This window comes from Onychomys torridus, chromosome 6 (genome assembly GCF_903995425.1).
Source record: "Onychomys torridus chromosome 6, mOncTor1.1, whole genome shotgun sequence".
NCBI lineage: Eukaryota > Metazoa > Chordata > Mammalia > Rodentia > Cricetidae > Onychomys > Onychomys torridus.
In genome coordinates, this window is record NC_050448.1 from 73,747,561 (window position 1) to 74,035,918 (window position 288,358).

Sequence of the window (288,358 nt, forward strand, 5' to 3'; positions counted from 1 at the left end):
GATTTATGGTCCCCCCACTCCAGTTTTGTAGGTCTATACTGAGGGTTTCCATTAGCCCCTCCAGATCCACCATCCACCGCCTCCATCCTGGTCTCTATTTCTGGGGTTGGCAGGGGGACTTTTGTAGCCTAGATAAATCTTTTTTTATTGTTATTCTGTGAAGTTAAGCAAATTGAAGAACCAAAACAGCAGAAGGTGGGTGGGGCCAGTGAGAGGAGACGGAAGCAGCGTCAGAACAGATATGCACTCACATACACCAAACCAATACTGGATTGTGACTCCAGTTCCCTCCTAGATGCCCTCCCCAAGAACTAACTAACTAACTCTCTCTCTCTCTCTCTCTCTCTCTCTCTCTCTCTCTCTCTCTGGCTAGCAGTTGTCAGATAAGTCTTGTGATTGCCAATAAGAAAATCTTAAGTACATTTCAAACAGAAAGAAATACAACAAAACAGCTGAAAGCTAAGGGAACGTCTTCCTAGAGTAGCTAGAGCGGAAAGTTAAGCCAGGATATTCTATCAACACTTTGAGGCTTGTGAAAACACCACTCTGTGTTCATGTTAGCCGAGAAGTTTATTTTTTCCTATCTGTGAACCTGCCATGCTAGGATGACAGGTAGGGCAGTTTTATTGAGTTGGTCCTACCTGTCTGAATTAGGCTCAAAAAATCCTTCTCAGTTATCTGTCTCCTAGTATTGCCCATGAGCATAGAGTCAATAGATATGAGCTTGATGTGAATCCTGAATCCTTTCTAAATAATTCCATTTTAGGACATCAGAAACCAGTTGTCTAGACAGACATGTTATAATGGGTATTCTCTAGCAATCATTTTTCTCCACCTAGTCTACATTTAAGGAAAAAAAAGGCATGTAGGTTTAAATAATTCATGGATCAAAATCTCTTAATTTTAACTTCAGGAAGATGAATATATAAACATATTGTGTGAGTATTGGTAATCAGAGTGAAGACTCTAAATCAGTGGTTCTCAATATGTGGCATGCGACCCCTTTTAAGTGGAATGACCCTCTCACAGGGCTTGCCTAAGACCATCAGAAAACACAGATATTTAAGTTATGATTCATAACAATAGTAAAGTTAAAGTTATGAAGTAGCAGCAAAAGTAATTTTATGGTTGGGGGTCATCACAACATGAGGAACTGTATTAAAGGGTGACAACATTAGGGAGGTTAAGAACCACTGTTGTAGAAAGATAGGAGTAGAAAAAGTTTAATTTTACTAATTTTAAAGTTCCACATCCTCCATGGAAGATGAATGATTTGGTTGGAAAACACTGAAACAGCCTCTTAGGATTCTCTCTAAGATCCACATTTAAGGATCTGCATTTTCCTCTACCTTCTTTCCAGCCATTCTTTTGAGCTACAACTACAGCTTCAGAAAGGGTATGGAGAGACTATTTGCTGTGGGATAATGCTTTTGTACACTGGTTTCATAAAATGTTGATTGGCCAGTAGCCAGGCAGGAAGTATAGGCAGGGTAAGCAGACAAGGAGAATTGTGGGAAGGCTGGAAGACTGGTACCAGCTCTTGCTGCAGCTTCCACTAAAGCCTTTGCATCTGGTGAAGATGCAACTATCAGCTAAAAACTAACAGCCAGCCTTGGGCCTACATCCCTCTCCATGCAATTACTTCTCCTGCTGCTACACACTAAAGACCACAGGAGTCTGTATTCTGAAGATCACTGCACTCAAATTGCCTACTGGGCATGCTCCATCTCTTTCCACCCTCCGCCCTCCACCCTCCCCCATATTCTATTAGCTCCAATGAAAACACTGTGGAGTAGGAATCAAGAACCCTTGAGATTCTTGCTATTCACATCCCTTGCTTTCTCACTTGATGTTATTAGATTGCACAGTCTAACAGAGACAGTGATGTCTACCTTAAAACTGCTAAGTAGCCTTTCAAAGTACACAATGAGTCTTCTAATGGTTATCACAATGAGGTAATTTTCACACACACACAGACACACACAGAAAAAAAACTAGAGAAGAAGTATCTTCTAACATAGAAATGAAGAGAACAGCATCATCTTTCTAAAAGACAAATACTCTCTGTTCTTAGCAAGGTACTAGTATGGAAATGGAATTGGAGTGTGTGGTGTGTGTGTGTGTGTGTGTGTGTGTGTGTGTGTGTGTGTGTGTGTGTGTGTGTGTGTCTGTGTTCCTTCTCCTATTTATAGAATGTTTTGTGACAAGCACTATCTATGGACCAGTTTCATAATCTATGAAATGAGTCACAGAACTAAGATTAAGCCAAAGCTGAAAAATAGTCACCAACTTGTTATTTCAGCTTCACACATGCTTTGATGTGCATGGCAGTTATCTCACACAAGGGTAGGATTCCACAAATCACTTTTATTTCTGTTTGTATAATGGGTCCAGACTAAGATAGCATGGTCAGAGAACTGTTACTGTGCTCCCATAATTATCAATTTTTCTTCTATTATGGAATCTCCTCCTCCACATTAAAAAAAAAAAATCATACTCAATATGAAGGGCCAGGTGAATGGTTTATGCTTAAACTAAGTTTTGAATACAATTGCCATCTAATTTTTGCAGTCTGCAAAATTCTCCTTTAAGTGAATAAATGTGTAGGGCAACTCTCCATTACCTTGATCAGTACCTAATACCAACGTGACACTTAGAATTAAATTAGAGAAACAAAACTGGATACTTTGAGACTTGGGGGTTGATTATACTACCAGAGCTGAGTGGGTTTAAACTCTTCCCTTATCCCATTTAAATCTAACTAGGTATAAACTCTCCGTTACTGAGGAGCGGAGGTGTGTCTGCCGAGGTGGAGGTTCCCTTGATGTTCTCGGACAAGGAAACCCAATCCTCCTTTCTGACACACATGGTTGCAATAGACACAGCTCCTCAACTGCCAGTCTGGTTTTAATCTGTTGTTTCTAGCAAGGGAGGATTTTCAGGGAATGTTAAGAAAAGAGAAAAATTACCAGAACTTACTATAAAATAAAAGTGTTGATGAGAAATCAAATTTTAAACAAGTGCTCAAACTCCTAAACACGAACACATGTAGACACACATGGGGCATGCTACAAGTTTAAGAATATGAAAGTTTAATATTTTAAGAATGTTTGAAGACTGCTCTAGTAACTAATTTATATCTCATTTTAAGAAAATACTTCATCTTACTCAAATGATCTCAGAAGTAAAATGCTGTCATTAAACGAGGTGTGTCATTTAAACAATACTCTTGGATAAATTTCTGTATGAACAAGTTAAGCATTGTAACCTATTTAAAGCATTAATCATTTTGTATGGAAACACTTTTAAATGATTTTTAAAGATTCACAGGTACTATTATTAAAGATATATGTTAAATTAAGCAACACCTGTATACTGTTCCTTTGGAAGACGGTTTAGAAGGCAGCAGCTCTCTGGTCATTCTTTCTTCAATACTAAAACACTATTGTAAAAAGGACAAAACTAAATAGAACTGGCTCTAATGGGCCTTGTGTCCTTTTATGTAAGTTGTTGATTAAAAGTTGTTAAAAGTATCCCAATTTTTAAAAAACCGTAAGTCATACAACTTGTTAAAATAAAATTTAGATCTAAAACATATGACTGCTCTGTGTAAGGTACTTACCTAAGTGATTGGAGAAATGTTAATATTTATGAAGTTTTTATAGTATAATAGATATTATACAGTCCTTGTACAGGCAACGACTAGCTATTAAATCTCTAATGACATCTTACAGTTTACAAATAATTGCCTCAAAGTGCTGAAAATGCATTGATGATACATTAACATAAATAATCCTTTCCCAAGAGCAAGTCCAGATCTCCCCGTGTGTCTTCCATTGCTTCATGTTTGCAGTCTGTCTTGTATGAGTCTCAATTGGTGCTGCCTGAATGACGTCATGTAAATCTGTCCTTGTGTCTGTGTGTCCCTAGCAAAAGGCTTTTATTCTGCAATTATTGAACAGCAAAGAAAGCATGATGTGGGAGAAGGGATGGATACTTTATAGTTATCTTTAACAGAATTTTACAAAGGATGAAACTATACTGACTTGAACTGACCCTGGTAATAAACAAAAGCTATCAAGCAATATCTAACTGCTACTTCCAGCATCTGTGGTGGATTTGTTTATAAGGTTGCTTTCAACAAATGACTATGTAACACAAAAATGACCACATGCATTGCTCTCTGGGTCAGAGGCAGGGAAGGGTATTTATCTTAAGATTACAGCTATGCATTAGTTCAGGTTATTGCATGGAAAATCCAAGGCAAGCAAGGTTAATTACTACATTATTCCCTTTCTCTTTTTTACTTTTTGAAATTATATCATTTCCTCCTACTCTGGTTGTCTCAGATTTGTTTGTTTGTTTTGGCTCCTAATACCATGTTTTGTAGCTCAAGTCTCTCCTAAGGTCCACACTCAGTTATGCAGTTCAAGTGCCTTGCTCTTGGCAGTACATACACCTTGAATTTAACTGACAAAACCAAAGTCATGTTGATATATTCTGTTAAGGGAGGGACTGTGACCTCATACCTGTAATTCCTTCCCTGCTCACTTCCAATTACAACAATTGTGCTTGAACTTCAAGGTCAATTGCACACTTAGGAAGTTTTATTATATGATTTGAGTTCATCTTATCCTTAGATTTGAACTTCTTGGGAGTATAGGCACCTCGTATACAACTTAACCTCCCATGATCCCTTGGTAATTTCCAGTATATGTTTCTAATATAAGAAATATAATATAAGAAATACAATAGGATTGTGCCAAATCTGCTCCAGTTACATTTTTACTGATTCTTAATCTGAGTTTTCAGGTCCACTGATAGACGTCAACTATCTTAATACAAAACACTTTCTTCCACCGAGCATCACTGGTTTACTAAGCTGTTACTAAATCGCCAGGTAGCACCTACAGCCCTAAGCATCATCTACTCTGAACGTGGTACTTGCTTCTACACCACCTCCTCAGTGTGCCCCAAGTATTTATCTGCTGTCCAATAGATTCCACACTTCCTAAAGGCAAGCTATTCACATACCCTTGTACTATCAGAATTTTTCACTCAGGGCACTAGAGTAAAGTTGGGGCCCCTATGACCACCACATAGGTCTCAAAAAGCCACTTAATGGTCCTCTAGGAGAGGCAGGCTTCGTTCTTAAGAGACTCCTATAGAAAGCTACGTCTGGTGGCTAGGTCAGAAAAACAACCTACTTGACTTGTTTTTTTCCTGTAAGAAATAAGTCGGTGGAGGGAAAGTGAAAAAGATTTTTCACAAACCGTGAGAGCAGATTTTTATTGGTTTTGGAAGTTAGTGTCCTTCGGCTCAGTATCCATGAGTACAGAAGAGCAAGCCATGTAGGGTCTGACAAATTTTTGTAGTAGAAAGGGTTGGGGCAGGGGGGCATAGCTTCGCCAGTCAGTGACTTATTTTCGAAAACTGCAGAGTGGGAGACTGCCTATTTTTGCCACCTTTGGTGTCCATGGTAATCCATGGGCCGCAGGTTCCCAGGAGCCCTGGGTCTGTTTTATGGCCCTGGTTTAGGGTGGGTGATCTCTTCTACTTCCATGTTTAAAGCACAACTTATTCCCGAGGGGAGAGAGTCTCCCTCCCTCGGGGAAGCTGGCACAAAGAGGAAGGCTGTAGGGAAAACACTAAAGCCCAGTCCCACCTCATTCCCAGCCGCACCTGCTCTGAAAACCCAGGAAACAGACGCCGAGAGGACAAGCGCATGCGCAGTAAGCACAACTCCGGCTTGCCCGCAAACGTCACTCAGGACCAGGCGGCTCCGCCCCTCCCAAGATGGCGCTGTGCTCCGTGCGGAAGGCGCGTGAGTGCTGGAGCTTCATCCGGGCACTTCACAAGGGACCCGCAGCTACTCCTGCTCCCCAGGTAATCCGGGCCGGCCTTCTGCAGGAGGCTTCCGGGCCTGCGAGCGCCTTGCCGCTCCCCTTCCCGCCCGGCACTGATTTCTCCCTCCTTGCTTCCTGTAAAGAGTCCCCTGCACTTTCTCTCCGAAGTCCTACAAGCCTATGAGTGTCCCGGACTCGGAGCGTGGCGACGTCGCAAACACACGTGACCGAATAAGGCCACGCGGCTGGAAGGCTCGCGCCGCCCGGCCACGTGGCCGCCGTTGCCAGGCAACGCAGGAAGCCATCTCTTGAAAGAGCGTGACGTTGTCAGAGACCTAGTTGCTCTGAGGTCGTTCTGTGCACTGTTCTGTCGTGTTTTTTAATCCTCCTTTCTGAAACAGCTACCCCGGGTGCAGCGGAGAAAGCGGAAAAGGTGCCTTAGAATTGGTCTTTCGGTTGGTGCTGCAGCTAGCAGCGTGGAACTTCCTGATCTTTAGGCCTGTCTCTACCAGGCCCTGTAACCAACAAGAGCCCAGAGGTGCTTTTCTGTTGCTTGCCTGACAGCACTGAGGTTACCATGGCAGCTGAGCTTGATAGTTTAGTTGAGACCCGCCATATTTGCATTTTACCCTCAAAACCAAACAGTGCCTGGTGGTATGCTTCTACTCTTCAGACAAGCACCATACATCCCAGAATATGGACTTTTGACTTAGATTATCACAGAAGTAGGGTCTGAGAGAGGGAAGGAAGTTTGAGCTTCGGTGATGAAGCTCCTTCATCGCCATTAATGCACAGATGTGACATGAGGATGCCATATCATAACTGATGTACTGAAAAGTAAGCCAGCCTGCAAGTTAGGAAAACATCCTAAACGTTCCTGGCTTTTTCTGGCATTTGCTAGCTGTGTTATAGATGGAGTCTCAATCCTCTGGGCTTATTTTCTTTAGCAGATGGGATAGAGGAAGAGTTGAACTGATTGGCATGTTAATGTTTCCAGCCTGGAAATCCTGTGGGTTCATGACTATGAAGATAAAATATAGCCAGTGAGTGTAGATGAAAACCAACATGTAAGATTATGTTTCTAATCATCCCATGAGTTACTTGGTCTCTGAACTTCTCTTTATTTTCATTAATATAAACCTCCCAAGATTCTGTAAGAATAAAGGACATGACATACTGGAGACTCGGCAGCTATTCATTCAAACGTTACTTTAGGTTTTAAGAAACAGTGTTGGGTAAGAATTGATTCCAGCTTTAACCATCAAATGCTGTTTCCCTTGAGGTTTGGGAATTTGATTCTTTAGAATAGAAATTTGATAGGCATATTAATGTGTATGCAACCAAGAATTCTAGGACAGATTGCTATTTTAAAACCCTTAATTTAGCTTTAAATTAAAAGAATTAAATGTTAAATCATTGTTTCTGCAGTGTCATAATGCATATCACTTAAAAATGATGGCATGAAAGCCGAGGGCAAGGGCTGCCTGATGGCAGAGGCCTATAATCCCCACTATCCTGGAGGCTAAAGTGGAGGCAAGAGGGTCACAAGTTCAAGGCCAGACTGGACTACAAAGTAAGTTCAAAGTCAGTCTGGTAATTAAGTGAGTTTTTTTTTAATCTCAAAATAAAAAGTAAGATGATGGCTGGGGATACGGCTAAGTGGTACCGCACATGATGACCAACGAGTGAAAACACTAATGAAGTCATCCTGAAAGACTGATGGACGGGATAAAACACTGCACTTAGAATATGATTGCAATAGTGTTTGCACTTAGGAAAAAGACCGGAAGGAAACAACCTTCTTTAACGTTTTTGTTTTGTTTTATTCAACCTAAATAGTGGATTAAAAGTAATTTAAGTGTGCTTTAAGCATTTGTCTTGTGTGTTTCAAATTGCAGATATATCATTTTTATAACCAGAAAAATTTGAAAGCATAAATCTCCATACAAAACTGCAGTTACTGGTGCTGTTGTGGCATTTTAGGTTCCTGAAAGAGATACCTGTCCTATATTGCCATTATTAAAGTGGCCTTGGAAAACGACTCCTAAAAATTTATGGCCACTTTTCCTGTGTGTGTCTTCTTTTTCTATTGAAAAACTTCCTTTGAAGTCCAGGGGATTTTGTGAGCAGATGCAGAAATATGTGAAGGAAGACTTGGATTCTCAAACCAGATGCACTGGACATTTTTATGACATCTCATAACCTTTGTAGAAAACAAAAAAATATTTTATAAAAGCATATTATAATAGAAGGAACTGCATATTTATCACACAGGTGGTGGTTTTTTTTTTTTTTTTTTTTTTTTTTTTTTTGGTTTGTTTGTTTTATCAAACCAAGGGATGGTTAAGTTACTTGGTTGTTGGTTTAGGCTGTGCACTTGTCTCCTGAGGTGGGAGCCGACATAGATGAGCCATAGTGTGCTTTGTTAGAAACTATGATGAATGTACTGTGAATCCTAAGTTCTTTCAATGTTTTGGGAATTTTTTAAAATAATATCTTATATAAGAAATGTGGTGTTTGTGAGAAGTGTGACATATTTACTCCTCAAGGCGACATGTACACTCAAACATAAAGTAGCAAGACAGGCTGGAGGTGTGGCTAGTGCTTGCCTAGGGTGGGGGAGGCTCTGGGTTTAGTCTTGGTATTTTCAAGAGGGGAGCAGGGGAAGAAAGTTCCAATACGAGCACATCGTACCATATTCATTGTGGATGTCTACAATTTATGTGAAAATGGTTTATTTTGTCAGGTGTTGCTTGACAGGAAACTGTTGAAATCTGATGAGATGAGAGTAATCACGAAGTCAGAGAAATGAAAATCTGATGTGATGTTTAAAGGCTGATGGTGTTAGGTACATTTAAGCCTGTCATCATTGACCAAACACAAAATCTGTCCTTCTTTAAGCACCCATTCATGATTGTATTTTGGAAACAATGAAATAGTCTTGGTTAGGAGATTTTTGCAAGACTATTTGTAATCATTCAGTCCACATATAAAAAGTCTTTTTTTTCCCTTTAGCCCTCCTCATCCTAAGTTTGGCCAACACTGCCCTATTCTTTTTCCTGCTGATGGTCAAAATGTAACCATTAGATGAAGGAAACACTATTCAAAAAGAAAAAAGATCCACTGCCTTAAATTTCTGGTTGTATGACAAAACTTAAAAGAACTTAAGGTTTCCAAAGTTGCAGAGTTAGTTCCTGTCTCGCCTGTGATACAGATTGTGCCACACACTCACAATTATCAAAACTGAAACTTAACATCTGTGCAATGCTGTCAATTTAGGTATCAACCAAATTCTAATTTTGCCAGTTTTATCAGCACTCCTTTTAGTTCATCCGAATTGAATGCAGGATCCCAGGTTTCATTGCTGTGTGCTCTCCAACAGGGACTGCCCTCTGCTTCACTATTGAAGGAATACCTTTGCCACTATCGAAGAGTACGAGTTGTTGGAGGGTGGCTCATTGGGAATTCTCCTTGGGATTTCTCATGGTTAGAACAGAGCTGCAGATTTTGTCAAGAGCACATACAAGAGATGTTTCTGACTCGGTAGGGAGGCTGGTGTTAGCACTAGAAAATAAGATTTGTTTAAATCCTTTCTCAGTTAATGAGTGGTGGAACTGGGATGGTAAAGTTTACTGTGGGCAGTTCGCTCCACAGTTTATGATTATTGTTGGTTAGGTTTCTTTGATCATGATGCTGTGAAATTGGGGTGTTCCTGGTAACGTTTTACTCAGTTTGTTTCCAGTTCTGTCTGTGCAGTATGCTCCATCTGCTCCACCTGCATGGGAAGCTTTAGGAGCTGCCACAGTCAGCTCAGAGTCTTGTTAGCTGAGGACTGTGCCAGTTTGATCAGACTGTTTGATCAGTTCTGCTTTCTTAAGTAGTGCAAGAGGGCGCTCGGTGGATCCACCCCACAGCTTATTTTCATCTCAAGAAGTAAATACATTTGTTGAAAATGCCCTTTAGGTTAGTGGTCTATGTGGACTGAGTTGGAATAAATATAAATATCTCAGGTCTTTGAAAAATAACTCTGGACAGCCAATAAAAACCACTGAAGGTTTCTGCTGGAAACACAGAGGAAGAACCATAGCTAGTCCTTAGGGCTGCCACAAGTAGGGAGTGCTGAAGAGAGAATACTGCTGCCCTGCAGATTCCTTCTGAGTTTATTATTTTCATACCTGCATGTGCGAACTGTCTACACAAAGGAGCTGGTATGTGTGCGTATGTTTGTGTTTGTGTAGATAGATAGATGATAGATAGATAGATACATACATACATACATACATACATAGACATTTGTATAGATATGTACATATGTGTATATAGATATTAATGTAGATATGCCTGCATATATATATATTTACATCCTTTAGAAGAGGGAATGATATTTGGTCAGCACATGCTGTGTGCTAAAGCATCATGATCTATGCCATGCAAACCTTATCTTACTCTTTCCAATAGTCTCTGTAACGCTTGTTTTATGCATTTTATGAAAGAAGACAACTCAGGGAGAATAGTTGACTTTCCCAAGACACAGAACTAGTAAAGAGCAATGCTGGGATGCAAACCCTGAGTTGCCTCTGGTTTTTCACTTCATCAGGAATTACCTCTTATCAGTGAAATAGTTTGGGGAGTAGAGGGATACCCATAGCTCTTCTTGTCTGAATCCTCCTCCCCAATCCCTAGCCACACACACAACCCAGATCCCCTGAGATACAATATTGAATTTCTTTTTTTTTTCATTTTTATTAATAATTAATTCATTAATTTTTCTCCAGCCCCAACAGTTTCCCCTCCCTCCCTCCTCTTCTCCAAGGCCCTCCCCCAACCTTTCCTCATTCACTCCTCCTCTCTCTCCAGAAAAGTTCAGGTCTCCTGTGTATGTTAGCCAGCCATGGTGTATCAAGATGCAATAAGAGTAGGTACTTCCTCTCCTACTTAGGCTAGATAAGGTAACCCAGTAGGAGTAAAAGGTCCCAAAAGAAGGTAACAGGGTTAGGGACAGCCCCTGCTCCCTGGCTGTTAGGAGCTCCACAAGAAGACCAAGCTACACAACTGTAACATATGTGCAGAAGGCCTAGGTCAGTCCAATGCGAGTTCTCTGTCTGTAAGCCCCCATGAGCCCAGGTTAGTTGATTCGGTAGGTTTTCTTGTGTTGTCCTTGGCCCTGCTGGCTCCCATAATCCTTCCTCCCCCTCTTCCACAGGATTCTCCAAGCTCTGCCTAATGTTTGGCTGTGGGTCTCTGCATCTGTTTCCATCAGTTACTGGGTGAACCCTCTCTGATGACAACTGGGCTAGGCACCAATCTATGAATAGAGCAGAATATCATGAGGAATCATTTCACTGACTTTTTTTTTTTTCTTTTTTGCCAGTCCTGTTTGGTTCAATCCTAGGTCTCTGGGTCATTCGGCTTCTGGGCAGTGAGCTCCCTCTCATAGTATGGTTCTCAAGCTGGACCAGTCATTGGTTGGCCACCCCCATAATTTCTGCATCTCCTTTGTCCCAGTATATCTTGTAGGCAGGGCAAATTGTAGGTCAGAGGGTTTGAGTCCCAGTCCCTCTCTTGGAAATCTTGCCAGGTTACAGGAGATGACCAGTTCAGGCTGAAGCTTCCTTTTATATAAAAAAGAGTTTGTTGATCAGGACCATATTTGATGGATAGATTATTATTTAGGAAGCTGACCTGAAATTGAACATTAGTACTTTATAAGAATATAGTATTTGTTCTGTTTATGTAAGCCCCATGAGTATAGGGTAGTCAACAAGTACTGTTTTCCTTCCCTTTATCTTTCCATCTTTTTGTTCTTTCTTACCTATCTTGCATTCTCAGGGCTTACTCTTCATAAAATGCTGGTCCTTAGGCAAAAGGCAATGCCACAGCTTCATCTTGTGTCTCTGCCTGGCGTGACCCCCAGCCTTCTCACAAAGAATACTTTTCCTGGTTGTGTCCTTGATGTTAGTGCACCCTAGTTTGGGGAGCTTTTTTCTTCTGAACACTGTAGTCCAAGCCCAAGTCTTCCTTCTAGATTTTTCTCAGGAAAGATTTACTCTTTGGGGATTGAAGTTATGCCCTGGTATAATATGGTAGGTACAGAGATGATTTATAGACAGAGATGACACACTGATTCCTGGCCTGGGCATTTGCAGATTTCTCTCTATATCATTTCTTACTAAGACCTGGCTTTTATCGCCATTAGGAGTTGACTGAGCAGAGCAAGATCATATCTAGATCATTATACTACCCCCTCACTTGAGTTTTCTTGGTCCTCTAATCATTTACTGAAAGTCATCTATAGCTCTCTTTTCTCTTGACACAGCCATTTTTGTTTGTTTCTTTTTCTCTTGAACTCTACCCCTCCATTACCAGTTGAGTTTACTTCTGATTGGCTAACAGTCTTTTGATTGTTTCTTTGCCTCTGGAATCGAAGAGTCAAGTCAACTTGATGTCTAACCATGAGAGTTCTTGATAGTTCCACTTCCATCCCTGTGCCAGGCCAGCAACCAGCATTTAGGATGTCCACTCCTTCTTCCTTGTCTCCTGTTCAAATTGACTCCTTGGTGAGACAGCTTCAGTGAGAGTGCGTCCCTGTATGGTCAAATACAACCCTCCCTGATCTCAGTTCTTGGGATGGTAATTGTAGATTTTTAACAACTCTTACCTTGTATACATTTTCCAATAGAATCTATTCTCTTTAATAATAATATCTTATTCTAATATAACACTCTGTATTATCCAAAATATTTCACATATTCTCCTCTAATCTTGAATACAAAATATAGAATTTCATTATCTAGCTGTCCAAAATTTCAACTCCCTGATATTTCCATTAGCCTTCTCCTCTTTAAAAAAAAAAAAAAAAAAAAAAAAAAAAAAAAAAAAAAACAATTAAATGATAATAGCAATCTAAGAAAATACCAGTGTTCTTTCAAGTTTTGATTTAGTGAGTATTTCCCTATTTCTATTAAATCAGTTTAATACTTAATTCATTTGGGGGCCCTATTCTGATAGGACTTATGATTTCATTTATCACTAAAGGGTAATGATAATGGGGAGAATGTATTGCTAGCAAACATTCATTGAATGCCTGCCTTGTTCCCAGGATAGATTTTAAAGGTATCAAATACATACTAGCTCATCAGTCCTCCCAACTCAGCTGGGTCCACAGATAAGAATTCTGGGAGAGTTTAATAAGTCATTGAGGTCATGTAATGTGCAAGTATAAGAGCCAACATGTGAGCCCAGTTATCCTGATTCCAGACCCTATACATGAACTCTGAGATGACAGTAATATCTCAAAGAAATCGTGCATGTTAATTTGCTGATAACCTCTTTAAAACTTGTAAGTATTCCATGGAAACTATTTTCGTCATGTAGACATACTGGGTAGACATTCTGAATCATTCTTTGTTATTGCTGTTCTTGTGGTCTTGTTTGGCTGCATGAATTATGTCAACAGAGCAAAGCTGTCTTGTAGATTTATCTTTGTTTCCATTGGCCACTGCCACTAAGATTACCTTAGATAAAACAAAGCTTTTAAAACATGAGTCCCAAGGTGCATGTAGGAGGTTATATTTATGTATTGCCTGTAGCTGAAAGATCAACCTGGACAGAGCCCTGTAAGCAGAATGGAGGTGGAGAGGGCTAAATCGGAGGCAGATTGGGGATCTCTGTCTGGCTTGTAGTTGTGATTTATGGTTAGAATACTTTCTTCAAGGAGTAGAAGCACATGGTGGCAAGGCATGAGAAGGTAGAAGTAGTTAGTGCTGTTGGTCCTCTCTGCAGAGGATAAGGAATTCCTTTCTAAAGGATTCTAACTTGTTAATGGAACTCTACACTTCACTAATTATGGAGTATGGATTTGAATGATTACCAGCTGGTACACTCGTCAGGATGAAATGAGGCTTTAAAATTAGCACTGTTGAACAGTATTGACTATACCCTCAGCAAAGGCCTCCTTGTTAACTTTTCCTTATAGTCTCCACCAGTGGAGACTGTGGACATTCTATTCATATTCATTCACCCTCACTCAGGAGTCCTTTTGGGACACATGAAAATACAGTGGTGAAGGAAGTGGATATGTTTGCTTGGTTTGGGTTTTAACAAGTAGTTAAAAAAAATACTACAAGATAAAAAGATCCCTTGGGTTAGGGACAAATATACAGTAAAGAGGTAGAGTTTCAAGGAAATAGTAAGGACTAGACTATTGTGCAGCTGCACTCTGCCGCATAACTAATTTTTGGTTGAAAAGAAAAAAACCTATGCAGACAACTTTGACTTCCAATGCCTAGCAATTCTCTGGCCATCACATGCCACTGATTGGAGCATATAAAATTAGTAACTGTGAAGAAAGTTTGTAAAAGTTAAACATTCACATGAATGTTACTTTTGACATCAGAAACTTAAATGAACACTTGGTCCCTTGTGTTCTGTTGGGCTGTTCATTACAAGGAAGTGTGATATCACAGCATCCATGTGACTGTTTGATCCCACAGTCATGTCTGTGTGATGTCGTGTAACTTACCTGAACTCATCAAACTTACTTTTCTCACGTGCAAAAGTGTTACTAATGCTCGCATTGTAGAAATTTTATGTGGATTTGAGAATCTATCACATATATAAAGTCCCTTGGCTAATGTTTAGTACTCAGTAGATCTTCCCTTTTGGATAAGGACTGTTCCCACTCTTATCGCCCTTAATAGTATTTTCCCCATTGCCACACAGTCCTTCCTTCCTGACACCCAACCAGAGTAATTTCCCAAAAGCAGAAGCAGACTTGTAACTTTTCATAAAGTCTGCACTCTTCATGACATTTAAAATTTTTTGCAGGCCATTGCTGTTAAGATGGATCCTTGACCCACAGTTGCGTAAGATTCCCCTTTGCTTAGAACCACCTTTTACTCAATAATGTATCTTGTTAAAGGGCCTTTCTTCCCATCTGTTTCCTTCTGTATTCTCCCATTCTTTTTCATTTCACTTGATTTATGGCAGGGTCTTACTTTGTGGCTGTTGCTAGGCTCAAACTTCCAGTCTTCTGCCTCTGTTTCCCAAGTGCTAGGATTATAGGCATGCATCATGCTGTCTAGCCATTTCACCAGTTACAAAAACTATGTCCAGCTTTTGTGCATCAGTCATAGAGTGGCTTAAAACAAACAGCAGCAAAAAAAAAAAAAAAAAAAAAAGGCTACTAAAACAATCTAGAAAATTCTGTTCTGAAGCTGGTAATCACTTCCACTTTGAAATTATATCTCCCATTCTGAAATTGTATGAGACTTCATCCCTGTCTATAGAAATGTGCACACACCTCTTTATAATCGGCTTGTGTCTAAAATCATTTGCTTGAGACAGATGGAAGTACATGCCTTTGTTCTGTAGACTATTTTGGGGCTCTCCAGCAAGAAGCAGTTCTATATACGTTGTTTCACAAGTGACCTATAGGTTTCACTTAGCATATAGAGCTCCCAAGGAATTATCTTCCTGGAGGCCCCTACATGTCCTGAAAAAATGAGGATGGTCCCTTCCTGTCGAGTCATAGCTATGATACGTATATGTGTGATAAATAAGGTATTACTTAAATCCTTGGTATTATGATTCCTACCATAGAAGCCCCCAGTAATTATTTATTGAATGAAGTCAGTGAAAAACAAACCAGTGCAATGATACATGAGAAAATCTATAGCACTGATATCAAACACGTTGTTGAATAGAAACCATAGATTTTAATATATTTTGTGTTTTGTTGATTACATCTGATGTTAAGTGTTTATTGCAGGTAGTGAGTGTTGTTATTTCCCAGTGTATCTAGGCATTTCTATTACTGGAAGGTAATGGCAATTTTATGTCAGTGGCTTTTCCAGGTAGGCTGTCAGTTTCTAACCTCTTGCTGTGGCTGAATTTTGCTTTGCCAGCTGTAGTCTTAGTTTTCATGGTGCTGCTAATAACAGTGGGTTTTTTGTTATACTTAAGTTTGCATCTCTATATACAGGGAAGTATGAACCTATTCACAATTAAGATGAAAATCTTCTATTCTGAAAACAGTTCTGCTTCCAGGGGCTATCTAATTCAATAAATATGCTGTGTTACCTATACAATAATTACTATTATATTTTTGCTGTTATAATTAAGGGTTTGTTTTTTGCCTTTCATGAAAGAGATGAGAACTCATTTATTAATTGTAGGTTTTTTTCTCATTCAGTCATACATTTGAAGTCTCGTTAAGGCAGCTTGTTGAACCATACCTAGCACTTTCTGCTCTATTGATGTTGGCGTACTCTACATAGAAAGTACCCTGCCTCTCACTGCACTCATGTGATAGACACGGTAAGGCCAGGCTTAAATTTCTAATGTAATGTGCCTTGCTTTTAGTTGCACCGTGTAAGAGTGGACTAGCGTAATGTAAGATTTTATGTAACCAGGTACTGCAAATAATGTATATGTTCATTCAAAGTGGCTAATGGCCCTTTGACATCTGGTCAGAGAAACTTTATTGCTATACTCGCATAATTTGTCATGTACGTGTTTAACCTTAAATCAGCACAGTGTAATCATGGAATATCATGTTGCTTGGGAGAATAGGATTGCTGTAGCAGTTCCTGTGCCTTAGTCTATTTGGGCTGCTACAGTAGTACCATAGATTGGGTAGCTTAAACAACAGCCATACATTTGTCATACTTTGGAGCTAAGAAGGTGCTGATGAGGGCCCCCTTTCTAGTTCACAGAGAGCTGGCATCTCACTGGTGAGAGGGGCAAGAAGCCTCTCTAGGATTTCTCATAAGGACAGTAATCTGTGAAAATTATCCCCTCATGACCTGATCACCAGCCTGCTTCATTTTCCAATACCTTCACATTGGTAACTAAGTTTTGGGGTTCACAGACATTGTCTATTTTAGTATGTGATTTCAATGGCCAAACATCTTATAAAACCAGGACTAGTTCTCAAAAATCTTTAAAATGCATTGGACATTCCAGTGTTTCAGCATTGCCATAACATCTAGCAGCTGTTTTTCACATTCTAAAATGGAGCAGAAATTCTGTAACTGACCATGTGTCCTTAATTTTGATTGGGAATATATTAACATATGTATGACTTAAATAAAGACATGGCTTGTTCTCTGGTTTTATTTTTTTCTAACTAGTGAACCTTTTGATCAGGTTTCAGTTTGTTTTCATTTTGGAAGTTACATGTTCACTTTAGATCATGTGGATGTGGGATACAGGGTCAGCCATTTCCATTGGCTCACATTGGATAGAACAGGCAGAGAAGGAAGTGGCTGGTTCTTCAAAAAGTGTGTTAGAAGCTATCATCACTAACGAAGTTACTATCATTTGAATAGCACTTAAATTTTGGTTTTCTACAGCAAGGAAGTCATATGGTGATGGAGAGATGGCTCAGTTGATAATGTGTAAGCAGTGGAAGCTAAGACAGATTCCCAGCACCTACATAAAAAGTTGACATGACTGTGTGACTGTAATTCCAGTTCTGGGAAGCAGAGATGGAAAGATCCCAGGTGTTTGCTAGACAGCCAGCATAGCCAATCAGTGAGAGACCCTTTCTCAGAAATAAGGCACACAGTCATGGAGAAAGACACCTGTTGCCAGCTTTTGACCTCCACAGACAGGTACAGGTGTTCGTGCTTACATACACTGCACATGTGTACATCACACACAAGAAAGGAAAAAGAGAAGGAAGGAACAAAGGGAGGGAGGGTGAATATATAAAGTGGAAAAAATGTTAAAAACCCAGAGTTAGAGATAAAAGTTGAAGGATCTAAAAGGAAAATAGGTCGAGGAAACATTAAAGGGTCAATCTAGGAGCTCCAAGGGGACTTGCAAGGGCTGCTGAAGGGTAAGGTTATTGATATTGTAAATAAAGACTGGAGGTTATCAAACAGCATTTACAATTGATTTATACCCAGGGATGGTAGCGTCACTAATTGTTGAATGACTATTGAGGCTGAAAATTAATCAGAGACAAGAAATGAGAAAGCAAGGATTGCTCTTTCAAAAAGCTGCTTGAGCACACACTGTCTTGGAGCTGTAAACATGACACCCTAAGCCAACCTTTGGAGTAGTCTTTAGGATCAAGGGAACTTGAGCATGATTAGAAAGTACAAAGATGGAGAGGCTGGAGATAAAGAGAAGAAGGAATAAATGCTGTCCAGAGTAACTGAACAGCAGGAGAGAAAGTTGTCTTTGGGAGAAGGTGGAGATGGTTGTAGGTCTAGATGAATTTTCTGGAAGGACATAATCAATGGAGAGACTCCAAATGTATTGGGCATTAGCTCTTCCCAGGGGTGAGATTTGAGGAGACAGTGTAGATTAATGGGTTAATGTATGGGCTCTGAAGTCAGACATTGGTCTGGTCCAAGTTCTTCTATTTGATAATTAAATAATGGAAGCTGGGGTTCTGGGGCGGCAAGCACTAGAATCTAAAGCTCACTGTTGTCTTCATCTATAAGATGAGCAGGATCAGAATTAACAGCATGACCTATACAGCCAGGCTGCCAGTGTTTGTGTCTCGTGTGCTCCATGGCTGTCTTCTTCTTTTGTAATCTGTAAAATGAAGACAATAATATCTACCTGTGATGGTTGCTGTGAGGACCACATGAGTTAGTGTTTATAAAGATCTAGGGCAGCACCAGGTACATTGCATAGACTTAAGGTTTTGGTATTTTTTGGGTTTTCAAGACAGGGTTTCTCTGTGTAGCTTTGTGCCTTTCCTGGATCTCGCTCGGTAGACCAGGCTGGCCTCGAACTCACAAAGATCCACCTGCCTCTGCCTCCCGAGTACTGGGATTAAAGGCGTGCGCCACCACTGCCCGGCAAGAATTAAGTTGTTTAAAACGTTAGTGTTGAGACCCTAGCAGAAATTAAAACTAGAAATTGGTTTTATACATAAATTCTACAGAGTTTTGACACTTTTAGTGTTGCCAAAATTATTTAGCATTTAAGTGTCTAAAGAACTTACTAGCCTTAATCCATGATGGAGTCTCACCTGGCTGTTGAGACATGATGGTAAGGTGAGCTGAGATTGCTCATGGATATACAGTCAAGTGAAGAATATTGACATTTATGATGTTAAATGGCAGAATGATATTAAGACCTTGGATACAGTATGGACTAGACAGAGTTGAAATCAAACAAATGTATCAAAAAACTAGTGTGCCCAATAGCTCAAATGTCTGATAATTGAACTCCCTTGGATAGTAGCGCTTGACAAGAACCAGATTCCCAAATCTGCATTAAATTTAAGAGTGTACTCCAATGCCACTCATCTCCCCATCCCTTCATATCTGCCCTCTGCCCTTGCAATCTCCTTTCCCAAAATAAAATAAAAAGACAAAAACAAAAGAGAAAAAATATCTCATCATGGAAGTTGTAGTGTGTCACAGTAAGTCACACAGTACACTCGTTAGTCCATAAATCTTTACTTGCAAATGTTCATTGCAATGAGTCAGTGGTCTGATTCAAGGCCTCTGGCTTCTGCTACACCATCAATACTGGATCCTTACTGGGACTCCTCTTGGATAAATAAGCTCTGTGTGGTGGAGATTCTGCAGCTTTGGATCTGCAGGATTGGCCCCTTCACATGCTCTAGCAGATCATAGATGGGATGGATGTTGGGATGGGCCAACTCATAACCCTGGATCTGGACATGGGTGGTAGCTGAGTTGGTCAGCCTGCCAGCTCACCTGCATCTTCACCACCAGGGTTAGCTCTGCTGCACTGTCCCTGGCTAGCTCACCCAATGCTACAAGCAGAAAAGGGCAGGGCCAGTTCTCTGCTCTCACACCTCTGGGAGTCTTTATGGGCCCTTGGATGGCTTTGGATTGTGATGCCTTGTTTTAGGACTTTAAAAAGGGTAGCCTTGTGGTTGGAAAGGTGGTTCTGGGGCTAAGAGCACTTGCTGTTCTTAGGGAGGATCAAGGTTCAGTTCTAAGCACCTACATGGTATCTCCTAAATATCTGTAACTCCAATTCCAGGGCAACCAATACCCTCTTCTGAGCTCCACAGTCACCATGCATGTACCATACAAGCAGGCAAAACACCCATACACATAAAATAAAAATAAATGAGTCTTTAAAAAAATAAAAGACTTGTCAGGAATGTTGGCACACACTTTTAATCCCAGCACTCAGGAGGCAGAGACAGGCAGATCTCTGTGAGTTTGAGGCCAGCCTGGTCTACAGAGTGAGTTCGAGGACAGCCAGAGCTGTTACAGAGGCCTTTACCAAGATCAAGTTGGGAAGTCATTAGAATGCTTTAGCCTGGTAACAGCTGACATCGGTACTACAGCCTCACTGGGGGCTTCGATAAAGAGTTTAATGTAGAAAAGGAAAAATACAAGCAAGGAGACCAGTTATGAGACAACTGTGGGATACAAGTAAACAGTAACAGCACCTTGAGTTGAGCAGGGTGGTAGAGATGGAATCATAAGATTTTGGCTATGTTAAATGGAAGTAGAATTAACAAGACTTCCCGACTAATTAGGAATAGAATGAAAGAATCAGTTGTGGGTCTAAGGACTCTAGCTAGAACAACTAAGAGAACAGAAAGAATTCATACCACCTGAGATGGTAACACTGTGTGCAACAGAAGCACGATGTGGGGAGAAGACCTGGAGTTCACTTAGGTATGCTGACTGGAAATGCCTGGGGAGTGCTTCCATGGAACTGTCAGGCAGGCAAACAAATACCTCAGACCAAAGCTCAGGAGAGAGGCTTAGGTGGAGATAGACATTTAGGAGTTCTTAGTAGAGTATGCATAACGTTACCATGAGGTTGAGTGTGCAGTCACAGTATGTTTAGGAAGGATATGGAAAGAGAGAGAGGGGAGCCAGAAGGGATAGAGCAGAGAGAAAAAAAGCAAGCCAGATACTCGATCTGTGAATGCAACCAAGCCTGAAGACCTGAGTATGACTGGGTGCATATGGTGGAAGGAGAGAAGCAACTCCTCAAAGTTTCTTTGCCCTTTCCACGTGGCGGTGGGTAATTTTTTTAAAAATTAAAAGATGTTGGGATGATGAGAAAAAAACAGGCAAGATAATAGTAGCCAGATAGGTGAAAGATAAAGTAGAAGATGCCAGACAGACATGCTGCTACGGAGATGCAATCCCAGCATTTGGGAGGCTGCAGCAGGAAAACCTTCATTTGAGGCCACTGTCAGATGCATATAGTTCCAGTCCAGACAGAACTATATAATGAGACCTTGTTACAAAACAACAAACAAACAGAAACAAAACCAAAAAGCAGAAAGAGACATCCTGCAAGCCAAATTAGGAAAATGTTTTATAGATTAATATGCACATGTGCTTGCCCATAACCACACATGTACACACTCATCACTCACACAATATACTTATATACTCTCACATCATACACTTGCACATACGCATGCATGCACACATACACATGCACTCACACAGTTACACACTCACACACAATGACACACTGTCACATGTGTGCACACATACATTTACACGCTCACACTCATAGTCACACAGACACTCTCATACACACACACACACACACACACACACACACATACACCTTCATGTTGACATTTTCCTGTCTCGTGGAATAACACACAAAAGGTGAACAGCCCCTTTTCAAGGGCTGGATCCTCTTCCTCACTGTTGCTTTCTTTGATTTTCCTCACTACTAAGAAGCTAGTCTTATGAACCATGCCATGAGGACTTTATGTAAACAACTAGGTGTTTGATGCTTCAGTAAGTAAATCCTCTGGGCTCGGGAGCAAGACCTTTATGCCTTCTACACATGACTTTCAGTAGAATCTGCTTACATGGTAGCACAGATGTCTAAGGTTGTTAACTGATTCAGAAATTCAGCCTTTAGTAAGCGAACCTGTAACATAAGATGATGCTGCCTAAACATTCAGGAACCTATGCATACACACACACACACACACACACACACACACACACACGCACGCACACACACACATTTGGTTACAGTTTTGATGGCAATAAGAGTGAAAATATTTCCCTGACAGGAGTGAAAAAGCGTTACAGAATATTAACAGTAACATCCATCTGAGCTTCGCAGAAACTATCATGAGAATGTGCGATTAGAAAGGATCAGATATTTGGCTGTCTTTTTCAACCAGAAGATGGATTTGAACCAGATTACCACTTCTATGATTTAGTTTTGAAGAAAGAGGGGTGGGGTGGGGGAGGCAATTATTTGTCTCTTTGTTCAAAGGCCTTTTGTATCGTCGATCCCTGGAAAGCTAGTGGAGGAGCCAGCCCTTCACATCCATTAAGGTCAACCCTGAAACTGTTGAATTTGATCTCTTCCATTTACCATCTGGATACAGTAGAGAAAAAGCTATTCTGCATTGGGCTGCTGGACACCATCCAGAGAATAATATGTCAGGGCATCAAAGGCTTGGGATCTTGGTCCATTCTGCCTAATGATCACAGGCAGGGTCTGCGCTCCAGTTTTGTAGTATGTTTCATTTTTGCAGTGACAATTTATATCCCAGTAAAATAGATCACAAGGATTACTGCCAGCTTGTCAAAGCTAAGATTCCTCTATCATAGATGTTCCCCCACAAAGGACTGTGTTTTAATTGGGCAAAGCTTGATTTCCAAAGCCCCTTTCCCTCCATTCCAATCTGCCTCCTTTCTCAAGGACAGCTGTTACTTACTGCAGGAAGGATTCTAACTCATAGACTGTTTGATTCCATACCCAAGCCCCCAATTTAAAATCTGCTTAAAATTGACCTCATTTAAATTGGTATTCATCATCGTCTTTGTAAGGGAGTCTAGTATCTGGCCAGCTAATGACACTGCTGGCAGTTATCCAGGAATCCGACAACCATATCTCATTATTCACACCAACTGGAGCCAATTATGGCTGGATTGTTTATTATTATTATTATTATTATTATTATTATTATTATTATTATTAAATGTGGAAAGGAAGCAATGACAGCAGCATGTCCTGTGTCTTCCCTGAGATAGAGGAGACTATGATGTCAGAGAGCATATGGCTGCATTTTAAGGTAGCTGGAGGCCATCTAATACTAGGCTTTAATACAGCAGCTTTGCTTTGCATCTTTGCAGGATGTGCTCGCCCATAAATTTATAGCTGGAGTAGAAAAAAAGCAGAAAACCAACAAACAAAAACCCGAAAAGCTCTAGGGAAATGTCACTTTGTCCCTTACGGTGAGAAGAGATTGCAGGAAGAATTCGAAACCCTAACGATAAAAGTTACTCTCCTGTGTCAGGATGGTCCTCAGCCTGCGTCTCAGACAAAATGGCAGGGCCTAGATTCCGGGTCTGACCCAAGAAGCTGGGCTGTCTCTGAATTCTAGCTGTCATCAGAAGGCACACGTGGTGCTGCTAGGTTTTGCACCCTGCTCATGTTCCCCAGGAGGTGCGCCGCCTCCATCTTCTCATCATGGACACGTTTCCTCTCAGAATCCTCTGTGCTTCTCTCTCTTTTGAATTCTTTATGCTGGTGTCTTAGTTTTGGTTCTATTGTTGTGACTAGATGCCATGACCACAGCATATCTTATAAAGGAAAGCATTTAACTGGAGCTGGGTTACAGGTTTAGAGGTTTAATTCATTACTGACATGGCAGGAAGCATGGTGGTTTGAAAGAAAATGGCCCCCCAAGGGAGCAGCACTAATGGGAGGTGTGGCCTTGTGGAGTAGGTGTGGTCCTGTTGGAGGAAGTGTGTCACTGTGGAGGTGGGCTTTGAGGTCTCATTTATGCTCAAGCCACGCCCAGTGAGACAGTTCATTTCCTATTGCCTGCAAGATGTAGAACTCTCAGCTACCTCTCTAGCACCATGTCGGCCTGCACATCACCACTACCGTGTCCCACCATGATGATAATGGACTGAGCCTCTGAACTGTAAGTGAACCACCACAATTAAATGTTTTCCTTTAGAAGAGTTGCCGTGGTCATGGTGTCTCTTCACAGCAACAGAAACCCTCACTAAGACAGTAGCATTGTTCTGTTAAGTGTGTGCATGGTGCGTGCATGTGTGCGTGCGTGCGAGGGTGTGTGTGTGTGTGTGTGTGTGTGTGTGTGTGTGTGTGTATGTGTGCAGGATACACACACTGACCAGGACTTTGGCTGTCCTCCTTTGTTGTTCTTCATCTTATTTTTATTTTTTAAATAACTTCTTAGGTTTTGAAATTAAAATTACATCATTTCCCCTTTCCCTTTTCTCCCTCCAACCCTTCCCATGTACCCCACACTGTCTTAAATTGGTGCCAAAAAGCCATCGCCATGTCCATTGTCTTAGTAAGGTTTTCCTGTCCTTTAGGAGTCCCATGGTTTTGTATTTTATATTTAGATGTAGGATTCATTTTGAGTTAATTCTTGTCAAAATTTTAATATCTGTGTCTGTTTTGCGCACGAAGCCTAGTTGTTGAAAAGACTCTCTTCTTTGCTGATTGTCTCTTTCTACACGAGAAAGATCAGTTGACACTATGCAATCTATTCTGTTCCATGAATCTGTTTATCTGTTCTTCTACCAATGCACACTGACTTGATGACTGTAACATTATACTGTGTTAAACACAGGTAGTGTTAGCCCTCCCAACTCTGTCCTTTAACCAGTCTGTGCTGTTGGGATGAGTATAGGGTGCCTTAAACATGGGAGGGCCAGTCCTCTGATCCTGGAGTTTTGCTTGGTTTGTTTTGTTTTTACAATCCAGTGTCTTGTGTGCTGTAGCAATTTAATGTCTTAAACTTGGGCAGTTCAACTCTCTCTCTCTCTCTTTTTCAACTGAACGGTTTCTCCTGTTTCTCCATGTAAACTTTAGAGTCCGTTTGTAGAAATAGACAAGACAATTTGCTGGAATTTGAACTAGAGTTGAGCTGACTCTTTAATACTTATCCATGAACATGGACCATCTTCATCTTTTTAGTTCTTTGATATCCTTTATAAGAGGTTTGTTGTTTTCCTCTTGTAAGTCATGTATATATCTTCTTAAAATTATATATAGGTATTTTTGGAATATGTATATGTATACACACATATATATCTTTATATATCTTCTTAAAGTTATATATAGGCATTTTTGGAAGGTGCTAATATAAGCAGTAATATATATATTTATTTTAAAATATGATAAGGGGGTGCGAGAAAGAGCATGCACATATATGTGTATGTAGGGGTCAAAGGATAACTTTTGGGAGTCAGCTTTGGCTTTCAGCCTTATTGAGGCAGGTCTCTCTCGTTTCTCCTGCATTGCATACTCCAGGCTGGCTGGCCTGAGAGCCTCTGGGTGAGTCTCCTGTTTCTGCCTCTGTCTTGTGGTTGAAATGTTGCATTGCAGATTGTATGCCACAGTATCTGGCTTTTTCCCGGGAATTAGACTCAGGTTGTCAGGCAGTCATAGCAAGTGCACCTACCGAGCTGCTTTGCTAGTCTCATGTTGTATTTTAATTTCAGCTTTTACTTACTCTTGCTGCCTGTGGCGATGTCATTGTCTTTGCATGTTAAACTTGCGTCCTGCCACCTATCTGTAATCACTTACTCTAGGAGACAGTGTTTATTATTTGTTACTATTATTAATTATTTCAGATGATCTGTGTAGTCAGTCATGTTATTTGTGAACAAAGGCAAGTTTTTTCAAATTAGAATATGTTCTTGACCTAATTATTTAGGATTTGCAGTATTATTGAAAATGGGTGGTGAGAGTTGGCATTTTTCTTTCTTTCCTGATTTCAGTGGGGATTTTCTTCTAACAAATAGGTGTATGATAACTTCTTTTTCCTTGTGTGTTAACCTTTTTATGCAATGTTGGGTTCAACTTGCTAATGTTTTTATTGAGGACTCTTGCATCCATGCTCATAAGGTATATTTATCTATAGTTTTCTTGTATTTTTATATTTATGTTTGGTATAGAGTAATGCTAGACTTACAGAATGTGTCAAAGATTATTTTCTTGGCTTCTGTAGAATTCTGTAGAAAATTGATGTAGTCCTTAGATGCTTATTAGGTCATTAATTGTTGTGGTCCAATTCAAATTGTTCATTTCCTATTATATAAATTTTGACAAATTTCCTATTGTATAAATTTTGCATTTCAAGGAATTGATCCATTTAATCCATGCTATTAAATTTGTGGAAGTAGAACCCTTTGTTCACAAGATTCCTTTTTTAACCTTTTAGTGTCCATTATTGTGATTTTTTTATTTTTAATATTACTGATTAGTATCTTTTTCTTTATTTATGACATTTCTATACATCTCTGCCCATGCGTATGTTACACTTCACCGATATTCACTTCTCTATTACTTATTCTTTCCCATTTCTGCCCCCACCACCTTCCCCCTTGCCTTTCCACATCTGTAGGAATCCTCCATTTACCTTCATGTTCTTTTTCTCACCCCTCAGCTGCACACATGAGAGGAAACTTGTGACAGATCCTTGTCTTTGTCTTTGAGGGACTGATTTATTTCCCTTAGTATGATGATCTTCATTTCCATCCATTTTCCTGAAAGTGATGTGATTGTATTCTTTGTAAAACTCCTGTGTGTGTGTGTGTGTGTGTGTGTATGTGTGTGTGTGTGTGTGTGTGTGTGTGTGTGTGTGTGTGTGTAGGGGCTCTTTCCCCTTGCACCCTCACCAGCTTTTATTGTATATTTTCTTAATAATGGCCATTCTAACTGAGGTGAAGATGGAATTTCTGTGGAGTGTTGATTTGCAGTTCCCTGATGGCTAACGATGCTGAACTCACTTTTTCACTTTTTTTGTGTATTTATTTGTCATCTCTACCTATTCCTTTGAAACATGTCTGTTCAAGTCCATTGTCCATTTACTGATAAGATTGTTTGTTCTTGAAAGGGAGAACAAGGAATAACCAGACCATGATAAATGACAACCACATGAGAACAGGTATAGGCAGAGTGCTGGAGAGGTCCCCTTAAATTCACAATGATACATCCTCTGTAGACTGCTGGCAATGGTCGAGAGAAAGCCTGATCTGACCTAGTCTGGTGATCAGATGACTAAACACCCTAATGGTCGTGCTGAACTCTCATCTAATAACTGATGGAAGTGGATGCAGAGATCCTCGGCCAGGCCCCAAGTGGAGCTCCAGGTGTCCAATTGTCGAGAAAAAGGAGGGACTGTAAGAGCGTGAATTGTTGAGCCCAAGATTGGAAAAAGCACAGGGATAAATAGCCAAACAAATGGAAGCACATGAATTATGAACCAAAGGCTGTGGAGCCCCCAGCTAGATCAGGCCCTCTGGATAAGTGAGACAATTGAATAGCTTGAACTGTTTGGGAGGCATCCAGGCTGTGGGACCAGGACCTGTCCTTAGTGCATGAGCTGGCTGTTTGGAACCTGGGGCTTACACAGGGACACTTTGCTCATCTTGGAAGGAGGGGAGTGGACCTGCCTGTACTGAATCCACCAGGTTTAAATGAATCCCGAGGGGAGTCTTGGCCCTTGAGGAGATGGGAATAGAGGGGAGGGGAGGGGGGGAAGGTGGAGGCCGGGGCAGGAGGGGGGAGGACAGGGGAACCCATGGCTGATATGTAAAATTAAAAAACAAATATAATAATAAAAAATGCAAAAAAAAATTACATAACTTCACTTAACAGTAAGAGTTTAAATTGAAGGAAGAAGTTCTAAATAAATAAGTAAATAATAAATAATCTCCAAAGGAACTGTGTAATATTGAAGAAAGTTTGTGTAGCAGATTTGTCCTATCTGAAGAATTCATACTTTGAGGGACATCCCTAAAGACACAGAGAGCTCTGAAGGGATGTTCATTATGATTGAGGGAGTAAAAAGTCTTCCAAGTCTCAGGAAGTTCCTGGAACTTACAACATGCACCACTCCCTCCCTTCCTAAGGTTATACAAGTAGGATGGATGGCTGTGGAGAGGAAACTTGTCAATCTGTCCAGATGACTGCAAGGTTTGCAGAAAATTCAGGGGTTTCTGCTGTCATGCATTGTCACACATGCAGGATGTACTTTTGGTGATACATCTATCTGGCACTGGGTTGTCTTTGTCCCTGAATATACCTCCTCACCCATACTCCTGCAAGTGACCAGAGTTGAAGAATTGGTTCACTAAGCTGGACTTTGATGGTATTGTTACTTTGGCCTGCCCTTTGTTTTCTCCTGTTTTCTGATGCTTGTTCCTATCTCCCCATGAAGTATTACAAAACACAGTGTAGACTACTTAACTCCTTTGACTAAAGAAACATCTATTTTTTAATAGTAAAATAAATGAATAAAAGATTGTTCTTTTTTATGTAAATCTTTGAGTTCTTTATGTTCTGAGTAATAATCTATCAAATGACTATCTAGAACAAGCATTCTTCCTGTTCTGTACACTCTCTTCACTCCATGTTTCTTTTTCTGTTGGTGTACAAAAGGTTTTTTTTTTAATGTACTTAAATTAATACCTAATGTTTATATGTATTTAGTCGGAGCTATATGGTGATTTTAGGAATGTTACAGTATGCATTGACATCTGGATAATTAACATTTGCATCTTATCAGACATCCTTTCTGTGTGCCGGGAAATGTTAGATCCTTCTAGTTCTTTTGAAATGTATCCTAAAACATTGTAGGCTATTGTTGCCATTCTGTGTTATAAAGTATCAGAACTGTGGGGTTTTTTTTCTGTCTAATTGTATCTCACATGTGTTTCCTAATCCCTGCCAGTCTCTGCTCCTCCCTCCCTTCCCAGTGTCCAGAGGTCTCTGTTCCATTTATTCCTCCGTGATGAGGTTGTTACACAGAGGCTTTCTGAGTTGCTATAGTCCCATGTGTCATTCTTGTCCTTACCACCCGAGCTGCTGGAATCCTAACTGGACAGTCATTTCCAGTGCCTTGAGCCTGGGGGGGGGGGGGGGGGCAGCAGATGACAATTGAGGTTCAGGCTGTTGGCCTACCTGGAGGCAACCCCCTGGTGGATAATTCTTAGGTAGGCAAGGCCCCCAAGACCACAGACCCCAGAACGTCTTTTGCTTCTGCTGTGCCTTTACATGTTTGCTCTTACTGTCTTTCTCTGATATCTGGCATGGTGAACTGGGTGTGGGGAAATTACCCACTGCCTATAAGGTAATGTGTTTGTCTCATCGAAACCTCCTGTTCTATTGGACATTTTTTACCTGCAAATTATTATGAAGATGACTTCCTCCCTAAGCTGCACCATCTAATTGATGATAATGTTAGCTTATATAGAGATTTGATGAATAAAACTAAATACAAGAGTATGTTTCACAGCTAGGGCCCTACCTAAGGAGCTGCTTCAGATCACAGCTCAGATTGATGATTAAGAATAATTGAATTCTCTGGGAGCCAGGCTGGCCCTAATTCTCTTAATGCTTGAAAAGATACAGTCACAGGTTTTCAGTGTGCATCATTTGACTGAAACAGAGCCTTATAATAACTTCAGGTTAGACCAGATGTTTTGACAGTAGCTGTAAGATGAAAAACCACAGACAACAGTCTGATGTCCACAAGGACACAAAGCTGAGGTCAAGAATGCAAAGCAGCCCAACTGTTAATGTTGGGTGATGATCAAAAGTGATGATTGACTCCTTGTACCCATTCCTGCCCTCAATCTCCTGATATAAGAAACTATTGATAGATGGGTATACACCCTAAAGATCTAAAGTACAGCTGTCTTTTATGTACAGAAGTTTAGGTTTGGGACTCCTTGTAGGATTCCTCTTAAGATAGGCAGTAGAATGATTAATTCTTTCACTGTACCTGCAGTATGCAGCCTGCCAGTAAGGGAGTTGGCTGTGAAAAGATGCCTTCTGTCTGCTCATGTTCTGCTAATCTGCAATAAGTTACTTAGATTTAAATGTATATGGGCTATTGGGATGATCTTGTTTTTAATCATGTAAGGAGATGAAAGACATGTTGTCTGAACTCCATAGGAATTTAGCAAAATCACTGTATGAGATAGAGATTAGAATGAGCATATGTTTTTTTAGAAGTACCTTGACCTTAAAGATTCCTTGTGGAAAACAATGATTATTTTGCTCAGGGGCCCTTGCAGCCATCTCATGACTTTGGTCACAAGACACCTCAGGCATACCTGGGGCTTTTGTATTATTGTGCATTGCACACAATGAAAAATGAAAGACTAGAGTCGTGGAGGCATGTGATGCTCCCCTTCAGTAAGACATGTAAATTAAAATTAGGGACCTTGGTATGAGGAAACACTTTATGTGACAATCTGTGAATATGTTCTTGCATGGCTATTTGCCCCTGAAGCCTGCCAGACCCATGCCAGCAGAATCCAGCCCAGTCAGTCCATCGGAAGAGGCTGATGAATAAAGAAGGGAATGATCCACAGAATGTGTGAGTGTCTTTTTCCAAACCTCCTTAGATAAAAATGCCATAGTTCATGCCAACACTGTGGATTTCTTTCAAACCCTGTGCTGGCTTAGAAGCCGGTCCCCCAAGGCAGCCTTACTGGAGCGTTTTCCCTGCACATAGTGAGGCCAGAGAAAGAAAAGCTGGCAGAGATCCAGGTATCATATGATTGACATCCTTAGAGGACCAAAAACCTGACCTTTTAATTATTTTTATTCCCCCCCTTTGCGTGTTTGATTTTTTTTATAGAGACTTTTACAATAAAACTGACCTCTTTTTTTTTTCTTAGTTGATCTCAATAAGGGTGATCCTTTTTAAGGATCATTTCAAAGAATCAGCTTCTGATTTTGTTAAGTTTTGTCTACTCACTTGCTAATTTCAATTTCGTTGGCTTTTTTCCTTCCTTTTTTGTAGTGCTCCGAATTGGAGACAGGTTCTTTTGGATACTAAGCAAGTTCTCTATCACTGAGAGTTCTGCTCATAGCCTGATAACATGGATATTTTATCTAATTTGCATTATTTATTCTCTTCTGCTTACTTCTCTGAGAGTTCATCATTTTGTCCATTTCATGCATTTATGCATTGTGATTTGTGACTGTGATCACTGACAATGCATTGTGATAATATTCATCTCCATTACCCCTCTGTCATTTCTCTCCAAAGTCTACTGACCCCCCCCCCCCGCTTCCTCCCAAGTGATCCCCCTCCTCCTTTCGGGTTTTTATTTCAGCAGGTGTTATGCAGGTAGCTGCTGCTACTGTGTGTTCATGATTACTACTTCCAGAAAACAGCATTCCACAGGACTTCTCCCCACTTGCCAACTCTTACAGTCTTTCCGCCCCCTCTTCCTTCATGTTCGTTAGTCTCTGGAAGGTCTTATAAATGTCCTGTTTAGGCCTAAAGACTCATCAGTCACTGTCCTGAGTCCTCTGGACCAGTTATGAGGCTGTGCATTAGCTGTCGCCCTGTGTAGTCAGAAGATTCTCTGATCAAAGCTGAGAGCATCGTTAGTCTGTCCAAACAGGCAAAAGTATTTAGAAGGCACTTTGACTGTATGTCTGTTTTCTGCTTACATTACTTGATTTTTTTCTGGTTTCCTAAGGTTAAATTTAGATTATTGATTTAATTTTTTTTATTTTCTAACATATGCATACACTAGTATAAGCTTCCCTTTGAGCCCTGCTTTTGTTGCCTATTGCAAGCTTTGATAAACTACTATTTTAATTTTCCCTAACTCAATGTTCTTTTATTATTTTGAGAGAGACTCTCACTATGAAGCCCAAGCTGGTCTAGAACTTTATGTGTTGCCCAAGAAGGCCCTGAACTTGTAATCTTCTTGTCTCTACCTCCTGAATACCAGGACCACAGGGTACCACCATGCCCAGCCAATTCAAAATACTTTAAAATTTCTCTTGAGTGTTTTTCCCCTGACCACTGTGTTATTTAGAAGAGTGTTGTTTACTCTCCATGTACCTGGGAATTTTTTCAAACTCTATTACTGATTTCTAACTTGATTCCATTGTGTTGTAAAGTCAGGTGTTGTATGATTTTAATCTTTAAATTTAAAAGGTGTTTCATGGCTCAGAATGTTGTCTATCTTGATGGATTTTCCATATGAATTTAAGAAGAGAATATAATCTATTGTTGCTGGATAAAATGGAGACACTTTGAAAGTTAGCTTCTTACATGACTTAGCATATTTTTACCATATATCCAGCACTTACATCCATTTCGTTGCTATGGACCTAAGTGAGATGCAAGCATGTCCACACAGAAACCTATTGAAGGGTTCCTCTGATACCCACTGAGTTATTCACCACATTGCTTCCCTAAGTGATCATATCTGCTTTCGTTGCCTAATATGCCAGAGTCTGGGGCTGGAGAGAGAGCTCCGTGGTTAAGAGCACTTGCTGCTCTTCAGAGGTCCAGCACCCACAGGGTAGCTCACAACTGCCTGTGACTCCAAATCCAGGGCTTCTGATGCCCTCTCCATTACCACACATATGTGACATACACTAACACACACATGTAATTTAAAATCCACAACCAAGCACTGGGCCAAGCTCTAGGAGTCCAGCTGAAGAGAGGGAGGAGAGATTATATAAGGGGGGGGGGTGTCAAGATCCTGATGGGGAAACCCACAGAAACAGCTTGGGAGCTCACAGATTCTGGACTCTAGACCAACAACTAAACTAGGAGGCCTATGTGGAACTGACCTAGGCCCTCTGCGTGTGGGTGACAGTTATGTAGCTTGGTCTGTTTGTGGGGCCCTTAGCAGTGGGACCAGGATCTGTACCCGGCACATGAGCTGGCATTTTGGAACCTATTCCATATGGTGGAATGTCTCAGCCTGGATGCAGGTAGGGAGGGGTTTGGTCCTGCCTCGGCTTGATATGCCATGCTTTGTTGACTCCCATGGGAGGCCTGACCATTTGTGAGAAGTGGATGGGGGACAGTGTTATAAAAAGGAGGTGGGGGAAGGGAATGGGAGGAGAGGAGGGAGGGGAAACGATGGAATGTAAAATAAATTTAAAATTTTAATAATAAAAACAAACAAACAAATAAACAAATACAGTGCTAGGTGCAGTGGCACATGTCTTTAGTCCCAGCACTCAGGAGGCAGAGGACAGATCTCTGAGTTTGAGGCCAGCCTGGCCTGGTCTACTGAGTGAGTTCTAGGACAGCCAGGGCTACATAGAGAAACCCTATCTTGAAAAACAAACAAATAAGTAAGTAAATAAATAAATGGATAAATAAATAAATGCAGTCCAGATAACTCTAGCTCTCCCTTGTGTACCGCATTTGTCTCCATCAGACCAGTAAACATCACCTGAGACTTTTATTCTCTAAAATAGAGCTTTTAAAAATTATTTCAGCGCTTTACTTTCACAAACAGCTGTTTATAAAATGGGCTTCTTCCAGCTGAAAATGATTCAGGAGTTTGGGTCAGGTCCTCTGAGAGGCAAAGTGAGGAAGGGGCTTGTATAGGGAAAGAACAGGTAGAAATAAAATACAGAAAATGTGAAAAAAAACTTTTGATGATTTTCCCCGTGTGGATTTCTTTTTTCTGTCCAATTATAGAAAACGTACCCAGGTGCTAGTTTTGCCAAGCAGGGTTTAGGATCCCTGCTTGGTGCCATCATTTCCTCGGTCTTCGTTACCCTCTTTCATCTCTTGGTGATTCCATCAGCAAACAGTATCAGTTCCCTTCCAAACATGGGTCTGGTCTGCCCATACCTTCTGTTTTCCTGAAAGTTCCCTAATCAAAGCCACAGTCGCTACTTGCCTCTGCTCCTCCACTGGCCTCTTTGCTTGGCGTGTTGATGGCTTTCCATTTTTTTCCTCTTGATCTAGAGACCAGATTATTCCTTAAAAGATGAGAATCTGATCAGATCCCTCCTTACTTACGATCCTTGAATCGGTTCCCAATCTGGCTCCTTGCCATAACCTGCGAGACCGTCAATCACTGCTGCTCCCTGCTCTTCTGCCTGGCTTCCCTGTTCTCACTTCCCTTGATCATTGCACTCCAGAGATGCTGCTCTCCGTCTTGTTCTTGCTGACTTTATTTTTGCCTTTCACTTCTTAAAATATCTTCTCCCTTTTTTTTTTTAATTTTAAAATTTTTAAGGCAAGAACTCAATCCTTCTGCCTCTGCATCTGAGTTCTAGAATGACTTGTACCACCCTGCCTGGCTTCTTTCCTCCTCTTTAGGCAGAGGTTCGGGGGTTGTATACTCCAGGATTCCTCTCACATGCTCCATCATTGTGCTACATCTCTCTCTCTCTTTTCCCTTCCTGCTCCCAATCACATTCTTCATCTCTTACATTTCTTTTTTCCTTTTTTCCCCTAGGTCTTTTCCTGGAATTTAAGTTCCATCATATGAGGGTCTTATACTTGAGAAGGCTGTAATAATAGGCGCTTTGTTGCTATTTGAGTTTATAACTTTAAATAATTCTGTGCCGTCTGATTCTCAGAAGGAAGAAAATGGAAGCAAGATTGGCAGAAAGACTTTTAGACTGGAGAGGGAAAAAGAAAGGGTGGGTCCTAATAGTTGGATGTTAGGTGACTGAAAAGATTTGCTGCATTTCCATGTACTGATCCAGAAGGGGGCCTCTGGCATGTTCTCAGCACAAGTAGAAGCCAAAGCAGGGTAATGCTTGAGTTCAGGTGTGCTGGTGTACCTGTGTTACATGCGTCTTGGTAAAGATGTGGATGACCATTACTTCTGGGTCGTAATGTTGATGGCGTTAGCCAGGTCTAATAGAAAGAAGGGAAAAAAGGCCCTTTTATGTGGTTCTGTATTTAGCTTGTTATTAAAAGCAAGTGGTATAGCTCTATTTTAATTTAATGATGCAAAGAGGAGGGAAAATGCAGACAGTCTGACTGAAGCTCTGGGAATGTTCCTTAACTACCAATTTGCTTCCCCAGAAGGTCCCAGTGGAGATGCATGCACGGCAACAGCAGCATGTGGAAATCCAAATATTACCCCAGTACCCACCAGGCCTGGGTCTGACATCACACAGTGTGGTGATGTCACACGGTGTGGTGACATCACACGGCGTGGCTCTGATTAACTTGATCTGCCCAAACCTCTCCACCATAAACGTAAACCAAATTCTGGAGTGTGAATTACCGGCTACCTTAGATAAGAGGGTGCAAGAGACCAGGCTGAGTTCCTGGTTGAGGGGAGAGACAGAGCTGGCCAGGCTGAGCTGACTTCTTGGCTAAGCACCCCTGGTAAGCATGTGGCCCAGGCACAGGTCTGGAAGTGCATCAGTGACATTTTCATAGAGTTTCAGAAGGATGACAACTGTGTCAGTTGAGAGATTCCAAGAGATCTGTGAAGAAAACAGCAGCAGGACAAGGAAGGCTTGGACCAGGGTGAGGAGCCCTGTGTGGGTCCAGAAATGTTGTAGGAAGAACTGTATGTGGTGGCACACCTGTAACTAACCCGGCGCTCAGGAGACTGAGGCAAGGGGAGTGAGGGTTTGAGGACAACCTGGATTATATAGTCAGCTCCCGCCTCAAAATTAATTATTTAATTAAGAGTTTAGTAATTCTGTGGGTGAGAAACCAAATGTAGACTAATTTAAGGTGGACGGACGATATTGAGCTTTCCTAGGAGTGTTTAAATAGTGTGAGAGGGAGAAGAAACCCAAGGTCAGGGCATGCCTCCTTATGCTTCCACATAGTAAGAAACCCCAAAGTACCTGGGAAACAGGTGGGGGAAAGAAGCCAGACATGGTGGCACAAGCCTGTAATTCCACCACTCAGGGGTCAGAGGCAAGAGGATTATCGTAAGTTTAAGGCCAGGCTGGGCTACAAGGTCAGCTTGAGCTGCAGTGTAAGACTCTGTCTCAAAAATGAATTGGTTAATTAAAATTTAAAAGCTGAGAAAAAAACTCATTTGAGCAGTCCTAAATAAAAAGCTAGGGCAGTTAGATCTAGCATTCATCCTTCTTGTTGCTCCGAACTGTCCTGTTTGGAATGTCAGATACAGGTCAGTATTGGGAGTTTCTATGACCCCCAGGGAACCTGCTCCTTCTGGCCCTTGCCTCCTCATCAGAATGTCCTAGAGTCCTTGAGATAACTCACATCTCCCTATGTAAAGCTGAACAAAGCCCGTGCATGAGGTGGTCTACTTTCTTGGGATTAGACAAGTGGACATCAGGATGCCTGGGTGTAATGGCATGTGTCTTTTCAAAGGGAAAGACTTTGACATGAAAGGACAGAGATAGGTTTTTATTGACATATATATTTTATGTGTCTGAGTATTTTGCCTACATGTATGTCTGTATACCATGTACATTCCTGGTACCCATGGAGGCCAGAAGAGGGCATTGGATCCTGTGGACCTGGACTTAGAGAGGGTTGTAAGCCACAGTGTAAGTGCTGGGAACCAAGCCTGGGTCTTCTGGAAGAGCAGCAAGTGCTTTTAACTTCTGAGCCATCTCTCCAACCCAGAGACAGTATTTGCAAAAATAAAATAAAGATGTTTCTGGCCTCTAATTTCTCTAAAATAAAAGGAAGTGAACTTTATATTGAACCGTAACTACAGTGGCTCAGAGGCAAGGGCTCAAGGTTGACAACCAATATAGAGGACAAAATAATATATTAAATAAGTAATGTTATTAAAAAAATGTAGACTAATATATTGAACAACTATAGTATGTAAAGAACATTTTTATAAGATAAGGCTAATAAACTATGGTTTGTTTGCATTTTTTAATATTCTTCATAAAAAATACTACGTGTCTTGTTTTGATTTGACTTCACATACATCCTCCAAATTGGTTACTTCCAAAACAGAAAGTTGAAATGATTACGAAGCTTCAACAAGCAATCTTCTCTATTGCAGCCAGCATTAGATATTTGCTGTTTGAGGATGCTGAAAGGACTTCCCCTTTTCTCCCTGCCCCTAGGTTGTTAGGAGCCATCACAGCAGAAGCCCTGACCCCTTGAACCACTGCAGCAGCAGATGAACAAAGAACCAACTAGATTCCAAAATGTTTTGTTTTCAGATGTTACTTGTGTTGAAGTCATCATCCAACATCTGATTCTGATTTTGAGATTCTTAATTTGTTCTTTTTAAAGATTCAGATTTTAAAAACATAAACACATTTCCACTCAGTTTTCCCATGAACCCCATCCCATAACTCAACTGAAAACATCCTGCTCCTACGGCACCCTGCTGTGTCCTTCCCATTGGTGGGTTAGGACTGCCCCAGTGCCTGCTGGACACACACAGTGCTTGTCTCCAGAACGGCACAAGTCCCTGTGTTGTAGACTAGATACATACTCAGTCTAAATGCAGAACTCATCAAATCAGGCTGAATTCACACCCAGAGCACCCCGTATCCCTTTGAAGACCTGTTTAACAGCACATTGATAAAATAAATGTGGAAGTATCACATGAAATCCATTCTGAACCATCCTTGCCCTGTAAGGAGAGTTGAGTCGTTTATAAAGGCTTGAAAGAGTAGTTATTGAGTGCATATTATTCTGAGTATTTTACTATAAAACAATTAAAATTGTACTGCATTCAGACTATAGGAAGATGAAGTTGTCTATATTGTTGCTTTTGTAGGCAGCCTGAAAAAGATTCTTTGAAAACCTCCTGTGCTGATCTCAGGGTATGTCCTCTGCTCATCTTCCTTTACCTTAGGATCCCTGAGTGCCTCAGAACCCAGGACCAGATTTCTAACTGCTACATCCTGTAAGCCTTATGGAGTCTTAGTTTCTGCTCCATTCACTTTATTCATTTGCATATGTTGAACTCACCCACTCTGGTGGTGTTAGGGACCAGAGTTTCACTGCTTGGTGAGACATGGAGGTTACAGTGTATTAACTATGGGACAGAGTAAGAGCTCCATGGGGGTTTGGGGGGGGGGGAGAGAGAGAGAGAGAGAGAGAGAGAGAGAGAGAGAGAGAGAGAGAGAGAGAGATTATTGGAAGTGAGTAAGTACTGTCTGGAACATTTAGAGAGGAAGCCAGGATAGGGTAATACCTTAAGGAGTAACTTGAAATTCATTAGATGGGGGAGGAGAGGCCAGGCAGAAGGCACTGTTTGTGTAAAAGCCTAGTGTTTAGAAAGGAAGAGTGTGGCTCTCCCAAGGAAGTAAGCAGACAACTGGCAGGGTTAGGAGGAACAGGCTAAGGAAGCAGCCAGAGTCTTATTAACATGGCAGTGCCCATGGGTGCCCATCAGCGAGGAGACTGAAACTGTTAGAAACACAGGGATGTGAGAAATGCTCCGGCACACAGTTATACAAATCATCTGGCAGGTCACTGGGCTGTGTGTGTGTGTGTGTGTGTGTGTGTGTGTGTGTGTGTGTGATTATTATGATTTTCTCAGATAGAAAAAATAGAGAAAATAACTTCTTTACAATTCAGATCATTGATGCTGCAGGTCTTTACCCTGCTATCTCTGGGCCTGTACTTGTAACACAGCTCTGTTCCACCCAGTGTTGACATGTCTCATTCTCCCTCCCTGTTAACTGCTCCATGTAAGGGAATTTACAGTTCCCTTTGTGGAATTATGATTTTGAAACAGTTTTATCAAAACAAGAATCTGGTGGTTTTTACAAACATTTTCTGTGTTTTAGAGACTGAGGCAAGCAGTGCCATCACTTGTGACACCAGCTATTTTACCCTGAGTGACTGCCCGGCACATAGTTGCTTCTCACCTGCAAGCTATGCTTTGAAACCAGGCAAGTGGCGTTGTGAAGAATAAGAACAGTGTTAGGTTATTTATGCTGATCATTGTACCTACTAAAATGTACTTGTAGGGAATTATGAACAATGTAAAAATTCTAATTGGGAAGAAATCTTAGAAACTCATAAATCGATTACATTTAAAATGGTATGGTTTGAGAATTCTGAGTTTGCAGTGAAGCTGTTGTGAAGATATTATCAGTTTTGACTCAAAGCATATTTTCAAAAATAAAATGTGACTACATACAAAAGCAACATAAAATAGATAAGTGAAAGATAAAATCTGTGTAGAAGGTATACTGGCATAAAAGCATATCCCACAAAGGTAATGTGATAAATACCCCAATGGTGAATAGAGGCAGCCTTCTGGAGTTAGAAAAGCAAGGTAAAACAGGAGAGAGGCAAGCCGTCTTGGCTTATATACTCACGTCTTGATGACTACGAGAATGCACAGTTCTAAATGAATTGTCAGAATGAGAGCAGCGAGACCATGGTGCTGTCCTTTTACAAGTGAGGGCTTGCCTCAGTTTTATTCACTAATATGTGATGGATCAACTTACCAGAATGAAAAAAATATAAACCACCAAGAAAGGAGAGGCTTTCTTAATTAGGGGATGTTGAATTTGGTCAGGCTTAAAGACAGCTAGGGCTATCGAGTTATTTTATATCCGTACAAACACACAGAGTTAGTGCAAGTCATGATCAGGATGCTGCCACTGGACATGAGTAGGAAGCTGACCTTGCCGACAGAGTTTCGGAGGAGGAGTAAGTACTCACACATGCGAAACTACCGTTGATTAGCGAGTTTGAGAAACTGAAGACTCTGAAATGCTTTCGATGCTGGGGACTCTTTGATAACATCCTTTTTGTGTCTGGATGCATGTTACCAGCTTTATTCCGAGCTTTTGTAAGAGACCCAAAGATAGGACCTGCAGGAAGCAATGTGGCATGTCAAAAATATATTGGGCTATTTGTTCTCTAACGTTATGGGCTGTCACTGAGAGATTCCAGAGATTATTGACATGTGCTTTTGAACATAAAGAGGGATGGAGGATTAATGATCAGCTGACACTGGTTTGCAAATTTGAATTCCCTTCCCCCAAAGTTTATTAATTATATACACAGAGTTTTATGAACTCTTTATAAAGAGCTTCAAAGAAAAATCAGACATGTGTACTTGGTTTTTCAAAAGTTAAAGAAACAGTTCACTGTTTGTTTTCTTTAAAAGAAGCCCATATCTCAAAACCATTTGTGCTATAGTGGTTATGAAAAAAAAAATTCAAAGGAAACAGAATTTAAAAACAGAAGTAGATTGTGTCCATTTAAGTGGTGTGTGTCCTGATACTCCATTGGAAAGATGGTAGGTATACAATGAGTACTTTTCACCAGAAAAAAAAAATGTCATTTGCTAAATTAACATTTACATTTTTTCAAGTGATTACCCATAATGAAAATTCCAGGGGTGCTGTTTAAAATGGAAGCAGTAAGTGGAGTTAAAGCCAAAACCATGTGCAATAATTTTAAGGAATCAATGCAAATATGACCCTAGAACTTTGAACTGATCCCAGAACAAAATAACAGCAACTTCATCTATGATTACACCCTCTTAGTTGATCCGTGCTGTTTATTTGATGTGGTCTGTCCAATAATGCTGCTTGCAACACAGCACCACTACCTATATACAGTTGTGGTTTGGCCAATCACCCTAGGCAGTGCAGTGTTTTTATCCAGCTCTGCCTTGCCCACAGTACTGGCCCTTGCAGCTCTGGAAAGGAGGACCAGTGGCCAGGCTCACTCTAGAAGGAATGGCAGCCAGATTATAGATCTCAGAAGACTAGTGCATTTGCTGCACTAGCTGAGCTTGCTTGATTCCTACGACTGCTGTTAAAACAAAATAAAATTAAAATTAAAAAAAAAAAAACCCTGCCTCATCCCTCAGTGCAACAGCTGCATCTCTCACAGCTCTGGCGTCAAAGGCAGATAGAAGCGGCATCTTCAGGGTGCTTTCCTTACTGTGGGGCTGTATCACCCCAACCTCTCCATCAAACATGGCTGCCTTTCCTTTTTATCACTGCATCCTCTCTTATAAGGAAACTGATTAGGGCTCACTCCAATCAAGTCTGGCCTCATTCTATTTGTAGCTGCAAAGATTCATCTTCCAAATAAGGTCATATTATGGAGATCCACATAGACGTGAATTGGCAGGGGAACATATTTAAGCAATAGAGATACTGTAAATTCAATTTTACCCAGAAACAATGTCAGTTGTTATATAAACATTTCTTCCATTTTGGACGTTAGACTACAGACCCTGAAGAACACTGACTGTTCTTACCATGTTAGTTGAACGTAATATTGACTGTAGTGCAAGGATGCTTAATTTAAAAATGAAGTGTTAAAGGCAAGTCACCAACTCAGAATTCCTCATGAGCTATTTCATTTGCTTAATTAAGATCAATTCACAGAGACACTTGCCTCTGCCGTGCTTTGGCCATACTCTGAAGGATCCCTACACTAAAGCAAAGGGTTTGGGCGTAACCTGGGAAAAGAGTAATGGAGAGTCACTATTTTGAAAAGACAGTTCATCTGAAGGTATGGGTCCTACGAAGTCCAAAGTAATGCAGACATTGTAGGAGAGATGGGGAAGTGACCAAGATCCTTGTTGCTTTTGCAGTTGATTAGCTGATAATGATGCTAGCTAATATTACTGAGTGCTCCCTAAGCACTTTTAATGTACTCCTCTGTTTAACTTATGTAATAACCCCATGAAGTAGAAAAAAATGATCCACAAATACTCACTGAAGATCACACAGGTAGTGATGGGAGTAGCCAGGATTGAATCCATAGGCCTTAGTGAGGAAGAAGAAAGGATTTGGAGTGACTTTATGTCATCCTAGACTGAGCAGGTTTGGAAGCAGGTGGCCAGGTCATGGGTTTGGGAAACAGTATTATGCTTGATGGGCAGCTGGTTGGAAATGCAAATGAATATGCCACACTGGTGGCTGTAAGAAGTTGACACTAGTATTTGCTATTAACACTCATCTGCTCTGAATAGTATAATAGTATTTGATTGAATATCTTATGTAGCTACAGTGAGACATGAAAAATAATACTGTCTTCTAAAAAGCATAGTAATTTCAACAGGGCAAGTGGTTTGCAATTGTATGTCTTAGAGTCCTTTTTATGTTAAGTAAGTAGACACCATGTTTAGAACTTGTGAAAATTTTCAGCCAAATAGATAGAGAAGAGGAATTTGTGACACACTTGGGGCCAGCTGGCTAATAAGTGAATGTACTTCGGCACAAATCCCCTGCTCTCACCCTGTGCTCCACACTTTCCTACAAACATCCCTCTGCATCCCTCTAGCCACAGGTTATTCCACTTCAAACCTGATGGCTTGTGGGAACCGCTTTGTCAAAATCATTCAAGAGAGAAATGCCTGTGAATTCTCCTCCCGAAGCACTGCCTGTTTTCGGTGTCATTTTGGTCTCATTAATCAGCACTGCAGCAAGGCAGACACTGTGCTGTGTATTTTACTGTCCCCAGCACAGCAGCCCCTCCATCTCTGCCCCCAGGCTGGCGCATTGGGGAAAAGGAGAGAGGGAAGCCATCAATCTTCCCAGCTGCTCATGTCAGCAGCGAGTCCTTCCCCCTTCCTGTTGGCTGTCTCTCTCACCACCTGTGTTTAGAATTAGCATCGAAGCTGCTGCCCACATGAATAAGAACCACTGTCCTTGTCACCTGCCCTGGTACGGGCCACCACTCCTCAATGAAAACAAGTACATCAAGCAGTTATCTCTAGTGGGAACAGGGGAGGAGAGAGAATCACACGTCCCTTTTGACGATTTTCATGACATGAAATTCAAGCTGGATTTAGGTCATATATTTTAGAAGGTAGAAACAATATTAGTGGCTCGAAGAGGTAAGAGCAAATAATTGTGTTGAACACCATCTTTGCAGAGCTGTTTGCAGCCAGAGTTGATACCTGATTCACAGCCTGTCTATTACTGACTGTGCATTGACTACTCATCCAGTCCGCCTTGGGGCTCAGTTCTGTCCTGTAAAACGGCTATGGAAGAGCTTTTGCAAGGACTGAGACAACATTCGTAGCTCTTGTTATGCCACCCACTGAAGCTAGTTAGCTAGTGTGGGGCCTCCTTGCTCAAATAAAAAAGTAGCATCAGACCCATTAAGGGATACAAGTATCATATTAGTGGGCAGAGAAGGAATTTGACCCTAGCGCTCTCTGGTCCCCAAAACTCATGTTTTTTAGATTATGCTACATGGTTTCCAGTCTAGTTCCAGTTTGCAGATATTAATAACTTAAATATGCAAGCTGCATAAATCATTAGGTATTATAACTTTATTTCCCACGACATAAAATGAACATGGTTATTGCTGATATTCATGTTGGTATGATACACTTAGAGTTACAAACCAATCACTCAAGCTATATGCAGAAAAACTGTATTTTTTAATTTGATGACAGAAAATGATTTCTCCCTAAGAAAACTAATATAAAATATCAAAAAGTAAGTTGTAAGTTACCACCTCCCCCCTGCTAGCCACTAATAAGCTATATATGATTCTAGCTTCCTTATCAGCATTCATCTATTTAACCCACATGTGTATAGAATGGTTGTACAGTGTCGTTGGCCCCTTAGACATGAAGAGATGCTGTGATTCCTACAAGAAATACAGCAAGTGCCCAGCAAAGCTGGTATTGGACTCCTATCTTCTGGTTGCAGAACTGGCCTTCTCCCCATGACCAATACATATAGTATCTGTATTCTTATCTGTTCTGTTCTTTAAAGCTTTCTCTGCTGGTAGATAGTAGTTGCTTGGAGTTCTTTTATAATTAAGTGATGACATACACTAGCTATCCTGTATTCGATGGATGAATACTTCTGTAGGACAGATATCCTTATGTTAAGTGAGCAATTGAATGAAAATAAACACTCATATTTCTGGTACCCATAGGTGGTTAGGTAACTTATGAAGAGAGCTTCCTAGGCAAACCCAGTACCACAGGTTTCCATAGCAACTAACTCTCAAAAGTCTCCCAGCCCTGTGAAGTAGGTTCTGTTTCTTCATCTGTGGATGTTCATGACTGTTCAAGAAGTTGAGCAGGGATGTGAATCCAGGCAGTTGGCACTATTTCTCACTTTTTAATCATGAGACCTGTTTGTTCTGTACTCTTTGTTTCCATGTATGAAATTCACCTTATGTCTCTTCTAAAGGTTCAGAACCCCCGAAATAGTTGTGAATCACTTCATAGGTTTTTTGGGGAGTGGGGTTGTTTGTTCATTTGAGGCAGGTTTTTTCTTGGCCTCCAAGGGAAGATCTGCCTGCCTCTGCCTCCCTGCTGCTAGGATTCATACATTTAGTGTAAGAAGTTTTGGCCTCTCAGCTTCACTTGATTAAGACCACCTGTTACTAGTTCAGGCTTGGGTCACCCAACTGAACTGCTGCTCATAAGACCCAACCCCATACCCTACAGAATTTACATAACCATCTATGTGGATCAGAAATACAAGTGTTTTATTTTTATAATACTTCTTTAGAAATATTCATATAAGAACACGGTATCTAGAGCTACATCATCACTTAATTATAAAAGAGCTTGAGTGTTCAGTCTAGACTCTGGTGAGAGATTAGGAGCCAAGGAGGATTGCCAGGCAGAGACATGGATAGAACAGAGAGTGCTAGCCATAGAGAATCTTGGTCTTCTGCTTATACTTGGCACGTTTTAAAGATCTCTTTGTGAAGTCCAGGCTGTTCATGCTTTCTGAATCCCCAAGCCGTGTAAGATTTATAGAATTGGACATTGCCAAGTAAGACTTGCCAGCTACTGAAGATGGTGCACTTACCTGTCAGGGCATCTTTTTTTTTTTTCCATTATAGACCAGAAATAGCACCATCCTACTCTGCTAACCTTTGTGGCTGCCACATGGCTGCTTCTGACCATCCCTTAGTGATGAATTGTTTCAGAAGTTTTACTATATTGTGATGTAAATTGTAAACAAATCAATGTACTCTTCACACTTTAGCCATGTGTGAGTGTGTGTGTGTGTGTGTGTGCGCGTGTGTGTGTGTGCGTGTGTGCGTGTGTGTGTGTGTGTGTGTGTGTGTGTGTGTGTGTATTTCAGATCAGGTTGGCAGCTTTGAAGAATAATTATGTACTAATTGTCAAAGTATTGATTGTTCTATATTGATCGCACATTAGAACCACCTGGAGAGCTCTTAAAACTGAAGATGCTAATGCCAGATCTCAAACTGATTAAATCGGAACCTCTGTGGAACCCAGGCATTAGTGTCTTTTAAAACTCCCAGGTAAGAATGAGAATGGGAGGCTTAGAAGGAATCGTCTCCTTTTCTTCATATATAGTGTCTCCTTCTATACTTTGGTAAAGGTGAAATAAAGATAAAGAGTAAACCATTGGTGTACATCTTAGTTTTCATGCTGCTCTGATATTCTGACAGAAGCTACTTAAGAGAGAAAGAGTTTATTTTAACTCACAGTTTCAGGTTACAGCCCATAATGGTGGGGGGTCACAGTGAGGGGAACTAGAAGTTATGGTCCCATGGCATCCATAACCTGAAACAGAGAGCAATGAATATGTGTGTGCTGTACTCAGCTTTAGAGGGTGCATGATTCCCTGCCTAGGAAATAGATCTCCCCACAGTTAAGATGAGTCTTCCCATTGTCAAGTTAGGTAATCAGGGCAACCCCTCAAAGGCATTCTCCAGGATCTAGCTAATCCCTCACAAGTGTGCCCAGATGCTTGCTTCTTAGGTGTTCAGTTGAACACTAGACATCACAGTGCTCAAAAGCTCCTTTCAAACTTTAGCATGCATTGCAACTGACTTAGAGACAAATTAAATCCCAGACCTTGCAACTTTCTCCATTTTCTTTTCAGTGGTAAGCCTATTAGAATTCTTCATGAGTAGATCTAGGAGAGTCTAATATGTGCTCACATGACATTCCTGGTACTGGGAATACACTTTACTTTGAGAGCCTCTGATCTGACCTCTTCCTCCCACCTTTCTTTTTTACCAGAGATGCTCGGAGCAACTGCCTTAAGTAGTCCATATTTAAGTTATCAGTGTTATAAAAGTCCTGGATTCTAGAGGAGGCACAATCTGTCACTCCAGTATTCAGCCAATCTAATTAGAAACAATTGACTATACAAAAGCAAATTCTGCTTTATACAACCCTGTTCCCCTAAGTCCCTTTTACTACACACTTGGAGACAACACCAGATGGATTTTGATGTCCCAGTGTAGGACTTGGATTTCATTTTCCCACAAAAATAATTTTGTGAATGTTTGAGTATAGCCAAGATTATGCTGTTAAAACCATCCTTCAGGAATACTGTGGGCTCAAGGGCCTTTGGTGAGTTGCCTCCCAGGAACTTAACCACCAGTTAGAGAATTAAGTATCAGAGTTTCAGAAAAGCAACTTTTACACAAAACTCTTACAACTAAACTTCTGTAGCCTTGCAATGGAATCATTTGGTTCTTTTTTTTATTATTATTTTTATTTTTAGTTATCTTGCCCTTTTCATTTAAAGCCAGAGAGGTAGAGAAACCATTTGTCTTACATTTAATTAACATTATTAGGCGCCCATAATGCTCCTGGCACTGTGCTATTTACTAGGGACTTAAAGATGAAAAAGACAGCCCCTGCCCCAGAGGAACTTGTAACCTAGGTGAGAAAATATTTACTAAGCAAATAAGAAAATATTTACCAAGTTTCTGTTATGATATGTGCAATAATGAAAACTGATGAATCGAGATCGGTTCTGCTTGTGGGAAAGATACTGTGGCTGGTAAAGGGGTGTGTATGTGTGTGTGTGTGTGTGTGTGTGTGTGTGTGTGTGTGTGTATGTGTGTGTGTGTACAGGCATGTACCTGTATCTTAATGGGTATAGAATTGGGGAGAGTTTATTATTGGTTGGTGTTCAGGGAGTGTTTTCCTAGCAGAAAAGGAAGAAAACATTCTACAGTGATGAACACAGTGTGCACTGAGGAGCTTGTGCAGGGACCCTCCTGGCATGGTGGTCAGATTGTATGAACTGCCCTTTGTGTTGGAACCTCATCCTAGAGAATAAGTGAAAACTTTTGCTAACTTGGTGTGTAACATTTCCATTTCTATCCCAGCCTTTCTTTTTGAAGAGCTTTGTGCTACTGTCTATTTGTCAATAATGTAAAAAATACAAATGAATGCTTCGGAAATACCTTGAATCACATAGATTCAGGTTACTTTATGAGTGATCTCCAATGTTGGCTGGGACAAGCACAATGAACAGGCTCCTCAACTCTCTCCCATTATCCAGCCACATACCATGCTCTTCCTTGTACTCTTCTATGTATTGGGCACATTAAAAAATGATATATAACAACTACTTTTTTGAAAAAAATCTGTAAAACCATTGCAATCTAGAGCTGATGATCTGGTTCAGTGGTAGAGTACTTGCTTGCCTGTCTAGCATAAGCGCCATTTTGGGTTTGATCCCCAGTATCATAAAAAGGTAGAAAGAAAAAGGAAAAAACTTAAATCAGTGTAATCTAATCTTCACATATTAAGTCTAAGGGCTTTCATATTAGTCAGTGGTTCTCAACCTTTCTAATGCTGCAGCCCTTTAATACAGTTCCTCATGCTGTGGCGACCCCAACCATAAAATTATTTTCATTGCTACTCCATAACTGTAATTTTGCTGCTGTTATGAATAGTAATGTAAATATCTGCTTTCCAGTGCTTTTAGGTGACCCCTGTGAAAGGGTCAGTCCACACCCCAAAAGGGTTATAAGTAGACAACTCTCGATACTGGCAAAAGAGTAAATGTTCTCAGACAAGTAGTTGAAGAAGGGATTCAGGCAGACATTGATGGGGATGTCTGAAAAATGGTTTTAACTCATGGGCTAAGCCTTTCATTGGCCACCAGACGTAACAATAAAATTGTATCTTTCTAGGGTGAGTACATAAGGCCACTTGAGAACTTCCTTATGAGGAAAAATTAACCTTAAGCATTTCAATTATTCTTTATACTTTAAAACTCTTTATTGTTTGTCTGTTGTCTGTCTTTAGTATTCCTTTTTTATGTTGTTTTTAAAACCTTTTATTTATTTATTTGCTTATTTATTTTATGTGTATATGTGTTTGTCTATATGAGTTTATATGTACTAGGGCATTCAGGAGCCTGCAGAATCCAAAAGAGTGCATCAGATCCCATGGAACTGGATTTGTAGTCAACTGTGAGCTGCTGTGTGGGTGCTGGGAATTGAACCCACATCCTTTGCAAGAACAGGAAATTCCTTAACCTGCTGGAGGATGTCTTTCTGTACACTGTGAATATATGTTGTTCCCATTAGTTAATAAATAAGCTGCTTTGGCCTATGGCAGGGCAGCTTAGAGGCAGGCAGGAAATCTAAGGAGATAGACAGGAAAGAGAAAGGTGGAGTGGGAGAGACACCAGACTACCATCCTATGAGCAACATGTAATGGGATGCAGGTAAAGCTGCAGAACACAAGGTGAGATATAGATTAATAGTTGTGGGTTGAGTTAAACTATAAGAGCTAGCCATCAAGAGGCCTGCCATAGGCCATACAGTTAATAATTAATATTAAGCCTCTGAATGATTATTTTATAAGCGGCTGGGGGACTGGGGGCCAGGTGGGACTTGAGGAACACAGGACCACTGGGTTAGGTAGGATCCGAGAAAACCTTCTGGCTACATTAACCACTGGGCCATCACTGCACCACTTTGGATATACTAATAAATCATTTAGTAGTGATTAGGATGTACATGGAATGATTGATTTAGCAAGCAATGAATTTAGATATTAAAAATCTTTATGTATGTCATGTTTAGATAATATATTAATTTAGCTTTATAACTACCTTTCTAATAAAAGCCAAAAGGGCTTCCTTTTTTTACTTTCTGTACTTCATATAGTCTTTGCATTTAATGTAGTTTAGCCCCCACAGTAATCTTTCCTGGAAGCTAAACTCCCATAACTTTATTTTATTCTGTATGTTATTTATGTGTGTGGACATATGCATACCACCTCATGTGGGTGGAGGCCACAGGACAACTTAATGACTCTATTTTCTCCCTCCATTAGTCGATTTCAGGTCATGCATCTTGATAATAAGTGCCTTTATCTGCTGGGTCATCTCCTGGCCCTCCCATTTCATTATTTTTGTCTGATGGGAAGGAGATCTCACTGAGGTGCCGCATGACGGGAACAGAAAAAGACCCGAAGAAAATAGCCCAAAGAAATGTTTCAATTCTCAAAGAAATAGCTACAGGATAACATTTTATAATTGTACAAACCTGATTTTTAAACCGTGTCTTTAACAAAATAAAACGTTTTCTCCATTCTAGAGGCTGGTAGTCCAAGATCCTCTCTGGTAGCTAGAGAGGGCTGCTCTCTGTTTCCAAATAGCATTCTGTGGATCCCCCTCCAGAGGGGGTGAGCACATCATCCTCACATGACAGAAGGGTTGGAAAGACAAACGAGACAGAGCTTCCTCTGAAGTCTCTTTTACAGGGACATTAATGCTACTCACATTACCAAAGACCCTCTTCTTGTATGTGTGTGTAAGAAAGAAAATTAATTGCTATTAAGGGTAGGAGAAAACAAAACTAAACCAAACCTCTGTATAAACTTGAAATTAGTTTCCAGTCATCTTAGTAGTAGAGAATGTGTTCTACAAAGTAGAGATGTAGAATTCTGGAAGCAGTTTCATAGAACAGTCCCTGAAATATAGCAAAGGCCAACACCTAATAAGGTCCAAAGCCTTGTCTGTGGGGAGTTTGGGAAGATGCTTACAGAAGCACTATAGTGTGCATAAACAAACTCAACAGTCTTCATCATACAGTAAAAGACTCTCCCTGTGAGCACCTCTGCTCCCCAGAAAGAGGGACATGAAGTGCATAAACACACGGGGAGTTCTTGCCAGATATCTGACCCCTTGAGGTAATAATTCATGCACTTCTAAATGACTATGCTTTGTTGGACCCTGCACTTTTGGCAACTATGAGGGGGTGGACGTGGAAAGCACCACACTCAGTGTCAATAGCTAGAGAGTGGCTGCCCCTGTGTGTCTTTTCTCCTTTCATTTTTTTATTATTCTGCTGTTAAAAAAAAAAATGATTTTAGAAAATTGTACTCAATGCACTCTGGCTGTCAGGATTTAAAACTTAAATCTTCTGGAGTAGAGACCGCACTGTAACATTTCAAACCCTGATAACAAACAAGGTGGTCACAGATTACTGGCTTGAGGACTTCCCAGCTTTCCTGATTAGGTTATCATAGGTATTTTTACTTGAGTTTGTTTCAAAGCTAAAATCATAAATTCTGGTTCTAGAATGGTGTGAACATTCCAGTAAGTGCCATATGATTTTTTTTTCTCATCAGCAGAATATCCACAAGGACATAACAGTATAGCATCAATGATGGAACCTGTCTTCTGATCATGAATTCCACTCTCACAAGTGGCATCCTTTGCCACAACATCATCTTTCATGTAGATCTGGTTCATAACTGCTAGGTCAGGATCATTCATTGGTATTTCCAGGGCCGACTGATTATCCACCTCTGAGAAATCCCAAGTATACAAGTATTCACAGTCAAAATTCGTATGTCCATATCATATGCTGTTTCATTTGGGGAAGCTACATTCAGTAGCTCTGCTTCTTCCTGGGAATTCCCATGTGGGTACCATTGGTGAGAAAGCATCATGAAATACTTGAAAGAATTTGCAGGAAAAAAGATAGAGATGGAAAATACTAGATTAAGCAAGGTAGCCGAGACTCAGACAGAAATGACATATTCTCTTTCATATGTGGATCCTGCTATGGATGGGTGTGTGTGTGTGTGTTGGGGTGGGTATAGGTGATGTGGTGAGAAAGGAAACTACAAGAGAAGCAAGTGCTGAGGAAGGATGTGGGGAGGGCAAGAGGACACGTGACATGAAGGGGAGGAGGCTGGTGGCAGGGTGGAAGGGACACAAGGGGAACCGGGGACTTGGGGAATGAAGGAGCAAGCAGAACTAACAAAAACAAATTTTATTTGGCCATGCAGTAATGAAGCCCAGTACTGTATTCGTTGGTCTAAGAATAAAAAAGCAGCAGCTTTGGCTTGAGTTAAACCCACTGTAATCCCTAGAAGGCTTCAACAGGGTGACCAGAGCTTACTCAGCAAGAGGAGGAAACCAAGTGTCTTCAGAAGGAGCCATCACTTGGCCATGGGTAGAGTGCTAGAGTTCTGGACCCTGCTGAGATGTGCTTTCCTCCTCTGAGAAGCGGGATGGGACAGAAAGTGGTGAGAGTGGAGGTGTTCAGAGGCCAGTCTTGAGTCAGGAAAGCCCAAGTTGAATGCAGAGCAGTTTGAGGAGCACAGAACCCGAGCCCAGGGGTGAGAGCAGACAGCCTCTCACTTGGCTCTCTGAAGATTCTTTAGCCCTTCTCTGGGAAGTGACTCTGTCCCAAGATGACGGTGACACAGTGCACACTGAGAAAAAAGAGAGAGACAGACAGACAGAGAGAGACAGAGACACAGAGACAGAGACACAGAGACAGAGAGATATCAGAGGTTTAAATAAGCCTGTAGAAAACTGCTTGATGATCTGTTTCTCCCTTTCCCCAGATTAGTCACATATATAAGCGCTTACCATAGATGTTTGTAATGAACTTACTGGCTAATGGGTTAGTCACTCCTTTTTCTTTCTTATTTCCCTTAAGTGTTAGTTGTTGCCTGTTTATTGTTTCTTGAGGAGTGGGAGTGGCAGGGGGCAAAAGACCTGCTCTGTTTTGTGCTAATTGGGCATTTACTATGTTGATTCCCAGCTCTGTGCATCTGGCTCAGTTTTCTAGGCAGAAGTGAACCCACTTTCCTTGGTGCTGAGTGAGTATTCCTCAACAGACCAAGGTTCTAATACTTTGTAGAAATTGAAGTTGACTGTAGCCAAACAGTGCTGGACCATGGTCAAAGCTTTCCAGGAAGCAACTGTCTCTTCCAGAGAGCCACCTGATGTCTTCCTATGCAGGGTCTCCTCTGTTTCAAACTGAAGTCTTTAACTGGCAGTAGAGAGATGTTCAGAAGGGCTGAATATGTATTTCAAGAGTCTAGAGCTACAATAGCAGCAGCACATTACAAATTACAAAATGAGAAACTAGCAGAGTGCTAAGGGGGAGGGCTTGAAACAGAATTTTTAACTTATATACAGTCAGAAGAATAAACAGACTTATAGAAAAATATTTCCATCCACATTAGCTGCTAATGTTAATAATTACTTTATTGCAGTCTGTGAAAAATGTCATTCTTGGACCAGCAAAATGGCTCCATGAGTAAAGCTCCACTGTAGCTGGAAGTTTTCCTGTGTCCCATAGCCACTCAGTCCCAAGTAAACACACAGAGGCTTATATCAATTACAAATTGTTTGGTCTATGGCTCAGGCTTATTGCTAGCTAGCTGTTACATCTTAAATTAACCCATTTCTATTAATCTCTGTATTGCCACATGTCTTACATGTATTTACCTGTATCCTATTACATCTTGCTCTTCCGGGCTTTTCCTGACTCCGCTTTCCTACTCCTCTCTCTGCTTCGATTCCCTTCCTGGTTCTTATCCTGCCTTACCATGGGCCAAAACAGCTTCTTTGTTAACCAATGGTAGGTAGCAACACATATTCACAGCGTATGGAAAGACCATCACACAGCATGCCAGGAATCCTAAAGACCTGAATTCATTTCCCAAAATCCATGTGGTAGAAGAGAACCAACTCTTGCAAGTGTCCTCTGGTGTACTACCACTGTACACTGTGATACAAGTGTGCCCCCACATATGCACACTCATGAGTGCACGCGCGCGCACACACACACACACACACACACGTATTATGAGAAATCCACATGAGTCTGTTTAAGGGGGTAACAAGGATTTATTAAAGTAATAAAGGGGAAGATACACTCACGAATACAGAACCAAGTGAACAGCTGCCATCAATTCTGCCCCTGAAAGAATGGATCCAGCTGTCTGAATCCACCCCAAAAAGAAGGGGCACAACCCCACCTCTCCTTTAAAGTGATCACATACATAGATCAGAAGCCATGCCCTAAGGCTTATACCTCAAAGCTAATTGGTGGAATGAATTGCCACTACATTTCCTCTTTTTGTCTAAATAAGAAAGTTCTAAACCTAATACAAAACTATATACAATAAGAACAATTATCAAGTAATGTCCAAGAGAAAGAAAGAGTAATAACATAAACAAAAATAGAACTACAACCAACAAGAACAGCATCAAGCAAGAAATACAAATGTCCAGAATATAGGTAAATTGCAAAGTGCAGAGATTATTCCAATAGCTGTCCCATCCTGAGGAATCTAAATGTAGTACCTGATATGTTCTCAGCTAAGATATGAGAGGATTACAACTGTAACCATCTAGTCTTCAACCCCATCAAAGACCTGAGAAGGGAAATAATATTACCAGGGTAAGCAGGAAGTGCAAACACGTGACTTCCAAAAAATACAAGGAATGACAGAAACAACTGGCTGCCTGGACAGTCACCCAAGTTTTCTCTGCAATGTTGGTATCCACTTTTGCCTATAGGCCTAGAATATCTGATAGACCATTTTCAGAAGCAGGAAAGTTTTGAAAGACTGTCCTACCCTGTCTTGGCAAGGTTCAGCAGTCACTTTCCCTTGTGTCCTGCTCATCCAGAATGGACAGTGTGCTTACTGTCAGCAGCCAAGGCAAGGGCAGTTCTATGCCCAACACGCCATATTTCCAAGAAGACAAACTCCATAGGGAGTGTCTTCAATGCCCAACATCTCGGGGTACATTGATGCTGTCAGGAGCAGTCGTGTCCTGTTCATGTCAACAGAGTTCTAACTTATTGAAACATTTAAATGCCATATTCTCCAGGTCTGTGAAGTGTTTGAAAATTACCTATCCATCTGACATATATTTCTGTATATCTAGGAAACCTAACTAACATAACTATGACAAGCATGGGTGACTATTAACCTATAATTATTATCAACCTAAATAGCCTAAAGATTAAAGCTTCACATTGTAAAAATAAACAATATGTAAACAGATGCACAGTATAAAGACAATGACCTTGAATTTGTGACAATATACAAAACATCTCAGAGGTAGAAATGTATAGTGTATTATGATAACAATATCCTTAATATGTATCAATATACAACATATCCTAAACAGAGGTAGAAAAGACATACAGCATGACAAATATAATTTTACACTTTTATCAATATACAATATGACAAATATAGTTTTGAATATGCATCAATATACAAATCATATTAAAAAGGAATAGAAACATAATTTTACATTTTAATCAGTATACAAGAATCCATACCAATGCAAATTATCTAAAGCTGGTAGTTTGCTAAATTAGTTTACAAGTAGATACAATAATCTACATTATCCTGTCCTATCTGTCCCTCTTTTTTCTTTTCCAAAGAGGTTCCTGAGTCTAAACTTTATTGATCCACCTCCAACCCTATACACTTACAACCAACCCCTAACAGATGACAATTATATATAGCCCTGAGAAAACAAAACCTTTTGGGTGAGGAGGCTTCATTTTCTTGGATTGCTTCCTGCTGTCTAGGGGGCAATGGTATCTCTGTGGAATCCTGTAAGAAAACTAAAACATTGATTAAATCTCATTAAGACTAGCTGTAATATTTGTAGCCAGTTTTAGAGTAATGGACAAGGCTTATCTGAAGTTGTGGCTAGAGATGTAAGATGATAGACCATCTCAGCCAGCCACCTTGTAATTGTCTTGAGCAGTTTTTAGTCCAAAGCTGATCTTTGAGTGGTATTTATCAGCTGATTGGCATCATTAGGAGCCAGGTAGAATCGTTTTTTTGGTGCCCCATCTACCTACTGGAGACTTTAGAAATAGCTGTTAGGAAATTTATTGTTCACTGTGAAAACTTAGACATTATTAATATCAAAATGGAAAGTTTAAATTAGGATATCACTATATCTAAAGAAAGATTCCAAAGAGTCAAGAATAAATATGGGGAGAAATAGAATTTTGACAACAATAGTCTCTAGATTTTTAGTTACCTTCTGTCCCACATCAGGTGGCTCTTCTGATATGAGACAGAAACTCTTAATATTTTCTTTTAACAACATGCTTGGGTTTCAAGAAGGAGAGAGCCACGCACCAACTCCAAAGCCAGCTTTGATTTACAACTGAATCGGGACTACAGCCTTTCTGAAACGTAAAAAGATATTGCTGTTTAGGTAGTGAGATTTTATTTTGTAGAGAATATTGGTACCATTAGGTCTGATTTTTTTTCTTTGCTTGTAAATTTTTTTGGGTAGCCTTCCCTTCTACTTTAGACATCCAAATGTCCAAAGTCTTAACTTCCTGAAAATGGGTATTTCCTGTAAAGACAAAAACAAAACCCTGCTCCAACCGTTGTTTGGTGAGTTTTCCTTACAAGTTGTAGAGTTGTCATATCGGTGGATGAACTGTCACTTCTCCTTATTAAGAGGTTTCTCCTGTTCAAATAGAATTTTTATTAATTTTGATGGTATCCATAGCTTTTCTTCTATGGAAACAAAAGTAAAACCCCTTCCCCAACATAACACATATCCTGATTTCTACTCTGAAGTCAACAGATCTTTAAAGTATACAGGCTGATTTGACTCAGTATTTTTTCTATTGTCCAGTGTCTCTCCGAAACTATTGTTCCTTTCTCATTAGCATTAAGAAAATTCAAGGTTAATAAGACATTATGCAATCTATCTTTGGGGGTTTTAGTTCTCTCCTTCTGTTTATTAAGCATTTCTTTTAAGGTACAATTAGATCTTTCAATAACCACTTGTCCTGTAGGATCGTGTGGTATACCTGTAATATGCTTTGTATTATAATATGCAAAAAAAAATCTGTTTCATTTTAGTGGAGAAATATGCTGAAGTATATGCTGGAATAGGCAGGCGAGAGAAAAACTTTTGCCTATACACATGCACACAAACATGCATACACACACACACACACACACACACACATACTAAAAGAATAAATAATACTTTTTTAAATATTTTATTTGTTTGTTTGTTTGTTTGTTTGTTTGTTTATTATGTACACAGAAGAGGGCACCAGATCTCACTACAGATGGTTGTGAGCCACCATATGGGTGCTGGGAATTGAACTCAGGACCTCTGGAAGAGCAGTCGGTGCTCTTACCCTTTGAGCCATCTCTCCAGCCCATAAATAATACTTTTAATGCAATTCTTTTTTAAACGTTTTTTTTAGAAGCATGGTCTCACTATGTAGCCCTGGCTGGCCTGGAGTGTGCTACCATACTGACCTTTCACTGCTGTTCTGATAACCAGTTAGACGTGGAGTTTGTTCAGTGAGTATTTGGGTTTGCCTCTTTTGACCGTAGTTAAGAGAAGTCTGATACTTGAGCATTTGATGCTCTAGGCAGACATGGCAGGATTTTGTAGGGACTGCTGAGTCTTTGTTTCCCACCACTATTGTTTCACAGTGCTGGTGTCGTGACTCATCAAAAGGTGCTAACTAAACCTGATGACTTGAATTTGATCCCTGGAACCCACAGGGACATGTTAGAAGGAGAGAACTGACTCCCAAAAGGTGTCTTCTGACTTCCACATGCATGTGTCCCCAATAAATAAATAAAGGTTAAAAAAAAAAAAAAAAAAAAAAAACAGAAGAAGAAACCATTTCATGGCTAGTAGGTAGCCTGAACCCTTTTAATGTAACCTGCTCACTTGGGGTTCACAGCAGAACTTCTCTTGACTGGTCTCAAGAATTGTCTTTTGCAATAATTCAGATAGTTCAGGATTTTTCAATTGCTTCTGAGTGCAGTCATTCACATTAATAAAATGGTAGGTTTGGAATATGCTCAGAGCCTTATACAAGAAGAGTTTTATCTCTGAAATTGGTGAACCTGTGCCACCTTTGGTTGGATTCCCCACCCTCTTGTCTGGACTACATCATTGTCCATTGCTGGTTGTTGGTTCTAAAGTGAGCCAGTTAGTTGCTTGGAGGTGGCTTCTGTTAAGGAAATAGGCCTGAAATAAAAATGAGGAGATATCATAGGACAGTCCCTTTACTCTGTCCACCGCAGTGGAATCCACCCCTCGAGTGAGTGCATGCCTGTGGGCTAGTCCTGAAGCTGTTTTCCTTGTGGCTTGCCTGCTGTCCACTGGGGAGCCCATGCTCCCTTCATTTTCATTCTTCTCTGACTACGGCGCTTTTGAACACAGAACCCCCCATCCTCCCACCACCCAAACTCCACATTCCAACTCCGTGATCTCATGGTACCAGGCATATCTCCCCTGCCATGCCGTCAGACCGCCTGCTGGCGCTTGCTGAGGAACAGACTGCAACATAAACTCAGCGCACAAGAGCAGGACGCTCTCTGTATATTTTTAAGACCAGGGATCCAGATCCATTTAGAGGCTGTATTTGTTTAACAGCTCCTTGAAAACTGAACAGAACACTTCTTGTTGCTCTTACTTTTTGGTAACATCATTCCCTCAGCGCTGGTGTTCAGAATCTCGGGAACCAGAGAATGGAAAGGATGCATTAGCTCATGGCTAATCCGTTCCCACTGCTCATGATGCCGATTCCCACAGTCAGTCCTCTTGTGCTTTTCTCTTCTAGTCTTCTCGAGAATTTATTTTCCCCAGTTCTCCTGGGGCACAGTTTCTGAGTTTGACCATAAAGGAATTTATATGGAATTATTCATATTCTTTTTTTTTTTAGCTTAATATTCCTGGTCTCCATAAACCTTTCTATTACCATAAACAGCCGCTCTTCTTCCTGGTCAAGTATTTCTGGATGTTATTTTCGCTTCCATTTACCAAGTTCAGAGTTTGTTTTTCTGCTCTACTTTCCCTCTTCATCAATCAACCCTGATGCCCATTAATCATTTCTCAGTGCACTGAAAACCCTTTGCTCATTCCCATATCGGAGCTACTTACGGTCCCTGGGTGCTGGAGGAAGCCCTTCTGATTATGTGTTCATTTTCTCTCCCTCCTTCCCTCTTTTCATTCTTCTCTTCTTCCCTTTCTCTCCTCTCTCTGACCTCATTCTTCCCTTCTTCCCTCTCCCCACTTCTCCCAGTCTCTTCCTTTTAAAACCCTCTTCACTTCCCTCAATTCTTAACTGGAAAATATTTTTAAAGTACTGTTTATTAATTATGATTTGAAGATTTCATTGAAGGGGGTACATGTGTGGGAAGGGGGGATGAGATTGTGAGTGGTTTGATTATATTTGTTCATAGTTCCTTGAATGGCATTTTTTATATCCTCGGAGCCACGAATCTTTTGGATCCCCTCCTGACTGCTTGGATCAGAATCAATGCTGGACCAAAGAGATATGATGTAACATTCTATTTTGGCACTGTCGTATTATTAGCTGAAAAAAACACAAATTATATTTGTAAAATTTGGAGTTCTTGTAGAAAGAGAAAAGAAAAACTTAAGTAGCCTTGACACTCACTTATTTAAAATGGATTCGCTCTCGGGAGCTATTGTTAGGTAAAAAGATCCAGCTAGAGTATGTTGTATGGTTTCCCATTTTGGAGAATGTAGTGTCATAAAGATGTCCATTCTGCCTCAAATGGTCTTGTTTCAGGTTCTAACCAGATTCTTATGACATTCCAGAGCAAGGAGAAGAAACAGCCTTTTTCCACACATAGTGCTGGAATAATTAGCTATTCATAAAAAGAAAATTGAACGCCTACTTCACATTCTGTGCAAAACAAAAACACTCCAAATGGATGCAGGCCTAAATGTGAAAGATAAATAAAGCATTAAAGTGCACACCTGCAATTGATATGAATATGCATGTATGTGTGTATGTGCATATGTCTTCAGGACCTTATAGTATTAAAAGATTTCTTCTATGACATAAAAGTCTATAGTCAAGTGCATTATATTTATTGAACTAGTAAAGAACTTCCCTTCATCAAAAGATAATGGGAAGAAGTAAGCACACAGTCTTAGAATACATTTCCTTAACCTGTAATTAACTACAGTAACAACATATATAAATTCTTAAATAATAAAAGACAACTTACCTTTACAAAGCACAGAATAACTTGAACAGGGTATTCACAATAGAAGTAAAACTAGACAATAATCATAACAGACTTTCAACTTCTTTAATAATCAAGGAGATGAAGTTAAACTGTTGTGAGATTCTACCTGGTGTCTCTTCTATTAGCTAAGAAGATTAGGATAGGCAGGACTAAGTGCTGATGGGAATCTGCAGCCACAAGAACCGGTGGGGCAGAGTTCATATTGTTACATACTTGGGAAGAGTTCACCAGGTTGTAGTGTGGTTGAAGATGTATGTATGTACCTTATGATTTTACATTTCCACCCTGCATATAGAGAAACTTGGAAAGTGGCACACATAGATATATGTATCACAGTGGTCTTTATTCCTCTGTAACCATCTTGCAAATTTTTAGACCTACAGAAAAGTGACCAAGTTATTTTACCAAAAGCAATAAATTCTTAATCAGCAAAGCTGAGCAGAACATGGGTAGCTAGTTATATTAGTTACTTTTCTGTTGCTATGATAAAACAGCATAATCAAGGCAACTTAAAGAAGAGAGAGTCTGTTTTGGTTTACTGTTTCAGAGGGTTAAGAGTCCATCATGGCAGGAGGGCACAGCAGCAAGCAGCAGCAGCAGCAGGAGCAGGAAGCTGAGCGATTGCATCTCCACTATATGCACAAAGCAGAGAGTAGAAACTATAAGTGGAGGGAGGCTATGTGATCTCAAAGCTCACCTCCAGTGACATACTTCCTCCAGCATGGCTGCACCTCAAATGCTTCCCCCAGTGCCTCCAACTGGGAACCCAGTGTTCAAATACTACACCAGCATATATGGGATTTTTTTCATTCAACCACCCCAAGAGTGGAGCGACTACATGTTGGCTTTGAAATCCCACACCTGCCATTTCCTTGCTGTGTGAGCATAGGCAGTCTATTGATATATGTGAGCTTTTGTTCTCATCTGCAAATTGGAAGGAGAAAGAACCCTACTATGTTAGGAACTCAATTAAACATGTGTTCCTGTACATAAAGAATTGAGCATAAATGTTAGCAGCATAACTGTCCAGTAAGTTATGGGAACTGTTAAGATTCTGTGATGCTGACTAAAACAACAATAAGTTTGACCTTTAGAACCTTTAGTCAGTACATTTACTGATACATACTCAAAACTCTTAAGTCATCACTATATAATACTAAGTCACTCAGGAAAAAATTGTTTTACTCTTATTTTCCTTCTCATTTTTTATAACAATACTGGAAAATGTAAGTCAAAGGGAAGACATGCCTAAGACAAAAAAATACTTGTATAATTTATAAAATTATGAAGAATTTTTTAATTCTCTTAATAAATTAAAACCTAAATGATTATCAATAATAATATATAAACATAAAAATAACTATCTTTAAAATATTACATTGAAGTACATATTCTCCAGTTCTAGCCCAGGATCATACCCATTAAATTATAATATCAACAGTAGGAAATGACTAACAGTGAATTTTTGCCTAATATGGCCTTCATTTTTTTAGGTACAAAAAAACAAAATCACATGCAAAATCCTAAGGCTTTTTTAATCTCTAATGAGATGACTTCTACATGCACAAGCATTCCTGGTGCCCACTGGGACCAAAGCCAAGTTTTTCCTCTTGGGAACATTGTCCATTTACCCTGTTTCTGGTTCATTCTGTTCATGATTATATTGCCACCTTATACCTCATCTTTGCATAAATACAGCCTCTAATGTCAACTAGGCTTGCTGTCTTTTGGCCAAGGAGACTTCTTCCTAAGCACCTTTGTGCGATTTGGAAATAAGAAAAAGCATTTTTAACATCCCTTTGTCTCTAATAGCAACCAGCATAGTGAGTTACATAGAGTGCACAAAAAACAATTCATGGCAATGGCCATCAGGCTGTGGTTTGTAGGAATAGGACTATGTGATAATAGGTGCATAGAATTCATGGATGCTGCCTCCAAAGCAACTATATATTTTTTTTCTTTTCTTTGTTATAGAAGGACAGTGTGGAGCGAGTGTTTTCTGGCATCCAGCCTACAGGAATCCCCCACCTGGGAAATTACCTTGGAGCCATTGAGAGCTGGGTGAAGTTACAGGAGGAATATGACACAGTGTTATACAGCATTGTTGACCTCCATTCCATCACTGTCCCACAAGACCCCACCATCCTCCAGCAGAGCATCCTGGACATGACTGCTGTTCTTCTTGCCTGCGGCATAAACCCAGAGAAGAGTATCCTTTTCCAGCAGTCTCAGGTCAGCGTCTCAGACCAGAACCCAGAAGACTTGGGTTTTTACATTGTTTGGAGCTCCTGTTCACAATCTTGTTTTAATTATTCAAGGATGACATCATCTAATGTGATGTTTCCAGTTTAATATTTACATGCACTCATATCATTAAGTATCCTTCTACTTCAGTACTATCTTTGACCTTTCTCCTACTGTATTTTATAGTCTTTCATTCCACCCCAAAGTTATGTCCCATTAGTTCTTTGGACCCTGGGATTGTTGTTTTATGCTGGATACATTCAGTCCAATGACCTCCCACTGTTGACTAATCACCCTGTGATCAGGACTGAATTTTGTGACCAATGATTTTTTTGTAATTCCAATGGTGTTTTATGGGATATTGAATTTGGAAGGCCTATTGGATAATTTTCATTGTTCATTCTTTGTATAATAGCTTTTGAAAGCATTTGATGGAACAAGCCAGGAAATTTGAGGACAAAGTCCCAATGTCTTGTGTATAAGCCAAGAAAGTCTTCAGAAAGCCAAAATAAATAAAGCCAAAATATTTGACTCATACCTTTACTATGGATGAGTCAGTTTATCTTTAGACAGGAAGAGATCCTGCCCAGAGACAGCAATTTAGACACACACTAACAAAGAAGAAAAGAACTCCTTCTGGGTCACACCCTTACTACATATCTGCTTTAACCTGCAACATAGCCTCAGTCAAGGGGTCCCCTTTCTTGACCATGCACTTCTACTGAGTAGAAGTTTTAAAATGTCTTTATTAACCCAGAATTTTCTGCAATAAGTCACACAGAGTAAACCAGCTGAAAACATACAATAAGGGCCTAGAGGCTTATCACTCGATGGTAGGATGTTTGTGTAGTATGCTCAAAGTCCTGAGTTGTATCCCCAGTGTGGCAAAACACACAAGTACACACAGACATACATGAACACATGCACACACACATACACACACACGTTAAATGAAGACTATCTTTAAAAAATAAAGCCATCAATGTAAGCTTGCCACTCATGCATATGTGAAATGATGTCATCCTTAAATGGATCATACAGACAACTTACCTAGATTTGAAGTTGATCAGGAAGCTTCTTCTTGTGACTTTTCAAGTTTAATGTTGGACAAATCTGAAGTATTTATCTATATTGGGCAAATATGGACTTCTTGATAATTTCCATGCATTCATTAACTTCTGCTTTTTAAAAAGCAGCAATAAATCAGCTGTATCTCCCACATACCTGCTTATCAAATACTGACACACATTTATTACGCCGTCTTTATCCTATAGTTTTACTTTTTAAAAAAGATTTATTTTTATTTTATGTATATGGGTCTGCACGAATATGTGTACCATGTGCATGCAGTGGCCGTGGAGGCTAGAAGAGGGGACTGGATGCCCTGGAACTGGAGTTACAGATGTTGTGAGCTGCTGCCTGGCTGCTGGAAACTGAAGCTTTGTCCTCTGCAAGAGCAGACTGTGCTCTTAGCCACTGTCATCTCTCCTACCCTAGTCTTGTTTCCTTGAGGCTGCTGGTCCCTAGTCCTCAGTCATCCTGCCTTGGAAGCATGCCCCTTCTTTCTGAAGGACTGTGATGCTTGTAGTTCAAGATCCCGGCTTACTCCAGCCCTTCCTTCCACCTGTCCCTTCCACCTGTCCCTTCCACCTGTCCCTGACACCTGTCCCTTCCACCTGTCCCTTCCACCTGTCCCTGACACAGCAGGGCTGCCCATTCTCAAACCACCTTTCGGGTCACCTAATGCCAAGCACGCCAGCGTCACTCCCTCTAAACTGGTTTTGATACAGCTCTCCTTCAATCCTTACTTGATGTTATTTCTAAAATTTACATTCTCAGACGTAAGTTCCTATTTCCATATTTCTTGGAGGTGAATATGTCTAATCTCCCCAAAATAACCTCTTGCCAAGTTGCTTTTTGAAGTTATCTTTAAATTAATGGCTATTTTAAAGCCACATTCAACAATTGGGCTTTAGGTTCATTTCTCCAAAGATAACTTCCATATGATAATATTTTAATATCACATTAGCATGTTATAAATATTTCTTTTTTCGTAACAGACTTTTTGGCAGTGACCACTATAGACAGACATATAAAATGTGCAAGTGTCGAGATATTGTCTCTAGCCTATAACACTTAAGAAAGAGTAACTCATAGTGTAAGAGACTTTGTGTAACTGTCCCATAGATGCGGGATACAAACATTCACCTTCTCTTGGATGGTGCTCCCAGAACTCGTTGGTCCCCAGGTGTCTGATATTCTAGGTCAGGGAGAGGTGAATGATGCAGAGTGGGGTCTGCCTGCCCCACAACTTCCATCATCTAACACTGTCATGTTTCTCTGCTGCCGTCCTTGACTCTGTCTACACTTCACAATTCTTCCCTCAAAGCAGTGTAGACGACTTCTCAGGTGTCTCTGTAGCCATCCACATACCTGGTCTTGGCCATTCCCTTCTGTTTTAACTTAGACAATTGTTCCAACTCCGCAAATGGACTAGATGGCCCAGGCTTCTTTTTTAAAATTCACAAAGAAAACATTGAGACATTTGTAAGAACAGGGCAATGCACTGTACTCTCACACATTAACAGTTTTTCATTTGCCTCGCCAGCATTGTTTTTAGTGAAATAACGTAAAGTAGATATTATGTACAATAGCATTTCTGTCCTTAAATATTTCAGTGTGCCTTTCTATAAATTAAGAAAATGTTGTATATAAATACCATGTTATCATTAAACCTAATGAAGTTGATGATAAATATACATTGCCATCTAGTCTCAAAATTATTTTTGAGTGATCTACCCAGGTCCACACATTGGGTGTTTTCTTAGTTTGGGTTTGTTTTGGAGTGGGCAAAGTCAAATCTCTCCTTCCATTGTGGGTTATGGGGATGGAACTCAGGCTATCAGGCTTGTATGCTGACTGCCTTTATTGAGCCATCTCACCAACCCTACAGTAGGTCTGTTGAAGTTGTTCTTTATGTCTATGATTTTGCAGCCTGTACTCTTTGACTGACATCTCCCCATTTCTCCCTCTACCGTCCCCTGATAACTGCCCTTCTACTTCCTTCTTCTGAGTTCAGTCAGTGTTTTTCCATTCTACATTTGATCCACTGGCATTTATCTTTCTATACCTGGATTATTTTGCTTAGTATATATACTCCCACTTTATCCATATTGTTGCAAATGACAGGATTCCTTATTTTTAAAGACAGAATAGTATTCAATAGTAGCTGTTTATTAGTCTGTTGATGGACATCTAAGCGGGTTTGTTCCAGATCTTGACTTGTGGGACTGCAGCTTGCGAAAGATGCTGTAATAAGCACCGAAGGGCAGATGCCTCTGACATACTGATTTCGCAGTCTTGGGGTATGGAGCCAGTGTGGGGTCAAGTGGGTGTTTTAGCTGACCTCCTTTAGATACTTCTACACTCTTTTCCAAGATGGCTGTGCTTTCCATGCCCAGCAGACCTTGGCAGGAGGTTCCTTTCCTCACGTTTTGCCAACATGTGCAATCTTTTGACTTTTTTTAAAAGAAGCAGTTAAAGAGGTATGAGGCAATGAGCCTGTGACATCTAAAATAAGTGAGGACAGAAAAGAGTCATCTTGTCAGATCTGTGAGAGGAGTGTATGGTCATGTTTATAAAGTGATGGGGCAAGACCCTCCCTTTGCTCTTTCCCCAGACGCTTCGGGCTGAGGGCCAGTGGGAGGCTCACCTCACAGAGTGTCAGTCCACCCTGTGCGGTAGCTGCAGGCATCTTTCTGCTAGTATGATCGGAGCCTTTTGCCTGCCCTGAGGCCAAGCTCTACCCCAATTTAGCTAAGACTTCCAACTGCGAGACCCTAGAGGACAGCAAGTTAGCCTTTCTGCCACACTACCAGGGTGATGTAAACTTAGCTCCAATTTATTTTGTGTTCATGATTTGCTTAACTTTCATCAATGACTTTCAGAAGCACATATTGAAAAAATTCATTTTTAATTTTGAGAAATTTTAATAAATCAAGTCCTAATATAGGAGACAGGTAATGTACAGATCATTTATCTACATTATTGAATGCTTTTTTTCCTCTACTGTTGATTCCTTTTTTTTTTTTTTTTTTTTTTGGCAGTTTTGTAGCATGTGAGCCTTTGGTTGATAAATATATAACACAGAGGACATAAATTTATTAAATAATTATCAAGATTTGGAAACTTGAGGCCAGTTAAGATCATGTATACCTAATACCTCCATACAGTTATTCACAAATAGAATTAATAGTTTTTGAAATTGTGAGTTGTATAAGAATATTTTTTTCTACCATATAAGGTGTTCATGGATATAGCCATTGGGTTAAACAATAATTTTCTCATGTGCCCTGATTGTACATTAGAAAAATGTAATCATTTGAAATGGCAACAGAATTTGGCTGTGTTATAATGCTGATTTGAACAATAATTTTCATCTGCAATCCTTTGCATTCTTTCTCAGCAGCCTGACTGGAACAGTTTAGGCATAGTGAAGATTTTCCCCATTATTTTCTTTTTCTTCCTCTCCCACTGGCTATAGTCATAGTGCTTCTCCTAAGTATGTTTGCCATATGTGGGGAGTTTTCAGACCTCCTCATCCGAAAGTGTGTACATGAGTGCGTATGTGCACATTAATATGCTCACAAGCGCATTTTGTTTGAGAGAGGGGTGGGGTAGGGCAGAGCACCTCCGTGTGTATTTGGCAGAGGTCTCCATCTCCGAAGTCAAAGCCACTGTCTTTTGTTTTGGGTAGAGCTGAGCACAGATCCAGTCTGAGTCCCTCAGATGCCTATGAGGGACAGGTCTCCACATCTCTCCCTGCTTCCCTGCATTATAATCACCCCGCAGAGGGTAGATAAAAACCAAAAGACTCAGCACTGACTTCCAGCAGAGGTCAGGACAAAAGGAGGGCTTGGGGTATCAGATATCAACTTACTGAAGGTCCAGAACAGTCCAGGAAAAGTCAGGGGAGCAGGGTGGAATCTGAAGCTTTGGAATGTAGCCTCTTTCTCCAATTAGAGTTCTATTTTGTTTCCCAGGAAACGAAAATCAATAATAATAATAAATTAAAGGGTACTATGGGGGAATCAGTTTTTGAACAAAGGCCAAAGGAACTGGCCTGATGGATCTTGGCCCAGACTATGCACACAAAGTTATACCTGACTCCCTCTCTCTCTCCTGAGAAGCAGAAAGCCAGATCTTAAAATGAGGCAGAGTCCCCACAGGCGGTATATACCCTGGTCTTTTGCAAGCAAATTTGAACATGTATTCATGATTGTGGAATTCTCCCAGGTTGTTAGCTACCAACAAGGAGTGCATGCTCAGCTTGTAATAGAAAAGGACCAAACATCTGTGTAGACTAACAGGCTTTTGTAACCTATTTGTAACATTGGCAATGCCTCTAGACTTCCTGGAGGAGATGAGCCTCTGAATGGCCTATGGAATAAACCATAAGTTGAAGAAATGATTATACATCCAGATTCTGCATGTGTTTTCTTCTCTACAAAGTTCTCACCTGAACCCTGAAGCCTGAAGCCAGGAAGGGTCCCCCTTCCTGGCTTCCATTTGGCCCCATCTGACTTGATGAGAAGGAACAGGACAGCTTCAGAACAGGCCATAGCTTGACTGGTCACCAAAACAGGCCATAGTTTGACTGTGCCTATGGGAAGAGTTCTTCTGTCACGCTCAGGGCAAGAGTAGAAAAGTATATACTCTTTCATTGGCCTGAATGTCGCTGTCACTTCTTATTTGTGGCATAATTAATCGATACATAACTATTATTTTCTGAATCCTTTATAATGTCCATGATAGGAGTTAAAGAAAATGATGTGTCACATTTGGCAAAAGCTAACTTTCTGTCATCAGCCATTGTGTGCCTGTTGTTGCCTCCAGGCTTCTTGATATTGCAAAGTTTTTGTATAAAGTGGATTAACAGATGGCCATCCAGCTAATGGCTGTCTTTTTTATCTTCTTTAATAAAATATGTTCAGATACTTTTTGCTTACTTTCTCCTTTGCAAGGAATATTTTTGGATATCCAAGACTATTATATATTAAAGAAATGTTTCTGCCACTCCAAAAAGTATGAAGATGAATGGCTGTCTTTTGAAATATTAATTTCTTTCATATAGGTTTTGATTTTCAAAATAAAACATTGCAAATATAACAGAAACTTTTTAGCTCACTCAAATTCCATTCCATGCTCTGACTCCCTAGAGGCAGCCCCTGTATCTATTTGATATTTATCATTCCCACATATGTGTTTATAATTTTATTGCATGTGATATGGCCATAAATAATCTGTATTATTTCTTTGCACATTTTCAAACCGTGTGAATGGTATCCTGCTGCATATCTTTCTGCATCTATTATTCTGGCCCTTGTTTCATTTCTGAGATTTGTTCAATTTTTTTATTGTTGTATAGTCTCTTAGCTCTGCCACAATTTATTTACCCATTTCTCTTGGCAAGAATATTTAGAATTTCTTTGCAAATTTGTTTTTGAACTACAAACAACAGTGCTGTGGTCCTACTTGAAAATGTCCTTTGTGTACTTGAGGAAGGTTGGGTTTTTTAAAATATTTATTTATCTGTTGGAGGGGACCATGCACACACCATGACCTGCATGTGGAGGTCAGAGGTGACTGGCAGGAATTGGCTCTCTCCTTCCACCATGTGGGTCCTAGGAATCAAACTCAACAGTCAAGTTTGGTGGCAAGCACCCTTACCTCTGAGCCCTCTCAGCACTGGGAGATTCTAAGTGCATGTACCAAGAGTAGCATCACGAGGATGCTCCATGAGCCTTATTCATGCTACCAGATGGCTTACCACACTGATTCTAATTTACACTCCCAGCCCGGACCCTCTTTATGTTGTTCTATGTCCTCAGCAATATTAGTGTTGTTAGATGTTTTTCTTTTTCCATTATAAACTGTTCTCTCTTGCTGTGATTTACATTTCTGGTTTAAGTTAATTTTTTTTCTCCTAACTCTTCTGTTTTCATCTGTGATTTGTATTTCTTTTTCAGCGCATTTTTTAAAATTGTATTTTCTTATTGATTTGAAGAAGTCTTTTACATCTTCTGAATACTAACCCTTTGTTATATGCTATCTTTTCTCAGTGTGTGTGGTTTGCCTTTTTAATTGGGTTCATTGAAGCAGGAAGACCCATTCTAAACATGAGTGAGTAGTACCATTCCATGTGGTGTGGTCCTGAGCCTAAGAAAAGGAGGAATGCAGCCGAACACAGGCGTTCGTGGCATCCAGCATCCCGACTGGATTCACTGTGACCCACTTCCTTTTGCCACACCTTCCCAGCCGTGATACCCTAGAACCAAGAGCCAAAATAAGCCTTTCCTTAAGTTGCTCTTCCTGGGTGTTTTGTCACAGGAACAAGATGAGCAGCTAGCATAGCTATGGAAAAAGCCCTTCTTTTCCTTTGGTTGAGTCCTCGGGTGTTTCCAGTAATCCCTGGCCAGCTTAACATTGGAGAACTAGTCTTTATTATCTCCAAAGTGCTTTGTAAGTTTTAGTTTTCAAACTTAAGACTGAGCTATACAAAATTTAGGAACTCCTGCGCATTTTGTTTACAGTATTAAAGAGCCATGTCGTTAATTTCATCACAGATCTCGTCGGGAAGCTTTAAGTATTGGGGAATGAGAGGTACATGTTTCCTAAATTTCAGATTTTCACTAGAAAGCAAAGAAAAATGCTGTCACTAGCCACGTCCTCTGTTTTTCCTTGAAGTGGGACTATCATCGGATTTGCCTTAGCCTTGGGGGGGGGGGGGGGGATGCATGCCCTGTCCAAGCAAGAGTGGTACTTGAAGGCTGTTTTATCAGACACAAACAAAGCCACCTTAGGTTGTTGTCTGTATGGAAAATCTCGTGTTTCCTCAGTTTCCCGTTGACAGCATATAGCTGGATCTTGTTTTTTGCCTGTTCATCCATGTATCCGTTGTTGGGTGACTTTACTCTATTTATTCAGGTTCTTTCAGACAGCTTAGTGCCTTTTCATTATTTGTAGCCACTTAAGCCTTGCTTCCTCTCTTGACCACTTGTACGTGGTGTCAAGCTTTGATCCCCTTCTCTTTATCCCAAGAATCTTGCAGCATTCCACCCTTGCCCTGGCTCTCTTGTTTTTTTCCCTCTGACATGAGAATGGGGAGTTCCAGAGAGGAGACCACTACTTCAGGTTAGACCCTGCAATGAAAAGATACAAAGTTACGGATAATCTATAGGCATCAGCATGTAAATAAGAATGTCTGTGAGAAACTTAAGTTCAAGAGCAGTTTGTTACCCAGTTTGTCCTTAAAAAGCTGGTAAACAAAATGCTTCAAATTAGGAAAAAGTATGCACAGAGAAACATATGTGCACAATAAGCCACAGGACTAAGATGGAGGTGACTTTTAAGTTAGAAGCAGGCAGATAGAATTGGCATGCTTAGCTTGGGAAATATTGGACAAAGAAAAAGTGAGTGAACTCATGATATGTACAGACCAATAGTCACTGGCAGACTGACAGGAGGCAATCCAATTGAGGAGAGTCAGAGTGTATCACTGATACAGCGTTCTTTTAATTAAAATCAGATCCCCAAACAAGGTTCTTGTTAAAGGGATTTGTCATGGGGATGATAAGAGTCTAATAAAAATAACTCAGCATGAAATTGCACGTTTCCGAGAGGAAGCAATAAATGGGAATTTGTGAGTCAGAATAGTCTTCCAAGTGTCCAAACTGAAATGTCCAGGACCTGATTCGTGGGAAGGTAGCTTTTGCGTGGGAAATGGGGAATCCTGAGGGACCCTGAGGGTGTGTTGGAGATCTGACCCAGGAATCACTGAACTGGGTGATTGACTAGGTATGATTGATATCTAGCAAGTATATAATTTGGAATCAGCTTCCCTGTGCTCTGGTTTTTATTTTAAAAATACAGCAAAATACAAATGGCATAAGGAACATTCACATTCTCAGCACAATGATGAATGTTGTTAATATCTTCTCATACTTCCTTTCAGCTCCTTTTAGTTTGTAAATTATAGATTATGGGGCTGGTGAGATGATTAAGTTGGTAAGGTTGAGGACCCAGATTCAGGTCCTTATCACCCACAGATGGACACATACAAGGGCTCACTGACCAGTCAGGCTAGCCAAAACTGTGAGTTCCAGATTCAGTGAGAGACCCTGTCTCACAGAAGAAACAATAGAAGAAAGATACCCAATGTCAGCCTCTCTGGTTTCCCAGTCTCTCTCTCTCTCTCTGTGTCTCTCTCTGTGTGTCTCTCTCTCTGTCTCTCTCTCTGTCTGTCTCTCTCTCTCTTCTCTGTCTCTCTGTCTCTGTCTGTCTGCCTGTCTCTCCTCTCTCTCTCTCTCTCTCTCTCTCTCTCTCTCTCTCTCTCTCTCTCTCACACACACACACACACACACACACACACACACACACACCAATTTGATGTGTATGTGTGCTTAGCCTGCATGTGTCTGGGTACCACTTGCATGTCTGGTGCCAGAAGAAGATGTAGAATTTCCTGGAACTAGAGTTACAGATGGATTTTAGTCACCATGTGGGTCCTGGGAATTGAACCCAGTCCCCTGGAAGAGCAAGCAGCCAGTGCTTCATGTTTCCAGCCCCATAAACTTTTACAATTGTAGATAAAGTTGAACTTTTTTTAAATCCTTCCTTGTGCAGCCCTTTCATCTCCCCCTCCCATCCTTTTCCTTTCACCATAGACAACCACAGTCTTGAACTCCATGTGATCAGTGGAGCTCATAGCTGACACTTAATTTTCCCACAAACTCCTATTTTTGTACTTATAATTTCATTGGGAATATATAATGCTTTTTGGTTTTTGTGGCTTAAAGGCATTTACAAAAGTAATATATTGTAGTGCCTTTCACAGTTTTCTTTTTTCACAGAGTCATATGTGTTTTGGGCCTGGAGTGATTTGGATTTGGAAAAGTTGTTTGTTTGTGACAGGGTCTCACTCTGTAGCATTGTCTGGCCTGGAACTCCCAGAGATCTTGCTGCCTCTGCCTCTCAAGAGCTGGAATTAAAGGTATGAGCCACCATACCTGGCAGAACAGTGTGTTTCTATGGTTTGTGTGGAGAGTCAAATCTAGCTGGTCCCTTTTATTGTGCAGAATGTCATTTGTAGCACTGCATTCAGTCCATTACTTGTTGCTGTGACCAAATGCTTGAAAAGAAGCAACTTAAGAAAGGAAGGGATTAGTATGGCTCACAGTTTGAGGGTACAGTGCATCGTGACTGGGAAAGCATGGTGGCAGGATGGTTTGCAGCTGGGACAGCTGGGACATGAGGCTTCTTGCTCACATCTTGGTGGGTCTAGAAGCATAGAGGAGAATGTCAGTACTCCACTTGTTGAATTTTTATCATGGAGATAATGCTGCCCACATTCACAGAGAGTCTTCCCTCCTCAGTCATCATTGGAAAACTGCTCATAAACATACCTGTTACTCTGCCTCATTGATGCCTTAGTGAACTGAAACAGCCATGTGTGTCACTGCATTGGCACAGTTATTTTGTCATTTCTCTATTAATTAACCTTTAATCTTGTTCATAAATTTTGCAAATATTTGATGAATATGCATGTATCCTAAGTGTTGTGCTAAGTACTCATGCAGTGCCAGTGAATAATTCAAATAAAAATCTTTAGTTTCTGGTGGATTAGCAAAATAAATAATAGCAATAGTAGATAAGCCAGCAGTAAATTACATTAGGAGGTGTTGGTGACTTTCCTGTTGCTGTGGCAAAGCACCATGTCCAAGGCAACTTAGAAAAGAAGGTGTTTAACTGGGTTTACATTTTCAGAGGGGTAGAGTCCATGATGGTGGAGCAAAGGCATGGTGGCAGGAACAGTTGAGAGCTCACATCTTGCTCCACAAGCACGCTGGGAATTGGAAGAGTCTTTTGAAACTTCTAAGTGCACCCCCACCCCCACTGACACACTTTCTCCAACAAGGCCTCCTGTGCTAATCCATAGGAGCCTATGGAGGCCATTCTCATTCAAACCATCAAATTAGGTGATGAGTGATGTGCAGAAGAATCAGCTACCATCCGCAGTGCGATTCCGGGTACCAGACTGCTATCTCTGACGATGGCATCTGGCAATGGTTGAGCAGGAAGGAGTTAAGGCGAAGGAGTTAGAGAATTCCTCCAGAGAAAAGAGCCAATGTAAGCCACTGAGGTGGGAGTGTGTCTGTGATTTGAGGGAACATGGTAAGGGCAGCTTCCTAAAGAACAGGAGCAAAGAGGGAGGGGAAGAGGAATGGCCTCCTTCTGGGGTGACCATGTGGAATGGGGAGATAGTATTTTTTTAATATCTATAGAAATAGTAACTGACTTTGTGCTAGATATTGTTCTAAGCACTCCTAGGTCAATCAATACTGCTGTTAACCTTATTTTATAGGTAGTGAAACTGAAGTTCAAAGAGCTTACTTAGATACTAGAGTATCTGGTTACCCAGAGTATCCTAGCTAAGTAACAGAAGTAGGATTCAGACCCAGGTCAACTCATTCAAAAGACAAAGCTCTTGGGTCAAAGGTGATCTGGCTGGCTAAGCAAGGGTCCCATTCCTACCTCCTGCAAGTTCCTCCTGAAACTACACAATCCAAGGAGACAGCCTTCCCCACTAGAAGAGGACCATGCTTCTGTCAAGGGTATAAAAGCACCTGTGCTCCCCAGCAGGACCTTCAAGCTAGCTCTCAAGACAAAGCTTTAAGCCACACTGCCATCCTTGGGTGTCCGTCTTCATATCTTGCCTGGTAGCCTTACCCTTCACCTACTATAATCCAGCTGCCATTGCAGATACTCACTGGAAATCGCATCAACAAGTTGGTTTGCAACTCTGTTCTTTCTGCAGCTTCTGCTGAAGCTCATGCTTGCAGCCAGTACCTAGTACCTACAGTGCAGCAGCCTGTGTTTCACAGGGATGAACACGGCAGGCAAGCTGCCGTGGCTAAAGAATGCTTGTGTCCTGTTCTGTCGATGTCCGCAGACTTGTTTGTGAATGATGAATAGGCCAGTTCGCTGTCCCACACCTTTGTCTGTCTGTGGCTAAAACAGATCATATTATTGGTTTTGTTTGTGGCTTCACAACATAGGAAAATAATATATTTAAGTATTTACCACTTTTGATTTTCTTTCCAAATAGAAATCTGTATCTCTCCATGTGATTGTCTTGACTGTGACAATTATTTCTCATATAATCATTGAAGATGAATGGTAAAAAGTTAATTGACTTTGACCTTTTACCTGTTTTCTCTACTAGCATCCATTTGAGTTAATTTAATGCTGATTTGGAAACATCAGAATTTCTACAGAATATTAAATGATTTTCATTCCATATGGCCAAACAAAAAGCTACTCCAAGCAAAATGCTTTCATTCAGGGAAACACAGTTGTAGGCTTTTTATCATGTTGCCAAGGCTAAGCATTGGAACCAGCGCTGAAGGGAAAGCCCTTCTTGCCTCTTTCCACATGCCGCGCACGCCGTCACTTGCTGTGTTCTCATTCCTTTCCTCCATTCGATCAAGAGGAAAAAGGATTCTCTCACTCCTCTCCATGCCTGAAACTAGTGCGTGTTAGCTGTGCGCCACCGGGAATGTGTTTCCTCTGGCGACTGGAAGGCGCTCTAATCCTATTGGCTGCATCCTAGGTTACTGTTTGTGTCCCGTCGCTGGTTGTTTACAGCAGCCCTCAGCGATTTTCTGGAGCAGGCCTGTCATGGCCATTGCCTGCACTGAAACCCAAACGCCTCCTAGAAGAAAGATGACAGATTCCACCCAGCCACTTGCAAAACTTGAAAAGCAGTTCCTTGTCAAACACGTGAAAAAAAAAACAACTCTTCCTTCTCTCTAACTTGAAGGGGAAAAGAGAGAAACTGTCTTACTCCAGATGTTGGTTCCTTGCTAGCGAAACAGGCCTGAGCTGGTTCATCCCCATTCCTTTGTCTTCCCTTTGCAAAACCCACAGAGAACACATTTGGGGCCACTTTGCAGAGTTGGCAAGAGTCTCTGCATTTTAAGGGAATCATATGGACACAGAATGCCACAATCAATAGACTTGGAATCCCCAGGGCCCAGAAATGGGATGCTTAGGACTCACATTCTAGGTCATCAGTTAAAATGTGGCCTAGACCCAAGAATCATCCCAATTGTTGCCAGGTTTTGCTTACTTGATTAAACTTGATTCATACTAGGTTGAGGAGAGTTTTTATTTTCTTGTTGATTAGTGGTGGGGCCCAGGAAAACAAAAGAAAGAAATGAAGGTGGAGAAGTACTCAGAAGAGGAGCAACTAGGATCTTTAAGACTCCCCTTTGGAAGAGAGGTGATACAGCCAAGCCACTTTCTCATCGCTGCAGATCTGAACAGGCCGAGCTTTTCATTGGAGTTAGGTGCCTTTCATTACCATCTCTGTGATAAGTAATGTAGCTGTCTTCATGGATTTAAAGAGGGTCAGAGAGGACTTCAAATGGGGAGGAGAAGAGGAGAGGAGAGGAGAGGAGAGGAGAGGAGAGGAGAGGAGAGGAGAGGAGAATTTATTGACAAGCCTGGCATTTCATGGGGATGGACACCGTAAGATGTAGTGGAATCCACATTGAAGATACTGTAACATCCATAGTTACCTCCTTGCTAAGGATGTTAAGGACTTAAACACTAGACTGGTATTCATATTAGTTGGTTTGAGTTTTTTGTTTTGGGGGGCACCCTCACTTTGTCTCCGAGGGTGCTCTTGAGCAGGGAGAAATGAGGAATATGTAGATAGAAATATAGAGGGGAGAGAGTTAGAAACACAGGGTAACCTCAGGAGGGCCTGGGTCAAAACCCACCAGCCCCTTCTGTCTCTGTTAAAGGGCTTTTAAAGGAATGCCAAGGGGTGGAGCAAAAGACCTCCCAGCAGCACAGCCAAGTGCAGACCACCTCAGACACCTGGTGACCACGCACATGGTCAAGCCATCCCCTGATGTGGCACTGCTGTGTAAAGCAAGCTCAAATCTCACTAGGAAGCTTTTGTGGGCTCACACAGTTTTGTTTTGTTTTTTTATAATTTCTTCTCCTTGACCTAAGGGTCTATGTCTCAGAAATCACAACCCAGCCCTTTACCTGTTTCCTTTTAATAATGTTGACTTGGGTCATTCTCAACTATTTCAGCCAATGCATCTTGTCTGATTAGTTCTGCTTCTGTGCAAGAAGACATTGACCTCCTTGGTTACTTTTTTTTTTTTCCCTTAGGTGTCTGAACACACTCAATTAAGTTGGATCCTCACCTGCATGGTCAGACTGCCTCGATTGCAGCATTTACACCAGTGGAAGGTAAATGCTAGGATGTGATTATTAATGGGAAGGAAGACTTCTGTGTGTTGCTGTGCCAGGACCTAGGATTCCTGAGTTCACTCTGCCACTCACTATTGGCTGGACCAGCATCATTCACCTCTCCACATCACAGTGTTAAGCAAAATATAGAAGGGTTCACCAAGACTCCTTTTGCCTTCAGAGCCCTATTTGTTATTTGTTTTATCTGCATTTGGATAGACTTGGTAATGATTGTGACCTACTGCACTGTAATTAATGAACAATCAGAATCTCAGGAATACTGTTCCCTGATGCTGCCTCCCATCTCCACTGGAACTAACAAGCATCCCAGAAAGAATGTTTTCACTGTGGAGAGAAGAGATAACATTTTTAACATTTAAACAAGTTGAGCCTAGGCAACAGTTTTAACCCACAGAAGAAAATAAAGACTATTGTTGTAAGAAGTGTCATTAAGAAAGATAAGTTAGATAATTCATAGTGCTTTTCTGCCATTTACTTTTGCAACTGGATAACTCGAAGTAGATAGCTCCAACTATGTCAACACTGATTTTAGTTTCAGTTTCTTTTGAGCATATCTTCAGGGCCATTGGTTTCCTCAGAAGTTGTTCTCCAGAAGCCATTCCCTAAACTACAGAGAGAAGCCCTCCTGTAATGCCAGTGCCTGGACCTCGTGGCCTGGGTATATGGGTGCCTCTCTCCCAGAGCCTCACCTTGAAATCCAACCCCCAGCAGCTGGGGCTTTGGGAGGTGGTCAGATGGGAAGGGTGGGTCCCTTGTGAATGGGATTGTTGTTTCAGAGCAAGCCCCTTCACCTCTCTCCCAAAGCAAGGAAATAAGGACACCAAAGAAGGCACAACTGATCAGTCTCGGAGGTGGTTGTGGGAAGGGGGTCTCTTTTCTAGCTCTAATCTTTGCTTTAATCCTGTACTTCCTGGCATCCAGAACTAGAAGAAAATGAACTTCTGTCCTGTTGTTTACAACAGAAACTGATGTCTTGTGGATGTTCAAAGAACCAGTATTAGAAAAGACACTAATGGCAATGCTGCAGATTGACCACATGCCGGGAATTGGAAACAAAGGTTTTATAGGGTCCTCTAACATACTTTACTTTTAGGCAAGGCTTTGCTGTTTAGTATGACACTAAGCCACTAATTTCTTATTTAACCTAGTAATTAAGGATAAAAAGTTCTCTGAGACAGAATTTCAGTATCCTTAGAAGATTTGCTAAGGGTAATTCTGATCAGGTCAGTGAGCACAGGAAGAGTAGTGTGAAGGTCAGGGTTGCTGAGGTCAGAGTTACCTGGAGGGTTGATGGGTAAAGCATCTATAGCACATTAACAGCACTGAGTAAAAACTAGTGTTCTCTGCATCACCTCACTTCCTTTGTAATCACTAGGAGAAATATGCTAATATAAAAAATTGCAGGGCTGGAGAAATGGCCCAGGAGTCTTGAGTCTTCCAGCACCCACAGTAGGTGGCTCACAGTAGCGTGTAACTCCAATTTTAGGAGATCCTACACCCTCTTTCTGGCCTATGTGGGCACCTACATACATGTGGCATGTACATACACAGACACACACATACTCATAAATAAAGATAATAGTGATAATATATCCACAAATTGGGCAGCAAGATAACTCGGCACTAGCCTGGTTCAATTCCTAAAGCCCACAGTGGAAGGAGAGAACTGACACTTCAAAAGTTGTCCTCTGAACCTCTACATTCAAGCTTTGGCATGTGCCTTCAGTCATGCCAACATGCACAGGTACAAGAGCACACACTAAATAAATAAATAAATAAATAAATAAATAAATAAATAGGTAGGTAGGTGGAAATTTATCTGTAAATTTAATGCAATAGCGTTTTCATTTTTAATCTTTTTTTTAACATTTTTATTTATCCTATGTGGGAGCAGTGGGAGCAGTGGCATGTGGAGGACAGAGGACAACTTGCTGGAAACTTCTCTGTTTCCAGAATATGGTCCCGGGGATAGAACTTGGATCATCAGGCTATGTAGCAAGCACCTTTAACCACTGTTTTGCCTGCCCTGGTAGCAGCTTTTCAAAAATTGGGTTATTTTGTTTCTTTTCACAAATTACTCTTCTCTAAATTAATCTTCTATGAACTTCACCCAGTAACATTTGTGATAAGGGGCAGACTTGACTCCTGTTAACTTTGAGGAATTTAATTTTGTAATGATTTCTGAACGTAGCTGATTTAGAGTCTAGAAAATCCCTTTGTCCTCAGTGAAACAGAGGTGGTTGGTACAGGATCCCCCCTGGGGCAAGAGACCATGTGTACACCTCAGTGGTAGAGCTTGGGTGGGCTTTGCCCCAGCTCCAAAATTAAAATAACATACAAATGGTAAAAAAGTCCCTCTTAGTTCTCCTAGAGCCTGGAGCATGAACGTGATAAGCAGCCAGCTGATGCTGGAGTTGCTCAAAGGGACTGAAATAGATGTTATTACAGGTGGCTCCAGATCACACTTGCTGCCTTTAAAAGTGTCTTAATTGAGCAATATAATCAGGTTCAAGTCAGATTTCTTTCTCTTCTCTACTTGTTTCTACAGGCTAAGGCTGCAAGGCAGAAGCATGATGGGACAGTAGGCCTGCTCACATACCCGGTACTGCAGGCGGCAGACATTCTGTGCTACAAGTAAGTGGGGGAGGCCAGCCTTGGTCTTGGGCTTACATACTCTCACCCTGAGAAAAGAGGGGCTGTGTGAGTGTGTGTGTGCATGTCCTTTATTGGTTTGTTCATGGCAAGATCTCACTGTATTGTAGCTGAATTTTTCTCTGGTCCTGCCCAGCCCCACAGACCCTGCAGCCACTTATAAAATAATCATTCAGAAACTTATATGAATTAAAACTCCTTGGCCATTAGCTCAGGCTTATTACTGACTAGCTCTTACACTTAAATTTACCCATCATTCTTATTTATGTTTAGTCATGTGGCTGGGTTACCTTTTTTCAGTTTTGCCTTCACATCTTGCTTCCTCTGTGTCTGGGCTGGCGACTCCTGACTCAGCCTTCCTCTTCCCAGAATTCTCCTCTCTGCTTATCCCTTCTATACTATATACTTCCTGCCTGGCTCCTGGCCAATCAGCATTTTATTTGTCAACCAAATCAGCAACACACATTCACAGCATACAGAATGACATTCCCATCACTGTGTAGCCCGGGCTCCTTGTGAATGTGTGCAGGAATTGCAGGCGTGTCCCACACAACAGTTTCTTTAACTCCTCCGAAAAAGGTTGGACTTCTGGAGAAGGAGCTCCAAAAAGGATCGATATACCAGTCAGCACTGCGTACTAAATCTGTGTGCTGGTGCCATCTGCAGCTAGTGCCGAGTGCCTGCTATGTGCTTGGGACCTTTCTAAGTCATCTCTGTGTGTGAACCCTAACCGCCTCATAAAACTGATCCTCATTGCCCCTAGTCTTCAGAAGAGGAAGCTGAGACACAGAGTGGTCAGCAGCAAATCCAGAGTCACAGGAGCTAGTAAGACGTGGAGCCAGGATCCGAGTCCTGGGGTGCTCCCAGTCCAAGATCAGGCAGTCTTGTCGCTTTGAGTCTCCAGTGGGGTGCTAGATGGCCGTGACAAGAAATAGGTAGTAGCTCGAACTGATCATTGTGTGGCCAGGAAGCAAAAGAGGAGAGGAGAAGGGAAGGGGAGGGGAAGAGAGAGGAGGAGGAGATAGAAGGAAGAAGGGAGGATGGTGGGCAAGAACAGGCAGAACACTGATCTCTAGTGGCTAATCTAGAATGGTGATACTAATACATAATCATCATCATCATCATCATCATCATCATCATCATCATCATCATCTCTAATGGTAGTGTGTGGGCTCGCTATCTATGTCTGTTTTGTTTTGTTTTCTCTAGTGGGAACTGAACTTAGGGCCTCATGCTTGCTAGACAAGCAGCCTACCACAACGATAGATTGACAGCCCCATTTTTGTGTTTGGCTTCTGACACAGGGTCTGGCTAAGTTGTTCAGACTGGCCTTGAATTCACACCAGCTTCAAATGTGTGTTCCTCTCGCCTCAGCCCCTGGGTAGCTGGAACTACGGCCTGTGTCCAGGTCCCGCCCTGAGTTAACTCACTGTGCTGCTGTTGCCTGCTGTGCTTCTCAGGCCATTTGATGACATCAGTTAGCTGGGGGGGGGGGGGGGGGGGGTAAAGTGATTAGCATGCATCTTAGTTTGTTAAAACTAACACAGACTTAATTTTTTCCAGCGCTGTGATTTCTCAGACAGATTAGTCTCGATTATAGATCTGAGCAGTCTTAATACATGATTGGTTTCTTTTCCTTAAGCTGAGAAAGTCCATCTTTTCACCACTTCCCTTCCATGTATCTGATTTGCCAGCAACACTATCTGTGCACTCTGGGACGGGTCTGATGTAACGCAGTCACTGTGAGGCTGTGCCCATGGATGTGAGAGCTCAGGTAGCTATCAAGGTTCATAGTATTCATGGAAGTGCTGACTGATGGTTGAGGACAGGCAGGGGAAGGACAGTGTGTTGCTTACAGTGACATGCATATTAGAACTTACTGCTTATTTCTGGAATTTTTCATGCATGTTTTTAGGCTTCAGTTGATTTTAGGTAACGAGCGCTGCAAAAATTAAAACTGTTACTGGACAGTGGTGGCACACGCCTTTAATCCCAGCACTCGGGAGGCAGAGGCAGGTGGATCTCTGTGAGTTCAAGGCCAGCCTGGTCTACAGAGTGAGTTCCAGGACAGCCAAGGCTACATAGAAAGACCCTGTCTTAACCAAAACCAAAACTAAAACCAAAAAAAAAAAAAAAAAAAAACCCTAAAAGTGTGGCAAGAGGCAACTGATATATATTCTTTTTTGTTGTTGTTTTGTTTTTGTTTTTTCAAGACAGGGTTTCCCTGTGTAGCTTTGCTCCTTTCCTAGAACTCACTTAGTAGCCCAGGCTGGCCTCAAACTCACAGAGATCTGCCTGCCTCTGCCTCCCGAGTGCTGGGATTAAAGGCGTGCACCACCACTGCCCGGCTATATTCTTATCAATTGCCCAAAATCCATTGGCATGATATTTCAGTCCTTTTATTTACAAATTAGATGAACAGGGACACCTCTGGGACTTATTGAGCAAATTGTATGGGATTGATAGCACCTGATACAGACTCTATGGTTTGTACATTAGGAGGACACTGTTAGAAGGCTGGCACTAGTGAAGCTGCTTCCTAAGATCTGTAAGTGGTTCACATGTGGCAGGTAAACATAAAAGTTTTCTACTGGCTTCCTCTCTAAGTCTACCTCCAACATCAGCAGGATTTGCTCATAGAAATACTTAGTGTTTCCAAGGTAGGCATTTCTTTCCCATTCTGTAAGTGTTCCTTCACTTTTACCGATCTCCTCCATGGTTGGCATAGTGCTTCTTCCGGGCTTCTCATCAGTGTTCTGATGTGTAGAAACAGTTTGTCCAGCAAACAGATAAAAAATGCTTTCCTATAAAACCAGGTAATTATATGTCTTTAAGATGATGGTCTCCTTCCTTAGCCTGGAAATTACGTGCCAGATCTAATGTCATGATTAGGTTACAGATGTGGACATCTGCATGCCACTTTTCTAAGAGAAACAGCCCAGTGTTCCCTTCTGTCTAGTCTCAGGCTAGACCACCTGTGCAGTTGGGAGTATTTTCTGTTTGTTTTTGTTTTGTTTCACGTTATTTCTGTATTTGGAAATAGTCATGGCCAGAATGTCTAGGAATATTTATATTATAAACATAGATAGGTTGATAGATTGAAGGACAGGTAAAATGTCTGTAGTTTCTATCCCCCAGAAAGTCTGTGTGGCCTCTTCATAAAAGTTTGGCGCAAGTCACAGATAGGCTTTGTATGTGCTTTTGTCAAGGTCAGCATTAGAATGAGTGGTATGGTGAGCCAGAGAACAAACACTAGGAAAGGAATGGAGAAGCAGCTTGAGATAGGCTTATAAAAGACATGTGTAATTGTTTCCATAGGAGTTGTTTAAGGAACCCAGGAATGGAGAGCTCAAATTATCTTACTCAGAGAGCATGATAAATAACAGAAATTTAAACCAAGCCTGGAGGTGCAGGTCTGTGATCCCAGCTGTTTATCAGTCTGGGCAGGAAGGTCACAAGTTCAAGGCTAGCCTGAGTAACTTAGTGAGAACCTGTCCCAAAATAAAAGTAAAAAGAGGGTAGGTAATGTAGCTCAGTAGCAGAAAGTTTGCCTAGTGTATATGAAGCCCTAGGTTCAGTCTCTAGCACCATCAAAATAATAATGATGGTGATAGAAGATACATGAAGACAGAACACTCAAAAATAGCAAAAGTTTTAAATTTTTTTATACATTCCTTAATTATCTGAATGCCTGATTATATTTAGCTAGCCATCAGAGGACCAGAAGGTCTGCTGCTAGATAATGTCTTCTAGACATGACAGGGAAGTTGTACCCATGACACCTCAACAATATGGTCACCTAAACAGGACCTACATAATGACAACACCAGATGACATACCAATGTGAATGGGAGAAATCTTAGATGGGACCGTAGATAAAGAGATCTAGCCAGTTAATGGCATCTCAGGGAGAGAGAATTAGTCTTCTCCAGGGACATTCCCCCTGATAGTTCCCAATCCCAGCTGGTCAGTCCTAAACTCATATACATAGGAGCAACACTAAATGGAATCAGTTGAGAGGGTATGTGTGTGTGTGTGTGTGTGTGTGTGTGTGTGTGTGTGTTAGTGTCTGTCTGTGTCTGTGTGTATAACAATAATTATAGAAGAAAAGGTTATGAGTTTAAGAGAGAGTTGAGGTGAACATGGGAAGAGTTGGGAGAGAAGAAGGATGGAAATGATGTAAATATAATACTCATGAAATTCTCAAAAACATAAATAGTCGGACACATTAAGTAAATATTTATTTTTCTTTATTTTTGTTTCTCTTCCTATATACGTATACATTTAGAGAGCTATATACACAGTGTATTTATTATATTCAGCAAGTGTAAATGCAATGCAACAATTCTAGGTGTGCCACTGTACATGTCCTTGAAGGGAAGAAAAGGGAAGACTGACAAGGGTTGAGTAGTATTTTCCAGAGCATCCTAATAGCTGATAGATACATGGCATTCAGATTCTCATGGTGGCTCTCTAAGATAGGTGGGCAATATCCCCATCTGTAAGATAGGTGGGCGATATCCCCATCTATAAGATGGGTGGGCGATATCCCCATCTGTAAGATAGGTGGGCAATATCCCCATCTGTAAGATAGGTGGGCAATATCCCCATCTGTAAGATAGGTGGGCGATATCCCTCCCCATTTTCCACATGAAGAGATTAGCTTTCAGGTCGAGGTAGTGCAGTGTCTGAGCATCCCCAAGTGTGTGTGAGGCACCACCAAAACTGCTAATAAAGAGTAACAATAAATAATTGTTAAATTTTAAAAAGAGAGAAATAACTCTCAAGGGAAATCTGATAATTTTGCATAGACAGAGTGATCACCTCACTAATCAGGTTATGTATGCTTCCTAAGAATTTGAGCTGAGAAAAGGCCAAGACTGTAAATGAGAAGATAAGACGGGCCTAGTGAGCATACTCAGCAGGGCACTCACCTCCAAGCCTGACAATCTAAGTACAAGCCTAAGAACCCACAGGGAAGGAGAGCATTGACTCCCACAAGCTGTTTTCTGACCACAAGCATACTGTGCACACGTACACACACACACACACACACACACACACACACACACACACACAGTAAATAAATGTTTAAAAAAAGAGAAGTCTGCAGTGATACAGGAGAATGAGGAGGTGAGCCTTTAAAAACTGTAAGTGGAAAACCAAACTGTTAGTCAGCTTTCTTTTGTAGTGACAAAATACCTGTGGTAAGTCAGCTCGCGTCGGTTTTGGCTCAGATGTCAGGGATTTCAGCCCATGATTGGTTGGCCTCATTGCTTTGGGTCTAGAGAGAGGCAGGATGTCATAGTGGAAACATGTGGTGGGACAAAGCTGCTTTATTTCATGGTGACCAAAAACAGGTATAGGGAGGCAGACCAGGGTCCCCGAAGCCCCTTCAAGGGCCACACCCCCATGACCCGATTTCTTTCTCAGCAGGCCCAGCTCCTAAATGGTTCCACATCTCCTGGTACCACCAAAGATGGGACTAAGCCTTTAGCACGTGGTCTCTGGGGGACATTTAAAGTACAAAGGAAGCCAAGAAATTTAAAAAAAAAAAAAAAATGTAGACAGAGTAAGTGGCCGGGGATTTCATTTCAGAGATTTCATCTTCCAGGAGAATCGTCCTGTTGTCTGAAGGCGGAAGTGTCGCTCCTGAGAGTCAACTTTTCTAGAGCAGGTCTCAAAACCATAGGTTCCTAAACTTCATCCAGTGAGCCCAGGCTACCTGTCCTGGAGTCTTCCGAGGTCCTGAAAGCTGCTGCCCCGATGGCGTTCTACCCCACTGCCCACACAGTCAGGTCTTCTCTGTCTTTCTGGGATAGCTAGAGGGCATAGTGCTCTGGCAAACCAAACTCCCTCTGGAGGCAGTCTGAGCATGGAGTCTCCGGGCTTCTGGCCCCTGCAACTGGGAGCTGGCAGAGACGGGGCGTGAACCATGATTGACACCAAACAAGCCAGTATGTGCTCCACCAAGAGTGGGAAGCTGTGTCTGTATTTTAAGGACCAAGTGAAGTGGGTGTCATCGATGCTTTCCAAAGGAAGCCTTAAATACGAGGATGGATTAAAGGAGAACGGCAGCTGGGAAGTCTGCCCAGAGGCCATTTCACCAGCCTTGAGCAGGACAGTGATGGTAAGGAGAAAGACCTATGACTTCACGTAGGTCAAATATGCACGAGCGACACATCGGGGTAACCTCACATTTACTGCTGTGTTACCCTGCTTAAGGTGAGCAGTGCTAGGAGAGGACTAGTGAGAAGTTACAGTTCCACTCAGTTTCTAACGGGTATCAGTATCTAAAAGCAATTGCTGTAATGCAGAGTCACTGCAGCGTGTCCAGTAATAATCGGTGAGGGGGAGCCAATCCTTTGTGACAGCACAGACAACTCCAAGCCCCTTTCCCAGCCTGCTGAGTAAAGGCAGCAGTTCTGAAACCTCACAGGCACAGCCAAGCAAGGTCTACATAGGCAACGATCATCCATCTGGACACTAATGCTGCCAAAGGGGTGGGACGGAGCCCCAGAAAACTTGGAGGCAATAAGGATCGAAGCAAAAGAAAAACGGTTCCGTCACCCAAGAAGAAGATCAGAGGCATTATTATGTGACAGAAGTTATAACAATCAAAATTATGAAAGACTTTTGTTTTATGTTGTGTCTGAGAAAGCACAGCCAGGGTGAGAGGGAATAAAAAGGAAGGAGAGAAAGAGTGGACGTATTAATATGGATATCATTATGTCGGATATAAATTTTAAAAGAACAGCCCTAAATTATTTGAAGTGAAAGGCAGACTATAAGGAGAGAGGTTGAAAACGTGAAGAGAATAAGCCCCATAAGTGAGTGGAATCAAAGACAGGCTGAATAATGTAAAGTGTGAACTCAAGGGATGGGAAGCAAAGGCCAAGATAAATTACAGGGGGTGAAAGCGTCAGCGGCCACAGAGGGAAGAGGGACCAGAAACAAACAAACCAAAGTCAGATGCAGACGCCACGTGGAGCAGCAGGACCAGGTGAAAAAAATTAAAGTGTTTTTAATCCTCTTATTAAAAAAAAAAAAAATCAAAACCCCACAGAATTGTTAAGAAAAGAGTCGGGGATCCGCCATGAGGCAAGACGCACACAGCGTCATTATGAAAACTAAATGTGTTTTCTGTTTAGTGGGGTGGCTTTGTGAGTCTGGAACCATTTTGACATGTGGAAATATTCATTTTGATGTGCTTAAAGTGTATTGATTATGGTAATTGTTTTTTCTGTGTTAGTTGCAGTCCATTGTGATTTCCTATGGGCTACTGTAACTGCTTTTTAACCTGCTCTGTTGGCTAATTTGGGCTGGGGGAGCCAAGGCGACCTCTGCATATGGGCCTCACTATAATTACTAGGTAAGAGTAACAAAGACCAGCCGAAGCGAAACTGACAAAAGCAGGCCATGTGCTTGTGTACCCCAGAGAGGAGCCCGTGCTGAGCAGAGGGTACGGAGTAACCGTGCCACTGACACCACTCACTCAGCCACTGGCCTTCGGCTCCAGTGCCTTTAGCTCTCCCAGGCCCTCTGCAGCTTCCCGGATCTACTTTTGCTGACCTCAGAAAAGGAGGAAGCACCTCCTGGTTCACAGCCTGTCCACGCCTTCACCTTTTCACTCACTTTGTGTTTTTTGGTTTGGTTTGGTTTGGTTTGGTTTGGTTTGGTTTGTGGCAGAGTTCTCAGAAGTCCTATAAAATAGTTTATATTTGGGAGGCACCTGTCGGGCTAATGTATACTTTGCACCCAAGTCTGGATTGTCGCCAGGTCTGTGGCCATCTCTGGGGTTGAGCATCGGTATTTCTGTTTTCTCAATGGGTGAGTTGGCCATTAAAATAAAGATGATCTTATTTGAGAAATCAGTACGACTCCCATAAGGCCATATACGTCTCTCTCTTGCCACTCTGCCCATTCATCATATCAAACATTAGTGGGTAGTTGTCATATCAATTGCTTCCATGTATTGAGCCTTTACTATCAGGGTAACTTTGGAAACAGCCGGAAGAGGATGGTGCCAGCATTACCTCAGTTTACTGAGGGTTTGAAGGCTTGGGAAGAGGGAGAAACTCGAGATGGTAACTCACTGCTTCTTCCAAAGTAAAATTCCTCGATCAGAAGCTGTAGGTGTGCTATGAAACCTAACCCACAGCCAAGCATTAACATTGACATCACCTGTCTCCACCCACGGGCATGCTTCCCAGATTCCACCCCAGGATTCCATGCTTTGAAATGCACACTCAGGAATGAGAGCATCATAAAGAGATCCTCAGCATTCTGAGTGGGTTTTTTCCCCACATCCTTATTTCTTAATAAATACACCTTTTTAGATAAAAGTCAAGTGTCCTTAGTTCTTTTCCTCAAATCATTTTCTTCCCTCTCTAAAGGCAGCTACAGCGATAAAGGGAGTTTGGGTATGTCTTGTTTTTCTCCTTCTTTCTTATCATCATGATCATCATTGCTGTCTTTCAGTCCTAGAGAGTCAACCCTGTGCCTTAAATGTATGAGGCAAGTGCTGAATCACTGAACCACAGCTTCAGCCTTTCCCAGGTTGCTCTAATCATTGCAGACCTGTGCATCTATAAAAATATGTTGCATTTGAATGTATACTTTCATAATTTACATAAATGTCAGTGTGCTCCTCACATGTTCTGCTTTCTCGGCCTCGTCGACTTGAAGATCCATCTATGTTGTGCTCTGGGATTTTCATTTAAGTTCTTACGGCATGTTAACTCCGGTTACAATGACTTGACAACGAAGACGCATATTGCCAAAAGATCTCAAATCATTCCTTGTTTGATGAGGAGGGGAACCTCTGGCCGGAAGAGCTGTCTGCCATCTCTAATTTGAAGACTGGGTGGGGGTATCTTTCAAGTGTGAGCCGCAGCTCCGAGGTAAAAGCATCTGGTCTAGGCTGGAGTAATCTGTGCTGACTGGGTGAGGGATGAGAAGTGGCTTTTAAACACAATTATGCGCAGCGCATGTGCTATTGAAGATGCCATGGCTCCCTCCCGGCAGCGTCCCGTCATGCTGGTGTTGATGGCTACACTCTTTTGCCATGGGAGACACAGAACTAGAGTAGACAAACATCTCTTCAGCATTTGTCTGACACACGGATAAAGACTCGGGTCTCGGGGTTCCCTCTGTAGTTGGTGAACATTTGTTGAACACCAACAGTGGAGTAGACACAGGGCATGCAGCTGCTTGCAAAACCATTTCCAGCTAAGAAGAGGCCTTGCTGAGGTTTTCTGCCTGTGTTTTATTAAAGGTCCACACACGTTCCTGTCGGGGAAGATCAAGTCCAGCACATGGAACTTGTTCAGGACCTAGCTCGAAGTTTCAACCAGAAGTATGGGGAGTTGTTTCCATTGCCCAAGTCCATTCTCAGTAAGTGACAAGTGGGAGGTTATAAAATCTGGGCATATACTGAAGAGTGAGTGGACTGGAGACCTGGAACTTCGCTGGGACTAAATTTGGGATTCTTAACTGGAATCCTTGTTTGGGGGGGTTATGTGGGACTAGGAAATGATATTAGATTCTAGAAAACATTTTTTTTTTAATGTGAGCTGGGCTGTGGCCACGCATGCCTTTAATCCCAGCACTCGGGAGACAGAGGCAGGTGAATCTCTGTGAGTTCCAGGCCAGCCTGTCTACAGAGTAAGTTCCAGAACAGGCTCTAAAGCTGCACAGAGAAATCCTGTCTCAAAAAGGAAAAACAAAACTGTGAAATGTGGGAGAAACTTTAAAAAAAATCATAGTTTTAGTTTCTAAAATATATGTCAATAGATTATATAAAATAAGATTTTGTTTGGTAGAGCAGATTACATGCCCTGTTTTACCCATAAGCTGACTAAGGCTCAGCAAGGTTCACTCTGTGCCCAAGTCACATGTCCAGCTGATCACAGAGCTGAGCCCTGCCAACTCTTCTGATCCCAAAGCCTCACCCTTCTTAAAGTCACAGTAAGACAGGAGACTGAGAACAGCTCAGTCATAGTCCAGACAAAATGAGAAAGAACTGATGGTCCCCAAAGGTGGTTTTCTGAGATGACAGGAGAGATGGGACAGTGTAACACTGCATCTGAAATGGTAGCCTCGGCTCTTCGAGGGTATCTCATGTGTTGAAGTCAGCCTCCGTTCAGCAGCGGGCTTTCCACTTCTGTTTTAGCCACTTCCATTCCATCTTTAATAGCCATAAACAAAGCAGGTATCAATAACACTGGTTTATGAAGCACAGCTTAACACCCCCGTGTGTGTGTGTGTGTGTGTGTGTGTGTGTGTGTGTGTGTGTGTGCCTGTAAATACATAATTCTGTGTAGAGAGGTGGAAGGATTGCCTCAGATGGTTAAATGCAGCATTCCTACAGCAAGGTGGGAAGTGGAGGCAGGAGAATGGCCAGCTAGCCTAAGGAATGCTGCATAGTGGCAGGAAAAAGGAGATAACCTGCCTCAAAACAAAGTGGATAACAAAAACAGACTCCCAGAAGTTGCCCTCTGGCCACAATTCTCCATGGTGCATATGTATCTAGACACATATCCACACACACAAATTTTAAAAAATATATATATTGTGTTCACAGAGCCGTCTTGGCACTCGCCATGCAAGTCTGGGTTCCATCCCTGGAGCCCACAAGTGTGCACAGCATAGGCAGTGTAACCAACATAATTCCGTTTGTGCCAGTTACACACTGGATGAATCACTACCAATACATGATGTGGATATTGCATTATCAAGACCCGTTTCTGGTGTCTTTACTTCCACATTTGGTAAACTGCTCAAATTCTTCAAGGTGAAGGTGTGCTATTTGTGCAGTCAGATAATATCTCTGGCATTTTTGGTGTCTTTGAGATCTAGACTGTAACATTCTTGATGACGCGTCTTCTTTTCACTAGCATCCATGAAGAAAGTGAAATCCCTCCGTGATCCCTCTGCCAAAATGTCAAAATCCGATCCTGACAAACTGGCAACTGTCGGAATAACAGACAGCCCGGAGGAAATCGTGCTGAAATTCCGCAAGGCTGTGACAGACTTCACGTCGGAGGTCACCTACGAGCCGGACAGCAGGGCTGGCGTCTCCAACATGGTGGCGATCCATGCCGCGGTGTCCGGCCTCTCTGTGGAGGAGGTGGTGCGCAGCAGCACAGGCCTGGACACTGCGCGCTACAAGCTGCTGGTGGCCGACGCTGTGATCGAGAAGTTTGCTCCAATCAGGAGAGAAATTGAGAGACTGAAAATGGATAAGGACCACTTAAAGAAGGTTTTACTTGTTGGATCAGCAAAAGCCAAAGAATTAGCCTATCCTGTGTTGGAGGAGGTGAAGAAATTAGTGGGGGTTTTGTAGGAAAGTCAGCCGGTCACCTGCACTCCAGTCAAGACAGCTTTTCTCTGGCAGATTTTAGTCTGTACATATTTGATTTGATGAATGCTTCCAACTGATATTCTAATTCCATCAGCAAATGCAGGCGCAGCTCTCTGCACCCCAGTTAACTGAGGCACTGTTTTTTGGGTATTAAGTATTCCCACATAGTTGACAGCTAAACCATAACTGAGCTTTGATGTGTCGCTGAAGTTTTTTCCCCCATCCTGCCCAGCCCCACAGACCCTGCAGAAGCTTGTATTAATTAAAACTGGTTGGCCATTAGCTCAGGCCTACCACTGACTACCTCTTACATTTAAACTAACCCATTTCTGTTCATCTATATGTGGCTTTACCTGTGTGCCATTACATGTTGCTCCATGGACAGCAGCTCTCCTGACTCAGCCCTCCTCTTCCCACAATTCTCCTCTCTGCTTACCCCGCCTATACTTTCTGCCCAGCTACTGGCCAATCAGCATTTCATTTATCAACCAACCAGAGCAACACATCCACAGCATACAGAACAGTATCCACAGCAGTGATGTGTGCTTATTTGTGCCGTCTTTACTGTGACAGGTGCACTTGGTCTATCTCTAAACCCTTTTTAAACCTCCCATTGCCAGAAGTTGCACATAGACCAAGCTACTCAACTGTCACATATATGCAGAGGGCCTAGGTCAGTCCCATGCAGGCTCTCTAGTTGCTAAAAACCATTTACTTTTATTTTCATTCAGTTTTGAGGTTTTAGTCCATGATTGGTTGGTCCATTTTCTTTTGTGCCTGCCTCAGGACAGTGCATCCAGACCACATACGACTAAGGCTGACAGTCATGTTTGGGAAGTGCACCCAGCATTGTTCAGTTCCTGATAATGGTAGACAGGATTCCAACACAACTTCTAAAGGGTAGACTTAGGATCCAGAGTCTTGCAAAGCCACTAGGTCCCCTTGCACAACATGTTCTGGTACACATGACTACTGTATGTCCTAAAGACAACACTGTTGGATATTTCCATGTAAATTTAAATTAATTAAATTTAAAAATCACTTCCTTGTCCGTGTTTTAAAATTCCATATGGCTAGTGGGTGTCAGACAGTGCAGACAGAGGGCTTGCCCATCATGGACCTGCTTATTGGACAATGCTGCTATGAGGCATGGAGTTTACTTGTGATTGAAATAGATCAAGAACATGGGATAGGACTCTTACTGGAGGGGTCTTCCTAAGGACAGTACAGTTTTTCCATATAGTTTTCAAAAAAAACAAAAACAAAAAACACATAATGTGCTATTAAGCATTATGTATTGTCATACACTGGGAATTAAGTACATTTCAATGCAATATCGCATTTATATCAACCCTAAAGATAGAATTCTTAATTCCACTCTTTACAGTGAGAAAGCCTACTCAGGAATATGTCTAAGGCCACATGCTTATTATTAGCTTCAAGTTTCTCCTCGCTGAGAGTCTGAGGTATACCAGTGGGCTGACCTTGCTAGTCCAGTCTTCCCTCCAGTACTCCGTTATATTCTCAGTCCTTACATTCTCCTGTCCCGCCCCCTCTGCTTCTCCTGTTCTTCCTGCTTGTTTCACTGTTCTTATAATTACTCCCAAAAACTTCATTCATGTACACAGCCTTTGTTCCCAGCCAAGTGGCCTGTATCTGTTCAGAGTTAAAAGGAATGACTGTGCCATGTGGCAGTTCTTGGTCTCCTTAACATGAGGATTCATCTGTGTCATCATTAACTATGTGCTATCCCTGTCTGATCACTTTTTTTCATTCTGTCAACTTGGTGGCTCTTTTGAAATTTTTTGCACAGGAAGAGTTAGTTCCTGCCTGAAACTGATCTGAAAACAGATTGCCTATCATTAGCAATTAGGATTTTCCAGCACCCTGGGGCACAACAGCCAGGAGGCATTACTGCTTATCATTTTAAGCTCTCATATGTTAACTCTCAACAATCCTGTTTTGTTGATTACGTAGGGATTGTTCTTTCTCTAGGAAGGAGACTGGGGTCCAGTACATTACAAATTTGTCCTCAGATATGCAGTCCAACACTGTGATCCAGTTTATGATGGCTCTACCTTGTGAGAGCAACGAGGGAAATGCAATACACCTATTATTTAGCAGAAGACACACAGAGATGCAGAGATGCAAGTTAGCAAATGCTGAATCAGCTTGGGAGTGAGCAATTAACATGGATACTCAGGGGGAAAGATGCCACTTATCAGGGATAGAGAAAGGATTTTCTTTTCTTTTCTTTTCTTTTTTTTGTTTGTTTGTTATTATTTTATTTTCTGTGTGAGTGTTTTTCCTTCACGTGTATGTGTCCACTACTTACATGCTTGGTGACCACAGAGGTTAGAAGATGGCATTAGATCCCCTGGAACTGGAGTTATAGATGGTTGTGAACCAACATGTGGGTGCTAGGAATCCAACCCAGATCCTCTGCAAGCCATCTCTCCAGCCTGTGTTTCTACATTCTTAATACCTCGAAACTGGGATTACATCCCACCAGAAGCTTCAGAGCTAAACCACATTCAAACTGTGCAAAACGTCACACTCAGTGGTCTTCACATAAATAAAATATTTCACATCTAATATAACTGTGTTGGTTCTGTAGAATACACTCTTCCCTATAATCTCCCCACCCTAACCCACAAATACATCAGGCCTACAATTATTTTCAAAAGGTATTTCTAAAAAGCAGATGATGTGACTTACGATTCTATTCTGAACTCTGATTTAACAGACTTCACTTTTTTGAGTAATATTTAAAGATACAGGCCCTACCTTGGAAGAAAGCCATGTCCTGTTTTAGGTACATGGATGCTGTCAAGAATAATGTGTGCTGGCTCTTTCTACTGGGTCTCACCACATTAGCATGTCCCACAGTAAAGCCCTGCGAGCATTGTCAACTCAAAGAAATGGGCTCTCCCACGAGTGCCTTGAATTTTCAAAACCTGCTCCCAATAAGAGGGGGTCATGTGATGATTTTTCACATTAAACTTTGTGAGTTATCGAGACATGGCAATGGGAGCTAGCCCTGGGGATAGAAGTACTCTAGTCATGGACAGTCTGAGCAAGGAGTGTCCTGTTCCTAAAGACTATTCCAGAAGAAAATATTTGTACCGGAAGAGGAGGTCTACTCATGCTTTAGGATGGTTTCTTCACTGGGTCTCTACAGAGAAAATGAATGACTAATGAGATTCTGAAAGTTGTTGACCTTTTGGCGGATTCTTCTTTGTGAGCCCCACCTTCTTTGCTTGCTGGTGTTCATTCAGCCTCAATCCTGCTCAGCTGCAGGCTCAGCTCAACAACAGTTCTCTTATAAGTGTGCAGCATTGTCATGAACATGTGCCCCTGGAGCTTCTCACACTTGCTTTGCTTCCCAGCATCTAAGATGATGTCAGACCAGGCTACCGCCCCTGCTTCTCTTTAATAAGCAAACCAAACAAATACATCCCCAAGGCCAGGCAACCCTTCTAGTTGAGTGCGTTATAGCTTATACACTGCCACTCATCACCAAAGGGAAGTTCTTTCATGAAATTTCCATAGATTATTACTCTCTTGATTATTATTCCCTTGATACTCGATGCTACTGAAATCAAACGTGCATGACCTCTGTGTAGTCATGGTATATTTGAACTGCTGTATCCTTCCCACCATTCTATAGCAACTATCCCCATGTGCCTCACCTACTCTCAGCCCTATGGTCATTTCTGTGCCAGCCACTATCATGACTTCCATGCCATGGTCTACAGCTGGATAACCATCAAACCATTTGTTGTCCCACATCCATCTATTTAGAAAAGAGTTCTCAGATGCACTGTGATTACTGGCCACATTGAAGTCGACAGAAAAGATTGTATTGTTTGATCCATATCAACACCAAATTAACAACCTCAGTACTGATTAGTATTAAGCATAATATTTTCCTTTTCTCCTTTTAGAAAGAATACATACATGTACACAGAAAGCCCTATTGTATTTACTGCTCAGGTTTTCACTACTTCATTCAGCGATTTATCATAGATTTTTGGTAACTGCTAACTCTCTTCGAGCATTCACCCTTCCCGTCTTTCTTGTTAGTAATGGGACCATCTCTCTGAATTTGAGCAGAGCTCTCAGTCCCAGGTAGGTCCTCCATTTCCCAACTTGCAGTAAGGTAAGTGTGATGGCTGTTCTTGGTTATCAATTTGATTGCATCTGGAATTAACTAAAAACCCCCCAAAAAGAGGAACACACCTGTGAGGGATTTGTGCATAATTTGAAGTGGGAAGGTCTATTTCTAACCCAGATCTTTGAGGTGGGAAGACAAGCCTTTAATCCAGAATTTTTGGAGTAGAAAGACTTATCTCTAATCTGGGCCACACCTTCTGCTGGAAACCGATGTAAGGACATGGAGGAAGGAAGGTTTCATTGCTTACTGGTTTACTCAGTCTGCTTATAGAATTCAGGACCTCCAGCACAGGATGAAACCACCCACAGTGTGCCGGGGCCCTGCCTCACCAGTCACTAATTAAGAAAATACCCTAAAGGCTTGCCTACAGCCCAATTGTATGGAGGCATTTTTTTTAAAATTCTTCTCTCATACAATACATAACAACTGCAGTTTCCCCTCCCTCTACTTCTCCCAGCCTTGCCCCACCCTCTCTCCTCTCCTTCACATCCACTCTTCCTCTGTTTCCCCTCAGAAAAGAGCAGGCCTCCGAGGGGTATCAACCCAACACAGCATAACCAGTTACAGTTAAGGCTAAGCAAAAACCTTCATGTAAGGGCTGGATGAAGCAACCCAGTAGGAGGAAAATGATCCCAAGATCATGCAAAATAGTCAGAGACACATCCCTTTCCAGCCCACTGTTAGGAGTCTCACAAAAACACCAAGCTAAACAACTATAATGTGTGTGTGTGTGTGTGTGTGTGTGTGTGTGTATGCAGAGGACCAGGCACAGACCCAGGCAGGCTCCATGATTGTCGCTTCAGTCTCTGTGAGCCCCCATGAGCCCTGCTTAGTTGATTCCGTGGGCCCTTTTTCCTGGTATCATCCATCTCTCTGGCTCTTACAACTCTTCTCCTAAACCCTCTTCTGTGGGGTTCTCCAATCTCCAAGGGGAGGAACCCAATGGAAGTCTCTAATGTGGGCTCCCTCTCTCTGCCTAATGTTTGGCTGTGGGTCTCTGTTGTGAGATATCTGTACACTGTGTGAAGATCTATTTGCTGTGATTGGTGTAATAAAGAGCTGAATGGCTAATAGCTAGAAAGGAAGCAATTAGGCAGGACTTCCAGGGACAGAGAGGACTCTAGGAAGAAGAAAGACAGAGATTCCAAGAGACACGGAAGAAGCAGGATGGGCGGTATGTGACAGAACATAGATTAATAAAAATGGGTTAATTTAAGTTATAAGAGCTGGTTAAAAACAAGCCTAAGCTAAGACCAAGCTTTTATAATTAATAGTATCTGTATCATTATTTAGGAGCTGTCTGGTGGGACAGAAAAATACTCTTTATAGGTCTCTACATCTGCTTCAACCAGTTGATGGTGGGAACTTCTCTGATGATGACTGGACTGAGCACCAACCTGTGAGTATAGCAGAATAGCATTAGGAATAACATTTTATTGATTTTTTTTTCTATCCTAGGTCTCTGGGCTATCTAGGTTCCAGTTCCTGGTCATCCAGGCAGTGAGTGTCAGGCGTGGGCTCCCTTTTGTGGCAGTAGGCCTTGAATTAGACCAGTCGTTAATCGGCTACTCCCACAAGTTCTGTCCGAGACATTTTCTGAATTGAGGTTCCCTCCTCTCAAATGACTTGCTCGTGTCAAGTTGACATAAAACTATCCAACATAATGAGTTTGTTCTAGCCAGTAGCCAAGAAAATTAAAGGTGACGAGCAACTTCCGGGTCTAATCTTTTTAAAAGGAAACTGCTTTTCTTTCTAGAGCAGCACATTTGACTTACTGATAGAAAACAGAAAAGAAAGATGGAAGAAGTCAGCCCGGGTGCCTGGACTCGGTCAGCCCTGCTGCCTCTGTGCCTGTCTCACCCACCACACTGGTGCCACTATATGATTAAAAACCTTTGTCAACTTAAGCAGCTTCCTCTTGGGCTCTCTGTGTTACAGTATGCTGGGAGCTAACCATACTAGTTTCTTGCGTAATGGCCCCTCCACAGCTTGTTTAATTTAACCTTGTGCAGGTAACATTTCTTGTGCTAAGGCAGAGGTCCAGCAACTATGATCCCCAGACCAGATGTGCCAAGGTCTCCTGGGCACATACTTGTTAACTATGCAAATCCTGTCTCCACCTAGAAGCCACCGAATGAGAAACTGGCAATGAAGCTTAGCTATGAGTTTTTAACTTGCGGTAAAATGGATATATAGACATTTAAGAATCATTGTGCTGAGGATGAAGCCACCGCCACCACCCCACCACCCCACCCCCGCAAAAAAAAATTAATAAAAGCCAGTCTCTGTCTTCACATGTTTACATTGGTGAGAGTTAATCAGTCATAAAAACACTTGTTATCTTGACTCTCTGCTATTTCCTGTCTTTTCCTTTTAGAAAAATCAGATTCATTCAGAACAATTTATCTTAGACGGTTTTTGTTTATAAATGTGATTACAGACATTTTAAAAACTAGGGTCATTTGAGTGTATGCAAATCATAAAAGGGGAAATAATTGGTTACAGTTGTAGATAGAGTGAACAGACCCTGGATCCCCAATACTGGAATTAATGAAGAGTTCCTGAAGCCAAGAGAGACAAATAAGAAGAGGTAGTTATTTACACAGTGGGTAGTAAAATTACAGTACTTATTAGCCTGTAAAGAGTTATACGGTCTAGAAATAAAAACAGTTGAGCATGGATTAAATTTATGAGTGAGAAAGTCATAAAGTTGTATTAAGCACAAGTTGGGACTGTTCACATTATTTCTGAAAGTGACTGACATGAACATCACAGAAGGAAACGTCTATACCATTCAGTGTTCAGAATTCTAGACCAGACTAGATTAATGTGCAGGGAATGATCTGGAAAGTAGACTGTGTAAAGAGTAAAGACTCTGTGCTTAGCAAAGTTCATGTAAAATCTCTTCACATTTTAGATTCGATGGATGATTTAATGGAAGGGATACAGTAAAGGCAATTCATAAAAGAATGGTGTTTTGAGAATAAAGTTATTCTAATGCCATTGTTCTCATTAGCAAGAAACAACTAGATAATTGAAATCATTAAGTAACTCTGCTTTGGTTTGGATAACTGTCCCCCCAAAATTTAGGTTGGTCCCAGCCCATGGTACTGTTGTGATATTTATGTAAAAGGTAGAGCTTGGGCTGGGGGCAGAGGCAGTGGTTTTCTAGTCATTGGGAGCATGTTCTTGAATAGAGTGACATGAGCCCAATCCCTTCCTCTTTCTCTGCTTTTGTGTCCCAGCCATGAGGTGAACAGCTTTTCTCCATATTTCTGCCATGATGCGTTGACTTGCCATAGATTTATTGCTGATGGCTCCAACTGACCATGGGCTGATATTTGCAAAGCCGAGAGCCAAAATAAACCTTCCCTCTTTATTCATTGATTATGTCAGATGTTTTCTTACAGTAACAGGAAAGTAACAAACTCAAACCTAATAAAATGCCATTATTAGGAGTAGAGAGATGGCTCAGCAATTAAGACCACTGGCTGCTCTTCCAGAGTTCCTGAGTTCAATTCCCAGCAACCACATGGTGGCTCACCACCATCTATAACAGGATCTTATGCCCTCTTCTGACATGCAAGTATACATGCAGAGCACTCATACATAAAACATTAATTAATTAATTAATTAATTAATTAATTAACGAATGAATAAATAAATAAATAATTTTAAATGTTGTTATTAGCCAGGCAGCGGTGGTGGCTCATGCCTTTAATGCCAGCACTCAGGAGGCAGAGGCAAGAGGATCTCTGTGAGTTGGAGGCTAGTCTGGTCTTCAAAGAAAGTTCCAGGACAGCCAGGACAGTTACACAAAGAAACCCTGTCTGGAAAAACAAAAACAAAACAAAAAATGCTATAATTAGTATAGTACAAAGCAAAATCATTTTCTGTCTTTGGCACGAGAGCTTTACACTTTGGAGAGAGTAACATATAGAAGTGTTCAGTGAAGAGGGACTAGAGAGATGGCTCAGTGCATAGGAAGTGTTCTGTGCATCAAAAACTAGCCAAGCATGGGACAGTCCTTGAATCTAAGCTGTGATAATGACAAGGTGGCAGATAACATTGCCAGGCTTCCTTCTGAACTACACATGTGTTAAATTCTCCCACCCACTATTAGGAACTAAAAACTTGCTTTGCGTGTCTGCTGTTTGCTGCTACAAATCACTTTAGCCCTGACTTTATGTTTTTTTAATTCTTGCAGTGTCATTAAACTACTATCCATTCTGGTAAAATTGTGCTGTTTTGTCTCCTTCCTCTACTTCTTTTTCTTTTCAAGAATTTCATCTAAGTTCTTTCCAAAAATATTGTTAATTACAATCTCTATCCCAAATAATATGGAGTCAAAAGTATTCCACAGTCTGGAGGCAAGTGAGATTTTTATTGTATTTTTATGGAGAGTGAATTGAACTTAGTGGGCGGACTAGAGAGGGGCTCCTCTATAAGGCTCTGCCATGCCCCCGTATTGCACCCCAACAAGCACTCATGTTACAAGAATTATATCTCTGGTCTGCTTCCACTTGCTGCCAAGGACCATCATGCCTTGAGCACTACCAGGCAGATTAACTCCTTCCTGAGCCTCAAAACCATCCTTGGGGGGCCTCATCGGGCTTCCAGAGATCTCTGTCTTTCTTCTCATAACTTTCAAATACAATCCTGATATTTGACTTTCTCTTTTGTCCGATACATCAGAATCATTTTCCCTCCTTATAGATAACCTTTCCCTGATTGCTGTGTTACCAGCTACCCTGTTTATTGTAGTTTAAGGTTGCACTACATGCTGCTTTTCTTTTACCACTTTTGTATGTACTTACTTTAAGTACCGTTGGGCATAAATTATTGCAAAAAAAAAAACACGTTGGTTTCTTTTTATTTTTGTTTTTGTTTGTTAGATCATTCCAGTATGAAGCACACCACAGCACATGGGATCGATGCAAAAGTGAGGCTTATTGACTGAAAATAACCCTGACTGGAGAGAGGTTAGAAGTTGCCAAGTCAAATGGTTCCAGGGGGCAGAGAAGTGTGCAAATGTATTACATCATTTTACAAATGTTTATTCAGTGCCTGCTATGTGTGCTGGCCACTATACTATGCACTGGCTGTACAGCAATGAGAAAAAAGAGACAAAAGTCCTACCTTTATACTGAGACTGCTTGGGGGAGATTGACGCTCTAAAGAGAAAGTTACATTTAAAATGACTTTGCTGAGTTGGGGTGGGGGGAACTGGAGAGATGCGTCGGTGATTAAGAGCATTGGTTGCTCTACTAGGAGACCTGGATTTGATTCCCAGAACCCACATGGCAGCTAATAACCCCATTTATAACTCTAGTTCCAGGGGACCCAACACCCTCTTCTGGCCTCCAAGGGCACCAGACACACACCTGGTGCACAGACATAAATGCAAGCAGAATACCCATGCACACAAAATTGTGTGTGTGTGTGTGTGTGTGTGTGTGTGTGTGTATTAACTTTCTTCATAAGAAGAGTAAAGAGGATGCTCAGAAAGTCACCAGGAGTGTGCACATGGAAAGGGGGACATGGGAACACAGGCAGACCTGCCTATAAATTAATCTCAGATTTCTAGCCTCCACAACTGTGAAACAATGTCGGTCAAACCACCCAGCCTATAATATTTTGTTATGGCAGCCCTGGCAAACTAATACAGAGTGTGCTTTTTTAAAAGGTAGAGTTGCAAATAAAGTGACTCCAACCATGTTCTGCTATCCCCATAGATCAGTGTCTTGTTCAGCCATCATCAGCTTCCTCTTGCAGTAGAAGGAAACAAATACAGAGACCCACAACTAGGTAATGCGCAAAGAGTGAGAGACCTTGGGACCCTCAGTCTTGAATGGAATGTCTCCATCCAATCCCTCCCTTCAGGGCTTAGGGAACTCTGCAGAAGAGGAGGAAGAAAGCTTGTGAGAGCCAGAGGGGATTGAAGATACCAAGGGAACAGGCCTCAGAGACACAACAGGACCGGCACACGTAAACTCACAGAGACAGTGACAGCATGCACAGAGCCTGCATAGATCTAAGCAAGATGGGATCCCAACACAAAGAGGGGAAATAGACACAAAGCCCCATCTCTAACCTAGAAACCATTTTCAACGGATAAGCACTCAAAAAGGAAAACTTAGGGCAGACGGGCTTTTTTTTTGGGGGGGGGGGGCACTAGCTCACAAAAAAAATGATATGGAGATTTATTATTAGTAATGAAAGCTTGATCTGTAGCTTAGGCTTGTCCCATTAGCTCTTATAACTTAAATTAACCCGTTTATAGTCATCTCTGGTTTGCCTCTCTTTCATCTTTCACCTCCTATTTCCTCTCTGTGTCCTCTGCATCTCTCTCTCCTCAGTTCATCTCCTCCTCTTCTCTCTGCCTGGAAGTCCTGCCTAACCTCTTCCTGCCTAGCTATTGGCCATTCAGTTCTTTATTAAACCAATCAGAAGGCACCTTGGCAAAACACATCTTCTCAGTGTACATAAAAATTATTCCTCAACAACTTAGTTTTCTTCCAGGGAGTCTCACTACATACACAAATCATGGCCAGCAGTAGATGGCCAACACAAAATGAACTCAACAGTGGGTTTAGAGGTTGTTTTGTTTTGTTATATTTTTTACCTTACAGATCTGTTTCTCATATATTATGCTTGGTGGTTTTGTATTTTTATGGGATTTCTGAATCTGCAAATGTGTCTTTCTTGCCCTTTTTTTTTTAACCTCTTTTTTTTTCTGCTTATTCTTATTTTTAGATGCCTATTTGTTTTCTAATGAGAGAAAAAAAAGAAAGGGTATGGATTTGGGCAGGTGAGGAAGTGGGAAGGATCTGGGAAGAGCTGGCAGAGGGAAAATCGTAATTAGAATATATTGTATGGGAAAATCTATTTTGCTTCTTTAAAAGGAAATAAAATAGATGTGCCAACACTGTTTTTGAAATGTATGCAGATGGCTAAATGGGGTGAGGAAGCCAGGAGTGTAATATCTGGGAGACAGCCCAGGCAGCCAGCAGAATAGCGAACGCAAAGGCTTGAAGCAAAATCATGCTTGACTCATCTGCAGAGAGAGAAGGAAGCTGCTGTGGTTAGGAGAGAGCAAAGGAGAAGGAGTGTGCCGGGAGATGAGGTCAGAGGACAAAAGTAACGAGGCTAAGGCTGTATAGGCCATTGGAAGGAGTCCAGCTTCATTGTATAGCATTTGGAATTGAGACACTGTGGCTGACTGAAGTTATAAAAGGTTCGTGCTGGCTGTTGTTGGGAAATAGACTGTAAAGGTCAAAGATGGAAGCAGGGAGACCAGATATGCAACTTTAATTGTAATCATCAGTGCAAGAAGGAAGGGGTCCACAGATAAAGCCAGACTTGCAAAATGCTTTTAACGCAGAACAGAAAAGATTTGCTGATAGGTTTGGTTGTGATATGAGAGAGAGAGAGAGAGAGAGAGAGAGAGAGAGAGAGAGAGAGAGAGAAAGAGAAGAGCAAGTCTGCTCATGATAATTTAAAGGTTTAGGGCTTGAGAAGTTAGATGGAACCGCCAACTACTGAAGTAGGAGGAGATTATAAGAGGAATATCTACAAAGACTGAGACTTCAAGTTGAGCTATTTGGAGATGTTGAGTGGACAAGTGAGCATTTGAAGTCATAAATCAGGAAGTGATACAGGTCAGAGACAGTAATTTGTAAATCATTAATAGTATTTAAGCCTGGGAAAGTTAATGAAACCTCTAAGTGGATGTGTGAACAGAGAAAAATGAAGCCAAAGGACTTCAAAGTTTGAGCAAATGGTGAGACCAAATTTCTACCACCTGGGGGCCAGTTATTCAATCATATGAGCCTATGGGGCCATTCTTTCAAACCACCACAAAGAGTGATGTCAACCAGAGCTTGGTATCAAAATTGTAGGCAAAAAAAAAAACGATTGGTCATGACAAAGTTTGGTTGTGGCAAAAAGTAATAATTGATCATAGTAAAAAGAACACTATATCTAGAGAAAAGAGGGTCAAAGGCTAGGAGATTATTTGCTTCAAGGTGAAGCCACAGAAAGTGTGCCAGGAGACTCTCTGAAGGCTATCGGTGTGAGCCAGAAATAAGGCCTTCAGGAGGTGAGAGAAAGTGGTCTTGCTAGATCATGGGCTCGTAGTGTGTGTCCCCAGTTCATGAGATTTTAGGGGAAAGGGGGGATAATGAAATGAAGACTCAATGATAACAAAGGAGATACCTCTAAAAGCAACTACCAATGGCTGGGCTAGACTCTAGCAGAATATTGCTTCACATCTGGAAGCGCCTAGGTAGTGGGCCTGGGCTGGCTCGTGAGTATGGATAGAGTCTTTCCTTGGTCTGTATCCTGGAAGATTTTGGTAAGGGCACTCCTAAATCTGTAATTGGCTATTGGGAAGCTAATTCTTAGCCTGTAGATATTCTGTCATCATTTAATTCATGAGCAAGCTTTGGTAAACTTACTGTATGTCTCTACTAGTCTGATTCCTATTTTAATATATTTATCTTAGTTTTCTTTTTGTTATTTTTATTTGTGTGAGGAAGTTGGAAAGAGGAAGTAACTTTCAGCTTGGTTCAATTCTGAGATCATCCCAGAACATCTGAGAAACCTCCAAATAGGGACAATATCCTCAAGCAAGCCCATCTCCTAGGATACCTGACATTCCAAGAGGATACCTGAACATTAAATTTCACTTAATATGCTCCATTTTAAGCTGAGTGTTATCTTTACCATTCTCCAACATGACCAGTTGCTCAATAATATGCAAGATGTTGTTTACAATGAAAGTATTAACAGTGAGTCTCTGATCTCTAGATTACAATTTAATGGGGAAGACAAAATTTGAACTCATTTAATGTAATCAGTCACTCACTATCTAGCATAAGCTAATCTTGCTTTGAAAAAAGTATTAAGCTGGGCACAGTCTTTAATCCCAGCACTACGGAGGAAAAGCCAGGCTGATCTCTGTGAGTTCGAGGCCAGCCTGGGCTACCAAGTGAATCTCAGGGAAAGGCACAAAACTACACAGAGAAACCCTGTCTCGAAAAAAAAAAAAAAAAAAAAAAAAAAAAAAACAAAAAAAAAAAAAGGAAACTGTAGCTCAAGAAATGTGTCATAGAAAGGTTTTTTTTAAACTGAATTGAATTGAATATCCAGTTCTTTGGGAGCTCCTTTGCTTCTGCTCTTCCCCCAAATTCCACAGGCAAATATTGACTAAGTGTCACCTGTGATGAGTAGGGCACTGTATCTGTCTGTCGCAGGGAACCCACCCCACAGTAAACATGGCAGCTACCCAGGATACTAGAACTGATCAGTAACCTTCACACCGCACACTCTCTTGGGGGTCGACATTCCTCATATGTTTCTGTGTGGAACATTCCAAACAAAAGAGTTTTTAAAATTATCTATCAACTTCTCTTGCGTCTTTTCAGTCCTATTATAAAGTACTGAAAGTACCTGATGGGGTGGAGTACAAAGACCCTGGGAGCAAGCGAGCCCTCAAGCTCAGGCTTCCTGTGCCTCGGAAGCCTTCAGCTGGTCCTTAGCAGCAATGATGACATAAAGGAAAATGAATTCAGTCCCTTCATCTTTCTCCTCTTTCTACGGCATGAAGCTAGGGGCCCATAGAGGATCTAATATCAAAAGGGAGAGGCCAATACCCCTACATGGAGAGAGAAAAAAAAATAATTACCAAATTTCCTGAATAGTAAACAGCTTTTTTAAAAAGCAGAAGAAAAAGCTCAGGCCTTTGATAACTTGGCCCCCGGTCTGCTTGTGAATGCCTTAAGGATTATATCATCAGACCGACTCCAGAAGCCCGTGCTATTGTTTCAAAAAGGAGGAAAGCAGGAAGAAGATGGGGGAGAAAGTGGATGGGTCGGAGGAATGCTGCCTCTTGGGGAGGAGTTTAATTTTGAAAGTGCCCTTAAAAAGGCTAACGGTGGGAAAGCTGAAAGACAAATTGAACGAATTATCCGAGTCTTCGGACAGCGGGCTTTTCAGCCGTTCCTCCCTTCCTGGTGGAATTAATGAAAGCAAGTGGATTCAATAACCGTCCTGCCACTGATAACATTAGCTCAAAGATAAAGCAACCCGAAGTAGCCCGGGGGTGTCATTCTGGAAACAATCACTTGGGGGCAGTCTTGTGACTGTTAAATTTCCTGTGTGACCACGGGAGATTTTACTACTCTTCCCCTTGTAATCTGTTTCTTTATCTGAGGTTGACAGGTGGGTGGGGGGGCAAAGGGAAAGGCGGCTTAGGAAGTAGGGCTTTACACGCCAGGTGATGCCACTACGCTGCGCAGACGGGTGAACAGTCACTACAGCTGTTCTCTGGGTCTTGGAAACGGAAAGTTTCCAAAGCTGACGAGGCCCCGGCAGAGTGGGGACCACCGAGCACGGACACCACAGTGGGTAAGGGGTCCGGGTTGGACCTGCATCACTGTGCGCACGTGCCAGGGGCTCCCAGCCCTGCGCCGCAGGGCCTAATCTGTGACTCTCGTGATCTAACAGAACCTGGTTGCGAAAAGCAGAGACAGTGTGGATCCTAGGACGCTGCTCACTAACTCGCTGAAGTCTGGCAATGGTTTCCCAGCCTAAATCTGAGCATCCTGGCCTCCGGGACATTCCCGAGGCCTGGCTCGCCTCCCTTGTTGCAGGACCAGGTGGCCAGTGGCAGGGGTGTGAGGAGTGCTGTGGCGAAGCTGACCCCAGCTCTTAGACCACACACCTCAAAACAGTCCACGACACTACGGTATCTGTACCTTTCTTTCTGGTTTTGTTTCACATTCGAAGGAGTTAATGTCTTAGATCTTTGTGTACCCGGAGATTAAAATCCATGGAGGAGAAGCAACATGTGGCCTCTCCCTTACCCATGAGATGGGAGTGCTAGCCCACAGCCCCAAGACCAGAGAGAAGTTGCCTGTTTGTGTAGTTGGGCGCTGGGGCATTTCAGAAAAGCTAAGAGCAAAGTAAAACCCGAGAGCCCTAAGAGCAAACAGCCAGACCCTCGCTTCCCAAAACCGTGATGGAGACTCTCCCAGGCAGCGCTGATGTGTGAAGGAAAAAACGGCCCGTGTCTTCTCCCACAGACCTATCACGCAAGATAGGGTACACCCTCAAAAGTCAGGGAGATGGGAAAGGTCAGGGTGAGAACTTAGCTCTGCGGTTGGTCTGGCCTCGGTCTTCAGCACACACTCGTCACCAAGGCCACCTCCAGTCCGCTGCCCTTTGAGGTCCATTCAGGGACAACTACATTAGAGCTCGAAGGTCCAAGGAAATCACATGAGCTCCCCTTCGGTCCAGCCCAGCCCTTGTGCTGTAGGCTTAGGCCCTTCTAGAAAGGAAAGGGCAATTGTCTGGGGGGAAATGTAAACAAGACGATGGCTCCCTTCGTGCTGGAGAGGCCAGCACATCCGTACTGAGGAACCGGTTGCGGGCCTCTGCCCCGGCCCGCCTTGAAGCCTCAGACTTGAAGGAGCCTGGAAACTCAGCCGCACGCTAAAGCTTGCTTCAGGCTTCAGCAGGGCCTGGCTAGAAACTCAGCCCCGCAACATTTTTTTTCCTCCCCCTCTCTCACACCCCCACCGGAGCTCCAAGCAGCTGCAGCCCGCCTGGAACAAAGGTTCTATCTGCGTCTGAATCTCAAGGGCTCTCAATAGTTTGCACGGTCTGCGCTTTAGGCTGCGTTGGGTGCACACCGAAGGCGAGGCTCTTCCTGGGAACCAGCAGTGAGAGCTGAGCTGCCCGCTGTGCACAAGGCATCTTTGATTCTGCCATCGTGGCATCAGGACATTCCTGATTCCTACCCGAAGCAATGGAAGTCTAGACTCCACTCCCCACCTAGGTCCAAAGCTCAGACAGCCCACTACCGCCACTACCGGTCTCCTTCGCTGACCAGCGTCTCTTGGTCCTGCTGATGAAGTCCGGTCAAGAGAGAAAGCTCACAGGCAGAGCTCTCCCTAAGTGGTAGATGCCTGGTTAAGTAACTTTAATGACCCAACACTACAAAGGGTATGAGCTCCAGCTCGTCCCACCTCTGCGGGTGGAAATGATCCTAAACTGAGTGGTGCAAAGGTTCTGCAAAGGCAAACCTGCTTGAGTCACCAATAATGTGAAAGAGATTGCTTTCAGCCTGGCTGCGCTGAATGGTTTTCTCCAGACATATTTCCCTAGACAAACCTTGGTGAAATGACCCATTAGGGGGTCCTGCGTGTATGCTTAGAAGGTCCACTAAATCTGTGAAAGGAAAGTCTCCCGTTAGCATGGCCCATGCTTCACTGCTTTCGTCTTAGGAGAACTTTATCTAGCAAGGTGCTGGCCCTTCTGCTGTGCTTGAACCAAACAGACGTCTGAATGAGATCCAGTGGTACATCACCTTTGCCGGTGCAGGCCACTCTCCACGTCCCACTCTTCCAGCGGCCATGTTTTCCACAGTAGCCTTGGCTGGCTACCTCTTTGCTTGGCCAGGATAGTAGAATTCAATGATAGAGCACTGGAATATGTTTGAACTAGCAGATGCTTACACAAAACCCTTTGAGGCTCATCCTCCAGCTCAGTTAGGCAGTCTAAACAAGGATTCCTCACTGGGGAGAATCAATTGGGTTTTTCCATGAAGCCACAAGACAACAACTAGTTCACTTGCTTTTTCAGACTGGTGTCTGCTGCTCTGATTATACAGTAATATAATAAGGCATGTGAAAATTAGTTTTTGTTTGTTTGTTTTTTGTTTTGACCACAGACATGATATTCCAGCATTCTAGAGATTGAGGCAGGAGCCTGAAGAGTTCAAGCCCAGCCTGAGCTATGTAGTAAGATCCTGACTCAAAAATAAATAAAATGAAGGAAGGAAGGAGACCTGCAAGAAGGGGAAATAAAATCGAGTGTTTGGTCAGAAGGTGATACAAAACTTGAAGTTCAGGTAAGTTTAGGAGATCTATAATACAGTGTGGCAACTGTAGTTTTAGTCCTGAAAATTGCTAGGAAATTTTCACCACAAAGGGAGTATATAAGGCGAAGCCACGTAAACCAAGTCATTTCATAAAACATAAGTATTTCATAGTACGTACATAAAACCCAGAGTTTTTCCAGTAACTTTTTGAAACCTAAGTGACGTTTTATGTGTACTTGTGGAGTTTCTGGACTTGGGGAGACCTTGTTCAGTCCCTTTTCTAAGTTATGTGAGTGGATTTGCAGAGTTGCATGTACATTAGTTTGTCTACATTTCTGTGTGCATGCATGCTGATAAAGTGTGTAACTGTGGAAATAGCCCTAAATCAATCTTTCCTTCTCTGTCATAAGATTTTAAAAAAAAATTCACTGATTGCTAGTTTTATTATCCCCAAGCTCCTTAGCATACTCCTAGAAGATCAGCCTTTGGGAAGGGAAAGCATTCATTTAAAGGGGCTTATTTAAATGGTTGCTCAGCAGTACCCTCAAAGGTGGGACCTGAAGTTGGAGCCCAAGTCTGCTCATTTTCTATTTCCACAATGCAGAATAAAAAAGTGTGAACTTCCAGGGTGTCAACAGCCTTCTTACTGCATTTCACAGTGACCCAAAATGAGAATATCCCCACAGCTGAGCCTTAGAACTCTGATAGTTTCAGATTCTTGCAAACCTGAAAGAGGCCAGCTTGCAAAGTGCTCGCTCAGTCTGCTCCACGCACAAAAATGTATAGGGAAGAGTGCAGGAAAGTGCCCTTCTGGTGTTAGGAATCCAGAAACTACTGGATGCATATCTGTTCTGGCTAAAAACAAAACAAAGCAAAACAAAAACGTTTTAAAAGACTAAACCTCTGTGTGTTGGGGATGGGGAGGGAGTGATATGCACAGGACAGGGACAGTTTGTTGTTGTTTTTAAAACTGTTTCTCTTCACTTTTCTGTGTCTCAGCAAGGAGCTTCGGTCTCTGCAACCAGTTAGGAGCCATTTGACACCCCCCCACCAAAACCTGTCAACTGGTCAGAAAAACTAAATGACTTACTTACAACATATTCCCACATCCCTTCCAGATCTCATTTCTACAAGGGCTCCTCGCTGATTTTACCCTGTACACACCCATGCACGTTCTGGTACACACAGCCCTGTAGGAGGTACACTGTGTGGGCTTCACACAGCCTGCAGATAGGCAGGGTGGTTCTGTCTGGGGTCGAACTTCAGTCTCAGCCAGCGTTTATGCAGTGGTTAAAGTTCTCAGGAAAGTCCCCAGCCTGGCCTGCTGCCACCTCGCTGGCACACAAATAAGCTCTTCCCATCTCTCCAAGACTTTTCTGGAAGGTGTAACAGGAAAGAGGAAGGAAGCAAATGTCTGCTTCTGGGGGCAGAATCCATCTCCTGAATCCAGGAAGATCCAGAAAAACAGTAATAGCCACCTTTCCTTTCTACTCTGTTCTCCTTTCCCCAATCCCCCACCTTTCCTAGCATTTTGGGAAATCCAAACCCTTCTTTAAAGGGTTTGCCTCTAGATCATCTGCCAGCTTGATCAGCAGAGTGCTCGGGAACAGGGGGGAAAAAAGTGTTCTTAAAACTCCACTTAGATTCGGAAGTGCCAAGGGAAATGTAGCCCTTGATAGAATGCTTCAGACTCTGTGACCCCTAAGCTTAGGGGTCTCTCCCTTCATCTGATGAAATGGGGTGGTAGTCAGGACTCAGTTGGGTGGAGAGGAGGTAGAGGGTGAGACCGCCTCACTTTCCAACCCAAAGGCTTACCAGAATGCCAAGCTGCCGGAAGCACTGTCGAAGCCCTTAAAAGAATTTCACTTCCACTTCGTTTACCCGATTAGCCCCCAAGACAATTTATCTCAGAATCTGCTCTGGAAATAGGCTGGATGCAAAGCAGCTCTGCTAATGAGTCCTGAAGCAGGAAAGCTCCTCCGCTGGGCTTCCTCAAGCACCTGCCCCACCCACATCGGAGGCTAACACCGGACCTGGAGGAGCGTCAGGACTTGCCCCTGCTTTGCTGTTTATAATGAAGCAGAGTGGTGACAAGATCTAGCCCAGGAGCGGGAACCTCTACAGGCTGCAGCCCGCTGCCTTCTAGAAGTACTCCAGGGGCTACTTTTCAGAATATCCCTTTAAAAAAACGAAACCAAATCCCAACTCAACAGTGTTGAATCAGCTGCTCACTCTACCTGGACCGGCCCCGACGTGATCTACAGCCCCGATTGCTAACGGTTACCTGGGGACAAATTAAGAAACTGAAAATGCTGAGCTTGAGAAGTCGAATTCCTTACACTATCTGGGGTCGTTAATCACGGAGCAGAAACAGCAAGCAGGAAAGGAATTGTGTAGGTCTGTGTCTGCAAGGTGTGCAGGTGGCAGGACTCAAAGGTGAGAGAGATAGGCGCACAGGTCCTACAGGCTCAGGACACTCAGGCCTGCGGTTGACAGGTCCTAGGAACGAATGGGCTGCCCTGTCCCTCCCAATTCATAAATAAGGAATGTACTCTCAGTTATTTAAGAGACCTGTGCAAAGTCAACTCCGACCCGGTGGCCACAGACTCTCAGTTATTTAAGAGACCTGTGCAAAGTCAACTCCGACCCGGTGGCCACAGAGAATCCGGTCTGCACTTCCAGCGGAAGGTGGCCCATTTCTCACCCGAGAGGGTGATGAGAATAAAGTTTCGGATTCAGCGAGTCCTCTAGGTGTACCTCTAAGAGTTCCTCTAAGAGTGGATTGGGGCTTAGGGGGTGGAGCACATTGTGGGAAGTCCTGTCCTAGGAATAGTGGAATGTAAAAGATTTGCAGTGGTGGGGTGGGGCCGTGTGTTGTGCAGACCAGGAAGTGGTCTAGGATTATGGCAGTGGGGTTGGGAGCTAGTATCGTGACACTGGCAACCTAGCGGGGGAAACCTGGGCCTTGGAATCAGTTGCCTAGCCAGGGTTTTCCCTGGCTGACGGGTTGGCCTCAGGGGCCAGCCACAGACTATGACCTTTTGCCCCTTTTGATCCCAAGAGTCCAGACATCCACCTCCTTCCTCCAGAGTCCTTGGTGACAAGATTCCAACTTCCTGACCTCGCGCATCAGTAGGTAGTGAGACTGTGCTTCTGCCTCAATCTGTGTCCCAGTCCTCAGAAGACGTATATTGAGCAAAAAGCTTGCCTTGGCCATCTCCTCTCAGCAGCCCTATAGCTGTGGGGACAATTTGTTTAGTGACGCTCCAAAGACAATGGAAAGTTCCCGAGTTTTCCTGGACGTGGTGTTCAGGAGGCGGGGCTGGGACCCGCTGACGGCGGTTTCTCCGGCCCCGTCCCCCCTCCCCTGCCCCTCAGCCACCGGGCAGCAGAAGAAGGCAGGCACCCAGCCTACTTCTGCCCCTCGGCCGGCCGGAGGACCTGTGGCTGCCTGGTCCACCACCCCTGCACCTGCCTGGCTGAGGTGAGATGCCCGGCATGGTGAGGGTGGTGCTCACCCGCCAGCGCCCAGCTGCTGGGCTGCCAGGGGTCGATGGCCTCCAGTGACGGGCGGGAGAAGGGACGGCAGCGGTGGGTGGATGCACCCCTGGAGTGGGAAAGCAAGAAGGTTTAGGTGACCCGGATGGATAAGCTCCGAAACTTAGTTGTAGAGACTGTTTTCCTTACTGAGAAACGAGCGTCATCACATGTTGTCCCCTCCCTCCCAAAGGGACGGCAAGTCTCTCTGGTCTGAGGAAAGATCCAATGGGACCCGAACGATAGGGAGCACTTTCGGTTGTTTTAATCTACCCTATTTTAGTGGGAGGGGGAAAAACCCAACTCTGAAATTTAAAACAGCAAAAGCGTTCACCCAGGAGGAGATGCGCTTCAGACCAAGCGCAATGGGACCGAGATCGCTCCTCCGGTCTTCCTTGGACACGGCTAGCGCTGTCAGCGAAACACCGTCCAGCCCGGAGGCTCTCTTGCGGGCGGGGCCCCAAGGTCGCTAGGAGCTTGGTGGGGATGTAGCGGCCCTAGTGCACGGGATTGTACGGAGGCAGGTCTGCCGGAAGCGCGCGCGGTAAAGAATCCTCTTCTGTGACATTTGTCCTCGGTCCCCAGATAATTTCCCCAGCAAAATCGGGAGGTGACTAACTTCTCCCGGACGCTCAGGACGATTTGCGGCCAACTTATTCGGTCGCCCAAACTCCCTAATCCTGCGAAGTGCCTGAGCTCCCCGCTCGGCCTCTAGCTGGGGCGACCCGATTACCTGCCTTCCCTGCGTGTGGCTTGCAGGTTGAGGGTGGAAGGTGCTGTCCCAGGGTCCCAGGGAAGTCTGCCCTCGCCCGCCCATCAGTACCGTGTAGTCAGTCGCCCAGAAGACTGGGTCACGTGGAAACAAAACACTAACGAGAGTCCGGTAACCCTCAGCCCGGAACTGACCCGGGTGGTCCGAATAGCGTGAATCCTAACCTGGTTCTTCCTAGTCCCTCGGGCGGAGCATCTGGCCGAGCTTCGGGAAGCTGACTGGAACCCCTGACAGCTAGATCGGCCCCCGGCTTGGCGACCCCTGGGTTTTCGACTATTTATTGGAGTATTTGGTTAACTCGACAGTCTGGGATCAACCAGCCCTCTTCCTCTCCCTCACCACGCCCCCTGCGCCCTCAGTGTCCTAGGGACCTGCAGGAGCCTCGGGGCTCTGAGCCTAGATGCAAATGAGCAGGGAGTTCGGGCGACTCTTAGCCCAGAACCAGAGCGGAGAATGGCTTTTCTCTTTTGCGAAGCCCACGGAGTTAGAAGGGAAGAGAATTTAAATATTATGGCCCAAACTCGCTGAATGGAACACTTTGAAGTCCGGCAACCGTGACCGCTTACCAACCCCCTACACACACACACACACACACACACACACACACACACACTCCCAGATGCACCAGAAACAGACACTTTGATCCCTCAAAGCAGCAATTTATTATTTCTTTAATTTTTTTCTGTTAAAAAATGATTGGACTGGAGGAAAATAATGTAATTCCGCGGGTGCCGATCCGAGAAGAGCTTCCAGGCCCAGGCCGTTTGCTGAGGGTCTAGGGCACCAGGCACATCTGTTCACCCGAGTTTGCCTGCCGCTCATTCCTCTTGCAAATGACTTGATTCTCAGGTCCTGGAGGACCCGTGGTGTGATTCACCCTCAGGCAGGAAGCTAGGCTTTATTTGTCTTTGAACGTGACTTGAGAGACGGTGTGGAAGGGTGGGGTGAGGAACTTGAGGAAAGGCTAAAGCTGAATTGGAAGAGAGCTGAGGCACAGTCAGAGTTCAAAGCACCTCTCCCCTAGGAGGGGAGGGTTAGGGCACGGATTCCTTACGGAGGGCCATCTTCAGAGAGCTCTCATCCAATTCCATTGCTGCCCAGAGCTGATCCATCATTAGACCAACGCGAAACCTTTTTCTACACTTTACTTAATAATCCCAAATTGGATTCAAGATGCGGGGGGGGGGGGGGCAGACGTATGAAGCAGCAGACACTACTGATTTCTCTCCAACCCTTCTCACTACCCACCACCCCTTCAAGCGAAGCTCAGGGGCTCTCCATTTTCTGCTAGGCCAAATTGGCAAAACCTGGCTTCGGGGCGCCCATTTCCCAGAGACCCTCAATCCCTCCCCACCGCAGCCGCCTCTTTCTTCCCAGAGAGGCGGCATATCAGTGCTTGAAGCAGAGCAAGAGGTCCGCCTTACCAGTCATTCAGTAGGCTCACAGTGCAGTCTAGTCTGCAAGGTCACAGCAGGAATCTTACAGAGCTAATAACCCTAGGTGGAGCGCTTTAGGCTGCCTTCAGGCCCCCGCCCCACTCCCCCCGGCTTTGCTATAGCTGACATCTTGACATTTGTTGCTTCCCACAAGCTCTCTTGCAGGACTCCTAGTCCTTGAGACAGATAGACTCGCCCTAAATTTCTATTATGCCCAGCTTCTCAGGGGAACATAGGTGAAGGTTGAAACTGTGTATTTTACGCTGGGCTGGGCTCATATCCCCAAACTCATTTACCTTTCTTTCTTTTACTTTGTTAATTGTTCCTTTCCTCTATTTCCTTTTTATTTTTCTCCATTAAGTTCTTCGGTCTCTCTAATGTTCCCCTAGCTTTTCTTTTCTCAAGCCTTGCTTAGTCCTTAAAGCCCACAGCTCACCTTCTTCAGGTTGCCTTTGAGGGAGCTACTAATGACCCTGCTTACTCACATGCTATGCTGTACTTGGACAGAATTCACAAGGGGCACCGTGGAAAGCCAACAAAGCAAATTTGAGGGTTTTAATGTCCTCTGGAGCCCAGGAGAGGCTCTCCCAGGACACACTTTTTCTTGTCTCAGGAGATAAGTGGGAGCCAAGCTTACCATGATATAGTGACACATTGAAATGCAAGCAAATTTGATGAAGAGGCAAATAGAATTACCAGGCAGTAAGAGAGCAGGTGCAAAGGAAGGGTGGGTGAAATAACATCTGCTGAGGTGAAGAGATCTCCCTTCAGGAGCAAACCAGGATGTCACAGGGTCAAGGGTCAGCACCAAGCTCACCCTTGGGACAGCATTACTTTGCCTTGACAAGAGGTGATGTTTTAATCACTTTGAACAAAACTGGTCCTCCAGTGAAACAGGATTTGCAATCAAGGGGATATATATATATATATATATATATATATATATATATATATACCAACAAGTGAGGCTGCCAACAACATTCTCCCAAGAAACATAAGGTGGGAGATGGGGAGAGGGCATCTCTCTTCTTGCATTCTGCTCTCTTCTCTGGACAGCACAGGCAAAAGCTGGTTGCCACTGAGTCCAGGCTGTCCCTGGGACTGGCTTCATTTCACTCACAGCTTCCCCCACCTTGCTAGAGGCTAGATGTGGAAGGAGAACTAAGTTTTGGAAGGAATAGAGAGAGGCCAGCAGCACCTGGATGGTGCAACATGGCCAAATAATCAACCAGGAAAGTATCACTATCCAGAGACCAGGAAGACACTGCAGCATCCTTGAGGATGCTCCTGCCCAAATGGGTTACCCAGGTTGTTCCGGCTTTACAAGAGCCCATTTGGCAATCAGACCATCAGACCTCTGCCCTTCCCCTGCTTCTCACGAAACCACCTCACCTCCCTTCATCAAAGTTTTTTTCTTTATTCTTGAGACCAACAACAGAGGGTTTTTCTTTCTGGGTCTTCCCTCCCATACCAAATCTGATTCCTGAGGCTTAAGATACTCAAATATGAATGACTGGTACTCACAAGAGCAACCAGACTTGCTCTTCATTTGCGTTCTAAGTGGATCTAGGCTACAGACAAGACAAAATACACCATGGTTTTTCCATTTCCATCCTATGTATCAGGGCCAGGGGCAGGGAGCAAGGGGGAAGCTCTGGTTGTACTGAAGGCTCCTCTGAAGGCAGAAGAACCTCTCTGGTGACCATGGAGTTTCAAAGGTGGCTCTCAAGCTGTATGAGCACATCTGTCTTCAAGAAGTAGCCCCTCTGGCAGTATAGTCTGTCTGCAAGGGGTTAGTTACAGCTCTCCACACTTCTGAGATGGACAGATTCTTTAAGCTGAGGTAGATCCTGAGAAGAGTTCTTATTGCTTTCTAATCACCCTTCTCAGCTGCAAGTGTAGGTGGGATCCCCAAAAGTTGCTTATTAGTGGGGTTGGGTGGGTGGGAGGCAGGGAATAGTTGTTCTGATATTGGGTCACTGAAGGGTTACTGCTATGGAAATGAGACTTTGCTTAAGCCCAGGCCCCAGTTACTGAGTTGCCTGGAGTCCAAGAAGCCAAAAGCAAGCTTTCTTGCATGATCTTACTTGACTGAGCCCAGCCTGAGAGGACTGCCTTGGGTTACTTTTCTGGAAGAAACCATGGGTACTTGCACAATGATATCCACTTAGCCTAGCACCTGGCTGTACCTCCCATTGGGAAAAGATGCAAAGTGAGCGCCTGCCTCTTCGCCCCATGTTAAAATAGATGCCCTGCTGAAACTGGGAAGGGCTCCAATGTGTATTTATAACTGGGAGGACATTCTTCATCCTGTTATAAGACAATTCCATTGGTGCCTCCCAATTTCCAGCAACTTTGCTTGGGTCTCTTCTAGCCAGAGAGAACCTAGGTGTGCAAGCTGCTTATGTACACATACAAGAAGAGAGGCTAAGGGTATATGGGGTTGAGAATTCTGGCTCTGGAGTGTCATTACCTGCACCAAAAGCTGTGTGATTCTTGCCAAGTTACATAACTCCTTTTCAATTCAGTTTCCCGTGTATAAAATGTGGCTGGTAATACCGGTTCTTGGCTCATAGAAGTCAAAGTGGGTGGAGTGAATTGGTTCATGCTACTAAGCACTTAGCACAGGACCCGGAAGGCTTAATAAGCTTTAGTTCTTTATAAATGATGCAGACCAGAAAGAAGAGATGGAGATGAGAGTGGGTGGTGAGAGAGAAAGGCTGTAGAGATGCACTTCTTCCTTTCGATGGCTTTCCCGGAAGCTGTGCTCTATGCATAACATTGCTTTTTCTGGTTTTCTGCGTGTGTCAGAACTTTCCAATAGAGAAGAAGCCAGGAATACTGATGACAGACTGCGATATGGTTCTGGCCCCAGCTGGTGCCACCAATTCTTGCTTCAAAGAGTCATCAGTCTCCCGTATCACTTGGTATGGCAGACACTGTTGAGAAACGGGAATATGAATCCATTCATGTTCCACCTGGAGAAGGCCTTCATCTGTCTGGATCAGTTGGTTGTCTACATGAAGTCCTTGGGAAGAATGTGAATTAAGTGTAAAGTACCTGGTTAGAGACAGACTACCTCCCTCACTCCTGATGCTTTGGGCCAGAGAGCAAAACCTCATGGGATACCATGGGTGATGGAATGGTTTGCCCTTTCCCCAGCAGCAGGCCCACAATGGCAATGATGCCTCTCCATATATACCTACCTATGTGTTTCTACTCTGAAAGGCTGTCCAGGCTGTAAAAGAAAATAATCAACCATTTTGAAGGCTCATTTTTTTTCTGGGTGGACATCCAGACTTCTGGTAGTAGTAATCTGTCCACTTTTTGCATTGCCAAGGATGTTATACATATCATACTAGAGTGTTTGGTTCCTTCCCACCTTCTTTAATTTGATCTTGAGGCCACAAAGTAGTCCATGGATTTGAGGCCAAAATTAAAGCTCGCCCATGACTTAGTTCACACGTTAAGTAGCTCCTGCAACTCCATCTGATTCCAAAATCAATATAAGTGGGGGCTCAGTAGTGCTGGCCTCACTGACCTTGACAGGCAAGATGATCTAACCAGCCAGCAGTTGTCCACAATGGAGATTTTTTGTCCACTCCTGAAGGATAGCTCATTCTCCACTGGCAGGGGAAGGGAAAAAGTTCTCAAGGGCATTAAGAATCCACCAGGCAGCCTTTATGGGTGATGGTCTCTAGGAGTAGACTGCCACAGGTCCACGGAGGACATTTTGTTCCTAGGTGGCTCTTTTATTGATGGCAAATGAAATCCAAGCACTTCTGGTGAGGTGGAGGGAGGCATCAATACTCAGCATGTTAATACCTCAACAGGTGTTAATACTAGATACATTAGCTGTGCCCCTGGCTTGCTTCATTTCTGACCATCTCACCCTCACCCCCAAAACCTGGAACACCATCTTCATATCTCAAATTTGCTATAGAGTTAGACTGCCAAACCTGGTATTTCTTTACCTCTTCATCCGCTAAGCTTTCAGATGGTTCATCCTCTTCATATAAAGGAACAAACAAGAAAACAAAAACAAAAAACACAAAGAGAGCTGTTTGACAAAGCACCTTCGAAACTACCAGGAAGGAGGTAAACCTAGAAGGGCTGGGAGTCCTGGGACCAGAAAGAACACCCAAAGAACTTTCTGCATCAGTGTGTGGCTCCTGGTTTTGGCTTTTCTGGCTTCAGGCCTGCTGGCTCAAACCAGAATCCCAAGGCATGTGATTGAAAGCAAGCAAAGCTCTCAGCTGGAGCTCCAGCTTCTCCTCCTTCTGCTTCCCAGTCCTTGGTGGGGTTCTTGGAACTTTGCCAAAAGCCAGAGTCTTCCCTAGGCAGGGAGTGACTCCAGTAAGCAGAATGCTAGGCTCATTTCTTCCTTTTGTCAGCTGGCTCTGACCATTTGAGCATGAAGGTGTCTCACACAGGTGAAGGAGAAGGGGTTAAAAGACACAGGGAGAGCTTGTAGCTGAGGTTTGTGTAAAGAGATGCCAAAGGCATATCGGCCTCCTCCGTAGGCTCTGGGAGCAAAGGACTGTGAGGTCAGGACGCTTCCCAGTATGTCTGCGTGTGATGTTATGTACTCTACCAAAGAGCTATCTGCCTATGTTTAAGTCTAGAAAGGCATGTGGGTGGATACAGGGATGTACATGGTGTAAACAAGGGTTTGTGTGGCTACCGCTCCTGGTGTGTACACATTTAATTTGGGGTGCACACTGCCCCAAATTTGGGGCTTCAGTGGTCCCCTACACTTTGGCTTTGTCTGTGTTCTCCTGGAGACAAGCAACCCTACCTAGCTTGCCTGGGAATCCTCAGGCAGGTTCCTCCCTCTCAGTCAAGAGCTTTGCACAGGATGGAAGTTCCGCTTCCTGCGAAGCCCAAGGACCGCGCAAACCCGCCTGCCGGGTAGCTCCAACCCTGGAGGGAAAGAGGAGCTGAGCCTGAGGGAACAGGATTTCCTCGGCTCTTGGGCGCGGCCGCAGCGGGCAGGGCCACACAAGGCCCCCTTTGTGGAGGGACTGAGCTTCTGAGCAGACCCAAGTCCCGGGAACAATAGAGCAATGTTGCGGCCCTCCTGCCCGGCCTGCCGGGCCACACTGCGGCGGCGGCCGAAGGCGAGGAAACCGGGTGGCGCTTTTTTATAGTCACAAATATAAAATCGGGGCTTTCCCCCCTTTCGCTCGCCTCTTGCCCCAACGCCGATAGAAAGCAGATAAATTTATGAAGGGCGAGCTAAGAGAATAATTACGGGGTGAAGGCCGTTAAATTTTATTTCAAGTCCCAAAGGCAAAACCTGCGATTTTATTGCAAACATCTGGAAGGACCGAGAGGTGGGCACGCTGCTGGGTTAAAATAAAAATAGACGATTTTTATTTCGCGAAAACAAAAAAACATCATTAAAGACCTTTTGCCCTCACGGACTTTTATTTTTAAAAACTCTGTGTGTTGTGGGAGGTGAGGGGGGAATTTCAGGATAGCCAAGGACTCAAGGCAGTGTCTTAGCTGTGGACCAAAGCCAGCCCAGGGCATTGGAGGTGCTTGGTACAGGAGAAAGCCCAGGCTGCCTTGAGCTTGGCTTCTCCCAATGTACTCTTCCCCCTCCCGCGGCACTTTAGGGCTCCGGGCCACTTATTCCGTCCAATTCTGTGCTTTCCTATTGCTTTGGGGTGCCATTTTGAAAGCAGAAGTGAAAAGAGGTAAACATGGGCTGCAGATTTCCAGAAGATTTTATCTCAGCCAGAATAGGTTTGCTCGGCTTCTGCCCCCTTAGTATATATTCTTAGCTGCAAATCATTTCGATCTCTGCATTCTGGAGAAGGGAAACTGAGGTCCTAGCCTGTTAATCGACTTGCCTAAGGTCACACAGTTTGGGGTTGAAGTGGGCCGGATCACCAGGCATACCTCACCTTAGAGTCTCCATGATTTTTTCCCACCCCATAGTCGCCTCATAATATTTTACACCTCCCCTGATGGCCAAGTTCATTACAATCCCCTTGCCCGCACAGAATATCCTTCCCACGTGTTTAGGGGAAGCCTAACTTGTCCTGCTGGCCAGTTGTTCTTAACTTTGTTTTCAATTACTCACTCAAAATTCCCCGAAATCAAAGCCGGCTGGTGGGTCACCTCAGCACCGAAGCATTAGTGGAGAGCCCTTTAAGGTGGTATTTAGTGTGCTGTAACAGGAGGAAGAGAAATGTCCTCGGAGAATGTGCGTGGGGGCGGGACCCTCCATTTCTGGGGATGCCCGTTTTTCTTTAGGATTCTTGTCGTGTTGCTGCTGAACTCTGGTTTTACCTTTGAAATTTTGGTGGCTGGGCTGGGTCCTTTTGAGGAGATCAGTCTCTGTGGTGCCCTTTCCTTCTTGGCGTCAAGGCTAGGCCTAGAGCTCTCATATCCACATATGTCCCTTCTGCGTTCAGTGACTCCTAGGGAATCTCTGCTGGCTTTTCAGGATTTAACACCCTTTCTTCTTTCTTGCACTCAAGCAGGAGCTGGGCTAGTCCCTCTGGCTTGGTTTTGGGCCTGAAATAGACCTGAGGTGGAATTACAGCCTGTTGAATCTGCTCAGGTCACAAGGTGGAGCCTGCAGCTGGGATGCCTGGAGAATGCCTAGATGTCAGCCTCAAAACTGGGGGCCCCTTCTTATCCCTAAAGGTTAAAAGAGAAAGAAAGTAAGGTAACAAAAGAAGGTTTCTGAAGCCTTTTGAACAATCAATAGAAGAAAAACATGTCCAAATTAGTTAACCCCACAACCCCCTCTCCACTCCTGTTGACTGTTCAGCGTGTACCCAAGCCAAGCACATTAAACCACCTTGTTTAATTCCCCCCACACTTCCCTCATCAACATGATTTTTACACTAAGGAGTGCGTACCCCTAAGGGGTCAGATTAGATTAAATCCAGTGGGGACACAGAATGTTATAGACTCCCGGTTACTTTGGGGAAATGTCAGTTTTCTCATTGGTTCCAAATCTGCTTGTCTTCACTTTTATGGGATTGGTTTTTGTGGCTTAATTTGCGACTCTAGAATGTAAGTGAATATGGGATAGGGTTGTTGAGGCACAGTAACTGCTGAGCATAAGCTATGGCGTGGGATGTAGATTCATACCTTGAAGGCACTGCTGCTACTTCTTTGTTTCTGGGACATTTTTTTCTGTCGCTTGCCAAATGGGTGGGTTCATGCTGTTGGACCTACATTTGGATTGATGAATGATTAAAAGGCCTCTTTAAATTTTTTTTAAAATTGCACTTATGTGGGCCCTGTGAGTGTGCACACACATGTGTACTCATACATGCACATGCCATGGAGCCCACAGGGAGATCAGAGGACAGCTTTGCAGAAGCCGACACACTCTCCTTTCACCCTGTAGGCCACGGGATCAAACACAGGTTGTTGGGCCTGATGAGAGCCAGCACCCTAACGACTGAGTCAGCTCATCACTCCAAGGCCTCTTTTTGGTTCAAGGTAGCGGGAGGAGGCCATGGCAGCACTAATGTGAGTTCACAGAGGGTATCTGCCCTGTATGGTACAACCATGTCTCAGTCCAAGCCAGCCTTTCAAAGAATAGAAAGAGGCTTTCAAAGACAGGTGGGGGACAATGGAGTGGAGGAAAGAGCTGGGAAAGTCCAGGAGATAGCTTTCACACTAAGCCTGATCTAGGCTGGCTCCCAGCCATTGAGGGGTTCTGAGAGGCCCTATGAGACCAGAAGCCTAGAGCAAGGTATAAGCTTCTGGGGAAGGGATGTACAGGACTCCTGGTTTGCCTTTTCTCCGGTCACTTTCAGGCACAGTTCCTGCAAGAAATGCTGGTTGGTAAGGGCACCTTGACTCTCCATTCTCAGAATCTGCAGGGACCACCACAGGAAGACCCGGCTTCCCAGACTTGGTACATTCTTCTCCTTGCTGCCTGAGGAGTTCCAAGCCTGAGAAGAAGACTCCAGGAAGGTCCCGAGCACAGGGCTGATGGAAACACACCCACCGGGGCCTTCTGTGTTTGCTGTGCCCTTGTCCAGGCTGGAGCACAGTTCGAGGGAAATTCAAAAAACGAACTTTAAGCTTACCTCTCAAAAGGCCAACGCACATTCACCACGTGCTAGTGGCTTCCAACAGCAGCAGCAGCGTGGGCTCTCAGTGATAACGGCAGGAACTAAATTGCCCTGGTCCTTGTGGCAGGCAGGAGAGTGTGGCCTTCGAGAAGTGACAGAGCCTTCCTTCACTTCTTACCTCAGTCAGTGGTTCTCATGTGCCCTGCACCCCTTCAATTAAACTTACCTCTTCAGACCTTTCTCAGTGCCTGGCTAGACTCCTTTTGCTGGGCCTCCCAGTGCGCACTAAGCTTTCAGCCCTTTCCACAGTCACAGCGCCAGGATAGAATTGTTTTGACCGGTACTTTGGAATGGGAAAATGAGGCTTTTAGGCCTCTGCCCCGAAATATGAGATTTTTATTATTTATTTGTTTGTTTGTTTGTTTGTTTGCCTGGCAGGATTCCGAGCTTGCTCGATATAAGTCTGTGTTGGAGGAGGGGGGAGGGGAGTTGTGCCATTTGTAATAACCTGTGACGCAGTGGACAGTAAGAGTAGTGGGGAATGTTGGATTTTTAAGTTCCTTGGCTATCTGTGGTGAACGAACTGTCCTGAAAGATTTAAGGTGGGGGAGGGATTCGCGAAGGTAGATAGTAAGAGATGAGAGCCACGTTCTGGAGCTGAGGGGGAATTTTGAAAGGCTTCTTCTTAGCCATCAAAATTCTTAGCTGCTCTCTTCCGGTACCCGCTATGAGTTCTCCGGAATAAGAGCCCGGAATAGGCGAAGCGCAGCTCAAGAGTGTGCTGCGCAAGGAAAGTTACTACTTGTGCGGTGTGGGCCCAGTCCTGCCGTGTAAGCTTGCTGAACCCGCGGTAAACTCAGCGCACCAAGCTGGTCTCTCAGGCCTCAGCGGCCCTTCTCCTGCCTTCACCAGGTGGAGCAGGAAGGAGGGTAGAGTCTCGAAATGTTCGCTTATAAGACTTAGGATGGCAACAGGACTTTTTTGTTTGTTTCGTTTTGCCTTAACCAGAACCGCTTAAAAAAATATCGACCTGGAACAGAGCAGGAACCTGTGTGGAGAAATTTGGGCAGATCTCACAACTCCTGAGGGGGCAAAGGTGCCATGATCAGAAACCTACTTTGCCTTTTTGTTGGGGAGGGGGGTCAGGTTAGCACTTTGTCACAGCACCAACTTTCCAGATTTGCATCTAAATTGACTATGAGTAGCCAGGTCTACGGACGCCGAGAATTTGAAGGAAAACGTACGGATTTGTAATCTGGATTTGTAGTTTAGTCGAGTCGATAAAGGCAAAGGTCAGAGCTTGACTTTCAGCTGTTCCGGCTGCCCTCCTCCCCCAGGGAAACCGGCCCAGCACCGGGAAGCCAGGGGTTAAAGTTGGCGGGGAAGCATCCCCGGGATAGCCAGCACTCAGCCTTGGCCTTAGCCTCAGTCTCTCCCTCCTCCTCATTGGCCGGAGCTCTCGAGGTTTCTCTTGTTCCCTTCTTGCCATTGGTTGGGGGCTGGCTTCCCCTCCTCTCTGTCTTTTTCTTCCTCCCCCTCCCTTCTCCCTCACCCCTCGGACAGGAGCTCACTGCCTACCCCCTGTTCCTCGGGAAGGGAGGAATTCAGGGGGGAAAACGTTTCCCAGAAGTTTGGATCAGGGGAAGGACGGGAAGACCGAGAGGGGAAGGGGCGGAGAGGGAGGAGAAAAAGGAAGCGGGAGGAGAGAGAGAGGGAGAGAATAAAAAAAAAAAGAAAAGAAAGAAGGAAAGAAAAAGAAAAAAGAAAGAAAGATGAAGTCCTGTCTGCTAGGCTTGTGAGCGCCTGCCCGGGTGGGTGGGAAACTGGACTCAGCGCCCATGCAGCGAGCGGGCGGCGTTCCGGGCGCTCGTTCCTAGAGGCAGGGTAGCTGGGGGCACCGGTCGGCTGCGGCAGTCGAGGGCGGGGGAGGACACCGAGGGAGGGCGCAGATCACCCGCGGAGCCTCCGCCCCAGCTTCGGCCGCCGCGCCGCCGCCTCTTCAGGGCCCGGCCGGGCAGGCGCTCCAGGCGTGCGGCCGCCGCGGGGCTGCCAGCTCCGTAGAGCGCGGGCGAGAGGGGACCCGGGTGCGGGCGGCTAAAATGAGTGAAAGGAGAAGATCTGCAGTCGCCCTGAGCTCCCGAGCACATGCCTTCTCCGTTGAAGCCTTGATCGGCTCAAATAAAAAGCGGAAGCTGCGAGACTGGGAGGAGAAGGGGCTGGACCTGTCCATGGAGGCGCTGAGTCCCGCAGGCCCACTCGGAGACACAGACGACCCGACGACACACGGCCTGGAGCCCCACCCGGGTGAGTGTGTGGGGTCGGACGACGGGAGGCGGGTGGACGAGGAACACCAAACGATATCCCCCGCGTGTGCAGAGCAGGCCCTGCCCGCTGACTCCCTGCCTCGCTCCGGACGTGGGTTTCTTTTTCTTGGCATAAATGCCTTGAGCCTCCCTAAATTCGCCGGAACCAATTTGGGGGGCTGGCCCGAGCCTTGCATTTTAATCGCCAATTTCAAGCAGGCCTACTTCTGCGTTCATTCCGTTCTCTGGTAGCAGAGAGCCAGCAGCATTTTGAGGCGCCCACTGCGAAGGGCTGCGGGCCCCTGGGTTCGGAAGAACGCAGTCAAGACACTAGAGAAAGAGCCCAGTAGATGAGAGACTTGTCAGAGAGCTGGTGAAGCTCATACTGGAGTCATGGGAAATGATTCGTTTTTCTCACTTAGTTTCTCTCCCAACTAAGCTTTAAGGTGGCGGAGTATAACTGTATTTCTGCCCCACTGGGGACATATTCGACATTGTATCCTGAGATTTAGGTCACCATCTCTGTATTTGGGTGGGTGGGTGTTTCAATTAATTTGTCTTGGATCTATCCATGTTATGCACATATAATAGGCACAGCACACTTAAGACTCAAGGCGGATGTCAATGTGTGTATTTTAACAGAACTCTGGGAGGGAGAAAACAGCCTCACATTTTGTGTTAAGTGCCAAGATTTCAACAGTGTGAAGCAGCCCGGGGAACAGCTGTTGTCAGGAGCCTGTGAGCGCGCACACAAACACAACACTCACAACTTGGTTTAGCCGCTTGAGAGTATTTTCAGCAAATAGCATTTCCAGTCCGGAATTCTAAAGCCCTGCAGGAGGTGTCCCAGCGTACCAGCTAGGATCCTGGGGCAGACCCCAGGTCTTGGGAGAGGGGGTAGAGTCGGCAGTCGCCCACACAGGGATAGGAGCAGCCAGAAGGCTCAAGAGCTTGGGGATCCTGGCCTAAAAGCTGACCAAAGCCCGAAGAGAGACAGCTGTCGCTTACATTTTCTCTTTCGGCACTGACAGTTCGTTTCCACGCTCCCGAGGCTAATAATAACGCGATTAGCCAGAGACCCGCGGAGACAGCGTTTTATGAATTCTCCGTGTTCTTTCGGCCCGTTACGGAATTTCGGTTTAGTGCTGGGGAATTATTTTTATTAGTTGATGAAAAGAAAATTAAAAGGAGATTTATTTCGTCCATCCACGACTTTTTCTGTTTGGGAGAGAGGGCAGGTCCACTCGGACTGCTGCGTGGCCAACACAGGATGGAACGCGTGGCTAATGTGCGTCCCTTCTTTTGCGAGAGCCCGGTTCCTCTCTGAATTTATCCGTTGTGAGAATTTCGCTAAGGGAGCGTAAAGTTAGTTAGTGGAATGTCTTGCAGGCCTTCTGACAACTTTCGATTTGGGAGTCACTTTTATTTTATTTCCCTGACAGTGGAGAAGGGAGAAATTACTCGGCTTAGCAAGACTGATGTCTTGTCAAGGGCGCTTTTCTCTGGGGAGAATATAGGTTGCTGGGAGTGTGTCTAGGGTCTTTATGTTCAAAAGGGCCAGCGTATGGGGTCAAAAACACGGACATAGTTCACAGCTTCCCCCTTCTGCTATCCTTCTCAGCCGGAAGTGAGGGGATCTGGAAAAGAGACTATTCCAGACACAGACAGACACATGAACGTGGGGAGCCAATCTCCAGAACTGTGTTTGGTAGTCAGTAATTCCTGCCTGGCAAAGATGCGCTGGGAGACGCACTACAGAGCTCACCTTAGCGACACAGTTCACTTTGTCTGTCCCACTATTTTATCCCTTGTTTTTAAAAAGGCATGGAATACATTTGGGTTAGAAAACAATGAGTATTTACAAGTGTATTTATGGGCAAGGTTTCAGGAGCAGGAATCCCAAACTAAGAACACCAAGTGACCCAGCATGGCCTTGGGCAGACAGGGCCCTCGGGTTGGAACTCTGGCAACCAATGGCTTCAAGGCTTTCTTCTTCTCTGAACTTGGAATGAGAAATCCTTCTTCAGGAACAAGGGCCCCTTGGTGTGGAGATGTGCCGAGCCCTGGTGTCATAGCTGCCCACTCTGGACTCAACTGTAGAAATTGTGAGCAGAAATTGGGGGCACTGTAGCTTCCCCCTCCTGTAGTATAGCACCCTGACCCCGGCAAGGGCCACCTTTAGAGACACGCAGAGGAATTGTTTAGGCGGCCTACCCTGTCCAGAACAGGGTCTTCCCCCTACTGGGTTTCACAATTGGGCTTTTCTCTGTTAGGGCAGGAGAGGTTGCTGTGTTGGTCGCTAGTCTTAGGCAAAGGGAGAAAATAAATACAAAATAAAACCAAAAACTGCCCCGGGCCTGGGGCGTGATTAAATACGCATCAAGCCAAAGTATATGTTGTTCTTGCCATCTTCCCTTGAACCGACTCAACTATTTTCGGTCAGCCCTACCCAAGCCTGAAACCAACAGGACCCCTCAGACAACCCGGGGCCCACCTTGAACTGGAAAAGTTGAACTGTAAAGCAAACTTTAATTCGAAGAGTCGCCGACCATTTGCTCTTTCACAACCCGATTTTCTTTCCGGGTCTGGACAAAATTGGCTTCAGTTGGCGCCTGAGCACCCGAAGCCTGGGGCGCCAATATGTAGCAGTGGGGGGACCAGCCAGTCAAGGCCTCCACTGGGGCAGGCAACTCAGGGGACACGAAATTTATTTTAAAAACTTCCACCGAAGGCTGGTAGCCTCCCAGATCTCGAGGCCTGCGGGTCTTCGGTACAGACTCTTGCCTTATTCTCGGGTTGGCACTAGCTCCCGCACACCCTGTCTTTTGGAGAAGCCTCTAGGACTTACAGGCCACCAACAGGAGGAATTCTCAAAGCCCTGGCCTCTGGGCTAAGCTCAACAGAAGAAACTTTTCACCTAGGATCGGCTGAACAGCTGCTGTGGCTGCGGCCTTGAAAATGTATTTCGGGCGCGCGGCGGCGCCCTCTGCGCTCGCTCGGACCCACCCGACGCTCCACTGGCCTTCCTTCTCCCCCCACGTCTGGCTCCAACATTTCCCGCCCGAATCTTCAGCGGAGTGCGGCTAAGGCCCGGTCTCCTGCGGAGCGAAATAATTCAAACCTTCTGGGGAGGAATTTCTCCTTTCCCAGCCTGCAGGCCGAAGGCCTTGCGGCCAGCCCGGGTTCTACCGGCCTAGGGAGGTGGCGTCCCTCGCGGGTAGGCAGGTACAAGCAGGCCCACTCAAGCACACTCGGGCGCACTGACACTCCGCGCATACACACGTGGACAAGCAGAACTTCTTAACATTTTCGTTTGCACCCACGCGCTCAAACCCCGGTGAAACGAGACAGGAGAAAAGGCCAGGCAGAAACCTCCGCTGCCCTAGAGTCTTTGTTCCTAGTTCCTCCGAGTTACCACCGAGACCAACCGGTCACACGAATTCGTCTCCTAGTGTATTGTTTGTTGGCTCAGAACAAAACTGAGACTTCAATCCCGACGTTACCCACCCCATTCCCAATAGGGGTGAAAGGGAGGAAGTGACTGTGCACTGACGTTTTAAGAAACGGATTCAGAGGGATGAGTTGGATGTCAGCGGAGAGAATATTAATGTCAAACACCAGCCAAGACCCAACCCGGGTTCAGATGGCCGGGGTGAGGTAGGCAGAACCCTAAGCAGCTGCTGAGAGTCTGCCTGGGGTAGAGGCCTGCGCACCGGACTGTAACTCCTCCGTGCTGCGCTGCGCTCGCTGCTCCTGACACACAAGCGGGCATCCGGGGTGCGGCCGGCCCGCACCAGACAAGGAATTAAGTGGGTCTGAAAGTCTGCGGTCAAAACGGCCTTCCTCAGAGGCTACCGCTTTGGTAAGTGATCTTTTGTGAAGAAGCAAAGGAGAAGGTAAGGACCGAATCTGTCGTTGGTTTGGAGAGGATAATTGTTCACTGGAGAACGAGGGCCAAGAGTGGTTTGTTTTTTCCGAACACGGGTCAGACAGTGACTAAGGCCAGCGTCTGTGGATGCACGGGGCTTGGAGAGCGCGTCCGGTTATTCGCTCCTACGCCATAGGCATTGGTTATGGAGCGCAATGTAAAATCCCAGTGGTGGGAGAAGTCATCGGGTAAAGGAGAGTAATCCTAACTCGGTCCATCTCAAAGAAATAACAACAGTAAACTGCTAGGCAGCCGCGAGGCCAGAGAAGGGGGAATTTAGATGGCCTGAGTTTCCTGCGACTGGCAGCCAAGTGGACCTTGCTGTGGTTAATTCCTTAGTAGTTACCCCCATCCTCAAGCTTCCCAAACTAGTCCACTAGGCTCAGGGCTGACCAAATGATGATCTGCACAACACATCCACTACGCCGCCAGGGAATTCGGAAGAGTCGGTCAAACACCTCCAGCCTACAGCCCACAGGGCATCTCAGACACACACACCCCTCCCCGTCCAGTGCAAACCTAATGGGGGGACAAAGGCTTCCCTATGCAAATCCGCGCACAAGCTAGGGCCTTTGAAATTCTGAATTGTTTTCCCGGGATTCTCCATCGCCGGGTTTCTTACGTTTCTCATTGAACAGCGCTTAGGAGTTCACAGCTAGTCACTTTGGGTTTACCGATTTTGTAGATGAAATTCCCAGAAAAAAAAAAAAAAAAGTTTATTCAGGGAGGAGGAATTAAATTTCTTGTAGTGGAACTCAGGCAGAAACGTTTTTCTTACACCCTCACGTCAATAACCCCCACAGCTGTAAGATTTTAATTGTGAAAGAACATTGTTGGACTAAAATATCTTTAATAAATATAGCCTGTGTGGAGCGGGTGAAGAATGGGCTGAAGCGTCCAATCTGAGGGTCAACCCCACAGAACTCATTATTAGAGAGGTGTGTTCCCTGCTTCCCCACACGGTTTCTTTGCGTGTGGCCACAAACCTAACGGAAGTGCGACACCCCTTGTCCTTCATCGCACCCACAGAACTAGACAAATGCACCGGGAAAGGCAAAACCAAACAACCCATTACAGAAGACCTAACTGCTGTTGGCTCCAGCCTACCCTATGACATTCATCGCTTTCATGAAAACGCCGAATATTCCAGATCTACCACAGCAAGACTGTTAGCACACACACACACACACACACACACACACACACACACACACACACAATCACAGTATTAATAGGAGAGGTAAATTCTTTGGCGATTTAAACCATGGACCCCAGTAGAACGCTGTTCTGATACTCAGCACAAATGGAGTTATTTTGAAAATGTGTGGATGTCACTTTTCTTTCTCCAGCTTGGAAATACAGAAATCCATCTGATGAGTGTCCTGGAAGTATAGCTGACTCTCTCTCTCTCTCTCTCTCTCTCTCTCTCTCAATCTCTCGCAACTTTCAAAAGCCAAACCAATTCAGAAGGTACTATTGAACCCACCCTCCTCTCTAAGGCTTAAGTTTAGACTTTTTGCAAAAGAAGGGCAAACCAGGGAAGTGTTGACTGTGGAATCTCTTTGGCCCCTCTCACGCACCGGGTTTATTTTGACTCTGCCTTTTCTGGTTTCTGGTAAGCCTGGAATTTTATATGCACATGATTGAGATACTACCCAGCTCTGCACCGGGAACAGCAATTAGCAAATTTATAAATCTGGTCTGTTTACACTTCTTTGGGGAAAGATAATCATTAGTTAATTTAAGTGAGGCCCTTGCTCCAAGCATCCGGGTGGAAAATGAGACTTGATGGGGAGGACCTGCTGTGACATGGAAGAGGTGGGGAATTTAAGCAACTGGAGAGGACTAATCAACGTTTATTCAGCACCATTAATGGCCTCACTTAGAGGCTGGGTGTTTTGTTGAGTACAAACTGCTAAGCAGCTTTTGATATCAGAAGTGAAAACAGGCAGTCTCTACATAGACTCTGTGTTTATAACAAATGAACAAACAAACTACTATACAGCTTTGCCCTTTATAAAGGTGTAAAAAAGTACAAGTTTATGCATATGAACACCACAGCACCCTGTGAACTCTATGACCACAACAAACCTCAGACCCATCCCTGAATGATGGGATATAGATAATATTTTAGGGGAAAAAAGCTTCTCTCTCCCTCCACCCTGCTTGCACACACGTGCACGTGTGTGTGTGTGTGTGTGTGTGTGTGTGTGTGTGTGTGTATGTGTGTGGGTATAGCTAGTTTAACAGATTGGAAACACAACATTTGGGAAAGAAAAGTTTTATCAAGTTTATCAGTATTTTAAATTCTAGAGAATTTGAGACTTGAAACTTCTAGATACTGAGTGTTTTCATTTATTTCTTAGACCCACCCAACGATTTTGAACAAATTCTAAGAGAAATATCAGAAAATGAAATTGTACAAATGTGATTAAAAACAACACCAGGCCCCAGCAGCAAGCTTTCTCTCTCAGTCATTGTGTGATAACACCATTCTTCCTTTGTATGGACGGAATGTTACTTTCAATTCTAAAGAATAATTTCAACTCCTTACCCAAGTAGGAAGCAAATGGAGTAAGAGAAGTCTGGATAATAATTATACTTTATTGAGTTGAGATAAGCATTGCAAATTGGGAAAATTAGTTTAAAAACTCATGAAACACATGTAGAAATGTATTCCCTATTTGTCTTCTATTTCTTTTCTTGCTTCTTCTTCCTCTTCCTCTTCTTCTTCTTCTTCTTCTTCTTCTTCTTCTTCTTCTTCTTCTTCTTCTTCTCCTCCCCCTCCTCCTCCTCCTCCTCCTCCTCCTCCTCCTCCTCCTCCTCCTTCTTCTTCTTCTCTCTCTCTCTCTCTCTCTCTCTCTCTCTCTCTCTCTCCTCCCTTCCTTTCTTTCTACGTAGTTGTCAATGCTTAGGTGAGATGGTGCAGAAAACTGCCACGTACTTTATAGGATGAGACCTTTAGAAAACAAGCAAGCAAGCGAACAAACTCGTGGATGTATCAACATGCGGATGTTCGCCTTTCACCAGTAATCAGGCAGAGGAAGTCGGACCTACGTGAGTTCAAGACCAGTGTGGTCTTTATAGATTTCTGGGCCAGCCAGGGCTGCGTAGTGAGACATTGTCTCAACAAAACAAATAAAACAAAACAAAAGAAACAAAAACTTGAAAATAAACCCGTCCTCAGAGGTCCTTATACTAGTGGGAGCCTGGAGCATCTGTATACTTCTAACCAGACAACTTTCCTGAATCCCGTAGCTGCGGTGTTCTCGGCCATTCCCTGACCTCTAGCATAGAGGTTTGGGGACAATTAATGTTGTTCTTTGCTTCTCGCACATCACCTCGCGGCCCCAGCCTCCCCACCACAGGGAAAACGGCGTTTTTTCGAGCCTCTCAAGAAATTTCAGCTGCTATTTCACCAGGGAAGGAACTGGATTGGATCCTTCCCTGTGAACCTGTGTCTGGGGGCAGTTCGGGTGACCTTCACAAGTGTGCAGTGGCCGCGTCGGTCACACTGGGCTAGTCGATCACGCCTCGGTGGTGCTGAGGGTTGGAGATCGCAGGGTCCTCTGACAGCTCTGGGACCCGTGCCCTCTGCTGCGGTGCGCTGGCCTGCGGGGGCCGGGGCTGCAGGCTCTGGAAGTCGGAGTCGCGGGTCCGGTGAGGGGGAGCAGCTCTGAGCCTTTGAACCTGTGGAGTCCAGAATCTCTAGTGATGGGCCTTGTGCGTTGTCTCTCTAATTACATATGGGAGAAGTGAGAGGGCTCTTGGGAAAAGCCATCCCTCAAAACAATCAGACCCCTCCCCAAACAATGAAAGAGAAACGACGGAACCCAAAGATCTTACACCTCGCGCCCTGAGGGGAATGCGAGTCTTGCTTTCATCAGGCTGAACAAATTTCCAAGGAATCAAACTGACTTCAAACATCAGCAATTAGAAACCAAGAGTCCCTCGGCCTGAAGAACTTTTAATCCTTAACCATTTCCAAATGGGTGATTCTAGGGTCAGTACATATTGTAGCCAGCCTCTTAAAAAGGAAGAAAATCGTGCAGTTGGCTATGTTGCCTACGATGATAGGTAGATTCATTTCTGAACGTGAACCCTGCATCGGGCCTCCCCTAAGGAAAGAAGGGCCAGAAAATGACTGTCCTTCAGCTGTTCTTGGGAAGACTGTGAACACAGAAGTCGTGACTATCTTAAAAGAGAACCTACTCAACTTTACAAAGCAGGCTGAGAATTGACTACTAGAAATCACCAAATCAGTAGGAAGGGCTCAGCTTTAGTGGGTAAAAGTAAATCCTTCCCTAGGCAAACCTCGGCACCAGACCCACCAGACCCGCGTGCCCTGGACCTAAGCCTGGAGTTAGGAAGCTTGGGTGTGTCCTAAAAACATAACTGGTCTTCTCGGTGGAAAGGGGCTAAGCATTTTGGGTCGATGACTGTGTACGCAGCAATGCTTTCCCCAAATTCAATATTTCTCAACTCAGAAGCCTCGTCAGTCGTTTGATTTGTTGCTGCTGCTGTTGTTAATAGTATAGCCCAGAAGGGCTGTATCTAGAGAATATTTAGAGAGAGAAAAAAAGGTTTAGTTTGAAATTTAGAGGTATAGAGAAGGTATATATCAGAGTAATATGGCTCCAAGACAAAGGGACCAGAAGGTTCAAAAACTAAAGTAAGGATGCTGTCTGTGATTCTTTTCAAAGACTTTACGACAAAGCCTTACTATGTACACGCAGTCTCCATATTCCATTCTATGTCACTGTATTATGGTAGGAAGAGGGTGGGACTCATTTAAAGCAGGGTCTTAAATTCTAGCGCTGGCTTTGGTATTAATGTGGAAATAGGGATATAAAAGCAGACATATTAATGTTGAAAGAAAGTTTTAAAGTTGTTTCATAGTGGCTAGTGAGGCCTCGATTTCTGGCTTGGGAGATGAGAGAGCCAGTTTCAAATGAAACATGAAGCCCCTTTAGCTACAAGACTCCACTGCCCCCTTTAGCTTTTGTTTTGAAAATATTAACACTTTCTCCTAATGCTCGTTGGCCAATACTTGACCCACCCTTTACATCATTGGAATGAGGGAATTTTACTGCATTTGTGGAATGTTGCAGTAGTACCAACCTAAAGTCAAAAAAAAAAAAAAAAATTAGAGCTTAAATTAGGTGCTTTCATGGAGCTCTTGAAATTATATTATATTAATATCACATGTTCAGAAATCAGAGATCGGTGATTTCCAGTCCTACGTGTTTGATGCCTAAGTAAAAAAGGCCAGCAAGGGCTCTAGGGCACTAGTCAGTCGAAAGGAAATGCAAACTCTTCATACTTTGACTATATTTCATTCACTTCCCAGAAATAATCAGAAGAACTAGGTGTCTGGAAATTAAGATTGAGAAAAGTAATGTATCACTGGTGAACTGAAATGGGGAGAAAAAAATCGCTTGCCCTCTATCACTACTGGAGCCTGATGGAAGGCACTGTAACTATTTTCCATGTCTAGCCTGCTCAGCTGAGATCTTGATCTGGCAGGGATGTGAGAATTCTAAAAGGATAACTTAGTAACAGGCAAAAGGCTTGTCAACAAGACAGCTCAGCAGACAGCTTAGCATTCAGGACCTCTATTCATAGCAGCTGAATCTGAGGGCAGGGTCAGAGGCAAAAACTGGGCCCAGCACACACCTATCAGTGTTTCTCCTGTTTCTATCTTGTGAGATCCTGTTTCCTTACAGATGTCTACACCTCAGGGCTGGCTTCCCACCCTCATCTATGGCCTCATTTTGCACAGACCCTATTTGGATTCCTATAATCCTGGGATATGCAAATTGTATTGCTTCCCCCTGACCCATTACTGCTCCAGAAATTGCTGAAGGAGAAGGGCCTTGTTTTTACTGCTTTTGTTTCTTGAGAGCTTAGCATTTAGTAAACAATAAAAATATGACGATGATAATTATAGCCCAATACAAATGATAACAAGTAGCAGCATTCATTGGCTGTAACTGTGTCAGCCATTGTGTTGGTATTTAAAGTATACATACATACATACATACATACATACATACATACATACATACGCACACTTACAGAACACTTTCTAGTTATTTACATGCAGCAAGTACATATATGAAAACAGAGTTACTCTTATTGTGTTATTATTTCTTTTTTAAAAAAGAGATTTATTTATGTATATATATATATGAGTGCTCTGTCTGCATGTATACCCACGTGCCAGAGAGGGCATCAGATTTCATTCTAGATAGTTGTGAGCCACCAAGTGGTTGCTGGGAATTGAACTCAGGACCTCTGGAAGAGAAGCCAGTGCTCTTAACCACCGAGCCATCTCTCTAGCCCTTTGTTATTATTTTTGTTTGGTGCAATGAATGTAAGAGTTACACAGGATGCTGGTTCTAAGCTCAGATTCTTGGGGTCACATTGCTTGCTTTAGAGCTCTGGTCCTAATACTTCCTAATTGTACGACCTTGGGCACCTTAATGCCCTTTCACACAAGTGTTTGCATCTGTGGAATAGCGGAAATAAATGTATTCATCCAATGGTTGTTGTTAGGATCAGCTGAGATAGCACACATAAGGATGAAAGGACGCAGCAGCTCACTGTCATTCTTCCCACGTGAGTTGACAAATGGTTGGACCTTAGTGATTAGCATGAATGAGCAGTGACTGAAAGCTATAATCTACAGACAGACAGTGTACATTTCCCCATTGTTCTCTAAGAGTCGGTTCCTCACCCCATTCACAATCTATGAGAAGTAAGTGGTACAGAATCCGAGTATGTTTGGTAAATAAATTTAAGGAGAACTGAGCTACTCAGTATTCCACTGAGACAAAATGCCAGAATGTGATGAGTTCAAAGGGAGAAAGTGGAGGTGTTCAAGGATGGAGATCCATGGCTGCCATGCAGTAGGAGGGAGGGGTGGGTAGGAAGGTAGGGGTGCACCATTCAAATTGCCCCACTCCCCTAAGAACTCAGTTCTGACGGGGACAGAGCAGGAGTCTAGAGGCAGGGAGGTAGACTAACACTAGAGTTCTCTGTCTAGTGTCCACCTGCAGTCCAGAGTCTTTAGAAGGTTAACCCTTGCCTGACAGGAAGTAGGATGTTGACTATTACTTTATTAAAAACAGATTGTGATGGAACCCCAGGGTTGCAATAATTAGTTAAGGGCACAGTGATTTAGGATTACTGTACTATTTGGTTGAGTTAAGAGATTTGAGCTGGAATAAGTGTATAGGGAGGAGAAGAGAAGAGAGAGAAGATGAGAGAGGAAGAGGGAGAGGGAAGAGAGAGAGAAAGATAAAAGAGAGAGTGAAGAGAAGATAGAGGAGAGGCAGAAGAGGAAGAGGTGGTGGGGAAGGGGTTAAGGGGTACGTTTAAGGGATAACTTAAAGATTCATTTATTTTTATTTTATGCGCATGTGTGTTTTGCCTGCATATATATCTGTGAACCACATGTGTGCAGAGCCAATGGAGGCCACAAGAGACCACTGGATCACCTGGAACTGGACTTACAGACAGTTGTGAGCCACCTGTGGGCACTGGGATTTGAACTCTAGACCTTGGGAGGGCAGCCTGTGCTTTTAAATGCTGAGCCACGTCTGTGGCACCAAGAGATAGCTTAAAGGAAAACCTGCCAGTGAGGGGTAAAGAGCTTGGGAATTTTTTAAAAGAGAAGTAGTGGAGGCCCAGGCTGGACTCAACCCAAAATCTGACTGCCCCATTTGTCCATTTTTCTTGTTTCCAGATGTTAGAAGTTCATCATTTGCTCTTTTTGATTTTAAGGTTGCTGCATCCTAGGCCTTCTCCCTATCATTCCCTGGTAGTGGAGGGAGAAGGCAGCTTCCCTGAGGAAGAGGGACAGAGCAGTGAAGCCTTTCTGAGCCTTGTTCAGGCAGCCCAGGACCTTTCAGGACAAGCTCTCAGGCCCTGGTACTGCAGATGAGGGAGTTACCTGCTCCTGTAGCAAGTCAGGTTTTTGAAAGCCTTTTCAAGCCAGGTAGTTTTGTGCATTCTCTCTCTCTCTCTCTCTCTCTAATATTTTTTAAAATTTGTGTGTGTGTGTGTGTGTGTGTGTGTGTGTGTGTGTGTGTGTGTGTGTGTATGTGTATGTATGCATGCACGCGCACGCGTGTGTGCGCGCGCGCCCTCAGAGGCCAGTAGAGAGTGTCAGATTCCCTAGAGCTGGAGTTACAAGGGGTTTTGAGTGGCCACATGTGTGTGCTGTGAATGGCACTCAGGTCCTCTGCAAGAGCAGCAAGTGCTCCTAACCACCAAGCCACCTCTCCAGGCCTTAATCATTCTCTTATTACACTTAGAGCTAGTTTCTCAGAGAAAAAGAATTGCTTTTGTTTTGTTTTGTTTTTTTCCATTGTCATTGTGCAGACCAGGAAATTGAGGCTCAAAAGATTAAACATCATACCTACAACCCTATAACTCCAGTTAACTCTAATCTGGATTCTGAGCCCAGCTCTGCTGCCAGGGCTACTTCCTATGGCTTCTTCTGGAGATGATCCTTAACTGCTTTAGGAAGAGCATCCCGATCTTGCTGCCTGCTATACCCCAAACAGATCATGGATTGGAGTAAGAGCTTATTTACATTTTTAGGTCTCTGCCCTCCTGCGTTCAGGTGGCTGTAATGGCACCCATGGTAGAGGGCTCCAGTGACAGCAGCTTTGTGGTGAGTTTCTAAGCCATAATCTTTGGAATGGGACATGGTCAGACTTCCCACTGTGTTCAGTTTTGTTTTGTTTTTGACTGTAAGAAACAGAAATCTCAAGTCTGAAGGGTGGTGGCTGCATATTGAATTCGACCTAAAGCCTCCTCATCCTAAATCCCCTCCTGCAGTGAGATTCAGGGACAACTAACTGCTCTGTTTTACGTATTCCCCTTTTCCGCTCACAACCGGGTGGATGGAGTCTTATTGGTAATTGATTCAAAATGGAACAGCTTAGGAAGGTATCAGTTGCAGCGACAGGCAATTCCCGCGATCCTAAGTACTGTTGATTTTCTCAAACTCAGCAATCACAGCTGAAATCCCTTTGCTATGGATTGAATTTACAAAGGAAGAGATTCTGATTTCCACAGTGGCTTCTTTTTAATGCCAGAGGATTAGGAAACAGCCTTGAGGACCCACTGCAAGTACACCCAGTCTTCCAGTCATGGCTTTAACTTTAACCTCTCAGTGACTGCTCTGATTCATTTGTTTGTAACAGCTCTATTTGGAACAGCCTCGTTTGCTATGAGGTCGCAGGGATCTGTCATTCCGATAAACACTTATATTCACACTCTGTTTATCCTTTCCTGCTGTAACTGGATGAGATGCCCACAAAGAACTTACCAGGGTGTTTCTTCTTCTTCTTCTTCTTCTTCTTCTTCTTCTTCTTCTTCTTCTTCTTCTTCTTCTTCTTCTTCTTCTTCTTCTTCTTCTTCTTCTTCTTCTGTCCACCTGTTCACTGTCTCTCCATCATGTTCCCTCCCACTCTATGTAACTTTGTAATTTTCCTCTCTTAAAGAGTCAGATGTCTCCAACAGGGATTTGAAGAAAATCTACACCCACTTACTTCCCTGATTTCCATGTATAGATTTTTACCATTAATGCATTTCTTGGCTGTTTAATTATACAGTCTGTTATATTCCTGTCTGCTGTGCCCAAGGACAGAAGAGTGGCTTTTACAAGCTGAAATGGGTACGATGTAAAGTCCATCTCTGTTTTATAGCTTTACTTTCTCCCACTGCCAGCCAGCCCTACTCCAGGCAGGCAACTGACTGAGGGGATTTGATATGCTTTTTCGGCAACAGAAGCACATGGAGCTCTGGATCCACTTCCTTTCCCAAGGAATGCACAGATTCTCAAGGTGCAAACGATGAGGTGAATGATGCATTCTTGCTACTTGTCTGGACCTCATCCTTGATATCTGTCCAAGCTGAAACAGAGATTCTGCAAGATGTGTTGCTTGCTTGGCTTTGGCCATTTCATCTTTTCATCTCTCCTCCAGTATTAAGAGCACTAGCTGCAGAACCAGTTTAAATCCAGGGAACTTTGGATGCCATCTGGTATATTTGTCTATTACCCAGGTTAGACTGTGACATCACAGAAATTTAAGGCTCTGTGATATTCTGACTGAGTGGTAGGTACTGCTGAAGGATCTTCCTCCATATGCAAGGCCAGTCTGAGGAGCTAGTAAATGAAGCCTTGGTTCATGCATGTGTGTGTGTGTGTGTGTGTGTGTGTGTGTGTGTGTGTGTGTAGGGCTGGAGTGATGAGGGGTGTTGTGGAGATTTGGGTGTAATGCTCCTTAGCCTGTGTGGGTGAATTGGTTCCGGATGTTAACATTTTTTTCCTTGGGGCTTGACTAAATTCTTTTTCTTTGCCTGTCTGTTTTTCTGCCCACATTGTTGGGCCTCCACAGCTGTGTGGCTCATTGCTAGTGAATATTGAGATCCCAACCCCCAGCTTTGGGTGGGGACCAAACTCATGGCCTTGTGCTTGTGGGTACTCTACCATTGAGCCAAATCTCCAACCCTGCTAGTGAATATTGAGAATGAAACTTATACTTTATTACAAAGGTAAGTTTTGGGGATGTGTATAGTTACAGATGTTTGAGTTTTCACCTGGATTCTTTTATGGATTTTGAGGACTTTTGCTATGTATCATATTAACTTCGTAGTACTTTGGAGCCTCTGCTGGGAGATGGGTATGAAATATTCTGGAAAGCAGACAAGCTTTCACACTCTACAAGCAGAAGACACTGGATGATGTGGGAAACCAAGACATAACATGAAGGCTGGGATAGGTTGGGCCCAGATGCCATGTATTAAAGGTTAGGGTGCTAGCCAGTGTTGCTAGAGAAGCAGAACATTTAGACGGTGAGGCATAATTGGAGGAAGTTAGGTCTTCTGAGACAAGATCTTAGAGGGCCTTGACTCCTTCCTTTCTCCCTGCTTCCTGGTTGTTATGAGGCAAGCATCTTTTGTTTGTCATGCCCTGCCCTCCCTTGGGTGATGTTCTTTTTCATCCTAGGCTCAGAGACAACGACACAGCATGGAGACTTCTGAGACTATGAGTCAACATAACTTTTTATCCTTTAAGTTGATTTTCTCAGGCCTTTTGTCATAGTGACAGAAAGCTGGCCCACACAGAAGGTAAGCAGACAGCACCACACCACACAGACATGTAGGTTTGGGGGTGAGAGAGTTCTGACTTGAACCTGATTCTGTCTCTAGTTTTCCAGCCATTGTTTCTGTTGGAGTTGCATGTCTCTTCTAAAGTGTTTTTTTTTTCCCCTGAAGGATGTTCATCCTACTTTCCAGTCTCATATCTTTTTAAAAATGATTCACTTATTTTTTATTTATTTACGTGCATTGGTGTTTTGTTCACGTGTGTGTCTGTGTGAGTGGCAGATCCTCTGGAACTCGAGTCACAGTTGTGAGCTACCATGTGGTCGCTGGGAGTTGAACCAGGGTCCTCTGGAAGTGCAGCCAGCTCTACCAACCACTGAGCCATCTCTCCAGCCCCCTCAAGTCTCATCTTAAACTCCCTAGATGCAGGGATGTTTCAAGTTAGAAAAGGGCAACTGATACAGATGTTAGTGGACATGATGTCTACTCAATTCAGACCTGTGACAGGTTAAAGAGAGAGAGAGAGAGAGAGAGAGAGAGAGAGAGAGAGAGAGAGAGAGAGAGAGATATCTGCCAATGCAGAACCCACACCTGTGGGCCTTACCACAGGGGGAGGAGTACTTGGATAGATGCCACCAATTCACCTTCCCTTGGTGTATGCTGTAGGGAGCGTCTTTTTCAGAGACACTTGCATGGTTTCATCTCAGCCTGATGCCAGTGTGCTTCTGTGACTTAGCAGTGACAAGAGATCCCAGCAAAATCATCTGCAGCTGTCACAGGGTAACTAAGACCATATGAAGGTGGCTGCCTGCTTTTGGCTATTGCTGTTAGAAAGCTGCTCTTCCTGGGAGATCTTCATCCAGTAATCTGAGGAAACCATTTCTGAGCAAGCTTCTCACCTACATTTGCCTTCGCAGAATACTTTCAGGCTGCACACTGTCAACCAACCAACACACACACACACACACACACACACACACACACACACACACACACACTGTATTTTTTTGCTCTGTTAAATTGATATTAACCTCAGACCCTTGGTCAATTGATACATGTACCCAAGGAGATGGTTTTGTGGTCTCTCTGCCCTGTGGACATTTTTGAGTACATATAAATGCATCTGCACACCCACATAGAACTTTTTCTTGATCATTACCCACAGTGTGGAACTAGTCATTTAGGAGAACAAGTAAAGGAGAAGGAGATTGAAGCAGGAGGATTCTGAGTTCAACGTGTGTCTGGGCTATATAGTGAGACCTTTTTCCATAAAACAAAAATCAATGAATTAATCAAAAACAAACAAAGAATCCGTACAAAATATCAAAATCAGTATCTTGCAAGCCCAACTTTAACTGGAGAACACTGTCTTACTCATCTTGGATTCTCATGAACAAAATTCCCCAAACAGAATCAACACTTGTCCCTCTTTGGTGATGTGTTTTGTAACCAATACAGCCATTGTCAGCATGGCTTGGCTTCGAGATGGCCTAGTGTGAGGTGTCTGCCTGTCACTTCTAGGTTTGACTTCAGACAAGTCAATATACTTTGTACATTGATGTACAAAGATCAGAGTACAGATCTTTCTGTACTCTGGAGTCTCTAATGGGGATGAGAACATTGGATTTGAGTAAGGAGAAAAATATTATTTAATCCTACTACTACCAACAAGGCACTTCTGTAGTCCAAAAACTACCAAGTGCCTGCTGCATGGAGAAACTTGTTATGGACTTTGTTTTGCCTGAAGAGATACTAAAATTTAGAGGCATGATTAGTTTGAGGGAGTTTCTTTGACCTTCCATTCTTCATAGGTTTCAGGATTTGTATCCATAGCAGTCTATGTTTCTGTCCACCAGAGGAGATAAAGAAATGGAGTAATAGGAAACTCAAAAATCTGTGCATTAAAGAGAAGTGCAAACACGTATCTGTCAGTGAAAGACAGATTGTGTACGCTTGAGAAATGGGTTGAGCTCAAGCAGAGCAATAGGAAGTTTTCTGATTTTTCCTTCCCTTGAGTTGTGAGAAATATGTAAGTGAACCGGCAGGAAGTCCCAGCCTCATGATAGGGGAGAAGGCAGATGGTTAGCAGAGGAGATGAGAACTGTCCAGAAACATAAATCTCTGAGCAAGCTGGAGGGCTGAGCAATAGAAGGCAGCTGTTTCACAACACAGTTCAGACATCATCATAAACTGTCAGGGACAGAGATACACATGTGCCAGGTGACATTTATATATGTATGTATGTGTATGTGTATGTGTATGTGTATGTGTATGTGTATGTGTATGTGTTTGTGTATGTGCATGTGTATCTACCCCTTAGGACTGTCCTGGGCCTGACTTAGATAACAAGGAGGCAAACAGCATCAGTTTACTGTTTGTTTTTGTCCAGGGATCTTCTGACCTTCCTCCCTACTGTTTGTCATGGAGGTTGCTATAGGAAGAAAAGACTTCCACACTTGTTTTGTTTGGACTCTGCTACTATGCTCACATGGGTGGTGCATTACTAGGGCTCACCCAGTACCTCTGCAGATTCTTCGGAAATGGTGACTTTTGGCCATTGCCATATATTTGAAACATTGAAGAGTGGAAACAGCGGGTAGGAATCTGAGTGTGAAACTTCCAAGGCAGCCTGACAGAGCTGGGGGCAGCTCTTGTCTTGAGTGCAAGAGTTCTATTCATTTTTTCCTACAAACAACAGGATGGCCAAGTCTTTGCTTTTTCTTCTCTCTCTCCTCTCTCTCTCCATCTTTCCCTCCTTCCCTTCCTTTCTCCCTTCTTCCCTTCCTTCCTTCTCTCCTTTTTGAGTCTTTCTCTAATTGAGCATCTTTAATCCTGAATCATAAAGATACTTTTTCAAGATGTGTTTGTGGGCCACTCAGGATTAATGTCCAGCAGACTCCATGGAGGGTAATATGTCTTAGTAATTTGCGGGGGGTGAGGGGAGAGCATACAACTTCAATACAGTGCTTTTCATTATCCTTTTTAGGAGGGAGGCACATGATAACTCCCTAAGACATAGTTCTGAATCATCAAAAATTCCATTTGCAAGTGTCTAGATAGTGAAGAACTGCAAGTGCCAAGGCTCATGGTGAGGTGTGTGCATTATCCATAAAGATTTGGGAGTGCCCACCGCTGTTTGCAGCCCGATTCACAGTTACACTATAGGCTTTCCTTCAGGTATTCAGAGGTCAGAAGGTAAGGATAAATATCCACAGAGGGTAACTCCAGAAGCCCAGTGTCTCAAGGTGAGCACACAGACTGTGCTGTCTGTTGGGTAAGGGAGATGGGATGACTTGCAGCCATAGGACTTAGGGAAAAGCTTATTCCTTAAGGTGCATGAACTAAAGGAAATGAGTAATTGGTCCAGGATGCTAAGGACCTTGGAACAAGTATTCAGGAGAAAGATTCTCTGGCCGCTATGCCAGTTGCCTGTTGTACTTTCAGGAGAACGTCTCTTTAATCAGGATCTGGTTCATAACCTATGCTGAGCTGTCATGTACTGACACTACACTATAACCATTCCATCCTAGGAAACCTGAAAACTGACTTCTTAGTCTCAATAGCATTTATGATTTTCAAACAAAGCTTAATGTGCTTGATAATCAAAGTGGGGTTTGATGTCTGAAAGGAGTCTGGGTAAAGGGGCAAACTCCCTCTGCCTGGATCTGGGGTGTGGTCAGCATGGGCTAGACTCAGACCCTGTGTGCTTTTTTAGATGTGAACATGGCACTAACAACGTGTTTTGAAAGCCCAAAGCAGAAACTCAAACTAGTTTCCATGCAGAGAGCCACCGAGTCTGCCCTTCATTCAGCAACTCAGATTTTTTCATTATAAGTGTAAAATATAGTTATACTATTCTTCAGATATTCTGAAGAGTCTCAATGAATATAGCTGTATTTTATTATCAGTGATGGGGTTTATTGTTACATTATTATCAGAGCTTCACTTTTTGAAACATGTGAGTTTTTACCAAATGTGTATTAATAACTTTTTGGGGTGACAAATTTTCTTTGTAAAGAGAACATTTGTTGCTTTTAGGTGTGGTGTTCTAAAGAGACAGGATGGCAGAGAGACATTTTTAGTGATGGAGGAGGACAAATACATGCCTGGATTATCATATGTCAAATTTATTACCAGTTGCATCTTCTTACAATGAGTTGTGGGTTTTAGTTCAGGCTGGAAAACATGCACACGTGATTTAACTTTTACCTCCCATTTTGCTTAGCCGTCAGATTCTGTGTACTTCGGCTTGAAATTTAAAAAATATCTCATTTCAGGAGGTTTCCTTTCCTTTTCTCTTCCTTCCTTCATTCGTTCCTTCCTTCCTCTCTCCCTCCCTCCCTCCTCTTTGCCTCTCTCTTTCTCTCTTCCTTCCTTCCTTTCTTCTTCTTCTTCTTCTTCTTCTTCTTCTTCTTCTTCTTCTTCTTCTTCTTTTTTTTTTGGTTTTGTTTGAGACAGGGTTTCTTTGTGCAGTCTTGGCTGTCTTGGTACTCGCTCAGTAGACCAGTCTGGCCTCAAATTCAGAGATCCATCTGCTTCTGCCTCCTGAGTGCTGGGATTAAAGTCAGGATATTTCTTTAAAAAATTAAAATAGTTTATTGAGGTCATCTTCTACAGCAGTCCATAAATCATGACTAAGGAAAAACTCCAACTCTGTTTTCAGAGGATGTTGAAAGGACTTCATGCAGAAAAGTGTCAGGTATCTACGGGAGCCCAAAGCTGGCAACATAGATCAATCAATTCCCTTATTGGAGTCACCATTTGTCACTGTTCATGGGGAGAATGCAGCAGGATGATGAACTCTTTCAGAGGTGTAGAAAATGAATGGCTTGGCAGGGCAGTAGCAGCACACGCCTTTAATCCCATTACTGGAGGTGGGTGGGGGTAGTGGTGTAGAGGCAGGCGGACCTCTGAGTTCAAGGCCATCCTGTACTACACAGTGAGTTCTAGGACAGCCAGAGCTTCACGTGAGGGAAACTGTCTGGAAAAAACCCAAACCAACCAAACAAAAAGCCCAAACGTACAACAGCAGCAGCAGACAAACAGCCTTACATGATAACAATAGGCTGTCATGGTGCCATCTTTCAGACAGTTAAAAAAGCTGTCCCGAAACTCAACTATGGAAGTACCACAGACTGCCCAGAACCTGCCATTTGCCTTCAATGCCACAGATACTTATTCTCCTTCTTTTTATTTTTGGTGCATTTGAGAATAAACCTGGGGTATCATGCCCTTTCACTATTAAAAATTTGAGTCAAGTAGTCCTGAAAAAAAAAAAAAGGTGTTTTTTGACCAATACACAATACCATCATCACACATGATACAATTTATACTAATTTATTGATACTATCTTTGATGATCCATAGTCAGCTATTCCTGATTTATTCAGAAACCGCAAAGCTCTCACTGACCCCAACAGTTCTCTGATCAGTCTACACAGCTTTTTGAAGCACATCACTACACTCAACAAGGGTTGGTGTTAGGTTCATTACTTAATGTGCCTGAAGGGTATGCTACCCCACCCTCCAGCACTCTTTCCAGGGTGTTCAGATGGAGTACGATGGCTGCGGCCTGCATTTTAGAACAGTCCTTAGGTAATCTGTTGGGAAGCTCAGTTTGTTGGAGGCTGGCCTTGAATGCCGCTAACCGTGTCTTAGGAAAGCCTGTGAGAAAACAGGCTGAAAGTGCTCTGGAGTCCAAAATTCTAGGACTATGGCAGAAGTTCTTCCAGCAACTCAAACAAATGTCATAGCTGAGAACATGCACTCTGGAGCAAGGTCAGAACATTGATTTTTGTTTGAATAGGTGTGACTTGTGGCTATTGAACTAGTGCTGGGCAGTAAACGCTATTGATCACAGGCTCCCTAGGTGAATAAGTGCAGAATGTTTTTCTGCTTGCAGCAAATGCATCTTGCTATTTTACAGAGGTCACGGAAAACGAAACTCCTTCAGGGTTTTCGTACTGACAACAGAATATCATGCTGGAAGTGAAATTACATTAGAATGAAATTTAATTTTATGCAGGTTAACTTGGGAAACTGCCCAGTATCTGCAGCTCTCGGGCTATTTAGGTCTGAATGAGGCACCAAGTGGAACACAGGCATGAAAGAGCAATAGTCGGCTTTTCTCTTGTCTCCACAGTGTTCACTGTTGTGTCCCATAGCTTTTGACTGATGGGTTAAATTCACTGGGTGGATAGACCGGCTAATTGTTTTGATGGACTAGGGTTATATTCATTAGGCTCACAGATAACAGAATCTGAGGCGGGTGATGGGGAATACATTTTTAAAAATCATCTTTGCAGAAATATTATCGAATGCTGTTGCTATTTACAAGTCACATCTATAATTTATACACAGTGTTCTGCCACTGTGAAATCTGAAATAACCAACAATGAACTGAGTTATTTTAGTCGTCCAATTTTGCAGTTATTCAATTAGATGCTTGACTGACTCAAAACAATGCCAACAAACATGTTGATTAGTATCCAGTTATAAAAATTAGTGCTAATGGCTTGCAGATTCCTCAGCAATTAAGTGTGCAACATGGTGGGTCCTTGTACCTTGATATTTGGTGTGTCTGAATGTGGAGGTCAAAACTGCAAGCACCACAGGGCCAATTCTTTTGGTGGTGGCTCTTTGTCTATACTGCTAATAGAATACCACAGTGATGGTATCAGAACATGGTGATTTATGTCTAGACTGCTTGCTAAGCCTTGTCTTTCCTACATATCAGGAGTCTACTTTTTTCTTCTGGTCTGTGTATCTCTAGTCTTCATATCACACTTGGCTTGTAATAAATGCTCAATAAATATATGTGGCAAGAGATGAATCCGTCATATTTTGAGTTTTGTTTGTGCTGGGTTATCATAGTAACTACTGTGATTGATCCAAGTGCTTGGAAAATTAAGACGAATTGTTGGGTTTCTACCAAAAAGATCACTTGTGTAACACTGCTAATATTTCATGTTTGTGTAGCAGTTTGTTTTCCTCAAAGTACTGTCTGTACCAGAATGGAAAAAAAAATCACATTAAAAATTACATTTAAAGCCATAAAAAATGAAGTCATCTTATCTTAGATGTGTGAAAACAAATGAGGACAATTTGTTCAAGGTCACCATCGGGTAGATGGGCCAGCACATTGCTTTCCTGCTAAGGCTGTCAATCACCTTGCCTTACCCTAGTGGGGAGGGAGGAAAAAAGGATGTGCTCCAGTAGTCAGAATACTGTTTCCTACTCTGAGGCCATCTGAAAGTGCAGTGCGCTTCACTTAGTCATGGGCTCTGACCCAAGGCCGGGACTGAGGTGCATGGTATAGGAAGCGCTTCTCACCCCAGTCTTTTCAAGGAGCCAGTGTGTCTGAGTCCAGGGTGTTTACCTGAGTGTTTCTCTCGCTGCTGCCAATAGTTCGAGGGGCATCTGTTCTGTATTTTACCTTTTACCAAATCCTTGAGAGGTGACAGTGGTCATCATTAGGTATCTCCTGGGTCTCTACTAACCTCTACATCTGCTGAAATCACATCTGAGTAACAAAGTACTCACAGAATGTCCCAGAAAGATAAAGTCAAAGCTCAAATCACATGATGAGCTCTCTTCCACTTCTCTGAAAGAGCTACTGCTGTCTCTGTGTCTTAATCAAGATGGCCTCTAAGTTTCTACTATAACCAGGCTGTGATATTAATAACTGCTATTTATCTCTGCTTTAATTAGAAACTTAACAATTCAGATAATTTGTACACATATTAAAATGGATGTCTGAGGAGATAGGTCAGTAGGTAAAGCACTTCAGGCGTATGGGAAGAATGAGTTCAGATACTCAAGGCCCACATAAAAACCAGAGAGAGTGCATAGCTGTAATCCTAGTGCTTCTGCAGCAGGATAGTAAGTGGAGGCAGGAGGCTACCTGGAAGCTCATGGGCTAGCTACCTGCCATATACAATGATGAGCAATGAGAGACCTATAGAAGGTGAGGATTGACATCCAAGGTCACACACCCAAGGTCTCTCTCTCTCTCTCTCTCTCTCTCTCTCTCTCTCTCTCTCTCACACACACACACACACACACACACACACACACACATACACACACACACACACACACACACTCCAAAGGACCCAACTCCCACCCCCAAACTCCCAGCTTATTCTCTCAAAATAGCTATTACAAGTTTCATTTTCTTCACTTCAGAAGTTTTTATGTGTTATCACATTAATGACTCATGTGAGTGATCATATGCACATCCATACCTATGTATTTGCAAACCTCACAAAACGAGATTGTGCTATGGTGCTTTGGATTTCATGGTTCTGCTTTTGAAATGTTGTATTAAAGATTGTTAAGAGCCACACTTGCAGGTCCCTTCTTCCTTGTAATTTAAAGTCACGTAGGCATTATGCTTCATGGATCCACCACATCTCATCTCAAACCTTATTTTTAATGAGCCTTTAGGGTATTTTAAATAAAGCTCCATGGTTACCTTTGGGTACTGTTGTGTTGGCATCCATAGAATAAATTCTAGAAGATGAATTGTGTGGTTGAAGTTATGACATTTAACATTTTGATGGATATTCCAGATCACTTTCCAAATGGCATGTCAATCAACACTTCTGCCCATTGTGTATGGCCGTCTATCTTCCTACTCTGCCAACATTGTATTAAAAAATGTCACATATTTGCTAGGTAATGTTCTTGCCTTTCAAAAGTGCTTGCAAAGTGATTTTTTTTTGTTACAAACCTTCAATTCTTCCACCAGTTTCGCATGTTTTTCTAGGTATGGAGCTTAAGTTTATAGATGTCCAGGGCAATTCCTTCTTCCCTTTAAACTGTTTAATGTTGCCCAGGCTTCCCTGCTCCTCTATTTATTACCAATCATGACTTTAACATATTCTTTTAGGATCCTGGGGTTCAAGTCTTCATTGCCAGAGGCTGTCAAGGTGTTGAGTAAATAAGAAATGGCACCAACCATTTCTTATTAGCAAGGGAGAGAATAAAAGGCATGTCACTCAGAGTTTTTTGAGTGACTGCAACTTTGGTTCAATTATCTTCAGATGTTTAAAATCAAGGCTGTTTCTAGACCATTTCAAAGAACGGCAGGGCAACCTGCTGAGAACTGTGTGAAATGAACACCCTGTTACAACTAATTAGTGTTACTGTTTTCCTTGCAGTTGGGGGTGAGAGGAAATACATGAAGGGTGTTTATCCCTTCCTGTAGTAGGAAAGAATTGGAACTGCTGGAAAGCCTGGAGGGGGACCCAGACAATGCCGGCAACTGACTCTGGCCACCCCACTCCAAAGAATGGCTGTGAGAAGTTATGAGCCATGCTGTGTTTGACCCAGTGCTTAAGCTTCCTTTGACCCATGCACACATGCATCCACTCATTTTATAAGAGCCTGAGACAAGCAGTCCATTCAGTTAAAGTCAGCAAGTATTCGCTGGACATTTACTGCATGTAACTGAGTAAGCAGCAGCTTCCTTTAAAGATTTTAAAGTTTAGATGTCAAGTTAATTCAGTGGTTGTCTGGAGCTACTGAAAGTTTTCGATGACAGTGGTAAGAATGTAGGGTGGACTTAAACTGTGACTATGTCCCTTGTAAGTACACAAAACCTGGGCAGGTTTTTCACTTCTTCTAAGTTCAATGTTCTTTTTTATTCTAAGGATTCTAGGAAGTCACTAGGTGTGGTGACATACACCTTTTACCCGGGAGGCAGAGGCAGGAGGATACTGATTAATGTGAGTTGGAGAGTTGGAGGCCAGATTGGTTCACTCAGTGAGTCCCAAGACAGCCAGGGCTATGTAGAGACCTTGCCTCAAAAAAAAAAAAAAAAGAATTGCATTGTGTCATCACAGCCAGTGACCTAAAATCACTGGTACCTTGAGGTCATGGTTCCTTAAGAAAACTTCATGCAACACTAGTGAGTAAGATGCCAAAAGCATGAAGGAGGTTGAAGAGATGGGGCAGTCACAGTTAGGTCTCTTAGCACTGACAAAGAATGCTCACTGTTCTAGTTACCAATTTTAGGTGCTTACTGATTCCAAACACTGGCAGCTCAAAATCACTGCTCTGTCTTCTCCTGCTTCTGTGAGCCAGGCATCCAGGATGCAGCAGGATGTGCTCCAAGGTACCATGAGCTTCCTCTGGGGTGTCTCCTAAGAATGACTGAGACAGAGCAACAGCAGATGTGTGCCTTTCATCTCAATGTTGGGTGGTCCCCTCTGTTCCCCAGGTTGTTTCTCTAAGCTTCCAGCACAGAATTCCTAACTGCATCCTCACTAAGCTCATCTTACTGAACAGTAACCTCTTATCTCTTTTGTAGAAACTTTTAGTCTTAATGGAGCTAAAGGCCTGATGAATTAGTTCTGCTTCTGAGGTCTTTCCTCCTAACTGTAACCATTCCTAAATTTACAAAGATAACACATCCGTGTTTATGGCTCCCTGAAGATTATCCCTGGCATCAATCTTACAGATTTGCTTTGATGTAGCAATGAGTACTGTGCCTCTACAATATAAGCCTTACAAGCTTATATTTTATGGGACTATGAAGATTGTAGTTTAGCATTTGGCATAGTTCTTTCTGAGAGCCCCCCCCCCCCTTTTTGATGCACCTGTATTTCATACCTGACATAGAATCTCATTAGTTCTCTTGTCCCTGCAGATGACTTCAAGGCCCTTGGGACAAAGAACCATTGTCATTTGAATACTTGGGAAGACTGGTGCTTGTTTCGGGCCGTTTCAACTAGACGTACATTACGGACAGGGATGGAGCTTTCCCCATCCTTGCATGCCTCTCTCAGAACTCAGTTAAGGAGCTCCTCCCACCTCACTGCCATGAGGCAGTTACTAGAAGAGCTAAGGATCTGATTTTTAAATACGGAATGGGTTTTATTCTGATATTTTGCCTTTCCCCACATTCTTCAAAGATCTGTTGCCCCAAGGAAGATAGATATCTTATCTGTGCTGTGTAGACAAGGAGACTGATCTATAGCCCAGGCATATCCTTCAGTATCAGTGGAGAAAGCTTTCATCATATCAGTGTTTCCCTTGCCCATTCAACAAACAGAGTACTAGATGCTGGGAGGGATAAGGGTGAATAAGTGCCACCCTTGTCTGAAGGAGATAACGTAATCAGATAAATGAAATACAGACTGATGAGTATCCTGGAAGGTTGTGGACAGAAGCTAGGAGAATGGCCTGGTTTAGGAAAGCCAAGACAAAAAGTAATTTTTCATTGCCTGACTCTCACTTGGTTCCCTGCAGTAGGACCTGTAATGAAGGGGGACCCAGGAGGCCACCACTCTCCTACTGTCCCTTCAGCCTACAGGAACAGCCATCCCCCACTTCTCTCTTCTTCACTGCTGTCTGCAGATCTCTGGCTGTGGCCTCTCAGTGTCGATGACAGCAGAAGTAACAAATTGCTCCTCTCTCACACCGACAGGATGGGCTGGGTGACGTCCAGGATGATTCAATTGCACTTCAAGTCATATTGCTGGGTTGACCAGACCTCAGATTCCTCCCTCCCTCCTCCCTTCAAAGCAACAAGTAACATTTAGGATGATGGAGCCAGAGTGACCACTTGTCCTTGTTCCCTCACACCCTCTCAGCTTCAGAATATGCAGCCCCAATCCCAAGAGAAACTGCAGGCTCACTCAGAAGCCTGCTTGGGAGGCTATGTCATCTCCTATAAATTACAACCTGCGCTCTCTGCTTGGCATGCCTTCTCAGAAGACCTTCCCTTCTTTATCCACAGTGGCGCCCTGGTCAACCTACCATGTTGTGAAAATGTTGGAACTTCTTGGGATTAGTTTCCTTTTCTAGTGACCTAGGAAGCTGGCAGTTGTGGACATCAGAACCTGGAGAAAGTGGGTCACCAAGTCTAGCCCCTCAAACCAGTCACTTCAAAAGAAAGGAGATGGGGAGTTTGGAAAGGTGGTTCAGTGAGTCAAGTGTTTTCTGTGAAAGTATAATGATCTGCCTTCATATCCAGAGCACCCACAGGGACAGCTCTGTGTGGTGCTGAGTATTTGCAATTCCAGGGCTGGGATGTGGAGAGAGGAGGCTCCCAGGGCTTGCAGGCCAGCCAGTCTGGCTATTCAGTGAGCTCCAGATTCAATGAGAGAACATGTGGAGAGGAATAGAGGGAGACATACAATTCTTTTTTTTTTTTTTTTTTTTTAAAAACAAACATTTATAATCATTATTTTATACAGATATAGACATGTAAGTACAACATTGAGTTCAGTGGTCCTTTAGCATTTTTCACTTAATTTTTTTTTGAACATACAAACAGGTTATAATTTCAAAGTCCAGAACTGGGAAATGTTTTCCCTGTAGAAAATAGTAAAATTGATAACATTTTCCAATAAGCCCTTTTAAAGACTTCAAGCTCTACTATAGCGCTATAGTAATAACAACAGCTTGGTACTGGCATAAAAATTGACATACAGACCAATGGAATCGAATTGAAGACCCTGACCTTAATCTGCACACATATGAACACCTGATTTTTGACAAAGAAGCTGAAACTATACAATGGAAAAAAAGAAAGCTTCTTCATCAAATGGTGCTGGCATAACAGGATGTCAATGTGTAGAAGACTGCAAATAGATCTGTATCTGTCACCATGGACATCCAATACTTACCTGTGGTCTCTACCTACACAGGTGCAAATCACTCCTCCACATGCACACATGCATAACACACACAAACACACACACACACACACACACACACACACACACACACACACGTTGAAATTGGAACTGGTGTCAAGGGTGAAGTACTGCAGGTGTTCTCTAAGTCTGCTTTGTATCCAGTTGTTTCCATTTGGCTGCAAAAATGCACAGAGCTCTTGAAACCAGAGCTTCATGGGTGCGAATCAGATGAAACTTGAACTGTGTGGAAGGTGGTAAGTTTTTCTCAGTGCAAGCCTAGTGGGTGTACTTGGGCAGAAAGTCACGTCGGGGCCATAAACACGGCAAGATCGAGAGACTGCCAAATGCAGAGGCAGAAATAGCTGGGGGTCCCCTGTCCTGCCTCTCTTAGATCACTGCTCCTGTCTGACACTCTCCCTTGCTTGGCCTTCCCTGTTTCTCCTTGATTCTTTCACTCCAAGCTTCTTTTGGCTCCAGGGACTCTTCAGCCACCATACAGGGCTATAATTGTTTCGCCAATCTGCAAGCTGCTGAGCCTTTTCTGGGAGTACAGGAGAAAGTGAGGGAAGCTGGCCCCCATTGAGGGCTGCTCCTTATGGAAGCTACAGGAAACACACCACTTTATTACACTCAGAGGCAATATTTTGCAGGTGTCTGTACAAGCAGGAGGAACTTCTAACTCCAGTTTCAATCAGTGTTTTTAGATGTGTTGACTTTATTACAGATATGTGTGCTTCTTCTGGCTTTGCCTTTAGATGCCGTCAATTTCTTATTCAGTCTGTCGGTAGTTCTTACTTCACTGAGTGCTGAATTCATTCACGATTAGATAATGATGAATTATGGGGCTGGAGTGGAACTGACATTGTTCTGGAAAACAGAGCTGTGTGCTTTGCTGAGTGCTAAGGTGATTTTAGGAGACAGGTAAAGGCAATTGTAATGAAACAGGTGGTGCCCATGAGTAACCCCCAGGGGGGGCTCAGCCCAGATTGGCAAGGATGGTGTTTTCTTTTCCCCATATCCAAGGACTGGAGCCCCAACAGTGTTGACAGAGGGCAGGGACTAGCAACATCAAGAAACATCTCTCCAGCACCAGCCCAAGACAGCTCATACATTTTACATTTAATGAAGGAGCCTTGGACACCTGCAGCATACAGTTTTCTGCCTTCTGAGGGAGAGTGGATGGTCTCCTACAGATGTCTAAATACAGACCTTATTTGTCTGAAGGTTTTCTGGCATATGAGCAGAAACATCCTGCACAGCCCAGCTCTTGGAGTAGGATGATATGGTAATACAGGAAGCAACTAGCCCAGATTCTGACATAGAGGAGTCCCTAGCTCCCTATCTTCCTTTCTCTTACAAAACACTTCTCTCCCTCTCCTACAAGAAAATTGACCAGAAGATGTATTTAATTTCTCTACTACTTACCTACCTACTACCTACCATCTACCTATTATCTATCTGATGGAAGTTGTTAAACCATTTGATAAGTACTCAGGTATCTACTCTTGGAATTATATTTCCTACTAATGTTTACAATATTAAAACACTAAACATGTTGCTCCATCAAGGCCTTGACAGTCTTTCTTTTTGATTACTATTTCAACTGCTATTTACTTTTCCCAGGATGGGAAAGCCAGCTAGAATTGTTAGGGAGTTAGTTAGCACCTCAACAAGGCCCAACAAGTCAAAACATTAGTAAATCATGGGGCATTGGCTTTGCAGGATTAATGCCCTTATATGAAAATATATCAGAAAGGTTGTGCTCTCTTTTTTATGCTACGTGAAGACACAGCAAGAAAGTGGATATGTGAAGCCAATTCTCACTAGACACCAACCCTACCACACATTGACCTGGGACTTAGCACCCCAAACTGAGAACATAAATTTCTCATTGTTTAAACCATTGAAGCATAATGGTGGAGATATGCTCTTTTCCTGACATTTAAATACAAACATTCTTCTTGTTTCCCCCTTGGCAAAAAAAGAGAATACAAACTCTTGGTATTTTTGAAAGGGCACTAATTCAATCAGACTAGGGCCCCATCCTTGTAATTTTACCTAACTGTACTCATTGGTAATGTGTCTTTGGAGGAGAAGACTCTCATAGTATTGTCTTTTATCCTATTTTCTGACTTTGTTAATAAGTTTTTACTAATTTTGGCTTTTTTTGAATGTTGCATAGAGATACTATTTCTCAAATATTGAATGTTATGTTCTAAGCTCAGGGCGTTACTCAGACTTCCTTCTAGGGAAAATCTAGGCTTGGGATGTGGCAGCTAAAACATCACTCTGAGTTGGAGGTGTGAGGTCTGGCCATTCACTGGATTGGCCCATACACTGATGGTATATTTCACTCCTTTATTCTTTCTTGGCTGTCTTTTAGTGCATGATTACGTTTACAACACACTTTTGTTTTTCTGTAAGCAATCTGAGTTTTACTGAATACCAACATAGTAAATTAAACACAATACTCTGTAACCAAGTCTACTTCCCCAGATTTCTCCTATGAATGGGATAATCTAGGAGCCAGAGAACCCATTCTAAACCTTCAGCTTTGTTGGGCAAATTTTTGGTGTGACTTCTGAAATTTTGGGCTATCAATGTATTTAGAGAATACAAATGCCCTTCAGTTCTCTGATATAGTTATTTTTTTCAAAATGATTGTTTTGGTGTTGTTTTACATTCACAGAAGTTTGGAAACTATCTCTGAACTCCCACTCCTGTACTTGTACTTGGCTTCATCAGTCACAGCATCCTCCATTTGTTACCCTGTGTAAGGAAGTGTGCACATATTCACACTCAGGCGTTCCCCAGATGGTTAGTAAAATGCAGACCTCATGTGCATTGCCACAGCTTATCTCCCCACACTCTGTAAACTTACTCTTGCCCAAACATTCCTTACAAGTACCATTTTTCCTCATCCAAACCCTAATCCAGGATCACTGTCTTATTTACTTCAGTCTCCAACTAAAATGCTGTAAAGGGGGTAGTCTTTCTCATGGTTCTGCAGGCTGGGAAGTCTTGTATCAAGGCAGCGACAGACTCAGGATCTGATGCAGGCCTGCTCTCTTGTTATCATTTGGGTTCTAGCAGGGTCCTATGGTGGAAAGTCCCTTTAATCCCCTTTAATCTGTCACTCTTACTCAGTCTTCTTTATTGACCCTGTTAATTTATGAGGTGCATGGATGAGCTGCTTTTCGAATGGACTGCCCATTGGCTGTATCAAAAAGCTGGTAATGTTGGTTATCTTAGTATTGGTGATGCTAACTCTGATCACTTGATTAACTGGTATCAGCAGAGTCTCTCCTCTGTGCAAAAGTAATTTGCTTCTCCAGGAAACTGGCAAGTAGGTCTGGGGAGAGATTTTAATACCTTGAGAACATTTTGTTCCTAACCACATTTTCACTTACCTCTTTTAGTATTGTAGTATTAATTGGTCATTTTTATCTCCAGTTCAAATTTAAGTTGCATTATAAGGAATAATTTTTCACATGCCCTTAATCCCAGCACTTGGGAGGCAGAGCCAGGAGGATCTCTGTGAGTTTGAGGCCAGCCTGGTCTACCAAGTGAGTCCCAGGAAAGGCACAAAGCTACACAGAGAAACCCTGTATCAGAAAAAAAAAAATCTGTAGGTTGCTTTTTTTTTAACTGATGGAAGTGGATGCAGAGATCCTCAGCCAGGCTCCAGGTGGAGCTTCAAGGAGTCCAATTGCCGAGAAAGAGGAGGGACTGTAAGAGCGTGAATTGTTGAGACAAGATTGGAGAGCGACAAATAGCCAAACAAATGGAAGCACATGAATTATGAACCAAAGGCTGTGGAGCCCCCAGCTGGATCAGGCCCTCTGGATAAGTAAGACAATTGAATAGCTTGAACTGTTTTGGAGGCACCCAGGCTGTGGGACCAGGACCTGTCCTTAGTACATGAGCTGGCTGTTTGTAACATTGGGCTTACACAGGGACACTTTGCTCAGCCTGGAAGGAAGGGACTGGACCTGCCTGTACTGAATCCACCAGGTTTAAATGAATCCCCAGGGAAGTCTTGGCCCTGGAGGAGATGGGAATGGAGGGGAGGGGCTGGAGGGAAGGTGTGGGTGGGGGTGGGAGGGGGGAGGACAGGGGAAGCCATGGCTGATGTGTAAAATTAAAACACAAATATAATAAAAAAAACTTGCTTTAAAAAAAAGAAAAAAAAATTCATTCACTTATTTATTTATTTACTTATTTATTGTGGAATGAATGCTACCTATTTAATTTCATTCATTCATCTATCTATCTATCTATCTATCTATCTATCTATCTATCTATCTATCTATCATTCTTGATTTGGTATGGGGGAATCCTTCCAAAATTGCTACTGTGTGTTCATTTGTGACACTGTCCATTCTTTAAGAAATTTTATTCCTTCTGGTTCATCAGGCTGTTCCAAGAGCACTAGGATTTTATTTTGATTTATTATCTGCTTTCTTTGGATTCTAATTGGAGATTCAGTTTGAATTCCACATGGAAAACTGACAGTTTTAATGCCACTTAATATGGTCACTGCACTATGCACATTTGCTATATGAGATGGTATCCATATTTGCCCTAGAAAGCCCTTTTTGGATCCACTGTTTTATATTGCAAGTCTAGATGTGACTTACACAGCTGCATTAGAGCATCATTTTGATTAATTTTGGTATTTGGGTATATTTGTTAAGAACTGAAGTAAACCTTCCTGTTCACTCAATGTACTTCTATTGGTCCATCTGTTTGTTGGTGATCTTTGTTTTTTTGTTGTTGTTGTTGTTTTGTTTTTGTTTTTAATGGAAATCTGTGCACATTAACCTTGCTTGGATAAAAGATTGTTTTATTAATGATGTTTTTATATCTGCATTGTAGACCTCTACATGGCATACTTAGAGAAGTATGGTTTGCTATAAATAAGCCCTGGGACCACTAAATTGCCACAACTTTCCTTAGAGACTAGGGTAGATTCATATATACAATTAAGTTAGAAAAGACTACGCTTACATAATTGTCTATTTCCCCCCCAATGACTGTAGAGCAGGGGCTCTTTCTCTTCTCAGACAGCAGAAGATATGTCATCCCCCCCCCCTAATAGTTTTATATTTTCACACTGTCTACACTGTATTGCAATTGCCTTGTGGGTAAAGACCTGAATTATACTTATTAGCATTCTCCACTGGATATGTTCAGTAATTATTCATTGATTGCTTCCCTGGAGCAGCTCCAGTTGCTTTGGACTGGATGAGATTAGTTAACTCTTGGAAATATAGTCTTTGCTGTGTTAATTTACACTCTTTGGAATTGGTCTGGAATTTCCTTGGAGAGTCAAAAATCATGAAAGCAATTCCAGAGGTCACTTTTTACCAACCCCCTCTCTCTGCCTCACTCTGTCTCTGTGTCTCCCTTTTTACAACATTCTATTTAAAAGGTAGAAAATCCCTTTAAAAGGAAGAGGCTTCTGTATAGTAAGAAGTTCAAGCCAGGTGGTAGTAGCACATGCCTTTAGTCCTAGCACTTGGAAGGTCAATCTCTCAGGTTGAGGCCAACCTGGTTTACTGAATTCCACGCCAGCCAGGGCTACAGAGAGAAACCCTATCTCAAACAAAGCAAAATAAAACAACAACAACAACAACAACAACAAAAATTCGTATTAAATGGAAAAAAAAAGCTGTGGTCCAGGTGATCTCCATTGGTGGGTTACTGGGCAAAATTAGAGCAAGAAGGTTCCCCCTCAGAATCCTAAAATGACAGTGCACAAGTGACTTCAATGTTGTCTGTGTCTTGTGAAAATGGACTCTGGAAAGATGTCTTACATGCTTTGTTTCTTTCATTGGTTCCTACTCCTGGGCCTGACAAAGTCCAAAGCACCAAGTCTCGAGATGCTGGGACCTTCCCTCACTGGTGAGGACAGGATCTGAAACAACTTGAGGATGATGCAGAGCTATCAACTGATGCAGAACACCCAGCTGAGATTTCCATGTCACTCAACTGTGGAAACCAACAGTTGGATGAGGGCACTCCCCCACGGTGAAATGAATATCAGCTTGAGTTATTAATCCCAGAATGTTTTCTGTCTTTGAGACTTGCTGGTAGGCATGCTTGCCTTAAGTGAGAGGGTTAGACTTTTCTTTAAGCACATGAGCTCTCTTGCTATTTTAGGTAATCACTCTCTCCACACACATATGCTTAATCAAGAACCAGGGCATAGTGAATTCCATTGACCTTGTCCTGGCCTGCATTAGAGTGTCTTGCTAGGCCAAGAGAACGCTCTTAAAGAGTTTGTTCTCATCTGTGGTCATACTCTGGGGCTTTTGATTAGACACTGCTGTATGTAATGTACCCCCATGTTACCACCCTGACAGGCATTCTTCTAAATGAGGATACAATGTGACTCACAGTGGATGATAGCTCTACCTCTGGGATCTCCCCGGGACAAGCTGGTGCTTTTTAGAACTGTCTTGTGCCTTGATCTTAATTTATCTGTTGTATTCAATATCATTGGAAGCCAAGAAAAGGCCAAATACCTGACCTCTGTTCCAGGACTGTGATATTGTACATATTCCAAGCTTCCTTTGATCCTTGCTTTGGCAAGCCAAGTAGGGGAACTCTAGTGTTCCTTGGTCCCCAGAGTTCATCTGTCTTTGTTACTGTGTGATATTTAGTCTTCTCTTTATCATTTGACTTGATGGCAGCTTGGGGCTTTGAAAACCCTCTGCAAGGTATCTGATCAGGCTGATGTTTATTTCAAGTGATCACATGCATATTAGTGACCTCAGCCACTGCCTGGCTGGTGACAATTTTTGAGAGTTAGGATCTAGACCTTGTCTGTGCTTTCAGGTTTTGAGAACTTTAAAGGGTGGGCAAAGGCTAGTGCAAACAATTTGCAGTGCTCCTGTCATATATACTCCCACTTCTGAAACGGACAATGCTTTAGTTCTGCTAGTTTCAGAATTTCTATTTAGAATCCATTCAGACATTTTGAAATAATGTCTACCTTTGTAGGTAACAAAAACAATCATTTGAAAATTGGACTTAAGTTCTTGAGTGGAGGTCAATTGATTTAAAAGAATTTTGAAACAAATCCTGTGTATAAAGTGTGAGCTCTAGGTTAGGAAGACATGGGTTTTAGACATCACACATATTATAAGCACATGACCTTAATTTTTTAAAAAAGATTTGTTTGTTTTAGGGGTTGGAGAGAGGGCTCAACAGTTAAGTGCAATGGCTATTCTTCCAGAGAACCTAGGTTCAATACACAGCACCAACATGGTGGTTCACAAGTATCTGTAACTCCAGTCCCAGGGCATTTGATGCTCTCTACTGGCCTCCACGGGCACTGCATGCAGGTGGTGTACAGAAACACCCATACACATAATTAATAAATTTAAAAATGATTATTTTATGTGTATGTGTGTTTTACCTGCATGTATGAAGATGCACATTTGCATGCCTAGTGCTCATGGAGCTAATAAGAGGGTGTTGAATCCCTTGGAATTGGAGTTACAGATAGTTGTGAGCTACCATGTGATTGCTGGCGATGGAGCCTCATGTCCTCCACAAGAGCAACAAAAGCTCTTAACCATGAATGATCTCTCCAGCCCCAGCACATGACCTCTTCTTGACTATTTTCCAGTCTCATTTAAAATCTTGTTATGTGAACTATGAAATAATGAGACTAATTAAAATTATACTTTATAATTAGACTTTTGAGCTGCCCATCTTTATCTTTCTTTCTAGTAGGAATGAGGTGCCGAGGGTCCCATGTCTCTGAGTGGGGGATTCAGGGAGAAGTGACAGGAGAGAAGACTTCTTGTTTCAGGCAGGGCTGGGTGGGAGTTAGAGTTGACTCATGCTCTGTTTTGTGTCTCCTTATTATTGTGTTTGTTTGTCTGTAGTCCTGTGGCCTCGCATACATTTGGAAGTATTCTTACTAGGGAGGTTGCAATCCCAGTCCTTTACCTCCTCGTTTTAACATTCTGTCCCACATTCATGTCGTATCTTGCCTTTCCTATTTGGCTGGGTGACTGAATAAAGGGGTTAAAACAAAGGGGATGTTTAGAATAAGTTTAACTTCAGCAACTCATTTATGAGGAGTAAGGTTAAAATTTCCTAATCTGGAAAAGACATCAGTGCCCACAATGACTTCAGTGATGGAATCAAATCTTAATGGAAAACCCCTTAGCTACAGCCACTGGTTTTCCCTAGAAACCAGTGCCTGGCACCATGGAGAAATGCTAGTGCTGAGTTATTTATTTAAAAAAAAAATAATGAAATGGCTCCCTTTCTTCCAGCCCATGTTCATGGCTGCTTTTCCTATTTATACACTTCAGTAAGAGTCCTGAGCTGAAGGAGGATCTAAATATGGAAACACAAGAGGCCTTTGGTTCATGGCGATTTTTTTCCCTAGTGGTTTTATGCGCCTCATTTTCTCAGAGGACAGAATTTCAAGTAGAACCACCACCACAGCAAACAACAACAAAATACCACTTGGTTTCTATCTTTTGTGGGTCCTAGCACAAGGAAACAGTTCTTTGCTTTCTTATCTTTCTGAGCAAAAGAGAGGTACTAGCCCCTATGTGTGGAAATTCCTATGGCTAAGGAAGGTCAGCCGTCCTGCAGGAGGGTGTGGTGTCTGTGTGCTCAAGAGTGTGAGAGAGAAGATGGCCAGAAGGAGGAGAGCAGAGACACCTGCTGCTAAGGAATATAAAAGGCCCTACAAAAAGAGTAGGTAGAGACTGTTGCTCTTGGCAAGATGAAAACTTGCACCCCAAAGATTTGAGAACGGAGTCTTCATTTCAGCTTAAAGACATGGTTGGTTTTAAGTACAGAAAAATCAATATTTTTTTCTTGTAGCCTAATAGTATACTTGTATCACTTTCCACTGGAGTCCTACATTCCGGTGAGCTGGAAGTCCCGAGCCACACTCTGATATGTGACACTGGTGGCGACACTGGGCTCTCTCACACTGGCGGCACAGCGTAGGGGAGAGAAACAAGAGTTACAGCCTAGTCAAGGCTTGGAGCAAGAGTGAGGTCCTTAGAGGGACCAGGGGCACTGACATATAAAGTAGTCAACTTTGCTCATTGTACAGTGTAGTCTGTCAAGTGAGAGAACACAACTTGAGCCCAGGGTCATGATAACCTCTGTGTGTTTTCCTACCTGTCCTTAGGAACCATATTGTGCCACCACCCAGGCCATGAGGCAAGGCAGAAAATAGCACCTGCGGCTGGAGCAGGTGAACTTTAATGACTGCCAAGGAGAGTGCGGAGACCATGTCAGCGGGAGGGGGAGGGCAAAGGCCCGGGACTCCACAGATCTGCCCCGGGCAGGGAGCCAACAGCTGTTATTATTGTTGCCCAAAACGCCTCAGTGGCCTTTCTCCAGCTGGGAGAAGTTTGGACACACAAGTCACTCTTATTCCCCAGCAGAGGGTTGTCCCTGCTTCTTGTGGAGGGGACCCACATGTAGTTGTTGCTTGCATGGAACGCTACAGAAATTAATGTAGGACCAGTTTAAGAATTTAGCCAACTGGAGGAGGAATTTCATTGTGCTGGGGAGATTAATGTCTTTCCTATTATTTTGCTGTCCACACAGTTGGGGTTTGATTTCAAATCATTGGGTCATGAGCCTATTTTTTTTTCTTTTGTTCCCTGCTGAGAAAATTTATTTCAAACTAGGTGTCTTATGACATTACAGATGTGATCAGCTTGTAATTTCTGGTTATTTGTTTCCTGAAATATGCTATTGTCATTGCTTGCAACCACTCGGCCCCTGAACTGAGTCATGTTTCTATCTGTTCTAACAAGTTTAAATTTATTGCAGTGTGAAAGTTGCCACATGTTGTGTTGGGGGGGGTGGTAGCTGGTGCCAGCACTTTTCAGGGTGCCATCATGATCTGCTGGGATTTTCTAGTCTCACTGCCTCATTGGCAAGGAACCAAGATCACACATTGACTGACCCAGCCACTCCTCTTGTGAGAAATAGGAAACATATTGAGGTATTGTGCTGGGGTACCAGAAAGTTTAGAGAAAATAAAGCTCATTCTCTCTCTCCCACTTCTTTCATTTCTTCCTTTTTGCAGGTTCAAAGTCAGGGTCTTCTGCATGGTAGGCAAGTGCTGTACTACTGAGCTACACCCCAATACTCATTTTAAACAGCAGCAGTGATAGCAACAACAAAATGACCCCACAGGTCATAGTTCCCAGGCCAGTACCTTCACATAAGCTTCTCTGGGAAAGCTGCCCCTTGAGCTGCGTCTGTAGCTCCCTCTGTGACAAGGTTCTTATCCATCAGTTTTTGATGCTCTTGGCATGTACATCAATGGTCCAACTTATCTCTTGCCCTCAATTCACTTTGCTGAAGACCAAAATTGAGACCATATTGTTAGAACTTCTTCTTTGATGCTGCCTGAAGAATGGGTCATCTTCATACCTGTGAGACTTGGATGTGCCATCTTGAATCCTTCCTTCTAATCTTTACTTTGCCCCCTTCCAGTGGAGAGCTTTCACTGATAAAGTCATAGGTCTCAAGTCATCAACAAATTCTTTCATAAACCAGTATACCTAGACCTTGTATCTTTTGCCCTGGAAGAGCAACCCAAGGCTAACTCTATTGGAACTGTAGTACTTTCTGTTCATTCCTCCCAACCTTCTCCTCTAAGTACTATGTAACTAGACTTTTATTAAGTAAAAAACAAAGTATTTATTATGTATTCATTTTAAGGGCTGGTATTTCAAGCAAGCTGTTAGCAGATACTTTGAGTGCAGGTGTATCCTGAGCACAGATGAACAGATATCAAAACTTTTCTGGGGGATCTGAGCTGGGTCATAGGTAGCCTGTGTGTCAAATGAAAGAAGTGTAAGACCATTTTTTGCCTTAAAGAAATTTTGAAACTCACAGAGGGGTCTAGAGAATGAATTATGGATCACAAGTTCAGCACATCTGTTTTCTCCCCATCTCCTCCTACTTTTGAGCTCTGGCAGTCTGGATCACCTTGAACTACCCATCCAGCACTGACAGAGGGGCAGAAAGCACAGCAGTTGCTTCTGTGAGCCTCACACTTGAAGGACTGAGGGACTTATGGTCAGTTGGCTGCCAAGGCCTTTGGCTTTCTTGAATGACTTGTACACACACTGATGTTTCAAGGCTGGGTTCTCCCCAGCTGGAGCCCTGAGAAATGCTTGTGTGGCATCCCCAGAGAAGGAAACTCACTTGAAAGAAACTCCCACAAAGTAAATCATCAGGACCGGATGGTTTTCATCCAAGAGTTTGGGAGGAAATGAAGTGTGAAATAGCATAGATACTGATGAAGACATTAGTTCTCCATTAAAACCACAACTGTGTCAGAGCAGAAGTTTGTTAACGTGATGACCTTATCACCAGAGAAGAAAGATTAGTGGCCTCTCTGAGGTCCCTGAAAAACCTGGACCACTTGGAAAGAGCAGCATACAATATGGACAGTGACACCATGGACTTTATTCTCTGAAATCAGGTAAAGGGGACATTGTGACAACTTAGGTAGGCTTTCAGTAGAACCTTAGGAAGACTGTCATAGTGAACACCCTGGCACAAAATGCTGTTCTTTCCTCCTCTGTTCTTGACAGACATCATTAACCTATCTGATACTCTCCCCTCTGATCTTAAATTTGGCTACCTGGGTCTCAATTCTGGGCCCCCAACTTCCACCATCAATGATCAGATGACCTGTGTGTTAGAAGACACTTGCCCCCTACTTAGAAGAGGTACCAGGTTGTCCCCATTGAGTAATGGGAGTACTTTCCTTATCAGTGAATGGCTGCTTTGCATGTGGACGAATAGAAACAAAATGCACTCGGAGTAGAACAAAGCCTTTTTGCACCATGGTTCACCACTGGGGAGATGGTTTGGAGGCCAATGAAACTAATGTAAGTCCATTGTTCCACAGACCTGGCCTCTTGTCTCCAGTCTACCACAAGATGATTTGTGACTGGTTTACACCTTATGAAATCATAGGTGGTGGAATAAGACACTGGGGAGATCATTTTGTCTAGATCTTTGCCTCAGAGAAGCAAATGGTTAACATTTCCATCATAAATACCGGGCAATAGTGAGCTCGCCATAGGAAATAAAGCACCTCACATGAGGGAGGTGTGCTGAGGAGGGGGAAATGAGTGCATGAGGATGAGTGAGGAGACAGGCTCCAGAGAGCTGGCTTCTCACTAAACCACCTTGCTTCTGAGTCTCTGGTTCCTCACCTCTGATGGGCATGGCATTTGGATTTAGCAGGGTTTGAAGAACATCAAGAGATTGCTGTGCACGCAAAGATTAGCTTCAATGTTGAGGGCATATATTTGTGAGTTCTTTATAGTTTACAAAGTGCTTTTGTGTGCATTATTGTACTCTTTTTGTGACTTACTACATTGGACAAATGGTAGGATTCCTTGTCCACATCTCACAGCTGGGTCAGCCGAGCACTGGCAAAGGGAAGGTGCCTTCTTTCGGGAGACATCTTTCTGAAGAGAAAGAACAGAGGCTTACACTTTTGCTTTTAGATTAAAAAATCCAAGGTCCCCTTTTACAATAAAATGATGAATAATTCAGAGTTGACTCTATTTATCATTCGCTTTGATGACAGCAAAGCGTCTTCAGTGTCACCGAGTGGTAAAAATAGAACTTGAGCCGCCAGGGCAAGGGGGTTCTCGGCAGCAAACAAACTGAGCTCACCACAGTGTTCTTTCCTCTGGCAGACTCAGCCATCACAGCCTTTAGGAAAGCCTTGGCATAGACAGCCTCACCACCTGCTATGCCCAGCTTTCCCCAGGGAGCTGCAGCTCCTTAATGTCACACACACACACACACACACACACACACACACACACACACACGCACGCACACACGCACGCACACACACGCGCACACACAGCCTCAGGGAACACAGGTAAGGTTTGGGGCCATTGACCAAGAACATATCCCTGGCCAGTGAACTGGACTGCGCACCTCACAACAGCAAACTTGGTGTGGTTTTTTGCAAATGAGAAGACAAAAGCCTAGTGAGCATGGGGCTCCTGTGCCACCAACGTTTTTCTGAGACATGAGGAAGGAGAGTAAGAAAGCATGAGTATTTGCAGAGTCTGGAGGAAAATGTCCCCACATTCAGAGTGCATTTCCTCGACTCCCCTGAAGGACCTGACTTGTATGCAGCATGCATGTGTGGTTATCATAAAGATGAAGGGGAAGGAAAGACACAGGTAGAGAAACTATCTGTGTTTCTTTGGGAGATTGAGGCAGGAAGATCAGGAATTCAAGGCCAGCCTGGGCTCCATGAGATACTGCCTCCAAAAAAACTGTAGTTGAATATCTGATCTCTATGAAATAACCTTACCTATGGCATTTGGAGTTTTAAATAAGTACTCATTGTACATTTATTTATAATCTTATTTTAGTCCTTTATTGCTTTTATAAACATGCTCTACATTGTACTGCATTTGTATTTGATAACACTTGTATAATACTTCATGTAATATGGAAAACCCACCTTCATTGTTAAGTCGACTTAGATTATACAGAGAATATATAATACATACAATAAAATTTTAACATATACAACTCCTCATATGCCATCAATAAGAGCTCATCCTCCAGACTTGTGAATTCTTGGGGAAAATTATTTCCACGTGTTCCTAAAACGACTTCAAATTTTTGAGTGGTTGGTGGTCCATTGGTTCTAAATAGCTGACCTGTCAAAATGCCATCTTTAAACTTCAGTGATGCATAGAGGCTTGGAATTAGCCAGGGTTGAATTTATTATGGAACAAAGGGAGGTGATGACTAACACCCATCTGAACGGTACTAGGGGGGATAATCCTCAAATGGATTAGATGCCAGGATCCTAAAACCACATTCTCTGAGTGTTGGTTCCTTGCCCAGAAATGGGGAAAGGCCAAACACTATTGCCTTTTAAATGACAGGGTATCTCTAAGGGACTCTGGTCAGAGACAGTGGGTGGAGAGATGGGGGTCAATCTTCCTTTCTCTTGTGATCTATCAGCAGTGAGAGCCCAGAGCCATTCTGTACGCAGCAATCTCCCAAACTGACAGCCCACCCAGTTAGTGGTATGAGGGATCAGACTGCTTCTTTGGGTAGACACTACATTAAAGTATAAGTGTGTAAGACTCTACATTAATGTATAAGCATGTAAGACTCTACATTAAAGTGTAAGTGTGTAAGACTAAGTATAAATATATAAGATTTCACATTAAAATATAAGTGTGTAAGACTAAGTGTGTAAGACTACATTAAAGTGTTAGTGTGTAAGACACTACTTTAAAGTAAAAGTGTGTAAGACAACATTAAAGTGCAAGTGTGTAAGACACTACATTAGAGTGTAAGTGTGTAAGACTAAGTATAAATGTGCAAGACACTACATTAGAGTATAAATGTGTAAGACTAAGTGTAAGTGTGTAAGACTTTCTCTTATCACTAAAGGAGTTATCTTGTAATTATTATGAGACTCTATTGGGTTACTTCTAGAAAGACTTAGAAGCTGCTAAAAAGGATAAACTGAGTTATTCCCACTGTCCCATGAAGTCAAACCACAGCTGGTGTCCTTACACACTGGAAAGATCTGGATGCTGAGCACTCTAGTTTCCAGGACATTTATCTTCATGTTAGTTGTCCATGAGCACAGGACTAAACTAGTTTTCTGAATGATTTTCTCACTATTCTCTTTCTTTTGACATCTATCACAAACTTTAAAAAGTATGGATTTTCAAAATAGTATTATATAAAAACATCCACAGAAAGTAACTCTGAGACAAGACTCCAACGGGGGTCCTTTCCTGAGGAGAAAACAGATCATCAGCAGAAAGTCGTTTTGACCCCACTCCCTTGGAGGAGGGGCGTTTGAATCACAAGCCCAGGTGCTCAGGAAATCTCTTGTCACTCTGAGATGGGTTGGAACATGGTGCCGTGTCTGAAGCTTCTAAATTCAGTTCAGGCTGGGTCATCATGACAGTTGCTAAATTGGCACCATTACGGGAATTGAAGTGGTAACTCTGACAGTGCTTAAATGCCATGGCCTCTGAGCTCCAAGTCTTCCTAGGCCAGGAGGGGAGAGGCGGTGTGGAGCCTCGTGGGGAGAAGGGAAGAAGTGACTTTGGCATGGAAATCCTGCAGCAGCCACTCCTTCAGAGAGCACCAGACACCCGCAAACACACCAGCTATTTTAGAAGCTGTCAGCTTCTGAATTGCTGACATACTTGGAGGACACTGTCTCTTCGAAGGTCATTCTGACCCTTCAAGGTAGGTAGGTCTGGGGAGACACTGAGAGTGCCAGAGCCAAGTTGTTGGGTGAGGAGCAGGTTGAATCAAATGACCTTGTACAGATCACTTAAGGAGTCAGGGATAGGGTTAGGAATAAAGTGTTGACTCTGAGGTTCCCAAATCAATCTTCTACACAGAGGACAGATCAGCAATGCATAACTCACTCTACCTGCTGTTTCTTGGCCATCACCTAATGTCCACCCTTGGGTTAGGGACCTTTGATGATGCATTCCCTTTTGGGAAGGAGAAAGAGAAAAGTAGGGTGCCCTGGAGGCTCAGGAACATGAGGTTCGAGGGTAGAATTCAAGATTTGGAAGTGTCTTAAGCTCAATCAGGAAGTTATAAAGACAAAGACAAACCATGCATAAATCTAGGATGTTGCTCCTGCCTCCAGAGTTTGCCCCATATCCACAAAGGGAACTTTTTTCTGCTATCAAAACATTTGATCTTAGCTCTCTCTTCTCCCCCATTTCCCCCTCTCTCCTTTTATCCCCTATTCCATCTTCCTCCTTCCCTCACTCCCGTTTTCCTTCTTTCCTTCCTCCCTCACTTCCTACATCTCTCTTTTTTTTGTTTTGTTTTTTTCTTTCTGTTTCTGTCTTGCTATGTAGTCCATTTCAGGTTTGTCTATAACTTGTGAACTCCTGCCTCAACCTCCCCAGGGTTGGGATCACAGGTACACACTACTACTACATCTGGCTGGCTTCCTGGTGTTTGCACATGGGATGGTAGGTGAATTAGTATTTTTATTAAGAACCTCATAGGGTCTTTTCTCTTTGGTACTGCTGGGTTGGGGGTACTAGGCAGGCTTAGTTGCCCATCTTTCAAAGATGTGGAATGTCCTTTTTTGGGCTCCCCTGTCTCCCAACGGGAATCTCACTTACACACTTATCTTCCTTCCCCACTACAGTGTGTATTTTCCTCATCTTGAATCAGGGGTGAATACTCTTGATGCGGTTGTTGAACAGGAGTCAGGGCTCTCTTCAGGTTCCCACATCTTTTCTATTTCTCTCCATGTTTCTGAGGATGAGGCTTTATCTGCCTTTTCAGCAATGATTACTTTCTCTGCTGAAAGGCTAGAGACTGATTTTCCTGTGTCCTTCTTTATTAACAGCCAGTGGGAGTCTGTTCTCAGCAGTCTTCTCTCTTCTTTCAGACCCAGCTGTGGCTGGGGGTGTAGCATTTAAGTTGATCCTGCTGAAGTGGTCCTTTTCAGTCAACAGTTGCATTGTATCTTCACTTTTTCCCCCTGTCTCTTTACCATGTATCCTAACATCATCCAGTTTTGATGGAATATTTTGAAAATATTCTTGAAATATTTTCTTCACCAGGGAACCTTTTCTGTTCTGATGTTTTACACTCTTTGTTGGCATATACTTCCTTTCATTTGTAAGCACACAGACTTTCTCTCCTACAGAGATGGACAGGGAAATGACTGAAAGAACTCATAGTCTTTTCCAAATGATGGGAAGAATTAGATGTGGTCCAGAGGCTGTACTGAGAGTCACCAGTATCTCCAGATTATCTCCATTTAAGCAAACGTTGCTCAGAAAGGGCATGCCTCTTGCATAGTCACAAGTTTGAATCTGTGTGACTCTAATCGTGGCTGATGCTCCTTCCTTTACCTCACAACACTTCTACAAACCCCTCTTGCTTCAGGCAGCAGGCACAGTGGTGCACAGCAGACCTGGGGGCTCAGCTGCTGTCTGTATAAGAGCAATTCATTCCCCGAAGGAAGGGGCTACCTCTGTCTTTGTATTGCACGGTCAGCCCAGCCCCACTATGTCTATTATTTGTAGGACTTGATTCTCCATCCATTTTATCTGTATGACTGAAGGTATCTTTCCTTGGCAGGTTCTTGTGGAAGAGAGTTAGTATCTGAGTACTTTCTAGGTGCTTGACAATGGTTGCTCCTTCACAGAAGCAGCTGGACTCACTGCCTTCATTTGAAGCTCCTGAAATGTTTCAAGTCAGATCTCGCCAATCTGTTTAACACAGCACACAGGCAAAGTTCAGGGTGTGAAGTCAGGAGGCAGGCAACCTTAGGATTTAATGGAGATTTTGCTGTGAGTATGGTATGCAATGAAGACACCTCACTATCAGGGATACGTTTGTTTCCTGAAAGAAGATGAGAAGAATAACATTAAGACTTTTGATTTGGTACCAAACCACTTTCTACCCTCTCTTCTATCTATATGTCTTATCTTGCTCTGTTAAAATATATCTTTTCATCCATCCACCCATTTAATAACAAGAGAATACAGCAGGTGCCAGACAATGTTCCAGGGACTAATACAGGTATGATCTGGGTGACACAGGCTGCTCTTCTTCGTACATTTCTGGTGGGTTTTACTGCCGCACCTTTGCCTTTAAATTCCCTGCTCTGGAAGATTTTCCTTCTCTTTTGCCACTGTGTCTTTGCTCACAAAGAATGTCTTGGGTGAAGAGGTTCCTCTTACCTCTAAATTCCCATGGCCTTTTGGTGTTTGTTTGTTTGTTTTTTTTTTTTTTTTTAGTTGAAAACTTGTGAAAAGCAGTATTGTATCCAGACCTTTAAAAAATATTTGTGGTATAATTATGAAAATGCACATATACATGCATATTGCCAGCAGTTGATAAAAGTTTTACAAAGTGGTTACTAATGATACAGCATTCTATAGATGAAAATAATTGAGATCAAGTCCTTCCTTAAGAGAGACAGTTGGAAGGAACAGAGATGAACTCTAACATATCGTCCTTTGGATCCCAAGCCCTAATTGTAATGTTTGTTGGGATACTCTATTTTTTTACACTTGTCCGTGGATCTACCCTCCCTTTCTGAATGATCATAAAAATCAAACTCACTGCCTTCTACACATCACCACTGCAGACGTTAATTATTTGCTAGACAAATACATGATTGAATGAATGGATAGATAGATCAGAGTACTGTAGAAGTAATTGTGTTTACATGATGAGGTTATTGGGTTTTAAATGTGTAGTTGGAGTTCTCCTGAGTGTCATTTGAAGGACTCTGTGTATTCCTGCATGTGTTCAAATGTCTACCCTATTCATGTGTTGGAAATTAGCACTGCTAAGGACACTGTCCCCAGAAGTCACAGTTAAGTTACACTTACTGCTTAGAAATCAGATGTGTAGTTCTTCCTTTAGCTCATTAGTATGTTTATATGTTAATCTGTGCCTAGTGGGATTATTCCAAGAAGTTGTAAGGCAAGTGCTTCTGGGGCTCTTTGAGGAAAGTCCATTTTTCGGTTCACAGGAAGTAAAGCATCATGGGGGCTGCTGCAAGTGATGCTATAGCAGTGGCTGGCATTGGGGGTGTTGGTGAGTGGATGGAAGTCATGGTTGCAAAGAGCAAGGATGAGCTGGCTTGGGTATGAGCTGGTATGTCACTTTAGCCAGGACAAATGCCAAGAGCCCCAGGAAGGGTCCCTGGTGTTGAGAGCAGCTAGCCTAAAATTCATTGGTAAGTTCTGAAGACTACCCAGTTGGTCAGAATCAACTTGTGAAGGACTTTAGATGCAAGGTATTTAACTTGGATATTATCACATGGCTTGTGACCCATTTTTGTGTGCATTATATTTCATGAGTATTATCTGAACTAAAAATAAGTCTCCTAAGACTTAATTTTGTAGGGAGAATAAAAAAAAAATCTAACATTAAGGCTATTTTAGAAAATCCAAAACCCAGATGGGCATGGTCGACCACACCTTTAATCCCAGTAGTAGGGAGGCAGAGGCAGGTGGATCTCTGTGCGTTCGAGGCCAGCCTGGTCTACAGAGCTGAGTAGCCAAGCTACACAGAGAAATACTGTCTCTAAAAACAAACAAACAAAAAGTTCATGACCCATGTGTATCTCTTATCTTCTCTTTGTTTTCCTGGCATTGGTGAACTGTTGCATGCTCTTTTGACACTTGTTTGTCTATGAAGGACTTTCACAGTTGTTATCACCAGCTAAATTCTCTTTAAGCACAGTTATCCATTTAGGACTGTGGGAAACTTCTAGGCCCTGAAATGTGACCTGAGTTAAATTAAATAAACCAGAATTTGCATAAACAGGAACTCTTCCACTTCCTTGCCACGTCTTTCAGTGCTGCCATTGATTTTTCTTTCAAAATCTAAAGAGCGTCCAACCACCATGCCTTCTATTTCTTTGCTTGTCAGCAAAAGGATGACCTGATATTGACAGTGACCTTCGCTGTCTATCTTATTTGGATCTTTTAGACAGACTGGAGATAGAAAGTGGAATACAACAAGAGGCTGTTTACACTTGTGCTTCCAGATAAAATAATGTTTTTAAATGAATAAAGTGAAGTTTATTATTGCTGATTATGACTATCTTGGTGGTGGAGGGGGAACATTCCCCTGTGACTTTGTTTGGCTTCTTCCTCTCCCAGAAGAATTGGCAGCATTTTGGTTGCCAGAGAACAGTCTTGTGACTGAGCAACTTAGAAGGTTCCAGATCTTCACATGGGCAACAGTGTAGGCTGGAAAGAACATAAACCCAAATGTCAGACTGACTCACGTCACATTCTAACACAAGTCACGATATATAAGAAGAGCCTTGATTCACAAACAAGCCTTAATCTCTGCTTGTAAAATAATCGTAGCCAAAACAAAACAAAACAAAACAAAACAAAACAACAACAAAAAATGCAACCAAACAAATAACACACCCCCTATAAAACCCTACTTTATAGAGTTCCTGTGAAAATTAATGAAACAACATAGATTTGCATCTAGCATGGTGTCAGATGGATGCATTTCCCTCTCCACTTTGAAGCACCCATAGGGTTGAAAGGTTGAAGCTCCCGTGGCGTTGAGTCTTTGCCTACTCAACAAGAAATAGATCAAAAAATAGTGACTGCTGCGGCTGCTGGGAAGCTCCTTCACAAGTCTTGCACCCTAGAGATAAATGCGCCTTAACATGGTTCTATGTGTCACTGGGAGAGCTGCTGCTTATTAGGTGGGGAATGCTTTGGGCAGCTAAAGATAAGAGCTCTTAGTCTCCTTAATTGGCTTATTGGCACTGGAATTGCAAGCTTCAGGTTACCTTCCCCTTTCTCCCAAATAGAACTTGGAGGTCATGGAGAACTTGGGGAACTCCATTCCATCACCGAAGCCATCTAACAGGCTCATTTGAGTGTTGGCTATCATCATGATTTTAGTTTAATCCAACCTGAGTTACAGGTCAGTCTCTTGAAGCTCAGGATGGAGTATCAAATTTGGGCTCAGTCCGTACTCAGGTCGGTGCCAAATACTGTGCTTTTTCCATATTTAGAATTACTCTATGAAAAATTTCATCACCAGATTTCTCTCTAAGCTACCTTGAAATTTGGCAACCCAGGACCAACCTCCACACCAGAGGGACTCTGGGATAGTTTCCTTGTTCCCAATACAGAGAGCACTATTTGGATTATATGATTCTGATATCTTTTCTGGTAGGAATGAGACTCGTGAGATTGCCAAGGGGTCTTGATTTTAGAAGGTTTTAAACTTAGGAAAAAGAACAAGGAGTGACTGCCTTGCCAGTATCAGGTAGGAAATACACTCAGTGTGGTCATGCATTAGTACTTGGTAGAAAAAAACTCAGTAAGTGCTTAAGTGCTTATTAATATCTGGGTTGTACCTTTCTCTTGTAGTCAGTTCAAACTTGTTTCCTTTAGGGGAAATATGATAACTCATATAGAGTCCCATGGAAGTGATGTTTCGCATCTAATCTCAGAAAATTCTACTTCTGTGGCTGTCATCTGTCACCAGTCTCCCATACAGAAACTAGATTATAGTATACCCTTCATTTACACTGGACCCAGGACAAAGGATTCAACTTGGCTTATAGTCTGGAAGTGAAAGAGAACCGCCATGCTCATGTAAAATCAAGTTTTGGGTTTGTAGCGAACGAAGGCTGAGGTCTACATTCTGATATCAATGGTCATTACAAGTTCTAAGCTCCACATGGCCACACATTTTGCTGATCTCATCCTAAGAGTTTAGAAGTGTGGCAAACACATAGTAAATGTTCAGTAAACAGTTGCTTAGTTTAGTTGAACCTGACTTTCCACCTTCAACTCTCATGTTCTTCACCCTCTACCCTTACACACGCTACAGTCTGGCCATTATATGTGTTCTGAAAACACCCAAATCCTTATTCTTGCTATTTTCGCTTGTTGGATGCTGTTGAACCTATATTTTAAGTTTCCTACTCAAATATCATTTCCCGAAGTCATTTGATATTCATTTGCTTTGTCTTTGGTTCAAAGCTCTGAAAACTTTTTCCCTATGTTAGTTGGGACATCTAGCATAGTCAGTCTTTTAACACATTGTGTGTCCTCCCTACCAGATTCTGCTGGCTTAAGATCAGAAATGTGGTTTTTCTGTCTTTGTCCATTAACACAATCTTAACTGTATGAAGCAGAGAGTTTGAAAAATAAAACAAAATTAAATAAAGTCTCATATACCTGAAATCCTTGGTAAGAGAACTGACAATTGAATTTAGAATTAATAGTATATAATATGGAGATGGTAGCTCTTAGTTTTTGGTATCAAATTATGTATTTTACACATAAGGACTTAGCAGAGTACGTGGCACCTGAATGCTTTGGGACAATTTTCATGACCCTATGGTCAACTTGGTGTCCCAAATCAAAGACTGAATTGCTATCAACAGAACCAATAGATTGTTTTATCATCATCATTATAAATATGATTTTAAATGCAGCACCATACTTTAAAACCTTAGCTTCTAATCATAGTTAAGGTAACTGAGGCCCAGTGAACCAAGAGAGACTTCTGAACATCCCACAGCTGGGCATAGGGGAGCACAGGAGTAAACATGCTTTGTTTACTGTACAATGAATGAATCAAGAAAGTTAAAGTTGGGTGTGGTAGCTCATGTCTGTAATCCCAGTACTTGGTACTTGGGAGGGTAAGGCAGGAGGATTATGTGAGTTCAAGGCCAAATGAAGCTATTTATTGGGTTCCAGGCTGGTATGGGCTACAGAATGAGGTCTTGTCTCAAAAATGTGTGTGTGTGTGTGTGTGTGTGTGTGTGTACAGTTTTTATAAATTCAGAGTGGAAGAAAATCAACTTACTATAAAATATTTCCATAATGCCTAAATTTAATATTATGAAACATTAAAAGTTAAGTGTATGCAATCCAGGCATTTTGTGTCTCTGGTAACTAAATCAACTTATTGTGGCATTTTTCTGTTCTTAGTCCTGGTGCTCTCCTAATCCATCCGTTAGACATTAGTGTTAGAAGGGACTTCATGGCCCCTCTAATGAGTGTGCTTGTGCTGTGCTATAGAGATTAAGGAAACTGAGCACCAGAGTGGTTTTGTGTCTTAGCCAAGATTAACTTGTTGAAGCCATTTCAGTTGTGCATAGTTAAGATAGTTAAGAAACATTACACAGATGTCAGCTGCTTTGGTCAGGGACAAACTTATGATCTTGGGAGGGCAGGTCACTGAAGCAGGAGGCAGACAATCTGTGTTCTGTTTTGTTGGCTTTCAATTTCTCTTGGTTTTATTTGCTAATCTTCAAAATGGAGAGACTATATATGTATTCTTTCTCTCTGTCTCTGTCTGTCTCTCTGTCAAACACACATACTAGAAGCCTAAACTCCATGAATATTGCTATGATTCTTAAACTAAACTCAGTTTTCCTGTGAGAACTTACTGTTGTGGTATTCATGTTAATAAAGCAAAATTGGTTAGATGTAGAAAATGAGTGGCACTCTGAGCTGTGGCTGGGATCTGTTTTTTGAAGCAGCCATTTTGGGCAGGAACAGTTACTTACACATGTATGTTGGTTTTGCCCTGTGAGCCATACAATGTAGCCAGCACAATGTGGATTTCCCAAGTTTTCTTCTTTACCTTCGCTTAATGTAAATTTATCATTTGTACTTCTGATTTACTGAAATACCATTTGTTGAAATATTATTTTTAAGAAGAAATTATCTGGATCATTTAGATTAGTTTCTAATGTTTATTTATTTATTCATTTGTTTGTTTATTTATTTATTTATTTATTCATTTATTGAAGAAGGAGAGCCAAAAGTTGCCAAAACAAAATTACCAGAGGCGTTTTTAATCTTGAAGGGATTAATCATTAATTTTTTCTTTTATTTTTATTTTATGTGTTTCAGTGTTCTTCCTTCATGTATGTCTATGTACCACATGCATGCCTGGTGCCTGAGGAGGCCAGAAGAGAGCACTTGATTCCCTGGGGCTGGAGTTACAGAGGGTTGTCAGGGTTTTGAATGAATGATCTGATTTGATTAACATAATTGACTACGTGCTTCTTAAATGCATCACTTAGGTAACATGATAATATATTCTGGTTAGTAGAGAAAAATATTGATTCAAATAGTTTAAATGTTCTTTAGAACACATTCATTTATTAAGCAGAGGGAGGGCAAGTCACTCTGGGTCAACATACTGGGTCAATTTTACTTTCAAATCATGATAGCTACAAAACAACTGACAACTGAACATTAAAGGATGCATTCAAATAATTTCACTCATAGGCTGGAGCCTACAGTTTGTAATGAAAGCTCACGGGCTCTTTTTTTGTGTGAACATGGGACTCTGGGAGTTCAGCATATTTCTAGTAACACCAAGAACTGTTTCTGAAAATTCCCTTCATAGGTCAATACTGCTTACGTTACCTTAAACTTGACAATTTATTTAGTAGCAATGGGTTCTTCAAAGTTCTTTCCCAACTCTCTCAAACCTCTATGTCTGCTAGATTTCTGTAAGGCATAAGAGACTCTATGTAATGGAATGGAAAACAGTGTTGTATTTACCTGTGTTGGTCTCTGAATAGTTCTGATTCTTCCAATGTCTAACTGCTTTGTAGTACACTGGAGAGAATTTTTCTTTCTCTTTGGTACTTTTCAAAATCTAGCACAATGTTAGGCACACAGTAATCACTCCATGAACCCACAGTTAATCAACATTAACTAAAAACTCTCATGGTCTGTATTCTGTTTCTAATTATCTATGTGGTATATAATCTGGGGCCATATGCTCTTAGGTGTTAATTGATTAGCCTGGTTGAAACTGTAGCTACCCACTGAATCCATAGTCAACCTTTTAATTTCTGTAATGCAAACCTGGGCCTTCATTCTTTTTCTTCAACTAACCTGGTTTGTTCAAGTCACTTTTATATTTGCTTCTAATTGAACCTTCCTGGGTATCCCTTGCATTTGAGAGGATTCTTACATTCTCCGAGTCATCAGAGACAGAAGAGTTTCTAAAAGTTTTCAGTTTTGCCCTTTCCAGGGCATGATGGGAAGTGGATCTTTTGTGGTCAAGTGACTTGGCCAAGCCTATGTGTTAATCCACTTAGTATCACATTTTGAGTCCTTGTCTTGTTCCTGACAGTGTGTTAAGGGATGAGTCTCTAATTTCCTAGTTCCCAGCCATGGTCCTCATTTCAGTCCATTAACTTGGACTATTGTTATAACTTAATGTGGTGGTGTCTCTCCTCCTGGCCCCATTCCCCTTACTGAACGTGCAGCCATGAAATCACACGTTTAAAACTTCTGCTGAACTAACTTTCAGTGTCTACTCCCAATTTTATTTTATAGTTATATCATTTAGTGGTGAAGACATTTTAACACTTTGATCATAAGTTAAATAAGTTAAAGCTAGTTGAAAAATCTTGTTTTGAGAAGTTTTTGAACATGTTACACTATTCATAATAAATAAGGAGCTTTTGGTATCACAGAGACAAGTGGGCTTTGGAAACCCATCTCTGGCTGAGTGTGTGGCATTACAATGGTTCTGTTTCTGAATGACATCTAAATCAAGCTAGGATGGACATTTGTCACTCAGCAGCTGCTCTCATCTTAGACTTGTGCTAGAAGAAGATTAAAGAAAAACCAGCTCTGGTTAGCCCAATGCATAGAACTACACTCAGACATGTAGAGTTTGTCTATAAAACTTTTCGTACAGGTCCTTCGCTTGCTTAGTTAGAGTTACCCCAAGGTATTTTATGTCATTTGTGGCTATTGTAAAGGGTGATGTATCTCTGATTTTTTCTCAGCCTGTTTGTCATTTGTATATAGGAGGGCTACTGATTTTTTTGAGTTAATCTTGTATCCTGCTACATTGCTGAAGGTGTTTATAAGCTGTATGAGTTCCTTGGTTGAATTTTTGGGGTCACTTATGTATACTATCATGTCATCTGCAAATAGTGAAAGCTCAACCTTAGTGTAGAGAGGAGGGGACTGGACCTGCCTCAGCTGAGTCTACCAGGCTGGGCTGACTCCCCAGGGGAGACCTTGCCTTGGAGGAGGTGGGAATGGGGGGTTGGTTAGGGGGGAAGGCTGGGGGGCAGGAGGAGGGAGGATAGGGGAATCCATGGCTGATATGTAAAATTAAATTAATTATAAAATAAAAATATTAAAACAACCTTTTCAATGATTTTTAATGAGGGTAGTTACTGGACTAAAGATTATGGATAAACTTTTTTTTTTTTGTCAGAAACAAATTTTATGTAAGAAGTAGGTTGATGCTGCAGCACTTGATTCTATTTGGAAGTGATGGATGAGGACTTGGGGAGATTGGGTAGAAATGACACCTGGATTCCTGTGGACACTTTCTTCCCTATGGATGATGACAAAGCTGTGGCTGTCACCAGAGACGATGTCTGGATTTGGAGAGGAAAAATCTGGAGCTGGAGAGAATAGGATGTGTTCACTAGAGATCAGTTATAGGTAAATGTGGATGGCAGCAAGATGGTCTGGCTTGCTGTCTCATCCATGTCCCATTTTACTAGTGCCAAAATCTGACCCAGGACAATGCTGAAAAGCCATTTGTCAACAGACATCTTCAAAAGGAGGCAGAAATGGCCAAAGAGGATGTGAAAGAAGACTCAACATTGCTAATAATCAGAGATCGAAACTGTAGTGGCATATTATCTATTCCAGCAAGAACGCTGAACCAAAAAAGACAAGATAACAAATGCTAGAGAGACACAAAGAGAAGAGAGTCTCTGCACCCATGTTAGTGAGAATGTAAATTAGTATAGCCAATGTGAAGAACGGTAGGGAAAGTCTTAACATTTTTAAAGGGGAATTACCTTATGATCTCACTACTCTATACCTAATATCATTGTTATGTATAGATACAAAGAAAATAAGTCAGCATGTCGAAGAGACATCTATACTTATTCACAAAAGCCAAGAAATGGAAACAACCTAAATGTCCAACAACTGACAATCGAGTGCAGAGAATGTGATACATTTACACAATGAAATACTGTATCACCATAAGAAGTATGAAATCCTGTCATTTGCAGCAACACAAATAGATATGGAGATCATTAGTTTCATTAAAAGAATCCAGATTCAGAAAGACAGGCACTGCATATTCTCACTTATATGTGCTATCTAAAGAACGTCGGTGTCTTAGAAATGGAATGTTGAACGGTAGTTATCTGAAGCTCCTAAGAGTAGAGGTAAAGAGGGATGGGAAACTCCATCAATGGCCATTACACTCAGGGAAGAACAGTAAGTTCTGGTGTTTCGATTTTAAAAACAGGTTTATTATGTGTGTGTGTGTGTGTGTGTGTGTATGTGTGTGTGTGTGTGTTTGTATGAATGTATGCCATGTGTATGCAGCTTCCTCAGGGGCCAGAAGAGGCCAAAGGACCCCTGGAGCTGGAGTTACAGGTGATTGTTAACTGTCTAACACAGGTGCTGGGAATTGAACTCATGTCCTCTGGAAGAGCAGAAAGTACTCTTAGCCTCTGAGTCATCTCTTTAGCCCCAATTCAGGTATTCTAATGTATAGCAGGGTGACTAGAGGTATGAATTTAACACACACACACACTTATGGCACACATATATGCACATGCATGCTCACACACGCACACACACACTTCCACAAGGGATAAAGAAGAACTTGAAATTTTTCACCATAAAGAAATGATAGATACTCAAGAACATGTTTAACCTGATTTAAACACCATGCAATTTGTAAGCATATCAAAACATTATGCTATGCTCATGTATTGACAAGAGTTAATATTGTGAAAATCACTATATTACCAAAGACAATCTACAGATTTAATGTAACCCATGTAGGAATACCAATGTCATTCTTCACAGAAATAGAAAAAACAATCCTAAAATTAATCTGGGAGTATAGAAGACTCTGGATAGTCAAAGCAATCATGAGCTAAAAGAACAATGCCGGATATGTCACAACTGTAAAACTGTGTTAAAATTGTACTGTAGAGACATAGTAAGAAAAACAGAATAATACTGGCACAAAATAATACACACAGGTCACTGGAATAGAATAGAGGACCCAGAATTAACTCACATAGCTAGCATGACTTGATTTTTGACAAAGATGCCCAAAACATACACTGGTGTAAAGTCAGTCTATCTAACAAATGATGCTGAGAAAGTGGATATACACATGTAGAGGAATCAAACTAGACTGATATTTTTCAACTTGTACAAAATCAATTTAAATTGTATCAAAGACACAACAATCTGAAACTATTAGAGGCAAAGATAGGAAAGATATTTAAACACACAGGCAGAAGCAAGGGCTTTCTGAAAAGGACTCCAACAACTCTGGAAATGATACAAAGAAATGACAAATGGAATTGTATGAAAATAAGCTTCTGCATAGCAAAGGAAACAATAATTGAGTGAAGAGACATCCTATAGGATGGAGTAAATCTTTGCTACTATACATCTGACAGAGGGTTAATGTGCAAAATATATAAAGAACTCTGAAAACAAAGCACCACCCATCCAAACATTCTCCAACAACTCAATTAATAAACGGGCTAATGAAATGAACAGAAAGTTCTCAAAAGATGAAATACACATGGCCAGTAAATATGAAAAAAATGTTTAACATACTTGACCATCAAGTGAACACAAATAAAATAATACTGAGATTCCATCTTACCTGAGTCAAAATGACTATCTGTACTAGGAAATCTGTTGCAAGATTCTGTCTTATAGACATGATAGAGAAGCTACACCCCTGAAATCACAACAAGGTGGCTGCCTAAACAATGACAACACAAGTTGACATGCCAATATGGATGGATGACATCTCACTGAGTTCTGCCACTAGATGAAGAGCTATGAGTAATTAACAACTGCAGGAGGAGAGATATAGTCTTCCCTAGGGATAAGCCCCTGTAGCTGAAAGTTTTCCTGGTTCTGTCCGGCTCTGTGACCCCATGGTCTGCAGTCACTCAGACCCAAATTAACACACACAGGTTTATATTAATTAAAACTGCTTAGCCATTAGCTCAGGCCTACCACTGACTAGCTCTTACACTTAAACTCAGTCCATTTCTGTTAATCTATATGTTGCCACATGTTCTGTAGCTTTACCTGTGTGCCATTACATGGGCAGTGGGCTGGCATCTCCTGACTCAGTCTTCCTCTTCCCAGCATTCTCCTTGTCTGCTTATCCTGCTTATACTTCCTTCCTGGCTACTGGCCAATCAGCATTTTATTAAACCAGGGTACAAAAGCATTATTTCATAGCAAGCCCCCTAAATGTTATTGAACACCAAGTAGCCAGCCCTAAAAACATATACATATAAGCAACACTAAATGAACTCTGCAGCCTGTATTTATATATTTATTTATGTGTATCTATCAATACAGATCAACAATAGAAAAAAAGAGGTCATGAATTTGAGAGGGAGTTGGGGGTATGGAATGCATGGGAGGGAGGAGTGAGAAGAGAGAAATGATGTGATTATATTTTAACTAAATAAGGAAAGAAAAAAATGAGAACACATTGTGGTAGGGATGTGGAGGAAAAACAGCATTTATATACTGCTGGTGGGAATGGGAATTAGCCTACTCAATATAGAAATCAGTATGAGGTTCCTCCAAAAATCTAAAAATGGAATACCATATGACCTAACTGTATCCCCTCTGGGGATATGCCCAAAGGATGGGAAGCCACAACACCACGCAGATACTTGCAAGTCCATGCTTATTGCAGCACCATTTATCAGCATATGAATAAACGAAGAATATGTGGCCTATATACACAATGGGATTTAATCAGTCATAATGAAGAGTGGAATCATCTTGTCTGTTGAAAAATGGATGCGATTGAAGATAATCATCATATTAAGTAAAATAAACCAGACTCAGGAAGCCAAGTATTGTATATTTTGCTCATTTGTGGATCTTACATATGGATTTATATGTATATGCACACACACATATGCATACACACACATATGCATACACACACACACATACACACACACATATATGCATACACACACATACACACATACACACACATATGCATACACACACACACACATACACACACACATATATGCATACACACATATGCATACACACACACACATACACACACACATATATGCATACACACACATATGCATACACACACATATATGCATACACACACATACACACACACATACACACACACACACACACACACATGCGCACACACACACACATACACACACACATATATGCATACACACACATATGCATACACACACACATATATGCATACACACACATACACACACACACATACACACACATGCGCACACACACACACACACATACACACACACACACACACACACACACACACACACACGCACACACACACACACATACACACACACACACACACACACACACACACACACACACACACACACACATATATATACATATTGGGATGGAGGAAGGAAGAGGATAAGAAAGGGAGAGGGAAGAAATGAGAAGATATGCAGGAATTCATATGGTCAAAATACACGGTCTACAGCTGGGCAGTGGTGGCACATGCCTTTAATCTCAGAATTTGGGAGGCAGAGGCAGGTGAATCTCTGTGAGTTCAAGGCCAGCCTGGTCTACAGAGTTCCAGGAGAGCCAGGGCTGTTCTACAGAGAAATCTTATTTCAAAAAACCTAAATAAATCAATAAACAAATAAATGGTCTTCTTGGAAGAAAAGTGGAAATGTCATTTATCTAAGCATTATGTTGTACCTGTAACCTCTACTTATGTATTTATTTCTAAGGAATGTAATCGAAATCTTTGGTATTAAGGGGTGAGTTAGATAAACAGGCTTCTGAGGCTTGATATCATTTGACCTAAGAAGAGTATACTAAGATGACTTGAATGTGGGCAATTTTAGGATTTAGAAGTTTTGATATCAGGTTCCTGACAGTAAAGCTCAAATGTCCCAGAAAGATCAGATTTCAGCCTTCCCCTGCCCCTCTTAGCACCCCCCCCCCCCGCCCCGGCCCTTGGTCCATTTCCTCTGTCTGAGGACAGAAGGAACAAGAAAACCCCATGTGGCCCAGGATGTCAGATTCAGCTTTTATTTGGTTGCTTTGGATCCCACCTTCTTGTTTGGATCGCTCCACCCTCCCCCATACTTCAGAAACCAATCATGGGGTTTCCTGACCCCATCTAGTCTCTCTACTTCAACTGCTTTCTCTAGTAACCTTTCCCATATGGTTATATCCTTGCCTCACAAAAGAGGTTTTTGGGTTTTTCCCCCCTCTGTCAAAAGAGGTCCGATTGGGGTTATAGGAAAAACTGTTTGCTCAAATGTATCACATACAGCTTTTAAAGATGCCAAACCACTCTTTTCATTGTGTTGGCGATCAGGGAATAGAGGGGTGGAGAAAATATTTCTATGTTTAAAAATAACTGAGTGATGGGCAGTGATGCCGAGTGTCAGGGAGTGAGAGGACATGATGCTGGGAGCAGCAAGTGAGACAGTCCAATCACGGCCTAGAGACGGCAGAGTCTGTGTTTGTGACTTTCATTTAATGTGACATTTATTTTGTCACTCCAGTTTGGTCTCATTCCCTTCAACACGGTGACACTGGTACTCTTTATTTTGCCCGTTTCAGACTGAATTTCTTCAGCTGTTGCTAAAACTTACTAAAATGCCAGATGTCATGTTGGAAACATGAAACCTGAAGGAAGGTCGTAAATCACAAAAACAAACCATAAAATAAATAATAAAATTCCATGAGTGCTGGGCTCTGGAGCTTCCTAGCTTCAAGTCTGCTTTTGTTCACTCCTCTCCCAAGCCCACCATGTCTCCCAACCCCCTTCTTTTACAGCCAGGCATGAGGGCAACTGGGCAGTTTCTCACCTTGGCCTTGATTGTTCACATTACAGATTCTGAGCAGAGCACTGGGTCCGACTCTGAGGTGCTCACTGAGCGGACCTCCTGTTCCTTCAGCACTCACACTGACCTGGCGTCTGGTGCCACAGGCCCAGTGCCTGCTACCATGTCTACCATGGAGGAGATTCAGGTGGAGTTACAATGTGCTGACCTCTGGAAGAGGTTCCATGATATTGGAACGGAGATGATCATCACCAAAGCAGGCAGGTAAGGATGTTCTGTTGAATGACCAAACTCAAAGGCACTACAGAAGTGGGTCCTGTTACTCCCATCCCCACTGACCTGTGGTAGAGTCAGCAAAGCTCAAGAATCTTGAACCTCCTCTTCTGCAATTGGATTTGCTAATGTGGTCTTACTGTGTCTGCTGTCACAAACAACATTTTCCATCCTCAAACATACTTCGTCATCTAATTCTTGATATATAATAGAGAAAAGTTAGGCCCGAAGCAAATACTTATTCCTCCATGTAATATTTTCAAGAAACCTTTTCTAAAATCAACAGTTTATATGTTCAAAGACTAAAGTAATCATATGCCCTTTTAAGAATGAAGCTCGGTGCAGCCGTTGAGCCAAGGTTATTGATCCGAGTGTTGGTTGTTGACTTAAAATTATTATATGACTTCATTATGATTAGAAGAGTCTCTTGTGAAACTAGTTACCCAAGATAATAAAAGTATGGAAACCACTGTCTCTCTTAAAAGAGGCACCTTTAGTTAAACCATGACTTTACTGGCATCCTTCAGTTTTCCATAGCTATGTGTTTATTTTGTGCTGGGCACTGAACATACATAGTACTTGAACTTCACAAGAGTCCTTCCTGCAAAGTGAGATGTGACTCTTCTATGTGGATTCAAGGAAATGAAGACTGGAAAAGGCTAATCAGCTTCATGAGGGTAAGGGCTATTGAGCAGTAACTCCAAACTCCATGCATCTGGGTTGCTTTAAAATATATCATAATTTTATCAATTCTCCCCATTAATAGTTGTAGTTCTTGTCTCTGACTCAAAATAAAAATGATTTAGATAAAACTGAATTTGGATTAGGCCTTTACATATATAGGAAAAGCTATTGAAGTTAATCATGACTATACTATTTTATTTTCTCAAAGCATATATATATATATATATATATATATATATATATATATATATATATAGTTTTATACATCATCAGAGTGAAAAGGCTCCATTTAACTTATTGCTTCCACACTATTTTCATGGAAATACTCATTATGTTTAGTTTATGTTTTCTCTACATCTCAATGGATATAGAGAAACAAACAAATTCAATAAAAAAAATCTAAAAACCATGAATGAAATGAACTTGAATTCCTGCTTGTTTCTATTCTGGTATTCCTATTGCACTGTAACTTTTCATAGTGATGAAAGGCTTGTTGTGTAGCTCAGCTTTGAAGGAGAATTATCTTCGGTGCCTCCTCATTACTTAGATTTTCTACTTTTTATGGTGTTGAAAATTGGAGGAAAACAAAGAAATTAAAGGAACTTTATTTTAATAGAGAGGTTGAATAGAGAGAGGTGAAATATTACACCTACTTTTTGTCTAGAATGATTTTTGGTTTTGGTTTTCATATTTGTTGTTGTTGGGTCTATGTTTTCCATGCATCTTGTTCCTAATGGCATCCCTCCCTTTACAAATGTTGTAACTCAGTTCATTGGTGCACCTCCAATATTTCAGTGTTTAACTTCAGAAGTTCTGCACATATATGTTTTACAAAAATCCTCTTGATTCTTGACAATACCAATACCCTAGCAGTTTCTTCTTCAGTCACATTGAAGTTCTGTTTTTCTTAGGTAGGTAGATAAGACTGTATATCTTATTACAACTAGGGAAATACTATTCACCATTTATATCTTCCTGCACACCCAGCTGTACAGAGCCCTCAATTTGGGAAACACCAACCAATCCATGTAATCAGCACCATGGACAGAGGTGTAGAGATTAATGAATTTAGAAGACAGAATTGACCTAAATTTAACCATAAAATTAATACCAAACATGACTGACTCATTTTATGAGATATGAAAGATAATTTCTTTTTCAATGTGTTATGACCTATGTTGTATAAAGTATTAAAATACTAACACAAAAATTGGTCAGTATCTGGAGAGTTCAGAAGATACATGGAGAAATTGTAAGCAGGTGGGCAGTCCAGAAGTTGCCTTGCTTTGTCTTATAGATGATAGGAACAGAATGATTTACCCAAAGTAATTTTATAATTTGAGTACTTAGGATTATATAACTGTCACAATGAAAATATCAAATTAAAAATATCTAGTGCCCTTTCTTTGAAGTTATTAAAGCAAAAGTAAATCTATTTCTTTCAGTGTAGCACAGCTCTTGTAGGTGACCAAGAGGAGGCACATCTTCTCACCTCCATTAGTAAGCTTTCTCTCTGTCTCTCACCAGATGCTTCCTAGTAATTAAAACATAGAGGAGAATAGTAATTCTTGCTGTTAAGAAGGCAATTACTGGTCTGTGTTTAAAACTATAGACTAAGGCTCAGATGTTTGGGAGAATTAGTGTAGATCAAAGTGTGTAACTCATAGTGAATGTTATTGAGTGTAGCCACTCATCACATTTTATTGGTAAGACTAAAATTCAAGGCCTCCTCATTAAAATTGTGAGGATGGGAAGAGAAAATGTAAAATGACTGGAAAATGATCAAGTGTGGAGGAGGAATGGCTATGCATTTGGTGCAACTATTTCAGAATTCCCCACCATCCTTATCAAAGACCTCTTGTCTCTCATGGTACAGACTTGCTGCCAGAAAGACATTTGCTTTATGGGTTACTTTTGCTGGATAAGGATTGAATGTGAGACTTGTATAAAAAGCCTTGCACACATTTGCAAGATGGCTGTCTGAGGTCAGGGCATGGTCTATGGCCGTGAAATGGAGCAAAGCCAATTAGGCCATATGTGGATCAAGCTTGTGACCTTGACCTCATTAGCACCGTGGTCGGCTCAGCTCCATTAACTAGCCCCAGATGGTTAAGCTTAATGTAGTATTTTGTGTACAAGTATCCTAGAGCACTCTCAGGGCAATCTATATTTTTAAACTGATCACTTTTTAATGTCTGGTTTGATGCAAATAAACTTGGTGTCTTTCCTTTCTTCTTGGAGTTTTTGAAGAGAATGGCAAACTTTATTCTAGACTTGTTGAAATCCAATACCTCTTTTGAGCTGTGCCCTCTCCTCCTTTCAGTTATGAGAGAAGCTGTAAAGTGCCACATCCTGACCTCACTTGTTTTGGCAAGTTTAACAAGCCATTGTGGTGGAAGCAAGGTATTGCCCAGAGGCCACTAGACTTCATTTGGTATTTGCTCCTTATTCCACAGGGTCCTTCCTCTGACACACACGTTGACAGCCTGAGAAATTGCAGAAATTTTTGTTCAGTTTTATGCATTGAAAAAAATCTTTAGTGGCCCTTTGTTTGGAGACTAGCAGCAATTGATTTTGTTTCATTATTTCCTTGGGAAATTAATTTTCAGTGACAATTTCCAAATAAACTCAGTAAAATGTTTGATATATGCTACTAAAAGGTTAATTAAAATATAAAGCAGAGTCAGGTATGAACTGTTTGAGTGTATGAATCATGAGGTGCATGAAGTTTAAGCCAAGAAGAGATGCAATTTTGGCAATATTAGTCTTCATCATTTGCAGTGATGATTTACAGTGAAATAATAATTAGCCAACTTGGGGAATTAGTGGATATTGGACTTGGATGTGCTTAAAATACCCAATGAGAAGACACTTGAAGCTTGTACTTCAATTTATTTTCCTCCTCTCCTGAGCTCATGCCCTTGTTCATTTTCACAGGAGGATGTTTCCTGCCATGAGAGTGAAAATCACTGGCCTGGATCCACACCAACAATACTATATAGCAATGGACATTGTGCCTGTGGACAATAAAAGATACAGGTAAGAACTCTGGAATCTGGGATTGTAGAAGTCACCAGTATCCCAGGTATCCTTAAACTCCTTACGTGAATAAGGGCAGAGGGTCTGCCAGTGGTCTGTGTGGTAGAATACCAGGCAGGAAACAGTAACTAAAGATAGGAAACCAGGGCTTACTAAATGTGTTTTCTTTTTTGAGCTGAGGATCAAACCCAGGGCCTTGTGCTTGCTAGGCAAGTGCTCTATCACTGAGCTAAATCCCCAACCCCACTAAGTGTGTTTTTAAATCCTCTGTATGTCTCTGGACAGAATAGGAATTTACAGTGTCCCCTACAGGAGCAAAAATTAAGTGGCTCTTTCTTGAATCTGGAATTAACTGAGGTAATGTTAAAAGGATGAACACATTGAATGATCTGTCTTGTGAAATGATAAATGAGTTGGAATTTAAGGCTTTTTTGGAGGGAAGGAAGTAGGCAAGTGCAATATATTCAATTGCACATGTAACATGCAACTCTTAAAAAGATAGAGAAGAACAAATTGAAGGATTGGAAAGAATGTAAGAAGAGAATCTTATTAGGGGAACAACTGCCCTTAATATGGGTGCAAGTGAGTTTGATAAATAACTATCTCAGATTTATCTCAATGTATTCTCCAAGTCTTTTTGATGGCATTTATATTGTTATTATAAAATACATGGTGGCTTGCTTAGTGTCTTGAGATTCCAGTAAAATCAGTGGTGAATTTTTAAAATGTCTAATGTATGAGAACTTGGCTGTAAGCCCCTGAATTTGGAGGTGAGATATGGATGCAGAAGCCAGAACAATAATAATATGAAGAGGGAGCCGTCCAAGAGAGGCATGGTCTATATTGTAGGGGTTAGGTGAGAAAACGCTTCCAGTAAGTTAAAGAGAATCTTGGAAGCTATAATTCTGGCTGAATGCTTCTATTTGCTAGAGTTCTGTGCCCATGTAATCCTTTAGAACCAAAACTTAAGGAGGTGCCACATACCTGGGACCACAGGAAAATTATTGAGCTTGGGGAAAACAGACTCTCTTTGCTACAATCAATATCTCATGTACAGGGACATTATGGGGAAATGATGTGAACAATGAATAATTTCCAAACCAAGTCCATTAAAGCCGGCACTAGGAATATTTGATGGCAATTCCTGGAGTAGTTACACTAATGCAAAGAGTCCCCCATTCTCATAGAAATGCCTCGCAGAATTCAGATGGTTAGCAAGGAAATGGTTAATGAGTCAGAAGCCTGGAGGGTGTCTGCACATGGCTGCTTTTTATAGGACAATATGGAAGATGTTTTTAATAAGGAACAAAATCCTGAACAAGTGGCTAAAGATTATATGGTTTGCATTTGAAAGGTGAAAGGTTGCAATAAAATACCTTTTCTTTAGCTAGACTCAGGGATTCAGGATGCCTGTGTGCACACAGGGGTGCATGGCACAGAGAGGGAGAAGGAAGAAAAGAGACTCTGGGAATGTTTTCCTTGTGAGAGCTGTGGCTTGGATCATCAAGGACAACAGTTCTCCATCAGCCCCCATCCCTTCCTATTGTCTTTGTCAGGGCAGTTTCACTTCCCCCTGACTGTCCACATTTCTGTTCTTCTCATTTATAGTCTCCACGTCATTCCCATCATTTCTCCATCCTTGTCATCTCTTCACCTTCCCGCTCCTTCCTTTCTTTGTTTCTTTGGTCTCCACTCTTATGTGCATCTGTCTCTAAGTTCTCCCCCTCGTTCTGTGTCTCAGATATGTGTATCATAGCTCCAAGTGGATGGTGGCTGGCAATGCGGACTCCCCCGTGCCTCCAAGGGTTTATATACACCCAGATTCCCTAGCTTCTGGAGACACCTGGATGAGACAGGTGGTGAGTTTCGACAAACTCAAGCTGACCAACAACGAACTGGATGATCAAGGACATGTGAGTTAAAGAACTCCATTTACTCCCTCTCCCTCTTTCTCCTTTTGCTTTAGAGCTAATTAGCCCCAGACCCTTTCTAATAGGTAAAAAAGAATCTGTCCACCGTTTTAAGTAACTAAGCATAAACTTTAAAAAAAGTTTCTCCACTTAAGTTTCATTTATTACAAATCTATCATTTAGCAACCGTCTGCTATGTATCAGCCTGTATGTATCAGACAAAGTCCTTTTTACTCTAGGGACCCACAGACCAGTCAAGGAGGTAAGACAGAAACAGAGGGCAGATTAAACACTGGTAAAAGAAACCACAAACTTCAACAGAGTAGCTCACAAGACAATACCTGAGAGAAACAAATGAATGACCATTTTGCCTGATCGGTGAAGAAAGCTGTGAATTTACAAAAAAAGCCTCAAGCTTTGCTGGTATAATCGGAACAACTGATGCTATTGACTTATCTCTGGCAATAAAGGATGTGCTGAACGTTCAGTCAATGCCAGCATTCGTCCTGGTGGCTACAGCTCTTTTCTTCCAGGAAATAGTAATTTTCTGAGGGGGTAAGGTCACAGATATGCCATTTACACTTCTGTGACATGAAATGAAGTCCACAAATTCAATGAGTGTGAAGAACTAAGTGTAGAGTTGAAAGGAAACATGGGTACCTGCTTAAAAATTGAAGGTAGAGGGGAAAATATGAGACGTGGCGGAGGTTGAGAAGGTGTAGTTGAGTGCTGTCTTAACATGAGAATGGGTGGCCAGCATTTTTCCAGTTAAACAAATGAACCACATCTACCATCCACAATGGGTATACCCTGTTATACATTTCCAGGTAGTGCTACCCAGTGGCTTAGTTCTTGCCCTGAGTGGTTACATCAATTTCTAGGCCCCTGTGCATCCCACCCTTAATCTGTCCTCCTCCTACAATGCTTCCGTCTTGTGATTTATTTTTTTGCATGAGAGTTTGAAAAGATGTCACACCTAGCTTAATGTTTCCTCTTCCTGCTTCAGATCATTCTGCACTCTATGCATAAATACCAGCCTCGAGTCCATGTGATCCGCAAAGACTTCAGCAGTGATCTTTCACCCACCAAACCTGTGCCTGTAGGGGATGGGGTGAAAACATTCAACTTTCCAGAGACGGTGTTCACCACAGTCACAGCCTATCAGAACCAGCAGGTAAGAGGCCACTGTGGAGAGTCTGCTGCCTCCCAGATTTCAAAGCATCTTCGTCTTGTTATTGGTGAGGAATACTTAGTTCTTCTCAATGTCACGGAGAAGTCAGAACTAGAGATGCCAGTCTTGCAGCACACATGAAACATTGGTGATGACAGTATGGTGATGCCCAGTCACAGCTGACATGGTCTACATGTAGCTCAGAAACAAGCTCCCTCATCAAGAGCACTAAGCTCCTATGTTGTCTTCATGTCTTCCTGTGTTCAGGATCTCTCCCACATCCTGACAGTCCTCACTGTGCAGGATTGAGTCTTGCTCTCCCCTGTGTCTGAAGATTTCTGTGTGCATCTCTCTTCCATGTGACCTCAGACACCAGGCTTCTAAACTCATTGCTTCCTTTCCAGACTCTGTGCATGTACATGTGGTCAGCAAACAGACCAGGGATCTGTAGCATTTTGTTTATTAAGTGGGTATTGAGAAGTTATTAGGTTCTAGCCTTTGTAGAGAAACAGAGCTGGTTAATGGAGTAATTAGGATGATGGTTCTCCTTATTGAGAGTGTTAGTTAAGAGAAAAATGTGTAAACACAATGATAACAGAGTAGCATAGTTCAACAGCAAACACAGGGCCAGAGGATTCCTTGATTTGCTGGATAAGGGAGAGTTCCTGGAAGTATTGATTCATTTTCCGAGGTAGACACATACACAGAAACCAGCCAGGCTTACATAGAAGACATGTGGATAGGAGAAGGGTGAAGACAGTGACAGAGCATTACTGTCTTATTTTAAACATTACTCAGTTTTGTTTTTTGAAGAAGATAGCTAAATGGATTTATAAGTAATCTTTCTTTATAAAGTTCCCTAAAATGTGCAGTCAAGCCCATTTTGTACCATATCGTATATTTGTCAAATTGTCTAATTAGTAGAATACTTGCAGTGAGTTAATCCTTTGCTGAAACAAGGAGATTTCATTTTATTAGGCCCGTGCATTAGCATCCTTTCCTTTGGGATTGACTGCAAGCAAAATGAACTTACAATTTATGACACGTGTTGCCTTTTGAATCAGCTGCTCTATTCTGAGCACAAAGCAATTGAGGGAAACATTTGATATTTATCAAGTACTTTCTCTCTACTAGGTTGGTGATGGTGGTGTTTTTTTTTTTTTTTAATCTTTATCTCACATGGAAAGGACATTTCTCTCTCTCTCTCTTGGTCTATCTGGGTAACATTCCTTAGAAGTTCTTTATCTCCTGAGGAGATTAAACATCTGATTGTCAGACTTTTTCAGCATGTGTAAAGTGCTCCTAAATTCAAGTTTTCTTCATAGCTGCTATGCTTTATATAAGGTAGAGGAAAACATGAATTTGTTTTGGGTGCTGTTTAAATTCCCAAGTCCTCTCAAGCTTTTTATATAGGAAGGCTACAGCAGTCTGAATGGGGCTGTACAGAAATCTTCAGGAAAGTTTTCAAATTTCAATGCAAGATATAGCAACAATATGCACATGACCCCTTGAACAACTGGGACCTGAAGCACTCTGTGTTTCAGAGAAGAGGGAGTAGGGGGCCAGCTACTGCTTTACTTAGTGGTTGTTTCAAAGGCAGTGCTATGGTAACATGCATTTGAACTTCAGGACACTTATGGTAGAAAAACACAGAATGCTAAACAATGAGCATAATTACTATTTCATCAGTTGATTTTACAGGCTACAAGAGCCATTATTGTAACCCACCTGAAAGCCAGAGCTTCAGTTTACTTTGACAATGAAGGGGGATTCAACACAAGCACCTGATATCTCTTTCATTACTTCATTTTCTCTCATAGAAGTATCCACTGTCAGATTACATTTCACCTGGACATATATTTTGTCTGCAGGTGGGTGGGGGAAGGACAAGGGCCATGGTTAGGAGTGGGAGATTCCATAGCAATCCACCTGTTGGATTGACTCTGACTGAAACACTGACAAATCGTGTGACCCGGAATAGGTTTCTTAACTTCTTTTAATTTGTGCCTTCTGTATCCACAAATATGCCTGCCTCATGGAATTACATGGGGGGGGCGGTAGGTAGAGAGTGTATATGAATCAGTCAGCACTGCCATGTGTCTGTGTCTAGAAAGACAGAGGAAAGCAGGGGATAGAGGCAGGTTTAAAGAATAAATCGTTCATTAGGGAAAAGTAGATGGTTGGGAATTGAACAAGGTGCGTTGGCTCATGAAGGGATTATGGTGAATAGGTTACTACTTTGATCTCTGTCTTCATGAAAAGTTGATGAATTCATGATGTGATGATGTTCAAAATAGATGGGTCATACTCAGTTCTGCTTGTTTTGAGATCAAGGTAACAGCCTTTGCCTATTTAACTAATCCCCAGTCGCTGCATAAATCAACCAGCGTGATTGTTTAATACTCCCTTTGGCTGTGTATATGTGATTTAATATAATACAGTGCCTTCTAATAAAATACCACAACCTTAGGTCTTTCCCATTGGGCATCATGAAGTTTGTATCCTACATATCAGGGCTTGCTACATAGTGGTGATTTTCAGACTTTTCCTGAAGATTCTGGGGGAGTAGAAATTGTTCTAATTGTTCTTTTGTAAGATATATTTTTCTAATTGCTCTGTTCTTATTAACCTCTATGGTCCAGAATGAGAAGCAATCAATATTTTCTGATAAAGTTGTTTATGATCTGTCTTTTAAAGGAAGTAGTTAGGAGGCCTGTGTAGGGTAAGAGCCAGTATAGTAGGTCTTCAGTGTTCTTAGGAACGTATCTGGAGGCACACAGTAAAGGAGCCCATTGGAAGGAGCAGAACTCAGCTGAAGTATCAGCAGGTCTTCCTAATGAAGAGATCTGTCCAGTTGCTCAGACAGTAACAGACCAGACATTTGGAGGGCTGGATCAGAGTCCTACATCTCTATGCACATCTAAGTCACCTCAAGAAAGTGACTTTCTCTGTCTGGACTTTAGGTTCTTCTAGAAAATGGGTTGTCTTATGCTTTCCAAGGATGGTTGAGAGGCTGGGGCTGGAGAGATGGCTCAGAGGTTAAGAACACTGGCTACTTTACCAGAGGTCCTGAGTTCAATTCCCAGCAACCACATGGTGGCTCACAACCATCTGTAACGAGATCTGGTGCCCTCTTCTGGCTTGCAAGGATGGTTGATAAGATGAGTAATTATAATTTTTTTCCCTCTTTTCTCCCTAGTGAGTATTGAGAGCAAAGTCCTGTCACTCACCCGAGGCAGCCTAGCATTTTCATGTTTGTAACATTTTAAAGGATTCCTGTAATATTCTAGATCATATTTTTTAGCAGGTCCATTCTTGAGAGGTAGGAACTTTGCATTTTGCTGTTGACAAACAAAACACTGTAAACTCCTTTATGGTCTTCAGTTCACTAACATCCTTGGTGACTTATTTTTGGTCTCTCAAGTGAGACATCAGAACCTCCTCCCAAATCTTCCTTTTGAGTTTGTTGCTTCTATTGACATATTTTCTTTTTTCTAATCTCACTGCTTCCCCCCCCCCCCTTGTTCTGTCCTGCCACCCCTTCACCTTGGCTCTGAAGATAGCTTCTTATTGGTTTTGTCGATGTCAATCAGAATGTCTCCCCAATTGTCTTAAATCATCTCTAGAAGGATCTTGACAAAGCACAATGCTGACGCCACCATTTATCCATCACAAATCGGCAATGATGCCTCAGAGCCTGAGACACAAAGTCGTCCAGGACCTCAAGTCTTTCCATTAAAACACTTTATGTCTTAAATCACTGGCCTCATTTCTAGGCTCACTTCCTGTTATTCCCATCGCATACTTGCAAGAGTTCAGGGATATAGCTGAAATTTTATTGCTTACCTTGTACTGTTTTGCTATTACAGGTAGTTTCACAGGATTGCATCCCTCCTTCCACCTTTTCTGTTTGTGTTTCTTCTACCTTTCAAGTTAGGTAAAAATACTAACCTCTCCCTATAACCTTCTTTCCTGGTCGCAAGTGAACTCAGCCTTTATAGTCCATGTCATTCATGACATTCATCATGTTAGAACCATAGTCTAACTATTTTATCTTCCTCCAACTTGAGGGTGCTTTCTTTTGAGAACAATTAAACATTGCCATGTGATATGTTACCAAATGCCAACTGGAAGGTTAGGGGTGTGAGTTCTGGACTCTGCCACTGGTGGAGCACACTGCTTGATAAGTAATTGTTCTGCTGTGCTATAATTTGCAATCTGGTAGCTGAGTCTGAATCAGTGTCAGTGACTGGAGAGAAGCATTTTGAAGTTCACTGAAAAATACAGCTGCAAACATTCACTTACATCGTTCTATTTTGGCCTGTTTGCTTTTTGAGGCAAAATGTTACTTATTTTATGAAATGACACTCGTCAAGTAGATATATGTTTATTCTTTTTTTTCAGTCTATAGAATAAAAATTGGGACATAAATGTTGATTTCTCAAATGTTGGGGGAGGGATTAGAACAGCTTATGAAATTCTAAAGTCTAGAAGCCATGAGTTAAGATGAAGGATGCTTCCATAATTTTAAGAAATTTGCATCTGTTTGGTGGCATGGCATTGGGCATGTGTTTTACAAGTGTCTGCACCCTTGAGAGAATTAGCCATCATGACTTAGATGTTGGTTTCCTTATATACCCATAGCCCTGCTTCTTTGGCTGTGAAGTATGAATTAAACATTTTTATTTTCATGGAATATTTTATGCTTTTCTTCCCCCTTTCCATTCCTTCCTCACATTTGTCTTCCCAACCTATAGACTCTCAGAGTTCCTAACACACTGAAGTTATTATTGCTAATATTTGCTCTCAGAATGCCAACTTGGCAGGGCTGTGAAAGAGAGTGGTACACCATGCCCAGAATCTCATCATGGAGAGTAAGTTGGTAGACTGGGAATAAAGGTGATGCAATACTCTATCCATTTTCTTGGAAGATTTTAATGCCAGCATATCCTCATGTAATTAGCAGGAAATTTCCACTGCATCTTTATCTTCTCTGAGTGAAAGACTGTTGAACTTTGATCTTTTTTTCCAAGCAGGAAACTATGTTTCAAAAAGACATAGCCATGTTCTCCCTGGGTAACAGTCTTATTCTTGATGAGAATTGGCTACAGGAAGCAGAGAGGATGCCTGAAACCATTGCCAGGTTTGAGGAACCAAATCCAGCAGGATTCTGAGCCACTTCTTGTATCCTACACTGCCCAGCCAGTTTTCCTCTAATTTGCAATTAGACCAATGCAGATTTATTTATTTTATTTATTTTTTATTTTGGACACACCAGCTCAAACATTTTTTTTTCATTCTTGATGGAAACTCTTCCAATCTGTATGGTTAAAAAATAAGAGGGGCTGGGGGGAAGGCAGGGGCAGGGGCGGGAGGGGGAGGACAGGGGAACCCATGGCTGATATGTAAAATTAAACACAATTATCCGTATGAAAAAAATAAAATAAATATATTAAAAAATAAGAACAAACAAGAGCAGTAATAAGGGCAGCTCTTTTGGCCTGGGTTCTTCTTACAATACTCATCTTCAGGATTCATCTCTAGAACCTGTGCTGTTTCGTCCATACCATGCATTGTGAGGAACGCTTAATTCATTTCCCAAGCACTTGCTGTCTTCCAGTCTTCAGTGCCTCACACAGAACAACGTTAAGTTTAGGAAAATACAGTCAGTGAAGGCTACTGCTTTGACAGCCTTTACCTTTTCCATGACTGCTTATCTCAGGGCCACGTTTGAACACGGTTGCTGTTAATAGCCTCAACTTCACAGGAAATTACTAATAGAGCTGATTCTAATTTGAAAGACACTAATGATCTTTGTCTGTGATGCAGAAGTGAAGACAAAATGAGGAGTTGAAGGGGGGCTCGGTGAAGAGTTGTCCAGTCTTGTCCTTGCTTTGGGTTTGATGAACCACCCCACGTCACCCCCATTCATTCACTCTTCATTAACAAAAACCCATTAGGTGCCAAAGGCATGTCATTCTAGGCTCTACTTAATAAGATAGAACTTGAAATAGGTATGGGCCTTACTTGTCACACAGGGAAAGAAACAGTGGATATGGAAATAAGTAATAAATATATGGTTAATTCAAACAGTTGGATTAACAGGGAAGATGGATTAAAGATAGCACAGTTGAAAAGACCAGCAGAGACGGTCAGGGGAGTTGTCTCCTGAGCCTAGAGCATTAGGCTAAGATTTAGTATGAAATCAGCTCTGTGTAAGGTAGAGTGAAGGAGTAGAGCACTGTGAAAGGCCCTTCAGGGGAAGGGCTTGGAACATTATGGCATCGATTGCAGTTCAGTTTGACTGGAGCCTGTGGACAAGGGTAGAGGAATGTGCTAGCCTTGGAGCATGGGCTGGAGCCAGAGCTTACTGGCCCTGCAATGCTAGTCAAGGAGGATGGATTGAATTCTGTACAGGGGTAGTCACTGGGAAAAAACCAGCACACTGTAGGAATGTGCAAATGCAGATCACTCAGGCTGCTGTTTAGACTGGATAGGAAGTAGAAAGAAGGAGGTCAGTTTTAAGACCATTTAGAGTAGTTTAGTCAAGAATATAGTTGGCCTGTGGCAAGGAGGTGAGAAGACATATTTATATCTCACTGGTAAAACGTACTATGACATGGAGTTGGAAATCACTGAAATGTTCTCTCATTCCTCTTTGCATCATATATATACATACACACATATATGTACATACATATGTATATATATGCATATATAATTTTTATATATACATATAATTTTGTGTAGCCTTTTTCCCTAAAAGACCCTCACCTGTAATAGAGTAGGGTAGGGGAATACACACTTTTGCATTTCTGCATTTCTATTTGAAGTTTATATCTCTTAGCATACTTGATTTGATTTGGGTGCGTAGGTTAGTTTCCTCTTCCCCCAGTGGACGTCTGGCCTCTGCTTGTATGGTGCATACACAGGGGTGAAAGTGAGAGGTTTATATGTCCTCATGGCTGCTAGTGGGTCTGTTGCTGGGTCCCTGGAGCTGACACTCTGTGAGAAAAATGCTGAAGTGGAACATTGTTTTCTTGCCTCTTGGGTCTCTTTCTTCGTCCAGCTTTCCACCAGGACTCATCCAACTCTTCTGTTTAGCTCTCTAGTCTGTAGCATGTTTGTATTACTGTTAGCTACCTCCACATACATATGGTGTCTCCTTGCCAGGCTCTCTGAGTTTCCCCACCACACCTTCTAAGTTTCAATCTGAGTGGGAAAACAGGCACAGGCGATCCAACTTTTCACTTACTCTTTGTCTCCATTATGGAAGGAGAAAGAGAGAATTCTCAACTTCTACTTGATGAACACTCACCTTCTACTCATCCTTGTCCTCCAGGGGACAGCAAACCTCATGGCCAATTTATGGATAAAAATGAAATTGTGCAATTCTTTGAGGTCTGGCTCTTCTACTACCTCTAAGGTAAAGACTTGGAGTCTTGGAATTTACTGATTCCTCAGGAAGTTTCAGGCTAATTTGCTTTGGTTGTGGATCTAATTATGATCTGCTTTCTGGGGTTACTACTGTGCAAGTCTGCCTTTTGTTCTTCTAGATTATAAGCTTCTTAAGAGCAAAGAGGCAACACAGCCACATGCTGACTACTCACCAAAGCTGTCACCGGTGTCACCTGTCACCTTTAGCACACCAAAGATATTTGATGAATAACGACCATCACCACTACACTCTTCATAAATCTCTAGACCTCTCATTAAAATTGTTGGAACAAGTACAGGAGTGTTATTTTCCCCAACATCTTTGGACCCTTTCTATTAAATTTCCATACAGATCCCTTGGCCTGGGCTACACTCAGCTGGGGGAATCAGATTTTCAACTATTTCTCTCAGGCCATGAACTTGAATGTCGTTATATTTACAGGGGTCTGTGGAGGTACCCCAAACACGGCAGTGCAATTGTATATCAGAAACCACTGTCATAAATGAGTTGGACAGGATAAGCCAACTTGAAAGAGAAAATAAAATATTATAACCCCAACTTGAAAAGAAAATATGGCGTGTGGTTTATTGCAGTGGGTTATGGGGGAAGAAAGAACCGATTTTAAGTCAAACACAGAAAGGCAGTGGCACTCTTTAAATTCAATACAGTATTCACATGGTAGACACTGGACTTCAGAAAGCCAAACCTTTAGGCTCCTGCTCTGGTCTATAAAATAGATGTAAAATTGCCTTTGCTACATTATTAGTGCGCCATTCTAGAGGCATGGCATGTTTAGGGAGCAAAGTAACCTTGAAGCCAGCATGGTGCTTTTAAGTCAGAGTAAATTTGTGAGAATCTCACATTGCATTTTAAAGACATTTTAAAATCTGTGGCTTGAGGAAATTCCACTCTGACGAGGTGAGAAGAAAGAAGGACTAGGAAAGAGCTGCAGCAGAGGAGCCAGCTTTCATTGTCTTAGTGAGAATGTGTTTTGCAGTTAGCAGCAATCTAAGTCTGCCCTTAAACAATGAGATTTTCGTATTTCTAGATTGGCTTTTCAGAGTCTCTTTTATTCTTTTGAGCTCTCCAGCCTTCAAGTTGTGTAGGAAAGAATTTGGAAGCTGTCCCTTTTGTGGAAAGGGGACTTAGGGATTCTTGACTAAATTACCCATTTCTCGTCCCATGAATCAATGTGATTGCAGTGTATGAGATCAGAGTACAGGAATGAGCACTCTCTGGGAATCAGGAGCCAAGGACCCCCAATGAGATACTGGAAAAGTAATTTCATAAAGCATTTTCAAATTAGCCTGAAATTTCAAAATAGCCTGAAAATTTCTGAGAAATCATCAAGTTGAAAGGCTCTGTGTCTTTACCTTGGAGATAGTAGGAGAGTCAGATCTTGAAGAATGTGTATAATTTAATTTTTAAAACGGGCCATAAAGCTTACTGGCCTCTGGAAGCCCGAGTGTCTGTGTCTTGGGTAGAGCAAGTCATTTACATTTGGTTCAGACACAAAGGTATCAAAATGCCTCCCGTGACCAAGACTGGAAGTAAAAACACTAGGACTCATATGGAATATGTTGTTCAGGCTTTTTCTAGTCTAGAAGCATTAGGGTGATATATCCAACTGTGTCAGGGTTTATTGGGACTAAGACAGGATTCCGTGGAGGGGTCTGATGTGCTAAGAGGGGGTAAAAAGTGGATGGCCTCTGAGGACCTGGCCAAGAGGGTGGCGCAAGTGAATGTGCTGGCTTTGCCCAGGCTGCACAGCCTCCTCTTCGCTCTTTCTCATTGGCTAATGAGTCTTGGAGACTGAATGAGATGTATTTCATGTGGCTCCATTCATATTTGAGGAACCTCCCTACTTTGGATAAATCTGAGCTGCTTTTTGTGTCATTTCTACAAACATTTCAGGTCATTAAATAAGCAGTTTCTGATAGCAGGAAAGGCACATATTATGTTACATGGGAAATGTAGCCAATTATTTGGTTCCCTCAGGCTGAAGCTGATTGTCTGTTGGTAGTTTACTGGGCTGAATCGATGAATGTAATCATCTATCCATCACTCATTCCCTTACACAGTGTTCATTCAACAAGCACTCCTGAAGTGCCTCCCGTGTGTCACCAACCATGGACCTCACCATCATTCAATTTTCTTTTTCTGGGTCCATCTACACACAAAGTTTATCATTGGTTTGGGGGCAAGGACAGGGAGGAGAAGTGAGATCAGAGTCACATACAGGACAAACCTTGGTCGTCAGAAAGAAGTGAGTCACACATCTGGGTGCCAGGCCCAAGCCCTATGACAAGCTGAAATTTAAATCTCTAACTAAAAGGAAACGAAATAAAAACAACAGATGTTATTAATAGAGTGAGTTTTGTTAATTTTCTAGGAGTTAACACAAAAGGAAATTGGCTAATATGAAAACAATTGATATTTATTTGTTTATTTCCAGATCACCAGATTAAAAATTGACCGAAATCCATTTGCTAAAGGATTCAGAGATTCTGGAAGAAACAGGTAAGATCAGCAGGACAAGAGACTTATTGGCTTCTTTTCTTTTTGAAATTATTTTCCCTATATCTTGTTGGTGGCCCTTGGCTCTGGATTCCCAGAGAATGCCTGAATATCTAGAACTACATTAACTCTGGGAAAGAGAAATCTTTCCAACCAAGAATCCCCAACTCCTCTCCCACGAAAGGCACATCTTTCAAACTCTTTCTCACACAACTTAAATTACCATAACAAATCCTTCATGCTGCTTTACCCCCTGTATTATGCTGTGTGATTCCGTCCATGTCAAGCAAGCCACATGGTCACTTATTGTTATTGGTGGGTTGGTGAAGTTTTCTGGTATCTGAAGATGACTGTATTGGCTGCAGTAGTGTCTCAGGCACTTTACATTTCTGAAAAATAAAAGATTTCAGAAAATTACAACCTTTATGGGTTGAAATTTGTAAAAACAAATGTAATCATCTTATTACTAGGAAGTAGTCCCCCAAGACACGTACACTTTTGACTTCATTAAGGGGGAGTGTTTCTATAATACCACCTTGCTTTTTTCCCCTTTTTAAAAAATAGCTTTTCTATTTTCTGAGATTATAACATAGTTACACCATTCCTCCCATTCCTTTCCATCCTCCAAATCCTTCCATGCACTCTCCCCTTGCTCTCTTTAAAATTCTTTGTCCCTTTTCTCAGTTGTTGTGTGCGTGTGTGCCCACACGTGAATGTGCACGTGCGTTGTGTGTTATATTTGTAAGTATACAAATACAACCTGCTCAGTCTGTATAAAGTTATGTGTATGGATGTTTTCATGCTGACTGTTTGGTATTGTATAACCACTTGGTGTGCTCCTCTCTGCAGGAGGACTATATCTCCCTGGCTCAGCATTCCTTACAGGCCTATAGTTCTTGATTTAGGGATATGAGCTTTCTTTCTTCTACATTAGCAAACCTATTCATGTTATTCTTGTTCAGGTCATGTTGAGGTACCTATGCTGATGAGACTTCATGTGTGTACCTTCTCTGATATCTCTAGGAGACACAATCTCAAAGCAAATTTCCTGTTCTTCTGACTCTTAAAATATTTCAGTCACCTTTATATATACATGCATCAGCAGGGACTTTGCCTTTTGGTCAGTTGTGGTTTTCTGCAATAGTCTCCATCTGTTACAGCAAAGGGAGGTTTCAGTGATGAAGGGGAACCCTACCTTTCTTTATGACCTGCTCCATCAGTTCCAGGAGTTGCAGATGTTCACAGGATCATTTTGTCCTGTTGTCAAATGCCTTAGAGACTGTACTGCTTTTCTTACTGGTAAGACTTCCTTTTATCCAAATGACTTCCTACATAAAATGAAAATCTGTTATCTATGGCAAGTTAGGAGACACCTGAGATGGCTAGGGAAACTAGACATATCCACAGTCTCCAAGTAGGGAAATTCATCAGCTACAGACAATACAGGTTGAGCGAGTGTGGTGCATATGTCTGATGTAACACAGGCACTGCAATGCAATTGACTTTCATCAGGCATCAGACTTCTTTCATAATCGGCAAGGATTGCTTTACATATGGACAACAGATTGTCAGGAATTATCTTTGGTATTCTCTCTACAGCAGTTTTTGGACAAACCAACAATTTATATTTAGAACTACTCCATGAAATATGTGATGCATTATCTAATCAAGTACTACAGACCAATGTTTCAGCATGAACAGACCCCATGTGTGATGGGATCTAATTTACAGTAAAGGTGTGTAGTGGGCATATGTCGAGATTTGTGTGAGGACATTCTATAGTGTGTACACAATGACTAAACCACAAAATGACATTCCTTAGAATGTGCCTTCACCAAGCAATGAGTCACTATACCATAGACATGTTACAAACCACCTATGGTCATTATTTCTTTAACAAAATGCTTTGTAAAAACACTTCTTTACTAGACTCTTATTTTATGTTCAACACACATCTAGGTTCCTATAAAATTTGTTTGTCTCAAAATCCATAAGGTCACATCAGTTGAGTAACATACAATTCAGTCAATCTTTCAGTTTTTAGATGGCAACATTAAGTAATGTGTTCTAGGTAACACATTAATGGCAAAGCTCTGTAGAACTCAGTGAGAGAGTGACTCCTGGTCAAATTTTCTATTCCACAAAGGTCTTTACCTTCAAAGCCTAACCAATAAAGAACAAACACACATTCATTCTGTCTCAGATGTTCCCCACCATTAACTCATATTCCAGGTCACAATAGCATCTTCCTTTTCTTCATTTCTAAGATTCTTTACTCTGAGCTCCTTGAAGACCTAGTGAGTGATAAGGTGTTAAAAAGTGATGGTTCACTCATGGTAGGTAGGTCGTGTATGGTAAGGGTATTCAAAACCTGTAGCTTGGAGTCCATGGATGGCTTTTCAGGGTTCTGTGGGCTCCTAGTACGTAAGTGTGGCCATACACATGAGCAGCTGCACAGTTTTCTTAATAAGCCTGCAGTTTTCTTTATATTTTTGGAGAGATCTCATCTCCCAGGGTAAGAATTTCTTTTCTATACACAAATATATGTCTCCAGGGCCAAACATGTCTGTGCTATTTATTTATCTGTTCCTTTGTTTTTGGGGAGTGGTCTCGAGTAGTATTTAGTATTTGTTTATTTTTCTTAAAGATGCATAGTGCATGCTCTCCTCTTCCTCCCTTTGCCTTCCACTGGAGACCTTGTAATCTGGAGTATTGGCCAAATTACTTTCCTAAAGTTGATTTTAATTCCTCAGCTAGTGCTTCCTGTTGGTAGGCACCCTACTCTTGGAAGCTACAGTAGAAGATAGCTTGGAAATTGCCCTCTTAGACTGTTCATGCCCATGTTTCATAGAAAGCAAAAAAATATGTCAATTTTTGGTAAAAAAAAAAATTCAATCAGGAGGTCAAGTGGGAGTCAAAACTGTTTCTATAGGGTGGCTGGGGTTAGTGTCAATGATAAAATGCTATGATGAGGTGTGTGTATGTGGGGGGGGGGTTGCAGAAAGCAAAGACAAGTATGTGTTTGCTATGTTTGACTATTGAGGAGGCCCTGTGGCTCCAGAGTGAGGACCTCTTTGTAACTGTGTCTCAGCAACATGGGATGGGAGGTGCCTAGGTATAGCAAAATACCATGTGTTGATCAACATTGAATCTATGCTCCAGGAACTGAATCCCATTTCCACCTTGAGATTAGGACTGCCCAGTGAAGTATTTGCCACTGGCCAGGAAGTTTTGAGGACTTCTGAGCTGGAATCCCAATCCTGGAGGACAGTGAATGTTGTGCTGTTCAATGAAGATGCTTATTTATTTATTTTTTTTTTGGCCTGCTTGGTGGGTTCCTCTTCTCTATAGGACTCCTTGAAAGTGGAACTATGGGTAAATCAAGGACACATGGCTAGCACAAAATAGTGCAGGGTGCAGAGCTCTGAAGTCAGGCACTAGTTCATTTCAATGCTTAATTTATTTCTTACAGTGTGAAAATTTCTTTCTTTTTTATGTCATACAAAGCCTGCAAGCCACATTAAAAAAAAAAAAAAAAAGAATAGAGTCCTGTCATTTGTGAATCAATGGGACTGAAGGACATTAAGTGAAATAAACCATCATGAAAACCCAAGTGGCATGTTACAAATGCAGAACTTAAAATGGTTGATTTTGTAGAACTGAGGAGAAGAGTTGCTACTGGAAGTTAGAGGGAGAGAGTAAGGAGGGACAGGAGAAAGCAGGAAATGCAGAAATACACAAAGGAAAAAGTCCTAATATGCCACAGCATTATAGGATAACTGAAGTTCATAGTTTAGAACATATTTTATAACTCTAGAAGAGTTCAAAACTTCCCAATCCAATGAAATGAAGTGTTTAAGGAGAAGGAAATACTGTCCTGATTTGACTATTACACATTGTGCCCACATGCTGAGTTATCATACTGCAGTACTTGAACTGCAATGTTTTGATTAAAGTAAATTACCACCCCCCGCCTCCACAGTACAGGTTACTTTAAGGACAATTAGTAATTGTCTCAGTTAACTGCAAGTGAACACTTACCATTTTGGGGGGGCTCATCCTTTATTTTTCTCTATTTTTCAAACCTGCATCTTAAAAAGGTTTGAGGTATGCAGGAGGTAAGCAGCTTTTCTACTATTCCAGAGCAAAGTGCTGGTGAACAACTGTGTCTGCCTGACTTCAGAGCTGTGCATCCCAGGCTATCATGCTAGCATCCCATCCGTGACTTGACTCACTTCCAATAGATATTGGGAATGGAATGCTTCTGCTACAAATATTATCCAACCACCCAGAACTGTTTCAGTCTCAAATAAAGCCACCTGTGCACTCTTAGCCTGTGTTTGTAGACTACGGCTCATAGCTTCACCATCTACTTTATACCCTCTATAAACAAGTGTCTCCTATTTGGAGACACAAAACCAAGCTGAACCTTTCTAGCAGGTGAATCAGGGATGCCCTCTCGATGTCTTACAATGAGGCAGGAATGTATAACTTCTTTCTCCAGCACTTTGGGAAACTACATTACAATAGACTTGCTAAGGCAATTATAAAAGTTCTGAATGTTTTTCCTGTTTCAAAAATTCAAAATTACCTAATTATTTCATTAGCTGCCTAGTGATTTAATTCTCACTAGCTGGCTTCAGGATCTGATGTAGGCAAGGACTTTTAATGTCATTATGTAGATGGGAAAGATGGATAGGTGAGTATATGGAGAATCATTTGCGAATCTGGGACCTGCTGGCTCTGAGCTAACATCAGGACCAGTGTATCATCTTCTGTCCAGCATCTCGTCTGTGGCCTTTCTCATGCTAACACAGTTCTTCTCAACCTCTGTTTCTCTCCATGCATTTTAGACATCAAATGACTCATGCGGAGGAGCTTGGCTTGATGAGTTGCATATAAATGTTACTAAAACATACGGATTACATTTCCTTTAAAAACACATGGGCTTAAAAATTAGAGGCGAAAGTGCTTGGCCAATGTTTTTTGGTTTTGCAGAACACAAAACATTTGTGGAATACTTTGGAGTTACAGAGTTTGCCAAACCTCAAACCAAAACACGTTCAGGTTTGTCGATCTCAATCCATCCCAGCAAAGTCCAGAGGCTGGAGTAGGGAGGAGAGGAAGGATGGGGAGGATGCAACCACCCACTGTTCTTTCCACTGATGCCTCTGGCAGTGTCTCAGCCTGTGAGGCTCTCACACTGAGTCCCATCAGAGTGTGGCCCAGATGACAAGCTCCTTCTAAAATATACAGAAGAGTACAGAGCAATGGCTAAACACTCTGGCTTCCATTCTTTGCCTTAAAAAACAGAGATCTGTAGAAAAAAGTGCTCCTGGCTTCTAGAACTGTATTTTTCTTCAACTTCTCATCAGAACTGGTGGCTGATGCAATGGCTGGGTCTGGAAGGAGGACCCCACCCCCAGGACCTGCTTGCACCCTGAGTGCACATCTCAGGCTTCCTGCTGGGTGGTAAACCTAGCAGATGATGCCTGTAAAGTTGGAAGTCAGTATCTTCCAGGGGAGTCCTGGCCCCCTCACTCAGCCCTACACTTGTCCTGTGATCTCCAGACAATTTTATCAGCCATAATATTGGTATTTTGGTCTCCACTGTGTTAGATTCCTATGTTGTTCTCTTGATTGAGTCAATAATTCAGAACTGTACTTTTGAGTTTATTCTCTTAGGTATCTCTTCCCTCTCAGTGCCAGGTGTACAGAATAAAATAGAAATTGTTCATTGGTTACAGAACAGAATTGATGAGTGGGAGATAAATTAAAAAGGGAACTTAAGAAAGCCTCATTCCAACCAGTGGCAAATCAAGGAGACCAGAAGCCATGGGCTAGGTTTGGATGCAGAAGGAGCAGGAAGAATAAAGGGTATGTGACTAGTTACAAAAACTGAGGACAATTCAGATTCATATATGAGCCTGTTTACTTCTGTTAGACTCTGATTTGACTAAGTTGTTGCATAACCACACACATCCAGGGGCCATACGATCTGCCACAGAACTCAGGCAGGCCTGTGTTTCCTAGATCCCTGGAGAAGGGCACCCACAAAATTTCAGTGTCTGTAAGTATTAGACAAGGAGGAGTTCCCAGAAGTAGAGTTAAGGCGTAATAAAGTTTGGTTGAGCAAGGCCACCTAGGAGTGTCCTGAGAAGTGAAATTATGCCTTAAAGAGTGAATGCAGTACTGAGAAGCATGAACCAAAGGCAAGAAGAGAGTCATGAAGGTGAAGAGAAGAGGTACCTCTGCAGAGTTTCTCCCTTTAGTACCCTTCATTCCTGCCTTTGCCCTTGGATTTGATCTTTACCACCAAGCCCATTGTATCTACAGCAATGCACGCCTCATGACTTCCTCTGTCTATGTCTAGCTGACATGGCACTCCAGAAGCTACTGCTGCTGATCCCATGCCAGGTTCCAGGTAGACTGACCCTTCTGTAGCCCTTGGAGTTGTGCGGTATTTGAGGAGGTTATGTTCTTCTCTGTGAACATAACCTCCATCATTGGAAGCTTGAGTCAGGCACCTTAATTCTACACTCAGGAGGAGCTGGAGAGGGGTCATGTGCCATGGAGGCTGATTTACACACGAAAGTAGTTTCTTTAGCAGATTGTCACTCATAGGACCTGCAGGAAGACATGAGATGCTCTCTGAATGTTCTGAACTAGTTATGTTGGCTGTGAGTGTGGTTGGTGGAAGTCTTTCGTAATTTTGTTCCTATATACATATTTCAGGGGTTGCTAGGCATTGCAGCATGAGAGTGGAGAGATTCGAGTGTTGAGAAGGATGTTCAGTGACATCACTACTTCACTGAAGGAATTATTCTTGAATGGTGGTAGAGAAACTTCATTCTGCCTTAACTCTGCCTCTGGGAACTCCTCCTTGTCTGAGACTTACAGACACTGAAATTTTGTGGGTGCCCTTCTCCAGGGATCTAGGAAACACAGGCCTGCCTGAGCTCTGAGGCAGATCTTATGGCCCCTTTTCAAGAGTAAAGCTTTTCCTCAAACTCACTCGCAGCGGCTGCTGTCCCAAGGCCATGCCTATAGAGTGAAGAATGACTTTCTGGTTTCCGACAGGACCCCTCTCCTGTTACAGGCTCATAATGCCCAGTAGAAAGAAGGGTGTAAAGTGAGGGATTACCTGAATGGGGAGACAGAGAGAAATCAGCTACACATTACCGCCAGCCTGGCTCATTTTTGCTGATCCAAAATGACTTTCCCTGGAGAACTGGGCAGAAGGCACCAGTAGATGTACTCTAGCTGTCATGTGGTAATAGAGTGCTCTGTCGGAAACAACTGATGTATCTTGCCTACATCTTTATGTATTAAGCTAAACAGAAGAAGTGACTGTTTATAGGTTTAAGAGACAAAATACCAGTGACTTCAATTAAGTCAATCTTAGAGTTATTTCTAGCTAATCAAATTATAAGTTTCCAATAACAGTAATAATTACTTCACATATTACCTGAGATCCACGTTGTCCATTTTTGCCTCAGAGTTGAGGTACCCTCCCAGTGCTTCCCTTTACACTGATGGCAATCTGAGTTTTGAGCTACTGGCTTCAGAATTTGCAAATCTAGCCCGTCGCAGAGTCCAGAGAATGATTTCCCTGTCCTCTGCAGGCACAGCTGGCCAGGCAGCAGAAACCATGCCTCCAACCACTTCTGGCTCCCCGTTGTTCACGAGTCTCAAGTAGCAAGCTTAGAGCCAATGAGCTGACCACTCGCCTTTTCTCAACTGTCAGTACGTCCCAAGTGTCCCCCTCATGCTCAATTGCTGTGTTTTCGTTTGTCCCCTCAAGGGCCTTTGGCTGAAGTTTCCCAGCCAACCTCATCCTGCTCTTTCCTGGCAGTCTTACAGGCCCCTGTAGATTTCTGCATACTTTCTTGTTATCCCTGGCGTGGGTGACTTCTGCCATTCAGCAGGTCTATGGAAGCAGTCAGTTTTGGACTTCTCAGGCACTGTTGCATTTGTCGTTCAAGGTGGCTGGCTCTGTCCTCCTCCTGCTGGCAGTTGCACTCCTCCTGTTCACCCAAGCATTAGCTGTTTGTCACATCCCATGTTGTAGCCTTTTAGCCAGGACTCAGTACTTTTCTCTGCCTTGCTATTTCTTCCTCCTCTCTTGTCATGAACTGTTTCCACCATTGTCCTCTTGGCCATGTGGATTTGCCAGGGAATGTTGGCAATTGTTTTATTATCTATGGCTCCTGCTCAGGATGGTGTCATTGAACACAGTGACGTCTTTTTAACGGCTAGTATATTGGAGTTGGAAATACCTGTAAGACAATGAGGCCAACAAGGGCTTGAGGGACATGCTTTTCGTTTTGTGATGAGGAAATGAGAAATGGGATTATGTAACATGATGCTCCTTCCACATTTGATCTGGAGCCAGAGCTGTGAATTCCAGAGAAGTAGGACTGTATCTGCTAGAATAGGCTGCCACTTGAGCAGGATGGCTGGCTTTCTTTTGCTTGAACTGGAGCAATGATCATAAATAAGCCTTTCGTTTTATTTTCTCACTTGCCTTGAGAAGTTTTGTTTTCAACCAAGCTATGTTTATTAAGTCAAAATCATTATAAGATAATACAGATTTCTCTATCTTAAAACTAGAGATACTTAAGCATGACGAAGTTACCTACTTTGGTCAAAGGCACCTTAATTAGAAGCCAGGCAATCTATATTTAGAGTCTATGCTCTTAACTAGAATGTTCATCTGTCTCTTGTGTAACATTCATTATACCAAAGCTAGACTATTCCAGTCAAATGCAAAGGAACTTAATGTTTTAGTTAGCCTGTTTAGTATTGTCACAAATTTTTATTGTGCTTGAGACACTGAAAACGCCCAGGAACTGCATTTACAACTTATCCAAACTCTAATAAGGATAGTGGGAAAGGAATGCCTGGGGACCACCAGGTGATGAGCAATTTTAATTCAATTTCAAACAAGTTTCCACTGATTACTCATTCTTCCAAAACCAGTGAAGGAAGCTTGTTGACAACGGCTTCTTCATTGTGTAGCATAATTGTTGTTCCCAGAGAAGCCAATTTCACACAATGGATTTGTCCTTAAGCAAATTGTAGGCTTCTGATTTAAGGTCCTTTAGAGTATCTAAACAGAAAATGTCTTAAATAACTGGAGGTTGTAGATGATTCCACAAAAGTTTGAAAGAGAGGGAAGTGGAATGTTTGACCTTTCCTCAAAGGAGCAAGGATAGATTAAGAACTTTGAGATAAGGTAATTAGATCTGTGCTGGGTGTCCACTGTGTACCCCCCTCCCCCACCACTGTACATACAGAGCTTCAGTAATCCTGTAGGTGTTTGTTAAGTGCCCAGAACATACCTTCCCTTCAATACTGCTAAGTCTTTGCACATACTGTTCACTCTGCTGCAAAAGCTACCTCTTGTTCTGAATGGAAGATTGCCAAGAATGTCACTTAATACTTAGGTTAAATAGATAATCTTTTGTAGAATCTTTAGTTTCCCAGGTATAGTGAACACTTCTTGTTCAATGCTTTGTAGCACAGTTGTATATCTCCAGTATATCAGACAGTTTGTAAAATAGTCCTTTTCATATTGTGCTCGCTCTCTCTCTCTCTCTCTCTCTCTCTCTCTCTCTCTCTCTCTCTCTGTGTGTGTCTTTATTGAACAGGATACTCCTTAAGGGCAATATCTCTGGTCTGTTTTGCTTTTATATTACCTAACTTTTTTCAGAGTTCAAATACTTCTTTAGGTTTTCAAAATCCCTGCTGCTTTAGGATACTTTTAGTCATGAACTTCTCCTTCTTCTTCTTCTTCTTCTTCTTCTTCTTCTTCTTCTTCTTCTTCTTTTTTTTTTTTTTTTTTGGTTTTTTTGAGACAGGGTTTCTCTGTGTAGCTTTGCACCTTTCCTGGATCTTGCTCTGTAGACCAGGCTGGCCTCAAACTCACAAAGATCCGCCTGGCTCTACCTCCCGAGTGCTGGTATTAAAGGCGTGCGCCACCACCGCCCGACTAGTCATGAACTTCTTTCTGTTGAGAGAAGACCAGTGGCTGTATCAGCCTACAGCATATGCTCTCCTTTTTCACAATAGTCTCAGCACATGGTATAGGGAGAAGTTAAACTTTAGTAAAAATAATTTAGAGATAAAGAGAAAATAAACAGACTATGATAAAGAAGTAGTTTTCTATCTCAAGACAAGGATAATATGAAAACTCTGCATAGTGATACCTAAATAGGATCACACAGATACTTTAATAATAATAATAATAATAATAATAATAATAATAATAATAACTATTTTCTGAACTTCAAAAGAAGTCTTTCTTTTTTAAATGCAATTGGGAGGGTATTTCTTTCCAATCTGGTTGCAATTCCAGATCAGTTGATCTTGAGGCATCATCAATTTGTGAAGGAGCTCTTTGGCTAGCTCTGCCTCCTTCCTCTTCTTCCCTTTCAGCATATTTTTTGGCTTGACCAAGTCAAAAGAGAATCAGCTTGGAAACAAGAGAAGGAGTTACAGCCAAAAGACTAAACAAAGAGGGTTTAGATGTGGCCTCTGTTGTCACTGGACTAACAAGGAAAAGTCAGCAAGAGGGAATAACGGCCAATTCGACTGTTTCTGATTGGAAGCTTCAGAGATTCCTCCAGGTCTATGCTGTGCCATAGCCAACAGAGGCCCACCATGTGGAATGTGTTAACCGGACACTACGCAATGCAGATTTTCACATTTGTGGAATAGTCTGTCCATTTTGTTAAGCCTGAAGATAAAAATTCACAAAATTAGGGCAAGATAACAGCAAACGAACAATAGTTAGCACAAGATAAACCTTGAGTAGTCATCTCATAGCGGAAGACCTTGATGAATAGTTGATAAACATTCTTATAGAAGACAAAGGATGGAAGTGCCTGAACTCTGATACGGCACTCAGACTCTATGGGAGGTCAAAAATTCTAAGTCTAGGGCAAAAGAAGCCAGAGGGAAATGGAAACCTTCCTGAGACCTAGGTCAAAACAGGCACAAGCCCAGTTAGATAGGGAGTAAAAGGCCCCAATCTCTGGCCCTAGAGGACTCTTTCTATCCTCAGATATTTCATTTTTAAATCAAGTTGTTTTATTTTTAAATTTTAAGCTTAGAAAATAGAATGGTCCAGGGAGGCTACCTAGAAAACGGGAGCCTAGGAAAGACACAGCGATCACCCAATGACAGAGAAACAGATGAGGTCTACATGAACAACCTGGATGACAGTGGGAGTAATGAAGGGCAAGTTTTGAGGGAAAGAAAGCTTAGGGGAGCAGGAGATCCCAGCTGGATCAAGAACAGAAAGGGAGAACAAGGAATAACAGACTATGATAAATGAAGACCACATGAGAACAGGAATAGGCAGAGTGCTGGAGAGGTCCCCAGAAACACACAATGATACATCCTCTGTAGACTGCTGGCAATGGTCGAGAGAAGGCCTGATCTGACCTAGCCTGGTTATCAGATGGCCAAACACCCTAACTGTCATGCTGGAACTCTCATCCAATAACTGATGGAAGTGGATGCAGGCCAGGCCCCAGGTGGAGCTCCAGGTGTCCAACTGTCGAGAAAGAGGAGGGACTATAAGAGTGTGAATTGTTGAGACCAAGATTGCAAAAGGCACAGGGACAAATAGTCAAACAGGAAAAAAAAAGAAAGAAAATAGAATGGGGGCTGGAGAGCTGGCTCAGCAGTTAAGAGCATTGGCTGCTCTTCCAGAGGACCTGGGTTCAATTCCCAGCATCCACATGGCAGCTCACAACTGTCTGTAACTCCAGTTCTAGGGGATCTGACACCTTCACACCAATGCACATAAAGTAAAGTTAAATAAATTGAAAAAACCTAAAAAAAACCTTGTTTAGAAAAAAAAAATAGAATGGATCCTAGTTAAAATTTATGAACTAGTTCCTCTACTTAATTAATTCAACATGTGTCAATTGAGAAAATTGTCTTATTAAAATTATGAACTAATGACACCTGTTTACTAATTCAATGCATATAAATTGAGACATTCTGTACAGCAAGCATTATGCTGGGCACTTGAGCAAAGAAAAACATTGGTTCTAACACCTTGAAGTACATACAAGCTAGCTGTAGAAAGAGGTGGATTATTAAATTGTGCCATGGCCCCATCCTAAATTTTGAGATATGTTACTAGTGATTTCTAATACATATATCTAGTCAGTGAAGCTTGATAGAGTTTGAGACAAATAGAACATAAGGTATATAGCAAATAAACAGGGTTAATTTTTCTAAAAAGGGAAACATTCAAAATCTAAAAACAGATTTCTACCATTCTATGTAGGAGAATACATATTAAAGGCTAATTTACATTTTTCCTACACATTAAAAATCTATAGAAGATATAGTTTAATAGTAAGGTGTGAGTAATAATGTTGTATACTTTGTCACTAATTTGGGGAAGTTGCTCTACTCCTTTGCCATGAGAATAACCCTTGCTATATGAACTCCTGAATGGCTGCAGGTGAGTCTATGTATGGCATGCTGTATTCTTAGGCTAAGGAAGGTCTCCTTGAGGAGGATATGAAAGACAGCAGCTTTGTTGTTGATGTATGAGACTCTCATCACTTCACCAGAGGATGAGACTTACATCAGAAATTTCAGCCAAATGTCAGAAGCAGCTTAATAACAGATCTAACAAAAACTCAAAATACCTTCCCAAGGAAATGTATCAACAGAGGCTGGATATGAACTGAAAAACATGCCAGAAGAGATAGGAACACTGCATCCATGGATCTCCCTATGTTTTAAATCTATGATTCCATTACTCTTTTGAAGTTAAATTTGATAGTTGACACATAGTCATTACATGATAGTATAAAATTGACAGCTCAAATAAAATAAATTTCCATGCCATAGTGTTTGGAAATAGTATTATGAAAAAGGAACCAAACCCATTCTACTTACTAAAAAAATACAGTGTTGGCATTATACTGTGGTGCTGCTGAAACTTCCCAGTTTCCTAGCACTTTATTACGAGACAAGAAGGGATTGCTCTTTGTCCTTGTGCTAGCTTTTGTCCTTATGCTGTACACTTGTCCCTGGAAAAGATGGACTGGAAGGTGGAATAATAAGCCCTTGCCATCTGTGGTGAGCCTCCTGTGCCATTAAAGGGAATCCTAGGCTGTTCTGGAGGGCTGCCAACATTCCAGGACCAAGCAGTCAGATCTAAGCTGGGCCTATCTATTTCTTCTATCCACCCAGGCTCAACATGGCTTTATCTGCCTATCCCCTTATTATTCTGAACTCCCTTAATTGCCTGAGCTCTTTCTACCCACAAATAGTTCCATGAACTGTATTCAAGACCAATGTAGACCAAGTAGAGATCTCATCTATTCCTGCTTCTCACAGATTAACAGCTAATAAACACCGTGCACGGCTCTCTCCTGCAAACCTCTTCTTAAAATACAGAGTTCAGTTTGCCAACATTAGTGTATTTAAAGCCTCCAAGATCCAGGGAAGCCTTTAGAAAGAGAAATGTACAAGTAAAGCCTATTCAGAGAGCAAATTTTCCAACACAAAGAGACCATCAATTTATCAGTGGCTCATCTGACAAGAATGCCAGGGGGATTATCATCACTTAAAGGGAGAAGGTATTTGTTTTCACTTAAAATAAAACCTCCTACTTTATTCTTAGCATATAACAGAGCTGAACAAGTGGATTACATAAGTAGAAGGTCAGAGAGCATACCTTTTTCAGTAAGAAAGATCTGCTTGCTGAGAGGCACATCATGCCCTTTGGGATGACTTCACGATGGAGGGACATATGCCACTGTGACTCCATTCTACTCTCCCCACAATGCCCGAGCCTCCACTTCCTGACAGAAAAGAAGCAGTTTTAAAATAGAAAATACTCAAAAACTCTACTCACAGCTTTTAGCAGAGCTCCAAACAACATTCTGTTTTAAGGATGTTGCATATCATCAACAATATGCTGGAAGTCCCCCAGGTAGTTATTTCAGTACTTCATATAGGGACTAGTTGAATGGTAAAGAGAGAGAGTGCATACAGTCTGATTTACAGATCGTGCAGTATGAGTAAACCAGAAGCTGTAAATAAACTTAATTTAAAAATATTAGGTATTTTCTAAAGTCTGACAGTTTATGGTTCTCACTGGCCATTTATTTATTAGGTTGCAAATGAAGACATACATTTGGTGATATGGAGTGTTCTTTTTGCCTGTTGTATACTTTCTTTTTCCTTTGGGTGGGTATTTCTCACTATAGTAAAAACTTGAGTGTACTTGTTTACTCTCCTCCTGTTTCTGTTGCCCAACTCTTCTCTGTTGACTTGGGAGACCTTTGAAGTCACATCAGCTTGACAGCTTCATTGAGCCTTCCACACTCTGGATGTGGAGTTGGCTCTGGGGCAGGATGTGTCAGCCATGATGAGGTAATGGTGGTGGCATGAGAAGCAGTCAGTGCTACTCTTTGCTCAACTGTACTCATGATAGCCTTGACCTTAAATACACTTTATTATTATGCCCATTGAGCCTCTTTGGAAGGAAAACTGGAGCTGAATTTCACCATGATTAGGGACTTTTTTGTGATAGATCTGAATTAGTTCCCTCTGTTCTTCCTCCAGCAATGTAGCAGCATCCAGATCTCATACTTTGCCAGAATGATTAGCCTAGTGGTGTGCATCGCAATGCTTGTCGTATGTCAGACAACTCACCTTGCATCTTCAAATGTCAGGGTATGTTTGTGATTACTTACAAGTTGATTATATGGCTGTTCTCATTCTAGAACTGGTCTTGAAGCCATCATGGAGACCTATGCATTCTGGAGACCTCCTGTACGCACCCTGACTTTTGAGGACTTCACCACCATGCAAAAGCAGCAAGGTAAAGTTTTGGGTGAAACCTCTGCTCTACAGATGTCTGGTGATGGGGGGAGCTGAAATGATCATGGCATAGCTGGCCCTAAGCCAACACAGGGCTTACATGGACTCTCTGGGAACAAAAAAAACCCCTTATAGTTCCATGAATAACAAAATCACCACTGGCTCTGCAAATGAGCTGGACACAGAGTCAGCATGTCATTTATATTCAGAATTCTTTCCTAAAACCATAGATTTATGTGATATTTCCTTTCCTTTGCTGTTGATAACATTCCATGATCAAAGTAACTCAAGGAAGAAAAGAGTTTGCTTTGACTGGTGGTTTCAGAGAGCCAGAGTCCATAATAGCAGAACAGACATGGCATGTGGGCAAGATCAGATCTCAACCACACACAGGGAGCAGAGGTAAGGGCAGGCAGAGAAGAAAAGGCTCAAAGCCTGCTTCCAGTGCTGTACCTCTTGAAAGTTCCACAACCTCTCCAAAGAATGCTATAAACTGGTGATGATCTGTTCAAATACATGAGCCTATAGGAAATATTTCTCATTTAAACCACCACGCATGGCTTCTTCCTTCCTTTCTTCCTTCCTTCCTTCCTTCCTTCCTTCCTTCCTTCCTTCCTTCCTTCTTCCCTTCCTTCCTTCCTTCCTTCCTCCCTCCCTCCCTCCCTCCCTCGCTTCCTTCTTTCCTTCCTTTCTTTCTTCCTTCTTTCCCAGGGGTACTAGGAATCTGACCTAGGGTCCTGTGCATGCTAAGCAAATGCTCTGGTGTAAACCATGTCTGCTGCCCAATGGCTATTTATCTATGATAGTGATCACAATTGAATCATTGTGACTACTGCTAAGCCTTACCATTTAAGGAGACCATCATAATATCTTCATTTACTCCTCATGGAGACCTCATCAGTTTTCTTATTATAGTTTTTTAGTGCCAAAAGCTTCAGTTCTCAACTGAATGGAATGAAGTCTCACATGAGAAGGGGCTCCTTAGAGCCCTTCAGAACTTGGGTACATGCAAGCTAGCCTTTTTTTTCCTGTTTGAAACAACAACCCATCACTTTGGTGGTTATGTGGACTTTGCCCCACTTAGTTTGTGAGTTTTTTCCCTCAAATTTCCAATCTCCCTTCCTTTGTAGCTCAGGTTGGAAAACTTTAGTGAGGTGTACAGAAGGCTCAGAGGATTTTGACTCCTTCTGCCAGTTTGGCCATATTCTGAGGCCCATCCACCTAGGTTCTTAATTTGAAGTCTGCCAGAGTGTAGGATGGTTTCTATTTTCTTCTCCAGCCTTCCCCTTCCAAAAGGTGACACTGGGCATAATGTTCAGATTGAGTTCATTCTGTTACAGGAAATTCTCATCATGGACAGAAGCTTAATTTTTTGAATTTCTAGTTACTTGAGAGGCCATTCCAGGACTCTGTAATATCTGATACCCACGCCCTTCTCATGGGAGAAGTTAATACTTTGCACACTGATGTTGGTTTGTGACCAACATTGCTGAAATATTTTGAGTTTTAAAGATAATTAAAGCATAGACTCATGTAAGGGTGCCTCCTGGTACAGCTGCTTGCAAGGCTGGGTCAGGAGGATCACACATATAGAGCCTGTCTAGGTTACAGAGCAAGTTCAAGGCCAGCTTGTACAACTTAGCAAGACCCTATCTGTCCCATTTCACTTTTGTTGCTATGCTAAAACATCAACGGAAAGGAATGTGGAGAGGAAAAGGTATATTGAAGACAGGTTATAGTCCATCATGGAGGAAGGTAACTCAAGGCAGGAACCTGGAGGCAGGAACTGAAGTAGAGACTATGAACACTACTTACTTGCTCACACAGACGCTCATACTCTAATCTCCTTCTAGTATAACTCAGGAACAACCTTATATAACTCAGGCTGGCACTGCCCACATCACTCATTAATCAAGAAAATGCACCACAAGAATCTCATAGGCCAATCTGATGGAGGCAGTTCCTTAGTTGAGTTCCCCTCCTCCCAGGTGACTTGAGTTTGTGTCAAGTTGGCAAAAATTAATCAGCATCCCCATACATATGCACAAGTGAAAAGGAGACTAAGGACTTGATTAAGTTGTGGAGCATTTGTATAGGGTGCTTGAGAACTCAGCTTTGATTCCCAACCAACAAACATGACTCAAGTTAGGCTGTTTGAATCTAGTTCTTAGCATTACTTCTTCCTAGTGTTAACCTTCTTTCAGTTTCTCAGCCTTCTTGCTACAGTGTTTCTTTCTGCATGCTACTGAAGAACCAGGTATTTAAAATCCTAGTACGCTCTCAGTGTATGGCAAATAGTTGCCATGACTTGATGATCACTGTCCTTGGCATCCTTCTATCTTACTCCATTTGTACAGGTGTCTGACATGAAAGTGAATGGTAACTTGTTTCTTTGAGGATTAAGTAATAATCCTCAAACATGATAATAACTCTTGACAGGGATCTGTTAGAGCAAACAAACCAGCATTTCCTTCTCATTCTTCCATGGTTCTACCACATCCTAATAGTCCATTCAGATTCTGAATCCACCCACAGATTAAAGAATTGACTTGGTCAAGAACAGCATGGCCTAATTGTCTCTAGAAACAACCTCACAGACACCTGAAAATGTGCACACATAGGTATGTTTGAGTCTAATCAATCTGACAGCCAGGATCGACCATCACACGTGAAGAAGGTGACCAAGACAATAGACAGAAAACTAAGAATCCAGCTCTGTTATAGCCAAATATAATGTGATCCTGTCATTCTCTGATGGATATTTTAAATGAAATTTGTGCCTTGTTTTCCCCATATATGCGGTAGAGGTATCTCTATGATAAAACTGAACTTTCATGAGTGGTGATCCAAGTGACTTGACAGCTGTTGTGCTGAAAGGAAAGATTCTGGCTGCACCACAGTTAGTATTTTATCTCCCTTTGTGGAAACACGGAGACGTAGTATTTCAGAAGCCTCAAGGGCTAGCAAACGTCATGGCAGATTTCAACACCAGTGGATGTGTCAATGTTGGTCAATAATGAAAGCATTAGAATTATGGAGGGGTCCTGAAGGTGACTGGATTTTCATTCATTTGATTGGTAGCAGTTAGAAGCTGGCTAGTGGAAGAGATTATATACTTGACAAATCTTATTAGTTAAATATTGAGGGGTTGGGGAGAAGGCTCATCAGTTAAGAACATGTACTGCTCTTGCAGAGGACCTAAACTTGGTTCCCAGCACCATGTTATATGACTCACAACTGTCTATAACTCCAGCTTCATGAGATCTGACTCTGATTCCAAGAGCACTTGCATTCATATTGAGCACATACCCTACCCTTACATATACATATAATTAAAGATAAAATATTGAGAAAATAGCTTAATGGACATTAATTTTTGAATTGTGAAGTCTTTGCAATGATTCAAAGATGACTAATTTACACAGATCCTTTTGAAGGCAGAAATAATGTGGATCCTCCGGCACACAATTATTAAAAATACTGCATGCATCTACTTTTAGGTTATGTGTATAGGTATATGTAAAATAAAACATGGATTTTATGTTTTAAGGTTAGGGCTTTATTCCTAGAATGTCTCAGAGGTATATATAAATATTCTGAAAATCTGAAAATTCTTCAAATTTAGAATTCTTCTGGTCCCAAGAATTTCAGATCAAAGATACTCAACTGTAATTGATAACACATTGTACTTTTACTTCTTAAAGCAGTGGTTCTCAACCTTCCTAATGCTGCAACCCTTTAATACAGTTCCTCATGTTGTGATGAGCCCCAACCATAAAATTCTTTTCATTGTTACTTCATAACTGTAATTTTGCTAGTTACTAATATCTGATATGCAGGATATCTGATCCACAACTCCTATGAACCGGTTATTTGGCCCCAAAAGGAGTTGTGATCCACAGGTTGGGAATCACTGCCCTAAACTCACTTAAGCTTAATGTGTTTGAAACTGATGTAAGACCCTCTCTTGAGAGAAGGATCCCACATGGACTTGCCATCAAGAGTGTTTCTCTCGGCCCCATCCTCATAACCTACAGCTAATGTTCTTGAATCTGTTCACATCTCTAATTTCCCATGCCACCACCTGACTTTGATGTAGCAGCATGTCTTACCTGACTGATTATGATGTTTTCCATAGCATCTATATTCTGCTACAAGACATTCTACATATCATGTTTGTAGTGGATAGCCATCCCAGCATTGGCCTGGAAGTTCCAACCCCCATTGAGGCTTCGGTAATGGTCACACCCACAAGGTGGGGCAGAGGAGGAAGCGGAAGACCCAAGATAGAGAGGAGGGGGGCTCTCTTTTGGTTTGGGGATGCTGGACACAGGGAGGAGTGGGAATGCCTCACTCACAGTGGTTTTCGCTGGGCTAGGGGCTAAGCTAGGGAACTGAGACTGGACTAGCTGTTCCCTTTTTCAGGAATGGAACCGTGTAGGTGTCCCCTGGTTAAATGGAACTTTGCAAGCAGGTTTAGGTACCCTCTAGCCGGGCAGGAGGCTGAGGGAGGGAGCTGCCCTGGCCTTTGGAATTTGCCCCACGTTGGGCTCCAGATATTGGTGAAATTATTAAGGCCACTCCATGTAGTTAAAAGGGAGGTTTATTTTGTGGGGTAACTTACAAATGAAGAGATAGGTTGTAGGGTCTGGCAAAGGTATGGTGCAGTCTGGCGGTGTTCTCTGGAGAACTCTGCTCAGTCTACCTCCTGTGTCCAGCGTCCCCGATCCAAGAGAGCGTGCCCCTCCTCTCTATCTTGGGTCTTCTGCTTCCTCCTCCGCCCCACCTTGTGGGCATGACCATTACCAAAGCCTCAATGGAGGTTGGAACTTCCAGGCCAATGTTGGGATGGCTACCCACTACACATGTTTCTGGTCAGTGTTTCAAAATAGACATCTACTCATACCAACTCTATACCCTTTCTTGCTTAAAATTCTTCAGCAAGCCACAATTTATTTTTGTCTGCTTAATATAGATCTAGTGACCTCTAAAATAGAGATAGAGAATGAGGATTAGAAAAATTGGTACTTTAGGATAAACGATTTACAAAAGCACCTAGGCTTTACAAAGTACTCAGGTCTGTTCCCCACATCCTTTAGCCTATCCCACCTCCCTTCTTCCCCGAGTCATTGTTTCTGCTTTCATTTTTCAGACATGCTGAACTTTTTCCTGTCACATGCTGCTTCCCTGCCTCGAAGGCTCATTTTCACTCATGTGCTTTCTTAGTACTCTCCCTGTTTGAAATCTCAGCTCAAGTAGCATTTCCTTGGGGAATTCTCTCTGCTGTTCATTCACGGTAGGCTAAAGCCTTCTAGGGCAACCCCCTACCTGTTTCATTCTTCTTTTAACATCTTTTGCTGATGTTTTTTTCAGCACTTTCCCCTTATGATTAAATTCCTGGGTCCAGGCATAATATCTAATTTGCATTTGAAACTTGCATAGGGATAGAATGAGTACACAAACTCTCTTAGGTGCTATGTTAGGGAATATTGTTAATGTGCTTGCTAAGGATTCATCATCTTTATGTTCAAATTCAAAGGGAAAGGAGATTAGTGGAAAACAGAAATAATAATAAGCAATTAGTTGGTGGAGGAAGGATGGTGAAAAACTGGTAAGTAAGGAGTCCAGTTGTCCCATAGCACTGTAGGGAGACTGCAGATGATGTTCATGTACTTTACATTACTAAACACTAAACAGAAAGATAATTAAATTTCAAAAATTTGGTTCTTATTTAAAAATTATGTATTTTAACCATATTTTCCCCTCCCCCAACGCCTCCCTCGATCTTAATCTATGTTTTGCTACATGGCTGTGGCATTACCCGTGCCCTGTTACATTTTGCTCCCCTGGGCAGTGCTCAGTGTCTCCCCTCACTCTGTCTTCCTTCTCCCTGTGTCTTAGCTTGGATTTCCCACCTGGCTCTATTCTGCCTTGCCATAGGCCAGAGCAGCTTCTTTATTAACCAATGGTAGCAACGCATATTCACAGCGTACAGAAAGACCATCCCACAGCCCTTCCCCTTTTCTGTCTACTCAAAAAGGAAACTTCCTTTTAACATAGTAAAATTATATATAACAAAACAGTTATCAAGCAAGAATTACAGTTACGATATTTAGTCTATTTGTATTTGGCAAAATTAAAGAAATATTCTATCATCTATCCTATTTTTTGAGTCTAAAGTTTTGTACCTAATTTACTTTTGTCATAACTAAGGAAAACTATAATTATAATTATTTAGTCTTCAACTCCATGAAAGACCCCAGAAGGATATAATATTACCTGAATAAACAGGAAGTGCATTGTAAGCAACTTCCAAAATTCTAGAAATGACAGAGATATCTGTTGCCTGGACAGTCACCCAAAGTTCCTCTGTAACATTGGGACATCTGTCTTCAGCTCATAGTTTCTGGCATACTTTTGGGTGAAGCAGGAAATTGAAGGACCATTACACCTATCTTGGCAAAGTTTGTCAGTCACTTTTCTCTGTGACCTGCAGAATATCTGGCAGTTTCTTTTGTGAAGCAGGAACCTAGATGACCACCTTGTCCATTTTTTGGGCAGAGTTTGGTGGTCATTTTCTCTTGGGTCCTGCATGTTTAGTTTATACAACATACTGTCAAGCAGTCCAAGTAAGAGCAGTTTCTTGCCCAAATGGCTGGGCTTGCCACATTGAAGGCAACTCCATAAGGAGTTTCTTTGATGCCCATCATCTTTGAAGTAAATTGGTGCTGCCAGGAGCAGATGTATCTCATTGTCATGAAAAGCCCTATGTTAACAAAATATTTAAATGCCATATTTTATAGGTCTTTGAAGACCATCTATCTAAAATGTATCTCTATATGAACCTGAAAATATACTTAACATATCTACAAATTTGATTGTTATAGATGACTTACTACTAACCTATTATCCTAAATAGTCTATAAAAATAGTTTTAAAAAATTAGAACATTACCTTATACTTTAAATGAACTGCATAGGTACAATACCCTAAACAAAATAGAAACATATACACAATATGTTGTAAAAAAAATAACCTTAACTTTGTATCAATATACAAAAATCCTTTAAACAAGAATAGAAACACATATATACAATGTAACAAAATTAACTATAAATTTGTATCACTATACCAAAATCTACACCAATGTAAAATATATGAGGTTCATAGTTGTCTTTTTATCCCATATTCTTATATTCCCTGAAATTATAACAAACATCCATAACCCACCAAATAACCAAAGACCACTCACACCCCCAACACTTAGGAATGTGAGAGTAGTTTTCTCCATACTGCTTCCTGCTGTCTGTGGGTTAAGGCATCTCCAGGGGTCCCTAAGAAAAAATTTGAGATATTGACCAAGTCCTAGGAAGGCCAGCAGTAACCTTTGTTGATAGATATCATCTGCCAAGGTTCAGGAGGTCACCCTTAATCAAATCTGATCCGAATTAACCTGGAATGAATCCATAGCCTCTTGTTTCCTGTGTAAACAAAAGCAAAACCTCTTTTTAAAAGCAATGCATCTTTTAAGTTCCATTTTACAGATATATTTTGTGACTATTGATGTAAAGTTAAGACATTCTTAGAATGTCTAGGCTGGTGCATGTCATCAGTCCCTCTTTCAAGCCCATGTCTCTCAGCAGCTATTGTTTGTCAGCATTTAAAAAATCCAAAATCAGCAGAATACTATACAGGATCCAGACGCCCTGTGCATTTCCCATCTCTATGTCACTTACTCTTTTTTTTTTTTTTTTTTTTTTTAGCATTACTTTACTTCTCTCTTCCAAGACTTGACTTTATTTTTAAACTATTTACTTCTTTCTACAACTGTCCATACCCTTTTTTATTTCTTTCTTAAGCCTACACACATTGTAAAACATAATGGCACCTGTTTAGAGTTTTTCCTGTCTGAGCCTCTTTTTACTGTATATCATTTACACATTTTTTGCCTGCATGAGCAAAAGCTAAATCTGCCATGCAGCATGCTGAGAAGTCTGGAGATGCCTTTGTGTACTGCAGCAGGAACCCACCATGCTGTAGGTCTAGCCCACACACCTAAAACCCATCATGCTGTACCTGAAGCCAGCATGCTGTGGTGTCTCTGTACCACAGCCCTCGTGAGAGACACAACTAGGAAGCTGTTTTTGAGTCCCCATTATGTGTTCTAGAACTTTCTCAGGTTTTATGTGGAAATATTTTTGCTGAATGTTTGGGCACTATATGTAGCCAGACACTTTTCTCTGTCCCACCTGGTCCCAGAGTCCCATAGCCACTTTTTAAAATAATCACTCAGAGGCTTAATATTAATTACTAACTGTTTGGTCTATGGCTCAGGCTTCTTGCTAGCTAGCTCTTTCATCTTAAATTAACCCATTTATATTAATGTATGTTTTGCCACATGTCTGTGGTATTACCCGTGCCCTGTTACATCTTGCTCCCCCAGGCAGTGCTCAGTGTCTCCCCTCCTCCTTCCTTCTCTCTCTCTCTCTGCTTAGATTTTCCACCTGACTCTATTCTACCTTGCCATAGGCCGTAGCAGCTTCTTTATTAACCAATGGTAGCAACACATATTGACAGCGTACAGAAAGACCATCCCACAGCAACTGCTGGTCAAGGGCTTCATCCACAGCTTCCAACTGACAAAAGGATTTCTATGTTCTTCTTCTCTAGATTTATCCTAATATTCCCAGACCTTCAGATTCATAATAAAAAAAAAAAACTCATAGAATGAAAAATACATGTCAATTAGAATTTTTACATAAATAGAAAAAACATAGCAAACTAAAAAGCAATTCATTGGCTTGTAAAACAGGAAGGATTCAAGAAGCTTCTCTAGGCAAAGCCTAAGTTAAGGGCTTAAGCAAGGTCACTCTGGCCAGAATGAGCCCTATTTCTTTACACTCTGCTTTCCTCCATGGTGTGATTCTCAGTTGTCCCCAGTGATAGCTTAGAAAATATTCTAGGCCATAGATATTTCTGCTTTATCTCCAAGGGGAAAGGGCATGTGCCTCTGATCAAGGGCTTTTAGCAAAATCTCACCAAATCTCATTGATTCTAATTAGGTCCCCTCAGAATCAATTACTGTAGTGGTAGGAGAAATATGACACTTTGCTTTCCAGGCCAGGTACATATGCCTTTCCTGGAGATAAAGTGTGAGAGTGGAAGAAAGCTGGGTTCCTGGAAAGGAGGAAAGCAAGCAAGCAAGCAAGCAAGCAAGCAAGCATTGTTCCCCCAAGAGAAGCAGATTAAATGACAATAACAACAGATGCATGTGGCAACCAGAAAGGCTGAAAATGAGCATGGAAAACAAGTGAGGGAGGCTAAGAAATGGGGGTGGTATGTCTAGGCAATGGAGGAAAATAGGACCAGGTACAGAGCAGAGTGATTGGATGAGGCTATTGAACGAGAATAAACTTGGAGCTGAGCAGGGCTTTACATTTTATGGAAAAGGATGAAGGAGTTTTCCATCTTTCTGCGATAGAATCCAGACAATTCCCGTTAGGACCATGATGCTCTCACATTTGCATCATGAGAAAAGTTCTCATTTCAACTGAGGATAATTTCTCAGTGGCCATGCTCATTAAACTTTATGGCCTATGGGCTTCTTCACTGGGATCAGTTCATGGGCTGTGGATGTTTTACCTCGTACATGTCTGAAAACATTGGGAATCAGCACTCTTCAGGGACAGATGCCATCATGTTATAAGGAGAGAATAGTCTAGCCGGTAGAACAAGTAATTACATAGAAATTTATTCTTTATTCATCCAGATGGGGTTTTATCTTATTGCTTGTGTGCATGTGTGTGTGTGTGTGTGTGTGTGTGTGTGTGTGTGTGTGTGTGTGTGTGTGTAGCACAACAAAATAAACTCAAAAGGAAGCTGCATGTGAAAACCTCCATGTTACAATCTGGAAGTGATCAATTTAAAGATGCAAAAGTCAGCAGGTTTGGTATTCAGGATTTTCACGGACACATTTAACTTGTCTTCATGGTACACAAGTGTATTCTAGGTTTTTGTCCTCATATGGGCTCACCACTAAATATGCATTCTTGGTTGTTTTGGCTCTTAGCCTTGAATATTGGCACAAGTTAATGTTGGATATGCATTTTAATGTGTGCCTCCTCACTTTAGTCCCTGAGTAAAATAGGAATATAGGGAGCTGGAATGGTGGAGATTAATTCTGGATTACCTAAGAATATGAAGTTATTAATGGCATTATGTTTTAATCCTCTCTCAGAAGTGGGCTAGGATCTCTGAGGACAATGAGGAAGGCACCAGTGTACTTACTTGTATCCAATCAGTTCTGCTTTGCTTGATCTGAGAAGAAATAGAGCCATGGAACAGCTCATTTCCTTCATGGGTTAATGTAGTAGGGAGGAAGGACAGACCATTCAAAGAGGAACTAGAGTACCTTTGGGAACATAGCTCAGGTGGGCCCAGAGCTGTCAATTAGCTATGTCTTCCATCATCCACACCATAAAGGTTCTTTTAGCCTGAAATAATATGGCACATACATCTTGTGACATCATGCTCATTAGTATGTATAGAGGCCAAGATGCCCTGCTCTCCCTGGACAGAAGCCAACACTTGTGAGCCATCTCCATTGGAGTGAACATTCTTCAAGGTTTTTTTCCCCATTCTTTACTCATTCTCCCATGAAAGAACACATTTAATGTCTACATGCCAAAATATAGTCATTTTGTAATTTCTCAAAACATTCCCAGAAAGGTAGTTATGAGAAATCCCACTTATATAACTATGGAGCCCACAGTTCAGAGAGGCTAATTAACCAAGGCCCATTGTAAGATAGCAGAAATTGGAATCAGGGTCATTCGTGTCTACAGTCCACATTTGTCTATTAAGCAAATTTATATCAAGATGCTCAGAGAACCTGTGACCCTGCAGGGACACAGGAGATGGGAGTGAATAAGGGGACACCACAGTGGACAGAAAGGCAAGCTTTATTCTGAGAGGCAGCCCTGATCAGCCCAGCCTGGCTTCCCACATTGCCCTGGCTTTTTTTTTTTTTTTTTTGTGATGAGAGGTCTCTGCTTAGTCAAGTGTTGAAATGCAAAGGGAGGGTGGGCTGCCTCCTTAAGCTTATTTAGCACTTGGCTGGCACTCCCAATCTTGTTTAACATTTGACAAGCCGTTAGATCATAAGAGAATAAAGACTTCTCAGTATCTCAGTTTGCTTTTCTACAAAATGAATACCACAGCCCCCTCTCTCTATGTGAACTTTGAGAACTAGTTATTATCTGTATTGAGTACTTTAAGTGCATAACAATGTTTCCTCAAAATGGATGGAAGCAATGGGACCCTCTTTTGGACAGGCTTACTCTCTCCTTCAAACACTAGCTCATATGGAGGCTCCCACCCCCCACCCCCCGCCCCCCACAGCTCAGCAGGCCACCAAGTCTCATTTCCAGTGAATGTCATTTAAAAGCTGAAGCAAGCTGACTACAAACTTTTTAACATGTGCCTCTCATCTGCTCAGCAGAAACCCCTGTAAGTTGTTAATAGTTTCCTTCTTCTTCTTCTTCTTCTCTCTCTTTCTCTCTCTCTCTCTCTCTCTTTTTTTTTTTTTTTGTAGTGAAACCAATTGAGGCCTTAAATCAGTACCATTCGTTCCATCTTGGGCCATCTGAGAAAACCATTTAGAGTTGTAGAACGTCATCTGCTTCACCATGCACTTCCGGCAGCAGGGCTGAGGCCAGCGCCTGATGGAGCTCACCTACAACAGGATAGGACAGTGTGCAGAACAGGTGGTCTCCTCGGGGGCCACATAAACACCAGACTAGGGGGAGCAGGACTAGTTTTCAAAGACAGGAGACTATATTCACATCTTGTAAAACACCAATCTCTTTACAGCTAGAGTCAAGTTTCTCCATTGTTCTGCGACATTTACTGCAGGAAAGTTCATGGCAATTAGGGTGGGAAAGCAGAAAATGCATGTAGGATGCCTCAAAGAGATAAAAAAAAAAATCAATCTCTGAGCTTTATGTAGGTTATAGAGGCCAAGGAGGCCATCCAGCTACTCAGCAGCAGGAAGCATGAGGTGGTCTACTTCTGCTTCTGGAATCTTCCCTTTCCAAGACCCCCTCATTATATTAAAATGATTCCTTGGGAAGCACTTGGGGTTGACTATTCACACTTTCTTTAATCCTCAGACACAGCTCCAGCATGGAAAGGAGGGAAAGTGAGGTTCACTGGTTCACACCCTTTGTTCCACAGCTGTGGAGAACTCAGAGGTAGACCTCACAGTGTGTGACCGTAAACTGAAGAGAAGCTCCTCCCACTGTGGCCAGCTGCTTGTAGTCTTGGACAGTGTCAGCTTTATCATAGACTGTTGAACAAAAATCATTTTAGTTCTTTTATAGGAACTTGTTATGAAAAGAGATTTTTTTTTTCTGGTATGGCTCTAAAATTAGCAGCTGATTGGGTTGTCTTTAAATTCCAATTGGTTCTGAAAGTTCACTGAGGGAAATTCCTTTGGCCATGGAAGAGACGATATTAATTGAGCTAAAATTTAGCTCTGAACAAGATACTAAGAAAGCCAAATCTTTGCTTCTGCTACCAATACTCCCACTTTGCTTGTGGATCTAGGCTAAGGCTTTTTTCCCACTCTAGCCACACCTTCCCTTCAGAGAGTACTAGAGATATTTTCCCAATACATCTGGAATGCTTCTGGTTTTCTTCATTGATTAAAATAAAACAAAACTCATTGTTGTTATTTTTCACCTGAAAAATCCTTCCCTCCTAATGATGCTTAGTTTCTTGGAGCCTCAATTAGAGTTATTGGTAACCTAAGACATGCTTCCCCTTGAAGGACTATGCTTCTCAACAATTAGGAGAAGCACCATACTGGTACATGGAAGGGGATTCATCAAGAAGGATTCTAGAGAGGACAAAGCAGCTGACTAGCCTGGAATTCAGTGAAGGTTCAGCTACCCCAAACACTTATTGCCTTTGAAGTCCCCTGAAAGAGGTAGAGAGTGGATGCTTCCTGCCCAAGAAAGATGGGTCTCGAAAAGGTCACTGTTGACTCTCTTATTTAGAGAATATCTTTGAAAAAGGTTGACTTGGACCGGTTCTTAGACCTTTGGAGCCTCAACCATTCATACAGCCTACCATCTACATGACTGATGATCAACACCTTGCAAGACAGATTCAGGGTCATTTGGAAATAAGATTTTGGAGGTATTCAATAGCAAAGTGCAGTCTCTGAACCTGAAATGTACATCCTCAAGCTTTGTTCCATAGACACAGATTCAGGAACCAGAGGGAGCCAGCAACTTGTTTTCATAGGCCCTCCAGCTGACTCATCCAAGTTTCAGACTCATTGGTTTTCGTACTGTGAAGTAGGAACTCATGTTGCATCACAAGCTTTCAACCCTGGCTGCACATTAGAAGAGCTTTGAAATCATGCTGACATGGAATTGTCATGCCTGGAAACTCTCCATTAGTTGGTTTGAGGTGGAATCCTGGCATAGCAGCATTTAAAATTGGCCGGACCTTTCAGCTTCAGAACCACTGTTTTTACTAGATTCCTCTTCTCTGGTGAAGAAACTGAAAGCTATGGATATAATGGGGGCAAGTAGGGTTAGTGTGCAGAGCTGAGAGCAGAATCCATCAGCTAACTTTTGCGTTAGTTTATGGCTAGTTTGGCTTCATATACAACTTTTCTTCCAGTCTCTCAGGCTTGGCAAGCTCCAGTAAAATATCAGTAGATCCCCAGGACTATGATTTTGTTTCAAGTTAGTCCTGATTCACTTTAGCCTATATCTTATAATTATGTGCATCAAGTGTCTTTGATACGATGTGCCAGACCTCCAATTTAATGTCCCAGGTTCCACCACCCAGGTCCTTTTTCTGTGCCTTCTCAAGCTTAAGTCCTGACTTGGCACTCTGCTCCATCCCCATGAGATTAGTGACCTGCTTTGGTATTCTACTAAAGATTGCAAGATAGGAAACAGTCACTGGATAAAATATACACCTTGCACATTTGCCCTGAGCATGGTGAGGGCTGAACTAGTAGTTTCTATTGCTGATCACTGAAAGTCTTATTAGGAAATAACTTCGATGGCGAGAATATATAAAAAAAAAAAAATGAACACCAGAGGTTTGCTCTAAATTTTTAAAGTACAGCTAAAACTATTACAGAAAGAAATGTGACTTTGATGGTGAGAATATAAAAAAAAAAAAAAGAACACCAGAGGTTTGTTCTAAAATTTTAAAGTGTGACTAAAACTATTACAGAAAGAAATGCAAAGACTAGTGATTAGTGTCATCCTTTGTCCTCTCCTTTGTAATGTGTGCTCAAACATGTGACGTCATCTTCTGATGTTAAAAAAATAAAAAGCAATTGCTCTGTAAAAAATATAGGACTTTTAGCCTAGATAGACTAATCTTACTCAATGGAATTTGTGTTTTATTTTTCAGGGGGCAGTACAGGTACTTCCCCAACAACCTCCAGTACTGGGACACCATCCCCGTCGGCTTCTTCTCATCTCTTATCTCCGTCCTGTTCTCCTCCAACTTTTCATTTGGCCCCCAATACTTTCAACGTGGGCTGTCGAGAAAGCCAGTTGTGTAATCTAAACCTCTCTGATTATCCACCATGTGCCCGCAGCAACATGGCTGCCTTACAGAGCTATCCAGGGCTGAGTGACAGTGGCTACAACAGGCTCCAGAGTGGCACAGCTTCAGCCACTCAGCCCTCTGAAACCTTCATGCCTCAAAGGACTCCATCTCTGATCTCAGGAATACCAACGCCTCCCTCATTGCCTAGCAACAGCAAGATGGAAGCCTATGGTGGCCAGTTGGGGTCCTTCCCCACTTCCCAGTTTCAGTATGTCATGCAGGCAGGCAATGCGGCCTCCAGCTCCTCATCACCGCACATGTTTGGTGGCAGCCACATGCAGCAGAGCTCCTACAATGCCTTTTCCCTTCACAATCCCTACAATCTGTATGGATACAATTTCCCCACCTCCCCCAGGCTAGCTGCAAGCCCAGAAAAACTGAGTGCATCTCAAAGCACTTTACTCTGCTCTTCTCCTTCCAATGGGGCCTTTGGAGAGAGGCAGTACCTGCCCACAGGGATGGAGCACAGCATGCACATGATCAGCCCTTCAGCTAATAATCAGCAGGCTACCAACACCTGTGATGGCCGGCAGTATGGGGCAGTTCCAGGCTCCTCCTCCCAGATGTCAGTACACATGGTTTAAAGAGCAGTCTAAACACCATGGAGGTCATGGCAGTCAAGACTCCAGAATCTCTGTGGGTGGATCTTCCTCTTTGGGAACCTCGTGCCTTGGGAAAATAGGAATTGTGCATTTGTTTTGTTTTTGTTTTTGTTTTTGTTTTTGATAAGGAAAACAGAGAACAGCAATAGATACCACTGAAAGATCCTTCGAGTGCATCATCCATAACTCAGTGGTCATTCTTCTGCCTTCCAAACTGTTAGTTCTATAAAAGCATTGTGTATGACAGAGTGGCCTTGAAGAGACTGAATAATAATTTTATAATAATGTTGAAGGAGATGCTAGTATGTAGCAGCCAAGAAAAGTTACACGTACAGGCACACACACACACACACACACACACACACACACACACAGACACAGACACACACTTACAAGCATATATTCATGCACACACATGCATACACAAAATAATACAAACACAAACATTCTATACACTGACTTTGAACTGGGTGAACTATATGAAGGGAGACCCAGAGCAGGTGCTTTCACCAAAAATCTGTCTGTATACAACACTAGACGGACTGGGTCATCATTGGCCTTTCTCCCTTGCAGCTTACCATGTTTCTGGAATCATCCATGTACCCTAGAACCTCTACACATCACTGAGGTGGAGAGACATCGGTGGTACAACTGGACGTGGCTTCCTGAGAAAGGTTGCTTTTAAACTTTTGGCTCTCTTCATTCAGTGTGCCATCATTGATGTTCTAATGGTGCCTGTGGAAGGACAGGGTGAGAAAAGCTGGGAGAGAAAGAGAATCGAGAGCAGGAGAGAGTGGACAGCAAGACTGAGAAGATGTGAAAAAACGGAGGAGATTTAATTCACCAAGGAGAATCGTTTGCGTTTGTTTAGCCCCTAAAGTTCTAGAAAGAATGACGGTATTATTGGAGAGTATGCCTCTTTGGGACCCAGCATATAGTAAAGGGTACCAATGAGAAGGGCTAGGACAAGAAATGCGTGATTCCACAGCTCTCAATAATGACCCAGGAGAGAGGTGCACTGTATGGGAGCTCTGTTCTACAGCATTCAGCCTGGCAGGGGGAGGGAAACGGGTGTGGAGAATGAAGAATGGTTTTATCTCCCAGGTGATACCAAAAACAGTCATGGAAGAGAGGCCTGGCCTCAAATGCCAGATGCAAAGCCCTGACCTGGACGATCTGCCCCTGGTCCCATGCAAGAGAAACCCTGACACACCAGAGAGAATTGCAGATGTGTCTTCTGCCCCCTTTTCTACCTATCTGTAGCTCTCTCTCTCTCTCTCTCTCTCTCTCTCTCTCTCTCTCTCTCTCTCTCTCTCTCTCTTTTTTTATCAAATAGTTCATTGCATTCTGAAGTTTGGGGATTGTTTTTTTCTTTCCTTTTCCTTTCAAATCCTTTAATGATAAGAAAACAAGTGAAGCTTGCTGCAAGCTAAAATTTTTAAATGATGTGGAAATGCAAATGATGCCGATTAAGATAATACAGATGTTATTAAGATTTTTTTTTGGTTTTGAGGTGTTGTAGATAAATGTATTTATATGCCTAGTGGGGTATTCAATATTATGAATATTAAAAAGGGGGCAATAAAAAGGGTATGTAAAATATGTATGAAGAAAAGGTGTATAAAAGTTTGCCCTTATGCACGGAACTGTTTCTGAGTGCCAAGCACAGAAAGCCGCTAAATAAAATCTTTGCAATTGTTTTCCATGTGTGTGTTCATATAGAAAAATTAAATAATAGCCATGTGCATTTGTATTCTGTCTTACAATCAGTCAAATGCTTTCACATGTATTATCTGTGAGTTTTTTGGTAGACATCATAAAGTCAATATTATCCTCATTTTATGGTTAGTAGCTGAGCTACTCAAAAGTTGGGTCAATTATCCAGAATTACACGAGCTGTCAGAGAGGGAACGAAGACCTGAACTGGAATTTAACATTTAACAGGATGTTCACTTGCATATCAGCTGCACAAATACGGTCAGCAACCTTTGTAGGAACTCTACTATTTCTTTTATAATGACTCATGCTCCAACAATTCTGTGAGGTGGGTGTGATTTTAATAATTATATTTGTAGATTTGAAAGCAGTTTTATGGAAGGTCAAATACTTGGCCAAGATCCTCAGCTAGCATGTGATAGAACTGGTAGGGCTAATCTAATGTCTGTGCAATTATGTCATTATGCCAGAGCATCGTGCCATGTGGAGAATCAGAGACAAAGGTCTATCTGAAAGCCTGAGTCAAGAATGCCTCTGAGGCTGGATTTGGCTTCATATATTTGTTAATAAATTTATACTCCCTTTTGAATGCATACCTGAAGCATGGGAGAAGTGGTTTTGGTCTGTCACGCACAAGTTCAACTTATAAAAACCAATGAAATGTGAGGGCTGTGCCTTTTCCAAGCACTTTCATGTACTATATTGGGCAAGCCCCACAATATCCATAAAGGGTGAAAGGGGAGAAAGTCTTTCTTGTAAATGAGAAGTGGAACTATGACTCCTGTGCCCTGCCCTGCTTATGCAATTAGAAAACAACAGAGCAGGCACATAAAAATCTATTCTTACTTCCACACCGTACTGTGTCCTATAAGACAGTCACACTGGTTACCCACAGACTCATTTTACTGGTATTGTATGTGGGCAGCTTGGGATGCTGCCTATTGCATTTGTTCACTGGAGTTGGAGCTAGGTTTGAGGGAACAAAATCTTAATCATTGCTTTGATCATATAAATAACTGAGAAAGTGGCATGTCAGTTAATTCCATTAGCCATCAAATTGTAGCCAAATTAGTTGAGACAATGGCCAACTCAAGATCTCCACAAATTTTAGGCTGGGCATGACCTGTCTCAAATCACAAAAGACACTGTTATTAGGAAACCTTACGTTACTTCTCCCCAGAATGGTGGGACAAAACTAACTACATGTGAAGCGTTTGGTTATTTCTTTCTGACTTATTAGTAGACTAAGCAATGTTTATTGGTTTAATGCCCTCTGAAGTCGTAGGTAGTAACCATAATATAGCATGCAACACGCTTGGCATAGACATTTCCATGCTTTTGTTTGGAAAGAATAATAATGTGAACAATAATTTCTACTCTAAATTTCAGAGCACTAAATAAATGTTTTTGTAAGTTTGGCTTTTTTAGAATAACCCAAACCACTTATGGCCATACCATGGTGCGGGTTTCATCTGCATCTGAGGAGCTACTAGAGATGGCTCAGCAGTCAAGAACACTTGTTGCTCTTACAGAGGATCCAGGTTTGATTTGAAGCACCCATGTGTTAGATCACAACCATCCAGAAACTCTAGCTGAAGGGGATCTGATACCCTCTTCTGACTTCTGTGAGAACCATACATAAATGTGGTGCACAGACATAAACATTGGAAAAACATACAAAAATGAATAAAAATGTAATTTAAAAAATTTGTCAAGAACATATTCTAATGCCAAACTAGTTGGAGAAAAGCCCATGATACCTCAACCCTACACAAAGATCTATAGGCAAATAAAGAAATCTGGGAGCAGGAGAGGTGGTCTTCTCCAGGGAAGAGCACACTAGTTGTCCAATACCAAATGGTCAACTCTGAAAACATACATACAAGTAACAGAGAAGCTGGACAGACTATACTTAGGAATATATATGTATACGTGTACACATATGCATGTAATAACACTTAGTGACTAAAGAGACAATGAATTTAAAGGAGAGAAGGGAGGGGCATATGGAAAGGATTTGGAGGGATAAATGTTATAGCTAAATTATATCTCAAAAATAAAAAAGAACATTCTTCAGTTTTTAATAAAATTATAAAACATTATATTTTATACCCTAGTTATATACAAAAAGGTATTTCTTAAAAGGATTATTCTTTATAGATTGAGATGGTTCACTTAGCTATTTTTTTCCCAAGGGAAAGCCCATTTTGTTTATTTCTAAATTCTCAATTCATAGGACAGATCCTAGGCTATCACTGATGCTCATTACATAGACATTTTCAACACTGAATTTGTCAACCAAATTAGTTTTTTCAGGGATAGTGCAGAATGATTGCATGGCTGAATTCACAATAAGGGAAGTTAAATTATTAAAGAGATACTGTTCTTTCAGTTGCGAACTATAAATTTAATTTATATACCAGCTAGCTCCATTGTATATAATGGAGTATTAAAAAAAGTGTCATGATTAATTTATTTAGTGTGTATGTGTATGTACATGTGTGATTATAGATGTGGACAGAATATGTGTCTAGGGGAAAAGAGGATGACATCTTAGTCTTCCTGTCACTTTCTGTCTTATTCCTTTGAGCCAGAGTATCTCCCTGAACGTAGACCTCTTGTGTTTTGGCTGGGCTATCAGTCAGCAGGGACTACAACTGTCTTATTGTGTGGGTTCTGGAATCTGGCATTGCTGTAGATCTTATTCACTGAGCCATCTCTTCAGTCCCCATGATTTCTCTCTTGAAAGGGTTCCCTTTTTAGTCATTCAAATGCTGTAAAAATGCTGAAAATTCAGAGAAGATAAGAGAGTCAGGTCAGGATTCTTTCATTAAAGAAATTGGACTTAATTGAACTTAGGAGAATGCTCAAAGTTCTTGTAGGTGTAAAGAAATAGTGGTTTTAAGAATGAAATACCAACTTTAAAAGGCAAGAAAATAATCTCTTGAACCACAAATGTGGTATTTCAACTAAACATGGGCAATTTAATAAAGGCAAAGATATTCAGAAACTTCTTTTTACTTTTCCTTCCCTCATTCCCCTCCCCTCCCTTCCCTCCCTCCCCATTCCCTTTATTTTTGTAGATGATCAAATGCAGATCCTCATACATTCCAGGCAAGCCATCTACCACCAGAAAGCTCCTGGATACTAGAGACCAATATCTTCCTCCATGAACAGTTTTCTCTTTAGTGGGCATGTTGAGGGCTGAAAACAAAGAGCACAGTTGAACTGATGTCAGCATTTGATTAGTGTCTTAGTTCTAGTTCTCATGATTCCAGAGATGCTCTACTGTACCAATTTGCCTTCATTAAGCTACAGGAGATGGTCTCTTCAAGGAAGCCAGGACATAGGTACCTTTCCCCCAAATCTCTTATGCTTATGATGGATAATTATTGGAGATTTGGTTTCCATACCTATGTCCAGCTCAAGTAATTCATCTGGTTCAACTCAGGAAAGTTTTATTCTGTGACTATTCTTCCAAATGTTGCTTTAGGCAGTACAACATGGTAGTGAACCACCAGATAGATACTTTCCTGTCTTTAAAGAGCCCAGGACCTGAAGTGAGACTGACATTGACTGCACCAGTGCCTGATTAAATAGTATAATTCTAGATTGGGATAATGACCCTGAGGGAGATAAAGGTTCCAGGATGTTAGGGAGTGACGGACTTGAGGATGATGCTCATGGATGCAGAACTTTGCAGAAGGACTCTGTAAGCAGGTGACTGTAGTGGGTAGCCATCCCAGCATTGGCCTGGAAGTTCCAACCCCCACTGAGGCTTGGGTAATGGTCACACCCACAAGGCAGGGCAGAGGAAGGAAGCAGAAGACCCAGGATCGAGAGGAGGTCTCTCTTGGTTCTGGGACCCTGGACGCTGGAGGTAGACCAAGCAGAGTTCTCGAGAGAACACCGCCGGACTGAGCCATATCTTTGCCAGACCCTACAACCTATCCCTTCATTTGTAAGTTACCCCACAAAATAAACCTCCCTTTTAACTACGTGGAGTGGCCTTAATAATTTCACCAATAGGTGACAGGTAAAGCAGTACAAATGCAGGTATCACATCTGTGTTTGCTTGTGCCCCTGCTGGGAACACTAGACCACATGCTCAATTGAGACCAGACAGTTTTGTCCCTGTACTTCCTTTCTGGTTTTCTTACTTGCAAAAGCCTTCAGGACTTCAAGAATGAGAGTCATCTTTTCTCTTTGTTCAGATTAGTGCAAACATTTGTAGGAAGATGGTTTGATATTCATCAGTGCTCTCAGAATTATTCTATGTAGTCTTCAGTTACAGAAAATTTCTACGCTGGAGGATTTCAGTTTGTCTGGGGAATTAAGACATCATATGAAAGAGTGAACAAGACATGTGTTAAATTGGTGGTAAAGAGCATATGTGCTGCCGACTTTCAGGAGGGAACTAGTTTTTATTGAGTGTTTATTACGTGTCCTACCTTATGCAAGGCAATATCCTATAATCCTTGTAACCACCCTGTAGGATTTGTACTGCAGTCTCTATTTTATAGTTGAGGAAACTGAACCTCACAAAAAAAATGACAGAACTGGCAAGTGACAAAGAAAGGACTCCAACCCAAGCCCAAGAGTTACAGAAAATAAAACAAGAGAGATAGATCTTTGGGGAAAATATTTTTAAAAAAGTGAGAATAGTAAACTTGAAGAAAAAAGAGGTTTTTCTGGTGGTGGGCAACACAGAGAAGATATATACTTCTGAGATGAGCTCTGGTTGAGGGAGAAGATGTCCATCCTCACAGCATCCTTTCATCATGCTCTCCTTGCTGCTGTGTGACATTGGATGGCCTTTTCCTATGGGAGGTATCTTGGCTGTGAAACTCGGGAAGTTCAGGATTTCATCTCATGTCTGAGTGGAAACCTCAACCTCAAAAAGACTTGTGGTGTCTGGGAGGTGGTGGAAGAGTCAAGCTATGTCTCTAACACCTCCACCCATGTCCCTTGCCGGGGCTCCAGGGAGAGTTCAGCCTCCACATTCCCTGAGTCAGGCTCTCCACAGGGCCTCTTGATCTCTCCAGCCACGTGGGATGGTGAAAGGGGACTTTGCTTCTTCAAGCCAAGAAAACATTCATCATGTTTTCCTTCTGAGCTCATTTTACTACCCACAGCACTCATCTTTTATGGGGGAGCCTAGCGGCATTTCCCACTTGAGATGATTTCTTCTCACAGGGTCGATTTTATTAGACTCGCCTACAAGCCCCACCCAGGCACAGAAAACCAAAGGCAGTTGGGTTCTTTTAGCATTATTTTCACCCTGTGAAACCAGAGTGGATATGAGACTGGAAAAGGATTACCATGGCAGCCTTGAATGGTTCTCGTTCTAGGGGGAGTTTGGTACTCCATGACAAGAATGAATGGAGTTCTCCCCTCTTTCATGCTGTGTATCCTTCCTCAACTGTCTGAAACCGACTGTAACAGATGAACCTTCAAATCTTACCCTATTGTTGCTGATTTCTCATCCTGACACTCCATCTCAGGGTTCCTGGGTGGAAGACTGACTCTAGAAACCAAGCATCTTACACTCTATAGCTCTGTTATCTTCCACACAATGGTAACTCTCCATTGCAGCTAACATATGGAGAATGAGTGAAAGCTTGCACCTGGGATATGTTTACAAGCCAGGTCTAGAACTGGGTGGATGACCTGTTCTCTGTTCCAATGGTTGGGACTCTAATGACCACTTCCAACTGAAAGGGAAGGAAGAAGCTTATCTGAGTGTCCAGTAGAAAAGAAACATACCTCTTAGACACTGGGGAGGTTTTGGAGATCCTCAGTCAATCTCACTGGAGGTTTAGTGCAACAGGAATCACCTCTCATTCAATTTCATCCAGAAGCAATCATGAGATTCAAGTGGATGTCAACTCTGAGATGTCTGGATCACACTCTATACAAGGTGTCATTTCAGCAGATCTTTGGATGACACTTGATATCCCAAGGCAATAGTATGGAAAGATGGCCATGTAGTGTACTCCCCATTGCCCAACAATCCAATCTGTTTGGCAGTCACATTCCTAAATGATTTCTGAAATGAGTTGCTGGAATTGGGTTTTCTCAAACCCTATGATAGTACTCTAGCCTGTGGCCTTAGGTGTCCCCCAGAGAGGAAACACAGAGTCAGAAACCTATCTGTAAACCAGCATTTCAGATTGTCTCACCAATTAGTCAATTAGTTTTCTAGGGGAAAGTGCATCATCTTTTCCCTCAGAAGGGTTCACAGAAGCAGGTAAGCAAACTAATCCACAGTACATTTCCCAGATCCATAGACAACTGTCTGAGGAGAGTTTCATTTCTCATCAGTTGTTCCCTTTCTTTTTCTTTCTTTTTCTTGTTCCCTTTCCTACATGCTTGTTTTGTATCTTTGTGATGTTGGCTTGCATACATCTTCTCATCAATGCTCCCCAAACCTCACCTGTAAAGGGTCCATTCTCCTTCATCGTTTAGTTCTGTAGACAGCTAAGGCCCTGGTAAAATAATCGTGGGCAAGTACAGAGGCTCTAGAGTTTCTGAAACCACAAAGATGCAATATTCTCCTGGTACTGTTCTCAGGGACATCCTACGTTGTATAACTGAGTAGAGGTGTCACATATGAAGTGCCAGTTCGAGACTGGCAAAAATGATCTCTGGGGCTCTATCTACACCTGAGACAGGCTAATGCTTGGAGGTCAGGGAGCATCTTAGTTACTTTTCTATTGCCACAATAACACACTAGGTGCAAGGCAACTTATAAAAGAATGTGTTTAATTTGAGGCTCATGGTTCCGTCCAGAGAGTTAGAGTTTATGACCACCAAGGCAGGGAGCATGGCAGTAGGCAGGCAGGCATGAGCTGGAGCGGTAGCTGAGAGTGCACATCTGATACATAAACACAGATCAGAGAGAACTAACTAAGAATGGTGTGAGCTTTTCAAAACTCACAGCCCACCCCAAGTGACACACCATTTCCAATAAGCCCACACCTGCTAATCCTTTCCAAACAGTTCCATAAACTGGAAACCAAGCATTCAAATGTCTGAGCTATGACAACCAATTTTACTCAAACCACCACAGGAAGTGTGCCTAGAAATTTGAGTTGCAGTGTTGCTGTCCCTCATACCAGGCAGCTGGTTTTGGGAAAGCCCATGAAACCTAGCACAGTCATTTGTGTGGGTCTGAGGAAGATGTTCTAGAGCACATAGAGCTACAGAGGTCAATCTACTGGCTAAGTACTTACTCAATGCAAGGCAAAAACATGTGCGTTTGTGTCAGTTTCCCTTTCCCAAAGAAATGCTACATAAAATTGTCCTTTGAGGAACACATTATTCAGCCTTTCCACAGTGACAATTCTGTGTGGGAGGATGTCCTATCCAAGTGTCAACACTAGCCATACTTAATATTTCATGACAAGGAATACTGACAACCAAGAGAGTTTCTGAAATAGAATTAGTTCACAGGTCTGGAAACAATTTCTACTTTAACACATTCAACTAAACCTTCAACAATGGTTCCTCAACATGAACATCTATTTTATATGGGACTTTATTGCCAGGTGATGGTAATATAGATATAAGTGGGAGCTAGTCCATGAAAGTCTGAAAACCATAATCTAGTGCAGCCACAGGAAATATCCACTACTGTGGTGAGGAATGATGCCACCAATAAATATGGACAGGATACAAATGGGTCAACTCAGAGTTCACATAAGGCTACCTGGAGATGACACTGAGTAGGTGAAAGAAGATTGCTTTATACTGACACAGAACAAACTGAGAGAAATCTGTAGTCATGTTCCAAAGACTTGCAGCAGTCCACTGCTGCACCACACTGCATGTGTTTCAGAACTGGGGGATTTCATAGCTAATGAAATAGCTCCTAAAGTTTAGGGAATGACAACAATGGTCTAAGGTTAGTAGTTTGAGCAAGTAGGCACTATATGATAGGTGCAGGTTTAGCTTGATAAACAGTGCTGTGTAACTCAAGAGACTGCAAGAAGCACCCTAAGCTTCTGGCCATATTTCCAGAACCCTAACTATATCAGGATCCTGAGGAGAAATTGGATCTTGCTTTTTTATCTTAAGAACAGTTTCATGTATGACCATGTTATCTACAGACAGGGAGCCTGATAATGTGAATGTGTGTGGACACTTAACCTACGCTAGGAAAATCCAAGCAGAGTGCAAAGGTCACTTGTGGGAAGGTGTGAGATCCACAGGGAAGGCCAAATCACAGAAGAGCTAGCTACCCCTGTGAGGGCCAAGTCAAGCAAGACTCAATAGGGGCTGTCAGGCATTTCACAGGCCCGCACTTGAGGTTGTTAGTGGGACCCAGAGATCCAAAATTATGAGTTATTTAACTTGGCTTTCAGTATGACTAGCTCTTTTGTGACTTGGCTGTTCTTGGGGATGTCACACCTTGATTCTATTAGCTTTGCTGTAGAGTATTTTTAAGGTGAATTTTATGCTTCCAATGACATAATCTTTTCTGTTTGGAGTAATAACTAAAGAATACCCAATAGCAGGGGGTGAATGCATCAAAGCTGCTGTCTTCTGGACAACATTGCTGTGAGAGAAGTTATACAACAGGTGTGCAGTTTGAACAGGGCCTCCTAACGTGAGCACATTATACCTTTTCTTTTGCCACACTAAAACCCTGTGCTGAAGCATGTGACATTAAGAAGGAGATGGGGGATAGGTCTGGAGATGAAATTCCTGTTATCCCAGCTGCTACAGAAGCTGAGGCAGGAGATTCACAGTTCAAAGCCTATCTGGACTAAAGAGGGAGGCTAAAGCCAGCTTGGGTAACTTAACAGATCATGTCTTCCTCTGTTCCTCGAAAGAGGTCTTTGAATGTAGCATGGTTTTAGTGGACTAGCCCAGCATGCTCAAGAGTCTAGGTTAATACCAAGTACCCCCAAAATTCAACATTAAAAGAAGTTAGTTAAAAATTAAAAGAAGTTAATAGAATAACCCCTAGGCTTAAATGAACACGTCTTTAAAATTAGTTATTTATTATTTTAAAAATATTGTGTATGTATGGTCTGTATACATCAGTACAGGTGACTTCAGAGGTATCGTATCCTCTGAAGACAGATTTACAAGAGGTTGTGTGCTATCCCACGTGGATGCTGAGAGTTGAAGTTGGCTCCCCAGGAAGAGTAGTGAATTTTCTTAATCGCTTAGTCATTTCTCCAGCCCCAAACGGACATCTATTATTTGCTTCAGCTCTCCTTAATACCCTCCGTAAGAAATGCAAAGCACAAAGCTTGCAGAATTTTTAAGCCTGAGATTTTCCATTTGCTCTGAAAGAGGAGTGTTGTTTCCACAGGCTGTCCAAACGTGGGATGGAGCACTGCCGAGACAGGAGGCAAGGAAGCCGGCCGAGGATCAGAGTCGGAGAACAGTAAGAACTGAGCAGACTCCTGGAAGGCCCGGGGCAGCGACTCTCAAGGAGTTTTTAGTCTTCTTACTTTTACAGATTAGGAGATGACAGAATGAAATGCACTCTTATTTGATTTCCATCGACTTCTCCCTGGAAGCCGAGGTTTTATTAGCACGTTTTGTTTCAAAAGAAGCTACAGTCTTTGGACAAAATCCAGTGCTTTTTCTTCCACACCAGGGAAAGCAGTACAGAGGGGAAAAAAGCCAAGAAACTATTTATAAAAGGTCTGAGTTTGGGAGTTTGGTTTAATCCTTTATCAACAATACTAAAGGGGTTATAATCTGCTTCCCAGATTGTTAAGGATAGTGTTCACATGCAACAAAGGCCTCATCACTCTGAGGTGATACAAGAGGAACTTAACAGGCAGGGCTTAGACCAGTGCTTGTCCATCTCTCTTCTATCTTTTGTTCATGTTCATGTTGCAGACAACATGACAGCAGGCACTGGTTCAAAAGAGGCATGGAGGATAGAGGGATCAGCAGGTGAAGAGATTGCCACAGAAGTGTGGAGACTGGATAGCATCCATTTATAGGGGTTTCATTTCTTTCTACTCATTCTTTATTTAAAAAGAAATATAGCATGCTGATGGGTCTTTTTATTTATTGTTTGTTTTTTGTTCATTTTTTCAAGATAGAGTTTCTCTGTGGCTCTGGTTGTTTTGGAACTCTGTAGACCATACTGGCTTCGAATTCAGAGATCCACCAGCCTCTGCCTCCTGAATGCTGTGATTAAAGGCTTGCTCTGCTACCGCCAGGCTACATAGTATTTTATGAGTAGCCTTTAAAATTAATCTTATTTATTCCATAGATAATTGCATATTGTTTACAATAAAGATATGTCAAAATTTTAAGGGGAACCTTTTAATACAGAGTCTTCTTCTACAGCCTAAGCCAACCTCAAAAACCACAGCAATTCTCCCTCAGGTGTGAGCCACCATGCTTGGCTGATCTATCACAATTTTATGTCTTTCTCTGAAGATAAATATGTAACTTGTTTTTACTCATTTAATTTAAATTTTATAATATAAAGTTGATTCGTTCATTTCTATTTTCTGTGTATGAGCATTTTGCCTGCATGTATGCATGCATCTGCACCACACGTGTGTGTCTGGTGCCCTCAGAGGCCAGAAGAAGATGTCAGACTCCTAAGAACTAGAGTTAGAGATGGTTTTGGGTCAGCACCTGGGTACTGGGAACCAAGCCTGAGTCCTATGTAAGAGCAGTAAGTGCTCCCAACCTCTGAGCAATTTCTTCAGCCCCATGAAAAAATGATTTTTTAAAAACAACATCTTGCTATGTAAATCAGGCTTGCTTAAAACTCACTACATAGCACAAGAAAGCCTTGAGTTCATGGTCATTCTGCCTTCGAAGTGCTAGGCTTATAGGCATGTACCACCTTTCCTAAGCTAAAACTTTTAAATATATACTTTAACTCCTTTGTAGACATTACCTTTGGCTTAGCTCTGGCTCTTTATAGATGAAAGCAAAGCTGCTGGAAAATTATTTGGATTCCATAGATAGACATGGCTCTTAGCAACTTATCAAGGCTTCTGCAGCCCTCTTGTAATCTCAAAATGACTAAGGCTCATACCACAGCTGCTACCAGCTCCATCTTCCCCAAGGGGCAATCATGTGAACTTCAGCAGACTTGACCATGAGCAGATCAGATGGATACTGCCTCCAGCCCCCACCCCCACGCCTTTATCTTCTACAGACACTGGGTAGGGAAGGCTTCTCTCCTGCTCTTACCATACATAGACAATTTTAGCAGCAGCTTTCCTGCCATCTGTTTCATCAAGTTCTTAATCTCAGGACCATTAGTAATTGACACCAAAGCTAAAATCACCGGTGAGTGGTTGGAATCTTGGGATGGGCCAGGAATTTGACCTGTAGATTCTGGGGGATATCAATATCTGTGGCAAAAGTGGTGACCATGGCACATAGCTGAGTAGACACGCAGTTTCCCCAGCCTGGAGTTGCTCCACAAATAAGATAAAGTTTCCTGACCTATCTCAGATTATCTGTAGCCATGGTCACCACATACTCAGGGCACAAGTCTGTCCAATGACTAGAGAGCAGAGCTTCAAGCTTCAAGCTTCAGGCTTCCAGCCAGAAGGGGCAAACTGATGGTACAGTGTTAGCAGACACATACAATATGATACAGTTGGAAATAATTGGTCAACACTTAAAAATAGAGAGTTTCTCTTTCCCAAAAAGTTTGAATTCCTAGTATCTCTCATATAAGAAGCAGATTTGTCACAGGCACAACTTTAGAAGAAGCTGAGTGGGTCTTCCCTCTTGAGGAAGGTTGTGGGCTTTCCAGTTGAACAGGCTTCATCCAGTCTGTGTCACTGGCATGTGAGTTTGTAACTCCTGGTTTAGATGTGATAACACTGACAGCTTGGGACGTCTGTCTCTGCTTGTTGCTGAGTGGAAGAGGCAACCACAAGCAGAGGGTGAATTTTGTGGCGACCTTCAGAGTTCTCAGCCCTCAGGCATTTCTTCTTCATCTAGCAAAACTCAAAAATTCCCATTCCAGTATTTTTCCTAGCAGAGTTGGAATTGCCACCATACCGATTCATAAACTCAGGCCTAGAGAGGCCAAATAAACCACCCTGGTTTGCTAAAGACTTTAGTGGTAGAGTTAATATTTGGCTGTAGGTGATCTTTCCCCAGAAGTTGGGTCTGAAATCACATTATCTCACCACATCAGTTCGGAGGGAGGGAAGGGAAGGTGAAATGATATAATTAAATCATAATTTCAAAAAGTGAAAGTATTACATATTAAAAATAAATTCAAAGAACAATGTGGATAAAGAAAAATGCCCTTCAGATGAAGTACAGGATGTGGTTCTGAGCACCCAATAGACCTGAAGCCCACAGTGTGACCAGTGGGGTTGTAGGCTAAATAGTGGGGATAGTCATGAAGTTACAGCGAAGACACAGGAGACCCTGCAGCTAGTGAGAAATGAGAAATCTTTTTCTGTAACACCCTGATTCTCTTGGGGAATAACCATGAAGTCTGACAGGCATGGAGGTGGAATAACCCCCTCTGCTTTTGACCCATTCCATTTCTTCATCAAGGAGTTTCTCAATCCTGAAAACTGTAGCACAGATGTAATTTAAAACAAAATACAAATCCAAGAGGGGTGACCTTGTGTGTTAGGTGTGTGTGACTGAGGGAGAAGAATCTATATTTTAGGTTTAGGAAGACCCGATTGACACTTGCCTCCACCTGACTATCTATGTAGCCATGGCCAGTTTTCTTTTCTACATCCTATTTCTTTTGGTAGAAATTTGATAAAAATTAAATGTTTTATATCCATTATTAAGTGTTTAGACATGGCGGGCTTTTAGTTCATAGCTGGATAGGCTTGAAAGTTTCATAACAAACCTTTGTGAGCTATTATTAAAATTATTGGTAGTCATGGTTGTAGTTGTTGGTAGCTGCAAGTGGAGCGTGTGTTAAATGGAAGATGCTTCAGATTTCATTCAATTCAAGTCTTTTTATTTTGACTTTTAATTGTGTGTCTAATGTGTATGCTTGGTTGGGAGTTTGTGTGTGTGTATGCAGATATCTGAAGGGACCAAAATATATTGTCTGACACTCTGGAATAGAGTTACAGGTCATCCATTGCGGATGCTAGGGACCAATCTTAGGCCCTTTGTGAGAGAAGTAGGTGCTCTTAACCTCCAATCCATCTCCCCAGACTCTAAATTTCAAAGATGGTTCTTTGAGTAAATCTGTAGATGAGATGAGGAAATAATTGGTAATACTAACAAACGGTAGATATTGAGAGGTCTCAGAAAAATCAGGGCAGACAGATGTCATTGTTTCAAAATCAGAACTGGGAGAAAGAATGTAGACTTGTCAAATCCAGGGAATGTTCTGGAATACTTTAATGAACAAGATTTGAGAGTGTTTTTAAGAATACAGAAATAATTACCAAAGTGTTGGTGAAGAATTGTTCAGAAAAAGTTGTTCCAAGAAACTACTTTTTTTTTTTTTTTGGTCAAAAACCATTATAGATGTGCAGATGTGGTGCCACATGTCTGTAATCCTAGCTTTTGGGAGCTGAAGGCAGGGTAATCGAAAGTTGGAGATCAGCCTTGGCTAAATAGCAAGTTTGAAGCCAGTCTAGACAACATACCAAAAATCTATCTTAAAATATTACTAAATTATAATTGAATAGGAGAATTCTGTGACTTTACTAATAACACAATGTGACACTTCAAATAATTTTGTGGACAAGTTAGTGAGATATGATGTTCTATAGTAACATCCTTCAGATTGAAGCATTCCTTCCTGCAGGACTCAAGGAGACTCATAAGTTAATGAAACAAAGATACAAGAATCAGGAACTTCAAAAAGTTACAGGATTCACAAAGTCCCTCCCTATGATTAGGAAAACAGTATACAATACTGAGAAATGAGGCTTTCTAATTGGCCAAAAGCTATCTGCAATTTCTACAGCAAACTGCAAAGAAGAAGATTTTGTAAGTCAGCCATGCTGTGGTAACAGTTTTGATGAAGCAGAGCTTTGGGTCTCCCATGATCCTGGAAAAAAATGTCTCACTGACATTCTTATAAGTAACCCAATAATCCCACTGTTTTTCTAACTTAGACTTGGTGGGGATAAATTTTTTTGGTCCTTCATTATCTATGGTAGAGAGAGATTTGTTCATATATCCTCAGGAAAGGTCACATAACACACATGGTTGGATTATAAAATAGTTAGAGTTTACAAACTTCAAATACTGGCTATGTAGGTCAATCTATATTACTGAGAAACAACACACTAAAGGTCATAGATGACACACCCCAGCCAATATACTGAATGGCAAAGTACTGAAAGTTTTTCTCTAAAATCCAGAACGAGAGAAGAATGTTCACTTTCACCACTTTTATGGATGTTATCCCTAGTAGTCCTAGCCACAGAAATCAGGCAAGAAACAAGATAGAAAGAACTTCCAAATTGGACAGGGAAACATAAAACTGTGTTTGTTTGCAAAGGCAATGATCTTATATACAGGAAACCCTAGCTAATTCCCAAAACCCATTGTAACCAATAAAGTAATTTAATTAAGTAGCAGAATAGAAAACTCAGCAATTTTTCTGTATGTAAATAGTGAGTAAGCTACTGAAAAAGAAATCAATAGAAGAATCTTTTATACAATAGTTATAAAAATTAAAATACTTTTTTTGGAATTTCTTTTATTATTATTATTATTATTATTATTATTATTATTATTATATTTGTGTTTTAATTTTACACATCAGCCATGGGTTCCCCTGTCCTCCCCCCTCCTAACCCCACCTCCACCTTTCTCCCCTCCCCTCCCCTCCATTCCCATCTCCTCCAGGGCCAAGACTACCTTGGGGATTCATTTAAACCAGGTGGATTCAGTAAAGGCAGGTCCTGTCCCCTCCTTCCAGGCTGAGCAAAGTGTCCCTGTGTAAGCCCAAGGTTCCAAACAGCCAGCTCATGCACTAAGGACAGGTCCTGCTCCCACAGACTAGATGCCTCCCAAACAGTTCAAGCTATTCAATTGTCTCACTTATCCAGAGGGTCTGATCCAGCTGGGGGCTCCCATAAAAAAAAAAAAAAGAAAAAAAAAAAAGAAAAAAAGAAAAGAAATTAAGAAAAAAAAAGTAAGAAGGGATTTGTAAGAAAATACCAAAAAAGAAGACGAAAAGCGAGTTAAGTCCACTTCAATGTCCACCTGTATAAAAGGAAAAAAAAATTGTTTTGCTTCTTTTTGTTGTTATCCAAATGATAGTTTTAAAAAAATGTATAGTTCTGTTTGCGTTTGGATGATTCAGATGTGAAAAGGGAGGTTCTTCCTTTTAATTGCCTTTATGAGAATGTACTAGTAAAATCTTGTAAAATATATGCTGTATAAAAAGAAGTTGAGGGGCTGTAGAGATGGCTCAATGGTTAAGAGCACTGGCTGTTCTTGCGGAGGACCTGAGTTCAATTCCCAGCAACCACATGGTAGCTCACAACCATCTGTAATGAGATCTGGTCCCCTCTTCTGGCCTGCAGGCAGAACACTGTATATGTAATAAATAAATCTTTTTTTTTAAAGTAAAAAAAAACAAAAACAAAAACAAATTAAAATACATAAAACAACATTAACAAGAGAAGTAGATCATCTCTGCAACAAAAACTAGAAAATCTGATGAAATAAAGATGATACAAATAAATAGAAAGATATCCTATGTTCGATGATAGAGAGATTTGAGATTTACATAGATTAAAAGAAGTCCTGATCCATCAAAATATTCATGTTATTCTTCATCAAATTAGAAGAAATAATTTGAAAAATTATTTTGAGAACTTCATATGTAAACTGAATTTACACTACTCCCACTCACCTTTAACTCTTCTGTGTCCTCCCCACACTCTCCACACCCTATTGAGTCCATCTAGCATTACTTCTATGTACACGTGCCCAGGCTGACCACTTGGAACAGGACAAACTGTGAAGGAATTCATCCTTAGAGGAGACTGGTTCTTCCTCTTTCAGCAGCCATTGATCAATTGTGGCTCTTCATCTAGAGGTGAAACTGTGGAATTTACTCCATCCACTCTGGTGTATTAACTAGTGTTGTTGTTATGCAAGTCTTCTTCATTCAGGCAATGTGTTGTTGAGATTTCATGGATGCATTTTCTTGCCATGTCTTAGGCACACTATCAAGCAGTAGGTAACCTGTTTCTATGGGTATTACAAACTTTCTGCTCCTCCTGTGATTTTCCCTAAGCCTTACATGTAGGAGTTCTAGTGTAGATGTATCAAATGGGGTTGGACACCTAAAAGACCCTTAGACTCTGCATTTTGATCCATTGTGATCCTCTGCAATAGTCTCTATTACAAAAAGAAGTCTCTTTGATGAGGGGTGAGAGTTATCACTTATCTGTGGGTATAAGGATGAATTATAGGAGAAAAGTGCAGGCATGAGCTGGAGGCCAGCCCACCTGGCACACTGTGCTCCTAAATAAGAAGCATGGTACACCATACTCCTGAGCATTCCAGAAGTCAGAACACTGAATTCTGGAGTAGTGTGCACAGCCAATCATTGGCCTGTGGACAAGTCTGCACTCTCCACATCTCCTTTTACGTGCTTCTCCCACACAGAGATCTGGTGGTGTGAGTGCTCACTGTCCAATCTGAGGTAATGTGATAACCAATCACACTCCACAGGCTTCCACTATATAAAATTTTGTTTATGTGCGGTAAAGCAAACACGGCTCCCTGAAACGGTTGCCAGAGTTGTTTATCTCTGCACCATTTATAGACCCACGGACATTGCAGTCCTGTTGGGCAATGCCCTGGTAATGACAGCAATGAATTTTTGAAATACAGTTAGCAATTACATTAGTTTATGCAAATGAAAGTAGTAGGTTCTCCCCTAGAGTCTATGTCCTCTCCAGCCACAGGTTGTTGGGTAAGTTTATAGTGCTGGGCACAAATTCTCTCCCATTAAGTGGGCCTTAAATCCAACCAGACAGCTGTTGGTTACTCCCAAGAGCTACTGTTGCATCATTGGTGACATCTGGCCAAGCGAGTCATTGTTGTGGATTGTAGACTTTGCAGCTGGGCAGGTGTGGTGGGTATTGTGTTCCCTGGAATATTGTGTGTTCCCCGAAATAAACATATCTGGGGTCAGAGAACAGACAACCACTAGAACAAAGCCAAAAATGGTGGCTAGAAAATGGGAAGAGTAAGCCATAACAGAAATTGAGTGGTGGTGGTGCATGCCTTTAAACCCAGCACTTGGGAGGCAGAGCTAGCCAGATCTCTGAGTTCAAGGGCCCTTGAGAAACAGCTAAGCATGGTGACCCACGCCTTTAACCCCAGAAACCCAACCTTTAATCCCAGGGAGTGGGGGCAGAAAGAGAAAGGTATATAAGGCGTGAGGACCAGGAACTAAAGGAGTAAAGCATTTAGTTAGTTAAGCATTTGGTTGGTTAAGCGTTCAGGCTTTGGAGCAACACAGTCCAGCTGAGCTTCATGTGGAGGAGGACTCAGAAGCTTCCAGCCTGAGGAAACAGGATCACCTGAGGAACTAGCAAGGTGAGATAGCTGTGGTTTGTTCTGTGTCTCTGATCTTCCAGCAATCACCCCAATAGCTGGCCTCGGGTTTGAGTTTCATTAATAAGAACACTTAAGATTCATGCTACAAGGCAGGATTACCAATTGCTTCTCTCCTTTAACATAGCACCTTCCCATATTACGAAGCCAGTCTCCAGAGAGGAGGCTTCCAGGTCAGTTCCAGTTATAGGAATACATAAAGGAACTCTATTCAGCTGTAACGTAAACTAACATCATGAAGTCTTTAGATAAATGGATGGAACTGCAAAATATTATATTGAGTGAGGTAACTCAGACCCAGAAAACAACTGCCACACATTCTCTCTTATTTGTGTATTTTAGCTCCAGATACTTAGATTTAAATATATAACCTAAAGTAATAGAAGAAGCCAGTAAAGAGAAGGGGTTAGAGAGCCTGTGGGAGAAGAGGCTTCAGACAGGGTGATAGTGGAGGTAGGTTCTGTGAATGGGGTAATAAAAATAGGCAGGGGACTTTGACTGTGGGGGATGTGGAAGAACCAGAAGGAGAAAGAAAGGGAGGAAAGAGATAATAACTCCAAGGGTGTTTGAAAAACCCACAGAGAAACATACCCTTTATTGATATTATTTAAAAATGTGTGGGGTGTGTGTGTGTGTGTGTGTGTGTGTGTGTGTGTGTGTGTGTGTGTATGCAGTTATACGGCATGAGTGATGAAGTAACCCCCAGCAGTCATGCATTATTTGACAAAACCAAGCGACAGACATGAGAAAATTCTCCTTGAGTTGTTGGTCAGAGAAATATAAGAGTCTCCTAAAACAAAATGGTCTATTTCTATTCCCCTTGGTTGCCTCTCAAAATTTGAAGGTAAGATCCTTTTGCTAAAAACATCATACCTTTCAGACACAGAAAAAACAATGTTTAAGTTCATATGGAATCATAAATGATTTCAAGTAGCCAGCGTGACCTGGAACAAACAGAATAAAGCTAGTCATATCATGTATCCTCACTTCAAAATACACTATAAAGTTTTAACAATCAAGACAACATGGTACTGTCATTAGAAACAGATATATAGATCAGTGTAACAGAACAGAGAGCGTAGAAACAACATGATATTCATAACCAACTGATTATTTTTCAAAAAGACACCCTGAACACACAGTGTGGAAAGGACCATTTCTGTAATAAATGATGCTGGGAAAACTTACCTATTCACAGCAAAATGAATCTAGATTCCTGTCTTTTCCAAGTGACAAATTTCAACTAAAAGGGCCAACCACTTTAATATAAGTGTGAAATTGCTAGGAAGGACACATGGAAGAAATTCTGTAGAATACTGCCTTTGGCATGATTTTCTACATATAAGTCCTAACGCGAGGGGACAACTAACAGAGTGCAGAGACAACTTTCAGAATGGGAGGAATTATTTTCAGACTATTCATTGGGCCTAGGCTTGATATTCAGAATATATAAAGAACTCAAACAATTTAATGTCAAAAATGAAATAATTCAATTACTTGTGTGTAGCAGGAATCTTAAAGATTCTTATTAATAAAATCAAACCTGGATGAATGCTGGAAGATCAGAGAGACAGAACAAGCCACAGCTACCTCACCTTGCTAGTTCCTCAGCGGGTCTTGTTTCCTCAGGCTGCAAGCTTCTGTGTCCTCATCCCAATGGCTCGCAGCTGAACTGCTGCTCCAAAACCTAAAAGCTCAACCAGCCAAATGCTTAACTCGTTCTGGTGCCTGGTTTTCATGCCTTATATATCTTTCTGTTCTCTGCTGTCACTTCCTTGGATTAAAGGCTGGATTTCTGGGATTAAAGGTGTGTGTCACCATGCCTGGCTGTTTCCAATATGGCCTTGAACTCATAGAGATCCACCTGGGTCTGCCTCCGGAGTTCTGGGATTAAAGGCGTGTGCTACCACTGCCTATCCTCATGTTTAATATTGTGGCCATCCTGTTCTCTGACCCCAGATAAGTTTATTTAGGGGAACACACAATATTTGGGGGAACACAATACCACCACACTTGTGTGTCCTGAAACAGTGGGTTCAGTTCTATGTAGAAGTGGCTAGATTAGTTCAGATTAGCATGGTGGATTCCAGTCAGACTATGTGGTAGCAGTAGTACTGGGTGACTGTCAGTGGCTTTGGCCACTGATAGATGTCTTTATGCTTGGCAATGTGCTTTTACATATCAACCTAATATACACAGCCATGTTAGGAATGGCTATGACAACTTCTAAATCTCAGTGACATAATATAATATGTTGTCATTGTCTATTTCACACACACTGTAGATCAGGGGACTGATGTAGGTGAAGGAGACAGACATACAAAAACCAGTTTTTTATTTTGTGATTCTTCCCTCTGGGTCCTTGGAGCTGTTTCTATTGAACAGGCTGATGGAGAAAGAGAGGGAGGATCCCCCACAAGAAATCTTTGGGAAAAGGAGAATAAATCTGAGAGAGGTATGTGTCACACCTTCTCACATCTTATTACCTACAGCTCTGTCATATGGCTTTTTCCAAAGGACAAGAATCTGGATTCACTCCTGTCATGTGTCCAAGATGATGGATGAAGCCAATGTGCTGAAAGGACTCACAATCTCAATTATTTCTTTTAATACCTAATGCATGCTTACAAGGTAGATACTACAGCGCACCCCTATTTGAAGGGAAAACACTTTCTGTTTGGCACAGTCCAAATCTTTGTGTTACACTTAAAAACTTCAAAAAGAGGGGGCCTTTATAAATGTCATGAGTTTTCTATACATGAAATGGAGCCTTTATAGAGAATCTTCAATAGAATTATGTATGCTCTCATAAGCATATGATGGGTACATGCTACAATAATACCTTTGGCCTTGTTGAAGAGTTGACTTTTAAACTTGGTGTGAAGAAGTGATTTTCTGGAAGTTGGAGCTAATGCAGAGAGCTCTCTGTCTAAGATTTTTTCTTTTTATTGTTGAGGGGATGCAAGCTGGATAGAAGCTCTGGTTCTCTGATGAGAGACAAAAAAAGGCGTTGTGCCTTTGAAACTTTCTGTCATTGGCATTCATTTTTTTCACTTGGCATCCTGCATGGAAATAGGCTTTGACAAATTTACCACGCAAACATAATAAAATGTCCAAACAGGGGAGGGTGTGTAAGTGTGAATTTGTGGAGGTGGTGGTAGAGAGGAGGTAGAATAAAAAAAACATCTGGCCCGGACTGGCTGTTAAGAATGAACATAACAATGTGTTAAAAGAAGAAAAGTCATTTTATTCCATTGTTTTCAACCATATTAACTTTACTTTCTTTTCAGGTCTACTTCTAATGAGTAAACCTGACCTACTGTCTATAGTACATTTTTCTTTTTGCAAATAAATCTATGCTTTTAAATGGTGTAAGTGGCTTTTATTTTTCATTCAAATGGGATAGTATGAATTTATTATTATTATTATTATTATTATTATTATTATTATTATTATTATTATCGGTTTAATCTATCTCCCTTAGTTAAATGTTAAAAATTAAAGTCAGATTTTAGGTCTCCTCCTAAGAATTAAAACCCTGAAATAGGAAAATTTGGGTTACTGAGAAATGGATATTACAAGTAATTTTTGTTTCCAAATGTACACTACACTCTTATTTGGATGATAACAACAATATGAATTTATTTAAAAATTCTCTTCTTTGGAGTAATTCCTCATAGGATCAGGTAGATCTCCTCCCCTCTTTCACTGCACATGTCTGCTTATTCTTGATAATAAACTTTGTAATTTCTTGTGACCTCTTTCTCCATCCCATAAACGCTGGCAGAGATGATGTGACCTGAGCTCTAGAGACACCGAAAAAGCTTAGGAAGAAGTGTTGGGAGCAGGGGAAGGGCCTCCACATGGCAGAACAGTTCCCTGCCTAGCATTTCTATGACTTGTTCGAGGAGTTTGTTGATGTTCTGGGAACCTAGGTATCCTGGAAGCAGGCAGCAGGCACAGGGTATAGTTTCAGTTCTGCCTTTCTTAAAATTATAAAAATATGGGCAAGTGGTTCAAACTTTCAGTTTTAGTTTCCACCTTTAAAAAAGGGGGAGGGATAATAAGGTCAGCTACCTCATCTCCACCCATTTCCCAACAAATGCATCAGCATTGTAACTTACGTGATAGTTCTTTGGGAGCAGAAAGTGTCCTTCTTCCTCAGTTCCTCCTCCTTTATCACTTCATTTCCCCTTGTTTCTTTTAAAATTATTTCATGGACCATGATAAGCAATGGAGACCTAACTTTTTCAGAGTTGGACCACCCTTAATGTCTCACAACTGGAGGTTATGGAGGGGTGTTCTGGACCCTGGAGCTGAGCAATGACAGCAGTATTCTCAACAATTCTTTTCACTTCCTTTGAGAAACAGGCATACTCTCTGTGTCTCAGACCAAGTAGAATTGCCAGTTTCAACAAACACCCTTCTGCTGTTGAACAAAGGAGTCTTGGCCCTGGGGGGAGGGTGGGGACCAGGGCAGGAGGAGGGAGGACAGGGGAACCCATGGCTGATGTGTAAAATTAAAACACAAATAAAATAATAAAAAAAGAAAACAAAACAAAACAAAGCAATCACTCAAGAGAAATTTTCTTTATATATTAAAGGATGACGTTGAGCTAAATTAATTCCTTACAAGTAAGATAGGATGGAGGGGATCTATTTTTTTGTTTTTTTTTTTTTTGTTTTGTTTTTTTGTCACCAACTCAATGTGAAGTCTGATGTGGTGACCATGAAAATGCATACCATAGACCATTAAATTCAGGCAGAATAGAGCTAGCAGCTAGGTACCAACCCTTAAAAAGCACAGTCTCTGCTGGAAGTTCACACCTCCAATGAGCTACTCCAGTTAATAAGGATGCTGCTGAGAAACTAAGGCTAGACCATTCTGGGAGGTTTGGGGCTCCTCTTAGAGATGATTCTGGCTGGCTCATGGACTCCCCAGGGGCCCTTCCAAATCTTCCCTAGATGGCACAATACCCTAGGACACTTCTACTCAGCTTTCAGTTCTCCTTCTGTCAGGGTCAGGCTTCCTAGGTTGATGACTCTCATTGCATATTCAATCCAAGCTTGACTTTTGATTTTCACTGGACCCACAACAAAACACTGGGAACACTTTCTGAACATTTTGGTTTCAATTTTTATACTCTATACACTGGAAAACAGAAAGATGATCTAGAAGAAAAGGAGGGAACAGAGGTGTATTCACACCTGCCCTGTCATGAGAAGTCAAAGAAATTATATCATTAGTCTAAGGTTACGTAACACCTGCCGAAACTGGATTGGAAGCAGGCCTTTCCTAAGTTGGAGGTTTTGTCTTTTCTCTCTGTCTCTCTCCATTTCTGAATGCTTTATCATGAAGATCAAAATGAGAAAACAAATGTGAAATCCTATTGAAAATGTAAGAACACTCCTCCAAAGCCGGAGATTATGGTTGTTGAGTTGCAGAAAGGATCATGATGTAATATTAAGACCTGCGGACAACGAAAATGTAGGGACCTTTGCTCAAATTTATCAAAAATTTAAGATGATAGTAGCAGAGGATTAAACCAAGTGTGAGGTGGCCTCTTGGAGCCAGTCTTGGTAACAGCAGAATTGTTGGTACAAGGGCAATCAAACTGATATTGGAAGAGTTTTTTTTCTGGAAGAATAAATAATAAAAAAAAGATTATTCAGGTAATAATACAGAAAAGAAATTCCTGTATCTGTGAGACTCAGTGCCACAGAAGCTAGCTCTGGCTTTGTAAATGTTTTCATATGTGTTATTTAAAAAGTGACTTTTGAGTGGGCAGTGAGGGGTGGGACGTGCCTACACCAGTTTCTTACCAACTCCTGTGTTTATGGCAACATCTGCGTTTTCTGCTCAGAGTGTTAGTTATTGGAACCACACCGCCCCACTGCTTTCCCTGACAAGCTCTATCAAGCGAGAGTTGTCAAATTTCAGGCAGCTTTCTCTCAGTGCTGCTGTCTTTAAGCTTGGAGAAACACTGATTTTGGCCCAACAGAAACCCACAAACTGACACCCATTTTGTTAATCAGGTGACACCATGATTCTTTGCAGGCTTCTGATCCAAGTTAGACTCATAAAGTCTCCTTGGATGAGGTATGGTCAAGGCACATTAAGCAGAGCTAGTGACCAGTATGATTCCTCCTGGGGGCGGGGCTACTGAAGGTTGGATCAAATATCCATGTGGTGGAAAATCCTTTGTGAGTCTCAAGTAAGGCTGGGTGACGTACATATATATATATACTCTCCTGCCCCCGGGTGCAGCTACTTTCCAGAAGCATAAGGATCCTCTTAGCAGGGCAGGGAAATTCATCAGCACTGTCCTTATTCCTGCTTAGGTTTGACCCTCCACTTTGAGCCTTTGACATGGGAACTAAGAGAAGCTCTATCATTTCACGGCATGAAAGCTGGTGACAACCTGGAGGAAAATGGTCATGAATCTTGAAGTTATTAAGTGGTAAGGTCTCAGTTGTCTACGCACATGCCTTCGGGCATTCTGCCACTGTTCCCGTTTCTTGCCACTTCCTCATTTGTTCTTAGTTTTAAATGGTGCTGTAATGTTTTACACTTTTTAGTTTTGTGGCAATCATGTAACCATCCCGAGAGTCCTCATCCACCTTATTTCTGTGATGAACTTGCTATCTAAATTATTTCTGCTTCTTTTATTTTTATACTTCTGGACATGTATATATTATATGTTGAGCCAATGAATGTCTCTCTCTTTTAAATGTTTCTAAGAGACATCAGTAGTTAGCCAATTTGCTCCAGCCTCCAAGTCTCTGGTGAAGGGCTAAAACCTGCCCTTAGGTTAATCATTAAGGAGAATGGAGACAGGAAAGTATACAGAAGACTGGAGTTCCCTTAAGGCTGGCTATCTTGACTTAAAACACCCCATCTCAATTTTAGAACATATCAGATAATATATACAGCCACATCATCTGCTTCTTAAAAATGTTTATTTTTAAAATTTAAAATTGTATTTATCTAATTGTGTGTATGTGTGTATATATATATGCATATGTATATGTATATGTATATTATATGGGGATGCCACAGTCCACACGTGGAAGTATGTGGAGGTTGGAGGACAACTTACAGGAGTTGGTTCTCTCCTCCCATCTCACTGACCCATTTCTGTTTTGTTTTTTTAAATGAGAAAAATCTGGTTGTGACCAACACAGGTAATTCAAGAAGGGTCCTAGGTAGAGAGATGATCATACACACCTCGTTGAATGAACTCTGAAGTCTGGGATCTGAGAAAAGCAGTACTCCAGGTCTTACACAGCAGGGAAGCATTTGTGAACTGCTTTCTGAGAATCTGTAACTAGATACTTAGCAAAAGACGTCATCCCTGAAACACACATACAGGTAGCATTATATGGAATGAACAGGTTATATTTAGGAATATATTTAGGAATATATATTTTTTGCATACAATAACAATTAGTTTTTGTTTTCTTTTAAAGAAGGCAATGAATTTGAAGAAGACTTATTTGGGAGGGTTTAGAAGGAGTAAAAGAAAGGAAGAAACATGGAAGGCAGGTGGATCTCTATGAGTTCGAGGCCAGTCTGACTTACAGAGTGAATTCTAGGACAGCTAGGGCTACATAGTGAGACCTTGTCTAACAAAACAAAACAAAATTATAGTCTCAAAAAATTAAAGCAAAACAAAGCAAAACAAAACAAAAAGACCCCCAGGGGCCATGGCTTATCTTGGGACTATGAAGTATTAAGCGAAATTAAGCAGACACCTTCGTGGACAGACTTCTCAGGGTCCTTTATTTGCCTAAATTTTGTTCTGATTTTCTAAAACAAAATGTGATGTATTTAAACCTGTTACCCAAAGAGGCATCCTGCTTTGGGTATATTTGGATTCTATCATTCAAAGGAACTCACTAGGGAAGTAGTGAAGTGAAAATTGGTATAGAGGTAGTGGAAATGATGTAGAGGTAGGGGAAATGGTGTGGAGGTAGTGGAAATGTCATTCTTTTAGGCTGCTATCCAGACATAACTGAATGAAAAGGGGCACCACTTATCCCATCTTAAAGAAGGTAAAGAATAATTGCTTCAGAAGACATGGAGCACCTGCTCCTTCCACTCAGAAGACACAACCTTGTTTCTTCTGGGACAGCTTGGACAGGAGACTCTTGAAGCACCAGGGCCTTTGGGAAGACAAACATTGATGACATTTTCTATGACACAGGAGACAACCACTATCAAGTTTGCATCTGGTGGCTGACTTATTTAATGCACAGCTATGGAGGCTAAAAATCCAGATAATACCAGTTCTGGTAATTACTGGTGTTGGTGGGCAGGATTGGAGACCCCATGGGAGGGAGGAAGCTGCAAAACAGGAAGCCACAGAGGCTGGGGTCCATGGTAACTTTTGAGGGCAGGCCTGCAATTGACTTAAGTACTTTACTTTAGGGGTTGGAGCGATGGCTCAGCAGTGTGAGCATGGCTGCTCTTCTAGAGGACTGAGTTCAGTTCCCAGCACCCACCTGGCAGCTCACAACTGTCTATAACTCCAGTTCCAGGGAATCCAACACCTTCACACAGATTACATGCAGGCAAAACAACAATGCACATTAAAAGATAAATAAGGCATTAACAAAACTTTACTTTAGGTTCTACCTCTTAAAGCTTTCACTGTCATCGTCACACTGAAAATCAAGCTTCTCACGCTTTCAGTGATGACAGGGGTATTTAAAAACATCCTAAGTGTGGCATCACTCATCCCACAAATCTCTGAAGTATGATCTTATGCTTTTTCAGACTCTCAATCTAGGATCTCAACAGAAAGATCCCAGCTGAAGGCCCTTAGAACCAAGCTCCATGCCATCTGTTAATTCATTATTTAGATACAACTGTGTTTGGTAAAAGCTTTTAAGTATAGGGTGACTAACGTGAGTAGGATTTTTCTACACTTAAAACTAGTCCTTTGGCTAAATAAGGAGCTTAGGCTGTGATCAACTATGGAGGCCACTGAGTTGTGCAGGGGGCATTTTACACAAATCTCCATGTGTCTGTGCAAGAAGCTGTGTGATACCAGACCCTCCAGCATTCAACCATTCTTCCGTTTTTCCCAAAATGATAGTGGAGAGGCCAGACTACAGAATCCCGAGACAGTGACTCCCATTACAGAGAGAGGGCCGGCCAGCAGCATCCTTTCACAATGACTTGTATTTGTATTCTCAAAAGCACTTTAATAATGACCCTAAGTGAATCCTAAAGCTATTTTCTGAGTTTAAAAGTTCAAGGGTTTTATTTCTACTGCAAAGGCATGGAAGTTCTGAGGTTCAGAGTACTTTATCATTTCATCTGATAGCTTCTGCGATGTTATTGATAGAGATCACAACTCTCTTCATTTTCATTCCATTCTGCATTTTATTTCAGCAAGCTCCTCATCAGGCAGCAATATTTCAGAGGTTCAAAGTATGTGTAGCACATCTGGGAGGAAGCATGGTGGATGTGCCTCACCACTTGAAGCTGAGATAGAGTGTTGTTTCCATGAATGGAGGCCTCTCTCCTATAGTGATATTTTATTTGTATTGAAATGTGATTTTATTTGTATGTCAATAAAGTTGCCTTGAGGTCAGAGCAAGCCAGGCAGAAGCTGAGCAGTAGTGGGGCACGCCTTTAATCCCAGCACTTGGGAGGCAGAGCTAGGCGGATCTCTGTGTGTTCAAGGACACAGCCAGCATGGCAGACACACGCCTTTAATCTCAATACCAACCATAGAAGACCTGGAGGTCTGTACAAACAGGCAGTGACAAGGAGGTCACATGGCTGGGTTTACAACCAATGAGAGAGGAGAACAGAAAGTTTTTTAAATAGACAGGACGCAGAGAAGTAGGTCTCTTGCGGAGAGGAAGAACCGCAGAAGAAGTGAAGGGTAAGGTTTTCCACTCTTGCTCTGACCTCGTGGTTTTTAACTCTGCAATCGGTTCTGTGTTTCTTATTTAACAAGCCGGATACATCTACACTCTCCTTTTTCCTTAGAAGGACTATTTGGCCATTATATTGGGCTCAATAGTGTCTCTAAACTCATGTCCTTTCTGGAACCTCAAGAGTGTGACTTTGAGGGCTGGAGAGATGGCTCAGAGGTTAAGAGCACCAACTGCTTTTCCAGAGGTCCTGAGTTCAATTCCCAGCACCCACATGATGGCTTACAACCATCTGTAATGAGATCTGGTGCCCTCTTCTGTAGACATCGGGCTCTAAACCAATATGACCGCTCCCTTATGAAAAGAGATGAGGTGGTGTTAGAGAGATGGCACAGCAGCTAAGAGTATTTGCTGCTTGAGCTTGGTCCAAGAACCCTCATCTGGCAGCTCACAACCACCTGTAACTCGAGATCCAGTGGATCCAATGTCTCTGTCTTCCCCGGGCACTCACACACACTCATATGCATATACCTTACCTCCTAAACACACACATTCTCTCATACCATACACACACACACACACACACACACACACACACATCACATACATACCACATATACACACACACACACACACACATCACACACATACCACATATACACATACACACACACCACACACACATCATACCACACACACATATATTCACACACACCACATATACACACACACTCTTATACACATACACACACACCACACATACACACATCCTCACACACATACCAGATACATACATACACACACACACACCCCAACACAATTAAAAGTAAAATAAATCTTTTTTTTTTTCTCAAAGAGACACAAACATACAGAGAATGCTGTGTGAGTAGAGACATAGTCTGAAGTGATATATATACAAGTCACGAAGCTCCATGGTCTGCCAACAAGAATCAAAATCTGGGAACACTGCATGGAACACACTCTTCCTCAGGGGCTTTTGGAAGCAACCAACCTTCCCAGCACCTTAATATGGACTTTAGATTGATGAAACTTGAGAAAACAAATAAATCCATATTGGTTTAAGCCAGCTGGTCTTTAGTACAGCAACCCCTCCCCAACTGATACAGTCTTACTTCGCAGGAGCACTCTCCAATAGAAATACGAAGTGCTTTTGAATATTTTAGTAGGTATATTGCACAAGATATCAATTGCAGTAATATACTTAATTTTACTTGCATGAAATGTCATCATTTTAACATGTAACCCATGTAAACATAATAATACTGTGATTTATAGTAAATTTTTGTGTCTATTCTTTGAATCCAGTGTATATTTTAATTGTGCAGTACCTCTTGAATCTCATAGTCACTCTGGGTCCTTAAATGTCTGTCACACAGGACTAGGGGCTTCCATACTAGATAATGTCACACTGGAGTCCCTTGTTGCTATGTCTTATTGGCATACCTTGATGGCTTCAGTGAGGTCAGAAGAAAGAGCAAGAAGGAAGGTCTTCTCCCCCTCTATAACTGTATTTTGTTGTTCTCTCTAAATTCCCATTGATTTCTGGCAAACACAATGCCCTACACATACTCATTACTTCTCTACCAAGGACCTTCCCCATTCCCCATCCTGTGTAGCTGAGATAGGTAAGAATGGGAAAGAACTCCTTTTCAGACTGGCTTGGCCAACTCTTCCTTTAGCTTTCTTCCAGGGACAAGGGATTGTCAGTCTTCTGCTCATTAGTTGAGCTCGAATGTCCATCTCCTGAAGCATGTGCATAGGCACACATTTCTCTTTCCCTGCTGCAGGGAGTGAGGCAGCCAATTCGGGTCTGGATCTGACACTGACAGATTCTCGTGTTGTTTACAAAGAGATGCCCAAGACCAAATGTTACAAAGACAAACCATATGGGAACCCTAGCACTTGGGGCCATTAATAGGAATTTTTGAATGACTGTGATTGATGGTGCCGCTCTTACAAGTCCAAGATCAATGAAAAGGCATCCTGATCTCTTGAACTCTCTTGTTTTATCTTGGATCCCTTTCCTGTACCATGAGACCCTTTTCTGTGGTGCCTGAAGGCATCTGGGCCCCTCCATTGGATTTGCTATCTATGCCCTTGCCAGCCATTCTGTCAGTGGGACGGTGGAGTGCAAGGGCCTTGGAAACCAGAATTCTCTTCATGAGGCTCAATGCCAAATCGGACCTTTCAAAATGAGAATTCTACACCATGTCGAGAAAAGGCTGGTGTGTAGTAGGAATCTTAAAAGTTCTTATTAATGAAACCAAACCCGAGGCCAGTTATTGGGGTGATTGCTGGAAGATCAGAGAAGCAGAACAAGCCACAGTTTTCTCACCTCACCAGTTCCTCAGCTGGTCTTGTTTCCTCAGACTGCAAGCTTCTGAATCCTCATCCCAAAGGCTCTCAGCTGAACTGTGCTCGAAAGCCGGAATGCTTAACCAGCCGAATGCTTTACTCACTACATGCTTTTTTCTCCTTAGTTCCTCGTCCTCACACCTTATATACCTTTCTCTTTCTGCCCCCACTCCCTGAGATTAAAGGTTGGGTTTCTGGGATTAAAGGCGTGGTCACCAAGTTTAGCTGTTTCTAAAGTGGCCTTGAACTCAGAGATCCAGCTAGCTCTATCTCCCAAGTGCTGGGATTAAAGGTGTGTACCACAACCACCCAACTTCTGCTATAGCTTACTCTTCCCATTTTCTAGCCACCATTTTTGGCTTTGTTCTAGTGGCTGTCTGTTCTCTGACCCCAGATATATTTGAGGGAACACACAATATTTTAGGGAACACAATACCACCACATTTCCCCTGTTTTTGTCTAAAATTAAAAAAAGGTTATAACTAATACAAGAAAAACTATCCATTAAGTATATATACAGTCAAGAATTACATTAACAATGTCTAGTCCATTAACATTTGACAAATTCAGATGAAAAACTCCATTATATATAACAATGTCCAGTCCAGTAACATTTGTTAAACTCAGACAAAAAAGTTTTCATTACTTATCCTATTTAAAACAAATAGTTCCTTTTTTTAAAAGTATTTTTCTTTTCATAACAGATTCAGTAATCTACCTTTTGTCATTTTTATATCTTCTCCTTTTTCTTTTTAGAGTAGACTCAGTAATCTACCCATTTATCCTATCATTTCTTCAGCTTTTTTATCAGAGTAGATTCAGTGATCTACCTCATATCTATATTCTCCTTTTTCCTTTTCTTTTTTAAACAAAACCTCTGAATCTAATCTTCATGTTCAGCTTTTTTCCTGACCATTACCAATTAATAACTTGTAACCAATCATCATAAACAATGACAATATCCAAAACTCATAAAACGACCTAAAACCTCCCAACCCACTTTTTGGGGATGTGGGCGTCATCTTCTTAAAATTACTTCCATCTTTAGGGGATCCTGAAAAGAAAATTTTTGGGTTAATTGTCAAGTCCTGTAGCATTTGTCCCGCCACTGCATAGTGAGAAAGTGCAGGGCTTGTTTCAAGTTCTTGTTCAAGTAGTCTGTCAGGCTGGATCATCTCAGCCTGACCTGATTAAAGGTGTGTACCACAACCACCCAACTTCTGCTATAGCTTACTCTTCCCATTTTCTAGCCACCATTTTTGGCTTTGTTCTAGTGGCTGTCTGTTCTCTGACCCCAGATATGTTTATTTCAGGGAACACACAATATTTTGGGGAACACAATACCACCACACTGGTGTCTAAATTAACCACAATTTCCTTGATAAGGACTAGTGGAAGATAGTATTAAGGCAAGCATTGTGTTCCTGAGTTTGCTTCTGTATTCTCATTTACCTGGTACAAGAAGATGTCCCTTCCTTCTTCCTTGACATTACACCAAGGTTTTGAAGGCAAGCTTGTTAGACAATTTACCTTTCTTTGAAGTCCCGAGTTTCTCCCCTTATCTAAAAGTGGGCCTTGAGGGTGCTGAAAGGTTTACTTCAGTAGTAAGAAGCTTCCTTGGCAGAGGATGGTGAGAGCAAGCTCATGGGCACATGTACCTTCAGAAGCAGTGGTGCATCTTGCATCTCATGGCAGTGGTGCTTAGGGCACATGCAGGGGAAGCAGTACCCAGGTGAGGGTACCCAGATTGTTAACCTTACTTGAGGATACACAGCTGTAGAAAGTACAGGGCCTGGCAGAGCTGGGTGCTTGGCAGAACAGTCTGAGGCCTTCTGAGTTCTGCCTTGGAAATTTGCCAAATTTGGTTTCCCTTTTCAGTTTTTAAAGTCTTTCTCTCTCTCTCTCTCTCTCTCTCTCTCTCTCTCTCTCTCTCTCTCTCTCTCTCTCTCTCTCTGTGTGTGTGTGTGTGTAATTACTACACTGAGTATTTTGTGGGCAACTTAATCCATTTGTTTCTGTGTCTTTTACACTTATCAAAATTGGGGTAGCCAACCAGCCTTTAGGACCATTTACCTAAGACTTCTAAACCTATTTACCCTTAAGCAGGATGTAACTATTTTGCCAACAAGGTTTCTGAGCTCTCTTGCAGGGTATCCTGCCAGCTCCACAGGCTCTACACCTAGCAAAGCGTCTCTGTATTCTGGACTGAAAATTGCCAAGGTTCTTCCCAGTTCTGTGACTTTATGGATAGAATGGATTCAGGAATTTTCTTTTTATCTTTCTCTCGGTGGTCTTTGCATCTCTGGAGTTGCTGTGGTCCTTGCATCGCTGGTGTTGACTGGATTGGCAGCACCACTTGCTAAAAGCACCAGAGGACGCGACAGTTTTTAAACATCCCCTCCAAATCAGGTTTCTCCAAATAAGCAAACCTCCAGGGGCAAGGGTATTCCTCACTTGGAGGGTAGCTGCTTTTCTGATTTCTCTCTGTCTATGTCAGGAACTGCCTCTCACTACCTCAGAATTTATAGTGATTGCTGTTCAAGGTAAGTGCTCAGCAAATGGTTATTGACTCCCTGCTGGCTGAGGGGCCAGGATGGAAAATAAGAGCCACAGGATTTTTCTTTAACTAGAATAAATTAAACTTTTTTGTAACATTCTCAAGAGATTCCCTGTCTGCATATATAATAAAGCATGTCTCAGTTCCTTGAGACAAGTTTACTTTTATTACACCCAGAGAAAAACTTAGTGCTTCAAGCTCAGTGTAGTATGCTTGCCAGAGTCTCAGGTGGTTTAATTTTGATGAGGGGTTGGTGGATGGACTTGGAAAACATAACTGCTTTTCCTGTGCAAAGTGCCAACCTGTTTGTATTGGTTCACAGCCACCAATATTAAGGCTTTATCATCATAGTTCTGATTAGGCTGGTCAGAATTTGAGATTTTGAGATATAAATGCTTCTGATGGGAGAGAGGGAAAGCCCTGAGCTCAATATAATCAGATAGAAGTTACAGGCAAATGTAGCAGGCAGGCACTTTGGCCCCAGAGGACATTTGATGAGAATGGTGAAGGCTTATTCAACACTCACTGGCTGCCAGACACTGTTCTCAATGTCTATATTGGTTTATTTAACCTCTGCAACAATCCCATGAAGTAAAGATGATTATTTTTCCCCATTGCCCATGAGGAAAGCAAAGTAGAGTGGTATGTCTTGCCCAAGGACATATATCAGCACCAGAGTTTGAGCCACAGTGTATAGCTCTGGCCCTGTGTCCTTAACCACTGCGTGCTATCTACTACTCTTCAGCTGTGCAAAATGGAGAAGGATATTTTGGACACTGGGCTCTGGGCACTTAGGATGCTGATGAGAGCAAAAATGTTAGTGAGTCCTTCATCTAAGCCACATGATAATTATCAGGAACATTTCAGATAAGGAGTCCAAAAACAATTGTAATACATCCAGAGGCCTATGACACATATGTTTACCTGAAGAAATGCCTCAATCAAAGTTTTGGCTCAGTATCTCCTGCATAGGTGAATCCTGAAGAATGATTCTCCACAGTCTACTACATCTTTATTATCTTTATTTTATTTGTATGTGTGTTTGCATGAGTGTATGGGCACACACATATCATGGCACACATGTAAAAGTCAGAAGACAACCTGAGGAGGTAAGTTCTCCTTCTCAACCATGTGAGGTCCCAGGGATCAAACTCAGATTAGCAGGCACGGTGGCTCTTTACCAGCTGACCTACTGACCCCTGCATTGTTTACTTTGCTGTGGGATGTTCAAGTATGTCAAATGTGTTGCTCTGATTGGTTAAAATAATACACTGATTGGCCAGTAGCCAGGCAGGAGGTATAGGTGGGACAAGCAGAGAGGAGATTTCTGGGAAGTAGAAGGCGGAGGTGGAGAGAGCTGTAAGTGAGATGTAAGGTACTGGTAAGCCATGAGCCACGTGGCAAGTTATAGATTAATAGAAATGGGTTAATTTAAGATTAAAAAAGTAGATAACAAGAAGCCTGCCATGGCCACACAGTTTATAAGTAATATAAGCATCTAAATGATTATTTTATTCGTGGGTTGTGGGACCGCGGGGGCTTGGTGGCACCTGGAGAGAAGCTCTCCAGCTACATTACTTACCTGGTACTTTACCACACACTGACTCTTGAAGGCCAGCACTATAACTGATGTAGTAATAGCTATATGAATAAGCTTGCTGGGTAAGGCAGAGAGCCCAAAGGGCAGTTCTGAGAAGCTCTTTCTGGAGGCAGGGATGCCAGAAGGGTGCTCTGGCTCCTGTTTTGTTACTCCCCTAAATGATTATCTCTGCCCAGAGACTATATGGTAAAAACTAAGAGGAAGTACCTGGGTACATGTTGGGGCCAACTGGAACAACGTTTTCATCCCTCACACGCTTCACCCAGTTTCTGCCATGTGTCCTTTAAAAAGCTCCCAGACTAAGAGCTCGATGCTACCCTGTTTAATGAGATCCTTTCTGCTACACAGGAGTCTTATGCTCATATCCCCTGCTCCCCCAAGTTTCCTCCTGTGAATGTATAAGCTTCTCTCTAAAACAAACCACCTAAAGATTTCCTTTTATGAAGGTCATTTCAAGGTCCATCTTTCTAGAATTATTTAATTTTATAGCAAACATGAAAATATGGCCATTTCCGGGTTTTTAAATTAGTAATCTTTAAAGTTAAAATGCAAAGTTATGGGTTTCATTATGGCATTTTAACAGTTATTCTGACTAGAGAGGGACCAGATTTTTAAACTATATCCTAAATAGCAAACTTAATATTTGAATAGATATATTATTCACCTTTCTCAATTGCTGGAAATTATTATAGCTTAAAAGGTATGTATCTTAGTGAAGGACCCTAAGGTCCATGTTACTAGACGTGTCTTATTCAGTGTTGACTCTGGGCTAATAGAATGAAGACTACTTGTAAGACAAGCTTGAAGACCTGTCTAACCAATGAATTTGATGCAGGCCATTGCCTTGCCTTCTCTTGTCAAAGTAGACATAGCAGCCAGGTCATCAATGGTAACATACAGCTGTGAACTTGGTGAGCTACATAAACTACTGGCATAGGGACATCAGTGTAATAGTGGCAAGAATGCTGAAGGGGTAATCAACCACTTTCTGATTGGATTGAAGATCCACTTCATAGGAGGAAACATTCTTAACACTTCGCAGTCTGGCCAAGAACCTATGGTTATGGGCTCATAGACCCCAGAGGTGAATGTACTACTCTTATTTTTCTAAATGGACACAGAATGCCTTCTAAATTCATATCTCTATATTGATAGATTAGTGTAGTTCTCAGTACTCATCAAAGAAGTTTCTTTGTACAATGGATGGCGGTTAATGCAGACCTCACAACTGTCTAAATATAGAGAATGAGTGACTGTGGAATGCTCATTCACAAATGGAACATCCATATTCTCTTTCTACAAGGCTTAGGGATCAATGTGGAAGACAGAGTGGAAAAATTTACTTAGAAGTCAGAAGCTGGAGAAGACTAGAGTGAAACAGTGAGACAGCGTCTTCTGAGCATGTCAGGACAACTGCACTCATGAACTCATGGTAGTTGTGGCTGCCCGCATAAGAGCTACACAAAATCAAACCAGTCAACATTTTTTTTTTATTGATTGATTTTCATTAGGAGTCATTTTATTGTTACTCTGAAAAATAAAAAAGAACAGTAGTATTTGGTTTTACTCTAGGTCCCTGGGCTATCTATTCTCTGCTTTTGATTATCCAAGCAGTGTTGGGTATGGGTTCTATCTCATGGAGTGGGCCTTATGTCATATCAGATATTGGTTGGTTATTCCCACAAGCTTTGTGGAACCAGTATTTCTTATAAGGCAAGAGACACCATTGTAGATCAAAGAATTTGTGGCTGGCTTGGTGTTTACATTTCTCTTTTGGTTGCATGCAGAGTACCTTCCTGTACCAAAGACACTAGAACACAACAGTGAAGGCTCTATTTAGGCACCAGCTTTGACAGTTTACATTTTAGAATGGAGTGTGGAATGGTTCATGAACTCCTACTCCTGAGGCACTGTGGACAGTTGATAGTTTCCAGGAGAAGGAGTCAGTTTTTTTAAAGGTTGTGGCCTCCAGTAGCTTAACCACTCTCCAGTGTATGGTCATATACCTACAGGTATATGAACTCAGTGGGGGATTACATAAATTTATGAGTGTGGGTGGGGGATTTGAGGGTTGACCTGAGGGATGTTATGGGGAGGATATGAGAATGAATATGATCAAAGTATGCATATGTGAAATTCTCAAAGAAATAATAAAAAATTATATAAGCAGCGGTCTGAGACTTTTGTTCCAAGTGGCACCCCTGGAGCCTCTCCTCATCCCTACTCAAGTCTGAGGAGCCATGCTTCCTCCTGTAAAGCTTACATTCCTGTACACCCAAATTCCTTTCCAAAAGCCAGGTATCAAGTGTTTAGAGACAGGGCACAACACAGACAAAGCCTAAGATTTCATATTTCTGTACACACATAAGCTTAAGAGGAACATATCCATATTTGCAGCACACATAGTCACAAAAGGCTGGTGTTTAACTAAATCAGGAATCTCTGGCTGAACTTCAGAACTCAAAACCAAAATCAGTTATAATTTTTCCTGTAATTTTCAGTGAAGCCCCTTTTACAAAAGCAAGAAACCTCCAAAAACCTAGATATTTTACCTAAGAAAGGAAAACACTACTAAATAGTAAGTATGAATTAGAATTTATACATGGGAATTCTTGAGGCACTATATCAGTGTTACACAAACAGAACATGAACTAAACTCATGATTCATTCATTAAATTCAGCTACCATGTACATGCAAAACTATGGTCAATGAAAGGTAACTAGACCAAGTTTTGTGAATTATTCTTAGCAACCAAGAGTAGAGTATGTAAAATGATTGTATTCTGAACAGTAAAGATTCTGCTTTTGACAATAATAGTTTAACCAGTTTATCTTTTAAATAGATTTAGATTTAAATTTAAATTCCTTAAATTAATTTTTTCTTAACCCTGTCTGTCCCTAGTCCATGCATGTAGATGTCCTTGGCCACTCAGATCAGGCTGCCAAAATTGACATCATACCTTGTAGCTCTCTGGTCATTGGATCCCTGCTTTGAAGTATTTAACTGACATTTCCAAAGAGTGTTTGCTGTAGCCTCCTGGCTAGGTTCTGTCCAATATATTGTGAGTTACATAGACCCCTGAGGCTTGGACTATGATGGTACTGTTCTCAGGAAGTAAGTGGACCAAAAAATGTCTGATGTTCTGTGATGGTGACCTTGCCTCTAATCCTGATCTTACAGTGGTGGTGGTGGTGGTGGTGGTGCATGACTTTAATCCCAACACTCTGGAGGCAGATGCAGGTGAATCTCTGTGTGTTCGAGGCCAGCCTGGTCTACACAGAGCAAGTTCCAGGACAGCCAGGGCTGCTAAACAGAGAATTCCTGTTTCAAACCAAACTGAACCAAACCAACCAACCAACCAACCAACCAATCAATCAATCAAACAAACAAACAAACATCAAAAAAGTATCTCTTGCAATTAAAAACTTTTATAAGGAGCAAACTTTGTCTCAAAAACCCAACAAAACAAAGCAAACAAACAAACCAACATCAACAACAAAAAACAGGACCTCCTGTAATTACGACCTTTATAAGGAGATGGGTAATGATGTCACAAATGCATCCCAGGACATTCTAGAGCCTTCTTCATTCTCAGCACTGACTTTTGCTCTCTTGCCACCCTGCAGTAATTGACATACATGCAAACACATATGACTTTCTTACCATGAAGTACCTGACATAGATTTTTAAAGCTGTTTAGGTTGTGAAAGCAGTTTCCAAGCACATGGAAAGTTATTACAGTTCATCATCTCAAGTCCTTGCTTTCCCAATACTATATAAACTTTTTGAGTTATTTTTATGTAAGCTTAATCCTCAGTATGGGGCATCTGTGTCATACCCCTGCTCTCTGATTCCACTAGTTCTAATAAGGTTTTCTCTAATATTATCTCTGGGTATATATATGAAACTCTAATATATAAGATGTGGATAATTTTAAAATTTAAACATTATCTCTATTCCTCTAAACTTTTTCTCTATCGCCTTATTTTTAATACAGTATCTCACTATGCAGCACTGGCTGGTCTGGAACTTGCTATGTAGAACAGACTGGCCTTGAACTCATAGAGATACACTTCTGTCTCCTGAGTGCAGAGACTGAAGTGTGCCACCACTCTGAGATCTTTAAGTTTTTTCTTGAACTTAAAAACAATTATACATATAAGATATAAGTAAAAGTTTGCTGTATCAACTCACCTTATATTTCTATTAAGAAATTATAATGTATATTTTATTTTCAAGTCCTTCTATGAAAGTGGCTTGGAATTGTGACTTTTATGACTCAAAAGATAAGTCATTTGGAATCTAGGTGAGTCCTTTGATGCAGGAACGTTTGATACCAATCAACTCCCTATGGTAGTCATGGCTGTTTCAGCGGCAGTCAATCATTATCAGCAATACCCTACCACAACCTTTGTCATTTGACACGCGCCTGCCACATGTCTTATCTATAACAAAGCATCTTATCTAATCTTTTCTTGTTTAAAAGCTGAGAGACATTAGGCCTAGAGATATTGACTTTTCCAAGACCACATTAGCTGGTAAAAGGTGAACCTTGATTTAACCTAATGTGTTTGACTCCCAGATTCCATGTGCAAATCTCTCATACCCTAAAGCCAACATACAACTATGAATTTGCACCTCTTTCTAACTCAGCCTTCAGTGAAGTGATTTTGTTACTTAAAGTACACAGATTGTACAAATTAGAATGCGTGTCACTTTGGGGAACCCTCCCTGGGTTGGACTTTGATCAGCGGCTTCTCTGAGGGGAAATGCACAGACTAAAGCCACGGGAGTGATGAAAGGAAATGGTTTTCAGAAATATAATAGTCTCATGCCTGAATGAGCTACAAAAACCTCCACAGGCTGAGATCCCACTGACAAACACTCAAAACCACTCTCAGTCCCCTCAAAGGCACTTTGAGTGGAGGTTGTATCAATGCCTGCAGATTCCTAACAACACCACATTTCATTTCCTGGTACCTTAGCATCTCTTCCAGATCTCCCTCACACTCTTGGGTGGAAAGGGGATTCTGTGAATCTATTAATCCAAATCTTAAGGGGCCAATTATACAGGTCATGGATAATCCAGACCCTGTTTCTCCCTCCTCCTCATTACCTTCTGACCCTTTACTGCTCATTAGTACCTTGTCCAAGGATCTAGCTTAGAATGAAGTGAATGGGTGTGGAAGTCTCATCAGCCTCTCTGGCTTCAGGCCAAGAACTCTGTGTGGATTTTTCTGGGAGGAGAAACCTAGAAACAAGACAAGTGGACCCCCGGCACATGGGGGCTTTATTCAACTATGTTACTTGATGTTAGTCTCACCTGCTCCCAACACACCCTATGTGATCTGATGCCACAAATCATCAAGTGTTAGTTGCATTAATGCCTGGCTCCACAGTTGTTTTATTCACTTTTATACATTCCACCGGTGGCCAATTTAGTCAACACCATTTGTGTGTCTTCCCAAGTACTGCACAGGGTCAGAGTGAAGAGAATAGTTGAGCATTTCCTGCAGGATTGGCCCTGGGTGAAGTTGTGCTTTTGATAAGTTACTAGGTTTGAGGGATCTTTCCTTAAAAATGGGATTGCAGCTAATATTGTTTAGATCCTCTAATTAAAGATTTTTTTCTTTCTCTTTTTGCTTTTTAGTTTAGGGTCTCAGCATGTTACTTAGGCTAGTCTCTAACTCAGGTATTTAAATGATTCTCCTGCTTAAGTTACCCCAGTACCTGGGCTCATAGATTGATGCTGCCATGCCAGGATTGACATCTAGAAAAGGGTTGGTCCATAACATGGGAACTATGGAAGGTGGCGGAACCTTTCAGAAATCCACTTGTGGGATAAGTGTTTAGGACACTGGAGTGTTCCCAGGAAGAGGTTTGTGAGACTCCAGTCTCTTTGAATGTTCCTCCCTCCTTCCCTAAGCAGTGAGTGATTTTGTTCTATCATACATTCCTCCCATGGTGTGCTGTTTCATTATTTCCTCAAAGCAGTCAGGCCAATCAGGCTTGGACTCCTGAGCTATGAGAGGAAACATAAAGTTTCTCTCTTTCAGCAGGATGTCTCAACTCCTTATTACAATAAAGGAAGAGTAATTAAATAATGATATTAAAAATGGAACCGAGAGAACTTGTAAGCCTTTTCAGCCACTCAGCACATAGGGAAAAATTCAATCAACCAACCAAGTAACCAAGTAACCAACCAAACAACCAACCAATCAACCAACCAACCAAACACCAAAAAAAAAAAAATATCAACCCCATAGACATCTGTGAAGAATTAGTTCTCATTTGAACCTACTACTACCTTGATCTTGAATGTCTAAGGCCATCATTCAATATAAGAATAACAAGTTTCTATGTTCTTAACCAACTGTCCTGTGGTGGTATTTTGTTCCCCGAAATATTGTGCACGCTAATAAACTTATCTGGGATCAGAGAACAGGACAGCCACAGTATTAAACATAGAGGTTAGGCAGTGGTAGCACATGCTTTTAATCCCAGCACTTGGGAGGCAGAGCCAGGTGGATCTCTGTGAGCTCAAGGTCACATTGGAAATAGTCAGGCATGGTGACTCACACCTTTAATCCCAGAAAGTGAGCCTTTAATCCCAGGAAGTGATGGCAGAAACCAGAAAAGATATATAAGGCGTGAAGACCAGAAACTAGAAACATTTGGCTGGTTAAGCTTTTAGTCTTTGGAGCAGCACAGTTCAGCTGAGACCCATTTGGGTCTCAGAGTTTTCCAGTCTGAGAAAACAGGGTCAGTTGAGGAACTGGCAAGGTATGGAAGCTATGGCTTGTTCTGTCTCTCTGATCTTCCAGCATTCACCCCAATAATTGGTCTCAGGTTTGATTTTATTAATAAGACTCTTTAAGATTCCTGCTACACTGTCTATTGCATTTTACCATAGCATCATAAAACATATAAGGCAATACTTGGTTATACCTAGTCAAATATCAATTTCATCCAGAAAGACTCTCACAGATGTACCGAGAAATAATGTGTAATCAGATAATTGAGTTTCCAGAGTCTCAATCATGCTAACTCATGAAATTCATTATCAGAGTATTTTATTTTTTGGGAGAAGCATGAAGCTCAGTTTTATAGTATTTCAATGGCTGCTGTATGGGGACTACCCATAGGGATTTAGAAAAGGTCAAGAGATTCTAGATGGGAGAAGGTTATGAAGACAGACAGATTCAAGATACTCTTTGGAGGCAAATTCCATGAGACTTGTCTGATCAGTTGCATGCATGTCTATGTGAGACTGGAGGTCATTGTGATCCCCAGGTGTCTGCATAGATGGTAGCTCTGTTTCTGAAATGAGGAGAGTTGGGTAAAATTAAGTAGGATGGATTAAGAGTTATATTCTGAGAAGGTTTATATTGGGTTACTGCTGCTGTGAGCTCCTGTCTTCAAGTCCTCAAGTGTGTTAAGAGCAGCCCTGTCTTACAGAAAAGGAACAGCTATGAGTGAGAAGCAAAGTGTTTGAACTCAGGTTTATGCACACTATGCATTATGCACTGGATTCTGATGACTCTGTTTTCACTGAGTACTCACAACAATGATTATGTAACAAATCAAGGAGGTTTCTTCATAAGGTAGTTTTGCTCCTTTTGTGAGTTAGTGTAGTTGTATAGCTTCCTGCCTCCCTTTTCACACATTTAAGTATATGAAATCATTATGGTGATTCTGGTGTCTCTCAGTTGGCTTTTTAACATTAGTGAGGATGATGGCCCTGTACTGAGCACATATGCAGCATGCCCACTTTTAAGAGCAGGAATGAGTTTATTTATTTAATCCTCAGAGCACCTCTTGGATGTTACTTTGATGAGCTGTTTTTATATGGAAAAACTAAGAACAAGAGTTCATTTTCCTTAAAACAGAGAGACAGAATCAGATTATATTGTAGATTGTGGGCATCTGCTAAATACTAAAAGAACACAGTCTTGGATTGGGGAGACGGCACAGAAAAGTGCTTTTCATGCAAGCAGGAGAATCTGAGTTCAGATCCTCAACATGCACCTAAAAGCTGCAGATGGTAGCTCGCCTATAAGCCCAGAGCCGAGGCTATTGTTGGGAATTGGCAGATTCTTGGCCAGTCAGTCTAGCCAGATCAATGAGCTCCTGCTTCAGCAAGAGACCTTGTTTCGAAATATAAGGTGGATAGCAACAATGGAAGACACCAAATATCATCCTCTAGTCTATACACACACACACACACACACACACACACACACACACACACACGAACATAATATCTTGACTGTTCAGTCTTATCACCTCTTGGAAATGTTTGGAGAACAATCCATGTGAATTTGTTAATGATGAGTTTTAATTGTCTAAATTAACATTTCCAAAGCTAACTGCACATCATAATCACCTAGATAGCTCACTAAAATATCATTCTCTGATCCAGTCACATTAACAGATGGTGGGACTGAGGTCAGGAAACATTATCCTTCACAAGTTTCATAAAATCACTAAGATTTTTTTTTAACCTGCAAATCTAATGTTACTGAGGTGGTGGCCAGCCTTACCTTTTAGTTGGCTCCATTTTTCCTTTCTTCTTACCCCTCTACACACATCAGCTGGGGTCAGATGGGGGGCAGAGAGCTACCAAACTTCTTGCTCCCTTCTCTATGGTGGCCCCTTGTGTGTGCTTCCCTGACCCCTGCCATGAAAGAGGCATACTTTGTGATATGCTTGGGCACCAGCCCAATGGAATGTATCTGTCAGGAATGATGTCAGTGAATGGAAAGTAGGTTCTTCGTGTGGAGCAAAATCCATACTATGCAGGAGAAAGCACATCTATAATGCCACCGGAAGACTTACACAAAAGATTTAAATTACCAGGTCAACCACTAGCCTCAATGGGGAGGTGACTTAAATAATCTGGAATGTAGATTTAATCCCCAAGTTCCTTATGGTCAATAGTTGGTGAAGATGAGGCTTTACACAGAGGTCACCCGCTATATGGATTTCAAAGCGATTGAAGGGAGCTGTGTTCTATATGGTAGAAAAGATCTACAAGGTTCTTTGTACTGAAGCAGAAGCCCTGGCACCTAGCTTAATGGGTCTGTTTGAAAAATGCTGCTTCCGGAAGTTCTTAGTTTATATTGCCAACATTGAGGAAAAAGATCCTAGAACTTTTGAGGGCCTTGACCCTTAGAAGACCTCACATGTGGATAAGAAGTTGATCCAAGATGTTATATGTTTTACTGGTCATTCTTTTGTATGGCACAGAGCAGATGATGACTTAGATCAGCCGTGTTGTAATACCATTAACAGAATTAAACTTTACAGCAAGTCTTTGGTAAGCCATGGTAGAAGTCCATACCTTTATCTGCTCTATGATCTTGGAAGACTGCCACAAAGATTTGCAAGGTTAAGTGCTATATGTGGAGGTGCTTACATGTTGAATAAACCAATTAAAGAAATCATTGTGCAAAATGGAGAAGTGGTTGGTGTAAAATCTGAGAGATTACTTGCTGAAATCACCTCATCTGTGACCATGGCCATGTAAAAGTTAGCGTTGCAAAAGCGGGCCAGGCAATCATAGTGACCTGTGTCTTCAGCTGCCCTATCAAGACCACCAATGATGCCAACTCCTGCCTTATTATCATCCAACAGAAAGTCAGACATCTATGTTTGCATGATCTCTTTTGCACATAACGTGGGCAACACCAGGGCAAATATATTGCCATTGTTAAATACAACTGTGGAGACTAAGGAGCCTGAGAAAGAAATTGAACCAACTTTGGAGCTCTTGTAACTAACGGAACAAAAAATACATCAACATCAGTGTCCTCTCTGTACCTAAAGATTCAGGAACATATAGCCAGATCTTTATTTCCCCTCTCCTATCACTCACTCCAAGACAACCTGTGATGACATTAAAGATATTTATAAGAGGATTACAGGATCTGAGTTTGACTTTGAAGAAATTAAACACAAGAAGGACGACATTTATGGAGCAGACTAACAGCAGTATATATTATGCAAACTTAAAATTTGGCAACCAATGTATATTATATGAAATAGAAATTGTGAGCCCTATTTTATGGTCAAATGTAGATTGAAGAGTGCCATATCAGTGAATATTTCTTTCCTTCACTTTTCTAATATAATACATTAACATGTTTTCGTGGAATGGAGAGTCAGAATTGCTTGGGTTCTGTTCAAGTTAATCAGACTGGCTTTTTTTCTAGTGAAGGAGTTGTTTTAAACAAATATTGATATTGATACAGAGGACTTGATATAGTATTTGCATCTTTTAATCAGTGTAGCCCTTGTGTAGGCTCTGCTAAAGAGCTGGATCTATGCAGTTTGTGTCATTCTGGTATTAGGAGTCTAAACTGAATCACCCTTGGTTTAGAAAAATGTTCAAAGTTTTCTAGGAGGGCCCAAATAGTAGAGTCATAGATTTTGTTTATGTGTATGTAAACTTCTAACCAAATTTCAGACGTAAGGAGTTGTTTGAAGGAAGCCAGTGTGCGGTATTTTAAACTACTACAATTGCTGAGAAGGGGAAAGGAACCCTATGGCAAAGCAGGTAAAACAGAGAAATCTCTTTTATCCCAGGTATAGACCTGCTGCAATGCAGCATTGATTTGACAGAGCCTCGATTTCAGTAATGTTTGCCTCAGAATGGCTCTAAATGATTTCTGTACCGCAAAATAGAGCCAAACCCAGTGGAAAAAAAAATCTAATGTTACACCACCGAAGTCAGTATTTACTATTTGGAATAAACTAAATGATGTGGTTTTTCAGCCCTAGATTTTTTTTTTTTTTTTTTGCCAAAAGCATTCTCATTTATTTAGAAAATATGGGAAAGGTTTGGATATTGTTTACATTTTCTATCTTTCTTGGTTGGCCTATTGATGACTCTATTACACATTCCACTGCCACTTCCAGTCCATGCCTGACCCCTAGGAACCTGAGGTTTAATGTGGCTGATTCCGGCTTGGGGATCAAACTTTGTGTTCCACCTGGGATCCAGGGCTTTGTGGGTGTGGAGTTTCTCGTGATAAGACTGAGGCAGAACTGAGGCAGTTAGCCACTGTCCTCAAGATTCACCCAGAGGTCCAGCAGAAATGCTATCCTCTTCCTTGTCCTTTTCCCCAGAAGCTGGTCACCAGGTGCTATCAAGGAAGGATAGCTTTGCATTCTGAGCCTGCACAGCTTGCATGTGTAGGCAGACAAGTGGACCTGAATAGAACCTCTTCTTCTCTTCAACTGAGGACTAAAACCAAGTTTCTCAGTGTATCTCTATATGAAGGTCATGAGGAACCACTTTCTGTTTTGATTTCAGGGCTTTCCCACAGTGCTGCATGTGTTTTAACTGCAGAGCCACTGGGTAAAAGCTTTAGTTGGGGTTTGAACTATTCTGCTTGGTCCCGATACTCAGGAACTAGATTTTTTTTCTCTTTTGCTGCCAGTGTTTTCATAGCAAGAATTTGATGTGTAATAACTCAATCACTTGAGGAAATATGGACATATTTTATGGCCTTATTCAATGCCAAAAGACTTGACAAATTCATCTCTTTCTAACAGGGCAGGCACAGCCTCTCATAAGTAGGCTCCTTCCAAAATAAAAAAACATGTGACATCTGGGGAGAGTTCTTGGGAAAGTTCATTTCATTGGGTGTTTTGAAGGAAAATGATTTGACCCATGTATCGATTTCCCCCTAGGGACATAAAGGGTGACTGCTTAGACAGAAAGTCACCGTTTGTGCTTTTAGATTTGGTTTTCAGTTTTACAACAGTAGTTTTCCAAGCTTCATTTCTATATATTCCCTACATTCTTTTATATGTTTTAAAATTGTATGTATACATAAATACATGCGGCATTTTAAAAATAGTAAAGTGCTAAGAAACCATCTGAAAAACCAAGTGTGATGTTTGTGGTAAATTAGACATCTTTCAGGAACAAAGAGAAACTGTTTCATATATCAGCCATCATCCTCTCTCATTTATTGTACTATGATCTCTTCCTGTGGATTCAGTTGTAAATAGTAATTGAGGTAGGAAAGCACAGGGAAGAGCTTAGCAACTTAGGACTGTCCTTGGCTTGGCTATGTATGTACCCATTCCCTAATAACCTATCAGTACCCTGGGATCTCCCTGCTTGGCGATGTATGTACCCTTTCCCTAATAAGCTACCCAGTACCCTGGGATCTCCCTGCTTAAGCCTGCATGTGTATTGGATTTAAGTGATGGACATACATTACTCTGCTTAACAACACCCTCTTATTATTCAAATATGTCCTAGAATAGTTTGTGAAATCAAGAGAAATGGGGCCGATCTACTGTGAACTGGTTTGGGGGTACATATGCGACAAGATAAGCAGATCTTCTGAGTAGGGAGAATCTTATCTATAACTGAGAATGCAAATGCTTGAAATCATATGCAATTTGGGAATGGACTCGTACAATAGGAAAGAGATTCTGTAACTTGAAAACTGTCTATCAAAACAGAGAAACACTTGTGCTACACCCCTTAGCAACCAAACTCCTTTTCTTGAATTCTATAAAGGGAAGGCCCTATAAAAATTGCGGCCTCTGAGTAACCTCATTTCTATGCTCGCTGTCAATCTTGGCAGCGAGTTTTCTTTCTCACCTTCACCACTGCTTGTCTCTGAAGCGTCTCCTTCTTACTCTTGTAATTTGTGTAAGACTTGGTTTCAGTTCCTTGAATAAGAGGCCAAGAACCTGGAAACATGAGCCTGGAGACATCCTGCCCATACCTGGATCATCAGATATACATCTGTCTAACGTTCAGTTTTGCCTTTGGATCCTGTCTGCTCCTGTGTGCTTTATAATGTGGGAAATCCTTCTCTAGTGAATTTCCATTGGTGGGGCTGTATCCTAAGCTCTCAGAAGGGCAAATATATTGAACACTGACTCCACTTAGATCAAGTGGGTATAAATCAAGGAATTTCTGGAGCTGGCAGAGATTTCAGTTGTCTGATGTTGTAACTTCCTCTCTCTGTTATTTGATAGACAGATGACCATTTTGTCATTTATCTTTCATGTCTTTGCTTAACTTTTCTACTATTCTCCTCCCCTGCTCACCTATAGTATAGGAGGTGGAAAGGAATCTTTGAGCCCAGCAACCCATGTCAACTCAACCATCTTCACTCAGAGGCTACATTTCCTACAATGGCATCAGTTCTAGTTCCCACTGCCCAAATTCTTGAAGCTTGAAGGTGCCAAGGGATATGGAACATTTGGAACACATGCTAAAGAAAGCAGAGAAGGCATAGGGCTCTCATTTTCCAGAGCATTTCATTGCTGTCCACAATCAGCTTCTACATGCAGTCACTTGTGGGTGAATCTCACTCCCCTGCTGTGTAAAGTCCTTCAGGCCTGGGACCAAGGTCCTTTTTTTTTTTTCCCCCTTCCCATCTGTACTTAACACAATCCTGGATATGGGGATACATCAGTGACTGTTTGTTGATTGTTCACACTCCACACCAAGTGCTCTTCAGTCTTCTAATGAACTCTTGTGATGTGTTTTTCTTACTCAGACTTACAACCATTTATAGTTTCAGCTTGCACCACTCTACTTGGGTAATGAATTCCATAATTGTGTAATCCATAGTGGGAAATGGCATGTTTCTTTTTTCCTTCTAGGCTTTTCTCTTTCAGCTTGAGGCAGCTGTCTTCTAGTGAGATAATGTGTCCACAGATGGGCTTGAGAGACGATAGACTTCTAACATGCCCCTTACAGTCTGGCTACAGGTTTAACTACTACCCAGTTCCCAAAGCCCACGAGTTATTTGAACCACATAGATGACTTCTCTTCAGTTCTCTTTGTGTTATTTTATGAATGGAGCCTTAGAAATGGAGGAAGGAAAGACTCAGAAAAGAGAGAAGTTGACAAGCATACACTGATGAGGCTAGTCATTTTGTGAAGATGCTTCCTACACTTGAAGGGTATCTTCATCTCCTTCCTGAACACTGAGTGGTTGGTTGAAGGCAAAAGTGGGTCTCTAAGCCTTTGTGGCATTAGCTATTCACTAGGTGCCCACAGCAGATGAGAGGAGTCTATCTGTACACTATATAACCTGTCTTGAAGTGGGATCGGACATTAACAATACCACAGATAACCATGACGGAGCAGCTCTTGTTCACAGAGCACAGAGAAGGCGGCAGGTGGGTATCATGTGCTTTTCTAACTCTGTTGAGCTTCAGAATTTAAGCAATGAAGCTGACGTCTTAGGACTTTTCCTGTGGAAGAAACAAACTTTTAAAGAGCTAGTTTGTCCTGGAAAGTCTTTCCTACATGGGAAGAGAGCTAATTCATTGCTAGAAGTGGCAAAGACATTCACCCTAATGTTTCATGGTGGCTGTCTGGCCCCAATTAAAAATCCCCTAATATATTCCCCCTCTTCCCTTTCTCCCCCCCATCTCTCTTTTCTCTCCTCCCTCTCCTTCTCTCTCTCCCTCTCCTTCCCACCCCACCCTCAGCCAGTCAGATTCCTAGTAAACAAGAGTGATCCCTAACTGTCCTGTGGCTGTGAATGGCCTTGAACTCACCCTCCCAAATGCTGGCTTTGCAGCTGAATACATGTACACTCTTTAACGTTAAATTAGGCCCTTTGAAGGACATTTACTCTTTCAGGCCACTATAGTAACATTAAGATAGTATAAGAAAAACAGTTGTTTTATGAAATCAGCATGGATCACATTCAGTTACATGGAAATCTGGAGAGTGCAGTGAGGTTTTTCAGAGGTAATATCCAAATGGGGCATGTGAGGATTGCTGAGTTCTGCTTTTACTAGCTGGTACTTCTGCTGCATTAGCTGTTAAATACTTTGATTACTATCTTAAGGTATTAGACACAATCCTTACCCAAAGGGGCTAGCAGCCCAAATGAGAAAAAGGAGTATAAACATAAAAATTAAGATAATGGTTGTAGTAGATAAATGCAGACAACACCACCTACCTCAACCTTTTCTTTCCAACACGTTCTCATTATTAAATGTATTTTGCATATTTGTTTAATTTCCTTATTGTTCATTGATGAACCATTAATAGCTACAACCCTGGTTGGTCTTGTTGACAAAGTGAGTAAGTTGCAAATATGGAAGACATTTAAAGCAGGAGAGTTTGTGTTAAAGCGGTAAAGAGTGCTGTGAGAGGAGAGATAGAAGCAGAACCTGGAAGGAAGGGGTTTGAGAGAGCAGAGGTCCAGAGTTGGAGGACAGCATCACTCCCACATGGAACCCAGATAAAGCTCTGTGAGTACTGGCTTTGTAAATAAACTGCTTGCTTGTGAACAAAGAGAACATTCAACAACTGGTCAATTCATATCTGAAGGCATAAACATGGTTCTATAAGAACTTTTTGAGACATTAAACTGACAGAATTTCACAGTATTGAAGATGTAAGACCTGTCATTGGCAGCACTAACACTGAAACTTCCCCCTTATTCCCTTGTGTAAGTAGCAAGTAAAATATCTTTTATAAAAAAAAAAAATGAGGGTACAGCTGTTTTTCGGCTAATATTTTAGAAATAAAATCACACACAATGAAAAATGCACAAATGGGTGCTGCGGGACTTGTTTTTTGTTTTTGTTTTTTAATACAAGTTCATTATACATCATACAAGTTCCATGCATTTTGCAGGCTGAACAGGTTGTATTTATATATTTAGGAATATTAATAACATTAGGAATACATGCACACATGCACACACATTTAAAGAAATAGAGGCCGTGAGCTTGGATTTTAAGAGAGTTTGCATGAGATGCTAGTTTTTAAAGACTGCAGTTGTATTTTCTTCTTGTGGTCCCTTGGCTGTATCATGACATCTGTATTTAAAGCCAAATGTTTAAAAAACTCATTTAAAAACAATCATATGCATACATAACTGTGCACTCACATCAGTATGTGAGTGCATATGTGCATGAACACACACACACACACACACACACACACACACACACACACACACACACACCAGCACACGGCTTCCTTTAGCCTAGCTTCTATTTCCTCTCATCTGGCAGCTTTCAGAATAATCTCACCCACCTGTTAAATCAGAGAATGTCAAGTTGAATTTATAATAGTGAGTAGAAACAGGATGCTACAGAAAGCATTTTAATTAAAATCCTTTAATTGGATACATGCTTCTTGTGAAAAGGGAGCTGTGGAGAGGGCCTCTTTGTCGGCACCTTTCACTCTGGTTGCCAGAGACTGGTGCAGGAACAGTCTTGCAATTGGAACCAGCCCTCTGAAGTAGTGGATCTGAGCATAGGAGGGGGTGGAGGGGTGGAGGGTGGAGGGTGGGAGGTGGGAGGTGGGAGTGGAGGTTAAGGGAGGAAAGTTGGTAGTAATAAGGGAAGGACAGAGGGTGGGAATGGCCATGGGTTTTCTGAAGAAACACAGCCCTGTGCTTTCCAGAGGCAGTTCCACAGAAACCTGTTGGTATCCTTTCAAGTTGGTTTCTCCGTAATCCTTTCAACGTCCTTTCAAATGGGACAGTGTCCAGAGGAATCTGCAGATACCTCTGATTTCACCACTGGCTTAGGAGGAAAATCTTGACAGTAGAGGTCAATTGGCTAATGTGGGAGGCGGGCGGATGACAGCATGGGGCTAGGGGAAGCCCAGCTTTTGCACCTGGGGTTCCTTAAGTGACAGCACTTTGCACTATCCAGCCCACACTGCAGGAAAGAAAATGTTGGACTCAATTACAGCTTAGTTTAAGGAAGGGACTTCGTGCTAAAGTAGGGGCCTAGTCTGGAAACCATCCCATGGGCTCATGTGGGGTGCCAAGAGGGAATGTTTCATTGAATACTCAAAGTAGGTGAGAGGAGAGGGAACTGGAAGTAGTTTTAGTGTCAGGTGTGTTGCCAAGGAAACAAGACCCTAAATGGAGCTCATGTAAGAGGGAGGATGACAGCATTACCTCCTTGGTTTTACTTCATCTTGCTGTGCCAGAAGGTGAGTCAAGAAGGTGTAACAGATGCTGATTCTTTCCTCTGAGCTAAAATAAGTGCAGAGTCCTTTAGGATACAGAGGAGAGACTCATCTTGAAGGACACAGACACAGACACACACACACACACACACACACACACACACACACACACACACACGATTTTTCTCTTATACAGTACATCCCGACCACAGTCTCCCCCCCTCCCCCCGGGGCCTTCACCCTCCACCCCCCGTCTCTCTACTCCTCCCAACTACTCCCCACCTCCCTTCTAAGTGCTATTAATCTGTTATTACTGCTGTATTCCTTGAGGTTCTGGTTGCCTAGGAAACAATGGTAGCCAGTTGTATTTGTTTACAGCTATTGGTTCCCTCTAGTGGTGTACTGGTAAATGTTAAAACTAGCCAGGGTGGGAGGCAGGTGAGCTAAGAAAATTTGGTCTTATTCCAACTCCCATGGTGTATTTCCAATTCACAATATCGTTGGTTTAATGACCTACTGGCCATTCCATGAACTTAAAAGAATTGTCTGTTGGAAGACCCTGTGAGCTGATTCTAGCATTCCCTTGGTATTTTCCTGTCCACATCAAGCTTTGTCTCTAGAAGGGACTTGCTTCCCTGTTCCATTGGCTGTGTAGGTTGTGTTGCCTTTTGGAATATGGGTAAATGGCACAGACCATTTCCAAGCAAAGGTTTGTGTGCCTGATGGCTTGGCTCTCTTTTCCTTACTCTCTTGAGTTCCTGAGTTTCTTTGCCCTACATTTTGAACAACATGCTCTAGTTAGTGGTTAGTCCTTTATCCTGGGTGACACAATGAAAAGACAAGTGGAACTTCCTAAATGTAGCTGTTTTCAGTGTAGTGTGGCAAAGCCAGAGTCACTTGGCAAGGCTCATGGACTGTGTGCCAGGAGTAGTCAAAGCTTGTTGTTAGAAGATGCTGAGCTTTTAGGATCTGGATCTTATTTCATTCAATCAATAAATACTGCACAATCATTTGTCCACAGACATGTTGGTGAAATGATCTCTAGATGAGACAGAAGAATCATGTGAGTCTCACGCCTGGAAACCCAGAAGCCCCGTAACTTCTACAATCATGTGATGAATCTCTCTAGACTTGAAAATCTTTCTACTTATGTGGAACTCAGTTTTCTCTGAGAGTGACTATAGCGTTCTTAGCAGTTCTGAATGCTGGAAGATTCTCCTCTATGTGAGTATGAAACCATTCCCTGGGAAGACACATAGTCGCTCTAGTTGTGTGTCACAAGGTGAGGCAGAAAGTTTTATTATTCCACAGGAAATCTCTTCAGGTATTTAAAAAGAAAAATGTATATTATGCACACTTATGTAAAAATGTATATTAGGCTCACTTTCTATGCCAAGCTCCCCAGAATTCCAAGCCTCTCCTAGATAAAAATCTAGGATCCTTTACTCAATTATTGACTCACTAACAAGAGTTAGAATGAGATAAAGACATCTGTAGACAAATCCCCCACTGGACATGACTTTGAAGCTTCTCTATACTCTGGCCTATCTTGAACACTCCCATTATTTATATTATATATTTACATTCAAAGGTCACTAGAAATACCAGGATACTCCCAAGTCTTACATATTAGAGACCCAAGAAACTGGAAAATGAGATTTCAGTTCTATTAGAACACCAGGAAACTCCAGAGGAGGAAGATCTGGAATGTGAATTTCATGTAAGACAAGTGCTTGGAATAGTAGAGATGAGGTGTAAGTAGGCATGATAGCTATACATAGGGTTATATAGTGAAGGTTAAGAAATTGGAAAGCTAAAAGTAAAGGACTAAGGGCAGGAAAGATAGTTTGGTTGATAAAGTGTTTGAGAATCTGAATTCTCCAGAACCCAAGTTAAAAAAATCTCATGGAAAAAACACTTAAAGGTTGCTTTTCAGATAGAAGGGACCCAAATGAAGGAAATGCTATAAAGGACTAGAATACAAATAATAATTCAATAAGTTTTAAATTTTGCTTTAAACATCTAAATACATTTATCCTCCCTTCTCCCCCCTGTGTGTGTGTGACATGTATGTGGGTGACTTGGGAGGTCAGATGAGGGTATTGGATGTCCTGGATTAGGTTATCAGCTGCCCAATGTGGGTGCTGGGAACCAAACTCAAACCCTATGCAAGAGTAGTAAGCGCTCTTAGCTGCTGAGCCATCTTTCCATCCTAGTATAAAGACTTTATAAAAGTAGATGAATTTAAGTAAACACTAGTTTAAAAACATCATGAAGTAAGGGAGGGCAATATAAGAGGTGTTTGTAAGGTCCTGTATATTTTTGGAGGGAGTAAATAATAATCAATTTTACATTTCATGTCAAATAGGCAAATTGAAAATAAAAAATATCCATTAAAAGAATAGTGGCAGAAGGCATAATTCCCAAACCAGTAAACCACTTGAAATGAAAACCAGTGTTTGTTAAAAGGATAAAGAGAAATAAAAAGAACATGTATCAATTTCAGATTATTGGTAACCCTCTAGGAGAAAGGAAAATCAATGAGGGAGAGGACTATCCACCACAGCTGCTGTATTCTATCTACCCTTTAAATTGATTGTTGACAGTTGCATACTCACATACCCCGAGGTGATTGCATTCACCCCCCCCCACACACACACTGGCTGTCCTGTCCCTCCCGTTTCTGGAGATTGCCTTCATAGACATTCCTCTTCCTACATTTATTTATTTATTTGTCTGTTTGTTTGTTTTTGAGACAGGGTCTCACTATGTAGCCCTGGCTGCCCTGGAACTTGTTATGTAGTTCAGGATGGTCTTGAACTCACAGGGATCCACCTGCCTCTGCCTTTAGAATGCTGGTATTAAAATATGTGCCGCCACCACACCTGTATCCCTCCTACTTTTATGTCTGCTTATGCAGGTGGCCAGAGCCACTGTGCATTCCTGATTACAACAGCCATGTTGTATCTAGAAGGCAAAACTTCCTAAGACTTCTCCCCACCCTCTTTGCAGTATTCCTGTCCCCTTTTCTGTGATGTTCTCCCAGTCTTGGGTAGGGCACTGTAGATGTCTTCTTTAGGGCTGAGCACTCCACAGTCTCTTATTTTTCAGAAGTCTGACCAGTTATTGTGGTTGATATGATGTGTACACTAATAAACTCATCCAGCAGTCAGAGAACAGAACAGATTATACATACAGGCCAGAAAATGGTGGCACACATACCTTTAATCCTATCATTTGGATCTCTGTGAGTTCAAGGCCACACTGGGGACAGAGCCAGGTGTGGTGGCACACACCTTTAATCCAAGGAAGTCATGGCAGGAAGCAGAAAAGGATATAAGGCATGAGGACCAGGAACTAGAGGCTTTCAAGCAGTTCAGCTGAGATCCATTCGGATGAGGACTCATAGGCTTTCAGCCTGAGGAAATAAGATCAACTGAGGAATTGTTGAGGTGAGATTGGCTGTGACTTGTTCTGTTTCTTGGGTCTTTCAGAAATTACCCAATATCTGGCTCTGTATTTTTTTTATTAATAAGACTGTTTAGTAATTCCTGTTACAAGTTATGCATCTCTGAATTAACCATCCATGTTTAAACCCTTCCAACTGCCATGTTATTCCTCCCCTGTACTTTCATATCACATGTGATTGGCTACCCCCAAGTTCTTGCCCATCTCTTAGGGCTCCTTTTTTTTTTTTTTCTGTCTGCTTTCTATAGACACATTGGAATTTAAACAGAGAAATCTAAAATTCAAAGCAAGGACACACATATGAGAAAGAATGTAAGACATTTGTCTTTCTGGGCCTGGACTACTTTGTTTAGTATTATATTTTCCAGTTCCATATATATTTTCTCATAAATCCCATGATTTCACTTTTCTTTAATGCTGAGTAGAATTCCATTGTGTAAATGTACCACATCTTCATTACTAGTTCATCTGTTGATGAACGTCTAGGGTTGGTTCCATTTTCTAGCTATTGTGAACAGAGCAACAATGTCAGCACAAGAAAAATATGGAAACAAGACAAATAATTACTCTTAGAGGTTTTTTAAAATGAGTTGTATATTTGCATGCTGGCATATTGTACAATAACAAAATGAACTAAAACTGTATTAGCAATGCTAAGTACTATATGATTGGGACTGAGGATAGCTCAGTAGTTTAGAGCATTTGCTACTCTTCCAGGGGAACCAAAGTTCAGTTCTCTGTATCCCTGGTTGTGTGGCTCACAAATACCTGTAACTCTAGCTTCAGGGGATCCTATATCCTTTTCTGGCTTCCAAGAACATCCACAAATATGTGTACATATATACATACATGCACATACATATAATTAAAAACAAGTCTTAGTAAAGGAGTGTGTGAGAGTGAAAACAAGACACAGGAAAAATCTTGAATCCCATCTTTGTTTACAAAATAGATAGAGAGACTGTCATTTGGTGGTGGAGCACTCGACTACCATGGTTCTGCCCTGGGTTCAATACCTAGTACCATAAAGGAAAAAAAATGTTTAAAAGATTCCTTGTGGGTCTGCATGTATATGTCTATGTATACCTCATCCAATTATGAAGGCTAAAAAATGTTAAAAATATGGCTGTGCTGGATAGTTTTATGTCAATGTGACACAAGCTAAAGTCATCTGAAAGGTGGGAACCTGAAATAAGACAACACCTCATGAGATCAGGCTGTACAGAAGCCTTTATGGCCCTTTTCTCTTTAACTATCCAAAAGGGATATGCAGATACTTCCTTTTCCACCATTTTACCCACAGTAGATTTGCTAGAACAATCATGACAATTCATGCTAATTATAAACCCCAGAAATGCTCCTAAGGACGCTGCTTTATCACTTATTATGCTAAACTGAATCAAGATGTCTCTCGTCACTCCAGGTACTAGTAAATGCACTAAATGGCATGGAATTTTAAAAACATAAATGGTCAAGTCTCTTTTTAGAGGACATTTTTTGGAATATAAAATGTAAAGTTCAATAACACTGAGTTTATTGGCAACCAAACCTACTTAAAAGTGAAACTCCATATCCCTGGGGGCTTCAACTTAGAGAGAGGAGAAAGTTTCCTCAGTTTGCTGCCCTTCCTGCCAGGTTTCAGTTATAACAGAGAATCTTTTCACAAAACGGAGTCAATTTATATTTCAGCCATTTAAAACATAGTCTGTTGGCTCATCTAGATGCTGAAAAGTCTTACAGCCTGTCCCCAATGATCTGGCACACTACTTTTGAGTCATACTGAGAACTCACACACAAGTTATCTCTACTCTCCTGATGAGAGGAGGTCTTTAAACTTAGGAGTATTTTGGATGGCCTGCTGTTTCAAATGGTTTACTGCCCAAAGCTAATGCATGTAAAAAAAAAAATATGTCTGGGCATGGAGAGAAGAAAGAAACTGAGGACCAGGTAGTGGAGAAGAAAGCAGATCACATGATAGAAAACATAAAGACATGGATATATTATTTTGATCAAAGTTTAATAAGGCCCAAAAACCTTTCCCAGTGGTCCATTCTTGGTTTCATTAATGTTTATTCTCAGAGAATTAGTCACCTCCTTTGTGACTAACTTGAAGTAAAGTTTTTGAGAAGTTTGGGAATGATTTAAGTTTAACCCGACACTTAATAACACCCAAAGTCAAAGTTCCCTCTGGTGGGATTATAGTCTATAAACAGAGGTGAGATCTGAGACTTGATAGTTACAGTTGCTTGTGTTACCTGGGACTCTGTTGTTGGCCTAATAACAGCCAGGGGATCCTGCTCCAGTGTAATAAAACAGAACCTGAGGAAATCACTCAACCTCCATAGTGATGATTCTTCAGGACACATGGAAAGTGTCCAGTACAGTGCCTGGCACACAGTACAGACCTCTAATGTTGGTTTGCCTATAATCATCATCACTAAAATGGGTTTGGCCATAGCAGGAACTTGGCACTTCAGCATCAGGAATTTCTCTCTCTCTCTCTGTCTCTCTCTCTGTCTCTCTCTCTCTCTCTCTCTCTCTCTCTCTCTCTCCAAAATGGAGATTACTGAATTTCAACTCCTAGAGACTGTGTTGAGTGTATCTTTGTACCAGAAGTCATTCAATTATTTTGGTGAAATAGTAAATGGGTTAATCCATGAAGGTATGAACAATTGAGATTGGTGTTTGGGTGGGTATAGTAAGATAAGATACCTTTTTTCTTTAAACTTCCATTTCTTTTAGATGAGATTTTAATTTTGTTTTGTGATTAGAAATCGAAAACTATCTGTCTAAATCATGGCAACCAGTAAGGGCTGGAGAGGAGTTGATAGAGAAGGTGTCCAGGCATTTGTATATCACAACCAGCTAGTAAGAAAAGAGTACAGGGAATTCAGATGAATCTGAAGAACAGAATTAGATTTAGGGCTTAAAAATCCACAATATTTATAGGACGTTAGGTCATAGGCCCTTTAGGCCCTAACCATTAGGGGAAGAATCATAATATACTTCCTTTATCTTTTGAACAATTTATTATTATTTACATTTCATGAGTATTTGTTGAGTGTCTATTATGTGTTAGGTAGCTCATCACTCACAACACTGAACAAGATACACATAATCCTTTGAGGCAACCAGAAAGAAAGTAGGCAGATGCCATTTCAGAGTCTTTGGTTCCTACATCAACTAGTCATTTCATACTCTTGCTGGAGACAATAGTTCATAACTGGGTCTCATCTGTGAAAGGCTTTGCTAAAAGTACCTTTATGCATATGGGTATTCTTTTCAGTGTGTGTGTGTGTGTGTGTGTGTGTGTGTGTGTGTGTGTGTGTGTGTGAAGTATTTGTTGTTGAATGAACGGATTTCCCACTAAAGTCAAAATACAAAGCATAGTATGGTAGGAAATCAATGGACTGTAGGAGCATCAGTAGTAATGGGAACATTGGTAGCCTGGGACTGTGGATGTTCAAGGGGAAGGAGAGGGAAGCAGCAGAACTTTCTTAGTATAAAGAGAGAATATGGTAGCATAGCTGGGCCTGATAGAATAGAAAGTGGTCTCAGCAAGAGAATTAGGAATTACAGTGCCCCTGATTTTTTTCCCCAAAATTCTAACCCATGTGCTTAAGTCATAATTGACTTGAATAAAACTATTTTCTTGGAATGATTTTCAGGTATTTGGGAGAGATCC

At 41.9% G+C, this 288,358-nt stretch overlaps 2 protein-coding genes and 1 pseudogene across 3 annotated transcripts; all 3 read left to right on the forward strand.

The window, feature by feature from the left end:
- Positions 1-5,779: 5,779 nt before the first annotated feature.
- Positions 5,780-89,413, forward strand: Wars2 (tryptophanyl tRNA synthetase 2, mitochondrial). 2 transcript variants are annotated; one of them, XM_036190742.1, is made up of 6 exons: positions 5,780-5,886; positions 60,509-60,766; positions 75,026-75,106; positions 77,676-77,761; positions 87,057-87,175; positions 88,678-89,413. In XM_036190742.1, exons 1-6 carry the CDS (start codon positions 5,797-5,799, stop codon positions 89,124-89,126), a joined length of 1,083 nt encoding a protein of 360 aa, XP_036046635.1. In that variant the 5' UTR covers positions 5,780-5,796; the 3' UTR covers positions 89,127-89,413. The 2 variants fall into 2 exon arrangements, with proteins under 2 accessions (XP_036046635.1, XP_036046636.1); XM_036190743.1 differs by lacking the exon at positions 60,509-60,766.
- Positions 89,414-122,003: 32,590 nt separating this feature from the next.
- Tbx15 (T-box transcription factor 15) lies at positions 122,004-228,676 on the forward strand. The gene is made up of 8 exons (XM_036191173.1): positions 122,004-122,307; positions 181,505-181,718; positions 185,349-185,450; positions 187,192-187,363; positions 188,367-188,534; positions 198,425-198,489; positions 213,255-213,352; positions 227,794-228,676. Exons 1-8 carry the CDS (start codon positions 122,103-122,105, stop codon positions 228,576-228,578), a joined length of 1,809 nt encoding a protein of 602 aa, XP_036047066.1. The 5' UTR covers positions 122,004-122,102; the 3' UTR covers positions 228,579-228,676.
- A 44,278-nt stretch (positions 228,677-272,954) lies between these two features.
- Positions 272,955-274,260, forward strand: LOC118585145 (annotated as a pseudogene).
- The last annotated feature ends 14,098 nt before the right edge of the window (positions 274,261-288,358 follow it).

Excerpts from the sequence above, each read along its gene's own strand:
- Wars2 (XM_036190742.1), top strand. The coding sequence starts at position 5,797 with ATGGCGCTGTGCTCCGTGCGGAAGGCGCGTGAGTGCTGGAGCTTCATC. Across the intron at positions 5,887-60,508 it reads CAGCTACTCCTGCTCCCCAG|AAGGACAGTGTGGAGCGAGT; the intron begins GTAATCCGGGCC and ends TCTTTGTTATAG. Across the intron at positions 77,762-87,056 it reads GCAGACATTCTGTGCTACAA|GTCCACACACGTTCCTGTCG; the intron begins GTAAGTGGGGGA and ends GTTTTATTAAAG.
- Tbx15 (XM_036191173.1), top strand. The coding sequence starts at position 122,103 with ATGAGTGAAAGGAGAAGATCTGCAGTCGCCCTGAGCTCCCGAGCACAT. Across the intron at positions 181,719-185,348 it reads ATCATCACCAAAGCAGGCAG|GAGGATGTTTCCTGCCATGA; the intron begins GTAAGGATGTTC and ends TCATTTTCACAG. Across the intron at positions 188,535-198,424 it reads CAGCCTATCAGAACCAGCAG|ATCACCAGATTAAAAATTGA; the intron begins GTAAGAGGCCAC and ends GTTTATTTCCAG.